Here is a 271,931-nt window from a genome sequence, read left to right as displayed (position 1 = left end):
AGCGACCTCGAAAAAGGGTGCATTGTGTCCGGGATACCTTATCACATCCTCCATCGTAAACAGAGACGATACATTAAAACGTCCGCTATGTAGCAGCAAGAAAACCCACCAATGAAACCGACTTTATACCGGGTGTTTATTTGATTTTCTCCTTTTTAGACCATACAGAATTCTTACAAATAAGATATAGGCTACATATAACATAATTCTAGCCATTGAGCTGGATTACTCAACGAGTGTACGAGAAATCGAAATGCATAATCGACTAATTTACAAAAAATCCCGAATTGTCTTTTTTTAAATAATCACATTACGGCACACATTGCAATTTACGAATTGCAGCCGCGGTAAGTGCGCGAGGCGTATCCACTTAGAATGAATATACAGGATGACGCCAGTTTCGAGGTACTCATTCCCAAAGTGCACGAATAAATACATGGCCGTTCCAGTTGCCTTTGTGCTTCTATGCATAAAACGGCAGTTTGTTAAAAAGGAAAGTGCAACAATACTGCATTTTTACAGCAAATTTCACGGCGCACATTTCGGAACCCATGCCATCCTTACAATTCTTTCTAAGTGAATATGCCTTGCAAACTCACCGGCTACGATTCGTAAATTGTAATGTGTCGTAAAGCGATTAATTGAAAAGTTGATTAGTGGATTTTTCTTTATGACTCAATAACGCATTTCGATTTCTTGTGTGAGTAATGTCCGCCGCTTCGAAAAATTCAGCTCAAGGACTACAATTGCGCGATTTGCCACGGGTGATTAAAAAAACCATGTATGGTGAAGAAAAAAGAAAGAAAACATATTTGACCTGACTTTACGTTTGTGCGTGTGGGTGTTTGTGATAGTCAAAAGCACCTATATGGCAAAGCCACCACCATTAACCAAACAATAGGGCAAGTATGAAAAAATTTCACCGCATTTCATCTGTGTATTTTAATTTTCCTTTCTTTTTTTTACATATTCGTATTCGCCTCGATTCTAGACTCACTACACGAACAGCTCTGGTACTCGCTGATTCGAGCAGCTCAGCGCGGAACCGCCTGCCCCGAAATCGGGTCATGCGCGGCCGTGAAGGTATGCAAGTCAATGCCACACTGTACCGCCCCTCTTCCGCCTTCATTACCTCACGCTGTCCCGTATCTGATCACGCAGCATAATCGGTGATGCGATGTTACAACACCGATACGCCGCGCCGATAAGCGCCTTCCTTCATAAATGCTGCCACCGAAAGACCTCGGCGCGGAGCAAGCGACCTCCATTGACCGGTTTCCTGCTTTCTTTTCTTTCTTCCTTATTCCGAGGACAAGACGCGTTATACGGCACTCGGGAGAAAGGTCATTGCGTGTCCGTGTTGCACACACAAGGTGTAGCGTGCAAGAAACCGAGTATACGAAATCTCGCGAAGTCGCACACTGATTGTGTCAGCAGCCCTGCTAGGTGTTTCTCTGAAAAATAAATCGAATATCTTTAGGCACCACTGTAATGGGTGGTGCAGTGTATTGCCACTATACATGATCTGTTGCCAGACAGCGCTTGATGTAGTGTCTGTTCTTTGTTGCCGTGAACCAACTATAGTCGGATAGTATATATTCTTGTAAGAACGCCGGGTGAAAGCACACCTCATCGGCCAGTCGAGCAGCCCTGACTCGCCTGAAACGCTATATACAGCACATATTATGTGATTGGCCAGCACATGTGCTGGAGCGAAGGACGTTGAATAATTCCACAGCCAGCGTTGGCTGTGGAACCACTGTCGGAGGACGCTATTCTGGGCCCTGGCACTGCAACTTGAATGCTGACTACTAGCGCTGTTAAAGTTCCTGCGTGACACGAAACTAGACGAACGGCTTTATACTATAGGGCTACCGTCTAATTTGCATTACATCAATACTCGCCACTTGATCCATGCCAGTACTTTCACCCCTCTTTCCCCAGCGCAGAGTAGCAGCGCACGAACTATATTTCCTCTGAATAAAATATCTATCCTGTAGAGAGAGAGAAACAGGGTGGGAAAGGCAGGGAGGTTAACCCGAAAAGATTCTCGTGTGCTACCCTGTAGAAACGTAAACTAGCCCGTACTGTGAGAAGTTGTAAGCGAAACCCTTAGTGGGGTCAGCGCTTCTTGTCAAGGAGGGTGTCACTATCTGTATGTTTTTCAGCGAGAATTCTTTAAAAGCAAGAACACTCATGGAGCGGCAGGCTGTCCTAAGGCTGTGTAACGCGTCTATGCTGCTGTACACTGTTGTAACGCGACGGAGCTTGTTTAATGTGGTTGTTATACAATATAGTCGCAAGCTGGATAGGGTCTTACCATGAGTCCTACACGATGGGCAGACCGTCACGCTACTTACTCTAAAAGTGCCAAGAAACAATTTAATTGTCACGGCCACCATCCATCCATGTCGGTATGAGCACACCAATGCAGTGGAGTGTTTCTATACGCAGGGTGGTGTCTGTTTACACGCCTTGTTTCTTTCTTTCTTTCTTTTTATTTGCTTGCTTGTTTGTTTACTTTATCTTACTTGCTTGCTCGTCAGTTCGCTTTAACAACGCATCTGTCGGAGAATTATGGCTCTCCCCGTCGTTGCCATTTTCGATGATACACCGCCACTCGTAAAAGCGCAGATATGGCAGGGTACTTCAGTGATAACCAACAAAACCGGCCGGCCAGCCTCTTTGTCAAGAGAGCCATTCATGCCAGCTGCCAAAGGATGTCGTGCACTCTTCTGACCCCACCGCGCGAGCATTCCGACCCTCGTACAGAGTTCGCGATGAGTAAAGGGCAACACGGTAGCCCAGATTAGATCTCGCGCGTTGTCGTCGGAAGCCAGCAGCTGCGCCAAGCCCACACGCGTGCTGGCTGGTATCGCGTGGCCCCGCCGAAAGAGCGACAACGACTGCGCTAGCGTCACGTGAGCGATCTTGTTCTCAGAAACGTGTCGCGCTCGTGACATTCGCAACCCGACTATACTGGCTCAAACGCAGGGGCGTGGCCCAATTCAGCAGTCTCCGCGCCCAAGTGCCAGGCCCGTTAGGCTAGAGTGACCTAGAATTTCTAGTAGACTCTAGGCAGGCTGACCCTGCCTGCAGCAAGGTTATCACCACCACTCCAATTGTTTACCAAGACTATTGAATTTGTAGCTGTTGGTTTACGTTGGCCCCAACATCGTAATTCACTTTCCGTTAAAAAATGTAATAACGCCTTTTATAAGTAGGACTATACAGAAAATGGGGGGTAAGCGAAGCTTGTCATGTGTGTCTCTGGCCTTCGTCAGGGTAACGTAAAGTTCACGAGATGTCACGGTAATACGAGTAAAACATAAACGTTTATTGAATGCATACATCGAGAGAAGGAAACGTACAACGCAACGGAAGAAAAAGTTGCACGAAAGGGAAACAAAAGTAGAAGGAAAGGGCACGAAAAGTACCACGAAAGGGAACGAAAAGTAGTAGGAAAGGGAAGGGAAAGTAGTAGGTCAAGTAGACATACGACAAGCTTCGCTTACCCCCATTTTCTCGACAGGGTAAGGGCTGGTGATTTTCTTCCTTTCTTTATATCTCTTTCTCTCTCTCTCTCTCTCTCTCTCTTTCATTTTTTGTCCTTGGTATGTACCATTGAGCTTGGACCCTTTCGGCACTATCACCAGGATCGGCCCACTTTTCCGCGTGACACCACCACCACCACCACCGCCGAAACTTGTGAGCCTATAAAGCTTCGCCTAAAAATTAGGGGCAGCTTCACACTATACATATATAGTGGTGCGAAGACTGGACAAACAGTGAAGCTGGCGACCCCACGGCCAAGTTTTTGCGAGGTTATGCTTCGAGTCTCGGCCACGGTTTGCGCAAGATCACCCCGGAATCATCGACAGCCCAAGGAACAGCCAACACTCGGTCATTAAAGTATCTGGACGATCAAACACTTTTTCTCAGTTTTGCAGGCTCTTAACTCCGGATCTTCTGCGAATCGCGCGAATCGCCGACGTTTCGCCGCCGCTTCGGCGGCGGGATACTCGGGATCGGACCGAAGTCGTCTCACTTGCTCTCGAGTAGCGGCGCGGCGGCATTCGCGCCGCGCTTCAACTTCTTCAGGAGTGACGATCTTCGCGGCGATGCGCTCGGCGCGGAGACGGCGCGGCTTTTCTTTTCTTTTTCTTTTTTTTTTTTTGTCGCCGCGGCGGCGAGTCGCGACGCGGAGCTATATATCCTGTGGGTCGGCGCTGTGACGTCACGGCTTAGCTCCGCCCCTACGCAGCCGCGGCAACCACTCCGCACGGCGCGGTGACGTCATGGCTCAGCAAAGCTATGCGGCGCGCGCGATGACGTCACGGCTCACGCAGCTGTTGTGAGGCTCGGCGCGGTTGGCGCAGAGCTGGGGCGAAGCGTTGCCAGGCGACGCATGGTGACGTCATCGCAAGGCGGAGGCGGTTTTGCGGCGTACACTCGACGGACCATCCGCAAGGCTTCTGCACGGGGATGACAACCGACTGTGCACCTATATCATGGGGCCTACACTGCAACATTCCATCACAACAAGCGGAACTTACAGCTGTCGTGGAGGCCGCCACCATGCCAAATCCGCACGAACGAAATCTGCTCATTCAAACAGATAACCAGGCTGCACGCAGGGCACTCGTAGCCAGAAACATTCCCGCGGCGCTACACTCAGCATTAGCAGCGCACCTCAACCCATACCCTAATATTAAAGTACGTATTCAGTGGATTCCGAGTCACACTGGGATTAGAGGGAACATGCCACATCCTGTGCAAGTCGCCCGGGCCCTCCCCTGTGGTGGCCGGACCCACTGAGCCTGAATGAGCAATACGCCTTCATGCGGGCGGGAAGGCGTGAAAAACTGTACAAATTACGAAACAACTGCATGAAGTATCCGTAGGCAGACACACACACGAAGCGAAGAGAGGCGGTACTATGGAGGCGTGCGCAGACGCACTCTCTCTTGTCCCCACACTTCTAACATTACATACAGACTTGCACGGCAAGTGGCGGCTTCCCGGATAATGCTCACATTATGTGGGATTCTCCGGGGAGCCGTCCCGCTATTCAGGCGAGCCTTGCTAAATTCTCACCCAGCCGAAGACCTGCGACACTTGAGGAGTGGCTGCGGACTCCTCCCCCGACTACGTACAAGACATGACCGAGTTGATCACGACGCTTGGCTTGGCAGACAACTAGAACAAAGCGGGCGAATCCGGACCGGGGTTCTTGAATAAAGTTTGTTCTCTCTCTCTCTCTCTCTCTCTCTCGAGCTTAAACAGCTTCGTTAGTTCACAAGGGTATGTGCCATTGCGCTTGGACACTTTCTGCACTACCTCCAGGATCGGCCCACATTTCGGGCGTACACCACCGGATTACTTCCAGCTTAAACAGCTTCGCTGTTAATTGATTCATTATTTATTATGGGTGACTAAGTCATGTTCTGAAGCTGACCTATATTTACGTTACGGGTGAGACTTAGGCTAGTTTAACGCATATACCGCGACTTGGAAACGTTGCTATATTCCTCTACAAACCTCTGAAAATACAAAAGGAAGTTGGCGATGGGCAGTCAGACCGTAGGAAAAAAGTGAGTAACTTTTCTGGGATTAAGTGTAGCAGAGTGCGAATATTGGATAATTTTGAACAACGAATCGAATAACACCCCATTCGATTCGGCCTGTCAATCAAGTTGTTTTTCGTTCGCGGCGCGTCGCCATATGAGGAGGTAGAGGGTTAGCTTAAACCAACGACAATACGACAAGACACCGACAGCCAGCTGTTGAGAAACTGGACAGGCAGAGAGGTTCCTTGTGGCTGTCCGTTGGTTGAGCACAGCGTGGGACTTGTCGAAAAGAATGGGGACTTGAGGATTCGTGTTAGGCAGAGAGTGGTGCCGACAGCGCGTCCTTAAAAGTGGGCGTTCAGGCGTCTTTCGTTACGTCACTCGGGCGATGTCCAGTCTAGTAGAAGTAAATTTAAATCTGTCTCTACGTTTGCACCGGTGGTGCAATGCAACGATGCTGGTGCAACGCAGCGGGAGCCTTCTTCACGAAGAACAGCTGCCGTTCGTGAGGCTCTCTTTCCTCCTGCCAACCATAAACATTGAGAAAGCGCTTTTCTGCGAGGGACGCCACGCATGCGTAACACAGTTTTGATGTTTCAGCTGCTCGATCTCGCGAAAGTATTTCCTGACAGCCGTGCTACGCTCCTTTGACAAGATGATAAGAATAATAATTGAAGCAGCTAAAATATCAAAACTTAATTATGCATGTGTAAGTCTCTGATGCGAACAGAAAAAGCTAAGCGGTTATGGTTAGGAGGAGAAAAAACAAGTCGTGATCAATCGGCGTTGTTGTACCTTTTGGTTCCTTATTTTCGTACGTCCCATTTACTGCATATATTCTATAAACTTGCGAAAATAATAGTAGTAGTACTGGTAACAACTTTATTTATCCTCTTTATAGTACTTGAAAGTCAGCGCCCATGTGTGCATCTCGCTTTCTCATTTTGTTCTCGAACGGTTCGCGCTGTTAAACGTTCACCATAAATATTTGCTTGAGCCGTTGTTGAGAGAACGGAAGGGGTGCTGTGGTTTCGCTGCAATTTTATTAGTCAACGGGTCGCCGATAAGTATAGAAGGCGAAAACTAATTTTCCAAGGGTGTCCAAACCGATTATATGACGCGAACACTAAAGACCCCAGAATGTGTGGCTCAGTCGGGGCTAATCTCCTTTTTGGGCGCTCGGAGCGAGCCGACGTCTGGCTTTTCTTTTTCGCCCACTCCTCGTGATCACAATTGGGCTACTCGGGCGAATTCCAATGCGAGGCACAACGTGCCCAACGGGTTGAGCCACACGAAGGTCATTGGACGCTGCACCTTGTCCACGCATGTCGAGGCTCGGTGACCCCGGAAGTATAATGCGCGTTCACTGACCGGCGCGATTCAAGAGCGTTACAAGACGCGTGCTCTCTCTTTCTTTCCTAGCGACACGCTACAGCAGGCGCTTTACAGTGCATGTTAAAAGCAATCTGCCCTCGAGGTGGGCACTCGTTCCTGGACACATTGGAATCCAACAACAAAAACAAGAACAATGACAGGCGGGAGCAAGGATGCGCTAAATAGTGGGTTTCCTGTTTCCTTGTATCTGTCTACCTTTATCCTTGCACTGAAAGCGATTTTAGGACAGGTGCGAGAGTTGACGGGGACTCATTTATTTTACAGGGAAGCTGTATACCTCTCGTTGGTCGGAAAATTTCGTGGTGTAAACACAAAACGCCACGAAATTGAAGGCAAACGGCTTTCTGATCGTGTTAGAATGTGCATTTATGAAGGATGGGACTAAGTATATAGTTGTTATACTTTAGTTGGCCCTGCAAAATGGAACTCTAAAATCGTCATGCCTGAAATTGTATTGGGTCTTATACTTGAGAGGTAGCGCTGATTAAAAAAAATGAGTATTTTTCTCGAGTTCATCTCGTATGTATATAGCGAGCTTAAATTCGTATAGTTGATGGATTTTTAAAAGGTCCAAGGTTTTCAATACCGCAAACTGCTTATTTTTGGGGACATATCAGTCGATCCAAATTTGATTGGCATGTAGTTCCCCATACCTACAGGCAATAACTAAGATGCGACTGAATTAACGCATAATACAGACGCCGTTCCAACCAAATAGGAACAAGGTATCCAATCCTAAACAACATGCCTATTGACCTACGAATACTAGAATGAATCTTCGTTACAATACGGTGTAAAACTGAGGTTTCCATGAAAAAGTACACCTAGAAATTTAAAAGCTGAAGTCCGCTCGATTACACTACTATTGAACTTTACACAAATAGCACAGTCATCAGGCTTATTTCTAGGCTTAAAAACAACATATTTACTTTTATTGACGTTTAACTGTAGCTGGTCCGCCGCTAACCAAAGTAAGAGGTGATCTAACCAATTACTGGCTGCATTTTCGAGCACACGTAGGCTGTTACCTGAGAAACACAAACGTGTGTCATGATCGAAATATTACGGAATGTAAATTCGTTGTAAACGTTAAATACTAACGATTCGATTAAACGATAAATTATTCTTCAAATGATAATCGCAGTTTGGTGTGCTTTAGTTTCCCTCGACGGATGGTCGCATACCCGCTACGGAGTAATTGTATGTCCTTCTTGCGTGAGGTGAAGCATACACACACACACACACACACACACACACACACACACACACACACACACACACACACACACACACACACACACACACACACACACACACACACACACACACACACACACACACACACACACACACACACACACACACACACACACAAATGATTACGCTGAAATGGCTAATGTTATAAGCCACATCTGCTCAAAGGTGATGTCGTCATAAACGTCATTGTACCTGAGTGGACACTGTTGCTGCTTCAGAAATCTCTTTGGATTTGTTCCTCGAAAAAAAAGTTACGAAAAACTTATTACCAGTGTTAGCGAAAAACGCATTAAGATCTCAGATATTCCCACAGACGTCGCCACAGATGCGACTTTAGCATGGCGCAGAAAATTTCTCGTATTTGATTCCTCTGGGCAAGCGACGGGAAAAAGCTGTATACGGTATTAGCCATGTTCAGTGTTACTCCCCCATGTAAATACAGAATACAGAAGTTCTCAACTCGCATCGGTCCCTCGGTCGTTGCCACACTATGTGAGAACAATCGATCTTGCATGGCCACCCGTTCTTCGCTTTCACGTAGCTGTTTTGGGCCAAGCCTCCCGTTTCGGCGAAGCTGATGTATTCAGTATTCTGAAAGTATAATGCACCAGTAGAATCTGATATGTTCCTCGATTAACGTGACCAGACTTTTTACTGTTCAGAACAAGGTTCGATTCTACACCGCATTCCGGTGGGGACAGAACGTAAAATGCGCCGTGCTGTGGGTGCACGTTGAAGGTGGTCAGAATAATCCCGGAGAGCTCCAGTACGACGTCCCTCTTGTACAGCGTCGGGTCGTTAAACGCCACAATATTAATTGGATGCGACCGGACCTGCCACTGTAGGCGGCCACGTGCCATGCAGATTTGCGGGCGTGGTCCCACCGTGTTCCACGTTGCCCATCGGCAGTAAGAGCAAAGGAAGAGCTTCTTTTGCTAGTGTGTATACGCGCCTCTTCAATATATTCAACTCTGTCTTCGAGATCTCCCGCACCACTCATACACTGAAGTTATAAAGGGTTGGAACATGGCCGGTTTTCCACCAGCACAAACCCTGCATTTACCTCACGGTGCCGGCTGCCGGTTAGACCCCCAAAACCAGCATGGCATAATTGCCGGTTTTACGGTTCTCACTAAATTAGCTCATTATGAACTGCAGCGTATCATTCGTAATCTCCCATTCCTTAAAGTATATGTGTTTGCAGAGTGTCTGGCCTATTTCCAAGGGGGTGGGCTGCTCGACGTGACCAGGGCCATCGAGCCCTACTAACATTTCCGAAGGACACTGACTTGGCTTCCCGTTTATAGGCATTATTTGCGTTTTTGTTTTGTTCTGTCTTTGTCTCCGTCATTTCCTTATTCCCTCCTATTTTCATTTCCTCTATTCCCTCCTCCTGAAAGAGTAGGCAGGCGCTGTGCCCCTCTCGGTGGCAGTTGTCAGCTTGCTCCCTCCCTATTTCGTTCGTGTCCTTGTGTGTACGCGTATGTACAAACCAAATAATAATAATGATACCATGGCGGCAGTTTCCCATGTAGTATGCCAAAGTATCTATGAGATGGGGACGCCTTCGGGTTGTGGAGATGCACGTCCCGTAATGACCGAACACCTGGCCGGGAAGCGTGCTTGTAACTATTTTACCGGTATGCGGCAGCTCTAGTGTGCCTTCCGCCGTCGCGGCTGTATGGATGCTCTAATGAGGGAAGGAAGGAGGAATAGACGGAAAGACAGGTAGGTTAGCCAGTTCTCAGACCGGCTGGCTACCCTGTGCTGGGGAAATTGGGTAAGAGGAATAAAATATAATAGAAAATGGATGTTACAAAAAAAGGAAAGAAGAGCAAAAAGAAAAGGGAAAAGAGAATACGGCACTGCTTAAAGTCTGTCTCTAAGACCAGTTCTCCGCAAGAAGCGCAACAACGCTTTCAAAGCCTTCTGTGCTGAGGGCGGTCTCGGTCAGTGTCCCAGGACCCTTTCCTCCGACAAAGGGCGTTTATCAAGTCTATCTAACACTCTTGGAAGTTCTTTCCTGGACGCGCTGAAGTGGGGACACTCACAGAAAAGGTGGACGATTGTTTCCTGGCAGCTACAGTTGTCGCGGGTAGGGCTGTTGGCCATTCCGATCCGAAATGAATAAGCATTTTTGAAGGCCACGCCAAGCCACAAGTGGCATAGAAGCGTCTCCTCAGCTCTAGATATTCCTGACGGAAGACGGAGCTGTATATTCGGATCCAAGTTGTGGAGACGAGCGTTGGTAAATTCCGTCGAGTTCCACTGTGCAAGCGTAAGTTCACGTGCGAGCGAACGAAGCCCTGTGGGTCTGTTCTGGATAACGGTATAGCTACACAGTGGATACATCATGAGCAGATCGGGCGGCCTCATCTGCATGGTCGTTTTCGTAGTTACCGGGATGGCCCGGTATGCTCTAAAGTCTTTGGTTGTACAAGGGATGCCCAAAGACCAGCCCTAGAATTATCCACATAGGGCCCCCTTTCGAGATGAAAACTCTCATAACCAGCCAAGCACCAGGCCGGCAAACCCTACTCATTAGAAAATGCGGTGGGTTCCTCACCGGCACTAGCATTCGAACACAGTACGTCCCACATGCGAGGCGGGTGCTCAACAACTAGGCTTCGTCCTCGTCTTCTTGCGCGATGATTTTTACTTATTCGTTTTGAACCAACCTATTCGCCGAAGAAAACGGTTTGTTAAGCGTTTTGATAATCTTGCGTTAAACTGCATGTGCATTCGGGATCGGCCTGGGTCGTAGAGGAGCAATTAGGTTGTAACGTTTCTTCGCCGGAGTACAAACATCTTCCACGCCATCGCCGTCTGGCGTGCACACCCACGCTCGCGTCCCACATACAAACCAGGCTGGATAGTGTTGCGGTTCCCTGGGCCCCGACCTAGTCCCCCCTGTCCAGCCTGGGCTCCATTTCCCTCTCTAAATAATAAAGTTTATTCCCCTCTCCCCGTACCACATATAAATGCTCGCCTTACGGAAACACGTTGATCTATCTGGTAACGCTTTGCATAATCCCAAATCATACTAAATAGCTATGGCCACCTGCAAAATATTTCGCGCGACGTCGATTCCAACACTGCGTAGAATCTGCTTTCTTCTTTTCGGTTTTGAAACGTTCCAACCTGTTTTTTTTTTTTTTTTTTTTCGTTACGACCTGGAGCGATGCCGAAGGCGCTACAAAATGTCGCACAGGGTCTACGTATACCGCTAGCTGCAACCATGGAGGGAAAGTCTGCATGGAGAATGCGCGCCGATGCCAAAGACGTTGTCTCAAACAGTGTCTCAAAGCACGATGTATAGCTGCCACGATTGGAATAATGGGAAGCGCGTTTGCGCCTTTATGAGCAACTTGTCGCTATGCAGCGTGAAGCACACGAAAAACAGACTACTAATAATATTCGCGCGCGTTTCCTTCCTGCGACTGTGGACCAATGGAAACTGGCACGAGCGCACGTGCTTTCGCTTTGCTTTAAACTTTAAACAATTTTACTCGGTCGTGATAAACGAGAACTGGAGGGAGCCATTGGAGATTCCTTGGATGTTTTATTTTCTCTAAATCAAAACTCCGCTTTTATATATATATAATAAAAATCTAAGCCAGTTGCTGTCATCAGAGACAGAAAACAAGAAAAGGCAGCGTTTTATCAACTACCTGATTATTTCCGAGACGGGATAAAGTTTAAGTGAAAACTCTACAAACCCAATTCAAAGCGTCTTAAAACCGACGCCTCCTTGCGCTGAAGTGGTCTCATTAATCAATTCGGGAGAAAATGCTTTCGTAAATTCGGGTATCGAATGTATAGCTGCAACTTTCGCAACTCCGTCGTTGTAAGCAATCGCCATCATGATCGCCATGCATGCAGTTTTTTTTTTTTTTTTTTTCAAAGAATCTTGTTGCTGCGCCAAGATAAAATATTTTACCTGCGCTACAGTTTGAAAATTATTTATTTACTTATCCTTTATATAATATATCCTTCATAGCAGCGTCCTCGACAAGTATATATAGAAGTGCAGGCCGACACGAGCCAATGCTGTTCGGACCACTTTGCTCTTCAGTACAGGATCAAAATCAGCAAATAATTTTCTCGCACGGTAGAGACATACGAAGGAGTGCATATATGCGAGAATAATATTCAGCGTTGATGCGTGACAGCTTTGAAAACGAATGCGTACCACTGCAATCACACAAGTAAACCTGTTCGCCTCTCTGGGCCAAATTTTACTTCCAACCATCGTGGCGTGTCCAATATATCGCCATGCGCCAGAAATCAAAAATGGCTATAGCCTATGATCACGTCAGCACACTCGACCTGCGACAGTAGTGATATGAAAGCAGGTGCACGGCATTTCCACGGCCACACTTGTGTATGCGTACAGGTCGATTTAGGACTTATTTCTGCAGCCACTATCGCCACATAACACAAGTCCCGGCACGAAACTGTCGTTGGATTTAGGGACAAATATGTCAGAACAGAAAGGCAGAAAAACTTTAACAAGAGCTGTCGGCGATATCCGCTTTACAACCTATAGAGAACGCAGAGCAGTGTCTATCTCGGCCACGTGACCTCGGGCAAACTTGAATTTCTCCGTATCCTACCTTTGGCAGGTGCATGGCAACGTACGAAGAAGTGCGGCAGGAATGTGGACGATGTCTCCTGCCTTTCTGCACAGTGACGCTCTCGTCCGAGTGCAGGATGCCAGGCAAAGAAAAAAAAAGAAAGAAAAGATGAAAAAAAGGAGGGGGGACCGGAGAGCAGTGCTCGGAAAGTTGGTGTACGTCCATGACCAGCAGTGCGACGACACATCGCTCGATGTTATCGCCTTCTTTTTTCGGTGTCCTGTCGCGCCGCTCCAGTCATGAACGGCTTTTGAGAGCGAGCCCGGCTATAGTCAGTTACACAAGCGGAAAATTTCGTGCAATGTTTGTTTTTCGTGTCACAAAAACTTGCGTATTGAGCACTTGACACACACGAGCTTTCACTTGTTCCTCGCTAGCCCTACATCATACATATTATTGTGGGGTAATTAAACAGACAAGCTGCATGTTTGTAAGCAAATAATTACGGCCAAGCATATAGCGCAGGCAAAATAACAGAACAGACCGGACAATTGCATTGACACGGAGAACAAATGTTGTCCGCTGTGGGCCGCTTTGAGTACTAATGAATAGCGAATATCATTAACGTGTGTTCCTCTCGTTTTTTTCTTGTCTCATTCCTCCGCTGAAACTCCGTATACCACCAGCACGAACTTGGCCACGTGTTTAATATTGCGCATCGTCCGTGATCGTCATCTTTGTTCCCGTCCTCGCATCGCAAGAAGAAACTATGAACAGCCCACTAGCCCAATTCATCGCTCTTTCAATATTGCCTTCCACAAAAACTCCTCTCACACTAGTAAAGTTGGTCTGCATTCTTTCTTCTCGTAGTATTATTCCACTGAAACGAGACAGCTGCGGCGCGTGCACCTTGGTGGTTTCACGCTCTGCACGGGCCGGGAGACATGTTCGCGTGCCGGGGCACTTCGAGCGAAAGGGGGCTTCACGAAGAGCGCGTCTGTTTCGGGCGTGCTATGACTGCGTTCTGGAAGAAGCCGCGGAAGGCTGCCGGACGCAGTACGGCAGCGTGGCATCAGCCGGCCGAACCCCCCCCCCCCCCCCCCCCCCCCGAGGTCTCCTTGACGTCATCACAGAGCTGGAGCGGCTCCATCCGCATGACTCGGGACTGCACGCGTAGCCTTCTCCACAGGCCTTCGCGTCAGCACAGTGACGTTGATTGAGAAGAGGGGCGTGCACGCGTAGCCGGCATGGCGGAGCATGTTGGCGATGTGGTCATTCGTCATGTTGGAGCAACTAGCCGAGTTGTCGAGCGACAGCTCGGATTGCGCAAACGCTGACCAGCAAGTGGAAAGCAATCTACTGTTTAATTTCTGGTAGAATTTTCACGCCACTGTTGAACTGTGCATGGGTGGTAGGGCCATTGTCAGGCAGTCTCTTCTGCCTTTAGCCGTACCTTCCCCTGACCTGTATTGTGTCGGAAACAATAAATGAAATGAAATGCTCCGCGCTGGATTACGGAAGCAGTTGTCGCACGCGGCAGGCTATACGAACGACGCGCTCTCGAAAATGTCCCGGTGGAATCCGTGGCTCTAACAGCGGAGCATGAACGCGCGATCCGGCACGGAGCGATTTGATCTGAAATAGAACACGCGCGCGAATCCGTCCTGAATTGACTAGTGACACATAAATTCAACGTTGCGAAGACACAATATGAATGAATGAATGAATGAATGAATGAATGAATGAATGAATGAATGAATGAATGAATGAATGAATGAATGAATGAATGAATGGGCGCGCAAATACAAAGAAAGCATTATAGTATACTGACCTTGGCTCGGGGCGGGACAAACGCTGCAAGTACAATACTAGACGAGAACCAACAAAATATCGAATCAGCAACAATATCGACAGTGTCAGGATCCGCACGGCATTCGCAGAGAGAGGAAGCTCTTTATTAAAAAGCAGTACGTTTAGTCAGCGTACATTCGCGTACACGCTACTCTGCAGGAGAAAATGACGTAGGGGTAAGTTGCAACATTCGCGATACTACAGAGCAAGAGCATTTCGCTTCGTATTGTATACAGCGGTACAGAAACAGGCTCCCGCACGACATGGTGCCTTGCAGAATGATTCATTAGCAGTGGCCTCCGAAAGTGGGCTTTGTGCAGTGCCCTTGAAAGTTCGTAAGCAGCAATGTATTGAAAAAACCGCCGGCTGACCCCCAAACTCCGTATTGTGAAAATAATGCCGGCAGATCCCACGCCCTGTGGGAATCGATGTTATGCGAAGCAGTGTGCGGGGAGCGTATACCAAGTTAACGCAACGACCATGAGAGCACCAAGACTAAGGCGGCTGTTTCATGACCTACATGACACGCGTGTCATGACATTCATGTCATGACTTATCATTTATCCTCATGACCTATCATTCATGTCATGACCTATCATATATCAATATGACCTATCACACTCTTGTCATATTATGCCAATTTTGGCACGTACCAAGTTGAACGAAACGAAACGACCATGAGAGCACCAAGACGCAGGCGGCTAGATAGATAGATAGATAGATAGATAGATAGATAGATAGATAGATAGATAGATAGATAGATAGATAGATAGATAGATAGATAGATAGATAGATAGATAGATAGATAGATAGATAGATAGATAGATAGATAGATAGATAGATAGATAGATAGATAGATAGATAGATAGATAGATAGATAGATAGATAGATAGATAGATAGATAGATAGATAGATACTCTCTAAATGGCAAATGTTCGCCAAGAAATGCTTCGCATTTAAAAAAATTGTCGCAGTTTCACCCGAAAGGCGAAGCATCAATTGCGATAGCAAATTAGTAGAGAGCTATACGGAGTAAGGGTAGTAGTTTTATCAGCTGTATAAACTTGGACATGCAGCAGCACCAGCAACGCACAGAACTGTTGTCGACGCCATCGGCGTTTTGCCCGCGTTCGCTCCGAACGCGCGCGGCGTTGGTGAATGTTGCCGGTGCCTCTGGGGGCGGCTCGGAGGTTTTCGACGAGATCAGAATGGGACACTCGTCGAGCTGCGTCGGAAATCTTACCCACCTTCTCGCCTCGCAACGTTTTTATATAAATACGCATTTGGTGCCGCAGCTAAACGTCGCCTCCCCTCCCTCCCTCCCGTCCCCCCACGGCCTTTCGCGCGACGGAAAATGTCGCGTTTGCTCTCTATATATGGTGATTGTAAACGAGGAAAGAGACGCTTAATTCGGCAGCTCTTCAGGGAGCACGGCGCAGAACGCGCGTTTGCTCTCCAGCGTGCGTTAGCTCCCCGTGAAAACGCGCGTCCCTCGCGCTCTTTCACTCGCACATACAGCGTCCGGAGCGCGGCGACGACTTCATCTCCGTTGACGTCATACGGAACCTCACGGCGACGGCGACGATGACGGCAGAAATCCGCTTTGGAGTGTCCATATAATTGTCATCACAATAAAACAAAGGTCTAGCTTCTATCCGTGACATCGTCTACAGGAACTCAAGTCCACGCCGTTTACATGGCCCTCTTCGACGTCCGATCCAAGGAGGCATAGCAAGTACGCGCAACAGCTTGGTCGGTGACGACCACCATAACGTGACACGTTCAGGGAGCTGTAGTAGTATGTGAATTTGAGTTGTTAAGACCCTCTGTTTCTGCGGAGTCTGCTTCCGAACGCGGCCTGTGCACTGGTCTGCGCTGACGTATAGCTTACAGTGCAGGTGGCACCACGCGCGACACTGATGGAGCACTACTCACGAGACACACTAACAGTGGACGAACCTCAATTTTTCATTTCCTCGTACTCATTTCGGTTTGACGCACTGTGCTGACGATCCCTTGATTGTCACGCACGTGATGTCCGCGCGTGGCTCCAGCAGCCATGCGAGAGTTTGAAGTCCCCGTTTGCTGCTTTGAGGTAACATGCTGTAGACAGTGTAATGCTCCAGTCCTCGACGAGCGGAACGAGGTTCCTTTCGCGGCGGTCGATGGTAAGGGAGCACGACGTTCGTCAGCTGCGGCTCTGCACAAGGAGCCGTGAATCATTTATAAACGCTCGAGGAGTGCATTGCGGCGGCGGCCAACAGAAAAAAAAAAAAAAACACCTTCGCTTTGCTAGTCGTCCCTCGGTCGGCTGACGTAGAGAATTGAGCTGTTGAGCGCGCGACGGCAGCGCCGCCCCAGTCCCCGCGGATCGATCGTCACGCGGTCTGGCAGCGGCCCGGTGCCCGCCGCCGCGATGCCGGACGAGCAGCGGCTTCTGTGGGAGCCGTTGGCCGGTCGCCTGGTCCGCGACGCCCTGGCCGGCGCACGGAGACAACTGAGGGCCGAGGCCCACCTCGCGGCGCGGCTGGTGGCCGCCGCGTTGTCCGCGGCCATCGGACCTCCGCCGCCAGCTTCCCCGTCGGCGGCCGAGCAGTCGCAGGACGCGACAGCGGCGGAGACGTCGTCACCGACGCGCAGGCATCAGAGGACGTCTGCGGCGCCCCCGTGGAGCTTGTTGCCAGCCTGCTGCGCGGTCGTCTAGAGAGGACCAAGATGGCGGCCCACGTTTCGTCCTCGCTTGTGTTCCCGGCTGCTGTTTTCGACGCCGCTGCTGTTGCTGTGCCTTCCTAGCGCCCGCTCCTCAAAGGTTGGTCCCAAGTAAAAAGCGCCCGTGACGCGCAGCTTCCGCGCCAGTCGCCATTCTCTCCTTTCGCACGGAGATTGGAGCTGTATGTATAACCACGCGCGTCTTCAGCACCCGAGGATTCCTTCAGCGCCAATTCGATGCCCAATCACCGGCGCTGCTGGAAGCCTTGGCCAAAGAATTGACACAACATTTATAAACTCTCTGTACAGCCAGACGTTTGCGGCTTTCAGCGGGTATACGTACGCTCAATCACGTGTCTTCGTTCTTTCCGCTATTTTTGGCCGCAGCCGGTTTTGACAGTGATGTTTCTCATTTCCGGGCCTGTACCTCTCTTTCCGTCGTATTGATTCACTCGTCGGCTTTGCTCTGTCGCTCTTCTTGCTCTGTCGTCAAGCAGTCCTCCTTCGATCAGGCGCTCACATAGACAAGATTCTTTCTGAATCGTCGATTGCAAGCAGAATATTTATCTGCACTATCAGGCGACCGTCGACGCTCTGTCTCAGCAGGCGTTGGCACAACTCGATCGGACCCGCTGTCACATTAAGACACCAGTATGTGACGTGACTTCAGGACAAAAGCTCACGGCACAGCCGCCAGCTCAGCCAAATAAGATAACATAAACTTGGAAAATCGGAATGGTATCGCCGATGAATCTTTCCGCGTGACTCGCTCCAACATTTTTTGCTCTTTTCGTCTAGGCGGCACATCTTTGTCCCGGTGTGTCAAAAATACCCAGTTTCTGTTCGGAAATGTTTGTCCCTTAGTGTCGAACTAATGCCGAACTTTATTGAAGGCACCATGCAGCAGAATATGTGGCCGCGCTGGGTTTTTTGACGTGAATTCCTTTCGTAGCGGGGTGTGTCAGTTGAACAGCGACATACAAGAAAGTAAGCTCGCGGAACGCATGCGTAAACTAAAGGAGACTGGGGGTTCCAGACGATGCTACTTTGGGCAAGCACAATATCAATGCCGAAAACTTGATGCGACGCTGCTCTCCGTCGCACGTTTCGTGACATTGTCTCAGCACTTTTGATAAGCGACATCGAATGCCGAGAACATCGCAGGACCTCCTCTCTAGACTGAAGTACACAGGGCTTGGTCCGCGACAAAAAAAAAAAAAAAAAAAAAAAAAAAAAGAGGAAGAAAAGCTTCTTGCATCAGCGCACCAATTCTTTCAGTTTTCATCGGCAAGGCCTAAGCAGGTGTGCATACAGTGTATCCACATGTTAATACGGGCATAAGAATTCCTACATAAAAATAAAGTGAATAGAGTACAGTGTGCGCAGTTAGGCAGCGATACTTTACACGAAAGAACAGCGCGTTTATATTGTCGAGCAATATTTTAAAAATAATGAAGCTTTGGCAACTACGCAGTTCGCAATTTTCGTACAAAACATGGTCGGAAAAGCGATTTAACTTCATCAACTGTGAAGAGATTAATTTTAAAGTTTAAGGAGACTGGATCAATTAGTGATCTTAGACACTCTGGCCGTCCTTCAACAAGTCGGCCAAAGCAAAACATCGAAGCAGTTCGCGAGTGTGTTGCTGAGAGACATCAATTCGGCACCGTGGTTAAGAATTGGACATTTCGAGAAGCTCTCTACAGCGTGTAATCACGAAAGATTTCCATCTTCATTCTTACTAAGTTCTATTGACTCAAGAACTGAAGCCTACTGATCACGCATAGAGAAAAGAGTTCGTTGAATGGATTTTGGAACAACAACAAATGGATGTTGATTTTTCGAACAAAATCATCTGCAGCGATGAGGCTCATTTTCATCTTGATGGCTTGGTTAATCGACAATTGACGCATTTGGGGTTCAGAAAATCCACGAGTGATTGTTGAGAAGCAAATGCATCCACAACGTGTCACTGTTTGGTGCGGATTTTGTTCTGGGGGCATGATCGGACCATTCGTCTTCGAAAATGCGGCTGGTCAGCCAATAACAGGTAATGGTGCTTGCTATGGTGACGAGATAATCCAGATTTTTACTGCCGAAATTGCAAGATATGCATGTGGACGGCATGTGGTTTCAACAAGACAGTGCCACATGCCACACAGCCCGAGAAACAATTCAATTACTGCTTGAGTCGTTTCCTGGTCGTGTAATTCCCCGTTTCGATGATCAGAATTGGCCGCCCAGATCATGCGATTTAACGCCGTCGCGCTTCTTTCTTTGGGCTTCTTCTTCTTCTTTTTTTTTTTTTTTTTTGAAATCTAACGTTTAAGCCAACAAGCCTACGACCACCCACGCTTTGAAGGAGGAAATTGAGCGCTGTATCAACGAAATTCAGCCACACATAATTTTGCAAAACGGCCATGGAAAATTTCAACAAAGGAATGCGTATGTGCCAGCAAAGCCTTCGAGGCCATTTACCCGATATGCTATTTCATACATAACCCCGTACTTTATGATTAATTTTTTTAAATTATAAACCTGTTTTCTATTAAAATTACTTGTTGCGTGAAATTGGAGACACCCTATATATACGCACATAAATGATAAATAAGTGGAAATGAATATGGATGACAAAACAACTGGCCGCGGATGGGATACGAACCCACGTCTTCGCATTACGCGTGCGATGCTCTTACCAATTGAGCTACCGCGGCTATATATATGCTCTTACCAATTGAGCGCACTCACGGCCTTGGCGGCGGATGTGGACCATCCTTTCTGCCGCAGGCGTCACGTCTCCGTGAGCTTTTTGGATGAATCCACTTGTATTTCCATCTATTTATCATTTCTTTAATTCATTGAAGAACTGCAGATAATTTCCCTTATGCTGTCCTTGGTTGTTGCTTGTTGGCTTAATTCTTATGATATATATATATATATATATATATATATATATATATATATAGTGTTCGTCACTAACTGCCACATGCATGCAAAATATTGTGAACAATACAAAAACGCTCGCAAAACAAGAGTATCCGAACATTAGTAGCTATGCTTCTTCCACGCGTAGCTTCTCTTCACACGGGCCGCAGAAAGACTAGCCGGCGCAAGCACAAAGTGCCCAGTCGATCTCTCTCGCTCTAAGTTGCATCGTTATGCCGAAGGGATTTGAAATTATACCGAACGTTCGTGTATTAGTTGACATATTTGTGTATTGCAACTGCCTAACCGTGTTCTTGTCTCCTCAGGTCACTTGTCATTGAAACCAGTGTGAAATAGAATGAATACAACCGTTACATTGTCGCAAGCCTTTCTTCACCCTGCTTCAGCTTACGACGCTTGTGCGACTAAATATTTGTCATAATGAAAGGAATAGATGCTTCCCTTCGAGGCTGTGTGTTGGCTTCCACTGATGCCAACACAGAAAATGAAATCATACACTTTTGTAAAGCTGCTTGTCTTCAGCCGCACCGCTGACTGCAGCATGGTGCTCCAGTATGGCGTCCACGAAGTGACTGAGCAAGCTGCTTCTGAAGCTTTCTTTGACGCTTTGTTACACTGGAGAAATAAATTTAGACTACATAGCAATTCCGAAATACCAAATAGGTCAGCCTCAGCGTAACTTGCAGTTCGTAAAAGTGCGCAAGATAGGAAAGCAGATTCGACGTCACACCCCGCATTGCGACACGATTTTCGATGCTCGAGACTAGTTAATCGCACGTTTATAAAGCAAGGTGCGTTCGAAAACAGGAGACGGCTAAATCCGGCAACTGCTTTCCCCGCATGGAAGCGCTTAAATAAACAACAACGCAAAGACATCGGTAACGTCGCATTCACAGAACTGGAACTGCCGTTTGGGCGAGAAATTCCATAACACTTTTGGTCCTCGCATTCTACGAATTATCGCCAACAATTTTCCGCCAATTAAATATTTCGAATGGATATCCTGTGACTTGATGTCTCTCTTTGTACGCAGCTCCCAGGGTCGTCGTCACCTCAGGCACCACCCCCGCACTTTAGCCGAGCCTGCACAACAGACCTGCCACTGTGGAGAGAGACGTCACCGCGGCAGCAGGACCCGTGGTGCACCGCGCGCGGAAACCCCGATGCAAGCCTCTAAGCCTGCGCGTCACCACGCCGCTCCACGAGCACGACGCTGTGTGCAACGCTCGAGCGGTGGCGTCACAACAGACGCCGCCTGGCGGGGCGAACATGCGGCAAATAGACAAACGAGGGCAAAGCACCAGCCCGGCACCAACGTTTCGATTTGTACAAGCTCGTGAAATAGTGCACGAAATGTATACAGGCGCTTTGCGGTGAAGCGTATACGGATTGGTCATGACAGCCTGGGCAATTATGACCTTACACTTTTTGCTATGTATAATTTCTGCAACCAACGTGTTCGAAGCACGGACCACGATAGACCAAATGATATGTATTTAGTGACTTCTCTCTACAGGCAGCATATATAGTTCTTTGAACCAAAACGACCAGCCTATATAACAAGCCAGAGCAGTATATATGATGTCTGCAGACAATCTACATTCTACGTATAGACCAAGTTTATTTTTATAAAGGTTAGGTGAAACACCTCATTAGTAGAGTAGAACTTGCTGCTGGACGAGTTGGTTGAAATCTGAGGAATACATGGTTGCGCTAACAGGAAAACAAAGACTTAGAAAGACCCGCCGGGGTGGCTCAGTCAGCTAAGGCGTTGCGCTGCTGAGCACGAGGTCGCGGGATCGAATCCCGGCCGCGGCGGCCGCATTTCGATGGAGGCGAAATGCAAAAATGCCCGTGTGCTTGCGTTGTAGTGCACGTTAAAGAACCGCAGGTGGTCAAAATTAATCCGGAGCCCTCCACTACGGCGTGTCTCATAATCAGAACTGGTTTTGGCACGTAAAACCCCAGAAAGAAGAAGACTTAGAAAAGTATAGGAAACGATAGGTCGGGCGCTGACCTATCGTTTCCTATTTTTCTTTCCTAAGTATTTGTTTCCTGTTAGCGCAACCATGTATTCCTCAGACCTAATTAGTATTCGAGCCAGTGTGTATAGGTTTAACACTTCTTAAAAAAAAAAAAAGCATAGCTGATATTGCGTTTCACGCAGGTCTCTTAATGAACGAAAATTACACAAGCGTTTCAATACTCACTAGGCATTGCCCACATATGTGGACGATTGCTTAATTATCTTCGTTGTAAACCTCGACACTTCTACAAAACAAACTGTCCAAACGTCGAGAGTGGCCCCTTCTCGGTTTCGACGAGGAACCGCGCTGATGTTCCACGCTTGTCTTCTCCCAAGCCTCCATTCAGTTTTGTTTGCCCTGGAATTCGACATTTAATCCCCGCGGTTGCCGGCGCTTCAAGGGGATCATCCGGGAGACCGAGATAATGGAAGGAGCGACTGCCCCCCTCTGCGTTATCTTTCCGCTTCTGTCTTATTGATGCATGACAATACAGAGCAATAGGCCGTTCCCGAAATGTTATGTGAACTACAGCCGCCGCTCTTGCGTTGCAGGTCCTGTTAAGGGCAATGATGTGTTATGCGACGTGCTCGTGGAGTCGGTGACTGCCGTTCTGCTGCCCGTGTAAATAAATGTAAATAGGTTCGCTGCTACTGGCGTCGTCTGCGATTAATTCGTGGTCACTACTGGTGACCGGCGCGGCACAAAGAAAAGAAGCGTGGCATTTGCACTCCAACGATACAAGGCATTGCTGACAGGGAACCGGGGATGAAGATACGGAGATAAATCACAATAGGTTGCAGATGGCTACAGATACAAGCACAGTGAGTCACTGAACCTTCGGTCACTGATCGCTTGGCAACTGAGCTGCGCGATAAGCAAGGTTCAGAGTTACACACACACATACATAGACACACACACACACACACACACACACACACACACACACACACACACACACACACACACACACACACACACACACACACACACACAAAAAGTAAGTAGAGCTTTTTTTTAACTTCGTTTTGACCGAAAATGGTCGGTGTTTGGGACAAATATAAAAAAGCAGGATGAAAGGACCGCACAGTAAATTACGTCCACTAGTTACACAAACTTGAAAGTTAACCATATGTAATATGCGCTACAGATTTAGCGTAGGAATGGTAAGCGTTACGGACGAACGCTTCCGTATTTACTGAGATCGTAAGGTTGTGATATGGACAAAAAGGCTGAACGGCAAGTGCTAGGCGCGTTACAATTTTTTACTCATCTAACATCTAATCCTTATAGTTTACTCTTCGCTATCTGGCAATGCTTGTGCACCCAAGTGTCTTAGCACAAACTAAACAAAACGAGCAGCCAGATGTCAGAACATGCGGCGCCAACAATTATACTGAGAAAACAGCATTTTCTTGAACTGAAAAATACCGATAAAGCCCCTTACGTGAACAAAACTGGTCACAAAAACAAACCGAAAATAATGCACGCGGATCAAAATCGATCAGGTACGCCGAAACATATATATATATATATATATATATATATATATATATATATATATATATATATATATATATATATATATAGGGTGAAAAATCTGAACCCTGCAGATAGCCCGATACGCCCTGCTCACTTTGAACACTTCGCGCAGGCCGTGTGCACAACCGAGAGTAACAAACACCTTTGCCATTGTGCACGTTCCCTTCCGTCTATGAGTGCCCGTCAACATTTTGAAGGTTGACAATGAATGATGCCAATTCCATTTTGAATGGTGTAAATAAAGACGTGACAGCTCCGTCGAGGATGGACTTCGAGCGATGACTGGCCATGACGTCGGTCTGCACGGCGCATGCATGCCTTCGGAGGCAAAAATACCGTAAAATTCCGCGCTTAATTTGAAGAGCAATTTTGGGGCGAGATACGAAAACCCCAATTTTTTGCTATATGTGGCAATAACATGATAAACAAATGTGGCGTGCCAGAATCCAAAACAAAACCTGCTACTATGTGCAGGGTTTTACGGTAAGTGGCCCCAGAGCCCCTTCATACTACTACCACTACTACTACTAATAGTATACTGAAGGGGCTTTAGTAGACGTTACCGCCAGTGCATGGCGGATCAAGTATATTTGCGAGTGGGGAGGGGGGGAGGGCAAGTTGCTAAAATTCTCGCTAGAACTGTCAAATAGATTTTAAATAGCGTAAGAGTTTTGGAACACCAGAATATAAGCTACATAACGTGAAGTAAATGATTTACTTGGACGCTTCATGTTTGCCTAATGGCTGTGCATGTGACAGATAAACAGTGAACAGCAGGGTAACGGATGATGACAGATTAAGTTCTGCGTTCACCTTCAGATTGTAAGGTCACATATACAGCACGATTTAAAAGAACACAAATGGTCTAGCACGATAATGCACCTGTACGTCTACATTATCCCTAAATTTTTCTGGTTCTCGACGTTCGTGATAGAAATAAATTCTAGGAACGCCCTTGGCCGAACGTTAGCACAGCGATGACAATTGCCCGAGCCGTACACAGGTCAAATACTACGCTTCCGCCCTTGATCTACCTGAAAGCCACCGTGAAGTATTGATTGGTCTGAAAGCCATCAGAAACGGAAGCGATTTGTTCAGATTCGCGTGAATGAGCAAGCCACTCTGATATCTACGCCTTTTCATGCAGTCGATCTGTCATTCACCTACTGTGTTCTAAATTTGAACATATATTTTACTGTTACGGTAGCGAAACGCCCACCAGACCGAATGTACTTAGTGATACCGCAGAACCCTCTTTAAACTCATTCAAATCAGTTTTGTAAATAATAAAGACAGATTGTGCTGGGAAGCACAATCACAATTTGAAGACTACCAATGTGAAACCAACTGTTGCTTCGCGATGCTCAGGGTAAACTATGCGCAGTACAGCGAGTTTCAGCCGCTTACTTGTAGCTTTTCAATAATTAACTGATTTCTGCAAGGCCTTTTTTGTGGCAACTTTCCTAACTTCAAAGTCGCTAAAATGTCGCAAACTGTTCATTCAAGTCGCTAACAAAAGTTGCCGATCCCTAAATAGAAAACTTTGTCACTAAGCAGTCAACAATGCCGCTAAAATGGCAACACTATATAGTTACAATCCGGTAAATTATGAACGAGCAAATCTGATTGTGTTTTCAAAGATAGTTATATAGGTTAGACACCGAACACGGGATGATGCAAGAGGCGGAAGGTATAAAACTTGTTTTGGACCGCCCGGAGGCGACAGCCTCCTCTGCAATGCAGGCGAGCAAGGCGCGTAGCGCGCGTTCGCACGCGCTCGTGCCAATGCTCTGCGAAGTGAAGAAGAGCTTTTGCGCGCTATGCTCGGGAGAGAAATAAAGAAAATAAGAGCGAGAGAGAGAAACGCATTCTCGAAGCGGGTCTGCTGGAACGCGTTGTCGGCATTGCAACGCGTTGTCGGCATTGGAACGCGGTGTCGGTGTTGCAAGCTGCGCTATGCAACGCGCAGTGACGCCCGTAAGTCCGAGAGAGAGAGAGACGCATTCACGGAGCGGGTCTGCTGGAACGCGTTGTGAAACGCGGTGTCGGCATTGAAACTCAGGAGCAGCCAAGGCCGAACCTAGCTACTACTAAGTTCAACCTAGCTACACGAGTATAGGCCTAGCTACAACCAAGTTTAAACCTCGACATAGCCAAGTTCAACCTAGCTACAACCAAGAGACGTAATCAATCGGCCAGCTTCGCTGTGTCTTGAGCTTTGCGCGGCCTAGTGCAAGCTTTCGACTTTTTTTTTTTATTGCTTACGCCGACGACACGAAAATTTCCTTGGCTGTTAGAGCTATACAGCTTCGCTGTAAAAAGCATGCTTATGTGGGCGCAATTCTGAAAGAAAACTTGGGCCTCAGATGTTGTTCTCTTTGATATTCGACTGTGCAGCCGACAGCGCACGCTTTCAAAAGTGAGGGGGCAGATGACCTCCAGCGTGAACGCCGCCTTTGAGCTGCGTCATCATTCAAAAGCGCCGCGCGAGACAGGCACGCAGCGAGGACGCAGACCTGTATGGCGTTGGGTTGTGCACCTCCACAACCCAACGCCATTGAATTGAGCTCTGGGATTTCACGTGCCAAAACCACGATTTGATTATGACGCCGTAGTGGGGGACTCCGGATTCCACCAGGGTATCTTTAACGTAGAAGCTCACCAGTGCGCGCTGCCCGGTTCATGTGATGAAGATTTGGTCTATGAACTTGTTGAGGCTGGATACTGGCAAGTTCACCAGAATGGAAAGGGAACGGGAACGGTAAGAAGCACATTAAAAAAAGGCATGGCATATACTCATGTCTGTGTTAGGGCCAAATAATGAATGTACTGGATTAACAAAAAGAAGCAGCGGGAAATTTACTCGCTGAGAAGACCGATAAATATGAGAAATATCGATATTGAAACGTCCAAGAACTTTAAAGGAAAAAAAAAAAAAAAAGAAGCGTCGTGATGGCACATCACGAGTCATCCCTAGTTATAACAAAATTATTTTTGCAGAGCTCTGATAGCGTCCACGCAACAATGGTTGCTTGTGTACTGTCAAATGCTCATATGCTGCCACCTAAAGCTCACGACACGGTGCGAAAACGCGCTCGCAGCGAAAGCGAAACATTATTCGCGGACATGCATGTAGACGCGCCGTCGGTAGCTGCGAACCCGTGCGATCGCTGCATTGAGGCTTCGTTCTGTTATGCTCCATTTGGGTATACAGAACATGCAACTATAAGAACGTATTCCACACAGTCCGCTCTCAGCGACTGCCTACCTCTTACGTAATAAGCTGGTTAGGGGGACTCCATCGCGGCTACCGCGCGCGATGGGCGTTCGCTGTACGCATTCGGTAAAGAGATAGCGCCTGTAAACTATTCTGCGTTTTCTGTTTGCGCAAGATTACTATTTTGACGGTAAGCATCTTCCCTTGTTTGGAGAGTACTTACAGAAATGGCCAGGAGGGCTCCCGCATGGTGTTTTTATTGAGCGCCGACAGCCAAACCTACGAAGAGCGCGCCGCGTTATCCCTCATACTACGCCAGCGAGGCGCTTCCGACAGATAGCGACTCCGTAAGTCCTCACCCCCAATACAACGTCACCACTCGCTAGCTCGGGGGCAGGCGATTTTCTCTTAAACTTTTCTTCTTGGCACGAAACAAGAGCTGCGAGGTTTATGGAATGGGATTTCAACAGTCCACGTTGTCTTAATACTTGCCTTTAGTGTCCCTTTTAAGAAATGTGATCACAATACTGCGCTTACGAACTTGAATGTCTAAATCTGTCGTCCTACGTAAAAAAAAAAAAAAAAATCCTACTGCGGCCACGTTTTTCTTTTACAAGTGTTTTATTTAACAAATATGGCACAATTCCTGCCTATAGTATACACGTTGCATCGTCCAGTGCAGCAGGAATTTGTTACGGCAGCAGGCGATCGACGTCGTTGCACCCCGTCCAGGTTATTTTCGTGGGAAAAGCATGCTTTATTATATCCACGTGGTGCGCCGCATTTCGCCTCTCTTCCTCGGCTTGGGACCAAAGAACAGGAATAAACTTGAATCATTGCTGACGCCAAAATCTCAATAAGCTGAAGCTGGTTCATTAAAAAAAAAAAAAAAAGCTGAAACAGATAGGCTATTTAAATACATGAGCATAAATGCTACGGTTGAGGTCAGCAATATCAGGGCGCCTCGAGCAAATTCGCGGGTAGAAATTTTGTGCCGACGATGTTGGGAAGGTTAACCAAGAAACGCTTTTGCGTTGCGTGTCTGTGAGCGACGTCGATCCGCTCTTATCATTCTTAATTTAATGCTATGCGGGCACTGAGACGCGCCCTGGGCATGCTTGAGGTATTAAACCACGGCATGTTTCACAACGTTTTTGACAGCTGCGGTATGTTCACCGTAAGCCTTGATCAGTCGACGCCAACCGCCGTCATCCGTGCAAAGAGTAGATCGGCGTCACCGGACACGACATGGCTTCCGGTACGCAGAGGAAAGGCAGAAGTGGATGCAGATATAATACAGGCAGCCGACTTCCGCCTGACAGGGAGTTGTTACACCTGCTCAGAAAGTTTGGACGCCTTTCGGAGCCTTCAGACACGGTTGCATTAAAAGCAACGTTGCATTTACCAATGTTGAATGAACAGCAGCTGGATGTATCCACGAAATCTGAAGCGACCCCACGTGTACCCCTGACGAGAGTATTTCAGAAAATGAAGTGCATCAGCGAATGTATTAAAGACGATTCGTTTCGAAGTGGCTCCCTCTGTTTCGCAAGTCCTAGATTTCGAGAAAACTGGCTGCTAGCAATGAATTCATTTCGCATGCATACACCTACCTTTAGAGAAGCCGCGCGAGATCTGAAAGGGAGGCCGAATCTCCGCAGAAGCGGCGTCCGTGTAAAACACGTCTTTCGAGCAAGCTGGCTGCGAAGCGTTAGCACGCACACCAACTACCGAAACAGCCAAATTATTCCCCTTTATTTCGCGCTGGCGTGGCAAGGCTCTGCATGTAAATAAGCTCATCTCCAAAACAACAAGACGTCACCCTCACAACGCGTCGGATGGCCGTTAACCTGGGCCACGCTCCAAGGATAGTGACGTGAACAAGCTATTTGACAGCTTCTACTCGGAGCCGGATGACGAGAAATCACACTGCACTGCAAAGAAGCCGAAGCCACAACGCGCAGGTCATCAGCGAAGCGACTTCCCCAAGTATGTACGAGAAAACACCTCGAAATCCGTGACACCGGACGGACGTGTTGGCGCTGAGGCACCAGCGCAAACTTCCAAAGTGTTGCCTTCATTTCATCCGCCAGTGCTAAATGAATGAAAAAAATGTAGTGTCTTAATTGAAACACTACAATACGCTAATGCGGATCCAGGCTGGCTTTAGAGGGGGGTCGAGGAGGTTGTCTCATCAAAACAGATGGTAAACTAAATTCATTAAACACTGCTCTTTAGTGCAACATTAAATCAATTTAGTGTCGTCATTCGGTGCCCCCTCCAGTCTAGTCCGGTGTAGTGCGAAAATTGTAACACCCCGCGTATTGTCTTCGCTGCACATCTTGAACCAAGGGCCGATTTTCGAATTTGTTGGAATTTGCCAGTGCAGTCGTGCCGGCGGCAATGGATCCGCCAGTGCGTGGATGTCAATTCTTATCATTTCCTTGAGAAATTCATTAAATTCCGAAGCGACAATCGTAAACAATAAGCTCTAAAGCCCAGGCACGTTACGATGAAATGTTAAAATTTGGCAGCTATGTTACATAGTGGTGTAGCCCTATAGCGAGCTCCTCACAGAATCCTATGACTTGTGCACGACGTGGAGCCGCCAACTTTTTTTCTTTCGTGATTACGTGCGTCAATGGACACCGCGGACGTGTACTTTGGCCTATTCACGTGGGAACGGTCTACGTGGATGAACATTCGACTTGAGTAAAGTGCGAGGCACATCGGACGATACACTACTGACTGCGCGCCAGCACTAAATATAGTCCCGCGAATACTGACTGTGGACGTGGCCGACACTTTACAGTATATATCGTCGGACTATCGCCGAACGTCCAAGGCCAGGAGTCACTCAACGGCCAGGAGCCACTTGACGGGTCCTGGCCGTCAAGTGGCACCATTTATGCAGGGTAAAGCACGACCGCCATCTCATGTGGGCTTTATCTCCGACCTAAACCCAGTCGGGCTAAAGCCGCGCAGACACTCGCTATCGCGATAAAGCCAAGGAGGCAACTGACGCGCGCTATCTTCGGGCCGGAAGGCAGTGAAGATCGATTCTCGAGACGAATTCTGGTGGCACGGAAAAATCCCTCTCCACCGGTCAGGAGAGCACTTTACGTGAACACATGCTCGTATACGCTCTCATCTTTGCGGGCATTTCGTCCCAAGAAGCCTCGTACGAGGCTTTCGGTACCTTTTGGTTTGATGCAGATTTTCACCAACATATACGCTATACTATATGCGATTTTTTTTTTAGTCCTGTCGAGCGCAATTAAGCCCATTTCTATGAACAGTAATGACCAACGAATGTAACCGTCCTAACCGCTTGACTGCACTTATTTTGTTCGTAATGGTTAACCGCAAAGATCGCTACGTGCGTGGTGACATGTGACAAGACAGTTCGGCACAGGCAACGCGAGGTAACACGGCATGCAGTGTTAGCAGCGTCAGCGTCAACATATTCACGCACACATAAACAAGCATTTCCGCACACGGCCAGGCAGCGGTGGCGCGCGCCCTGGTGCCACGTCATGCATATGTAGAGCGCAAGAGGCCGCAGGTTCGGTTCCTGTGACTCAGGGTCGGTTTCGAACATCATGGGCCGATATTTAATATATATATATATATATATATATATATATATGTTCCATTTCCATATAAGCGCCGTCTCCACGGTTGGTCCTCCCCGTTATCACGCTAAACGCATTGCTGTGAGTGACGCGCACGTTATCGCCGGCCAACACGTCTCTTGGTGTTAGAACAACGCTCACCCACATTTCGGCTCGCAGGCGATTTTTACTTGCTTCTAACGGTCCTGCCGTTAGATCTGTGAACAGGAGACAAGTGCAAAGTATGCTTGAAAGTAACGTGTGCAGCAACGCTCCATCTGCAGTTCGAACTATAAGATAACTCAAGCGCACTCGAAAGTCCCCGTACGACAGGTGCACATGATACCTCAAACAGTCCCCCTGTGTACATCGCGCTCGCGAGTACAGTGTATAGTATATAGTGATTGGTTGTTTATATTAAATAACTAGACAAATAAGAAAAAGGAGTGGAAGCAAAAGTTGCTACTACATGACTGGAGTAACCATCTAGCACACTCTGCTCACACCTGAACCGCAGTCACCGTGGATAAAGGAAGGATGGGGGGATGACGTGGAAAGAGGATCGAGAGAGCTAAAAAAAAAAAAAAAAAAAGTAGGCGACCCTAATCTTTGACTTAGGCACGTGTTTCTTAGTGGCACTCGCGTACTCGCACCTCGGCGTTGGTGTTCTGTGCATTGGTGTGCAGTAATCAGTGATTTCTAATTAATTCTAATTATTCCAGACACTTCAGTAACTCAACTTGTAACTAAACTTATGCGCTGATATCATATCTATAATGAAACCCATTAATTTTGCACTGCACTGTTTCTTTTATTTTTTCTGATTTATTTTGAATTTCGTCCCCGGTCGTCTCAGGAGGTGAACCGGAAGTGCTGCGCAAGAAACAAGAGTGTCACTCGATGCTCGTGCCACTAAAAAATATTTACATTTGTACAATGTAGCTACTAGGTAAAAAAAGTTGGGGTAGCTTGCACTAGTGGCGCGAGGCTAAAGACACAGCGGAGCTGATCGGTTCCTAGCTGGTCGTGGCTATACGAAGTGATGCTAAGTTATACGAAGTAATGACAAGTGATGCTAAGTTATGCGAAGTGTATAAGCATTTCCTCGTAGTCCGTGGCATCGGGGTGAAGCACTTGCAGTCCGAGGAAACGTAGGGGAAGTGGGGCGAAAACTATGCACAGTGTACGGGCGGCGCGCAGCAGACGACACGCCAGGATGACGTCACGGCGCAGTAGCGCACAGCTGGCGGGAGCTCGGCGGGAGCCGTGTATGTGTCGGGCGAAGCGAGCGCGCACCTGCGCCTGCGGTTACTAGGCAACGCGAGGTGACGTCATCGCTACTGCTTCGGCGCATGCGCGGCTAGGTTGGTGTGGCTTGGTTGTTGCTAGGCAACGGCGCGGAGTTTTCTGCGGACTTCGGACGTTTCTCCTCCAGTTTTTTCGCTGTTAAAGAACATCCATAGTTTGTGCAACGCAATTGCGCGCCCAAAACGCCACTCCCTGCTTGCGTTCTTTTGTACAGCCGGCGCTTTGCGTGTCCAAACTGTCGGGGCACAAACTCTCCCGAAAGACACCAGACAGTGCTTACAAAAGCCTAGTGTTCTCCATTTATTCCCGCCACCGATGCAGCGCCGCGCTCTCAGCCCTGACACTCGCCCATGGTCAGCCGCTTCATGGCCATCTCGGTGATGCCGTGGTAGTGGACTAAGGCGGCGGCAATCACCAGGATGTGGAAGATCTGGTGGCTGTGGAACTGCGAACAAAAAGGGACGACACTCTCTGAGTGAGGCGCTGGCACAAAGGAAACGCGCGCTACATCGTGACACTTGCTCAACAAACAGAAAGAAAAAAAGCAGCAAAGTTGGATCAGCTACAGGCAGAAGGTGATGATGGTGAGCCGCCACATAACACAAGACTAAACCGCCTAAACGTATTCACATTCAATGGTGATTCAATGCCGACGCACCGCAGGACACAAAGGAGCTGCAAAGATCGCGAAAAGATCGTGACACAAAGGAACTGCAACACTTGTCACACACACACACACACACACACACACACACACACACACACACACACACACACACACACACACACACACACACACACACACACACACACACACACACACACACACACACACACACACACACACACACACACACACACACACACACACACACACACACACACACACACACACACACACACAAGGGGCCGTATTCTGAAAAACGTTCCACTTCGGCGATATTTCTTTTTCGCTTTCAGGCGCGCGATGATTGGCTGTTTTAGCAAAATTGGATGAGCTGATTGGCTGGATGAGCCCGACGTCGTTCAATTTTGCTCAATCAGCCAATCAGCGCGCGCCTGAAAGCGAAAAAGAAATATCGCCGAAGTGGAACGTTTCAGAATAGGAACGCTTACAAGAAGCCCCTTCGCAGGCGTAAATACTTGCCCCCCACGTTTAACTCAACTTTTGCGTCCCGTCGTCGAGCTTTCTCACTCGATCAGATCGTGCAGAAACAGAATCAACATACTCCGGGTCGCCGTAATGTACACATCACCGACTAACCACCAACTTAGACTTTCACGGCCTACACTTGACTGCAAGCCAGCTGCAACACACCGTTGAACGGCATGTTTTTGCTTCACCACTCAGTACAACTAAATTAATTTCTGGATTTTACGAGTCAAAACCACAATATGATTAGGAGGCACGCCGTAATGGGGGGGACTCCGGATTCATTTTCACCACCTGTTTAACGTGCACCCACTGTGCGGTATACAGTACACACGGGCGTTGTTGCATTTCGCCCCCATTGATCCCGCGACCTCGGGCTTAGCAGCGCAACGCCAGAGCGTTTCCACGTTCTGCAATATTATTTACATACAGGGTGTCCCACGTAATTTGCGCCGAATTAAAAAACAAATATTCGAGTGCCACAAAGCTGTACACATCCAATGTAAAGATGTTTGCGTCGCTTGCACGGAACAAGTCAGACAATTTTTTGTATTTCGCCTAATTACATAATTGATAATTTTTAATTGATCAACTTCTCAAATATTACATAATCAGAGCAAAATTGCCAATGAAATAATTGTAGGCCACCATGAAAAATTCCCGATCCATCTTTCTGTTACTCGTGAAAGGTTTTTGCAAGCTTGAAAGAAGCCCGCAAAAAAGCACGCAGCAAAGAGTGAAAGCAGCGCGAGGCTGCCGAGTGGGCCATTCACCGCGGGGAAAATTAAATTCTGCGGATTTACGTGCCAGATTATGGTACATGCCGTAATGAGGTACTCCGGAATAGCTTAAACCACCTGGGAACGTTCCTTGAGGTCATCTAAATGCAGGGCACCTGAGCGTTTTTTGCATGTCGGCCCCATCGAAATGCGGCCACCCTCCATGGGTACCACTACGGAAACCATACCTGCTTGAACACGATGGCGATCAGCGCAATACGCAAAGGACACAAAGAAAAACGCGTCTGTGTCTCTTGTGGTGTTCCAGAACATGTCCACAAGTGCGCTGCCTTTATCACTACGGAGCTTCTGTTCCATAACTCACGTCAGAAGACCCCGCTACATATGTACCACATCGATTATTCTAGAAGAAAGGATCATCGTTGCGACGGACTCTTTCTTTTCTTTCATCGCATTCGAAAGCCATGCAAGGAAGTGTGCTTTTCATCGTATCCACTTCCGCTGGATTACCCACGACACTCGCACTGAAGGTAACTCCAAAGTGATCGATCGAACAGGAACCGTATTGCGTTAATAATCTATCTCGCATTTTTCTTGTCACCCATGCATGGCGCCGAGTGACCGAAGCCGGCATATATAGTGGCATCGATATGGCGGACGAAGAGAACGGAAATAGAGAATACATCATTACAAGAAACGGCGATTTAGCGACAAATGCGAGAAGTGCGTTTTACGTCGCAACTCTTTGAGGTCCCGAATCCATGATTTAAACCACGTTGTAAGTTTTAAGTGTTGATCAGGAGCTCGAGCACTCGATACACGCCCACGTCAGTTGCACTGTGTGGGTGAGTAAAGGTTTCACTGTGACCGGTAATAATTAAAGAGTGCACACACACACACACACACACACACACACACACACACACACACACACACACACACACACACACACACACACACACACACACACACACACACCCACACCAATTGTGCTACGGCGACGGCTGACAATCCGTCCGCTAACTTGGGTATTTATGTGTACTAGATCTAGCCCTGGGAGTGTTAGCCAGTGCCACTCAGGGCCATGGTGGGCGGATCCTCCTCTTCGCCCTATGGCGTCACATAACACGTGAACTCGGGAGAGCAGGCACATAGCTAAAACCCCTCGTATGCTACCTAATGACATCAAGGCGAGACCCTCGCTATCAATTAGCGAGAGAGAAGAAGGGAAACCGAGGGTCTCGATTTTCGTTAATCATGACTATTAAAGCCAACAGACAATGAAGCCAAGGAAAGCATCGGAGAAATTATAGCTGCGATTAAAAGTGACATGTAGACAATAATAAAGAAAAGGGAAACGAAAGTGGCCGAAAGGGCCTACCCAGGGCTAGATCTAGTAAACATAAATACCCAAGTTAGTGGACGGATTCATATCCGTCGCTGTAGCACAATTGGGAGTGCAACGTACGCTTAACGGAGGTTGTGGTTTCCGCTTCCACGGGCGGCAAGTTATCTTTTCGTCCACTTTCACTTTCCCCTTTGCTTTATTATTTTCTACGTGTCAATTTCAACCACAGCTAATTTGCCCGATGGAAAATTGTCTGTTGGCTAACGTGGCGAGTTGGGCGTGTTGGTACATTATTACGAGAACTGCAGCGCAATAAAACACAAGGATGAAACAGCGTTCGTCGTTTCTTCGTGTCGTCCTTGTGTTTTATTGCGCTGCAGTTCTCGTAATATTGCCTGTTGGCTTTAATGGTCACACTTAAAAAAAAAAAAAATCGGGCAAGTTTGCACTCGGTCAAGCAAAGCTCAGGCACAGCCAAGCTTACTGGCGGCTACTGCTAGGTATGAACTTGGTTGCTGCTAAGGTCTTAACTTGGTTTAACTTAACTACGCACGTAGGAATGTATTCTCGAGCAATCATTTTCGGAGGTACCTGCCCTTTTGCGACATTTCGCGTGACTAGCGCTGGACGCGTGGGCGCCTACGAGCGACAGCGTTCCTGGCATGCCACAAACGCAGGCAGGCTAACCAAGGTTGGCACAATGCCAAGAACGCTGCTGCTTGCCGACGCCGAACGCGTTGGAGGCTAGCCACTCGATATCAATCGGCCAGCTTCGTTGTGTCGAGCTTTGCGCGGCTTAGTGCAAGCTTTCGCCCTTTTTTTTTTTTTCTTCCCCCCCCCCCCCCTCTCTCCTGGCTCAGCGCGCCGCGGAGAGAAGAGAGGCAGGGGTGACCGCGTGCGCATGCACGCGGTCTCCTCCTCTTCGCCCTAGGTTTCCCCCTGGTATCCTCGGTATTATATGCGGGAAACGGTGCTTATATTCATTCAAAGTACGAAACAATGTTCTGAGTGACGGGCGAGGCATGTTTATTCTGTGTAGGTCCATTACAGCCTTCGTAAAAGGTTACTCCCCGAAGCGTTACAGGGTGTCGTACCGCAGCTAATCGAAATGCTTTCCATACCCCTCTTCCTCCGGGTTGCCATGGCTACCACGGCTACGCACCACAAATTACGGCTGGCTTAAGGTAGGTCACCACCTTCGAAAACCGATTTTTTGAAAAAAAAATGGATTTTTTAAAGTTAATATTTTTAGATTCCCTGTCTATTGAAGAATATTTAGCAAAAATAATTACTTTGATAGCTCAAGCGGTTCAAAAGTTCTGGCGATTTTTCCAACCCCTCATAGATGCATCCGAAACCGAAACTGAAGGTTTCTGATACCACGGAGTCTGTTACCTCATCATAAATGTCTCTCAGAATGCATATAACGTCATTTTAGTATGCTTTAGTTTATTTTCAAGTGCAAGTCATTTTATTAGTTCATTAAAAAATTCCACTAGAGGGCTACGGGGCGATACAGCACACTCTGTTTACTTTGCGCGCGTTCGCGTGGCGTTTACGTCTGTGTCGCGTGTGCTTTTTCGTGCGCTTTTTGAACATCGTGGATTTAGCGCTATCCACTGAAGAAGAAAGTCTGTGTACTCTATGAAATATGAAAAACATGGCCACTACACGACGATGGCATGCCTGACCAGTGTCTGCTGCTGTGTGAGGAAGGCAGCACGCAACTCAGGTGGAGACGCAAAGCAGGCATGAAAAAAAATCCGTGCATCAGCTCGTTCAAAAGGAGACCGTTCCGCTTCCAAGGAGGGCCCAAGCTATGAGTCTGGTGGATTTTAGGCATTTCTGGTGTTTTTTATTACATAAACATTCATTTGAAATCTTTAAGCCCTTTTTTCTCAAAACATGTTTTTTTGCTTTGTGCAGTTGCGCGAACAGTGATAACTCTCCGTCTAATAAATATTTTCGCGTAAAATTTTGTGTGCTGTTTTGTTATACATAGAGCTGTGCATTCAAGCAGAAATAATGAAAACGAGCAGTAACTTTTTATACTATGGCCAATTGCGAAAAAAAAAAAAACACCTGCCGGATATCATCTTTATTAGTTTTTTTATGATAACGCGCCTCCGCTTTGAGATACGGTGATGATGGTGCTTAGATGCACAGACTGTTGTCCTCACTACATACCTGCCAAGTCGCATTTGAATCGCATCGACCATATTTCAGTTATGACTGTTGGCGCAACATGCATATTTCGGCACATTTTGATTTTTATAAAAAAAAAAGAATTTAAATTTTCTGCAATTTTCTGATTTTAAACATTCAAAATAGCTAAGCTTTACACACCAAAAGTGCAGTTCTCACTTTGGGACCGTTACTGTGAAAATTTTTCTCGAAGGTGGTGACCTACCTTAAACAGCTTCGCTGTTAAAAATCGAGCTCCTCGGTTTCCCTTCTCTCTCGTTCACAAATATATATACAGGGTGTCCTATCATGCACCAAGATTTAAAAATATGCAAATGCAAAAATACGCAAAAGGTTGCGTGTTCGAATCACGTACGGGTCACCAATTGTGGGAAGACGAGTGGTTTACGATCTCCCACAGTCGAACGCAGACGAAATCTCGTCCCTTGTTCGAGCCCTGGCTCGAGCGCGCGGAGCAGCGTGCTTAGGCGCCACTTCGTTATCGTCCATTAAACGCCGATGGCTCGCCATAGTACAACAGAACTACAGCTGAAGCTGTCTTTAATTTCTTAATAGAGTGGCCACGTAGGAAGTGGTTTTTTTTTACTACCTATCCCCTGCTTGGGCTGCGAGGATTGTTTCTTGTGCCTCCTCGGGACGAGCTGTAGCGGACGACGCGCGGGATTCACCAGACACGCTCGCATTGCAGAGAAGGCCTGGCAAAGGGCAGTTCCCGCCATATCAAATGTCAGCTTGTGCTACTTGCATCATGCCCAGTTTTTTGTGACCGCTATATCCGTATTTGAAAACACAATCAGCTTGCTATGTTTAACCTGCGGGCGAGGGGAAGGTCCGGATAAAGTATTATAATCTGATTAGCCGCGCCCAATGACTCGCTTGCCTCACGGGATGACATCGTTTGATTATCAAATGCTGGAACTATTTATCTCTGGACAGCGTAGCAGTCCCAGTATCTCATAACCATAAAAAATGAAACCAAACCTCTTATAGGTATAACTGTCGAATTTCATTGTGTAATCCTCACTTATCGTAGATATGTTGGTGAAAATGACCTTGTTCGAACGTGCAGAGCCATTTCAATACCAACGGAACATTGACTTAATTTTTTTTTTTTCTAAAAGCATGTCCCACTTCTGGCTTCGTCGCCTTCATTTTCAGGCTGTTTCTACATAAGAGTTACACCAATGTTTCCCGGCAGGAGAAAGAACAGCAGATATTTCATACTTGGAAGAAATGAGGGCCACTTTTTGGTGACGTGCATCGAAAAATTGAACTGTGTAGGTTCCTCATGCCAGTGGCGCACCGACGGGGGGGGGGGGGGGGGGGGGGGGGGGGTTGTAACCCCCCCCCCCCCCCCCCCCCGCTGAGGCCAACTTAACTTTTGTTTAACCCCTTTTCTTTCCTTACGCATTTGAGTACCGCAACTAAGATGTAAGACGCGCAATTGTCTGCACACTCGCAAAAAGCGCATTTTTTTTACAATTTCCCGTGAAGATATCGAAATTAGTGCTGTTTAGATGGTATTGACAAACTGTCACCCCCCCCCCCCCCCCCCTCTGGCAGAGATCCTGGGTGCGCAACTGCCTCATGCGCTGTGAAAGCAGACTGAATACCCACTTTCTCGCAGTTTTTATGCGTTATACACAGCATTAGTTGTTTTTCCCCTGGTATCCTCGGTATTATATGCGGGAAACGGTGCTTATATTCATTCAAAGTACGAAACAATGTTCTGAGTGACGGGCGAGACACGTTTATTCTGTGTAGGTCCATTACAGCCTTCGTAAAAGGTTACTCCCCGAAGCGTTACAGAGTGTCATACCGCTGCTAATCGAAATGCTTTCCATACTCCTAAAACAACAGCACGAGACACGGACTTAAAATTCCATTAAAAATAGAATTTTAAGCGCAATGCGTTGCGAAACTTTCACTCTCATGCTTTAAATGCAAGTGTTGCAAATAGAGCACTGCACGGGCTCGGGCTTACCCGAAAGCCCGGGCCCGGCCCGGCCCGTGGGCCGGGCCGGGTAGAGCAGTTTTTTCACGGGCTCGGGCCGGGCTCGGGCACGGCGTGTGCTTTTTGACCCGGGCCCGGGCCGGGCTCGGGCTTTCTGCGAGTTATTCTAGGGCTTCTCAACTCTGAAAAACATGTATTTTTCGGTGTCGGGCCGGGTTCGAGCCGGGCTCGGGCTTAAGGTAAAGGGGTGGCGGGTCGGGCCGGGCGGGTAACGTAGATTATTTCCGGGCCCGGGTCTCGCCATGAAAGTTTTGATCGGGTTCGGGCGGGCCGCCCAATGTAAAAACCGGCCCGGGCCGGGCCCGGGCCGCAAAAAATCGGCCCGTGCAGTGCTCTAGTTGCAAATAATTACTAAACCCTCGTTTTTCCATGTGTTTTCGTGCATCATACAAGATTCGTAGTTTGTTTCTCTGGTGTCTTCGGTAAACTAAACAAGGCATCTTATTTATATCTGGGGAAAATTAGGGGCATGGTATGGGCAATGTGTAGGCAATGTTCCAAATGGTTGGGTTAAATGCACCTTTTCCAGTAAATTATGTATGCAAGTGGTCCATAGTGTTATTAGTGTGTTTAATGAGCAGTGTAAACTTGGGATGGCTGTGCTGGCATAAATGCAACTACAACTGAGGTCAAATTTTTCGAACATAGGGGAAACAATACAACATTTTCATGTGTGATGCTAAATACATGTCGATCAACTGCACCTTAAAAAAAAAAAAAAACTATAAGCAAGTATTCGAAAGTATCTGCTGTTATTATCTAGGTTTCCCGATGTCCCAAGAGAACTCTGCGTTTAAGATCATTTTTACTTTGAAAGAATGGCCAGAACCTTAAGTGCAATTTGTCTGGTAGTTTTAAGGTTTCTGGCTTATTCAGTAGCGTTACGAATAATTATGAACCCTCACCTTTTTTAAATTCCTACTTTTTCGTGTCATATACAGTGTGTCCGTAAAGTCATGGTGCACTTTTGACCGATCACAGGAAAGCAACAAAACAAGATAGAAATGTGAAATCACTGAATAAAAGGAAAACTCTCCAAGTTTCCGTAGTATGATGTGCAAGGGTGCACACACAGGTGATGACGCAGCACCATGAACTGCGCCACACAGGTGGATAGGCAGGGGTTCTGTCAAGCCAAGGCCACCACGATCCTCGGATCTGACACCATTAGACTTACTTGTAGGGTTATGTGAAGCAACATGCGTACAGTGAACGTATCAACGACATTAATCATTTAAAACGGAGAATCACAGACATTATTCACTCTGTTAGCCCAGACGTCCTTGCCATGTGTGGCAAGAACTTGAATATCGTTTAAATGTGTATAGTGCAACAAATGGAGGCCACATCGAACTGCACTGAACAGGTATGAAACTTGGAGAGTTTTCCTTTTATTTGGTGAAGATTTCACATTTACATCTTGTTTCATTGATTTCCTCTGACCAGTCAAAAGTGCACCATGACTTTACGGGCACACTGTATAACGTTCACCTGGTGTCCTCGCTGAACTAAAGAAGGCAGCTTCGTAATGTTTGGTGACTGTAAGGAAAGGGTAATAGGTGATGTGTAGGTAAAGTTCAAAATAGATGGGTAATTGGGGCTTTCACAATAAATTACGTATGCAAGCACTCTAGAGTATTATAAGCATGTCTAAGGGGCGCAGAAGAATTGAGCCTGCTGCCCTGGCAGAACTATAAAAGCCACCATGACCAAATTTAGTGAAAATTGGTGGCACAATACAGAAACTCTCTCTGCAAAGTGAAATGCATTCGGATCAAACACAACCTTTGTAAAAAATTTCTTATCCAATGTTAGAGCATGCGATATGGCAGCTATCAGCTGTGCTTCCCAGTGTCCCGACATAGCTGTAGGTTACAACAGATTTATATTTTGTGGAAAGGCGATGGGGGTCTCGGTAAGTGCAATGTGCGAGAAAATTTTCATGTTCCTGGTCCAGTTGGAAGCGTTGCAAATAATTACTGAGCCGTCGTTTCTTTCCCCTATTATCAAGCGTCATATGACCTTCCTACAAGGTTTCAGCGATGGCCTCCGTGAACTAGAGAAGACACTTTGTTTATATTTGGCAAAAATAAAGGGCACGTTTTGGGCAATATGTCGGTAAACTTCAAAGACAGGGGACTAATTATGACATTTGCAGTAAACTATGCATGCAAGCGATCCTGATCAAGCAAGCGATCCTGAGCTTTAGCTTTATGAATGTGTTTTACGATCAAAGCAGAATTTATCCCGCTGCCCTGGAAGAACTGTGAACTCAACCAATTTGGTCTAGAAGCGGGAACTGAGGGGGGGGGAAGGGCACCAAGGTAAATGTTATAGCGAAGTAACGTGTGTTGATGAATTATTGCTTTTTTGAATATTCCCATTGAGAAGTGCTCCAAAGCATTACATGCGGGCAAGGTTTTAAATGGAACAGTCATACCTCAGGCAACTTTTTAAAGTATTTTTAAACAAAGTCGCACACATCTGCTGTCTTCTTTTCTTATGTATATTGCAAGTAATTTATGTTGATTGTACTTCGTTGTGTATAACCTCGACAATACTATTACCTAAACTAGCGATACATTTATGCTGTAGACTTAAACACCAAGTACAATTCTTTGTTTAATTGTAGTTGTAGCAAATGTGCATTTTTTTTTATGTGCCTGTACTGCTGCTACTTGGCGAGATTAGGGACCTCTGTGAGGCACTCATTGCTTTTTGTCCCTGTATGATCTCAAATTTTATATAGTTGCAAGAAATAAATGCAAATTTAAATAATTTTTCGGCCCCCATGGTTCACCATGTGTGGTTCATAAAAAGGTCTGTCTGTTAAATATAAGAATAACTCACAGACACATTTCCAGACTGTTTCACTTATTGTCATATATTTGCACTTAAGAAAGTGCAAATATCGACATACCAGCCAGAAACCGGACAACGTATATATATATATATATATATATATATATATATATGGTCTGGTTTCTGGCTGGTATGTCTATACTTGGGCTTTTTATGTGCACCTATGCACATAAATACATGTATATATCGTGGAGGAAGGAAAGCGTAGGAGAGGCCCCAGATAGCCCGGATGAGTTGAGTGTGTGGCGGAAGTCACGTGGCTTTTATTTTTTTTGCAGAGGAGTACTGGGACTGGTGTGCCAAACATCAACGGTACCACAGCAACTGTGCTCCTGAAGCTCTCGCTGCTGCTCTCGGCCTCTGAAACGTGAAGATTTTTCGGCCCGTGCCTTTCTCGTAGCACATTCTGTTCGCGAGACAAGTAACATCGGAGTATGGTGCGCAAGCTTGAAAGTTGTGTTTTGGGTCTACAAGCTTGCGCCCATCTGCTCCGGCAAGCTGATTGGAGGCACAAAGGCAGGTGGCACACCAACATGGTTGCACTTCCGGCTTCAAAAACGTGACCTCAGGGCCTCTCCTATTTCATTTCTTTCCTTTACGAGATATATATATAATATACACCATATCTATGTTGGGTATATATGTCATACCTGCCTAAGTCTCCCGGATTACCTGGGAGACTCGCAGATTTGGATCATTTCTTCCGATTGTACGGTTGACATGAAAATCTCCCGGAAATTGCAGTTGTGTCCCTTTTCTGTCCGCGTCCAGTGCTCTGTCAGGCCACATTGGCAAAAAGAATCCAACCCAATCCAGTTGGAAGTTCATCGCGCAAAACATTAAGAAAGTAGTAGGCAAACCCTATGCATGCACTCTTACGCTAACCGCAGAGCCGCTCCTTACTGAGTGCCCTAGTGGCCCTAGTCTCATTAAGCAAGCGAGTAAATGCCACCTTCTGCAACTAGCAACACTAGACTCTCCATCGTTCTCCTTGGCATCAGCCGCTCTGGCATTGCGTAGTGACGGTCAGTCAGTCATGGCTTTAAAAGCAAGGAGCGCTAGCACAAGAAAGTATCTTCAAGCATCTTTATGTAGTGCTCAGCCAAACTGGCACTGGATATTTTGTTGATACTACAGAGCAATGCAGAGGGCGAGCGGCAATTTAACACCGGGAAAAATACGAGGACGCAGTGCCGCTCATTCATGTGTCGCTCGTCCAATATGCTGGAAAACGTCATCCTAGCAAAATGTGAATTTTTTAACACCCGCCGTGGTTGCTTAGTGGCTTTGGCCGCTGCTAGCACGAGCTGGGGGGATGAAATCTCAGCCACGGCGGCTGCATTTCGTTGGCCGCGAAATGCAAAAATGCCAGTGTGTGCCGTCTATTGTGTGCACATTAAAGAACCTGAAGTGGTCGAAAAAGGATGTTTCACATCTGCCGCCAAGGTTTGTGAGCGGTGGCGCTGGCTAACACTCCAAGGGTTAGTTTCTAGTTCTAAAACATAAATAGCCCAGAAAGTGGAATGGAAAACGGCGCCGCGGTAGCTCAATTGGTAAGAGCATCGCACGTGTAATGCTCTTCCAAGACGTGGGATTGTTCCCCCCCCCCCTATGTGTGCAAGTTGTTTTTTCATCCAATTTCATTTGCCATTAATTTATCATTTCTTTGATTCAATTAGTGAGTACAAGTAATTTCCCCTATGTTTTCATTGGTGTCTGTGTTTGTTGGCTTCTTACGATATTATATATATATAGAAAGAAGTCGATGGCAAGCACCTAGAGCTCAATTTCCCAGAGCACCCAGAACAAAAGGCCGGACCCCGGCCAAAACGTCGAAATTAAATGTTAGTTTTTACTTTTCTATGGGCACCTGAACTTCTTTCAATTTATTAAACACCGGATCCAAAGAACTACTTCCTTCACACACACACACACACATATAATACGAGTGAGAATGAAATTCTCAACTTTGTGGTAATCGTTGCTTTATTGCCCAACAGTTTTGATCAGAGTACCGACCTTCGTTGGGTGTTACAGGCAAGTCGACAGACTAACAAAGGTCAGTCCACCGACTGAAAGTGTTGGGCAATAAAGCAAAGATTACCGCAAAGTTGTGAAAAACATTTTCACTTATTTATTGTCTGGCCCTAACGCTACTGGGTGTGTGCGATTGTGTTAAGAGAGAGAGATGATGGGGGGGGCGTCAGATCGGTGCGAGTGGCTCCCCCGCTCGAGAAATAGTTGGTACTTGGTACGCCACTTGCATCAGCGCAATCTCGTATGAGCGCGAGCGAACAAACGTGTTTGTGAGACTGAAAACGAACTTGTAAGAGCTCTTGCTAAATGTACGAGACATCTGTAAATCGAAAACAGCGGAAGAGGAGAAAGATGCCGCCGTTCCTGGACATGTGCGCAGCTGAAAGGCGTACTGGCACTTGCAAAACTCACCAGGATGTCGCACTTGCCCGGGAACCAGCGCTCGGGCACGCGCAGCGCGTAGAAGAGCGCGCCCGCGATGTACAGCGCGCCCATGAGGCAGAGCCAGCCGAAGGAGGCCTCGTACACGGCGCTCAGGAAGCCCTCGGCGAACAGGTAGTGCAGCGCGGGCACCACGCCGCTCAGCCCGAAGCCCGTGAAGACGCCGGCGCGCAGCGGCCGGTAGCGCGGCTCGCCAAACTTGTCCCACAGTGAGACCACGACGGCCGCGATGCCCAGCACCACGACCACGGTCAGGTAGATGAGCTTGGGCTGCGTGTCGCAGTAGAAGCCGTAGTAGAGCCACGGCACGAACGAGCCGATGATGAGCAGCGCGATGCCGCAGTAGTCGAGTTTGCTGAACAGCTTGCCCACTTTCTCCGAGTGGCAGCTCACAGTGTGGAAGGTGAACGACATGCCCATGCACATGATCGCCCCGGCGAAGAAGCTGGCGAACACCACCTTCTCCTGCCACTGGATCTCGGCCGAGGGCCGCGTGAGGAAGTATGTGGCCATGCCGACGAACGCCAGGCAGCCCAGCAAGTGCGTCCAAATGTTGCCCGTCTCGGTGTGAATGCGGAAGATGGAGCGGAAGCAGGCCGAGAACGACGGCAGCGGCGGCCTGTGGCCCCGGTGCAGGAAATCGTTGTCCTGCAGCCACTGCGGCAGTGAGCTGAAGTGGCACACCTTCCAGGCCTCCTCCCACACCTTGCGCACTAGCTGCTCGGCCTGTTCGGCCTCCTCGAGCACCTTGCGCACCAGGTGCTCGGCCTGCTCGGCGGCGCGCGCCGGCAGCGACAGCTCCTCGTCGACGCCGTGTTCCTCCTCGGCGGGGGTGCCGGGTGGCGCGAGCGACGACTCGTCTTCGTCCAGGCAAGCGTCATCCAGGAAGCCCTCGAGTTCGGGCGCCGCCGTGGTGGTCGCTCCACGTCGAAGTACGACGACTCCGCAGCTGCCCGAAACCGCGGCCGCCGCCGAAGCGGATGCGCCGCGACGTTCGCGCACCTCCATCGTCGCTGCTGGTAGTAGCAGCTGATCACGAAACGCTGTCGCCAAGGCCACCCGTCCGCGCTTGTCGTCAGTCACAAGGGTCCCTTCGACAACACCATGGGAATATCTAAACAATTGTGACGTGTCCCGGTCGAGCCCAGACCGCACTTGTCACCCGCAGGCCGCCGCCGCTGCTCTTCGGTGGTGCCCGGACGGGACGGCACAGCGCAATTTGGGGCGAAACCAACCCCTACCTTATCGAATGAAACACTGCGACACTACGTGCAAACAGCGCACGAGTATATCTTGACGTCAGTCGGGCTGCGCTGCCAATGGGAGAAACCCGGATAATTTTCACTAGTAACCTCCAGCTACGTCATGCGCGACACTTGCATTTAAGGGTAATTTCGAAAATTATAACGTAACTCTAGTTCACTATAAACGTAACCTACCTCCGCAGCCGCCCCAACACAATATAAAGCGCAAACTAAACTTGTTTTATCTAGAAACCTTAGCGGAAACGCGGAAACACGACTACAGCGTCCTCAAACAACGAGCGGAGAAAATGATGACATTTTCCTTGACGAAGGTATTTTTTTTTACGACGTCTTTTAAGTCTTTAAAATGTATGAATGGAGTTTTACTTATTACAAAATTAAATTTTACCACCGTGTTTTAAACGTTGAACCATGTGTCCAAAAAAAAAAAAAAAGCGACGTCTGTGACGTGTTTTCGGCTCTTAACATGTTTTCCTTTGCATTCAACCAACAAAAGCATAGCCTTTAAGATCCGCAATTTAGCTCCAGAGGGCGCCACAATATGGAGCGTGGTTTTGGACACTACGATTTTTCTCCACTGCTTTCATATCGTGACGATCGTGCGGCGCTTTGACCGCATGGCGGCAGCCAGGGGTAGAAAGTATTTCTCATGCACGTGCGCGTGATGGTTGGCGTAAAGTTAATCGCGTGAAACGTGTGCTTCTCTTAGCATTGGGCCAAGGAGGCGTTGATTGGGCTCACCCGCTCTGTAGGACCATAGAGTAACATACGGATGTATGGTAGGACTCTCTTTCGCCCATGCGACGTTCAGTGCTCATTCTACCAATGGCTGCTGTTGAGAAATGCGTACTGGACAACCCGTTCCGTCCCGCATCTACTTCAAATGGAGACGCGTCGCCGGGTCCCTGCGTTGTCGGCGACGGCTGCTTCGGGATCCCTGCTCTGTCAAACGGCGTCGACGGAGAATCTTCTCGGCAACAGCGCGCTGGCACCGTCCAAAGGGGATTCAAGCGACCTTTACCGGCGTGGGACTTCTGCTGCGGCAACTGCGATCAAGGCTTCGCAAGCCAGGCGGAGCTCTCCGTCCACTGCGCTGAGCACGTTTCATGTCCGAGGGATGACTGCGACTTTGCGGCCAGCCCGGCGGTCGTAGCGCTCCACGAAAAGCTGCAGCACGACAGCACGTTTATTCGGCGCACTGCCTCCGTCGGCACCGACGAAGACCTGGAAGAGTGGCGTCGCCAACGCCGGCTGCGCTATCCGACGTTGCGGAACATCGAGGCAAAGAAGGCGGCCGAGGCGGAGCGGCAGGCGCGCCACGAAATCATCCGTGACGACGCCCGCGGCCGACGCCGCCAGCGTAACAACAAGCGTCGCCAGCGCGCACGCCGACGCGCCTCACCGCACAGTCGCACTCCTCGGCCACAGCAACCGCCGTGTCAGCGGGCACCTTCACCTGTCAAGGAAGAGCTCTCACCGTGCGAAGATTTGCAAGACAAGCCACCGCCGGACCAGATTACGGATTCGGACTCCGACAGCGAGCAGCGTAGCGCGAAAGCAGCGGACCCACCCGCGTCTCCACCTTTGGTGAGCGGTGCTTTGGCTTCGCTCATGGCCTGCTACAACAGTGGAAGCGACGACGACGAACCGCCCAGCGAGGAACCGCTAGGGCAACCGATGCAGCGGGAGGCGGCGCCGCAGGAGCAGCCACCTCCGCCGACCGAAGTCGTGTCAGCGAAACCAGCCGGCCCTGTAGCGCGAGGAAAGACGACGCCACCACCGCGAAAGACATGCTGGCCCCCCCGGAGGAAGTTGACGCTCTTGGAGCGACTACTGGCACCCGAAGTGCGCCATGAACGCAACGTGATACTGCAGTGTGTGCACTACGTCGTCGACAATGACTTCTTTGGTCAGGCAGGGCCCAAGAAGGACATGAGCGACTAGCTTGGAACCACTGCAGTGCTCAGCCACCAAGTGGAGCGCATGCAACAACTCGGGGTTTTCTAAACAGGGGCATACTTTTGGCCTATATGCACTGCACGTGCAGTGTGGTAATACAGTGCATGCCACCACGATCTTGGAGAATTTATTCTTCTGGGCTCCCCGCAGCGGTGGCTCAGTGGATAAGGCGTTGCGCTGCTGAGCGGGATCGAATACCGGCCGCGGTGGCCGCATTTCGATGGAGGCGAAATGCAAAAACGCCTATGTGCTTGCATTGTAGTGCACGTTAAAGAACCCCAGGTGGTCAAAATAAATCTGGAGCCCTCCACTACGGCGTGCCTCATAATCACAACCGGTTTTGGCATGTAAAACCCCAGAAAGAAGAACCCTGAAATGCAAGTGTAAACCTGCAGCTGTAGGTTGTGAACAGAGTTGTAGCAAATGACTTCTTTTTTCCTAAAAGGAGCACAGGTAGCATGGTGCTCCCACTGCACACAGTGATGCGAGTGACAGACAGACAATAAGACCAGTTTTGCCAAACAAGAAAAACACTTGTGGGTTTTTATTTGTGTTCAGTGCCCTTGGTGGATTCAGCCGCACAATAGAAAAATAACAGCAAAGCTTCCAACATAGTCAGTATAAAGCCCCATACATTAAAACAGCATGGAGGAACACAAGGCCAACAACAACATGGACCCGCCACAGGCAGTGGTGGCAGGTCGAATTGAGGGAGCATGGCATTCATTTTCCTTCTTGGTAAGGGCGGGGAGGGGGGTTCCTGCACTGACCACACCGGGTCTCTGAGCAAAGAGTGGGCAGCTACCTTGTGGGAGTTTTGTTCGTTGTTTGTGAGTGCCCCACTGCATGCAGCCGACACAAAAATATCACACGTGATTGGCTTTGCCAGACAGGGAGGAGAGTGCTAGCCTTTGCATATGAACAAAAAGATGGTGTCTGCCCCAGTGCAGTGGCTGTGACTATAGTTCACAGATAATGTACACCTAACAAGCCAAACAAGATGAGTTGGCACACATTTTTCTCATGAACCTACATTATATTGCCAATAAGGCAGCTTGCACGTGACATCACAAACGTCATATTCATGAACTATCTGCTACCCCCATTGAGCTGCCCGAGATGTGCAGATTGGACCAATGTGTCTTTTTTTCGTTTGAGCCATGTTGGTTTCCTTTCTAGCTATGTGCTACATTAGGGTGGGTGTCCAACTTTCCCTCCACTTAAAGGTGCGCTGAAACACTTTTCTAATTAATCATAGAATGACATCACTTAAATTATGTCGCCTCACGATTCGCCAGTCGCAAACATTTTTAGAGTCCTTCGAGCAAAAGTGAAGTTAGATGTAGTTAGCAGACCAATGAGCAGATTTCCCTTTCATTTCCACTAGCGTGCTGGAAATGGGCGACTGCAAGAGGTCGCAAGGGAGCAATGCCCCACTGGCCCAGCCCAAAGGTTGAGTCTTGGCAGCAAGACAACCGTAGTATCTACGCTACACTTCCGAGGCCACACGCAGTAACACACAAATGTCATGTGTAGACGGGCAGTACAATGATGAAATGGTTTTTCTGTCTTTGCGATCACGGACATATATATATTTTTATTTATATAACTCAAATGAGCAATAATCGCAGTACTGAGAATGTCCTTACAAGCACAAAATCACCCAATAGCTGTTGTGGGCTCCGCTGTACGATGACATTGCGAATGAGAGAGCAAGCAATTTTTTCACTACTTTTGACATAAGATTGTAAATTCCCTGTTGCATTCAATGCAATAATATATGGCTCACGTGTTCACAGGAGCCTCGTTAACAGCTAGGCAACATTTTCTTACTATGTTCAAAAAGAGTTTCAGGGGCCGTTTAGTGCATTTTCCTAGAACTTGTCTCTAACTAGCCTTCAGCCAATTATTGTCAACAATTGATTCTCTCTCATGGTCAGCTCAGTTGGCATGGCAACTTTCACGAAAAGGTGGTGGTGCTGGGTTTCTATCTTCAAACCATGATGAATTTTTCTTTCAGCTGTCAGCTTTCTTTGCTGAGGAAACGGTATGGGTTTCCATTTTAGCCCTATGCTACATTCAGGTGGATGCCAATTTTTTTCCTTTTATCAGATCGAAAAGCAGCCATCATGCTAGTGGTTTTCCAATATGGCAGCAATGGCAATGTCCGTGCAAGCTATCTACAGACGACTTGTGCTTATCCGATTACATCACAAGTTGCTCTGTCTGAAAACATTCAAATTTTCAAAACTGCCCCCTGATCTGATCTGCTCATGTCTCTAGAAAGGCTGTGCTAAACTGTGATCAGCGCTCCAATGTGATGTCTGTGAAACACGCAAGCCATCTACCGTGAAAATGTATCCTCTACTATGAAATAATTTTTTACAGGTCTGACAAGCGAGTACCTTTGGCTTGCTTTCTAATGTTGGCACATTGTAGCACTGTCTCCTAGTCTGATAGATCTCTCTGTCACTGGGGTAGACGGCACATCAGCTGTCTGCAGGAGTGGCACGCCTCTGCTCCCTTTGTTCGACCCACTGAGCATATTCAACATAACTGTAACTCGTCGCAACTTGCATATGGCTGAAGGCAAAGGCACAAGAATGCAAAATTGAGCTTCGGTCATTGCACCAGCTGTGGAAACACTGGCCAAAGCTACACACCCTTCCAAGACTCTTTTGGATTGCCATCAAAGTACAAAGGGAAGGCACCTTGGCCTTTTTTTTGTGCTTCTCATGATCAAGATAGTGAATCAATCATACACTGAGGTGCTTATGTGCCTCAGGTGAATGCAGCAGATTATGGTTTCCCCACAAATCTTGGTTGACATCAGCAAGGTTTTGACAGCCTAGTGCTTGAAGCGTTGCATGGACAGGTGCTAGCCTTCCTTCCTCACTTTTTGTTAGAAGGCCCCTCAAGGTTGAACAGCACTTTGAGCAGGAGCTTCGCAGTCCTAGTTGTGTTAATCTTGATGATGTGTTGGCAACAGCAGGTGCCTGCGAAAGTTTTTGCATGGTCTATTCGATTGACAGCAGCCCAAAAGAATTTGCAATGAAGCATACGAATTGCGTACCTGTGCCTCAACCTCCGGCCGGCCACACAAGCGACAACAAAGTGTATTGTGTGTGTGTGTTTGTGTGCAGTCACAACGAGACCAGCCCCGTGACCTGGCGCTGCTGCAGCCAGCCTAGTGGATTGGGGGCGGGCGCCTCTGCTCTAACATTTTGAGAGTGGACCAGCTCTACGTGAAAGACTGTGCTGGCTACTTGTCTACAGTGTGGCGCTGCTGCTTTTGGCACTCAGGAGGCCCCACCCTGGGAGGCAGAGCCCGGCCCGGGCTTGACATGATTCTTGAGCATGTAGCTGGTGACCTGGTCGGGGATCTCGGCCAGCACCTCCTTGGCGAGCCGCATTTGGTTACTCTGCCAAGGCCCGCCCTGGAGGAACTTGCGGAAGGGCACAAACTGCACAATGTCCCGCTCGGCCGCACGGCCCCGCGAGCTCACTCGCACCACGTCTCCGTCCAACACCTCCATGGCTGCAATAACACAACACAGGTGGCCATGGAGACAGGCATCTTTTGCACTATGGCACATGTGCGAAGATTCACTATGGTGGCTGTGCAGCTGCTGAGCACAGGTTTTGAATTATTACCGGAGCAACTGTGTTTGACAGGGATGCCGTACACAAGATTTCGCCACTTGTTAAAGAATGCCATGTTGTTAAACTTACTGTGCAGCCTTCGCCTATGCCATTTAGTGGTTCAGGACACAGAGCCCAGACAACCTCATTGATGTGGTGCTATTCCAAGAACACTGCAGAATGGATGCATGCAGCTGGGCTTACCTGAGAAGTCGGCATTGCCCACACCAACAATGATGATGGACATTGGCAGGGAGGAGGCCTGCACAATTGCCTCCAGAGTCTGCGGCATGTCGCTGATGACCCCGTCCGTGATGATGAGCAGCACAAAGTAGCTCGTGCCGTCACGGTACGTCCTCGCAAACCTGCGTGGCAGTGACAACCAAATTGCCATTTCAGCTTTGTTCTCAACGAGGCTGGTAGCAAAACCCATATGTGAATGCTGCTCATCATGAATCATACATATGCGCAGAACAACATGAGATGTGCATTTTCTCAATGAAGAAATTGCTGGCATTCTTCTGCAGGCAAGTATTAAACTTGGAGCACAATGTATCATTTTTATGCTCCAAGGAAAAATCCACACACACTTTAAAGTGACGCAGCATGTGCTCAGTGCTTAACCTTACTTTCATTGAATACCATTGTGCCTGTATCATTAAAGGCAATATTTGCAGCTAAAAGTACTAAGATCCATGTTGAACATAAGAAAATGTGACCCGTATTTTACTTGTAAAATGCATTAAATGTTTTCCTGGATTCATTGCGCAACTGCAGTGGATGAAATGTTAGGAAAAAAACATAGGGCATGTTTACTGCAGTGTATCTTCAGATGATAAAACACACCACAAATTTGGATGCCTAGCAGCTTCTTCAAACAACTCAATACATAGTTTTCACGTGACTTCACATCCGTCGTCTGAATTGGCCGTCCGCCATTGCTGGGTACCTCGCTGTGTGCCGCTCTATGTTTGCTGTTCGCTTCGACAAACACGCGCCCCACGTTTATGGTCCTAGGAGCTGCTCAATGGCAAAAGTTAGTAGCCCCGAATTTCGCCCATCGTACATGGGCGGGTTTATCCTGGCAACGCGTGCTCGCCATAAATCAAAGATAGAAATGTGCGAGGGCGTGCATGGACTCGTACAAACTGTGCGTCGGTGCGGATGCGACTTCAGACCCCAAGGCGCTGGCCGACATAACGCACATAGATATGATTATATGTACCTGGCGCTTACTGCGACCTGCGTCAGTCTGCAAGAAATGAAGGCCTGCAAATCACTGTGGGTTTAAAATTATTTTGTGTGAGAAACACATCAGTGAAGCGCCGGCCGACGGGTCTTGTCGCCATCCCCAGCGAAATAAATGAAAGCAAGTTTCTTTGCGTGCGGCAGTAAAAACATTCTTACCTCGTTGCTCCAAATCCACTAATGTCCCTACTTGCTGCACAAGTTCAACCATGCATGCACATAATTTCTGTTTGTGTATGCGTGCGTGTGTGAAACACAAGCTGGTGAAACACAACACTGGTGGTGGCAATGTCGTTTCTGTGCACTGTTATATCTCGAAATAAATATTTTGTTTGATGAAGCACAAGCGGCCTCAAAAATGTAAGCATTCAGCGACATTCCGTACTTACCGTGTGTTTGTGCATGCCTGCAGCGGCTGCACATGAGGCACTTGATCTTACCTTTCTTTTTTTTTGACGAGCACAAATTTTGCGCATTGGTTTTGATTTGTAGTAGGGCAGCGCAAGGGCCGAAGAAAACGAGATAACAAACACGATGCTCATGTCATGTAGGTGAACTCACCTTTTTTTTTTTTTTTGTGCTACTGAATTTTTTAGTTCATGCACTGACTTCATTGCTTAAATCTGAAAAGGAGTCATTCGGGCTGTGGAAATTATTTCAATTTATCCCGTTTCCGGGCTAGCCGACGAGCATTTACTTTTTTCCGACAGAACTACGCGTTAGAGTTGTTCTGTTATGACGTTTGGTAAAAAGTACAGACATATGTAATATATATATGCCTGGTACTGCGTAGTTTGGCTTCTTGGCAGTGGTACTTATTGTGCGGCAACCAAAAATTGCACAGATTGACATTATCACGACGCGATACGGAACCTCGGATCAACAACAACGCATGCAGCGCGAGCTGCCGAGTACGCCACAGGGACCCCGCAATGGCGGACACTCGTGCGGAGCGGACTGGAAGTGACGCGCGTGCAAACTATGTATAAATCATGCATGTTACTGTGTGGCTTAACCCTTTCAGTACGAGACATATAAATACCCTCAAAAATGTTTATTTTCTATCCAAATGTGCAAAACACATCAAGAATAAGCATAATCAACAAAAAGAAAAAAATATTTTGCAGAAATTTTTTTGCAGGAAAGTGGAAGTGGGCTTCCCCAAGCCACCTAAGGCTTCGTTTTCAATTTGTATAGGCAGCTCTCACTATATGTGAACCATGGGTGTACATTTCATTTGCTTTACATCACATGTGTGACACCACTGCAGCTGGATATCTTTGCATCGGCCTGTCTCCCCCTCTGACCTTTTGCTTTCAAAAGATAGAGCCAGACTGCCAAACTTCTTCCTCGTCCAGTGTTCCTGCTCTAAACCAACAAATGACGCTGCCTGTCATTCAGTGTTGGCCAAAGACATTTAGCCAGGAACTTCGTACTTGACATTGAAACTTGGCAAGAAAAAAAATTTTTTGTGGTGTGTTGCAACACTGGTGTTCTAGTCTAGGCAACACTCGTAAATAAAGGGTTAAGCATCGAAAGCACAAAACGCATGTGCCCTGGCAACACAGTGAAATCATGCTGGTAGCAAGTTTTCATTGACAGCTCTCTTGCCGCCTTCTCTCATCATGTAGCATGTGACCACACGCTTGCTTGCTATTTGTTTACAAAGCAATCGTAACAATGGCTTGGCCGTGCAACTAAGTTGGCAGTACGCAATCATAGTGTGTGCAACAAAAGTTCCTGTGTTGTAGGGTGAAAATCTCAGCGCATAACCTTCGTTCATGAGGATTTTTTTTTGAAAGAGTGGACCTTACTTTGCCACGTGGTTGATGACCGGTGCAAAGTTCGTGGGCCCGTACAGCTGCACGGACCGCAGGGTCCTCCGGTAGGCCTCCAGGACACCTTCGATGCCCACACAGTACGGGTCCGTCGGGTGGCCATTGAGGAAGAACTCGTGCGACACGGTCCCGTCGGGTGGCAGCCTTGCACCGAAGCCCAGTGCAGGGAACATCTTGTCGAAGTCGTAATCCTGGATCACCTCGCCAACTGCCTGGATGGCCATCATGTATGCATTCGGCTGCGATGGGTCCAGGAAGTGCAAGGATGCAGGATCTCGGGGGTCCCCGTTTGATGCAGTGAAATCCACGGCCACAGTGAAGTGCATCTGCAGGCTGCCCAATCAGACAGGTTGTGCCTCTCCCATCTTTCTCACTGCTGCAGTCCTCAACATTCAGTGCTGGGACTGTGCAAAGCCAGTCTGAGCAGCATCTCTGCCTACATGAGGTCACACCCTCCTGTATTTTTACTATGCCTACCCAGTGGTGCCATAATGGAGGGAGAAGGGGCATGCCACTTTCCCACATGTGGGCCACAGTTGATGAGCCGTGGTTTGGCCGGCATTCTTTCAGCGCATGTTGCCCCTGAGCTGCATGCAGAAGCAAGGGAGTGGCGGCAACGCACGGCGTAAGTTGTCCATGCTGTAGCAGCAATAGGAATATCTCTAGGAAGGTGGCACCACTGCAGTGGACCGCTGGCTCCCATGCATCTTGGAGCAACAGGGCAGGTGGTGTAAATATACAGGAGGCTAAGGTGACATGAATACCGAGCATTCATGAGTGGGCAAATACAACCGTGACTTACACCTGCACTGGCCTGCAGGGATGATAAAGATAGTTATGATACAGAGGCTGCAAGGTGCACTGGAAAAAAGAAAAAAAAAAAAAAAAACAGAAGCCATGCACTATGCTGCCAGAACCAGTATAGCTATTGTGAGATGCCTGGCACGTTACATTCTACTCACTATTTTGTGCAATCGAGACTTATGACACACCTATTAGTTCATGCTAGGTTCGCAATGACGAGAACTACGATGATCACACCCTTACATTACGGGTGACTTGAGATAACTGTTCCCTGCCTAGTAGTCAAACTTGGGCTGCAACCACAAGGAATTACAGAAGAGCACTGAGTTGCTATACTCCTACTTGTGCAAACTTGGTGTACTATAGCATGTTTGAATGACACATGATGACACTGTCGCTCCAGCACTCAGACAGGCGTGTAAGCCTCGGTGTACTATTTGGGGCCTGTGAAGCATGGAGATCATGCTCTGGTTGCTTTTTTGAGGCACACAACTTTGCCATTTTAGGTATTCAGAGCTCTTTGGAGGCAACCAAACATGCGCAAGGAAATACGAAGTAACGGCAAATGGCATTTCTACACATGCACACAATGCTCAATGGAGATACCTTGAAACCTGTTAATCGAAGTCACAACTGTAGGTAGGTAATTCAGCCTATGGGATAAAAACACCAAATATAAGGTGGCCTCGGGAATCAGAAGTTCAGCTTAACAAAATACACTGAACTGGTGGGAAAGATACGGAGATGCGGGAACTGTTCAGCATATCACGTTCTAGTTGCTAAATTACTATTCTGGATGTATGAACAGCACAAAGAAAACCCAACATATTTCTCCCTGTTTTCCATTGTGTTTCAAACATCTTTGCCTTTTTTATTTTAATAGTTTGTATATACAAAGTGTAACACCAGTAAACCCAAATTCAAAGCTTTCGAACTAATTAATTCCAAGGTATTACTGAACACGAATTATTATTCTGAGCAAGAGGCATTCGTTAAGTAGAAGTCACTCACCCGCCACGAATGTAGTCAAGAAAGGTGGCTTCTTCACGGATTCCAAAGGACATCAATTTCACCTGCAGGCATGTGGTATACACAATCAACAGGCTGCCAGTACTTGTAAATAACATATGGTACTTACCACACCTGAATTTTTGTACTTCTTCTTCTTGGCCTGCTTCTTCTTGTTGATGAGCTGCAACATGAAACAACAATGAGCACCTCACCAGCCAGCATTCATGATTCTGTCTCTGCAGGTTCATTGTATGGTCTCATGGTAAAATACACAACACATTCTGAGAATATCCAACAGAACATTGTGCGGGCAAGATGAAATTTTTGCATGTTGGCAATGAAAACATGTGTTCACTGTAGTCTGGAGAAGATGTTGAGGCTTCTGCTCTACAATTTCCTATTTTTACAATGCTAATAAATCAATCAAAAGCACTGTGCCTTTTTCCTTCTCTTTTGGGCACTGAAAATAATTTAATTTGCTATATAATGAAGTCAGCGACAAGCACAACAAAACAATCACTTACTACTGGTCAATCCAATTTTGTTTACATACTCTTTCTCCTCTTCAGCTTAGAACCTTGCATTTGGGCAGAGTCACAGTTGGCTGTGGGTCATTGCACTGCAGTTTCACACAATGTCGCGTAAGAGAGCTAGTGCTCACTGCGCTTGAGCGCAGGAGTTAAGCCACTTACAGTTAGAAAGTGCATGAAAATTAAACAAGTTGAAAAGCAAGTTTCAATCATAATCACCACCAGCTGGAAAAGCATTCGAGGGCACCTGACCATTCACATGCATCAGAACATGTACCAGGCTGGTAGCTGGCAGGGGTGAGCAAAAAGAGCACTACAAATGCATTACGAGTCTTTGCTTCAATCCTACTTGACATTACATTATGGGAGAAAGAAGTGCATGCAAGGCAGCAGCACTCACCTCATACTCGTTCGCTGGACCAGGTCCCTCGGCAAGTGTGCGCACGTTGGTGTAGAACTCTCCAATGAGATCGTGGCTGCGAGACACGCTGGTATGCAACGCAGCGTGGAGGAAGGCTCAACCTCAGACTACCTAGGCGCGGCGGCCACTTACCCTCCATCAAAGTCCCAGTCATAGCAGACGACGCGGATAGTACGGTCCTCATCGCCCCCACTCAGCTGACGCATTTGGATAGCGAAGGGCCGCCATGTTGGATTCAAGCTCTTCTTGACCACTTCTGTGCGGAACACCGCTGTGTACGTGTTGTCCTCACTGATGCGGTAGAACTCTAGGAAAGGGTCTGACTTCCCAAACCAGTCCTTCTTGTCCAGTTTCTGAGCGTACCACTGCATGTCGATGACTCGCTGAAAAAAAAAAAAAATATTGACGCTACTATTCCCCACATTTTATAGGGAAAGCGGCGCAAAAAAAAAGCAACCTACAGAGTATGTGCCTAACACTAGTGCTTACTATTGACTTCAGTTGAGTCGCAACTGTGTAATGCCCACCCATTGAGGTTATTCAAAACAGGTCAGGTATTGCTAATCTTTGTGAAGCAATGGGAGCACATCTGAGATGCGTGTTTTATTAAGTTTGTCTATGCAGTGTGCTTCATACGCTAGCTGCACTTTCTCATTCCTGCTTCTGTAGAGGACAGGAGGATGTGCTTCTCTTGCAGTACATTCTTACACTCATATTATTTTGCTGTCATGCTGTGTATGCTTTCAGCATAAAATTCTGCAGACATGCTTAGCCTTCAGTGTCACTGTTTGCTGTCTCGCAGATGTTAGAAGTCTTACCTTGCAGTCGAGCACCTCCTCAACAGTCACTGGGGAAAAAAAAAAATTTTTTTTTAAATGAGGGAACTTATGCAGCAGTGACAATGTAGAAAAGCTAATCCAACTCCAGTGGTAGAGACTCACACAAAATGGTGCCGCAGTTGCCCGGGAGTCCCCTGTGAAGAAATGAAGAAGAAACAAGATGAGCTAAGCAGGGAAGCCACTTTGTAAGAAATTCCTGACAAACTTACAGTTTGCAACTTTCGCTCATATGAAATAACACTTCAAAACTGCAAGTGATGCCTAAAGCACCTGAAAAGTTTTCCAGTTAATAAAAATGCACTAGGAAAAAGAACATTTGCTAGCAGTCAGTGTACTAATTATTCACACACACTGCACAAGCAGTCTTATTCAGCTGACACATGAAATGCTGCTACCTAACTGCATGCAGTGGCACACAGTTTGATGATTTCATTGATGGAGTTCAACATCCACAAGCAACAGCTATGAGAGACACTGCAGTGAAAGAATTGATTTAGAAATCTAAGTACACGAGAGCATACTATCGCTGCGATCGTGGTGGGCGAACAGGCGGAGGTGTCTTGATTGCAGTTACTAAAAGACTCACTTCTAACTCCGTTTCCATAGAAACACCACTAGAACTTGTTTGCGTGCGCATTGTACTCGACAACAGAGATGTCATTTTTTGCACGTGCTACCGCCCTCCAACTGCTTCGACGTCATTTTGCGATGACCTTCATGACACATTAAACAAATTAGTTGTCAGATACCCTAACTCGCCGCTTTTTCTTCTCGGGGACTTCAACTTTCCCGATATCATTTGGCATAATGACACGGCAAAGTCCCAGTCTTCTCAGAGTACCCAGTTTTTGAACACTTGTTTGGACTTCCACTTCACTCAGCTTGTACTGAAACCTACACGCGTGTCTGCCTCTTCATCTAACATTCTTGATCTGATTCTCACCACGAACCCTGATGTAGTTTCCCGAATTCATTATTTAAAATGCTTAAGTGATCACCTTGCACTCACTTTTGATATCAACACACAGACAACTGCTAAAAAAACTGCGAAGGCCATCCGCGATTACAGCAAAGCCGACTTGGCTTCCATTACCGCTGAAATGGAAACTTTCGCAGCTTCTTACATCGCTGATTGCGATCAGCGTTGTGTTGAAGAAAACTGGTGAATTTTCAAAAATAAATTGTTGTCGCTTATCGAACGCTTCGTGCCGCAGAGAACAGTCGTTTGTAAGCCTCGGTCCCCTTGGTTCAACCTCTTTTTGAAGAGACTTCGTAACAAAAAAAAGCGGCTGTTTCGTCGTGCAAAAGCTTTACGCAGTGAAGTTACTTGGTCCGCTTACTACCGCACTGAAAGTGATTACAACGCAGCTGCCGCTAGTGCGAAGCAGCATTTTTATTCTGTCACACTTCCGTCCCTTTTGCAAACCAATCCTCGTAAATTCTGGACCATAGTTAATGGTACTCCAAGTAAAATCATCCAATTAACATACCCCAATGATGAACCTGTTGCTCCTGAAGAGTGCTGTAATGTATTTAATGATGTATTTTCTTCCCATGTTACCGTGATGCCACATAGATTACCCCTTGTATCCAATTCAGGTTTCTTGCCCATGGATTCTATTTCTATTGACTGGGTTGGTGTTAGCTGCCTAATTAAGAATCAAAAAACGTCTTCCTCTGCCGGCCCTGACTGCCTGAATTCAAAAATTTTGAAGTGTACCAATGTATTTTCTGCTGTTATTTTGTCGCACATTTTCACTCAGTCATTGCAGCAGTCTGTTCTTCCATGCGACTGGTGCGTGGGAAAAGTGATTCCAGTTCACAAACAAGCATTTCATGTAAAATTCTCGAGCATATAATATATTCGCATTTGGCTGAGTTTTTAGAATCCAACTCCTTTTTCAACCCCTGTCAACATGGTTTCCGCAAGTTTTTTTCGTGTGAAACACAGCTCTTATCATATACGAACGATCTTTTTGCAATCTCTGATCTAGGTGCAGACATCGATTGCATATTTCTCGATTTTGCTAAAGCATTTGATTCTGTGTCGCATGATTTACTTCTGCTTAAGCTGACTGAACTTAACCTGGACACAAAGGTACTCGAGTGGATAAAAAATTTTCTTTCTAACCGGACGCAGTTTGTAAACGCTAATAACTGTACTTCTCGGTTTCCTAATGTACCAGCAGGTGTTCCTCAAGGCTCAGTCCTGGGTCCACTTCTCTTTTTAATCTATATTAACGATCTTCCGAACTGCGTTCTTTCTTCTTCCATAAAACTATTCGCGGATGACTGTGTTATTTACCGTAAAATTACTAATCCTTCCGATTCCCAAGAACTGCAGGACGATCTTAACCGCATAACTGAGTGGTGTTCTAATTGGTGTATGCAACTAAATTCAAATAAATGCAAGGCCATGCGCATATCTCGTAACACTGCCATTCACACGTACTTTATTAATGGTGCACCAGTGACGTCAGTTACCTCTTACAAGTATCTCGGCCTTCACATATCAAATAACCTTTCTTGACATTCGCATATTGACTATGTTACTAATAACGCTAACCGCATGCTTGGTTACTTGCGCCGTAATTTTAGCTCTGCCCCTTCCTCCTTGAAACTAACTTTATACAAAACTTTAGTTCGCTCCAAATTGGAGTATGCTTCAGCCATCTGGGATCCGACTCAGTCCTCATTAGTTTCCACTCTAGAGAGTATTCAAAACCGCAGTGCACGCTTCATCTTGTCTAATTACTCTCGCTATGCAAGAGTCTCATCAATGAAACTAACTCTTAACTTACCTGATCTTTCGTCACGCCGCAAATGTTCCCGTCCTCTCCCTTTTTCACAAAGTTTTTCATTTGAACCCCCTTTTAAAAGAAACCCTTCTTGCCCCTTCGTCTTATATTTCGTCCCGCACTGACCACAGCCTCAAAGGGGTGCCTTTGTGCCGCACAAACCGGTACAGTGACTCATTCATCCCTAGGACAAGCATGGACTGGAATCGCCTTTCCGCATCAGTCGCATTCATCACCGACCCTACCAACTTCAAGACCGCTGTTCAGAATGCCATTTGTTAATATTTTTTGTTTGTATTTTTACTGCATTATTTGTTTTTTGACTCCACTCCTTTCTGTAACGCCTTTGGGCCTTAAAAGTATGTGAAATAAATAAATAAATAAATACTTGCATTTTGCCCCATCAAAAAGGGGCTACCATGGCTGAGGATTAAACCTACGGCCTCAAGCTCACCATAACCAGTGATGCATAATTTAGTAAAATTTAGGAGGCACAGTGTAATCATGCGCAGTCATGGTGCCAATACACCTGAGAAGAGCTGATTCTTCAAATAGCCCAGGGTAGTGCCACCCCACTTGGCTGATTTTTATTTCCTTGTGTGCAGCCTAGGAGGAATGAAATGCAAATAAGGAGAAAACGTTTATTGGTGCAAGTGAGTGGAAGAATTTCAGCTTGAGACTGATACTACATGTTTAGCAGCAGCTTACAGACATACCACAAATCAGGGTGCCTTATTATCCCAAGTCATTGCCACCCACTCAGCAAGGGGTGGATGGGAAGTGTGTCACTGCAATGTCATAACCTCATAGGTTGAGCATGAAGTTTGTTAAGCAAACTGCTTTACAAACATTTTCCAGCGGCATGTGCTTAATACATGTCACTGACAAACATTCACCTTTGCAAAGAGCAGAGACAAGTAAACAGTAATATACCACCAGCAGCTACTGAAGCCACTCCAATGTACATGGTTAAGCTGTGACACAGTATATTCTGTCGGTCTTTGTGAAGGCAGGCTCGGGGATGGGCAATGAGTGTTCATGTGTTCATGTTTCATACTATATGTCCATTCCAGCTTCATTCTGACATTACAATAGAAATCAAAGACAAGCACCATAGAATGGGACTGAGCCAAAAAACTTACGACAGCTGGAACTTGACTTGTGTGCCCTGGTAGGCAACGAGCTCTCCCAAAGTACAGCTAGCCTGACCAAGAAAATCCTGCAACACACGTGTGGACGTTTAGTGCACTGCTGCAAGCACTCGCATACAATTTCATGTGCAACTACTTACATGATTCTGAAGGTCTACACTGGGGCTATCAATGTCATACCTAGAAAAGGAAAGGATCATCAGCACATAGAGTGCCAGCCAACCTGTGACTGTATCTTACAGTTTGAACAAAAGCTGCTGTCGTTCTTCAAAGTAGTAATCCACAAGAAACTTGGTCACGAAATCAGGGTTGAGGCAATTGTCTACAGTCTCAGTGCGTCCCACCTTAAGAGGGAGAGAAAAAAACAACAATGTAAATAATCTCAGCATGTCCACTCTGACTGCATTAACTTACCTCACGCCAATTGTCACTGTCAGATTCTTTCATAAACAGAACGCACATAGGGTCAGACTTGGAGAAAAAGTCCTTGTCTTTGAGTTGCCTGTAAAATATATAACGATACAATTTTCGGTTGCAATGTCTTAGTCTCTTCTCAAATGAGAACAATTTCTTGGTAGTTTACACAAACTAGCAAATGCTTCCCTCTGAACTCCTTCTCAATAGCTCAGGGTAATAAAAAAAATAAGTTCTTAAGTTCTCACTGTGCAAACACTAAAGCCCATATTATAGCATTATGGTACACACTGTTACAGCAGGTCACTTATAAACGCTTTTTCAACAAGAACAGTGCAACTTAATCTTCAAGGGAATGCCTAAAAGCAGGATTTGAGAAAATCTTAAGCCCGGTTTTGCTGACACAGAAATTGCAGTAAGCAGCACTGATTTTTCCCTAGCAGGCTGTCTAAGGATGTGAAGTTATAAAGGAAGTCTACACAAGAACGACGACCTGTGTGTACCAAGCAAAACGCTGCGGAGACAGCCACACATATTTGGTTAGAATGTCAGAATATGCATTCAAAAGTAAATAAAAATGTGGTCAATCTGCACGAAGACCCAGGTTTCAAACACAGTAATCAAAGAGCAATATGTAAGGAAAAGACTTTTCAAAGATGGTGGCAGGTTAGAGAAAAACGAGAGTGAAAAAACGAGAACGATGTCAAATAAAGGTTTGTACTTGGCTACAGAATGATGTAATCATGCACTATTAATATACCGTGTGTTCCACGTAACTAAAACCAAACCTTAAAAAGTAGAGTGGCACACTTAAAACACCAACAACAATTTGATGTAGCAGTCTTTGTTGTCAACTGTTTTTCACAGCGGAGCTGTTTAAGGTTGAGGTTGATCCCTACAGAGCGATGGTGCTCGCAGTTTTGAGTGAAGTGGAGAGTGTGAAATGAGTAGACGAGGTGCAGAACGAGAAAGAGAGAGAGATGGACAGAGAGCTAGAGAAATCAAGAAAACAAAATAAACTTTCTTGGCAAGGCAGGATTCGAACCCGGGTACCCACGGTTCAAGGGCAAGCATCATAACCACTAGGCTATACACCCACGCTTGCAGAACATGCATTTATGAGAACCATATGATTGCGTTGTACCGGCAATTGTAACACAACTTGCTATGGGCGAGAAAAAGAGAGCGAGAGAGAAAGACAACGAAAGAGATAGAAAGAAAAGGAAACACAGATAGGAGAGGGGGAGAGAGAGGCGGGAATTGAATCCGGGTACTCGCGGTCCGAAGGCGAGCGTTATGCCCACTATGCTATACACCCACGCTTGCAGAGCTCTGCTGATTATAGATGTCACAAGCGTGGAACTGGCTTAAATTTTTGTTTCCACGACTAATGCCATGAAAGACAGTTTACTATAAGTGTTTCTGAGCAGGCCTTACAACTTTTCTAGTATGACTCATCCCCTAAATGAACTATTTAAAATTTTTCACAATTACATATAAATAATTAACTAATTGCACTTCAGAGAATAGTATGGGTAAATTAATACAATATACCGTTGGTCTATTTGTCTAAGATGTACCACTACATTTTTAAAGTTTGGATCTAGTTATGTGAAACACTCAGTAGACAACAAGGAGTGGAAATTAAAGTATGACACTACCTTAAACAGTATGCTATAGAGTGGTGCCACGTGCCAACACCTCTCTTGAAAGGGGAATTCACTCTTTAAGCTCCAACTTTAATCTTTATGCTATTTTTTTGTGTCACTACCTGTGTACTTACCGGTCAGATTTCCAGTTCCTTTCTGCCACTGGGAATCTACATTTTGCCTATACAATTAAATACTTAAGCAGCACTACTGCCCATCTGCTGTTGTCCATGTTTCAGTCTGTTCTTGCAAGATATTTTACATTGTGCTTGCTTGACATTGAAAGAGGTCCCATAGTACAGCTTCGTTTCTAGTTTTTTCATGGGCTCCTCATGTTAATGTACTTACTGTGCTTCGAGTAGGACTTCCTTGTTGGTTTATTTGGTACAAGTTAATGGCACAAAACAAGATGGCAAATAAGAGTAGACAACAGGACAGGTGCCACTAACAACTTTATTTTCTGAAGGTGGTACACGACATACATTTCCCTCCCAGTGCAAGTGTGCTCAAAATACACATCACGTGCCTCCCATTGAAAACGTTCCCGAGATACTGCATCTCAAAAACACAAGAAAGATAGCCATGTGTCACACATTTGTCTCCATTTTACTTTATAATAATACTAGAAGCATGTACTTCTTATAAAGGTGCTGTGTGTGTTGAGCATCGGCATGGTGCGCTTGCGCTACCTTCAGAAATTAAAGTTGTTAGTGGCACCTGTCTTATCTATTCTTATTTATCGTGCTGGTTTGTGCCATTTCTACCAAAGCCTCTAATCGGTTTCCTTCAAGCCCTAACTGTATTTCTTCTCTCCAGCTCTCACACAGACTGTATTTGATTTTTTTAAACATAGCACAGCATTCCCAAAGATAAGCCGCGGTACTATTACCCATTTCTACAGTCCTCTAGTTTATACAATTGTTATCACCCCATAATGCTCTGTGCTTCACTACAGCTGGATGTCTTAGTTAATTGCATTTTAATTGCTTTTTAAGTGCATGTATCTTCATGCATTCTTACACACCATTGTTCCATAATTTATCCACACTCCCAGAAATTTGTATTCATTCAGTGCTACCGCGATGGGGCGCCTCCAAAGTGTGATCAATGCACTTGCATGTGTACCTTTAATATTGGCCTGCACAGTTCATGACGTGCTATATAAAAACGTTTTGCATATGCATGCTTTCAGGCTAATCATATGTCTCCTCATAGCAGAGTTGCACTGAATCATTTTGTCTCTCGGTCACCTCTATTATTATATCACGCCCAACTTGTCGATCGCGCATAGCCCCCTTCATATGACAAACAATTATTGCAGTCACCGACATGCAACTGATCACGTTCAGCAGCCATGCGTGACCGCTTGCAGAGATTCGCTGCCTGCGCGAGCGCTACATACATACACCGGTTCGTTTGCTGATCGGGGCCGGTGCGTGCAACGTATATCCATATACGTCAGGCGTAAAATACATTCAACCAAAGCGCGTCTGATTTTCACCTATTCCAATCGCGCCCGGCCGGCACTAAAGACGTGCTCGACACTGAAATATGCCAGGTGTACGGCCAGACCACCGCGAACATTGTGGCGTTCATTACCAAGGAGACATGCGGTGTGCGAGACGCGCGCCTGCGCGCTGCCTTCCACACGACTCGAGAGCGATCATCTGTGGAGTTCGGATCAATGACGGAGATGGCGGCGCGCAATCGACCGCGAGCCGCGCAGCGTCCGCGGAATAATCGAGGCATATCGACTTGTTGGACATGCCCCAGTCGCTGCTTGCGCAGTCAGCGGTTCCACACGCCCGAAAAACGGCGCTAACGGCACATCCATTGCTGCGGTACGTCAGCGCAGCACCGCGCCGCGCCCACCTACCTGCACGAGACGCTGATCTCCACTTTGGTGACCGGCGCGCAGGCAACCGCCGGGGCGAACGGCTGAGCCGCCTTCGCCATTCGGCGGTCACTCTCTGAACCGGCAAGTGATGAGCCTTTTTGGCCGACGTTAACTCCTATGTCACCATGGTCGTCGGCCTGACGGCCTCGCACGCACCGTCAACAAGATCGCAACCACCCCATCGTGAAAGCAAAACTGGCAAAACACCCCTGCGCAAGTAGAGCTCGGTCAGCTCGCGCCGCCTGGCGGCCGAAGCTGACAGCTGCATCTTCGTTGCATCTCGGCGCGCAAGGTATCCTCCAAACACCTGTTCCTCCGGGCCATCTCTTCGCTCATCACCGTTCCACTGATTAGCGTGAGCCTGTTCGCGCAACGAGATCTGATATTTCTGGCAGAGGCTCCAAAGGTCGCTATATATATATATATATATATATATGTAAAGCGAAGCGATGTTCATGCAGTTCAGAACTTAATTTATTACCGAGAACGGGGCATTCTTGCCCAGCAGCAACATATTTCGGTAGACGCCTCCCGTTGGCTTGGAGTATATTTTTGACGAAAACTTGCACGTTTCTCGTTTCCACAGCTGTCACACGCGCCAGCGCGTCAAATAAATAAATAAATAAATAAATAAATAAATAAATAAATAAATAAATCGATCATCACGTACTAACCGCCGTCCCTTAAATTTGCAGTTATGTCCTATACGCGCCAAGAGTTGACGTCTATAAACATTCGTTTCTGCCTACAACAATTATAGAATGGAATAACCTTGACCGGCGCGTATTTGATAACACTTGTTCATTAGAAACTTTTGAAAGTTGGAACTGTGCTGCACTGATCTGTACTATAGGGTTATAGCGGAGATCAGTGCTGTGCTGCATTATTGAATGTACCTTTCCCACCCTGTAACAGCCCGGAAGGGCTAACAGTATTTAAAAATAAATAAAAAATAAAACAAATAAAGGAACATGTTATTTTCGCCTCGATTAATGCAACAGACCTGCGTCAATTGTTGGTGACACTACAAAAGTGAAAAGGGGAACGAAAGCGCTGCGGCAAAACCCCTCGCCAATTCCCCGTGCAATGTGGAGAAGCTCACGGCCGCGCGAGAGCACCGCGGTGAAGTGCACATCCTGACCCGATCAGTGCTGCATCTTCCCAACTCGTCGTTCTGAACAGCCTTACGCCACGCAGGCTGCTATATAAGTTTGATATTTTGACCATGCCGATTGTTTCTGACCCCTCTGTGTGGGCCACGTAGGCATTCCCTATAGGGTCGAATTAAGCTTTAATATATAATATATATATATAACTAGATGATTTGGGACACGCTGCTCACTGAGCCAGATGGGTGGGTCTTAGAAGCAGCAATGGAATGCATAAGGATCTTTTTCATTTTCTAGGGCTAGCTTAAGAACCAAACACCAGTCAGTGCGCATACATCATAGTCTAATATAATTGAACACTTCGGTGTTCAAACCGCTATTCCTGCTAACGTGCAACTCAGAACCTCACTCACTGCTATTTGTTATGTTCTCCTGTTGAAGAATCCTGCTCATGGAACTTTTCCTCCATTAAAAGAAAACACAAGGAAAATTACCGGCTTTGAACACAAATCCGGCGTCCCCTTTCATATTGGACGACCCTGTACGTATGTTATAATGATGTGATCAATTAATTCCAGTTCCTACACTGCAATCAGTCCCAAACGTGCATCTCGATTGCAATACTAATTCGGTATCCACTGTTCAAGTGAGCATACACTTTACTTAGGTTCGGATTTCTCCTCCTCTATTAGAAAACATATGTGTTGCTTCTAGTATTCTATCAGCACCAACATGCACATGTAAGCATGCAAACAGCAAGGCAGAGCGAGAGGAAACAGAATATTAAAGATGCGAAGATATATATATATATATACAGGGTACATATATACTGGGCAGATAGCACAATTCTAGTTGATGAGCTGGTCTACTCAAAGAGGCGGACATTACTTCCACAAGAAATTCCAATGCATAATTGAATAATTAACAGAAATCTACTAATTAAGTTTTTAACTAATTACCTGATGGCTCATATTGCAATTTACAAATTGTAGCCGTGGAGTTCGCAAAGCGGATCCACTTGGAACGAATTCTTGGGATGCCACCAGTTTCGAGATATTAATTCCTGAACTTTGCGGAGAAATGCATTAGCGTTTCAGTTAGGTTCTTAACAAAACGTCGCTTTATGCATTGAAGCACAAAATTAACTTGAACGCCAATGCATTTCTCCACAAAGTTCGGGAATTAATATCTCGAAACTGGTGACATCCCAAAAATTCGTTCCAAGTGGATCCGCCTTGCGAACTCCACGGCTACAATTTGTAAATTGCAATATGAGCCATCAGGTAATTAGTTAAAAACTTAGTGAATTTTTGTTAATTAGTCGATTCTGCATTTCAATTTTTTGTGCAAGTAATGTCCGCCTCTTCGAGTAGACCAGCTCATTAACTAGAATTGGGCTACCTGCCACAGGCAACCTTAAATAAATTTTGAAAGTGTTCGCTGAAACACCCTGTATATATATATATATATATATATATATATATATATATATATATATATATATATATATATATTTTTTTTAGCTCTAATCTTGCAACAGTGTCAATCGTATCAGTTGGTTACCATTAATTAATACATGTGCGCCAATGTATCAAACGTAAACAGATGTACGTGTGATTTATTTGTTCTTGTATGCGTAATACATCATATAGTGCATGACTTTTTCATGCACGTTCGAGCACAGAAAGCAAAAAGTTGAAAGGGGTATGTCAGAGACCAAAATGGAGAGTACAAAAGATGCATTGCACTTGTCAGTCCCTACATGCAGGGACAGATACAGCGATCTACATACACAAGCTCTTCATACTGAAGGTAGAATGCTTTATGCTGCTAGGTAATTACAGCGTTCTCTAGCTAACACCACTGGCACAGGCAACAGACAGCAATAACTCGTATAACAGCAATTGTTAACTCCTATTGCAACATATGTCAAGTGTCCTACGTCAGCCTATATTGTTAAGACCACATCAGGACAAATGGAAATCACCATTCAACTTGCCCTGCAACAACCAAACTCGGCCTGTACCTGGAGGTTTTCTAATCTCATTGCTCCATCTAATTCTCTGCCATCCTCCAGTCTGCTTCTCTTCCCTCGGCAACCATTGATTGCATCAACTGGCCACTTACAATACCCTGCATTAACCTACACAACCCTGCTTCTTAATGTCAAAAGGATTAATCTACCCATTTACGAACTCTAATCTACAGTGCCATCCTTCTGTCTCAATTTTGTTACAAAGATCAAAAATATCATTTTGCGTTCCACTGATCATTACAAAGTCCTTAGATTTTTTTGTTTGTTTGTTTTTGTTATCCTACAATTGTCAGTGCTGGCAGAACACACGTGTTTGTTCAGTAAGGTGGCACTGATGACTTTTGGAGTGCCAACCCCACACCACAGCATACACTAAACAGCATTTAGGCCTCACTTGAACGTGGTGTATATAACATGGCCCCATTGTTCACAATATCTTGTGCAGTGCCGTACCTTCATAAATGATAAAAAAATGTAGAAACATGCTTCACTCTCAGACAGAATACGCCCATCATGTGAAATGGGAAAGCCTACAGGCACCACTATGACAGGACATTAACTCTTTGAAGCACAAGTATTTCGATTATTATTTTTCAAATGTAAACTAGGCAAACAAAAATGCAGTTTGTTCATGGTAGTGGATGGTGTTAGAATGCAGTAAATGCAGGCAGTTTGAATGCGGCAACCAGTACACTTTCAGCAAAATGTTGAGTTAAGTGCCCTAATTCATACACGCTTACAGGCTTTTTCTCTAGAATTAGGAATGAGCTTCAGTGAAGACCCTGACCTGTTGCTGTACAAGTTTTAACTTCATGTAGTCAATTTTAAAACACAACAGAATAGATATTCAGGTAGTTTAAAATGCCTCTCCATCCTATGGATCCCCACTAGCCATTATGAGAAAGGCAAATCTGGAATTATTTGTACATGCACCTTAGTTTGGTCACATTCAGAGGTTCTAAAAACGAAAATTGTGCCTTCTTATTATCTGTATTTCGCCTAACAGCAGCTGGTGTACTATCTCCAATATTAGGCCACAGTAAGACAACACTAAATTTATAAGCAACAGCAACAAGACAGTTTTATTTCATTATACCTTACTTTTGCATTAGTCAATTCTTTCGTTACTTTTACTAACAGTTTATTAATTTATCACCACTTTTGGCACCCTCATCATTATGAGCTACAAGTGTAGAAGTTCTTCCAGTACTGGCTCACAAAAAACTAAATTATGAAGCAGATAACAAAAGTTTGAGCTGGATAAAGAAGACCTGTGGTTGTTCTCAGTCAAGCAAGGAATACAGTAGATTCCCATTAAAATCAACCCAGTTAAGCCACATTTTCAGATATGAAGAACAATGTGTGAACACTTATTTCGTTTTCCATAGATTCAATGGGGAATGAATCTGCTTGAACTTCCGCAGCCACCACTGACACCTCCTACTTGGCTCAGGAGAAGTGGAGCGGGCAACTCTGCTAGCTTCATGAGAAGCAAGCGATGCTTCTGTGAAACACCTATGCCAGTGTCGAAGATGACGTGAAAACATGCAGGGGCGGCATCATCGAAACAATGATTGAGAGGGTCCTAGATGTGCCTCTGCAGGTTTGTAATTAGGCGAGGACACTGTCCAAGAGTCACAAAAAGCAGCTTCACAGATGATGCAGCTGACAATACTCTGAAAAGATTTGTGAACTTCTTCAACACGAGAGCACTGTAGAAATTTTAAGCAAGTAGACAAAATGTCAGCTTTTGTGTCGGAGCACAAATTTGCACAGCACCGGTAAGCAACAATTACTCAACAGCTCAAGTATAAAACAACGCCTTTTTGGCTTTCAAGTATAATAAATGTCTCAGTTTATGTCTGATTTTCTTGTTTTATGCTGTTTCAATATATCATTTTGTATCATGGATATTGAGGCATACCAGCAATAGCAGATTTTGAGCTCTGTAGATGACTTCTGTTAATACGAACAGATATTCACGGTCCCTTGGAGTTCATAATAACAGAAGTTTACGGTACATATAATTTAAAAACCACTTAATAACAACTCATCTTCACTAAGACAGCACAGACACAGAGTAGCGAAAAGCAAAGGATACACAAAAAGGATTAATTCACACCCAAGTTTTCATTTGTAGCAGTTGTGATTTTTTCGAGTGTTTTATTCTTTTCTGTTGTGTGCCTATGCTCTTTCCTGAAAATGGTCAGTCACTAACTAGCCCAACCATGGATTGAGCTGAGCTGTTTACTGGTGCATGGCTAAGCCAATCATGCACATTCGTCAAAGCATTAACAGGCAGCAGGCTCACTGATCATGAAAAAAAAGAAGTTGCACTATATGACACTAATTGAAGCCTTCATGTAATGACTCCAAAACAGGTTCTACTGGTGTACTTATACGTCTAAAATCTGGCAAGAGCGAGAAAGACAAAAATGAGAGTCGTGTGAACCTTGAATAATAATGCAGAGTCAAATACAAAATGATTGTCTTGCCAATTAAGTTCCACACACAAGTATATAAGGTCTGGTGAAGCTTGGCACTAGCTTTATACAACACTAGTACAGCTGTTGCTTGGTTGAGATTGAAGAGTCCACTGCCAGACAAAACAAACACTGACAGACATACATCTACAGTCTACAAATTTTGTTATAGAAAGCACCAAATCAACCACTGTCCCTAAAGTTGGTTGGTGCCATGACTTCAATTTACAGTACTGTCAGTGTGCTTACGAAACATGCCCAATCTCGTGAATTCGCTTCCTGTGTGACGCTTGAGGACATTATCAAGCTGTTTAAAGTATCAAAAGTAGCTGTGCTACAAATATTTAACTGCACATTGCAGGGCTTCGAGCGTTCCCAATACTTGCGCAACACCGTTACGTTTCCGAGAAATCTATGTCCCTCGCCTCCCCGTCTTGACGGAGTGGCAACGGGTCATAAAATACTATCACTCAGCTGTCATCCTACCCACAGGGGGTCAACGGGCTCCCCCAATGGTTGAGTTTTTGGCAGGATTCAGGCCCTTGCTTGCGCATACAAGCCGAGGCCGCCTGAGGAGACCAAACCTAAGCATCGCAAGATGCATACGTGTTCCTCTCTGCCAGCAGCAGCCCCTTTGTCCACCGCCGGCCAATCGTTACTTCAGCTCGTCAGGGTCGCGATCTCGGCAGGCATGCGCACTTTTCCGTCGTCTCGATAGGCCGAGGCAGCACCCTCCGATCATGCCCTCATCTATTCCTCTGTTTGTTTCTCTTTTCTCGGCTGTAGGGTGCGCAATGGCAGGCACTGGCCTAAGGATACGCAACCTCTCTAGACTGGGTTCTTTGTTCCTTGTGTTTCTCTGTCGCGGTGCACCATTAGCAGCCAGTGGCAATCATGTGGCCATATTGTACAGCAATTAAGATTCCAATTTGGTTGTGTTGTTAAACTGGTGTTGTATCAAAACCCAGCCTAAAAAAATGTCCTGTTTTCTTTTCGGAGAGCTTCGCCTAGGCCCTAGGGTCTCCCTTGCTGCATGCACGGTCTCACCTTCCCCTAGCTAGGATCGGCTGGTAGAGCGTGCACAGCAGCACGTTGGCACATGGAATGGCCAGAGCAGATGCTGACACGGCGCCCTGTAAGCATGGAGACTCGTAGTGCTCAAACCCACGGTGGTCAATCGGCACACACAATAGGAGCACAACATGTAAGTAGAAACAGCTTGCTGCAAAACTCCAATGAGCTGATATCAAATTACTTAACAAGAGCAAAGAGAAAAAGGTGTTCTACAAGGAACATAAAATGCAGTGCTTAAGTGCTACAACAGAACATTGTACATTAGACGTTCGCTGGCTAATTAGACTTTTTCGGTTAATTAGATCCAAAACGAAGGTCCCAGCCAGTGCCCACATACCTTTATGGGCCAAAACTTTCGTTATTTTGATCCCTAAATTGGCCATCACTGGATAAATTGAACTTTACTGGTCGGAACAAAATGCTCGACCCCTGTGGTGAGCCCATTCGTGACCCCAATGGTAGCAGTACCTGTCTTGGTGGTGCATGGGGGCAAGTGAATGCGTCGAACACAACTCATCTCCTGCTGAAAACGGCCATTTTCAGCCTTCCCTAGGAAGACTTTAAAGCAAAAACATTGCCTTATAGTATCGCAATGATTACAGCATTTGCCTTTAGCTTCAGCAACATTTCAATAGTAAAATGTCATGTACTTTCAGAACCAAATAGATAAATAAATAAATTAAAAAAAATATTACCTGATTCTAGTATGCACCTCAGTTTTTCTTTTTTTTTTTCCATAGTAAATTGATATGAAAATTGCATGCACAGTGCATATGGATATGAAACCCAAACTGTGCTCACAGCGTTTCCAACAGCATACCATGAGAACCAGCCTAGCCATCATCATCGCCACTGCCATCACAAAATGTCAACAGAACAAGCTCTGTCGACATGTCACTTTGTTTCAATTATGAAACCATATTTAAAAAAAAAATGCTTATTTTGCATGCTGAGCTAGTGGCAACAAGTTGTACCACATCTTTGCGGCAGAATCTCCTGCATCAAAGGACGAACTAGTGAAGTCTAAGCATAGGCCACCGTTCCGTTTGCAATTGTTGCACAGTCATTTGATAAATGCAGAATATCAAATGCACAATGAGTCGCATGTAAAATTTCTAATCTGTGAAGGTAAAATTAACTGGTTTCATCTTTTTCCTATTGCCAGAATTGGAGACATGCTGCATGTATCGCCTACTTTGTTTAGAAGCTCTAATGTCATTTCTATGTTAGTTGTTATATTAAATCCATAAAAAATAGGTATTCGTTCCATTCGTGGGCGTGCTAGAATTGGCTAAATACAGCCAAATGACACAGCAGTCTGTTTCAGTGTTTTCTCGGCTTCTTGGTTAATCGACCTGCCAGATAATTCGATCAATTTCTCTAATTACGTCAGGGTCGAATTAAACGGAAGCCGACTGTATAGGTATGCCCATACTCTGCTAACTGGCTCCTAGGTTATTGGACCAATAAACCTCCATATGGCAAATCAGTTCTGCAGAAGCACGCAAGGTGGAATAGGCTCCTGGAAGGGATACTAGGACGCTTCCTTTCTGAGAAATCTGTAAGGGTTTCCTTTGTAGCTTGGATGACCATTCACTTTTGCCTTTCAAGAGCCTTCCTCCACTTTGCGGGCTTTCACAGAACTGATTTACCATATTCAGTGTACCTGTGCTCAACATGGGCACAAATCATGTATTAGGTACTAAACCACATCACTCCTGCACACAGCAGACTTTATAGACAACTTTAATAGCTTGTAAATTGTAAAAAAATAGCAATAAAAACCTTAAAACATCAGCCTCGGTGCAAGCACTGATCAACAATAGCACCCTTTTTGGTCAAAGTGTCCAGGAGTCCACATAAAATGTCAAGAGTCAATATAAAACATGTAAAACATAAACATAATCTAAAATTTATCATCTTATGTACAGTTGCAACAAGATTCAGATCCACCCAAAAGCAATAACATGTGGCACAATCACCATAAACATCTCCGATTCATTATCAGCGCATTCAGCATTCCGCAACCTGCTAGTATGCTTAACACTCTTTCCCACATTTCTGGCTTCCACTTGTGCATTTCTGATGTGGCTGAGACATACTTCTTGACATATTACTACTCCACCCTTGCACGCTTCTTACATATACTAGATAACTTCTGCCGCAAGAAGTCCACTATATTTTTTACGTGTGTGTACTATCCATAAGAAAACACTAAATCACAAAAGACACCAAGGCTTTCCATGCAAACAACGTTTCTTAAAAAGAATAACTTCATTCCTTCAGGATAAAGTAATCCAATTTAAACAGCTGCCAAGCCATACAGTTAGCCTTCAATGACTGTTGCCATGGAAGTGTTCCAAGGCTTAAACGACTACTCCACCACTTTGCAAACATTTTAAGTTTCACCACCTTTTGTTTACCCACACAAATATCAGGATGAACGGTTATTTATTCTGAACATACGTAGACTGTAAAGTGATAGTGACAATAAAGCACTGTCATGCAACTTAATAAGTTCATCCATTATGGTGCTAGTAATTAACTGCGACAAAAATGTGTTCCATAAAAGTTATTTTTGACCAAAGACTCTGCACTAAATAAATAATTAAACAACATTTTATACGAAGTACCCCCCCTTCAGTCTTTCACTATCAGACCTCTGGAGTGTATATACCATGTACATGTTATTCTATGCCTAATAAAACGATTCTGATCTGGCCTGATCTGATCAAACTGTGAAGACTTTGGGGTGTACAGCCCCCAGCCAACTTGTATAGGTCATAGCAGACACGTGCTAAGAAATACATTTGTGCTGTCTGCCGTAAGCAACTGGTTCAAGACAGTCTGCTTTAAAGTGCTTCTTTCACAATGAAATTGGCTTGCATAGCCGTTTCGCAAGGCAAGGCTGCCATGTTGTAAAGAAAAAGTGTGCCCTATCCTGGATCCTCTTGTGTGGCCTATCCCACATCACGTACACCACCTGTCTTTGTTGCATGGTGCAAAGTTCCAATAGTGGCCATCTGTTTCTCACAGTCAGCAGTCACACAGAAGCAGGCAGTCTCAAACCAGACGCTCCTCCTATAATAATGTTGTGAAGCACTTAAAAGAACCAAATTTCTTTCTGCTTCAAGGACTAAGATTGAGGTTAGTTGGTTGTACATGTTGAAGTGACGTGCACTACGAAGCTACAAGAACGAACAACAAAAAGGGACAGACACGGCACCCGAACAAGCACGAACTGACAACTCTTTATTCTACAGAATCAGTTGGTTATAAGTGCGCTGATACAACAATGTCAAAATAGGACGTGTCATACAACACAAAGCAAACAGACTTAAAAAAGCAAGCTATCAAGTGCCAAGTTAAGAAAGGATCCATTCGGAGAACCCGCTCACCTACGGTGAATGAAGTCTTCTATGATCTTCATGCCCAAGAATAAACATTACCACATCGTCAGAGTGTGAAATAAATGGCACGCTGGTGCACAAATCAGCACCAATGTGCCGCGTGGTGATAGCCTCAATGATTTCTCTTTCCCTTATATTTTTGGAATGTGCTATGATGCTCTTGTTCACTAACTTCGAATGACATGCATAACTGCTACAATGCTAAACTAAATTCCCATGGTGGCTAATCAGCTTGCAATTGTAATCATGAGAATGCAGACGAGTGTTTACGCATCTTTTGGTTTGCCCTATATACAAGATTGCCCACAACAAAGTGGGATGCTATAGACCCTTTTTGTGAAGCAGTTTGCTCCAGAGGAACGAGATGGTGCTACCAGAAGCACACTGCGCATTGCCTCAGGCAAAAGCATGCAATAATGCACGAATGCGAAACCATTACCACTTCTTCTACCCTGCTTCTGTGTGATCAGATGTTGGAAATGCAACTGGGTGATCGCTAAAGCACTGTGCTACATTCATGCTGCAAACTCTGGAACGGGAGAAGGAAGACCTGTGCAGTAGTTGGCTGCAACAGTAGTGAATGGAATGGAATGAAATGAATCTGTGGAACCAAGTTCATGGACCACTGCTACAAAAGGACTGCCTGTGTTCTCGGTCCTTCGCGATTCACAGCTTCCCTCGGGGTTAAAGAAATGTGCACTCATCCACCAACATTGTAGCGCTAACCGACAGAGAAATGACTTCAACCCCGTAACCTTGGCAAGGGTTCCGCTCGTTACACAATGACAAAGGAGTAATGCCAGTTCCTGGCATAGCAAGTTCCTCGCACATTATCTCCACACATTCACCCCAACACATACTCAAACTTATGCTGACTCTATACCAACGTATCAAGAATAAGTGAATGGAATCAACATGCTGAAGCGTGGGTGATGGCAGCACCAACATCACACTAATGTTTGAAGTTGAAGGTTTTGTGATAGTCCCGAGAGTAAGAAAGTGACTAGCAGTAACGTGTCTTTGCTACAAGCTATTACTAAGTACAGAATAGTATCTACGTTCCAAGCTTTAATTGTGTGCAGCAAGAACAAGTGTACCACAACTGATCACACTCGTGAGCTACTAGGCAGAAAATAAACAATCAGATAGCGACTGCACCAAGAAATGTTACCGAGTCAGAAACATGAGAAGCCGCTGCTTCAAAGTAATTGCCAAATAACAAATGAAGAGCAAAAGACACTATAATCCCGATTAAATTCAGAAGTGAAATGTTTGGACAGCTTGGAATACATTTCTAGCCCCGCTTCCAGTGCAAGCACCGCATACGCTGCTCGCACATTTGGACAAGGCGCAATGAGCTCAGAAAGCGCTTACACGTCCTCTAAAGCTGCGGCCAAAGCTTCGTGTCATCCACCCAGTCACCGCCTATGAAATGCACCAAAAACAGAGTGTTGCTGAACTGAACCAGCATTATGCACATCCATTGTAAACATGGAGGCAATGGGGCCAGCTGAAGCAACCAATGGAAGTGATCAAACATGGCGGCGCCCATGGGATCATCGTGAAAAGGGTCTATAAACAACTTCAGTCAGTCAGACTGCATTCATCGTGATTAAATTTTTTGGTTACCATTGTCAATTTTGTGACCAGGCACAGGCAGCGTGAAAGGTGCCGTGAAAACCATATAAACGCCATGCTTACTATATATCTTCGTTAGCCTATGTGAAATTTTGTGCATGGTATCAGGTATAACAATAGGCCACTCTGATTTCATACTCTGAACCACATAAGTCTTCTGCTTGTTGTCGATAGTTCTGATCAGTTTTTCTATTCAACATAAGCCTTTCAATTTGGACCATCACTCTGCGAGCCACAGCATGGTCACACAAATTTTCGCAGCTATTCAACATGCCAGCTGTTCAACCAGTATGCCACACTTTTGACTATGTATGAGTGTACCAAGTCATAACTCGAAAATCCTTTATCCCCTCTCGTCACGTGTCCCTACCACATGTGGTTTTCACGTTCCTGTGTCTCGATGACCAAAAACAGTACGCAATGATTTTGCAGCAGTTCAAACATAAAATCCAAACCTAGGAACATCTTTTTTGAACACAGACACCACCTTTTCTGCCACTAAACCACGGCGGTTTCCTACAGGAAAGCACAGCAAGCGCTTGTTTGAGCATTGTGTGTGTCCTTTTTTTGTTGTTCATTCTTGCAGTTCACTTCAAGTGCAGTTCACTTCACCGTCCTTTGCTTCACCAAAAGCTTTCTGCATGGATTCCACATTCCTGGCATTCTCGGCTGGTGAATGCAAAGATTGCAATCACTAATGTGAGCAGCTAATGTAGCCACCGTAAGCCAAAAGACAAAGTGCAGACATAAGTGCTCCTGCATGCTTATCACATTCCCAGGGCAAAGAAGACAATGTGTGGTAGGAGTTGGCAACTCAACAAGGAAGGCAAGTGAGTTAGATAATCTAGCACAAGTGCTTCAAAAAATAACTAATTATTATGGTCTCAAAGGCTCGTGCTTTTTCTGCTTTTGTAAGTCAGCTTATAATCAAGAATGCTACTGCAGCGGACCAGCTCACAGGAATATGGGGGCAGTGAAAGAGACACAGATGGAGCACCGCAGTTGAAGTGTACTGTACCACCATCCCAGTAATGTTGTACGCTGATCTAATACAATGAAACACCAACACACCCAAACCAACAAGATTTTGAGAAAGCCGATTTTTTTTTTCTTTTTATATTATCAGTTTCTCACATGTCGGCTTAAACTGAAGCTGGCTTAACTTTAAAGAAGTAAATCACATTCTTTGAAGATGTGCAGCAAGAACTGAACACCGCCAGGGAGAACACAACCCCCGTGTTCTGAACTATATACAAGGTGTTTCATCGAACACTTTAAAAAATTCTTAAAGTTTACCTGTGGCAGGTAGCCCGATTCTAGTTAATGAACCGGTCTACTCGAAGTGGCGGACATTACTTGCGCAAAAATTCAAATGCATAATCGACTAATTACCTGATGGCCCATATTGTAATCTACAAATTGTAGCTGTGGAGTTTGCAAGACGGATTCACTTGGAACGAATTCTCGGGATGACACCAGTTTTGGGATATTAATTGCCGAACTTTGCGGAGAAATGCATTGGCGTTCCAGTTAATTTTGTGCTTCAATGCATAAAGTGACGTTTTGTTAAGAAACTAATTGTAACGCCAATGCATTTCTTCGCAAAGTTCGGGAATTAATATCTCGAAAGCAGTGTCATCCTGGGTATTCGTTGCAAGTGGATCCGATCGCCTTGCGAACTCCATGGCTACAATTTGTAGATTACAATATGGGCCATCAGGTAATTAGTTAAAAACTTAATTAAGGAATTTTTATTCATTAGTTGATTATGCATTTCAATTTGTTGTGCAAGTAATGTCCGCCGCTTCTAGTAGACCAGCTCATTAACTAGAATTTGGCTATCTGCCACAGGCAACCTTAAATAAATTTTGAAAGTGTTCGCTGAAACACCCTGTATATCAATGATGTGTTGTGCGTTGCAACTTCGCACAATATTTAAGCTAAAGAAATAATAGCACAGCTTGAAGGTGAGCATTAAAAAAGTCAAGCTTAAAAGCATAAAATTGAATCTATTCAATACGAACAACTCGTACTCCCTGAAATAAAGTGGTGTAAAGTCATGGCAGCACAAGCAGCCAAACTGAGAAAGTCTAGTTTTCAAAATCCTCCCAGCCAAGTAGCAACAACAGCAGGGTGATAGGCCGCACTTAAGCACCGTAGAACGAGGGTCAGTATAATGGCCCTACGAAGTGGCAGTAGTCACACCTGTACGATGCACTCATGAATTTGGCCTGTGCACAAATGGGGGCTGGCAGACAGCCACTACGAACAATGTAACTTGCACACATGCTCAAGATGGGCCCTGAGGCACCGCAATTGGACCAGGCTTGATGTTGCACTTGGACATATAGGCTGTGACCTGTCCGGGAATCTCGGCCAGTACTTCCTTAGCAAGCTGGGCCTGGTTGCTCTGCCACGTGCCCCCACTCTGGAGGAACTTGCGGAAGGGCACAAACTGGACAATGTCCCGCTCAGCACGCTGGCCACCTGAATTCAGCTGTATCGCATCCCCATCCAAGATTTCCATGGCTGGGAACAATGAAAGCATGAAGGAATCATGACACGGAATCCTCTTGATCCCCCTTTTTCCTTCCTTCCAAGCCACTTTCCTGTCATACCAGCTCTCTCCACCTCAAGCACAAACCTGACTTGGCTCTCTGAACTGCACCCCCTCTTCTATTCTAGAACGCCTCCTCCTCTCCAACCCCTAAACATCCGCCATCCTGTTCTTTCCTTCTTGACCTTACCACGATTGCATGTCTGTGGTTCCCTGCAGGGTGCTTCTTAACCCAACATACTGTCTTTCTTTCCTTTTCTCTACACAGTGAAATTGTTATTTTTATTATTACAATACCCTCAAGGCCCAACGGCTTGTTAGCAATGAGAACAAGTTATGAGACAGACAGTTACCTTCTGCTATGACATTAACTCAGACAAGAAAATTGAGGTTCTGCTGGAACTGTGCAGCAGGGATGTGCTATCGACCAAAAAAGTTTACGGACCAAGGGATCTGACAAAAAGTTGAATATCTCCGCAGCCTCAAAACGCAGCCTGGTATTCCCATTTCGAGCCTCTACTGAACAACAATGTGACGTACGGTTTTACTAGCTACTTTTAAAGGCTGCTCGAATATTTAGCGTTTTCTGAGATCCCATGGTCCGTAAACTTCTTTGGCCGATAGTACATCTCCTCTTTGGTGCCAGCACATGTAGGCAACTACGCCTTGTCATCAGGTGAAAGATGCAAAAAAAGAGAGCACATGGTTCAGTGGCATATTGTGGTGCATGATGCAAGCTTCCAGTAATGCAACATGAGAGCAGTGCCTCAGTGCCGCCAATACTGCATATCAACGCACGCAATGGCCTTTGGCACATCAAGCATTCACAATGTCATCATGTGGCACCAGGCACACTGGACTTTATACTATAGCAAGCTCTGAAAAGAAAATATGAATGATGAATCTTAGTAACAAGCTTAACGCCACCCAGAAAAGAAATCTTATTCACGGAAAATGAGATCGGGTTTTACTTGTTCAATTACTTTCATCATCATCATCAGCCTATATTAATGTCCACTGCAGGACGAAAGCCTCTCCCTGCAATCTCCAATTACCCCTATCTTGGGCTAGCTGATTCCAACCTGCACCTGCAAATTTCCCAACTTCATCACCCCACCTAGTTTTCTGCCATCCTCGACTGCGCTTCCCTTCCCTTGGTATCCATTGTGTAACTCTAATGGTCCACCGGTTATCCATCCTACGCATTACATGGCCTGCCCAGCTCCATTTTTTTCTCTTAATGTCAATTGGAATATCGGCTATTTATTTGCATGAGAGGTCCCGCATGCAGGTCAGTGCCATAAAATTTTCTGGAAGCTGTATTCTTTCTGTGACTCTTGCTGTTCCAGATATTTTTTTTAGTAATGAAACTATTCAACCGAACTGAATTTTTTAAAATTTGGTTAATAACGCCTCAAAACTCACTGTCTCAAAACTGCACAGTGGGAACTGCACAGGAGGTTAAGAGGCACAGCATAATGAGGCGTTCCGGAATAATTCTGATGACCTGGGTTTTTTTAACATGCACCCCAAGCACAGTACCAGAACAATTTTGCATTGGAATGCGGCCGGCCATGGCCAGAAATCAAACCCTCATGCCCAGCAGCACACCACCAAGTGAGCCATTCAACTGAATTCCATGACAGCCACTAGTAGAAAGATGGCGACCGGGCTATTCACCTGAGAAGTCGGCATTGCCAACACCTACGATGATGATAGACATAGGCAAGGTGGAGGCCTGCACGATGGCCTCCATTGCCTGTGGCATATCGCTGATGACGCCATCGGTGATGATAAGCAGCACGAAGTAGCTCCTACCATCACGGTATGTGCTCGCAAACCTGAAACAAAGCATGCACTGCTTGTCAAGGCAGTGTGTTACAGTAAACAACATAAGGTTACACACAAGACTGAGCTCTGGTACTGTTTTTCAGGGTTTACATATATGCTGACATCACATGTTGCCAGATAAAAGGAGCTATGCTTTACAAAATACATCACTAGATAATTGGCACTAGCAAGCAGGAGGAGGAATAATAATACTGATGATGACGGGGAAGAGCATTTACAATTATTATTATTGGAATAATTATAATACTAATTATTCTCTACTTAATATATCAAAAGCATTTGATTCAGTTAACCACCATATTCTATGCAGTAAACTTTACACAACTATGGCTTTCGGGGACATTTTCTAGATTTCTTTAATAGTTATCTTTTGAATCACTCTCAAATTGTTTGTTTGAATGATGCACAAAGCACACTGCGGTACCTCACAGCAGGAGTACCACAGGGTTCAGTGTTGTCACCACTTTTATTTAATTTATATGTGTGCAACTTGGGACAGGTAATTGGCACAAGCACTGTTTTTCAATATGCGGACAACACCTTGCTTGTTTAATTACACATGGAATATGAAAGGGCTGTTGCTCTGCTTCAAATTGACACAGTTAATGTCATAGATTGGTGCAAAAATAATCAAATAAGAGTTAACGTGCAAAAAATACAATTAGTCTGTTTTAGAAATCCCTTAAAAATTATTGATGCCACTTTGCCTGTCATTTTGCATGGCTACGATTGTTTGAATTGTGACTGTACACCGATTGATTATGTAGACAGTGTTAAATATTTAGGAGTTCACTTTGACAATGCTTTATCAAGGAACGTTCATATGGCTTCTATTTGTGCAAACCTTCGACGAGCTGCGTGCTTACTTTACCGCGTCCGAAGCTATGCTCCTATTAAATAAAGAAAATGATCGTTCATGCGCTAGCTTATTCGCATACAAGATATGGTGTCTGCTGTTTCTTTAATTGCAGCAGCTTTTGGAAAGCCAAGGTAAACAGGTTATTACAAAATATTCTAAAAAGTGTAGCCTACAACACAAACATTGATATGGATAACTTGTTCAGGTCTCTGGAAATGCCGAACTTTGATTCAGTGTTTCTTTCTGTTGTTGTGCCGCGATATTTCGGGAATGAAAATTTTCGCGTTCCTGCTATAAAACGCATGAATCTACGCAATCCCTCCAGATATGTTGTTCCTCGGACAAGAACTAATTATGGTAAAGGGCAACAACATCATATTCCGAATTTGTTTAATGAACTCCCCACTTCAGTACTGGAGCAACGAAGTTTAAAATCCGCTTAAAGAACACCTTAAAAAAGGGGATATAAAAAAATATATTATGAAGCTAACTTTTATTTGCGTCTTTGTGAGCATTGTGATTGGTTTAGACATTATACCTATGTCTATTTCACAGTTTTCCTTTAGTACATGTGCTAATACAGTGCATATTCATGTAACAGTGTGATGTGTTTTGTTTGACAATGACATGTAGCACCATTTTCACTCTGCTTTGTGCTTTCTTGGTAATTTGTTTTATACATGTTATTAAAAATGGTGAAGAGCTTTAGTTTATATTTTGGAGCATTAGTTATGCTCGAGAACTTGTTAATGTGATTTTGCCACGACTGTCACGTCTCTGCCACACAAGCCCTTGGAAGGCGTTGGCGGACCTCACAAGAAATGCATGTACCTAATAACTCGCAATAAAGGCTACTATTATTATTACGTATTATTATTATTAAAATAGCAATTGTATGGACACTCCAGGCGCATTGTTGCCATCGGCATCGCTGTGATGTTCTGTATAAAATCCAAGAGCGATGACACTGTCGCCGCATGCCATATGCTGTATGTGCGAGTGAAAGCGTGCGCAAGGGAGGAAAGCAGGAAGGAAGTACGCAGTCTTCCATCGTACACTAGGCTCCAGGGGGAGGGGAGGAAGGGGGGGACGGTATCGTACTCCCACAGCAACTGCGTATTCCCCGATCGCGCACGCCATATTTTGAAAGCGATCTGCGTTGAGGGCCGAGTCTAGGCGCTTCGATGGCTCATACCTTTGTGCGTGCTGCATTCTTGCCACTCAGTATGCGTTGAAGCGATAGAGAGCACGAAGGTCACTTCGCTCGCTGCTACACGACAGAGTCTAGGTGCCCCAACTACTCATACCTTTGTGTGTGCTGCGTTCTCACTGCTCAATTTGCATTGAAGCGATAGACCGCACAAAGGTCACTTTGCTTGCTGCTGCTGCCGCGCTTCCTCATGCCAGCATTTTGACAGCGAGTGTTCGCGCTCACCGAGTGTGATGTGTTCATGTCTGCCTGTGCACACTGACACCATGCTTGTTAATCTCAGTTTGCGTTGAAGTAAGCGAATGTTTGCAAGTTTATACATCCGAATAAAACCACCATCCTTTCTTTCTATAGCTGTTTGTTAATTTGCAATCGCAATCGATGCTTTGCCTTTTGGACAAAATTACAACTTTTTATAAAGAAGAGATCGAGTGGGCCCATTTTGTGTTGAATAAGAAAGGCAGTGATGGCCATTCGGAGCGTGTGTAAAATGCTTTGCATCCACTTCCAGGTACCAAACTGGTGGTTACTTCCTGAAATTTTGAATGTCCAAACACAGACCAAGGTTTTACTGTATCTTAAAAGACACATTTCAAACGTCTCCTAGACAAGGCGGGTAATGCTCACTTTGCCACATGGTGGATGACAGGTGAAAAATTGGTGGGGCCGTACAGCTGAACGGACTGGAGGGTCCTCTGGTAGGCTTCCAGAACACCCTGTATGCCGGCACAGTACGGGTCTGTGGAGCTGCCGTTGAGGAAGAACTCGTGCGACACACGCCCATCAGGTGGCAGGCGTGCTCCAAACCCCAGAGCAGGGAACATCTTGTCCGAGTCATAGTCCTGGATCACCTCTCCCACCGCCCGAATGGCCATCGTATATGCATTGGGTCGCACTGGATCCAGGAAGTGCAGAGACGCAGGGTCTCGGGGGTCCCCATTGGACGCCGTGAAGTCCACGGCCACCGTAAAGTGCATCTGCAGCCTACCATAAGCCCCAAAGCAGGACATAGAATGCATCTCACTGCAACTTCGCAAAAGATGAAAGCTGTGGGGCATATCACACCGGGCTGCATAACCATGCCATAACAAAGCTGGCACACATTTCCTTCCTAAAAAAGCATGTTATTCTGCACGAACTCTCAGTTGCCCAATGTGTATTTACAGAATATATATATTAGTACACAAAGGTTGCACATGCATACAAGCAACAACCTCCACAAAATGCCACCATGATGCTGAAGTGCCACCACAACAATCTCAGCTATTGATGGAATCTGGTGAAGTTAAACATCATCAATAACTTAAAGAATGGGCTGTAAGCAACAAATTACACAATTTGCTTCCTGTTCCATAAATGATTGTGTTTCCAAAGCGCAGAGCCATTTAAGCAGATGGGACCTCTTGCTGAGTTTGACAGGCCAAGGTGAGACAGCATGGGCATAAATTTCACTCAGAAGACAAAGCGAATGAACAAAAAGATATTAAGAGACGTGTCAAATGTAATGACTCGGCAATGCTGCTCGATAGGCAATTTTATGCAACCAGTGACAAGAGAGTGATTTTATTTACAGGAAAGACAGATAGGAGCAGGTGCACTTACTGGGGAAGCAGGAGCAAAAAGTTATAAATGATGAAGAGGGCCATAAATGTACAGTGCTCACGGATTGAAACGCGATAGGCAAATTTTGGGTAGAACTCTTTTTCTGTGCAATTACTCGAGAGTACCATGCTTTGTTGCTTCCAATCTGGCCACGAAAGGTGACTTGGACTCTGATCTAAGCGTACGAGTCGAGATTGCGCCCGTGTCACACAAACTACCGACGGTGGAAACAAAAGCATGCACATTGGTTAGGCCTAAATTGTCGCATTTCAATCCGTGAGCACTGTACATTACTAGGTGGCTCTACTAAAACCACTGCATTCATTCCTGTGTCATGCAGAAACTCCAGTAAAGCTTTTGTTGTCTGACTAGCAGTTGACAAAAGCTATGCTCTCATTAGCATTATTGTTATTATTCTTGCTAAAATTTAAGATGTTACTTCACTCTTCTGTTTAGAGGTGGGAGGGCGAAAGGAAAGAAAAAAGGAAAGTTATACAGATCTAATCCAAACTGATACCCTTTGATATATATATATATATATATATATAAACGGCTCCACGGTAGCTCAATGGTGAGAGCATCGCACGCGTAATGCGAAGACGTGGGTTCATTCCCTACCTGCGGACAGTTGTATTTTCATCCGTTTTCATTTTCCATTAATTTATCATTTCTTTAATTCAATTAGTAAGTACTACAAGTAATTTCCCTTATGTTGTTCTCGGTGTCATTGTTTGTTGGCTTCTTATGATATAATTAATAAAGATCGGGCCCCTCGCTTCTCTTTCCTTCTCGTTATTACCATAACAGGATCGAATCCGGCGACATTGATGCCTTCAAGTTAGCATATGGTGGGTTTATTGAACAGTTCCCCATCACCCAAAAAAGATCACAGGCTCGTGACGCCTGCGGCAATGAAAGGATGGTTCAGATGCCGCCCCTAGGTTTGTGAGTGGTGGCGCTGGCTAAACACTCCCAGGGTTAATTCTAGTTGTAAACATAATACCCCGAAAACGGATGGAAAACGGCTCCATGGTAGCTCAATGGTGAGAGCATCGCACGCATAACGCGAAGACGTGGGTTCGTTTCCCACCTGCGGACAGTTGTTTTTTCATCCGTTTTCATTTTCCATTAATTTATCATTTCTTTAATTCAAATAGTAAGTACTACAAGTAATTTCCCTTATGTTGTTCTCGGTGTCATTGTTTGTTGGCTTCTTATGATATAATTAAGAAAGATCGGGCCCCTCGCTTCTCTTTCTTCTCGTTCATTACATAACGAGGGCTCGAATCCGGCGACATTGATGCCTTCAGATAGCATATGTGGGTTAATTGACCAGTTGCCATCACCCAAAAAAGATCACGTGCTCGTGACGCCTGCGGCATGAAAGGATGTTCCACATCCGCCCCTAGGTTTGTGAGTGGTGGCGCTGGCTAACACTCCCAGGGTTAATTCTAGTTGTAAAACATAAATACCCTGAAAACGGATGGGAATTCTCGGTGTCATTGTTTGTTGGCTTCTTATGATATAATTAATAAAGATCGGGCCCCTCGCTTCTCTTTCTTCTCGTTCATTACATAACGAGGGCTCGAATCCGGCGACATTGATGCCTTCAGATAGCATATGTGGGTTTATTGAACAGTTGCCATCACCCAAAAAAGATCACGTGCTCGTGACGCCTGCGGCATGAAAGGATGTTCCATATCCGCCCCTAGGTTTGTGAGTGGTGGCGCTGGCTAACACTCCCAGGGTTAATTCTAGTTGTAAAACATAAATACCCCGAAAACGTATGGGAAAACGGCTCCATGGTAGCTCAATGGTGAGAGCATTGCACGCATAACGCGAAGACGTGGGTTCGTTTCCCACCTGCGGACAGTTGTTTTTTCATCCGTTTTCATTTACCATTAATTTATCATTTCTTTAATTCAATTAGTAAGTACAAGTAATTTCCCCTATGTTGTTCTTGGTGTCATTGTTTGTTGGCTTCTTATGATATGATTATATATATATATATATATATATATGACCGAAAATGCAAAAATTAATGAACTTGCATCCTATTAAAAATCCAAAAAACAGGAAAGTTTGGAACATCTGCTGCCAAAAAATTACTGGGTGCATTTTTTGGTTAAGTAGGCACACAAACCTCTGCAATACGTACACACAGCTATGTAGAGTTTGGATATCATGTGTGCTCCTAAAAGAATCACAAGAGGATGTTGGTATACCCATCTCAAGTCTACTAAGCATGTATGCTTCATAAAAAAATTGAAAGTCACTGTGCGAGTTACAAGACTTGGCAAGTTCTGGAGAGTAAAAAACGACTTCACTCTTAATTACAGGAGCTTTCAAGCAGGCAAAATTCCACAGGGCCCCACTATGCACCTTGACAACAGGTTTAGTTACATGCATGGTGGATTTCAAACTTTCAAGGAAAGACTGTAGTATAACAATGATGTTACCCATTTATAGTGAGAGGGCAAGTCTTAATCAAATGGCTGTGAGTTTCCCCATTTCATGCCCACATCATGTACCGTATTTTCCAGTCTATAAATAGTCGCACCTTTGTATATGTCGCACCCCCTAAAAATGGCAGTTTTCCCCTCAAGAAAGGTAAGTACGTCGCACCGGAATATAAGACACACCTGTTAATTTGGTAAGATATTTTATAAAAATTAGTGCCGTTTCACTTCGTGAAGGTAGGTCACGCGCAAGTGTATGGGTGACATTCTATATATAAGTGAGATAGCAATGATGTGGACACTCCAGGCGCATTTCTGCTGTCAGTGGTCGCCGCGATGTTCCATATAAAGTCCAAGGGCCATAACATCGTCCCCACACGCCGTATGCTGTATGTGTGAGTGAAAGCATGCGACAGTGAGCCAAATCGGTGCACAAGGGAGGAAAGCGGGAAGGCAGCGCGACAGGGAGGTGGTGGCATTGTACTCCGGTAGCAAAAAAGCCTGCAAAACTGATAACAGCAGGGTCTATCGCATTATCACTGAATCCGACCTTCGAATCTTCACGTGATGCATTGTAATTTTTTTTTCTTGCTTTTCCCCCTTTCTTTTTTCATGACCTTGCTCTCCCCTGTTGACGTAAAATCTCGTCTTACCGTAAAAAAACAATCACTCATTCACTTCAATGCTCGTAGCCTTCGTAAGAAAATAGATGCAATTAATAACTTCATCGCTTCACTTCAGCATGCCTTCACTTTCATCTGCATATCGGAGCTTTCTGACGCCGACAACAATATGAGTGGTTTTCCATCTTATCAATAGAGTATTGCCATCATCCAACTGTGAGTCATGGTGGTGCCGCTATTTTTATTTCACAAGATGTCACCTACACGCGCAGATTTGATCTGGCAGTTAACGTGAATCATTGTGAGTCAGTATGGATAGATTCCGACTGGTCATTCCTTAATCACAATAATAAGAACTTGATTCTAGGTTGCATTTATCGCTCACCGTCATCTTCCCTTAACGATTCCTTGCTTTGCCTTGACGTCATATTGTCAAAGCTAACTTTTGAAAATAAGGATGTACTGATTGTAGGTGATGTTAATATTAACTTACTTGACACTGATGCCACTTCGTACACAATTTACACTGATTGTGTTACTGGATTTGGTTTTGAATCACTCATTAACTGTCCAACTAGATAAGCCTCTCGTGGGAGCAGTAAGCTCATTGATCACACCTTATCTAACATATCACCATCGCCTTTTCCCGGGGTTGTTGATACTGATATAACTGATCATTTTCCAATTTTTCGTACATTTAACAATGAAATACATGAGGATGATACTAGCTACTATACTTCTGTATTTAGTGCAGATACCTTTGTTGAAGCCATCAGTAAAACTGATTAGTCGCTGTGATGAATGAAAGAAAACGCTGCCACCGCCGACGAAGTGTGCACACGTTCTTTCGCGAGTGGACCACGCATTTGAGTATCAATCAGATCAGTGATGGCCCAGTGGTATTCCAAACATGCGTCCGTGCCACGATTGGGCCACGTATGGCGAGCTCGTGACGAAATGCTTCGTCGCGAGAGATGCGCCTAGTCAGGGGGAGACGGAAGACAGCAGGCCGACGGACGCAGACAATCAAGGCTCCAAGGAACGCGGCCGTCCCTGGAGCTGCCGCCCGACCGTTGCCCTTGGCCAAGGCGTTCGCCAGCACGAGTAGTGCAGCTTGGAGCATGGCGTGGCCTGTTGTGCTACCACTTGCCGCGAGCATTGCGGATCGCGGGCAAGGCAGTCTCCTTGGTCACCTGTTCGGCGAAGCACCGTTCGTGGCCTGGCTAATGGCCGCATCTGCGCTGAGCACTGCGGCTTGCGCGCAAGCTGTCCGCTGGGCAGGCTGACCATTCCAACAAGAGCCATCTCCTCACCGTCCAACATCGAGGCGTGTCCGACCTCGTCACGTCATCGCCCCTCACTACGGCAACCTTTCGTCTCCTGTCCACGTACCATGAGCTCTTTCGAACTGTTTGTAGGACTCACGGTAGCTTTAGTTCTTATAGCCATGTATGTGAATCATGTCATGTGTCTTAACGTTCTGTCCCGGTGTAGTTTGGCTTTTGTTATAAATGTAGTTTGGATTTTGCATCACGAGTTTGACTGCTTTTCCTGCGTCCTTTTCCTCATCGCGCGGCACGACAAACAATTTTGACGAACGTCCTTCGTAATTTTGTATACAGTCGCCAATTAATACTACGTTTCATCCCGAAGAAGCACTAAATAAATGTTGCTCCTTATTTTTGTTGGCTGTCTCGACTAGCACACGCACTGTAAAATGTGGGAAAAAATATAAATATCCACAGAATTCATGGATGACGGATGGTCTTTTAGAAAGTCTGAGGAAGAAGGAAAACATGTACAAAAAAACTAAGGCGTCAGCCCTTTAATACTGGACTGGCTAAACGATATAAGAGGTGTAGCGTTCCTAGTAAACATAACTAAAGAAAACACATAGCGTAATCTAACTGAAACTACTCTCCTCGTCCTCCCCTTCCTTCGTCCCCTTTGTTCTTCCTCTTCTTTCGTGGCCTAAATGCGGCACGCTTCACCCTCCCTGGCTCTCTTTGTTCACACCTCCTGGTGTGGTACTTGAAAACATTTCCGATGGAGGCACACTTTTCTTTACCAGAGACTCCCAGATACCTTATTGTCTTCAGGATGCTATGCTGTGACGCCGTCTTTACCACAGGAAAGGGTCCGTGAAATTTCACATTTGAAGTCCCAACGCCTTTTCTTATTAGGACCTTGTCATCAACCTCTATGTGTGGCATTTCGTTGTTGCGTCTTCTGTCAAAGTTTCTCTTCATGCGTTGTTTGCAGATATCCTCCGCCTGCGCGCTTTTCTTTGTTTCGGTAAGTTGAAGCCTGCCAAGGATACCCAGTTCGCGATCCGCAAGAAGTGTCGGCGTGACTCCTGAGGTGGCAAAAAGAGGGCTGCACCCCAAGCCACTGGTGTATGACCGGTTATGGTGCCTTACAGCAGCCTCTAGGCAGCATTTCCACCCACCTGTAAACTATGGGTACATCCTTATAAATTGCTTCGCATCTCAGATGGCACGCTCCGCAACCGTTGGCGGTGGGGTGGTAGGGTGAGCAAAATTTGATAGTCATGCCATGACTATCACTAGTTTAGCACTACGGAAGGCAGGCCCATTGTCACACACTATGGTCTTCGTGTGTCTAAAACATTCGGTTTGAAGAAGAGCAATGACGCTGTGGGCAACTTCCTTTCCTGCTTTAGCCGTAATCATTCTGGTGCATTCGTCTATGCAAAGTAGAAACGCCTGCATTTTCCTGACACCTTCACCCGCTTTCTTTAGCTCTGCAAAATCCAAGTGAACGACTTCAAAGGGGACTCGCGAATGCTGCGGAATTATCATGATGTCTGTCGCCTGTCTGTACTTCACTTTGTTTACTTGACATGTGTGACATGTCCGTACATAGTTGATAATATCTTCCTTCATACTTGGCCATGCAAACCGCTTCAGTAGCTTGTTATATGTGCGCCAAAACCCATCATGCCCACCTGACTCCGGAGTATCGTGGTAAAGGGGAAGGATCCTTGCAACCATTGTCGGTGGCACGTGGTACTTTACATCAATCTCATTTCTTCTGTGCCTTCCCACAGCTTCCCGTAATTGATCTGTTCTGGCTGTTGGCTTGTTTCAGAGACCAGCAATCTGGACAAGGCATCTGCATCGATGAACAGCAGACGAGGGCGGTGCGAAACAACGAAGTCAAATTGTTGCAGGTAGTTAACCCACCGTGCAATGCGTCCTCGTGGTTGTGCCATATCAAGAAGGTGTGTCAATGCCTGATGGTCAGTGAAAAGTGTGAATTTTGCTCCTTCTAGGTAAGTTCGAAAATACTGAACAGCTTTCAAGATGGCCAGTGCTTCCTTTTCGGTGGTGGTGTAGTTCACTTCTGCAGGGTTCAATGTATAGCTGTAGTATCCCACCAATGTTCGTGGTCCAATGTCTTTGGTGATCAAGTCCAATGTCAATAAAGACCAATGTCTTTGGTGGTCAGGTTCGTTTGAGAATTTCTGATAGAGCACTGCCCCAGTTGCATAATGCGATGCATCAGTGTTCAACACAAACGGTAGAGAGAAGTCAGGAATGCGGAGAATAGGGTCGGATGATATAAGCCTTACTAGTTCACGGTAGGCACTTTCACACTCGTCATTCCACAGGAATGGTACGTCTTTCTGCATCAGTCGTAGGCAGCGTCGCGCTTGGCGCGCTCAAATTCACGGCGACGGCGAGGTGCGCGAGGCGGGCCTGCATCCCTCGACCCGGCGATCTTGCCGCCGCGGGCGTGACCTTTCCCCCTCCCTTCATTCAAACCTGATCCCGCCGCTTGCGGCAGCTGGCCTAGCCCGCCAAGATGGCACTCTCCTTTTCCAGTTGATGTTGCCGAAGAAAAAAAAAAGAAAACCGTGGGCTTCACGTTGGCGAAAAACGACCCCCTCTATAGTCAAGTGCACTGGCGCAGCCAATGTAACCGGCGGCTTCCGACAAGCCCCGACGGGCCTGGCGCCGAATTTGCTCTTGACCCATTCGCGCGCTGGTCGTGCCGATTGCGCCGACCCACAATGCCATTTCGAGCGAAGAAATAAAGGCATCCACGCCGCTTTGCCGACGGTCGCAGACAGCCGTTCAAAGCAGTGCGCGGGCTTGGGATCGTTCTGTGCATGCTCTGAAGATAACAGCCGACGGCGCGCGCGTCGGAGTATAGAGGAGATGGCGCTTCGGCTGGCGCAGCGCAACCGGCGTAGCATGACTGGCCGCAAACGACGCTGGCCCGCGCACCGATAACTTTGTACCTTATACGACGTTACGCTACGACGCCATCGTTAAGTGGTAAGAATCGAGTAAATACGGTAAGCGTTGCTTTTTCGAATTTTCATGCCGAACCTGCATATAACGAAACCCTCTTTATAACAAAGTTTTTCCGGAATTTGTCAATTTCGTTATATCCAGGTTTAACTGTATTTGAACCTATTCCTGATCTATAAGTGTATAACCAAATTCACTCACCCACCCCGGATGTAATCAAGGAAAGTGGCCTGCTCCCTGACTGCGAAAGAAATGAGCTTCACCTGCAAGTGCACACATTGGTTCTCAACACATGGACGCCATACCTTGTAGCCACAAATAACTCACCACACCAGAATTTTTGTAGCTCTTTTTCTTGGCTTGCTTCTTCTTGTTGATCAGCTGAAAAAAACAATTTCCAGGTGTGAGAAAAGCCTCTAGCAGAGGTCGGACATAATGCACATCGCTGCAAAGTCATGGTGCCTTGCTGCATCACTACCACAGCAAAAATCCACTACTATGCCACATGTTACCAGCCTGTTACAACTGCACTGCAGTCCCATCTACACTCCAGCCATTACTATTTGCCAGTTGCACAATGTACTCCCCATGGCAAAAAATAAAGGTGAACAAGTAGTTCGAATTTTCCTTGATGTGGAACAGGGTTACAGGGTTAACTTGGACAGCAGTGTATCAAATACAGGAGCCTATGTCCACAGTAATATGATGTCGCGACTAATGGTAAATTCAACATCCATAAATTTTACAACTGTACACTGCTTGATGCAAATTATTAAATTAATCGGTTTCTTCATGTTGCCTATTATGCTGTTATGTGTTTTGCTTTCTTTTTTCAATGGGAAGCAAACAAAATAGCAGGAATTTCACATTGTCATTCACATTTACCCGCTTTCATTTAACACCAGTGCCACACAGCCACTTTTCATCGCAATCTAGCCCGATCCAGACTGAAATTCTCAACCGTGACTGGCTCCCTCCCGCAGCTTACACAAAGGAGCCAATCGCAACAGAGAATTTCAATCCGGATCGCGTTGGATTGTGATCAAAAGTGCACCGTGTCAAACCCGTATAATGTTAAAGGTACTGCAAGCAGGAAATGTATAGCATGTTCAACGCTTCATTTGTTCTGGCTCATCAATCAACTGTGCACTGCATCCGCTACCCTAAACATCCCCATTGAGGGCCTCATTTCCCTTATTCCAAGCTAGGCAGCCCTCGTACCACGTACCTCGTACTCATTTGCTGGGCCCGGTCCCTGGGAAAGGGTGCGCACATTGGTGTGGAACTCCCCGATGAGGTCATGGCTGGAAGACACGCTGGGATGCAGCACAGTGTGCAATAAGGCTGAGCATCAGGCAGGCGGATGCACAGGACACTCACCCTCCGTCGAGATCCCAGTCGTAGCAGGCCACCCGAAGAGACCGGTCATCATCACCACCACTCAGCTGACGCATCTGGATGGTAAAGGGACGCCACGTTGGGTTCAGGTTCCTTTTGACCACCTCAGTGCGGAACACAGCCGTGTAGCTGTTGTCCTCGCTGACGCGGCAGAACTCCAGGAAAGGGTCAGACTTTCCAAACCAGTCCTTGCTGTCCAACTTCTTTCCCTGCCACTGCATATCTATCACCCGCTGCAGGAAAAAGTCGGCAATGAATTATGGCTAGTTACATCATTCATCTCAGTTACTTCATGTTTTTTAATTACATGTGGGGATATGCGTACAAATAGGCATTGTGGGTCTGCTTGACAGGCTCTCACTTGCCCAACTATCCTATACGAAGAGGGAAGAATAGACAGAGTACAAATATGAAAAATTAACCCCTGTGCCTATATTTTGTACCAATTCTTTCCATTTTCCAGACAGCCTGAGCACAGAGATGCACAGTCAAATGTATTTTGGGCACTGAACAAGAAACATTTAGAAGGAAGTCCACATTAGTGCCTGCACAAATGGGCACCCATGTGATGCCTCGCAAGGAAAAAGGTGTGGAGTGGGGAACATGCCATGTTTTTCACTAAATGACACACCTTTAGTGTCGTCATGTATTTCCATGAAAATTGGGATGATATTGCGTTTCTTATCAATCAGATTAAATCCAATCTCTACTTCAGTGGTAGTAAACTCAAAAATTGTCACATTATTGCAGCACTTTATTAATACTCAATCATCCCTCACTGCGGTTGCAATGCATTAATTTAATTCACTATGTCAAACTTAGAAGAAAGCAGGTTATTTTTGTGGTGACCAGAAGTTGTCCAACTTGTTGCATATGCCGCCAACTCAAAATATAAATGAAGTTGGAAAAACTAATCCTCACAACTGTGTATTGTTAAGTCCATGCTGATTTTTCGCACAGTTAGTACAAATTTAGTAGGTAATAACAGCAAATACATAATTTTATAACCAGCAATTACTAAAAGTAGCAGTTTTATAACTACAGACTGCAGTGTAATATTTACAAAAAGTGTCTGTATAGGGAATTCCTCAATTCTGTCCACTAGTTGCTTGCCTATATTTTCTGCTATGTATTTTGCACTTTCTTCTTCAACATTCAATTACATTCAGCACATCAGGATATTAGTGTCCATCCATGTCAATAAAATGAAATTAAAATAATTAACATGGCTTACCTTGCAGTCAAGTACCTCTTCAACAGTCACTGAAATCAAAAGACAAGAGCCATTTGGTGGTCACATTACTGGGCCTTTCCCAAGGGTCTAAACTCACCTAAGATGGTGCCACAATCACCAGAGAGTCCCCTGAAAGCAGACGAGGGATAGCTTTCTAAGGGTCACCCAAGCAACGAACAAGCTTCAAGCAAGGCAGTTATTTCTTAGTTTAACCCTTTCAGACACCCCTTTATCCTGTTGACTGAAAACTTACTTTCACCGCATTTCTCGAATCTTCAGAATCGTAGAAAGTGTAAAGCAGCAGAAGATTAAGAATTTTCAATTCTTTAACGAGTTTTGTCAACTTTACAGAATATCGACTCCACGCGACCACTCGCTACGGGAACATTAAATATGAGAACATCACCTATTTCATGTATTGAAAAGCTTGAAAAGCCCTTATCTAGCTGCCTAAAAATTATGCCTGGTGCATGACATTTTGTAAAAAAATGAAAGTACGGAATCCGTTACATACAACATACTGACTCCAAGCAGAAACACCCAACCGTCTACCTTCCTACTCATTTTACTAAAACATTTTGCACATGTTATCCAAAATTGCAGCACAATTTCAATCATAAGTGTCTCAAGATATATGCGACAGATTTTAAATATTGTTACTTTCATCAGTGCTTTTGCTGTTGATGCACTATCTTGGTGTAAAGAATTGTGTACACAGTGTCTGAAAGGGTTAATTCAAGAGATTTGGCAACAGTGTTGCATCAACTATAGAAGAGTGTATCAACATAGCTGGGTTGGTACATGATCATTGCTGAATAGAAAACAGGGTCTGTGCCTAGCATTTGTGCTATACCTCTATTTAGCTGTTGCACCAAAATACAAAAATGCAGCCTGATTGAGAAGCGGGCTATATTATATAGATTCCCAATTTAAAAAAAAAAGGCTACATATGACAGTTGTGTGCTTCGCCCATGCCCACAATCTCCACATGCTTCACACTGAGGTAATGAGTTCTACTCCCACTGGTGGCACAAGTTATATTTTCTTCCACTTTCATTTCCATTTTGCTTTATGAAGGGTATAAGTGGGCATGTCAGCTGGCCGCCAGTGAGCAGGATGCTAAATCCGTTCTTCTATTTCATGCAGATTCTGCTACTCAAAACGATATGGTCGGACGGCGCATCTGAAGCAAGGTGGCACAGTTCAACTGTGTTTTCCTCCAACGGAGAGTGCACAGACAGACGTCATCATGCCTTTGAATACAATGCATGTGGGCTCCCAGGATGCATCGTTAACTGGACTGGAGCGCCACCCAGTTCGACTTTCTCGGACGCTGGGCCTTTAAGAAGTTCATCACCAGAGAATTCTTTCAGAGCGCACATCAGCTGGCCACCAGTGAGCAGGATGCTAAATCCATTCTATTTCACGCAGGTGAGCAATAAGTGCATTCATCAATGAAATCTAGCAACCGATGTCTAATCCAGCTGACGTGCCCACATCGCTAGTATGCTTTGCTCTGTTGCGCGAGAGACATCGTATTACTAAATTACACATTTTAATGCTGCGTGGAGACGTGGAGTCCAATCCAGGGCCAGAAACGAAAAAGATGCTGCGTGAACTTCTTGATGGACAACGAACAATACAGAAAAAACTAGAGAAGTTAGAAAATAAGCTTAAGAATGTCGAAGACTCAGTGGCAATCGTTAAAGAACTAGAGACCAAAATTGTGAATTTGGAACAAACAGTGAAGCAGTTAATTAAGAAAGTGAATGAGCTTGAGGACAGGAGCAGGCGGAATAATCTTCTTCTGTTCGGCGTTTCCTGAGCAGGCTGCAGAAACGCCAGAATCACTTGCATGCACAGTGATTGATGGCTTATTCCGAGATAAGCTAGGAGTAAAGGTATCATCCGTAGAGCGCATTCATAGAATTAGCTAACAGCGTACTAACAAACCACGCCCTGTAATCTTAAAGTTGTTTGACCATCGTGAAAAAGTTGCCCGTTTTGGGAAACTGCTAAAATTAAAGGGAAAGGGCGTCTCTGTTTCGGAGGATTTCACGGCCGCCACTAGAGAAGTTCAAAGGTGTCTTTGGGATAGCACAGTTGATACCAGGAGAGATGGAATAAAAATAAAACTTGTCTATGATAAAAATCAAAACTGGCAGAGAGTTGTATGACTGGGATAGCACTAAAAAGGTACAAGTACCGAGCAATCAGAGCCGCGGAAACAGACGGATGATGAACCGTCAGCTTTGCGCCATGCATGAAGCACGCAATGAACCAAAAGTCGCAAGAACACCTTCTGATGTCTTAACCTTAATGCCCAAAGTATAGTAAACAAAACAGCTGACCTGGAAAGCATAATCATCGCCCACAGCCCCCATGTAATAGTTATTACAAAATCCTGGCTGCATGGTGACATAAATGACTCGTAAATTGTACTGCATGGTTATCGTATCTACCACAAGGACCAGAACTCTCGCGGCGGTGGCGTCGCTATTTTGCACATGAAGTCATTATCCGTTACAAGATTACCAAATATTACTGGCATAGAGTGCGTTTTGGTGAAAATTCTTTTCGACAAATTGCGTTTGGTAATCGCAGGATTTTACCACCGCCCTAACAGTGACAACACATTTTTCGAAGCGTTTAACGAATTCATGTGTAGGAATCGAAATTCTAACCTCGTGCTTACTGGTGCAATTTTAACGTCCCATCAGTAGACTGGGACGGTGACTTTCCTGAAGCACTTATTAGTTCCGCTGAACCCTTTGTAGACATTGTTTTGTTACATGGCTTAACTCAGCTTGTAAGAGCACCTACAAGAATACAAAATGATAGCCAATCAATTATGGATTTTTTTCTCATAAGCTACAACATTCTTGACCGCGACTCGAAGTTGACATATTTAAAGGCATCTCGGACCACAAACTGCTGTGCTTAAATCTTGAAGTAAAATTGCGATCGAGGCTGGTAAAAAAGGAATGTATTTTCCTATGTTCTCGCATGCTAGTGACGTTGCTATATTGGATGCCCTTGATAGTTCAATTTCTTTGTTTACATCATTGTATGAATCAGATGCACATTCTGTTGAATATATGTGGTGCTTCTTTAAGAACCTAGTCTTGACCTGCGTAAAGAAAAAACCTTGTTCCGCACAAATGTAAGTTACAGCATACACATAATCCATGGATGACGAAAGAGATCGCACATCACCGACGCAAGTTAAACAGAGCAAAAAGGCAGCTCAGACGGCATCCGTGTCCAAGCGGTTTAGATAAGATATCGGAGCTACGTGAAAAGCTAAAGGATAGCATTAAAAAGGCCAAAGATTCTTACGCACGCATTCGCGTCAAAAATCTTCTTATAACGTCACCAGAAATGTTCTGGCGATATATTTCGCCAAAAAAGAAATCTTCCCCTACTCTTTCAGTCAATGGTATCCCTGTGACAGATAACACAGTAATTGCCGAAGCCCTTAATATTTATTTTGGCTCTGTATTTCTTGTTGATCACGGCTGCACACCCGAATTTCTGAAACTTGATAACATTGAACCTATTAATGACTTGTATACTTGCGTTGTTGTTAAAATTAGATGACAAGAAATCAGCCAGCATAGACAGTATACCGAATATATTTCTAAAATGTTACACAGAATGATGCTCAAAATATCTATGTCTGTTGTTTAAGAAATCCCTGTTCAATGGGGAACTCCCCTGCGACTGGAAATACACAAAAATCCCTCCAATCCCTAAAAGTAGCGCACCATCAGATGCGTCATCATACAGACCAATTTCCTTACTATTCACATGTGCAAAGCTAGTAGGGCACATAATTGTTAACAACATAACAGCTTTTCTAGAATATGAATGCCCCATTGGTCCCTTCCAGCATGGTTTTCGCTGTGGTTACTCAACAGTAACTCAGCTCATCGAAACTGTCCATGATATAGCAGCTGCCCTAGACAGACATAATCAGGTTGACATTATATTTCTAGATTTTGAAAAGGCATTCGACCGAGTTTCTCATAGAACATTATTTCAGTAACTTCAGGTAACACAAGGGTCCGTCCTTGGCCCTCTTGTTTTCCTTTTGTATATTAATGACATCGTTCAGAACATTTCAGTAAAGATATGGATTTTTGCTGATGATTGTACTATTATATATCACGAAGTTACTGCACCTAATGATCATACTGCACCTAATGACCAGACTTTACTAAACGATTCTTTGGGCCGAATCCATACATTGTGTACAGACTGGCAGATGGCCATTAACAAAAAGAAAACCGTGGCAATGACTATTACTCGCAAGAAGCGCCCCTTATCCTTCACATACTGTTTTGACAATCAACCCCTTGCAGTCGCAACAAACTATAGGTATTTGGGAGTCGTCACCTCTAATGACCTTAGGTGGAATGACCGCATTGACTACATCTAGGGGAAGGCGATGAAAAAGCTAGGATATTTAAGAAGATGCCCGGGTAAGTCTACACAAGAAGTCAAGCTTTTAGCGTATAAAACCTTTATTCGGCCATTACTAGAATACTCTGCAGCTGTATGGGATCCATACACAAAAAGAAACATTTCAATATTGGAAAAAATACAGAGGAAATCAATTAGGTTTATCTATAACAATCACAGTTGGCAGGCATCACCTACATCTCTTTTAGAAAACGCTGAGCTCGAAAATCTGGAAATTAGGCGATACCGTAAGCAAATGAAACTTTTTTATCTCCTTTACCACGGACAGTTAGGTATTACGAAGGACACATATCTAAGTGACGCACATCGACGGCCTACACGGTCCTACCATACAAAAAAAAAAGTAACTGAGATTTTATGCAACACCAACATATATTTAGATATTCTTTCTTCTCAAGAAATATAACCAATTGGAATTCACTCCCCATAGCTGTAGTCGAATGCCCGATGGTATCTAATCTACATGCCCTTGAACCCATAACTCATAGCGCTTATGTACACGAACCTTGATGTTCTTTTTGTTGCATCTCTCTGTATATATTTCTTTGTGTTTTTTTTTTTCCCCAGAGCAGTATTCTCACTAATTAAGCTCTTTGTTCAAATTTTCCTATTTAGGTTGCACCTGTTCGCACGTGTTTATTGTACCACTCCTGCCTAAGGTCTGAAGTATTGTAATAAATAAAATAAATAAATAAAATATAAGCTTACCGTAAAATTTACCCAAATATACGTAATTTTATAGTTCAATAACAAGACAGTTCATTTCCTTTCTGCTTTTCCTTTGTATGTCGGCTTACTATATAGTTGTAGCCTTAACTGAAAAGCTTTTGCCGGCAGATTTCAAATTGGATTATCTCACGTACAAATATTTCAGATAGGTCACAACTCAAGGAACTGTTTGTGTGTTCAGTAGTTTGATTTTACCGCACAAGTCAACTACACAGAATCGCATTATGTGAGCACTCTTACGTCAGCTGCAGCTTGACCTGCCTTCCCTGGTAGGCAACCAGTTCACCCAGCGTGGAAGCAACCTGACCAAGGAAATCCTGCAGCATGGAAACAGTTTATGTGGCAAACTGCACTAGGTGATGCCACAATTGATTTTCTGTTGTCGCAGCTGACGAGTATCACTCTTAATCTCTTCTAGCCAGTTGTCATAATTTCACAACCTATCAATTTTGGCCTACTAGATAGGAACAGAATGCTTAAAAAAATTTTTTAAAAAGGATTCTGATTTAGGCTTCAATCAAAAACCCAGAACACAATGCTCTGTGCACAGAGTTTACAAGGAGGCTCAACATTAAAAACACTGCACAGTTGCATGTATTCTGGTGCACAAATAGCAGTCATTAGCTCTGCAATAATAACTACTTTAAAGGTTGCCATAGAGCATGAGATGGCTTGCTATCCATGTCAAAGAATACACAGTGAGAAAGTGCGCAAATATATGAAGACGGTGTTCCATGCTGGGTGTCTGCTTCACTTTGTTAAGCCCACAGATTTCACTCTTGGGTGGCAAATGGTGTGAAACTAATTTTCCATGCTCTAATCTCATATACCATTACTTTTAAGGGTGATTCAAATATTTTCCTTTAAGGAGAAAAATTTCGGGAATATGAGGTTGAAACCAGCTCAGGCATTAGCATGCAACTCGCTGTGTGCAAGCATTCACAGCGAGCATCATTGCCATGAGAGTGGGAGGAAAGAGCAAGCTTCCTGCTGTGTTCAAATATGACTCTCGTTAAACAAATTCGCATCATTTCAACTCAGCTGCGTGCAACTCTGACTTGAAAATCTGGCCTGACGAGAAGAAACTTTCAAGCAAAGGTTGACGCATCAGTACCATCTATAGGTATATCAGGACCATCTATAGGTATATCTGAAGTCCTCAAGAAAACGTTGCTTCTTTAAATGGAAGGAAAACACAGAAGACATGCCAATGCAAATGTTCACCTTCAAGCATTAATGAACAAATTTCTTTTCTAAGGCACATGTCACTTGAAAGAGGTTAACATTGCCATTGTCTGTGTGAATGTGAATGGCAATGTAGCATAAAATCTAGCTAATCTTGTAGCCTGTCAGGAGCAGTAAAAAAAAAAAAAAAAAAGAAAAAAAAAGAAAACGAAATGCGGTGTCAAAAAGTTAACACTGATGGGTTTTCGTAATAAGACAAATCCTCGCATGTAAACTGTTATTTTTGAAGCTGTTACACCACTAAATGAGACTGAATAACTTATAGAGCTCAGTATTTAGGCACTCACGTGATTCTGGAGATTCACGCTCTTGCTGTCAACGTCGTACCTGTACCAAGAAGATGGAAGGCAAGTCTAGCAATTTTAACTTTGGCAAGCAAGCAAAATAACTATATAGACAACCAAGCTCTTTACATTTTGAACATGAGTTGCTGGCGTTCTTCGAAGTAGTAGTCCACTAGAAACTTGGTCACGAAGTCTGGGTCAATTGTGTCACGTATTGTTTCCGTGCGCCCAGCCTGGAAACAGAACAGTCAGTAGCTTCCTACAGTCATCACCGCTGGCTTATCTTACCTCCCACCACTGGTCAGTGTCACAGGTCCGCATGAACAAAACACACATAGGGTCGGACTTCGAGAGGAGATCCTTCTGCTTGAGTTGTCTGCAAGAGAGAAGTTAATTTAACACCACAGAGCTTCCCCACATCTTCACTCCTCTAGCGTAGAATTTAGGTTGTAGTGCCAACTCATATCTTTAAAAATTGGACTGATGTGTTTATTGTCCCAAAGCTGCTGCACTGTGGGTTATAATGGATTCTGTAGTGGAGGGCTACAGATCAGGTTTGGCCATGAGATGCCCTTTATTGTGCACTCAAATATAAGTTCATGAGCATTTCTGCATTCTTCCCCCTCTGTAATGAAGCTGTGGCAGTAATTGAACCTGCAATATTATAAAGAACATCACAGACACTTATTTTTACCATGGTGGAAATAAGCATGCTATAAACTCACGGAACACAAAATGTCTCTGTGAATTGTAAAATTAAAGGCTATACTTTTAACTCATCTTATTTGTGAAATTTTGCATGGAAAAATCTGATTTCGCACTATGAAGAACAATGTTAAGTTGACCATTCATTCCCTGAAGAAAATACTCTGCCCAAATTTTTAACTGCCAGTCATGTCAGATAGTCCACTGAGGTAGACAACAATATATCGCACTCAAACTGATCACTTATCACAGAACAGAGAGACAAATTCATTTAAGTGTTCAGAAGTTGACCCAAGGTACACTCTTTGCCTATTACTCTGCACTGATAGATGTGAAGAAGAAGGAGACTAATATGAGTTTGTATGGGAGACATTTATCTAATGAATGCTGCAGTCACCGCATAGCTAACGACCATATGGTAAGTTCATTTTTCATAGAGTGACAGGAAGCAAGGTTTAACACATGAAAGACTTCACAGGAAGATGAAACTTTCAAAGGGACAAACAATCACTAAGAATATTAATCGAGATAACCCCGCTAATGGAAAGATTGCCTATCGTACTGGTTACAATGAGCCTTATTTTTCTCATTAAATGTGAATTTATATTTTGAATTCTTCACTAAGAAGTCGCGAAAAATGACCTTTGGTGCCTAACATGGCAAAAACATGAAGATGCCTAAGAGGTCTACCACGTGACCTTCTACTAGTGTACACGGTTCCTGGTCTGTTTATTAGTATTGAAATACAGTACACTTATTTTCTGTTATAAGTTTTTCTAACTTACAATGTGCAGATAGGCCTTCATTTTTAGCGAGTAGGCGTTGCCTTCGCCTTCGTTTTTGGGCGAGTTGGCTTGGCAAGTCTATCGACAGAATAGCAATGACCGGGGCCAGCCAGACATAGGATAGGCGTGTACTTGGGGAAAAACACGGTACAAGAAAGGTTTGCACGACAATGCAAACTTATTGTACCAGCTTTTTATTTTCAAAAGTGGTTGAAAACGCCAAAATGCAGGTGGTTAACCACAGTTGCACTCACTCCTGTGAAAGCAGAACGTTGGGCGGCTTTCACAATTTGCAAGGCGTGCTATCGGCATTACCATCACTTCTCAGCATTCTGGAGGAGGGACTCTTACTTTTTTAGAGGCTGCTCAGATCGAAAAATTCTGCTTACAAAGTATCCATGCAGTTTTTCAAGTAACCGTTGCAGGAGTAAACACTATCGAGGGTGAGCTTTTCATTGCACAATAAAAAACTAGGTCCTTAATAATCGGTTGCCTGTCCCTTTAAGCCAATGTTTCAACAAGGGGATTTGTCTTTGTCAGAGAAACAACTGCTCTCCTTGCCAATATTTATACACATAACTCATTTTCTCCTCAGAGGCGAGGAGCATTAGCAAGTGCAAAAGAGTAAGGTTAGTGCTAGGGAACTGTAAGGGCTCAAAAGGAGGGATTAGCTAAGATTTGGGCTAGTTGGTATTCCATAGTCTAAGCACTTCGCCATGTTTCTTCTCGTCTTTTGTGCTTTTACTCTTATTAGATAGTGAGAGGACCATCCCCCTCCAGCTTTTCCATATTCAGTTGCCTACTACTTTCCGTTCGCGCTTCCAGTTTTCTAACATTCCCAGAATTCTGTTCAACACACACTTTACTCCAATTCGTATCCACTTACACTACTGGGACACACGTATACTGTGTGTCCCAGCTGACGTTAGCCAAGCTGTCCAAATAAAAAAAGAATTTAAAAATCATGATGCAAGATATGATTATAAGGCCTATGGTCTTCACTCATCACAGGTAGTACTACAGAATATTGCAGGTTTTAAAATCCTGTGATTTTTCCATTTTTTTTTCTTTGAACAGCTTGGCTATCATCAGCAGGGACGCTCTATATAAGCACTGCCAAGGAAAGCAGTTGCTGCCCTGACGAAGACAAGTCCTTCTGTTTATCATTCCCAACATTGATTCTGACACAATCTAATACCCGTGTCACACGGGCACGCTTGGAAGGCCTTCTAGTCGACGGCCTTCGAAACACCACAACTCTATCGGCTCAAAGAAGTTGTGGTGGTGCTACACGGCACTCTTGAAAGGCCGTTGAGTGGTTCAGGCATTTCTCGCAAAAATTGTATGGTGCTGCAGATCTTTAGTGTCGTTTTTAAGTTTCCAAAAGTTAAGTAATGTTAAATCCACTCAAAAGCACGGAAATGTATTTTAATAAATTGTTTATACATTGTTGTAAATATATTGTAACGCCTTGGTTGAGGCGAAAGGAAGAGGAGGAGGACGACGAATCTTTTGGTGTGCGGAGCACAGAACAAAACCGGTGCTGGACTGTTTTCCTATCTATAGACTCTCATCCATCACCTGTAAATAAACACGCCTCATCCGTAACAGTTTTGTGGTGGAAGGTGCTGGGTACTCAACCAAGGTGTTACAATATGTTTAGTTTTTAAGTTATTGAATAGCGAAACTATGGCACAATGAACACAAGCACAACGCTGTTGTCGATACTACTTGCAGTTGGCACACTTCAAGTGGCAAAAATACTTTATTAAATAACTAATAACACTCGTATATACTATTTTTGAGAGAATTTGGTTTGATTTTTTCTTTTTATTTGTGAGTACGAGCACACTGTTAACGAGAGGGCCCATTGGCGCTGTTTCCACTTTCGTTGCTCAAAGGCCACCAGGGTTTCGAGAGAATTGTCGGGTGCTCCGTTGACTCTATAGACTATTGACTCGGCGGCCTTTGAAACCGCCCATGTAGCAGCTCGAACTTGACCTTTGAGTCAACGGACTATCGGTTGGAAGGCCTTTCACACGCCCGTGTGGCACGGATATAAAGCCGAGGGGAAAGTGGTCTGACAGATATCTGAATATTCCTTCTCTTTTTACCCCTTGTACAAGCTAACCATCAAGTGGAGCTTCATAAAATCGTTGTAAAGAACTGCAAGAAATGTACACAGTAGCGTCTGGGTCAGTATGTTGCACTTGGAATGGGCATGCCTTCACTCGTGATGAAAAGCTCAATCAAACATTGAATATGGTGAATAAAATGAGGTAACTTTATTTTGATGATTCCAATGGGCACACGACTTTTATACTCGGCAGAAAATATACACAATTTTCATATATATAATAACACTGCAAACGATTACCCCGGTTCACCACTGAGCTCAGTCCATATCAGCAGACTTATAAGGGAAGGGAAAGGGGAGGGGGACGTCTGGACAGGCCATATACCAACACAATATTTCTGGGATGGGCACGCGCCCGGTTAATTGTTAATATTTATTTACATTTCCCTACAGAAAAGCTGCTCCTTTTGTCTACAAGTAAATAGGCAATGTATTTCTTTGTAGTACGGTGTATGCCAGTATACTGTCAAGGACCTGTTTTGGAGAAAAAAAAAAACACCTGAAATAATTAAGCTAGCCCAAGCGCCCATCCCGTTTCGTTCTGAGCGTTTCCAACCACAAGTACTCGCTACTTGATATAAACGATGCACATCTGATGAAAGCAAATACTTAAACAAATTCTTGCGCACCACGTGTATGAGCAGCACCCATACCGCAACGCAATCTGCTGGCGGCATCGAAGGCGTGTCCGTGCAATGGTCCGTGCTAGGGGAGCCAGCCCTGCCCCCTTCGGATCGGAGTGCATCACCTGTAGAGCTGCGACTCGTGACAGCGTTTATCGACAGGACGTAACTGGGCGAGCCCACATTAGTGATGTTTATGCGAGCTCGCCAAGTGTAACTTGCATATACACACACCATAGCACAGCGGCACCTACCTGCAGGACACGCTGATCTCAACTTTGGTTACAGGCGTGCAGGCAATCGCCGGAGTGAACGGCTGAGCCGGGTTCGCCATTTCGTCGCGGCCCGCGGTGCCTGCACGAGCAGTCGACAAACGTCTGTATGCGGCCTATGCCACCACAAAGACCGCAACCGAAACAACAACCGGGAGATGGAAACAAGCCACAAGGATCAGCCAAGTCCAGAAACGACGGTGCAAGCATAGAGCTAGCCAATGCCTGGAGGCATTGAGCTAGCCCAATAGGAGGCGTTGGCTAGCCCATCCCATTAAAATCCCTACATAAGAAAAGTACCGCCATCTACTCTTTCCTCCGCCGCCTCCTCTCCTAAATCGCGCTTGCTTTTTTCTTTACTTTTTGCTTGCGAAAGCAAAGTCGACGGTGGCGCACCTAGAAAGTCTACGCTGAAGTAGAGTGTACTAGACAATGGTCGAGTGGGCCGAACGGCGCTCTGCCGCTGAGGCGCCGCGTGTGGAAAAATAGTGCGAGGGCGCTGCGAGCGAACTGAATTGGGGCGGAGACGCGCTCCGCGGCATATTCAACGTACTTTCGCTGCGGGCGCCGAGGCCGATTGCGCGTAGTACGCTCTTAAAATAGTGCTTTATTTCAACTGCAAATTTATGTTTACACCATTTTGCCAAACATATATATTTGGGGCATGGATTATACAACGCGACGTCTTCAATTTTGCTGTCGTTGTCAAGCGCGTCGTCTGCTAGCGAGCGCGGGACGCCCAGTCGCCTTGCCGGCACGCATTCTGTCGATTCTGTGCTGGCAGCTCGGCTAGGGACGAACAGCGCTAACGTAGTACCTAGGCGAAGAGAAATTTCAGGAACCGAAAGTCCCCACATTTCTCTCTCGCACCCACTACTCCTCGCGCATGCGCAAAAACAGCGGAGAATTCCAATTATGATGTGCAAGCATTCTTCCATGTGTGCAAGTGCGCGCCGCCGCCGCCGCCAGCGACTGCGGCTGCGCAGAGGACTTTCAACATGGCTCTGAGGCGGGAAAACAATATATATATATATATATATATATATATATATATATATATATATATATATATATATATATATATATATATAAAGAAGTGAAAAGCGCGCGCTATCATCGTCCAATCGGAGATACAGGAGAGAGAGAGAGAAGCGGCGTTGATCAAAGGATGGCGGTACTTCCCATGGGTATCGTGTACTAGAATGAGTTACAGTGGGTCGAGCGGAGGAGCATCCTATTGCGCGTCGCGTACCCGCTTTGGAAGAAAGTAGCGGCGTCGCTGTCGTCGCCCGTATATACTTGAAGCGAGTGTGCGCCGCTTCTGCGTCTGCAAATTGTTTTTCGACGTCGTCGTCGCGGAACGTCGCTTCTTTCGCGCCTTTTTCTGCGTCAGTGTTTATGATGCCGCCCAAGTGGCGGTTAAACCACTGTTACGCGCCAGGCTGGACAACTGGCTGTGCAAGAACAGCCCAGGAGCGCAAGTTATCGCTTTTTAAGACTCCGAAAGATGAACACCAAAATCTTCCTCATATTGGCAAAGCGTTTAGCGCAATTCAAAAATGACAGGGACGTGACAGAGACACAGGATAGCGCTGTCCTGTGTCTCTGTCACATCCCTATCTTTTCTGAATTGCGCTAAAGGCTTTGCCAATATGAGGAAACCTTACTAGCCCAAGAATCAGCCTTGTTGAACCAAAGGCCTGTTTGGCAGCGAAATCTCCACAGGCTTGATAAGTCGCTGGACCCTGATTGAGCTCTTTGTGAACTGCACTTCGAGCCGCATTTTACCTTGAGGCATTATGTCCACATGATCAATGAAACTGAAGTTACAATTCTGAGGGGGACCATAACGCTTGCTCTACTTTTATATTAAAGGGTAAACAAGTCTGACCCGCCGTGGTTCCTCAGTGGTTACGGTGTTGGCCGGGCTGCTGAGCACAAGGTCGCGGGATCGAATCCCGGCCACGGCGGCCGCATTTCGATGGGGGTGAAATGCAGAAAACACCCGTGTAGTTGGATTTAGGTGCACGTTATAAAGAACCCCAGATGGTCCAAAATAATCCGGAGTCCCCCACTACGGCGTGTCTCATAATCAGATGGTCGTTTTGGCACGTATAACCCCATATACTATTATTATTATTAAACAAGTCTCGTGATGCAGCGCGGTGAAAGTCGCACCAACACTTGAAGCTAGTCGCTTATGAGGGTAATTATACCAAGCCGTTGGACAGTGGTCGACTGAAAAGCGAGCATATTGTGTAAATAAATTAAAACGCATTGTGTGCTATATCACAACTTTGTTGTTTATTAATTGTTCATAACTCTATACATCAAATACACGCAAAGTGCCTCGAGCGGCCAATTGCACGGTAATTTTGCGTGTTCGCGGGCTTCTATCACGCTCGAAAAAACACTTTTATGTAGCACGTATTGAGAAACAGAAACCCGTCTCGGGAGTTTTTCATGTTGCTATTCAATTTTCTCATTGACACTTTTCATCTCATTGTAATATTTGAGAAGTTGATTAATTAAGACTAATCATGCATGTAATTAGGCGGAATGCTAAAAAATAATCTGGGTATCTCCAGGCGACGGCAAACAACATTACATTGGTTCTGTCCCGCTACGTGGCATCTGCATATTTTTAAATCTTGGTGCATGATAGTTCGGACACCCTGCATATTGCAGTCGGCTATTCAGCTCAGCCGCTCTCGAAAATCGAGTATTTGCGAATTCGCTTTGCACGTTCGTATAAAAAACAGTGCCGGTAATAAGCCAGGCAAACTGCAACGAATACCACTGCGAAATGTGAAGTATTGCGGCATGTCTCTATACCAGACGATTCCACAACTACAACTCGCGCAAGCGACAGTATTTGATTTTTTCCATATGCATAACGAAGCTGCAAAGAATAAAAAAACAGAAGCAAAAACATCTGTCCCTTGCTAGTCGTGCATTACTTCGTGGCGGTAAACTTCACCCGCCGAAAACGCCGGACGAAGTGCGCGACGGCCCGAAAGCTGACGCGCTTTCAAGTGCGGCCGACTATTATATATACAGCGCCGCCGCATCTTTCTTCCCCTTGTGGCCCTCTCCAGCGGAGGCGGTCGCGCCACTAGAAGATTCTATAGTTCACTGTACCATGGGTACAGTGTACTAGTACTAGTACACTGTGCCATGGGGGAGCAGTTATGCAGCCTGCAGGTAACTGCAGGTAGATTCGTACGACCCTAACTCTGCGCATGCTCCGCCTGGCCGTATGTTGCTTAGCAACGGGGACACGCCTCTTCTTTCTTTCTCGCTTGTTTCTGCCTTCCGGCAACCTTCATACCTGTGCAAAAAATTGTAAACTGCGTGTTTGTGGAACACGCCAATCGGCCAGCTGCCCTTTCGCAACGGTGTCTTTCCCGACGGGCATGTACTTTTGGTATAGTGGAGGTGACAGCTGCGGTGTCCGCGGCACCGCGTAACAACCCGTCGCGTAAAATGCTTTCTGCCCCTTGAAAAGCGTAACGAATAATAGTGCGGGCATCAGAGACCGTTTCTGAGTCAAATTGTGTGCAGCTGTATAGGCAATAAATGAGCGACATTTTTGCTTTAAATTATATACGGGATAGTTCTGGCTAGCTGTCTGAGCTAAAAGCTGGATAAACAGCTTGACAGGCACTCATGTTATGCACTACAAAGCAGGCACAGCAAAAGATCTTGTATATATACAGAAATCAATTCGGTACAATAACAAAGTGAACTCACAATACCAAAGTAGTAGTGTGTATGTACACTATATCAAAAACGCAAAAATTAACAAAAGAAATTAAAAAAGAAACACTTCAATAACTTGAAAATCAAGAGTTGTGACACGATCAATCCTTATACACAACATACTTAACACCATTTGTAGCAAAAAAAAAGAAAAATCTAGAAAAAAATATATATATAAAGACATCGCATATCCAATCGAAATACAATGGAAACTGTGCTTCCAGTCACAAGCTGAGATAGATCTTGATGCGCACCAGCACACACACAAAAAGAGAGCGGAAAAGCAGATCATACTGCAGCAATATAGACAACGCTTCACTCACAAATGAACATTTTTTTAAACACAAAGACTATAAGTATAGTTAGACAATTTCTTGCGCACGCGCAACACAGCATTGAAACAACAAGTTGCATCAGAACCACACGCGAGAGAATATAACTTACAAGTAAAACACAGGTGAGCTGGTGCAGGTACTTAATTCAAGCTTCTGCACATTATTAACTACTATAGCCCGTCTTGCCATTTTGTTACAAGTATAAGGAGTTCGTAATAGACATTAATGAATTTTGCAAACAGAAACTTACCACGGCGCATTTCACCAATTTCGAGTAGGCAGAACCAAACAGAAGTACAGGCTTGTTGCCTCTAGGTTCGTAGCTCCACCACACGCCTCTTGACGAGAAATACAACCCTAAGTCTAAGAATCTTATGAAGTCTTTAAGCACTTCATGCGTCAGCGCCTGAGGGGATAACTTCGACGTAACCATGGATAACATTTCTGAAACCGAGTCAAAATTGTTATACCTTCGTTAATGGTCACAATTAAAAATACATCTACGAATCTGGACACAGCAACAACATCCTTATGAGTCAACCGCTCGTCAAGGGCTCGGCGGTTGCACTTTGCTAGAAATAGATCACTCAAGCATGGAGCGATGCACGAAATGCCCCCCCCCCCCCTTTTTTTTTTTTTTTTTTTTTTTGTCTCACAATGTCCCATTCCACCTCGCATAAGTCGAGCTAACATAAAAGGAAAGGAGCTACAAAAACTGTTCACTTATACTCCGGCAGTATTTTGAAATGTGACCGCTGCCATTAATTCTGTCTATGTCTTCGGCCACACGTCATCAATTCGGTCTGAGGAGGAGAATAAGAAAGATATTTCACGTCAATAGGGAATGCTGAAAGGTTTGCATTCTGCTTGTCATTGAAGAAATCCAGAACTTTTGATTTCTTTACCAAAAATGGATCATTGACACGTAACAACTTCACGTACTTTTGCAAAAACAATTAATGCTAAGCATTTCTGCCATGTTTCATTCTCTGAGATGGTGACTAGGAAGGGACAATCCGGTTCGTGCGTTTTCGCGGAACAGAATACTTTTCATTCATTTGCTCGCGTAATCAACGGGATCAGCCGGCCGTGAGTGGTGGATGATAAGACTAGTATAGAATAAGTTATAAGGCATCGCTACAAAATACCGGCCCTGAACACTTCCCTAGGATGCCGTAAACGCAGAACACTTCATGAAAACGCACCGACAATGAGAGGGCCTCACTCATCAGCCTCCATCTAGTATGCGGTACCGCAGAAAGAAGCGCGAAACAACGCGCACGTGGTTTCTTATTTCCCCGCGAGTAGAGTGACCCGCGAGTGTCTGGAGGCTGTGGCCGCAGAAAGAAGCGCGAAAGAAAGAAGAGGCGCGTCCCCGTTGCTAGGCGACACGTGGCCAAGCGGAGCATGCGCAAAGAGTGGCGATGAGGGGTGGAACCTCCATGGGATATATATAGGCACTGTAGGCAGGTTCGTTTACAGTAGAGTGTACTAGACAATTGTCTAGTACACTCTAGTTTACAGGCAGGTTCGTACGAACCTGCCTGTAAAGAACCGCCATAGAGAACCGCTTCCAGCCCAAGGAGAATGGATAGATATCTCCTTGCCTATCTATCCTATTTTTCTTGACCCTTAGAAGGACCAAGGCACAAAAATTACAATAACTGAGCCATGTCGGTACCGTTTGGTGGCAGTTAAACCGGGGTAAGCCACTCCAGTGTTCTTGCCCTCGATTATATTTGGCTTTAACAAAACGTGCAAGTGGTTCTGCAAGCGATGCGAAAACTTCCGTGAATAGAAGAATGACATAAGAACCTTAATTCACTGAAATATGGCCTGAACTCGGTATAGCCTTAATCATCCAGCATAAGGCGGGAACTATGCTGCGGGAACAATTGTTTTATTTCAAAAAGGAACAAAGAAATAATAATAAAAAAGGGAGGCAAGCACGAAGCCTGAAACTTTCCAATACTTCGAGCCCATTGCTAATAAGAACTTAAGTTGCAGAAGCAGGCTTCTCCACACATGCAATATTATTGTGGTGAAGCCAGGTTCGACGAACAACTTTTACGAAAGCTACGTTGTTCATTAAAAAAAAAAAAAAAAAAAAAGAGAGAGAGAGAGAGAGCTACCACCTTTTCCTAACGTTTACGGGGGAAAAATCTAGCCCAAAACACACAGTACCCAAGATGAATTTGTCTAGAGTCTGACGGACATCGGATGTCAGGCACGGGCACATACGGTATAGTGGCGTTGACATACGGGCACATACGCTATAGTGGCGTTGCAAATGAACTACCCTAGTGTTCTAGCTCTAATCCCATACATGGCATAACGTCGTGTACCTTTATAATCGGTGGGTGTTTCGCAGTGCTTCGAGGTTGGTGGGAACCCAGATTTTCCGTGCAGGCGGAGGTACAATGGCAGGCCCATCATGTGCTTTTGGGATGAGCCATCTCCTGAATTCCTAATTGCCACAGACTATATAATGGTGGTCGGTATATAGTGACATAAAGATTGTGTTGGGCAATAAAATTTAGTAAAAAATGTCACAGTTTCGCCATAAGGGCGAAGCAATGAATGCGATAGCAACACAGCAATGTCATACGAAGTAAGGTGAGCGGCTTTGGTAGCAATATGAATTTTAGTAAACATGAGCTGATTAAGTAAGCAGGTGTGCTGCGGCGTAAGTAGATCGACATGAAGAGAGACTCGATGACCACGAGAAGGCGCGTGTGAAACGGTGGTGTTGATGAGAAGCGCTTCCCGTGGGCAGCGCGTGCGAAGGGACACACCTGTAGCGCTGCACTGCCGATCCGCGCAGCATTGCATGTGTAGCGTGCGTTGGAAAATGTGGCCCGACTATTACTAACTGAATGAACAAGCGTGGTGTGAGCGCGCACAAACAAACATGAATAGATCACACTGAATGACTGCAGACAACGACTGTCAAAACGCTGGCAGCAAGCGCATACTATTACTAACTGAATGAACAAGCGTGGTGTGAGCGCGCACAAACAAACATGAATAGATCACACTGAATGACTGCAGACAACGACTGTCAAAACGCTGGCAGCAAGCGCATACACCGCAGCGGCGAAGGTACGTGCGGTCTATCGCTTCAACGGAAATTGAGCGGCGAATGCACGGCGCATAAAGGTCAGAGCCGTGGGGAGATAAGAGAGGGTGCGGGCGGAGCGACGAGCGCGGTTGTTGGCAGAGTAGAAGTGCGCCCCCCCCCCCCCCCCCCCTTGCTCCCTCCGGCGCTGGCTTCCCGCTTCCTTGCTTGCGCGTGGGAGATTGAGTGCGTTCGCTCTCCGTGATAGCGCGCGTCCCCGCACGCTTCCGCTCGGGCATACGGCGCGCGGCGAAGATTTTATCTATAGGGAACCTCACGGCGACGGACGACGGCGACGCCGACGGCAGAAATCCGGTTGAAGTGTCCATATAATTGCTATCGCAATAAAATAAAAATAATTAAAATAATAAACTAAGCCCTGCTTGCTGCACGGTATATACAGGGTGTTTTTTTTAGCTGCACAAAATTTTTAAAATTTGAAAAATATATATCTTGTTCACGTTATCTTTACCATTCTAGTGCACCGATTGGCGGCCTCTAGATACAGAGCAATTTCCGCACTTACGTGCGTAATTAGCAAAGTTACGCTAATTAACTTTCTAATTATCAACAATAGGTGACTACAGCAAATAAGTACTTTGGAGCCCGTCCTCGACACTACCTATCCCAACGATCAAATTTTCAATAGCGGAGTTCATGTGAGAGCTAAGCGACCAATTAATTCCCCTGGCAGGCTCCTTGAAACCGAAACTGGCCGCAAAAAGAGCGTCGTTGTCGTCGATATCGCCGCCCCCCTGCCTTTCGTCACGTCTCCGAGGTAGGCGCCGGTCCGGCCCGCGAGCAGCTTGCGTTATCGCCTTGCTATCTGCGGAGTTCGCCGTCGACGCTACAGACTGATATGACGTAATATGACGCCGTGCCTGTAGTATCTAAAAGCCAAGGAGCGGGGTTCGCGCTACAGCGCAACGTGGCGCCCGACGGAATGACGAAGTAAATTTGGCGGCCCGCTGGCATTGAAACGCCGCAAACAGCAAGGAGATAACGCAAGCTGCTCGTTGGGCCGGACCAGCGGTGACGTCGGAGACGCGACGAAAGGCTGAGTGGCGGCGACATCGACGACACAGACGCTCTTTTTGCGGCCAGTTTCAGTTTCAAGCTGCCTGCCAAAGGGAACTAATTGTTTGCGTAGCTCCCACATGAACTCCGCTATTCAAAATTTGATCGTTGGGCTAGGTAGTGTCGAGGACGAGCCCCAAAGTACTCATTTGCTATAACCATCTATTGTTGATAATTATAAAGTTATTTAGCGCAACTTTGCTAATTACGCACGTATGTGCGGAAATTGCTCTGTATCTAGAGGCCGCCCATAGGTACACTCGAATGGTAAACATAATGTGACCAAAATCTACATTTTTCTAATTTTAAAAATTTGGTGCAGCTAAAAAAAAAAAAACACCCTGTATAGTGACAGTCCACTTGCCTCAAAGATGCATCCTAGCCATGCCAGTGGCTGTGTGTGCAGCTTTTTCGTTTTACTGCAACACCAAGTACAATCTCCAAACAGGATTTGCCATATCCGTCTGTCCTTTTCGTTATACGCCCCACCGTCGTCAAGTTGTCATCATTATCATCATCATCATCAGCCTATTTTTTATGTCCACTGCAGGACGAAGGCCTCTCCCTGCGATCTCCAATTACCCCTGTCTTGCGCTAGCGTATTCCAACTTGCGCCTGCAAATTTCCTAACTTCATCATCCCATCTGGTTTTCTGCCGACCTCGACTGCGCTTCCCTTCTCTTGGTATCCATTCTGTAACCCTAATGGTCCACCGGTTATCCATCCTACGCATTACATGCTCACCATCCTACGCATCATTATCATGCTCACCTTCAATCTTGCCATAGGGTGAAGAAAAAATTCACCGACGACTACGATACTCCCTAATGCGAATTTTGAGCGCAGCCATCTAGGTTTTGAGTTTGAGTTTGCGATATATTGTGGCAAAGAATTTGCTTCTGAACAACAGGGTCCTCTCGGCGGCGGTGCTGAGCCTCTGCTCGGGCAGCTGCACACCGAGAGACATACTTGAGGCACAACGACTAGGAAGACGAACCAAAACTGCACCTCACCCCAAGCTCAACAGCTAGGCGACAGGCGAGGGACTGCCGCCGAATACAGACAAACACCTACCCATGCACAATTACATAGACTCCACAAAATGTTTCCAGACAAACACAGCGACAGATGTCCGTGGTGAGACTCCACCTCGACACTAGAACACATCACTTACCAATGCACGCAGCGTCCGGCAGATGCCGTCTCGCCGCTGCTTAACGACACAAGAGGCGCGACTCTCCGAACTGGACTTGGGAAGCCAATTGGCGACCCTCGACCAGGCCCGGCGCGCCGCAGTGGGGCCCTGGAAGAGGGGCTCCACCTATAGTAATCAAGCCCGATCTTTATTTCAATAAAGTTGCTTCTCTCTCGTTTAGCAGCAGCGGCAGACGAAGCATTTCCACCGGTTGCGTGTCGCTCATTGTTCAGAGAGAAAGCGTGAACACGGGAACGCGTGGCTCGCGCGGAGCGCATTCTCCAGCGGCGGCGGCGCAGGCAAAGTAGCGCATGCGCACTGGGTCCAAAGCTCACGGGGGTGCTTTGTTTCCATCACTATATATATATATATATATATATATATTGATAAGACGCGTTCAAGGTTAGATGCGCTTGGCGTTTTTATGAAGGCCAGAAACAGGCAACGGCCAAGCGGAGCGAGAGCGAGCACCAACAACAAGAAACGTCTTCTTCTTCGTCCTCTGCTGGCGCCGGTATTTGTCACTACAATCACTCCCCGGCGAAAAAGGAGCCATCCTGGCGACCTATGGAACAGGCAGCACTGGTGGGTCGTAGTGCGGCTTCAGTCGGTCGACATGAACAGTTTCGCGTCCGCGACGCCGTTGGTCCGTAGATGGCTGAACGGGCTCAATGACGTAGTTGACCGGGGACGTCTGTCGTAGAACCCGGTAAGGGCCGTCATACTTTGAGATGAACTTTGTGGAAAGGCCGGGAGTAGACGAGGGAACGCGGAGCCATACCAGCGATCCAGGTGAATATGATGGAAAGGACAAGCCGGCGTCTCGACTATGTTGCTGGCTGGCCTGGTTTTGCGCGGTAAGAGAACGTGCGATCTGACGACATTCTTCGGCATAGGTGGCAGCTTCGGATAGAGTCGTAGATTCTGAAGCGTCGGGGCGATACAAAAGAATCGTGTCCATAACGAGGAAGGTTCGCGACCATAAAGAAGAAAGAAAGGAGAGAATCCTGTGGTCGACTGAGTGGCGCTGTTGTAGGCATACGTAACAAAGGGAAGGATGCGGTCCCAGTTAGTGTGGTCAGCGGAAACGTACATAGCGAGCATGTCGCCGAGAGTGCGATTGAAGCGTTCAGTCATACCATTGGTTTGCGGATGATAGGCGCTCTTAGTTCTATGGACAATGTTGCATTCGCGGAGCAGGGCTTCTACAGCCTCGGAGAGGAATGAACGACCACGGTCACTCAGTAGCTCGCGAGGCGCACCATGTCGAAGAACAAGGTTGCGAAGGATGAACGAGCCGACTTCACGTGCTGTGGCCGCCGGAAGCGCTGAAGTTTCGGCGTAGCGCGTGAGGTGGTCCACGGCGACGATAACCCAGCAGTTGCCATCTGGGGTGTACGGTAGAGGGCAGTACAAGTCAATGCCGATACGGTCGAAAGGCCGGGAGGGACAAGGCAATGGTTGAAGCGGCCCTGTTATCTGGTTAGGTGGGCTCTTGCGGCGTTGACACTTGGAGCACGAGCGGACGTACTGCCGAACGAAGCGGTACATTCCGCGCCAGTAGTATCGAAGCCGTAGGCGTGCATACGTCTTTAGGACACCGGCATGGGCGCATTGAGGATCCGCATGAAAAGAGGCACAGATGTCAGAACGTAGATGGCGAGGAATCACAAGCAACCATTTACGGCCATCAGAGAGGTAGTTGCGGCGGTACAGGAGCCCTTCGCGGATGGCAAAGTGGCGAGCAGTGCGCCGAAGCGAGCGGTCGGTGGTGCGGGGTGATGGCTGAGATAAATACTCTAGAAGAGATGCTATCCAAGGATCCCGGCGTTGCTCGGATGGCATGTCGGCCAATGTAAGAGAGGAAGAATCATAACTTGAGACAGACGCAGCACCAGACTCATCAGGCAGTGGTGAGCGCGAAAGAGCGTCGGCATCCGAATGCTTACGGCCTGACCGGTAGACAACACGGATGTCATAGTCCTGGAGACGAAGCGCCCAACGAGCTAAGCGACTAGATGGGTCCTTTAATGACGACAGCCAGCACAGGGCGTGGTGATCAGTCACGACATCAAATGGACGGCCATATACGTAAGGTCTAAATTTGGTGATTGCCCAAACGATAGCAAGACATTCTTTTTCCGTGACCGAATAGTTCATTTCCGCTTTGGTGAGAGTGCGGCTGGCGTAAGAGACGACGTACTCTTCGAAGCCAGACTTACGCTGGGCTAGAATAGCGCCCAGGCCGACTCCACTAGCGTCTGTGTGGATTTCTGTTGGAGCGTCTGGGTCAAAGTGGCGTAGAATAGGTGGGGATATCAAAAGATGGCGTAAGGTGGCAAACGCGTCTTCGCAAGCTGTAGACCATGCCGAGATGCCTTGGCTGTTGGCAAGCAGCTGCGTTAAGGGGGCGATTATGGACGCAAAATTACGCACGAATCGGCGAAAGTATGAACACAGGCCTATAAAGCTACGGAGCTCCTTCAGCGTAGACGGCCTGGAGAACTCGGCGACGGCGCGAAGCTTTGCAGGGTCGGGAAGGACACCGTCCTTGCTGACAACATGACCTAAGATGGTAAGCTGGCGGGCGGCAAAGTGGCACTTCTTCAGGTTAAGCTGCAGTCCAGCGTCGGAAAGGCAAGTCAGGACGCTTGCGAGACGCTTTAGATGGGAGTCAAAGTCCTTGGAAAAGACTACGACGTCGTCCAGGTAGCACAGACACGTGCGCCATTTGAGGCCTCTAAGAATGTTATCCATGAGGCGTTCGAAGGTGGCAGGCGCATTACAAAGGCCGAATGGCATCACGTTAAACTCGTATAACCCGTCTGGGGTTACAAACGCTGTCTTCGGACGGTCAGTGTCATTCATAGGGACCTGCCAATACCCAGATCGAAGGTCCAAAGAGGAAAAGAACTCTGCTCCTTGCAAGCAGTCGAGAGCGTCGTCGATTCGGGGCAGCGGATAAACATCTTTTCGTGTGATCTTGTTAAGGCGCCTATAATCAACGCAAAATCGAATGCTACCGTCCTTTTTCTTTACCAGCACAACTGGGGAGGCCCAAGGGCTGTGCGAGGGTTGTATTACGCCACGATGAAGCATGTCGTTGACCTGTTCATCAATGACACGACGTTCAGCGTGAGAAACTCGGTATGGACGCTGGCGTAGGGGTGCATGAGTGCCGGTGTCAATGTGGTGAACGATGGAGGATGTGCGGCCCAAGGAAGATTGCTCATGATCGAACGACAGCCGAAAGCGATCGAGCAGTTCCAAGAGTTGGGTACGCTGGGCAGGTGGAAGTTCGGAATCAATTGACGGGAGGAAGGCTTCTAAGGAGGACGAATTGGCGGTGGTAACAGGAGTAATGCTGTCGACGTGAAGACTCATCGCGTCGTCAGGCAGTTGAGTGGAGTAGGCGGAATCAACATCGTCAAGCCGACCGATACATTCACCACGGAATAAGGTGGCTGGGGAAGAGGACCGATTCGTGACATAAATGGCGCTGCAAGAGTTTTCGACTGTGAGAACTGCAAAAGGAAGGAGGAAGTCTTTGCGAGAGGTGAAGGCTTCGGAGGGCGCAAACAGGGCGGTGGAAGAGGGAGCATAGTCGCAAGAAAGTGGCACAAGAACACAAGACAAAGAAGGTATATCAGTGTCCGCGGCGACGACCACTCGAGAAGGCGGCTTGTCAGATGCAGCGTCACACGTCGGCGACAACTCAAGTTCGGCACGCGCACAGTCAACAACGGCATGGTTAGCAGCAAGAAAGTCCCAACCCAAAATAACGTCGTGTGAACACGGTGAAAAAACGACGAATTCGACTACGTACAAAACGTTCTGAATGACAAGGCGAGCTGTGCATGCCCCTGAAGGGTGAATGTGGTGCGCGGTTGCGGTACGCAGGGAGACGTCGGAAAGCGGAATCGTAATTTTTTTGAGCTTGCGGCACAGTTCTCCACTAAGAATAGACACAGCGGCTCCAGTACGACAAGTGCTTGCACAGAAACACCTTCGATATTCACGGTGATTTCGTTCGCAGGTAGAAATCGAGGCCTTGAAGTTGTCGACACGAGCGCAGTTCTTGCCTCCGGAACTGCGAGGGCTAGTTATCCGCTTGTACTGGTGGGGGGCGACGAACCATTGGGGAAAGTGAACGGCGACGTGGTGAGGGCGACCGACGTGAGCCGTAGTCACGTCGATTCGGTGAGCAGCTGTTCATCGTTGAGTGGGAGGAGATCGGGTGTGGTGGCTCAGAAGGAAAGTAGCCTTGATTTACTTCGCCCGCACTAGTATGGATGTCACGACGACGACAGAAACGTGCGACATGGCCAGGTAGACAACAGAAGTAGCAAATAGGCCTGTTGTCCTGGGTGCGCCAAGGATTAGTGGACGGCGGTGCGGGACGGCGAAAAGGAGGCGGGTTCGGGTGGACAGGCGCACGCGCAGCGTAGAAGGAGTGGCATTGCTGGTGACTGGCGGCGTGCGACCTCAGCATAGGTGAGTGGAGCGGAAACAGGCGGATGCTGGTAGGTGGTTGGGAGAGCCTCAGAAATTTGCTCCTCTATGGCCTGTCGTAGCGTCGGAGCAAGCGCCTGCGCAGAGTCCGGGACGCAGGAAACAAGCGACAATTGTCGCGCCACTTCTTCTCGGACAAACTGCTGTATCTGCCGCATGAGCATTGTGGTGTCAGCAGAAACGGAGCCTACAGTTAACGCTGACATGTTGGCTGTGTCAGGGCTCGGGAGGCGTGTAGCAATGCGCTGTTTCCGCAACTCGTCGTAGCTCTGACAGTACTGAACCACGTCCGTGACAGTTTGGGGATTTTTGGCTATGAGCATGTGGAAGGCGTCGTCCTCGATCCCCTTCATGATGTGTCTGATTTTATCGGCTTCGGACATCGCAGGGTTGATGCGACGGCAGAGGTCCACAATATCCTCGATGTAGGACGTGAAGTTCTCGCCGGATTGTTGGGCGCGACCGCGTAAGCGCTGTTCTGCGCGGAGCTTGCGAACAGCGGGTCGGCCGAAGACTTCCGCGAAGCTCGCTTAACCCTTTCAGGGTCAATATCGTACATGTACGACCTCCGCGAACACCCTCAAAATGGTCAATGGCGTACATGTACGGTATCGCTTGTACATTTAAAAAGCGCGCCTCTTTCGATTATTTCTTTTGCTTGGCATGTGCTGCCACTGGACGGAAACACGTGGAATTTTTTACTTGCGCCAATGCCTCTCCGTTTTTTTTTTTTTTTTTTTTTTTTTTTTTTTTGCACCGGCGCGTCGGCTATCGCTCGCGTATCCGGGCGCACGCGCGCGCGCGCGGCGGCGAAGTGCACGATTCTTTCGATTATTTCTTGCGCTTGGTATGTGCTGCCACTTGACGGGAACACGTGGAATTTTTACTTGCGCCACTGCCTTTTTTTTTTTTTTTTATGGCAACGGCGCGTCAGCTACCGCTCGCGCATCCCGGCGCGCGCGCGCGGCGGCGGCAAGTGCGCTCTTCCACAGAACACCGCTCTTCTTTCTATCATTTCTTTCGCTTGGTATGTGCTGCCACTGGACGGAAAGACGTGGAATTTTTACTTGCGCCAATGGCTCTCCGTTTTTTTTTTCTTTCTTTTTTTTTTTTTTTTTTTTTATGGCAACGGCGCGTCAGCTCTCGCTGCTTGCGCATCCGGGCGCGCGCGCGCGCGCGCGGCACCGGCGGCAACGGTTTTCTCCTGCGGCGGATCCCGCTTGTTGCACTGAACTGATGGCTATCTGGTTTCAAATCTCTCAAAGGGTGACCGCTTGTTACTCGATCGTTTATCGCCCACCGCGGCGCGATTACACCTGTTCCCAGGCAGCCGCCTATATACACAAACGATGCTGCCGTTTTTGCGGGTCCTTTTTTGGAGACCACAAAAGTTCTATAGCCCCTTGTTGGCGATAAGGCGAAGGCTTCTCACTTGTTTCGGTTTCCGGACGTGCACACAACCATTTTTCAGCGCGCTTATTTTCTTATTCACGAATAGACATTGTGTATTTTAGAACACAAACAATTTTTTCCTCACTTTACTGTCACTTTAAAAAAATTACGACCATATTTTTTCGAAATAGATTCAAAGGCGGACCAGTTGGCAATATCAGCTTCGTGGTTGTGGAACCACAGCTGTGCTACGCCCGCCAGGTAGAAGTTGACGTAGCTGAGCTTGTCGCCGTCATTCCATTTATTGTGGGCGCTTACCCGCTCATATGAAGTGAGCCAGTCCTCGACGTCGTGCTCGTCGGTGCCGTTGAAAATGACAGGGTCTCGCTGTCGTGGTACGCCGGAGCAGGCGACTACCGGTGGTGCGGGAGCACCCTGCTGTGGCGCGTCGTCAGGCATTGCCGAGGCGGGGGGTAGAGTCCGGGTACGGAGTTCCAGGATGAAGAGGGAACCAGCACGCTCCACCAATTGATAAGACGCGTTCAAGGTTAGATGCGCTTGGCGTTTTTATGAAGGCCAGAAACAGGCAACGGCCAAGCGGAGCGAGAGCGAGCACCAACAACAAGAAACATCTTCTTCTGCGTCCTCTGCTGGCGCCGGTATTTGTCACTACAATATATATATATATATATATATATATATATATATATATATATATATATATATATATATATATATATATATATATATGAACGAGAAGAAAGGGAACCGAGGGGCCCGATTTTTAATAAGCATATCATAAAAGCCAACAAACAATAATTGTTTGTTGGCTTCTTAAGATATGCTTATATATATATATATATATATATATATATATATATATATATATATATATATATATATAATCTTACACCGGGGTTTCCATACATGCTATCGGTGGACGCACTCTAGCGAGTGCGTCCACCGCTCTAGCACTCGCCGCAGTTGAGCACGTCTCGTGCGGCACTGCGCTTTCCTCCTCGCCCTTTCGCCATACCCTCCTCCTCAAGCTTCCGGCCGGCTGACCCTTCTCCTCCGCTATCTTCCTCGCGTTCTCTTCGCTATCGCTCTTTCATCCCCCGCTGCGCTCCGCGGTCGCTCGGTAACGCCGACACTCAACGCAGGAAGGGTGTCTCATTGGAGCTGCGCTCTAAAGCAAAACTTTGCCCGCCATCACGGCTGGGATTTAAATTCATGCCTGCAAGAATGTGCAGTTGGGAGATTGATGCAATAACCAATGCACCATCGCACAGATTTGAGGCTAGCTTGATAATTTGTGCAGGTGTTGCACACTACACAAACTCTGAGTGGTGGCATCTGTGCATGTACTTAGGAGGCCGCAACATGCAGTACTGTAGCAGACAAGGACAATGTTATATGCATTACAAGAGAATAAGTAATTATTCTTGAGATTATGGCAGTGTCCGCTTTGAGCACCTGCTGCTGTTGCAGTAAATATGGATTTATAGTCAACAGAATTGCTGAAGTTTGCTGATTTTTTTTATTCATTTAAGCGGTTGATAGGCTAGGCCTTTCAGTCCCAACGTGGGAGCGGCCCACTTCGGGCTAGCGCGACCCAATGGACCATAATAAGGTTTTTCCATCCAGCCATCCATTCAGACAAAGCAGGTGAGTATCAGTGCCAAAATGCTTTATTTTATAGAGCAGACTACAATATGTTATCCTGATGCAATAAACCAGTAGTACACTAACAGTAAAGGGCAAACACATTTTTTAATACTGTTCAGACAAACACGCAATTGTCACTGTACCGTCAACATAAACTGAAAAGCAAACAAGTTCTATCTATTGGCACACATCTTTACATATTCAGAGTCACCTGTATTTGTGTCATTGGTAAAACAAAGACACAGATGTGCAACTACAACTTGTTTCGAAACAATCTGGACAGTTATTTCACATTGCACTCTGAAGTAAATATAAGCAATAGGTATCTTAACTTATTTTCCCAGTTTGCATGTCAATTTATGCTGTTAGATGCTTAGTCTATGGTGCACCTGCTTTTGTTTTGAACATTATGCACAAAACATGTTCTGGGAAAGACAGCACAGGGTAGTGAATGAAGGAGTCAAGGTAAAAAATATGGAAAGCAGACAGTTTCATGCTAAGATTGCTAGATGGAAATTTGACACTGCAATTGTTCAGCCACGAGTAGCACATGTATTCTTTTGAAACTTGGCATAGATTCATTAAGAAAGCAATTAAAGCTTCTGTATTGTTCTCTGTGGCTCAGTTGTGTTGTGTGCAGTAAAATAAAAGTAAAGTGAGAAAAATTACTGCTGACCGCACTGCAACTATCTAGCTACATCTTCTGACAGCAGTGGGGGTTGAAGGAAAGCGACAGGGAGAGAGGATAGACTAGGATGACGAAAACACCACACATTTCTTTATAGCAGTTCAGTGTTCTATACCCACAAGTAATTTATTTCACTGCATAATTTTCAGTGCTTAAATAAAATTTGTCACTTTTGAGTGTGCGTGTCACCAAATCTAGATGACATTTAATTTTGGTTGCAATGTGTTGAAAAATATTGAATGGTAGAAATTAGAGGCTAATTAAGATTAATCGTTGAAATAAAATAAATTTGAAACAAAAAATGGTAGATATCAGAATCTGTAAGGCCATTTAAAGCCAGAGGAATAACATACATGCAAATCCAGGTACTGCTCATGAAGCTGAGTGAACAGCCTTTCCAGTGGTGCACACAGATAATAGTGCCCAATTTCCCCCAACAGTTCTTAGTATACAGAAAGAGCCTTTGCATCAAGACACAGCATGGTCCACAGGACAAGTGGAAATAATACGCAAAGCACCACAGTGACAAACTGAGAACAGATATGGAAGATAAAGCTTTGTGCATTTGAGGTTTTCAAGATTAGAACAATTAAGTACAGAAACAGCCTGCTCACAACTGACTAGGTGTTGCAACAATGTGGATAATCCATCTGAGAAAAACTAACACTCCCGGATGTAACAAACACTGGGTTCTAAGAACAATGTAAAGATTGTTGGAGAGGATTCACAATTTTTCCCAGATGTGGGATGAGCATAGTTGAAAAGCCTGGCCACATTGGTTTGGGACTATGTCTCAATGTCTAAGGTGAATTCAACTGGTCAATCTCAAGCAGGTGTTTTTTCCTTTTCTTGATTTCACTGGCCGATTCAGAACGCATTTGCATTTTCCAGTGGTTGTTTTGGAACATCTCTTTTTTCGACAGCTCACCCTCCTATGCCCCATTGCTTATATGTGGATTAAACTGGAACTACAATGCATAGTGCAACTTCGTTAAGATTTCCACGATGATACAAGGTGAAACTACGTTTGTCTCTGGTAGATTTGTATTTGTGAAATCCAAACGTAATTCAAGAACCTGCTTGAGAATTTGGGTAGTTCCTCAAAAATGACCAGTGAAATTTTCCATAAAAGAGTAACTCCATGAGAGAACATGTGGACCACTTGAAACTCTCTGCAGCTTCCAAGTATCACACTAGCTGTTGTCAGCAAGGTAGTCCTTAAGACACCTATTTTGATCATAAAGCATGCCGGTCAATGTAAAACCTATGTATATTCGCACAGCTTGAACACTGCACACATATTTGTTCGGAAACATCAAGAAGCCTCTAGAATACAAAGAACCTTGCTCAAGAATCTTAAGATTTCAGCCATACAGCCTCGCAGGCAACGTTAGTGTTTCAAGAACAGTATTGAAATAGCCCAATCTGATAAAAACTTGTTCTGGAATTATTCAGGTTATGTGCAGTATTGGCACTCTCTTGTAAACATTAGCTACTAGTGCTAAACATGTTCTCAATGTCTACAGGCAAACATTTGCTTCTGACATGAAATGAGTCAAAACTATTTAATAAATAACAGCTCGACCCTATGGAACAAACAACAGGTCTTTCATAACAAAGAAATTTATGCAGTTGATAGCGAAGGCCTTTCGAGGCCAAAATTTGATCTTTGCCTCATTACGCGCTCCCTCCCCTGCATGCTTGTTTTGAAGTGGACGGCAAACTATTTTGGCATTTTGCTCACTTGTGAGTGAAAAAGCAGCATGCGCACCCTAATATCACAACATAAAAGAAACCCTAGGGCACCAATGCAGCACGAAATGGATTACCATAAAACTTCCCTACCATTATCCTGACTGTGGTTCAGCTACTGATGGAATAAAAACAGCTTGAATCCCGAGTAAATGATCATGACCATCGATGCAAACTTTTTCTCCATGTGATAGACTAACACAGTTATAACGATGTAGTTAAGCACAATATTACATTTCCTTGGTCTCTCTTCTGCACAGTACATGGACTAAAATACTCGCAGCTTCAAAGTGTGTAATAATGTTCAGCAAAGCAGGTATAAATACAAATCTCATTTGCCTAAATATGCAGCACAATTTCAGCCTTGCAGCACATCACACCATCTCAGTGCCATGGCATCGAAACTAAAATGTGATAGCACATGAAATGTACCAGGCAAACTCACAATAGTCCTGTTCCCAGAACTGATACTCAAAGACATCAAGAAGCTGTGGTGTATCAAAATCTTATCTGTCTGAAACTTCCAAAGACGAACAAAAAGTTGGAGTGGCTCTGTGGATAACGCAAGTATAAAACATGCATTGACAATGAGGGCTTAGGCAGGTAGGGATTCCTAATCAACAGAAATTAAAATATAACAGTGCCATACGATCACCTTATCGTGCCCTGTTCATAAGCTTCTGGCCTCTTGAGGTGCTCATGCAAATACAAAATTAGATTCACAGTTGAAATGAGCTGTTGTCAGTTGGCATGATGAAAGCAGCATGAAAGATGGAATGTTCCACAAAAGCCTGAAAGGCAGTGCTCAACTTTTTCAAAGGTCGGGCCACCCAACACTAACACATTGTTTAAGCCATTGCAAAATACACAGAAATACCCAAGTCAACATATATATGGAGTATAACATGTACTGTAGAGAGGTACGGTGTGTAAGAAAATGCTAAAGGCCAGTGGTCCCACGGATGAAGCCTCCCAACTCCTGTGCTGCTCAACGAAATTGGGTTTCAAATCTAGGTGCTACCAAGTACCACCAAATGGAGCTCCAACCAGGGGCTCCATGGTTGTTGTGACGTGACACTCTTCAGCAGTTTGCGAAAAACTAAAGGAACTAAAGAAATAAACCTCAGCATGTAAATGAGCCAGCATCGGATGCAGGTGCTGACAACAAACATTGTTTATAGCCATGATGCACAAGAATCAGTGAGCAACATCATTATAAAATATGTGAAATTTCAACATACTATAAAACCTAAGTTGACTACAGTATGAATAGTATTTTCCAATTCTACCAACAGCATTAGACAGTAGCTGTGCACATATTATCCGTCGGGCAGCCTCCGGCGGAGCAGGTTTCGCTAATCTGGATACCGGCTCATCAGGATTTGCGAGGGAACGAGAAAGCGCACGCGCTGGCCCGAGGTCTCACTTTCTGGGATCCCAGTGCTGTCTCGACAACCCCCCCCCCAAGCGATGAACCCCTACAGACCGGTGACGAACTGAGCACTTTTCAGGAAATTCTCAACCATTATAAGCTGGGGCATAATACTTACTCGATAGCAGATAAGAACCCTACTAAAAGTGAGGAAGTTATGTGGAGGAAGCTGCAAACGGAACCCACAGCTGCTGAGCAAATGGCATCCCTCGGTGTATAGCCCTCGGTGTAGGCACTGTGATGGTATAGCGGACTTAGTTCACATGGTTTGGATCTGTCCTAGCTTTGATGAGCCAGACAGACGTAGAGAATCCTGGGAGTCCTTGCTACTCAACGAAGAAGAAAATGCTCAATGACAAGTCATCGGTCTAGCCCTGACCGCCGCCGCATCCTAAGGGATCCCGGCTGACGGTTAGGGAGGATGAGTGTGGGGTTCAGGCTGAAGCCTCTACCTCGTCATCTATTTGACGGGTGCAAATAAAGTCACTTCTCTCTCTCTTTCTGCAGTAGGATACCCACATGTCGCTAGAATGTGGTCACTGTATTCTGTGATTTTCAGCATGCTGATTATGCCCACCTGTATATTACATTTTTTTCATATCAGATCCATGGTGCAAGCATGATACGTGACACCACTATCTCTGTGTCTTTTCTACTTTCCAGAAGGCTCTTGTAACCAACATTCTCTACTTCAAATCTCTGCACTTCTCGCAAAAATTAAATTCGCACCGGAAAGAAGTCATCTTTCTTTTCAAGGGCAGGAACAAGGAACAAGGACCCTTGTTTCTGAAGTGATTGCTATTGCAGCTGTGCAGTTTACATTAAACATGGTGAACAGCGCAGCCGATCGGCAAGTGAAAACAGGACAGCGCATCTGGGGGGGTTCTGTAAGTGTCCACCTAGTGGACATGTCTATTTCGTCTGCTGCTGAAGTTCTGATTGGTTGCGCTACGGTACACCTCAGAAGGAGAGAAGCGCTACCAGCCAATCAGCCCTTCAGTAGCAGATGAAATGGACATGTCCACAAGGTAGACACCCCCGTACTCTTCATGTGTCCTGTCCACTTCATAGCGTATTGTAGTAAAAAAAAAAAAAAAAAGAGAGAGAAAGAGACAGACTGCACAACCGAACAGGATAGTGCATCTGTACTGTTCATACCACTTGTCCCGTCGTCTGCACTAGCCTAGCTTAAAAGCCTCATGCAGTGTGAACTCAATTTATGTGCACATGTTTGCCTGACAATGTCCTGTCAGAACTTGAGTCAAACAGATCAAGTTAATGGCATTAAGGGTCAGAGGCCTTAAAATGATTAATGCCATTATTTATATAGTGTACATTTTTAACATCACTAAAGGGTCTCTGAAACGGTTCGGCCAAATTTTGTAGACGCGTATGGTACAGCTACAGTAAAACATTCGTGTCCCAATTTAAATGAAGCATCTCATATTAAGAGAGCTACGGACGATTACAAGTTACCCGCCTCCATAGCCGTGCTTTTTCTCCTCAACTCGTTCATCGAGTGATCGGGGCTAAGCTCCGTCTTCACTGGCTTTATGTCATGATGTGACGTAATGTCGTGTACATCTGGTTGTCTTGGTTGTCCTGGTTACTGCTATATTAGCTCAGTGTTTGGTTGAACTTTGTGCCACCAGGTGGCTGCACCGTGCAAGCAGTTCACGTTTGCACCACAATTCATGCCGTAACACACCCAGTACACGTGCGCTTGCATTTGGGTTGCATGTCTGAGCAATGCAAATCTTTTGTCAGAAGTTAAGCAAGGTGCTGTTTCGGCAACACAAGAACGTGCATCCTCATTGTTAAGGCATTCTTGTCCGTGGAGTGCTCGGAGTTTGTTTTTGCGTGGTGTACAACCTCCGCATATATATATATGCGGAGGATTATATATATGTGGAGGTTGTACACCACGCAAAAACAAACTCCGAGCACTCCACGGACAAGAATGCCTTACTATATATATATATATATATATATATATACATATATAGAGTGAGAGAGAGAGGGTGGAGGAGGGGGAAGAGTGGAAGTTGTCGGCGGAGAACCCCACCCTGAAATAAATTTCTGGCTACGCCAATGGAGGATGCCAAATGTCAGTCTGCAACAACCCTAATGCTTCTGTTTTAAACAATAGGCACTGCTCAATTGCAATGATGGTGCAGTACCCTGTGGTACCACACCAAGAGTTCATGAAAATGCAGGAGGGCATATATGTATTCATGCTTCAGGCAAACATTTATGTAAGATTAATAAAATGTAACTGCATTTCTAATGAATGGAGCGCCAGTTTCGTGCACTTTGTGCACTGCAATTGAGCAAAAAAGCTATCACTGAGTTTTCTTCACAGAGGGCTGCATGTGAGCTGGCAAGCTCTTGCTACCAGTAGAAGAATGCATAAATGTGATAGTCTCACAAGTCCATGTAAGGAGTAGAAAAGTATGTCTGATGATAAAAAAATGCAAAGAATAAACAGAATAACTGCACCACAGACTTCCATGATAGCTAAATATAAAATTAAATTAAACTGCATGATAAAGTCAGAGTATACGGCTATGAGATTAACAAAAATGTGTTCTTTTCTTTTCGCCCAGCTAACAATTTTGTAATGAGAGTTAACCTTACCATAGGTCCACATGTGGCAGTCAGGTGGGCGGCTTTGGTGTAGCCCCACTTTTGACAGGTAGTGGTGCCTTGATGAGCGTAGTCTGGGACAATTACTATTTTCTAGAATGTTCCTCTACTCAGCCCTCCACCTAGACTCGAGGAAGTGGATGGCACAGAAGTTGCTACTCTTCAGTGACGCTCCACAGGCATTCTTGAGAAGAGCAGCATCCTTTTCAGTCAACAGGTCGTGTTGTGCTCCACTCAGTTGAGTCGAGAACGAGCTTTGAGTGGAGGATCACTTGAGAATATGGGGGTTTGAGTTAACCTGTTTTCAGAAAATGAAGCTACTACAGGGTCACACAGAGTCTTGGGTAAGAATAACACCAACACATACAAAATGCAGGAAAGGCCACACAACTTTTGCTGCACATCATTACAGATGAGCTGGGTTTGTCACTTGCAACACAGAAACATGGTATTTCTTGTATCTTTACGTTACAGCGTGCAGCTTGAACCTGGGTAGAGTCTGAAGGTATCTTGGAGGGAGTATTTTGCAAAAAACTGCCATTTGTGGCCATAGCATGAGTATAGTCGTTATACAAGTGAAAGTGCTCAAAAAATGTTTGGTTAACATTAAAGTGTGCAGATTTGGGAGAACTTACCCAAACCCAAATGTAGATATATGTAGGTTCTACCCATAACTTTCCAACGTTTTGCTTTAAGGAAGGGTTTGACTTATACGGAGGTAAATATGGTAGCTCAATACTAATGCCAGAGCTTTCCGCATCGACCATACACAGCAGAGAAAGTAAAAACACATACTCACAACATGCAAAACACTCAGGTTGGCAATTTAACACCTCCAGAATCAGTCAGACACCTCCCAAACTTCCTCATAATGTGCTTTAACTGATACACCCTGAAGTTTGTATACCCCAAGTGAAAACTTTGTAATAGCATAAACACCTTGAACATCTGGTCACATTTTTTTCAAATCTTTTACAACCAATGTGGCTTCACTCACAGCTTTTCTATGTGCCAAAAGAGGTTGTTTGTTTTGTGTAAGACCTTGTCAACCCAGTCAAAAAAAAAAAAAAAACTATTTACTCCAATTACCTTTTCCAATGGGAACCAACTGGGACCAATAGGAACCAATTGGAAAATGCTTACTTCCAATCGGTTACGACTGGATCAGAGGAGAAACCAATTGGAGTTGCCAATTAAGATGATCAGGACCCAATTTGAAATGACTGGAAAATCCCTAGTTCCAACTGGTTATGACTGAGTCAAAGTGAAACCAATGAGGCCCGATTGAACTTGCCAATTGGAATCAGCTGGGCCCATTGCGAAATCTTTACCTCCAATAGGTTACGATTGAGTCAGGGATGGAACCAACTAAGTCCAATTGGACTTGCCAGTTTGAACTAGCTAGGCCCACCTTACATTCCCAACTGAGTCTTATTGGACTACCAATAGGAATAAACTAGCTAGAACATAACCAACTGGGAAATCATACTTTCAGTTTATGAACCCATTCAAGGAAACTGGAATTAGTTATAGCTATATATGCATGCAGTACTAAGGCTATAGCAAACCTGTTTCTGACAGCTGGAATCCTATTTAGGTTTACTTTGCGGGGTATATATGTGTATTGGTATTGCCCACTAGTGCAACTGGCCATTCCAACCAATTGGTTTCAAACCAATTGGCACCCATTCGGTACAATATGTCACTCCAACAAAAACCAATTGGTCACGTTCCAGTTGGTTCAATTGGTCCAGTTATGTACTAATTTACGATTGGAAATTTTCCATTGGTACCAATTGGAAATTTCCCAATTGGAGTCAATTGCTTTTTTTGACCGGGCAAGCCAATCACAAAACTGCTTTGGAATTATTTTTTTGTCCCGCTATAGCGCAGGTTCATCTCTCAAATGGCAGCAAGTACTAGTATCCTGGTCCAGTTTCAGTTCTTGTTTGAAAAATAAAAGGGCAGCATTAATTTGTTTTTACCATTTCACAGCCTGAACATATGCATATATTTAAGTTACAGGGGGGCCCTCGGTCTCCTGGACCAGTCCAGGCTTGATGTTGTGCTTGTACATGTAAGAAGTGACCTGTCCAGGAATCTCGGCCAACACTTCCTTGGCAAGCCTCATCTGATAGCTCTGCCAGGTGCCACCACCTTGAAGGACCTTGTTCAAGGGCACAAACTGGACAATGTCTCGTTCAGCTCGGTGGCAACCTGAGCTCAGCTGCACCACATCTCCGTCCAGAACTTCCATGGCTAGAAACAGCAGGAAGACAGCAGCCTCATTACACAGAGCAGCTCACACACTGTATGAGAGAAAAGGCCACATGGAACGCTGTGACCACATGTGCTATCACGGACAGATGAAAGGCAAAAGGTAATATGAAGTCGAGCACCTCTTTTAGATAAATAATTCTATACTGCAATGTCACATATTCAGTCACCAAAGATGGTGCAGGCCCCAAACTAAGTCTGCAAGCTGAGATGACGCTGACATCCCACAAAGGGGTGGAAGTGAAATCAAAAGAACACATTCTAATTTAGTTCTATTTTGCTTGTGTCTCATTTGTCTGTAATGGTAGGTTATCTAAGAAAGGGAGTTGCTGATGCAGTCTGCTCCTAGAAGATATATAACCTTGACAAGAAAATTAGTTTAATTACGTGGTGTTACACACATAATGGCTAGCCTGCACACTAGCCCTGATGAAGGTTGCCTCTCCCTCTTCCACTCTTTTAACACGAAAGTGTTTTATGCCGGGGTCCACCAAGACTTCACTGACGTATTTCCGTCACGGAAATACGTCAGCTTACAATGTACACGAACATAATACAAAGAAAGAAACCAGAAGAAAAAGTTCCACAAACATGCAAAATTTGGAAATCGAACCCACGACCTCTCGGTCCGCGACGATAGATCGCCGAGCGTTTAACCCATTGCGCCACAAACGCATTTGCAGAGAGCTACACAGACGCGCCTTATATATCTAACACTCCTCCGTGTACCCGCGCTCTTGCTCGGGGCGGTGCCGCCGCCTACGAGCAGAAAAGAGAAGTACTGCATTATGACACTAACGCGCACCGACAGTGAACGCTTCGGTGGTCTCAGCACTACGACGCCTCGATGCCAGCATTCGAAGGGACGCTGGCATCAAGAAGCACTACCAACGCCACCTAGGTGGCGTTCACCGTACTCAGCACAGCGGAGCGTGGCCTCCGCAATTAGCTCTGAAAATGTTTCTGAAGTTGATCGCGGAGGCTGCAATTACGACGCGCTGTACGCGCTGATTTGACTCGGTGACGATTCAGTTACGTGCTTTGTCTTGCGCGTTGTATTAGTGTGTCAGTTACGTGCTTCGTCTTTCGCGTTGTGCTAGCGTGTGCAGCGTAGTGCAGCTTCCATATGCACGACGGTTGCTCATGGTCATCGACGTTGGTAGTCGTGATGGAGGAGACGTGCCACCAGGCGTCAGCGTGGGTGCATCAACGCCTAAGGGCGCTTTAGCCACAAAACACCAATAGACATTATATATCAATGTGCAATAAACATTACACTACTTCTGTGAAGACACGTTTCACTTTCGTGTTCTATACCGATTCCTATATAAGAGGGATCAACCACATTTTTTCTCTTTTTATCCCCCTACTCCTTCTCCCCACGCAGAGTAGCCAACCGGAACTACCTTTGCAAAAGTCTATATATACCTGCCAATTCTCATGTGCCTGCTAGCACAAAAGATAGTGGTTGGCCAACACACCTGAAAAGTCGGCATTGCCTACACCTATGATGATGATGGACATGGGCAGGGAGGAAGCCTGTACAATGGCCTCCCTTGTTCGTGGCATATCACTGATGACACCGTCTGTGATGATGAGCAGCACAAAGTAGCTTTGGCCATCACGATAACTTCTTGCAAACCTAAAATGGACAAATAAAATGCTGTTCTTAGCAAGTTATAATACTGCCATGCCCAGACCATAGCAAAGCTGCATGTCACAATGGCCCTACATTATTTATGTAAGGCAGGTAGGTCAAAGTGGTGCCATTTAGAGTTTATAGAATAGAATTTATTGCTTTGAATTCTCAACAACCATATAGTAAAATTAATTGTTGTTGGCATTCATAGCCACCTATCTTATTGTGTCTCTGTCACCTAAAAGAGTTCAGTCATTTGTATAATTAGACTGCTCATGTGTACCACCGGCACAGAATAAACAGCTCATAAAAATGACAGTTAATTGTCGCTAAGGGTTCGTTTGAAACATGCAGCAGCACAAGTTGGTTAAAATCTAGTTTCTAGACGCAATGCAGTATGCCAGCGATATTGTGTGCCACAAAACACTTCTGTGGCTTAATACATAACGGCAACCACCAAAAACAATGTAGAGATTCATGTCTGCACAGCACATTCCTATCATGTGCTATGAAAATCATGTAGAAGTTCCAGGGTCAATATCATTCTACATTTTTAATGCGTTAGCATTCTTAGAATACTCCACACACTTTCCAGGGTAAAAGTACTGAAAGTTGGGCGAGTTGGTAGCTATTCATCTTGAAACTGATGCGCACACACAAGAAACGAGTACACAAGGCAAAGGTAACACACAGGTGCTGACTCGCAACTCAGTTTACTTTAGAGGGAAGTTACACACAAACACACACACACACACACACACACACACACACATACCCAGGCTTTCTCACTTTACATGCATGCTCATTTTACATACATACATACATGCTTGTACATGCTCACTTTAGTCAGCCTGGGTATATATATATATACCCAGGCTGACTGGGTATATACATACATACATACATACATACATACATACATACATACATACATACATACATACATACATACATACATACATACATACATACATACATACATGTACAAGCATGTATGTATGTATGTATGTAAAATGAGCATGCATGTAAAGTGAGAAAGCCTGGGTATGTGTGTGTGTGTGTGTGTGTGTGTGTGTGTGTGTGTGTGTGTAACGTCCCTCCAAAATAAATTGAGTTGCGAGTCAGCGCCTGTGTGTTACCTTTGCCTTGTGTACTCGTTTCTCGTGTGTGCGCTGCAGTTTCAAGATGAACTTTCCAGGGGCTATATATGCTTATATCTAACCATTTTCCTGCCCACCTAGGTCCCTGGGTAGCCTGTGGTAAAATGGTTAGAGCATCAGGCTGCAGTACTGAGGTAACAGGGTTCGAAACCAACCATCAGACCAACTTGGCTCACTGAGTATGTGGCATTGTGTACATACGTGCCGCTCTTCAACGAACCCCTTTCACGCCACGAATGCACTGCCACGAATGCACTGGGCAGGCGCTAGATGTCGCCGAGTGTTCTTAGGGAAGCGTGAAAGAGGAGTCCCGCTGCAGTACACACTTCATACATAACTCATTTTGACGGTGGCAATACATCATGTCACTATATCGATTCAATGCTAACGCATTACTGCCAACAATCACCGTGAAAGGGCTTCTGCTGCAATTTTTTTCCTTCGCCAACAGTTGTGCACTTTAAGTTTGCTGCCTTGACATATTGTGGCTCTGCTTCACAAACCACAGTGCAGTCATCTGTTCCATGTTGCCTTTCCCTGCCTGCATTTCCTTGTGGACTTGCCCCCCCAAAAGTGTATAGCACAATGGCTGTGGCCAATGCACCAGCGCGCTTCCCACAGCCATAACAGGTCATAAAAGATGCCTAAAATTTCAGTACCTTTTGTGGGGATTGAGGGAGGCGCCGGCGCCATTGCACAGGCTTCACCTGTTCTGCCGTCCCTCGCCAACCCCGCCCGCTCCCAACCGGTTCCAGCGGTGGCACTCCACACGCGGTGGTTTGCGGTGAGGGCGAGGCGCTGACCTCACTACACGGCCACGCGTTGGCTGCTAGTTACTGAGCGTGGGTCTCTTATCTCCGGGACCGGCGCATGGTACGTACAGGGTCGTCCACTCCTAGGATGAACACGGCTCAGCAAGGCCGCGCTCTGCGGAGCGCCAGCCTGTCCGGTGCGGCCGTGCATCGAAGCGAAGCGGCGCAGGCGCACAGGGACCTGGGGGAGGTGCTTCGTGTCGTCTGCTACAGCGCGGGAGCGCGCCACTCTTGCTTTGCTGTGAAATAAACTTCACTGAACGCAGGCGACCGAGCACCCGAGGTGTCGTCGTCGAGGGAAAGCGCGTTTCACTAACTGAAGCATTTTCGGCCTGCTTTTGCCTACAGCTTGTGAACAGCCTGCTTAGTCAATAAGCAGAAACAGAAACAAGCTTGCCAGCACATAAACGATTTAGCATTTTTTTTTTGTAAGTGATGGGGGCAAACAAACAGTTATTTTTTTGCGCGCTTTTTAACAGGATGGGCCCATTTTATTTTACTGCCACACTTGTTGGGGCAGTGCATCCAAAAAACACATCCAGAGTGCTTTTCATGATTGGGCTCACGACGTGATGAGCCTAGCATGGCATTTCGCGCTTCTCTTGATGCTATAACAAATTTGGTTAACTGACTTAAGAAAATGACCAACACCCGCCATAAATATCACAGAAAGCTAGAGAACGATTGCTCAATCATGCATGTATATTTGATCATGTTTGTCATTGATTCTACCATTAAGGAGGGCAAAAAGAGTACTTCGACAGTAACTAAGGAGTGACATCCACTGCTCCGCGGCTGTCTTACTGCCATGTAATGTCGCTCGGAGGTGCGCGTGGATAACTTTATGTGATGCACGAAACTGCTCTGCTCGCTATAGCAACTGAATTGGCAGTAATTTTACACCCCACTTTCATTTGCTACATCCAATAAAATATACAACAAATTTTTCTTGTCACACTTTAGGTAAAATTGCGGAAGCATTGCCGGTTCATTGTCGCATACCTGACGCACGAAGTCGCATTCTCATTTAGAAGAATCACCGATCAATCCTTTGATAACATTGATAAGCTGATGTAAAGTAGGTGGTGCAGAGTTTATATATATATATATATATATATTGTTACGGGGAAAAGAAGTAAGAAATGTATTTACAAGACTGGCAGCGGCTGACAAGACCATAGTAAACACGCAAAGTCCCGAGCTTCGTCTTCTTCAAGTCCTCTCAAAACGTCTTCTTCGTTGCTCTGTCACATGACCCCCGGCGGCTGAAGCACCGACCCGGTGCTGGTTAGGAGGCGTTGGAGTGATACGGCTTAAGACGCGCGACGTGGACTACGTCGGAACGAGGCTGAGCCACGGTGGGGTCAAGAGGGGCGATTTCGTAGGTGACGTCGGTTACTTGACGCAAGACGCGGTAAGGACCAGAGTAGCGTGAAAGCAACTTCTCCGAGAGGCCAACGCGTCGCGACGGAGACCAAAGGAGAACCAGGGCGCCCGGTGTGTAGTGGGCGTCACGATGGCGGGTGTCATATAAGCGCCGCTGATTTTCCTGCGAGTCCACAAGTCGAAGTCGGGCAATATGGCGTGCCTCTTGTGCCTGGATTATGGCGTCCCGGGCGTACTCTGATGTGAAATACAGGCTATCAGGCAGGAGGGTGTCGAAAGGTAGCGTAGGGTCGCGGCCAAACAACAGGAAGAATGGAGAGAAGCCTGCGGTATCGTGGCGAGAAGAATTGTAGGCAAAGGTAACGAATGGTAATGTAACGTCCCAGTCGCAATGGTCAGCGGAGACATACATGGATAGCATCTCAGTGAGGGTCCGGTTGAGATGCTCGGTTAGACCATTCGTTTGTGGATGGTAAGCAGTAGCAAGTTTGTGTTTAGTCACGCACGAGTGTAGAATGTCATTAACAACTTTAGAAAGAAAGTAGTGGCCTCTGTCGGTGAGGAGCTGTCGAGGGGCACCGTGGTGAAGGATGACGTTTTCTAGTAGGAAATCGGCGACATCGGTTGCACAGCTTGTCGGAAGAGCCCGTGTGATTGCGTATCAGGTGGCGTAATCTGTTGCTACAGCAATCCACTTATTTCCCAAAACAGACATAGGAAAGGGGCCTAAAAGATCAACGCCTACATGAAAGAATGGTTCTGATGGAACGTCAAGTGGTTGAAGGCGGCCAGCAGAGAGTGTGGTCGGCTTTTTTCGTCGTTTACAAAGGTCACACACAGCGATATAACGGCAGACGTCACGGTAAAGACCAGGCCAAAAAAGCGCCGACGAACGCGGTCGTAAATCCGTGACACGCCAAGGTGACAGGCAGTCAGCACATCATGAAGCTGGGCGAGAACAGTCCGGCTCAGATGCGAAGGGACAACTAAGAGTCGGTCAGGGCTGTCAGGGCGCATGGTGCAGCGGTACAAGATGCCATCGTGGAGTTCAAACATTCGAAGGGAAGGGTCGGGCGTCGTTGAAGTCAGCCGTTGAATAAGGTCTTTTAAGAAGTCGTCCCGGCATTGTTCCGCTCCGATATCATCAAAAGCACTCAAAGAGAGAACGGTGACAGGAATGCCGGCCATAGAAACATCAGGTGGGTAGACAGGATGGCGCGACAAGCAGTCCGCATCTTGGTGTAACCGGCCTATCTTGTATACAACTGAGTAGTTGTATTCTTGAAGGCGCAGAGCCCATCAGCCAAGGCGCCCAGAAGGATCTTTCAGAGATGAAAGCCAACACAGAGCGTGGTGGTCAGTGGTGACTGTGAATTGCCGGCCGTACAAATAGAGGCAGAATTTTCCCACTGCCCAAACGAGGGCCAGACACTCGCGCTCAGTGATGGAATATTTGCGCTCAGCAGGGGAAAGAAGGCGGCTGGCGTAAGCAATAACACGGTCTTGTCCTTGTTGTTTCTGGGCCAGGATAGCTCCAATACCATGGCCGCTGGCATCGGTATGGACTTCTGTTGGAGCTGACGCGTCAAAGTGAGCGAGAATGGGAAGGGAAGTAAGCAGCCGGATCAGCTCAGTGAAAGCACGAGCTTGCTCATGGCCCCAAATGAAGGCAGCGTCTTTCTTGAGGAGCTGAGTAAGAGGGCGTGCAACGTCCGCAACACTGCGGACAAACCGACGAAAGTAGGAGCAGAGGCCCAAAAAGCTGCGAACGTCCTTGGCGCACGTTGGCACGGGAAAGTCTTTCACTGCCCAGATTTTATCTTGATCAGGACGGACACCAGAAGAATCGACGAGATGTCCGAGCACAGAAATTTCACGACGACCGAAGTGGCATTTGGACGAATTGAGTTGTAGCCCCGCCCGATGAAAAATAGATAGGACCGTCGATAGGCGTTCGAGGTGCGTCGCAAAAGTCAGAGAAAAAACTATCACATCGTTCAAGTAACAGAGGCAGATGGACCACTTGAAACCGTTTAGGAGGGCGTCCATCATTCATTCAAATGTGGCTGGGGCATTACATAACCCGAGAGGCATCACTTTGAACTGATAGAGGCCGTCGGCCGGGAGTAATAAAAGCCGTTTTCTCACGGTCCATGTCATCGACGGCAATTTGCCAGTACCCGGAGCGAAGGTCTATGGACGAAAAATATTGTGCTCCATGGAGGCAATCCAGGGCATCGTCAATGCGTGGTAGCGGATAGACGTCCTTCTTGGTTAACTTGTTTAGGTGCCGATAATCTACGCAAAATCGCCAACTGTTGTCCTTTTTCTTAACTAGGACAACAGGGGATGCCCATGGGCTGCAAGAAGGTTCAATGATGTTACGAGAAAGCATCTTATCAACTTCGTGTTGGATGATGTCTCGCTCGGTAGGAGAGACGCAGTAGGGTCGCCGATGGATTGGGCTCGCATCCCCGGTCTTAATGCGATGTTTGACAACAGATGTTTGTCCGAGAGGACGGTCTCCAAGGTCGAATAAGTCCCAGTACGAGGCAAGGAGGCAACGTAGTTCATTGGCACACTGGGGCGGAAGGTCGGGCGCGATCATATTCATTAGGGCATTCAAGTCTGAAGGGGCAGGAGGCACAGCAAGAGTTGCACACGAGGAGTCGTCAGCAGTTAAACCCGAAATCTGGTAGTCTCGGGCCGGCGTGATTTGCGCAAGTGATATGCCGCGCGGGAGAACTAGTGCACTAAGTCCAAAGTTCACTAGTGGAAGACAGGACGTGTTGTCCGTAATGGTACTGACGGTGTGAGGAAATGCGACGTTATGCGAGAGCAGGACATCCGGATTAGGAGATACGATGTAGTCACCGTCTGGAATGGGCGGAACGGGTGAAACACCTATGTAGGTAACGGCAAGGTGATGGAGGCGAATATGCTCTGTGGAACATAGCCGGATCGGAGCACTATCGGGGGGATCAATAGCAACAGGTAGAGCGAGTTGCACAACACCAGCAGAACAGTCTACCAAGGCGGAATGGGCTGAGAGAAAATCAAGTCCCAGGATTAGGTCATGAGGGCAGTGTTCTAGGACATAGAATAAAACAGAAGTATGATGATCGGCGACATTCACACGAGCTGGACACATGCCAATAACGGCCGGCGTTCCCCCGTCGGCGACTCGGAGCACAGGCGACGGGGCAGGAGTGAGGACTTTCTTGAGACGATGGTGAAGCTGAGCACCCATGACAGATACGTGCGCGCCAGTGTCAATCAGAGCCGTAACAGGTACACCATCCACATTCACTTTGATGAGGTTCCGATGTGTGGGCAGGGTCAGAAGAGGATTTTGGCGTCGGGTCGGTATAGCAGCATCACCTCTAGGTGCTGCACCCGTTAGTTTTCCGAAAGCGTGTGCCGGAAGGAGCTGGGCAACGGTGACCGACGCGATGGGGGCGAGCGGGAGGAGCGGCTAGAGCGGGCGGGCTGAGAAGTGTCGGTTGCATGCGCGGTGGGAAGCGAGAAGCAGCATGAGGCGGGCGGTCGAATGGCAGATAGGGCCAAGGGGTCGAATTCCACGAAGAGCGGCAGTGACGTGAAATATGACCGATGCGGCCACAAGTGAAGAATATTGGCCTGTCGTCGGGAGTGCGCCATTCAGCCGGGTTGCGATACCGCGGAGGGGCATTCATGTTGCGAGGGCGCATGGCAGAGGTGGACGAAGCGTAGTCAGGCCGATTAATGGAGCAGACATTGGTCAAGCCAACGTTGGCCAATTCGTGGCGTACGACGGTCTGGATCAGGGAAACGGTGGACTGGAAATTGTCGGAGCCAAGGGTTGGGGTTTGGATAGGAGATGCGGCCTCGATTTCATGCCGGATGATGTGGACGATGTCATCAGAGCGATTGGGCGTGGGCAGGCTGTGGAGGTCTTTGCAGGTGGACGTAGCAGCCGTGTTGGGGAGGCGGGGAAACGGGTGGGCAATGCGGCGGCTCTTGGCTTCTTCAAACCGCCTGCATTCGGTAATAATGGCTTGTATAGTAGAAGAATTCTTAAACACGAGGAGGTGAAAGGCGTCATCTGCTATGCCCTCAATGACATGTGCGACCTTATCAGCTTCGGACATTCTCGGATCCACTTTGCGGCACAGAGAGAGTACGTCCTGGATGTATGTGAGGTAGGACTCAGTGCACGTCTGGACACGCGAAGCGAGGTCTTTTTGAGCGGCGCACTGACGTCCAACAGGCTTGCCAAACAAATCCGTGAGCTTCTGTTTACAAATGTCCCAGGTGGTAAGTTCCTCTTCGTGGGTCTGAAACCAGACGCGTGCCGTTCCCGCAAGATAGAATATCAAATTAGCCAGCATGGCGGTCTGGTTCCAATGGTTGCTCTTGCTCACCCGCTCATAAAGTTGAAGCCAGTCTTCAACATCCGTGTTGTCAGTGCCGGAAAAGGTGCCAGGGGTCACGCGGTTGTGCCAGAATGACGGTTGGCGTGGGGGCCGACGAGCCCGAAGCATCCTCGCCTTGAGCTGGCATGGTAGATGCAGCCAAGGAGCACCCGCTGCGTAAATCCGTCTTGCGCTTGAGCCCGCAAACTCCACCAAAAATGTTATGGGGAAAAGAAGTAAGAAATGTATTTACAAGACTGGCAGCGGCTGACAAGATCATAGTAAACACGCAAAGTCCCGAGCTTCGTCGTCTTCAAGTCCTCTCAAAACGTCTTCTTCATCGCTCTGTCACAATATATATATATATCCTTGGAGTTAATGCACGCAGCATGAAAATGCTGTTTCTGTCCATTTTCAATAGGTGGTTGGAGTTGAAAATCTATAATTGACATGTGTGTTTTGCAGCTTACATTACATCTTGCCAGATAATTAAGCCGTCATTCGCTTCCAGTTCATTTCATCTCTTCCTTGGAAAAGGTCATATGCATATTCTCACTACATTGAATAATTTTGTGGGGTATACGTCCAGAAGCGACTCATGGTCTCTGCTTTACGCCATAGAGGTGGGCACTGGGTAACTTTGGCGAGCAAGCTGAATTGATTTATCTTTTTTTTTTTTTTACCAGGGGAGAGGAGGTTAGGCTGAGTGGGCAAAACCTAAATATGAATATAGCGCCAACCTTTCCCTTTCCCAACGAACCACTTAGTAGTAATATGAATACCACCAAAGGAATGCTGGCTGTGGAAAAGCCAAGCTGTTTCCATCGTGGGGAAGTCGCTGGCCCGGTGGGTCGGCAAATGGGCGGGCCATTTACAAAATCCAAACGCGGCCCGATCTGGGTCGAGCCGGGTTTGGGCGTCGATCTGACGATCGATCTGGGCGTCGAACTGACCATGGGCGTCAGCCCCGATCTACCGCCGGGCTCACTTTTTTTTTTCTTGAGTCATGCTAACCTCTCTTATCAGCGTACAATGCTGATACGCTACTGCAAACGACTGCTCAACTAAGTGGCTGGTCGCTCATGAGTGAAAGATTCTGGGGTGGTTCGTTAAAGCGAAAGGCACATGAAAAGCGCTCCTGATGTCTTTGTCCGGATGCACTGCACCAACAGCTATGGCAGTAAAATAAAATGACCCCACCCTGTTAAAAAGTGCGCAAAAAAATAACTTTACTCGTTTACCCTCATCAATTACAAAAAAAAAAAGAATGATAAGTCGTTTATGTGCTGACAAGCTTGCTTCTGTTTATGCATATTGACTAAGCAGACTGTTTACAAGCTGTAGGCAAAAGCAGCCGGAAAATGCTTCAGTTACTGAAACACGCTTTCCCTCGACGCCACCGCCTCGGGTGCTCGGTCGCCTGCGTTTAGTGAAGCGTACTTCACAGCAAAGCAAAAGCGGCGCACTCCCGCGATGTAGCAGATGACGCGAAGCACTTCCCCTAGGTGCCTGTGCGCCTGCCGCAGCCACCTACGTACAAATTAAACTTTGGCCACCCTGCTTATCGGTGTCGTAGTCGTTGCTAGGGTATATGTAGACTGGTAGCGAAGCTTCCATAGAAGCCCACGTCTAGAAAATGGTGGCTCAGTGAAACCGTCACCATATACGCATCGGGGGGACAACTGACAGCAAGCAAAAAATAAAAATAAAAAGTGACATCACAACCGGAAATGGCAGTGACGTCATGATCTTATGCTGCTTGGTGCGAATGTTTGAATGTCTTAAGCGTCCGGCATTTCGACCACTACGCCAGCAGTTATCTTTTTTTTGAGGATGAGGTGAACTTGCGACTCGCCTCAGCTGAAGCGCCAGTGTGTCATTAAACTATAAGAGTGGCGTATGTCTTAATGTGAATACAATTAGACTGTTATTGACGGCAATTGCTCCAGTAGGTTCCTTTGGAAGGTGAGTGAATAGGATGGAAATAAATAACAGTGCCACATAGGTTTCAAAAGCAACATCACTTTTATTCGTCTAGAATAATGCAACCAATATACTTGACCGAAGAAAACATGTTTCAATGGATGAAAAGTACTATGGCCAGCACACAGTCGTAATGTATAGCAACATATGCGAAACCTTTTCACAGAATCATTCGCAATTCCATGCGATACCATGTATTCCTATCCAACAGTGATCAGACAAGACAATATTGTCCCACATTATCATTTAGAAAACATTCGACTAACTAATTTTGTTGCACGTCGGACAGTCAGAGCCTGTGTTACGGACAGTTAAAGAACATAGCGCAACGTTTCTTTGCAGAGCGTTCCGCATTTATCGTCACAACGGACACAGCACGTCGGATGCCACAGCGTGAACTTGCACGATAACAAAAAACCTGCACTCACACCTTTCGCCAATGAATGCCGTGCGCTAGGTCACGCAAACTTTGAAGTGAAGCACACGCCACACTTTGAACAAACACGCAAGGAAATAAAGAAACTCGGATGAAACCGCCGCATTCAAGTGAGAAACGCCATTCCGCACGACATAATAGCTGGCTTGCACAGTCTTGCCAAGTCGTGCGCCAGAATCACTGGTTGGTAGGGGTCACCAAGAACGAACTAATAAATTGTGAAATAGAAAAAAAATTAACATTTGTTGTTTTAGTACAGCAAAAATATTTGAAACAGAATATTTATTCGTATGACAGTATTCTGATTAAAAATTTTTGAACCGTTTTTTTTTTTTTTCCACATAGGTTTTCTAGGTTTTCTAGTGTCAGTGTTTGTCCCCTCCTCACCTAGTCGTGCGTCAACCGTGCACCACTAACTGATATCTTTGGCGATAGGTTTTGGCACGCTTTTCGTTCCAAGCTTCGTGACCTATTTAGGTGGACCTTGGCCGTTGGGTCCAGCTAGTTTCAAATAGTTTTGAACACTCAACTAGCCTCGAACCATGCGACACTTAAGGTCAGACTACACACACGCTTGCCAGCGCGTGCGCACTCACTCTTGGGCGCTCCTGGTTAGACACCTTTGCAGACTTTGCGTCGTATTGAGCTATTGATAGTGCTTCAAAATGTGCAAATTGGATGTGGCTACTATCCATCAGTCAAGCTGGTGCACGACAAAGCTGGTCCGAATCACGTAGCACGGCCAGGCTGGAGCACATGAGAGTGAGCACTCACTCAAGCCCTGCCATGCATAAAGCAAACACTGCGCATGCGCACTACAGTTGCATGTAGCTGCTACATAGTGTAGATACTGTGGCCACTGCAGGGTGCCGCGACGAGTCCACTGGCTCAGCGCACTGCGGCTCGCTGAGGAAAACCACGTTTGGGGCATTGTAGGCTCCAAAATATGAAATAGTGGCATCTACGTGACCATCCAAAATTAAATTTGAACTGCGCGCCACGGTGACGTTCAAGAGGTAGAGAATTGTGGGCACTCCGCCCTCCGCCGTGGCCTTCGCAGTGCAAGGCATTGAAGAAGGAGCAGGAGCACCACGAAAGAGACCTTTGATTTCCAATAACAGCACTTCTGCTGAATGCATTAAGTACTTTTTGGGGCTAAGTATTTCTGAAATAGTCTACTTTAACTTCAAATGCATTTCTCAACTTAAATAAAAAGTGGTTCAGGGCCCCTTTAATTTCATCAGTAAGAGAGTTTCGCAGGGATCAATAGTTGGTCCATTACTTCTCACTATGTATACAAACAACCAACTTCCCCATCTTTCGCACTGTGAACCTTACCTCTATGCGGATGACACTACAATTCTCATTGCTGACACCTTAACTGATTGCCTAACTTGTAAGCTAAATACTGATCTTTAAAAGAATATTCACTAGTGCCATCATAACTCCTTGGAAATTAACCCCAGTAAAACAGTCTTCAGGGTACTTCATTCCACTCAAAAGAAGGTCAAAGATTTTCCAACCATAACCCACAATAATAACCCCATCAAGGCTACTAATTATTGTAGATTTTTGGGGGTTGTCCTTGATTTTAACCTGAAGCACATTTGTCATATCGCACATCTAAAGCAAACAAATTGCATATGGTATTAGGAAGCTTATAAAAGTATACTTACAAACTTCAGCCTAAAATCCTTGCTTTCTCTCTATCACGCGTTCATTCACAGCCACTTAACCTACTGCATTCCTTCACCTACCGCATATCCCCCTCAAATGACCCATTTACAGTACGTTCAACATCAGGCCATTTGCATTACTTTGCGATCACCCCGATTTAGCTCATTTTGCAAAAGCATCACTACCTCACAATTCTTAAGCTATATAAATTGAACATGGCAATCCTTGTTTGCAACTCCCTTCAATCAAACATTCCCTCAATTATTTTTAACATGGAACACCTTGTTAAGCACAATACCAACTCGCTTTGCATCAGCTAATAACTTCTTATTGCCTAAAATTAGAATAAATAATGGAAAATTCAGCTCTTCCTTCACGGTGCTGTCCTTCTGGAACACTGTGCCAATTAACATAAAGCAGTTTACTAGTATAGGTAGTTCTAGAAGAGATAAATATTTTCATTCTTGCTCCTACTTGTGATTATTTTACTCCAATCTCATTCATTGTGCTCTGTATGATCTATTAAATTTTCAATCATTAGTTCTGTATAACGTCATATTATGTAATGTTATACTATTATGTTTCAGTTCACTTTCTCTGTTCAGTTAGTAGTTGCTAACAACCTTACCTTTTTGCTGAAATTGCATTAACCTGATTTGTTTCTTAAACTTTGTATAGGAGGTCCCTGTACAGCCCAGAACTTTGGGACCTCCTCCTGTATATTTTGTAGATGTTTATTTACACGAGTGAATGAATAAAATGCTTTTCTTCTTCTTTTCAGCAATTAATTAAATTGTGCTCATTGTTGCTTTTCCATTTATTTATTTATTTAATGCACCCCTCCCATGTTTCTTGACTGAGTCCTAACTGTCAATCACTCTTCAGATCACTTCATCTGGTGCTCCTTTTCCAAACACTTTCACAATTAAACTTATCACTCATCCATCAACCCAGACCTCTACAGATTTCTTACATGAGGGCAGTAAGACTTACTTTGCCACGTGGTTGACAACTGGTGCAAAGTTGGTGGGACCATACAGCTGAACAGACTGGAGGGTCCTCTGGTAGGCTTCCAGAACACCCTGTATGCCGGCACAGTACGGGTCTGTGGAGCTGCCGTTGAGGAAGAACTCGTGCGACACACGCCCATCAGGTGGCAGGCGTGCTCCAAACCCCAGAGCAGGGAACATCTTGTCCGAGTCATAGTCCTGGATCACCTCTCCCACCGCCCGAATGGCCATCGCGTATGCATTGGGTCGCATTGGATCCAGGAAGTGCAGAGACGCGGGGTCTCGAGGGTCCCCATTGGACGCCGTGAAGTCCACGGCCACCGTGAAGTGCATCTGCAATCTGCAATCCCCAAAAGGCAGATTATGGAAGAACTGGACTGACAAGAATTGTACTTTGTACTGGAAACAAGTGACATGAAAAAGTGAAGGTATGTGATGAACCTAATGGTTTTGGTGTGGTTGCTTGCCAGCTGATGTAGCTCACAGCACAGACAGATGAATGGTTCATTTCTTCCAAAGTGTAGGCAGGGCATTAAAGGATGAAACACTCATAGGTCTACTTCTAAGCATATATGCATGCGCCTGCACAAACACAATGAAGTCACACTAATTGAAATTGAATGGAAAAGTTGGCACCCACCTAAAAAGGTGCACAAAGCTTCAATGAGAACATGTGTGGTAACTGAGCTAACCAAGAGGATACCAGGTATGGCAGCAAGAGGTGAATTAGTTGACAAGTACATATACTGCTGCTGATTTTCCCAATTTATGTCCTTTGCATCAAGTGCACCAGCAGGTACGAATGATACTAACAATGTCATCCTTTTCTTGGTGTCTCGTAGCACTAAATGCAGTGACTGTAGCTGCTTGAAAAGGTCAGAAAATTGAGCCTCAAGCTGACTTAAATTATGACTTCTTATCTCTACAATATCACTAAAGCCAGGGATGAGCCAATAACAGGTATCAAAGTAAAAAATAGAGCAACCAGCTAAAGAGATTCAGTTCGGGCATGTATTCATTCCACAGTAGTAGGAGCAGTAGTTTATTGAACAATGAACAAAAGCAGGAAGGAAATGAAGGGCCAAAGCATTGGTATACCGGTGTCTAATAGCACTCTATTGATTGTGATCGAGCACAATTTGAATTGAAATTCTCAGAAGCAATTGGCTCCCTCCTGCAGCTTTCACAAAGTAGCCAATCGCGACCACAAAATTCGATCCCTGTCAGGCTCGATTGTGATCAAAATTGCACAGTGTGACCCCTGTAGAACTGTCTCACTTCCTGGTGGACACTTGAATTGCCCTGCAGTCGTGGGAAAGATACAGGCTAAGAGAAAAGATAGGAGAGAGGAAAGTTGGCAATAAAATAGAAGTAAAGAAAATGGGACATAGAATGCAAAGGGAACATAAGTATAAATACATGACTATAAATATTATGTTTTTAGAAAAGTAATAAAAATAACAGGAATCAGAATGGTATCGTGGAATAGCGCACAGGGTTTCTGCGGAACAGATCTGCCATCTTGCCATCCTCATTACCCTCGACTTTGCATCTATCCTGTTACTCTAACAAACCAGCAGAATTATCTGTACTGCACATTACATCTCCTTCACAACTGCGTCTTTTCCTATTAATGAACTAGAATATCAGCCATCTATGCTTTCTCTTTGATCTATATTGCCAACTTTCTGCCATTTATATTACAGTCGGGGGCTGATGTGAAAGTACAGCCACTGTACATAAGAGTTGTGCAATTTTGCATATGAAGGTAACAGCACTCACCCGCCACGAATGTAATCGAGGAATGTGGACTGTTCTCTGATCAAAATGGACACCAACTTCACCTGCAAGAGTGTGATGAGTGTACTGATGCAACTCACCACTGTGGTCGACTCACCAAACCCGAATTCTTGTAGCTTTTTTTTCTGGCCTGCTTGTTCTTGTTGATAAGCTGCAACCGAGAGTGCCCATGTGAAAGCATTTGTTTCAATCATTCAAATAGAAAGCATGTTGTTGCAAATTATCTAAGCTCTACACACACAGCTGTCCTGCTTTACCATTTCATGAGGAAAAACCTTGATCATTTTGCACGTGCGATGTAGACTGCATGCTGGCATGGCTGTTCTATTGTTAGAAGACTGCAGCCCTCAAAAGTGCACAAGTGCAGAGGCATAGGTGAGCCCATAATTCTTAGAAATAATGGCCGCAGAACAAAAGACATGGACAATTAAGACAACACAAACATGTTGCAGGACAGTGTTCATATATAATTGTTCTATCAGTTGCACTGTCATTACACAAGACTGAGTATCTTGCAAAACTTTTCGTTTTTTTCAGTGAAGCCTAGTGGGCGTGTTCAGATATGGAAAGACTAAGCGGGGTCCCAACTATTTTTAGTTTTCAGCAAAACTTTTATGTGAGGTGGGAAAATGCCTCTGTAGAAAGGAATCAACCTTTGTATCGTGAAACTTGGCACGGATTTCTTGAAAAAAAAAATTCTTATATCACTAATGGTGGAAAAGAGTATTTTAAGGACTTGCAATTTGACAAATTTGAAGGCCTATCATTCTACAATTAACGCATTGTACCCCATCAAAATATTTGGGGGTAAATCTACACCACTAGTACTATTAGTTTAATTTACACTGAATGTATGCTTTTGCTAAATTGCCAAACTCGTTTTTAAGTAACTGCCTCTGACTGACCCTGAAATCGTTTTTTTTTTTTTTTTTTTTTTTTACCATTTTTAGCTAAGACAATGAAGCTATAATATACCCAGCTCCCCACAGCACCCATGCACTGAGATCGGTATCCGCACGGGCGCCACCATATTGCTACTCTGTGCAGGCGCAGACAGTGTGATGCGATTCAGATGAGATGCACAATCAAAGCGACCCTGAGCCATATATGGTGGCCCCATCTAGTTCAGGTGCCAGCAAACGCATTCTTTCACTCACCAAAAGTTTTGCATCAAACTATTATAAATAGCCATCGAACTTTTCTGAAAATATATGCAATCAACTTTTAACATTGTCCATATGTGCGTGCGAATATTTATCACAATATTATCATACTTTGAATATTTTTAGTGTCATGTAAAAATGAGAGGTAGCAATTATCATGGCAGTGCTTTTGGAGTTGCTACTTTTTACACCCAAATTTCCCTCTAGAGTTAAAATACCAACTCTATTGATATACCAGCTTGTGCTCTGCTAGTTAGCTGAGCATCATGCCCAGGAACGTGCCTCCTATGCAGTGCAGTTTTTAAATCTAGGCTGATTGCTAATGCCACAAATGATATATGTATGCTTTTCAGTTTTCATGCTTTGAATACCTTTGAGGGCAATTGCACACAACTGAGAATCGCTCCTGTACGTATATGGCAGGAGAGAAAGTACCTCATAATCGTTTGCTGGGCCTGGCCCCTCAGAGAGGGTGCGCACGTTGGTGTGGAACTCCCCAATGAGGTCGTGGCTGCAAGGAGCACAAGTATGCTCAGCATGCTGAGCAGCAATGCAACAAGGCCAAACATCAGGCTGTTAAAGACCAACTTCAAACTGATTTTAGACTGCTTAAAAGGCCTATAAATTAATATAGTGTAAGTATAGATGAGCCTTCATGCAAAATTTGATGTCTAAAATATAAGAGGAAATGTTACAAAAAGGTCACAAAAAATAACCATTTTTGGTGCCAAATATAAAAGAGAAACGCTGCAATTGTCACTTGTCGTAAGTGACACATGACTTAGATGCATGGCGCCTTGGCAAGACTTCTGAGATGAGGAAGCGATCGTGGCTCTGTTCGCGGCGTGCTCAACAATCCTGAAGGCGGTATGATGAGACTTGCATCTTAGCAACAAGCAGCAGGTGAATGTGTCGTCTGCTCAGGCGCTGTTTAAAGGCTGCTAACAAGAACACTATACAACTAACAGCCATGCAGCTTTGCCAAGACTGTTTCAGTGGTATATACTACTCATCTGTAACAAACTTAGCCATAGTAAAATTTAGTTGTAATTGGTTGTTAAATGCCACAGCTACTCACCCTCCGCCTAAATCCCAGTCGTAGCAGGCCACCCGTATGGTGCGGTCCTGATCACCACCGCTCAGCTGTTGCATCTGGATGGTAAATGGACGCCATGTTGGGTTCAGTTTCCTTTTGACCACCTCAGTACGAAACACAGCTGTGTAACTGTTGTCTTCGCTGACACGGTAGAACTCCAGAAAAGGGTCCGACTTGCCGAACCAGTCCTTCTTGTCCAGCTTTTTTCCCTGCCACTGCATGTCGACCATCCGCTGCAGAAGACAGCCAACAACGGATCAAAGCTCATCGCTTCTTGGCAGTTTTAATATTGTGACAGTACTACCACCTGTAATTTGCATCTACAGCCAACAATGCCCACGCATCCCTTTTTTTTTTTTTATCCTAATTGCTCTTAAAATAAGTGCTTGCAGCCTGCAAAGTGACAAGGATGTCAATGACCTCTGCCCTTTCAAGGACTTTGCAGTCCTGCGCTTGTCTTTTACAGTCTTTCCCACACGCACATTAGCACATTATGTTGTCTTCAATGTGTTCTCATACCATAAAGTAAGTAAGACTTAGAGATTGACTCCAACCAAATAAGGTAATTTACTAGCCCGACGTTTCGGAACCAATTCGGCTCCTTCTTCAGGGGGTATTCTTCGGAGGTGGCGGTGTGCCGCTTTTAAAAGGTCCGTCGTAACAAAGGAGAGGAAGGGGGAGAGAGCGTAAGGTGCGGAGACACTTGGCAGGGCACCTGTTCTAGACAGACAAAATAGGTGGTGGGGGTGGGGTGGGGGGGGCTTCGGCGTCGCTGGTCGGCTGGGTTGACCGATGCTGGGCGCCCTTTAGTCGCGGGAATGCGTTGACGAGGGACAGGGGGGGGGGACGAGTTGTTTTGGTGTTGCTGACCTAGAGCGGGGGGTCCTTTCTTCCCTTCGTTGCGTCTGCAAGGCCATGAACATACAAAGAAGGAAGAATGCCCTTCACGCGGTTTATATTACCCGCCGTGTTCTGAATGTGCCAAGACTCCAGTAGTAGCCTTTTTCGCCAGTTTGTCTCTGTTTGAAGGATTTGGGTTTCTTGGAAAGAAATCTTGTGGTCGGCGTCTTCGGAATGTTCGGCGACGGCGCAGCGTATTCGGTTGAATGTTCTGACGTCGTTTTCATGTTGTCTGATTCTTTCTTTTAGATTTTTGGTTTCCCCGATGTACGACGCCGGACAGTCGGCACAGCTGATCTTATAGACGACGCCTTGAGCTTTTTCTTTTGGTGGACGGTCTTTTGGTTTAGGAATGAGGATATTCAAAGTGTTCATCAGTTTATGCGCGACTTTGAGGCCTTCTTTTTTCAATATTCGGCTGAGAGCTTCGCTGGTACCTTTGACGTATGGGATGGACACTCGTTTCTGTGGTCGAGGGGGAGTCAACGGTTGGAGGTCACGTAGTTTGTTTTTTCTTGTTTGTTGACGGGTTGTTTTTCGAATGAATTTCGTTGTATAGCCATTCCTTTTGAGTTCGTTGAGAACCGTTCTCCTTTCTTTCTTTTGATCTGATTCCAATGTGCAATGAGTTTCGACTCTTTTCAATAAAGAATTTACGACCGATGCCTTGTGGTTTGCCGGATGGTTGGATGCGAAGTGTAGGTAGCGGCCTGTGTGGGTTGGTTTTCGGTAGACTGAAAATTTTAGATTGCCGTTGGTTCGTGTAACTTGTACATCTAGGAATGGTAACGATCCGTTTTGTTCGCGCTTCGACGTGAACTGTATATCCGGGTCTATGGAATTTAAATGGCTCTGCAGGTTTTCGACTTGCGACTCCTTCACGATACAGAAGCGATCATCCATGTACCTGAGGAAAACTTTTGGCTTCGGAGAAAAAGTACTCAGAGCTCTGTCTCAGAGCCACCGCTGAAAGGTGTCATGCATGAGGCATGCAATGCAGCTGGGATCCTTACGTCTGGACATACTGTGTCATCTAGAAACAGTGCCATGAAGTCCATGCGTGGTGCATGTCTGAATATATAGTATTTAGAAAAGATTGTCTGAATACATATAACACCGATTCGATACTGCCCAGCACCGGAGAAGACAAACAATCTTTTTGTTTGTCACTGAAAAGCAGCACGTACCTACTGACCCAAGTTGGCTTCAAAGAGGTTCACTGAAGAGGGGTACATACCCCACTGTCATATATCCAGTGACCCAAGTTGGTCCGATGGTTGGTTTTGAGTTTGGTTTCCTTAGCACAGCAGCTTGATGCTCTACCCATTAGACCCTAGACTTGACCCAAGTTGGTTTGAAAGAAGTTAAATACATACAGACAGACAGACAGACAGACTACTGTGTGAAGCTCCCAAAGAATGCTAATTGCATTAATAGTAATTATCTGTGACACACACCTTCCTTCAACAATTCCAAAAGTAATTAGAGCCCATTACTGAATGTGTGCTTCCCTTAGTACATTTAGTGCAGCAAAAACATGCGGCACAAAGCCTTCTTACCTTACAGTCAAGGACTTCCTCAACGGTCACTGAAAGGGAGACACAGGCTGTACAGTGGCCACAATGCTGGGCCCTTACAGCGAAGACTCACATAAGATGGTGCCACAGTTGCCTGGGAGTCCCCTGGAAATGATTAGCAAGCATTACTTGACATAAATTAAACAGCCAGTTTAAGAGTTGCTCCATTTACTTAAAATTTTCACCTATACTGTTGTACGTCATCTTTCTTATAATGGCATAATGATGATGCTGATCATTACAGAAGTGTACTACAACCTACGACATATGGCAATATCATGAATGTGCCTAGAAAGCTCCCACAACAGCTGCTGCAAGAACAATTATTGTTACCCATCATTCATATGTTAGCTGGACTGCCATACCAGCAGCTTGAACAAATGCTTGTGTCAGCAGCACTATGTTTTGTATCAAACTGTGCGCACGCAAAGGCAAGGTCAGGTGACAGAACTTACGACAGCTGGAGCTTGACCTGCGTGCCTTGGTAGGCGACGAGTTCTCCCAGCGTGCAGTTCACCTGGCCAAGGAAATCCTGGAGCATGCAAATGGCTTCACATCAACAATGCGTGCTGCATGGCTGATTTACAGTGCATCACAAACACCGTCAAAAGGACACTAAAAAAATTGATTTCAGCTGTATTCGTAAATTACCCTTCTACAATACCAAAAAGAAAAAAGTCACTAGAGAGAAGAAAAGAAAATGCCCCCAAAAAATGAAAAGAGTTCTCACACGAGCTTGCCATTAAATTATGGATTTGAACGGCATTTGGTGCAGCCTAGTTAAATATTTATTGATAAAGATCAACTACATCGTGTTCTAAAAGAGACAAAAACAACTTAGCCAGTTTCAGGAAATTTTACCGATCCACAATGGGTAAAATAAAATACTTCAAATCTGGGACAACACACCGTTTTACCACGGTTCTGGTGTTTTACCATGAAATTGAGAAAATTTACCTTTCATTTTTATGGTCGCTTCTAATAATCAATCTAGAATAGCAATATTAATGAAAGTAGAGCCTTGAATATCACTCAAAATTAATTTAGTGTTTGTCTTTACTGTCCCATTTAGTGTAATGGGGATGAAAAGTATGCAGAATATCTGTCATATATGTATATTTACAAACTACAAAATTTGATACCATTTATTGAGCCCACAGCATCATCGGTCTTGTGTCCCGTCCTTGCCAAAAACCTGATGTTAGCTATCTCTATGGAATCAGAAGTCAAGAAGCGATTCATCTGCAGTTTTTGAAAAACAGGTGTCTTTGCCTCATTCGGCTTTAATTCCATTTGCTTTGTTTTTGTCTTGACTACCTCACCCTTCTCGTAAGGCTCTCACCATATTCACTCGAGGAAAAGAAAAAAATTATGCACATCACACACACTGTGGGATTCAATGTTGTGAAAAAGCATTTTTCAGGAAGCTGGCTATTAATACGTTGTCCGGGGTTTGGTAATGCAATACCAGGTGGACCAATGTGTTTGTGTAAGGTGAGCCTTTGGGTGTGTTATACGAATGTCTGTCTGACAACAGCAGCAAGATAGCAACGATCATTGTACAACGGTGACAGCATGGTTTCTACTCCGGTCATTCGAAGCAATTTCACAACATGCTGATCGTTGGTTTCTCCATAGGTAGTGGATGGGTGTATACGAGAGAAACACAGATTGCGATGGCATTTGCAACCAAGTGTTACACAATTGTATGTGCCTATGTCTATGTCAGGTTATCTATGCTAAAACAACGATGGCATTTGTACTCCAGTGAAGAAATGTTAAAGCATGTTCAACCCAGGGGCCGTATTCTAAAACGCAATACTATCACCTCGGCGATAGTCATGTTCAATAATTCAACCAGCTACTCACCCGTGATGTCAGCATGCACTGCCAACACGCACTCCCGAATGCTTCACAACGCACGAGAGAGCACACCGTGTGAGTGCACAGCGGCTCCGGTGTGTTGTTTTTGAGTGTATCGGCCACAGTGCGACACAGACGTGTTCGTTAATTCAATATATGTCGGGAGTACCCAACGAAACTGTGATGACAAATTGACGTAGACCGGAACTACTAGATGACGCTATTTATATTTCGGTTTTGCTAAATTAGCCAATCGACGCGTGCCGTTGGCAGAGGCGTGGCCAAAGCGATAGTATCGCCGAAGTTGATTGTTTCAGAATATGACCCCTGGCCGATCATGAGGGCAGTATACAGTAAACCCTTGTTAACTCAAACTCTGATGTCTCAAAATATCAGTTAAGTCAAAATTTTTTCCTGGCTCGGTGTCAACTCCATCTATATTTCACCGCTTATCTCAAAATGCTTTTGCGCTGTGCTTCGGATATCTGGAAATTTGGACAGTGAAAATGTCGGGAAAAAGTCATCACCCAAAGGTTTCCATACTTTGTGCACAGCTGCGATATAGCCAAAAAGTGACAAGACCGCAAGTTTGCTACAAACTTGCGGTCTTATCCTATATAAATTCTACACCACTCTCATCATCCACTGTTCACGGCCGGCTGTGATCTCATTGATAATCTGGGCACTCCCTCTGACCCCTGACAAAGCACGATGAGCGTGAGAAGGTACACGTGACCTCCACAACATGCATGCTCACGTGCATGCAGAGAGTCGTCAGCTTGCTTGTTCGCTGTGCTCTGTGTTTCTATGTGGATCTGCACGCTATGCCAGCTACGCTGAATGTTTCGTATGCTTTGGTATTTTGTTAAATAACAAGCTCAGTGCCGCAATATTGCAGTGCTGTCTGTTCCGATGCCATTTCTTTTCACGCTTCGTCAGTAGTCATAGCGACGCTCCGCCCGCGTTATCAGTGGGATAAATTAGCCAGAAAAGGTGGATGAAAGAGTGACACATAATCGAGCGGAAGGCATGGGTACAAAATCTTGGCCATGGGGCAGTATTGCCGGTCCATTACTTTTTTGGGATACGAGCACTTTTGCGATATTTCACGCGACTAGGCTTTGGACATGTCAGTGCCTACGTGCAACAGCGTTTGCTTGGCCCTGTGCGAAGATCGCTGTTGCTCATAGATGCCTGACATGTCGGATGCCAAGATGTACATATCTCGCAAAAGTGATCTACCCAAAATAATGCTCCTGGTGTATTTAGCTTTTGCGAGAAATTTAGCTGCTGCTGGTGCCAGCTTTAAAAGCCTCTATGCGTGACAAGGGCCTCATATGTTTGTGAGTTTGCTAATCTCAAAACTCTGCTTATCTCGAAATTTCCTCCGGTTTTAACAACTTCCGAGTCAATGGGGTTTTACTGTAATGTTGCACAGCCTCTATGTAGCGTTGTTGATACAAGGAAAGAACTGAGCAATGTGGGCCAACCAACGAGGCAGTGCAGGGTAACACAGCACCTCGAAGTGCTAGCTGCCATGAGGGAAGAAAGCACGAAAATGGCATGGGATGCAAGTGCCAAACATGTAAAATAACTATAGTTGGCTTTGGCACAAGATGGGTACGATCATGGCCCTATGATTAGACTGGTGTGCTCAAAGACAGAGGTTTCATTCCACCATCGGTCATGCATCTCTTTTTATTGAAGAAGCCCAAAATGAGGAAAAACAGTAACCTGCCTACAGCAAAGTGCCTGGAATGATGCAAAGAATGATTCACATTAAAAGTGCAGTGCAGCTCTCACAGATCCACAATGCAAAGGATGAGGCAGTCATAAAACACCATCTTTTGTAGGTGTTGAGCTTCGATGGTAGCGGCACATACCCACTCTGGGGGATTTTGTATCTGTAGGTAGCCGCACTTAATTTTTCTCGTAATGCAGTTTACCCCTCCAACACGAGCCCAGTGGTTAATGCTCCTCATAACAACACACAACAAAACAATCCAGAAGTACTAATTAACAAGTTTTTCTCAAGTTATATGTGCTACATTAAACACTTAATATCACTCTTCTCTGTATACATGGACTACATAAATAGTGGATGCAAAATCATGTGGTTGTGGCTGCATGAACACGCAGTCAGAAGAAAGAGTGGAAGTTTCCACTGGGCTTGACATAATTCATCTTTTGCTAGCTGCTAGTCATGAACTCTAAACACATACTCCAGCCCCACCACAAATACTCACATGACTTTGAAGGTTTATGCTCTTGCTGTCAACATCATACCTACAAGATGAAAGAAAGAATAAGTTTATATTAAACCTTTTTGAGGAAAGCAAAAACACACCTACGCATGGTATCTTACACTTTAAACATAAGCTGCTGACGCTCCTCAAAGTAATAGTCCACTAGGAACTTTGTCACAAAGTCAGGGTCAAGGCAGTCGCGTATCATTTCTGTGCGCCCCACCTGAAAGTATAACAAGCCAGAGTAAAAAAAAAAAAATTGGCACTGCTACTAGTTGAAGGCTTACCTCCCACCACTGGTCCGTGTCGCAAGTCCGCATAAACAAAACACACATAGGGTCCGACTTGGAAAAAACATCCTTCAGCTTGAGTTGCCTGCAAGACAGAAATTAATGCACAAGCACTTGTGTATACATTAGCCAGACTTCATTGCATTCTTGCCCAAGGCACACTTTCTGCTGAATCAACACTGACCTTCAAAAAATTCATATTAGAGCTATTAAAAGAAAGGTGCCCTCCTAAAACATACATAGCATATTATGAATTATTAACACACTCATTCCTCAAAGAATTTGGCTCTAGCCATATGTTCAAACGGCAGCAGGAGCGGCATATGGCCCAATGCACAGCATTTCCTAGGAGAATGTGCGGCACTCACTGCCAATCCATCAGAGCACCTTTGGCCAACTTAAGAAAGTCTGTGGGATGTTGCAACCAACTTCACTTAAGGCCTAGAAGGGTATAGTTTCTGACAAAGGAGGATGCTAGATGCACTGCTTTAATTCGTGCAGCAAGCAAATGTCATCCTTTCCATCCTCACCAACACCCTTCAGCAGTAAGGACCTGTAAATTCCATCTCTTGCCTTTGCCATGATGTCTCCAGGCAATCAGTGCTTGTACGTGGCTAAACGCTTCTCATCCATCGCCCTCGCATTAATGTCTGCCGATTTCAACGGGGTTTGATGTCGTGCAATGAGATAACACAGTTTTGTTTATTCAAACATAGCGAGAGTGCACAGAACCTGAATAATAGTGTGCAGTAGAGATGGAATAATGCAGTGATTCTATTTCTATTCTTTCTTGCACTCAATCATTGGCCCCAACCAGGATCCTACCTACATTATAAGCTGTCGCAAGTAATGGTGTGGAACATAAGCATGTTAATTTTAGAAAATTTTATAACAATCAACATTATTTGAGTTGTATTCAATTCGAAAATTTGTTTCTGAAGCTAAATAGTATGGGATAAAAATGGCTGTTAATGTGTACTGCGTGAAAACAAAAATTGTGAAGCCACCCCAAGTGTGTGTGTTATTAATACATATCAAGTGGAAATACAGAGCCAACAACAGAAAGGCAATAGTTGCAGAGTTAAAACATACAGCGACACTATTTTCCCTTGCTTTAAAATGAATAACTTTCTTTTGCGCTATCAGCAGTCTTTGTGATTGGTGGTCGGAGGTCAAGACAAAAGTGCTTACGCAGAGGCCACTGCGGAGCTGTCATGGCTCTTTTAGAAACACTTGCTATCCCCTTATACTAGTGCCACTGGAGATGTTCTGGTTATAACAGCTCTGTTCTGTGCGTAATTGAGAAATGAAACAACAAATGCTACCCGGATTTCCTCACTGCAACAAATATAATGTCATCAAGCGCAGCATTCTTTTAATAAAGCAAATAGATTTCCTGGGGCATTTGGCTATTCGCTTACATTGAAAATCATCATTGATGGTGCCTGCAGAATTTTTTTCTTTTTTTTTGAGTAACTGAGGCCATTTTACATCAATTTAGGTGAAATATTATTTAATGAACTTCACTATGTTGCCTCTGAATTGGTGTGTTCTTTCGTTTCTTAAGCAAATATTTAGAATTTGATTCAGTGTTCAAAGCCAAAATTTTCCAAACATTCATATTTAATTTAAAAATTCCATTACTCAAAAATCGCTCGTGCAAACTCGAGTGGAAATAATCACCAGATTGTAACCCATTTCAGCAATTGTTTGTAATATTGATAAATGTGAGAATAGCAAGAAAATAAGTTTTTGTCTTTCTTTTCCTGCCAGCCCTCTCTAGAGAACAAGATTTATGCTACAGTATAGATGATTCAGACACACACTCAGTGTTTCCTCCCTGCCTTTCATTAAATCATTTTCTCTCTCTCTCTCTCACTCAGTGTTTCTTTTTCTGTGTTCATGCCAGCATGTGCCATTAGCAAATTTAATTGTTTGCTTTTTTGTCCCTGCGCAATTCAATTAAAACTATATGCTATTATTTTTGTTCCCCATCTCTCACAGCAACACCCCCAGATAGTGTATTTTATGTGGTAAAAAGACAGCAGTAACATATGATCTGTTGTTGCCACATACATGTTGCTGCAGCTGGTCCTTGAATCTAGAATCTGCCCAAGGTTGCTGTTTACTGCTGCATGCAAATGAAGTCTCCAGGCATCACGACATCCATGTTAACTCTGATTCCTTGAGAGAGGAATTTAGTATACCAAGCATGCAATGTACGTGGCCTCTGTCACTCTTTGCCAAAATACAACACTAAATTCAGGGCTTAAAGTCTCCCTTCAGTGGAGGGGGGGGGGCCTCATAGGGCAGCAACCAGTATAGCACGTGCACACTCACACACGCTCATATACATACATATACACGCACACATCAGTGAAGCATTGAATAACAGGATCAGGCAATGAAACAGGTCAAAGAATAGAAGCATGTAGCCTAGGAAAAATACCAAATTTTACTGATGTTCCGGCCGGGGACCAGCCTTCACCTCCAGGCGACCTCTAGTGATTAATACCGAATAAATCATTTATTGGCAAATTGAAATGTTAGAATTGCCCCGCACAAGGCACCACTGATAATAAAATCACCTCCAGTGTCGAATGAGTGCAGCAGTGCTACAGTTGACCTGCCGAAGGGGGGCTGGGCCCCTCCTAAAAAAATGGAGAAGGGGCTGGCCCCCCCGACTTTAAGCACTGACTAAATTATGTATATGAAATGATGTTGCATAAATGTTTGCCAATGGCACCTCAGAAAGATATTCATTCATCAGCTAATCAAATTCATCATATGAGGCCTCACTGTAAAGGCGACACCAATGGTTTTAAAAATCAGTTCTTAAGCAGTACGATGGCACCAGCACCACATCACAATGTCAGTTGCTGCACCAGCTCATCTACATACAATACACAATTTATTCAGTGTATGACGATTAGCCATGTCATGTTGAAACCAGTTCCCATTAGAGCGAAAAATCACTGGGCATCAATGCTTGGGAGAGATACCACCCAGGAAGGTCGACAACTCCCCCTTCCTCTGCAAGCCAGTTCAGGAGCCTTATGCTGAAAGGGAAACTAGTCATCCACTTGACTGTATCAGAAAGCTACAAAACTACTTTCGTGGCCGTATATATTGTGACAATTCTCATCTTTCTTTTTCGCCTTTCATCACTGACAAGCACAAAGCTGCATCCTTGCCATCGCCAGAATCAGCCACTCAGCAGGACAGATACTAAATGTATAAATTTGGAGTGAGTGAGTGAGTGAGTGAGTGAACTTTATTGGGTCCACAATGACGCGAGTAAACTCGACGTCACCTGGCTAGGCCCACTCGGGGACCATCAGGTCAAACCTGATGGCCCTCTCGCGGGCCCTCTGGACTGCCAGGATTTGAGAGGTCTGATCCTGGGCCTTAATAAGCATCATCATTTCCTCTTGGGTGAAAGGGGGACCGGCAAATGCGCAGCCCCACAGGACATGCTCGAAGTCCGCATGACCACCACACAGGGGGCAGTCCGGGCTTGGGAACCGTTCGGGGTACATTGTGTGCAGTGCTGCAGGGCTTGGGTAAGTGCTGGTTTGTAGAAGTCTGAGAGTCACTGCCTGGGCCCTGCACAGTGAGGAGTGCGGCAGAGGCAGAAGTCTTCTTGATAAGTAATTGTGCTTGCATATCTCGTTGTATGAGCAGAGAGGCTCGGGTCGCCCTAGAGAGGACGCATTACCCGGCGCACTGTCAGTCAAACCTCGTGCAGCCGAGTGTGCCTCCTCGTTGGGGTTGAGCGAGGCACCTTCAATGTTTCCAAGGTGCGCAGGGAACCAGGCCAATGAGTGATCTTTGAGGTCTTTGGCGTTTTGGATTTGGAAAAAAATAATTCTTACAAAGCATGGGCACAGGTGTCTACATTGAGTGAGACAGTAAAGGTGCCTGCAACAAGGTGTTCCCCTTCACTCCTACCCTTAGCAGGTACGTCACTTTTCTTTTCAAAGAACACAACTACACATAGGTCGGAATAAGAGAGGTTTTACAGAAGTATGTGGGCGAGTGTAGTTTTTATTAAACTCATATTCTACAGAAAAAAAAAAAAACGTGTGCGTGTGTGCTGAGGAGGAAAGTTGGTACGATATTAGCGTATTATAATAAGTGCTTGGATTAGAAAGAAAAAGAGTAGGCACAGGAGCTTGCCAACAAGCCACCTTTAGTGTATCCACTAGGTGCACGATTGGGCCCAAATACTAGGCCTTCTACCACTCCTACGACACTACTGGTGAAAGGAACGTTCTCGCTATAAATATGCACACCTCCTCCTTTAGCTTTTACATGGTGCTGTTGCTACTACTACACTACTTAGCTTTATAGTAGTACACTGCTTAGTTTATAGTAGCTGTAGTTCCTTCCAATAAGAGCCTTACAGGGATTAGTTTGAAAGCGATGCTTTTTTTTACCTACTTTCTATGGTTTCGCATGGCTGTCTGGCTGTGCTGTTGGGTCGGTCGCTACCTTAGTGTATATATTTGTGGATATATATAAGTGGCTTATACAGCCCTTTTATGCTGACCAAGCAGAGGCCGGAGTGATAATAATTACATTATTATATTAATTTCCTACATAAATAATGTCAGCTCACTGGCATCGCGAAAGCACACCCCAATCTGTTAAGGGAATGACAAACTATAACGGATTTTTTTATTCAAATACTCAGTATTTCCCACTCAGTTCTTCGCCACCCCTCTGGAATGGGCATGTCCCACTACATACGATTCCTACATAAAACACAAAAATATAATGTACCCTCACCTATATCGCTAAACCACTAGTGATCTGTAATTTATTTCACGAATTCGTTGATTTACTTTAATTACTTTTATTTAGTGATTCGGTATGTGCCAATGGGGGTGTGCCCGATTATTTGTTGCATAAGATGTAGACCGGTAAACAAAACTGTACCCATTGCCGTTAATTATTGTAACGCACTAAATTAAACTTTACTAAAGCTTCGCTTTACATACATTCCGACATATGCGTTGTACCTGCATGTTTTGGCGCGCTAAATTTCTATTGCTTCAGTGTGTACACACGAAGTTCTTCCGTCAAACTCTGTGTGCACAGAGCACCTAGGTCTTGCGAGTGTATTCGAGTGCTACAAAAAACATCTGGGTTCTTACGGTCAAACCAACTATATGATTGTGATGCACGCAGTATGAGCCTTCACATTAATTTTGACCACCTAGGGTTAGTGTTGGATATGGAAGGAAGGCTGAACAAGTCTTTTGGGCAACTTTGCCAGATCGAGAGCAACGGTGGTCGTATGACACCTGCAGAGATCTCGAGAGGGATAAAGCATGCATGCGGCCACTATGACCGTGGCCAAGAGCTCTTCAACCACCTGTGGCTCCGGCAAGCCCCCTCACATAACCGAGAGACCTGCAAACAGCATTGCCGCACCCACCTACAGGACACGCTGATTTCGACTTTGACTACAGGCACGCAGGCAACTGCCGGATTGAACGGCTCGGTCGGGTTCGCCATTTGGAGCTCCGTTTCAGCACGTTTTCACTTCAGCACAACCCATTAGACGAGAACACAACCATTCAGCATCAGACAGCTAAAAGCGAAACTAAAGAGCGCGACAGGAACAAACCGATCGATAGAGAAGACCATCACGCTCATCATCATCCCATGCGGCGGACGGATGCGCCGAAAGCAAAGCCAGGTCAAGCCAAGCCTTTCCCGGCCTACATGTAAAGAACCATGGAGGAAGGAAAAAAACTCCATGTAAAGAACCAACACATAAAACATTCTAGTACACTGTATACATGTGGCAAGAAATTGTTCATTCATGCCGTTTTATTGATTCCCTATTCTATGGTGATACGCCGTGGGAGTAAGAACCCAACATTTTCTGCTATTCACACGTCCAATACGCACCTAACGCAGAAACGATCTTGCGCAAGTTTCATACAGCGCCCTCCACTAGACGTGCTATTATTTTGCAATGGCTCAAGCATGCCGCCGAGCAACTTGCTGTATTTGGTACGCTGCCGTGCAATCGCTAAACTCATTAGCGCTCGGCATGCCACGCCTCTAACCCAGTGTGCTGACGAGCCAAGCCGCAGCAGCAATGTATAGCCTTAAAGAGGCCTTGCTTGTAAACATGAACAAGGGCTTTATTTCACATAAAAAAGAAAGGAAAACGGCACCAGCACGAGGCCAGCATAAATATACAAGGGTGACGATGACATGAGCGGTGAAAGGTGTTGACCTATATGAAAGTTTGTCCCAGATTTTTCTTTTTTCATAGTTCTTCGTGCTCATCCCTCTGGAAAAGAAGAAACACGAAACCATTAGTTGTCAACCAATGCACGACACGCTACCGCCATTCGACATTCCACTGGTTGGCTAGAGCTCTGCCGCTGGAGTACCTTCTAAGCAGTCAAGTCAAGCAAAAGAAATTCTGGTTTACACATTGGCCGAGTAATAACAGCCAGTAGGGAAGCGATACTCGAAATCGAGGCCTGTTCATACCGGTTCCTCCTCCTCTTCTGGCTTCTCATCGTCCTTCTTGCCTAGATCAATGGGAATGCCCTCCTCAAATGCATCTTCATCTGGCTCCTCATCCACCTGAAAAAAAAAAAAAAAACATAATAAAGGTGCAATGCAAAACCATGCATTCAATTTAGAAGGTCATTAATAACCATCTAGTTTGCATGCAAAAGTGGATTATCACTGAATCATACCCCTTGATCTTCTGGAAGCCCAAGTGTCTTCCTCATCATAGTCTCCACGCGCTCAGCAAATGCAAGTGTGTCTTCAAGAAGGAAGCCCGAACGGAGTGTTGCAGTCTCGTACACCAGCTCTGCCATGTTACGTGCCTGCGGGTCATTCTTGTCGTCCTTGACACGGCGCAGAAGCTCCTTGATAAGAGGATGCCTTGGGTTCAACTCCATGTTCTTCTTCTGGCTAAGGTAGTAGTCCCGCATTGTGTCGTGCGATTTGGCATGAGCATTGCTCCGTGCAAGTCGTTCCATGTTACCCGTCCAGCCAAACTGGTTGGCCACAAGGGCACACGGAGAAGTGGCAAGCCGCTCAGAGATCATGGCCTTGAGAATGCGTCCCTTGAATACCTCGTCTTCCAACCACTTTGTCAGTGGCTCAAACTCGCGTGCAATAGCATCATGACGTTCACGTGCTCGGGTGCCCTCATCCACCTTGAGACCTTCCTTGGCCACATTCTGGAATTTCTTGCCCTCAAACTCTGTCAGTGACGAGATGGAGTACTCGTCTACAGGCTCCACCAGGTAAAGCACTTCATAGCCCTTTTTCAGCAGGCGCTCCACGAAGGGAGAGCGCTTCACTTCGTCAAGAGATGCTCCAGCCATATAGTAGATTGTCTGCTGACCATCTTTCATACGCGACACATACTCGGACAGGGATGTCAGATTTTCACCATGCGACGAGTGGAAGCGCACCAGCTTTGCAAGCCGAGTGCGGTTTGTAGTGTCCTCAATGATTCCCAGCTTCAAGTTGGTAGAATATTCCTTCCAGAACTGCTCGTATTGTTCAGCAGGAATGCGCTTCATCATGTCCAAGGCCTTGCGCACAAGTTTCTTCTTGATTACCTTAAGTAATTTGTGCTGCTGCAGTGTTTCACGGCTTACATTCAGGGGCAGGTCATCAGAGTCAACAACACCGCGGACGAAACTGAGATAACTGGGCATCATGTCCTGGAAGTCATCAGTGATGAACACACGCCGAACATAGAGCTTGATGTGATCCACCTTCCCTCCGTATCGGTTGAAGGACTCTGTCGGTTGCACTGATGGTATGTAGAGCAATGCCTTAAAGGTCAACTCTCCCTCTGCAATGAAATGGGTTTTGGCTAGCGGTGCCTTGGTGTCCTTAGTGATGGCCTTATAGAATTCTTCATACTCATTGTCTTCAATTTCTGCTGGCTTGCGTGTCCAGATAGGCTTGGCACTGTTGATGAGCTCCCAGTCCCATGTGGTCTTCTCAACCTTCTTTGTCTTGGGCTCATCGTCTTCTTCCTCCTCAACCTTGTCCTCATCTTTCTCTTCCTTTCCTTCAACATCAGGCTTAGCCTCCTCCACAGGTTCCTCCACAGTTTCAGTCTTGGATGTCCACAGGTAGATGTTGAAGTTTATGAACTGAGAGTACTTCTCAATCAGCCTTTTGAGTGTGTCCAGCTCCAAGAAATCCCGGGCCTCCTCTTTCAGCTGCAGAGTCACCTGGGTACCACGGCCAAGCGTGCTGCCTCTGGGATCCTTGGCCACTGTGAACTCGCCAGAGTCCGACTCCCACACGTACTGCTCATCCTCATTATTCTTGCTGGTCACAATGACACGGTCGGCCACCAAGAACGCAGAATAGAAGCCCACACCAAACTGGCCAATAAGGTCGTTTAGTTCCTTGGGTGCTTCAGTAGTTTCGGTAACCTTTTGCAAGAACTCTGCTGTACCAGACTTGGCTATGGTACCCAAATTGTTGACCAGGTCCGTTTTAGTCATGCCAATTCCAGTGTCTATTATGTGCAGCAGTCCATTCTCCTTGTCACTCTGCAAAGCAACATAGACCAGGTTTTTCAGAAATTGCAGAGAACAGTTGCACTGGTCAGCAATGCTGACACAAGATGAAAGTACTGCAGGAAAGCATGAAACCCTTACTATAAACACGAGCATCCAGACTACATGAACCATAATGGCTAACGTATCTATGGTTACTCAAGAACATCGATGCATTCCCCAATTTGTAAAGCGAAATAATTTGCAAAGCACTATTTTGGTATAAAATGTCACTATAAGAAAGACTCCTGGATGCTAAAAAATATGTCAATCCATGAATGGTAGAATGACTAAATATGAGCCCACAAATCGTGCGACATGCACTCCAAGTTGAATGGAAAATGTGAATTCACTAGCAGTAAGAGTGCTAGAAAACACTAGGCAGTATACGGAACTTTTTTCTCATGCTCTGCATGGACTGGTAAGCAGAGCAATCAGCTAGCCACTGTAGTGACCCAAATGAAGTCCCCAAGAGAGACCAACATGTTACCATTAAAACTTGTTGCCCAGCCAGTTTATTGTGCTTCGAAAAAAAGACCCTGCACAAGAAACAGACAAGCACTCTTTATGCAGCAGCTTTTTCCTAAGCACGTTGCCATTAATTACTGAAAATGAAGATCCACCGCACATCTTGGAATCTATGTGAAGCAAAGCTCTCATGTTAATCAAACGCTATAAGTTCACCAATTTCATTCCTCATCTATGGCATAAAGTAAAGGCATGTGCACATGTGCTATGCAATGTGACACGTGAAGCTATCACCTCAAAGATGTAGTTGGCGATGGGAAGACAGAAGTATACACGCGATTGTGGCAGACTGGTTAGGGCATCAGCTTGCTGTGCTGGGCGACTGAGGTTCGATCTTGCCAGTAGGCACATAATTAAATTTGTTAAGCAGAAGCTTCAGCTTGGGCCCCACTCAAAAGCCGCTTATTCAAATACATGTAGAACGCAGAAACGCTTTTCCCGAGATGACCACTTTGCCGATTTTAATGAAATTTGAAGCATTCCAGAGAGAAAGTTAAATTCTAGTGACCGTTGGAAGCGGAATTTCGATTTATGGCCTGAATTTTTTTATGGAATTTTCAAAAACGGGCAAGTGAAGAAGATAGAAGCACGAAGGTTACAAGTTCGTAGCTCTGCACTTAGAAGTGATATTGCAGTTCTGTAAACTTCACCCATTAGAGTATCCAAAGCAGACAAATCTGATATGTCAATTTATGTTACATGAATTTGTTATTGTCTACAAAGGTTTTGCAAAAGTTCCACTCACAACCGAGTGCTCCATTTGAGAGCAATTTATATTGATTTCATCAGCTTTAGATGTACTATTAAGTGCAATTTACAGAATTGCGATATTTTGTTGAGTTACAAAGTTGTAAACTTGATAGTTTCATTTTCTGAAAACTTGCGATTTGTCAATTTTTATTAACGGGCCACTTAAATCAAAAGGAGGCCCCGAGGCACATTAAGTGTAAACCGCATGCACGCGATCTTGTACGCGACAGCAACAAGCAACGCGATGGAGATGGCTGTCGTGTTCGCTCATCGCCTACAAGTCGTACCCGCATGCGAGCGACGACTTTGAGCGACGTCTCCCCTGTTGCCGGTATGAGGGCAGCAAATACTTGCCGAAACTGGCGCGACGTGTGCTTTATTAATTTATGTTGATGTGTTTTAGTGTAAAGAGCAGCATAAATATTTCTAAAGGTCTTGCACTACATTATTATCCTTGCACATATAAAAATCTAGTCGTTTGCTCGTTCCGTGCGACAATCGGTAGTACTTGACTGATATATCCAGTTCCGGCTTCGCGCTATTGGCTAGTCCCTCATAGCACATCCGGGCGACGAATTCTAGTTTTACAGCACAGAGCGACAAGACCCAGCTATCTGTTCATGCGACGGCCTGTTTCGTCGCTCGTCGCCGTCGCGCACAAAATCGCTTTTATGCGGTTTGGGCTTAACAGTGCCTCCTCTTAACAGTGGGCTATTCAGTAAAACAGCATCCAACAGCCAGGGTCAGGAAAGCCCAGGGAGTGCAAAACTAAAAAGCTTCACTTTGAAACTGAGGCATGCAGTTATGAAAGACCTTGCAGGTCAATTAATGGCATAGACAGCTGGGGGTGGAAGGCCAGTTTTTCAACAAGCCAGAGGAAAGTACTGCCTGGGCTATTTCTGAAAATGGCACAACATATAGAAAATGCAAAATTCCTTTACAGCGCTTATTCAGGATGGAAGAACTTGAAAACTGAGTATGACAGCACACACAGGATGCAATAATTGTGACTGACATTAATTGTGAACTTAACATTATCTTCAGCTGCTATGTTTTTTTTTTTTTTTTTTGTCATAAACCGTGCCAAAATTGAAAAGCTATGCCAATATGTAACAAAGGAGCTGAAGCTTCAAGAAATGTGAGCATGAAACAGTCACAAGAGTTACATGAAGTAGCACCTGCTTAACAGCTATGTGTAGTGGTCAGAATGTGTAGGGCAAATGCTGACATTTCGACCATCCAAAGTCAAAGCCCTAGAGGACTGAAGTGGAAGACTGCTGCAACTGCCAAAACGCCAAGTGACCGATGCGAATTGGCTCTCGAACGGTGCTATCATTTAAAGGCCAGAACTTTTTACTGATGAATGACCTTTGTGCCGCTAGCGCTAAATTATGTCGTACACGTCAGCGTTATGCCGACAGCGAGGTAATAATTCCGCCCTGCAGAATTTGTCCTGCAGCCGGTGTAACAAGCGAAAAATAATTTAATCTGTCAGACAACCTAGTGAAGGTAGTCGCCCAATAAACGCTTACCTTCACTCGTATCGTCAACTCGGGATTCGAGTTCAACACGTCAGGATTCGTCAGGGACAGAAGCCTGATCTTGTCCAAGGCGTCGGATGCGTTCGAGATCAATTCTCTCAAGAAGATCTGAAATGTTCGCAATGAAATGAGACGTCATCGGCCAATGAAAAAAAAAATAATAAAATAAAAAAAAGGTGGCCCACCACAATACCAACTCACCTCCTTGTTTCGGTACAAAGAGTTGATGATCAACTTCATCATTCGCGTAACCTCCGCCTGGAAGGCATGCTTCTCGGCCTTGTCCCGCATCTCCTTCATTTGGGCCACGTTCAGACCGTCCAGCTTTATCGCCTCCTCTTCCCTGCGAAGAGAACACGCCGGCTCAGCACCGACACCTTCTAGAAGGTTTACAAAGAACGCGACGCCCCGTTAAAGCGGCCAGCACGCACCTCTCCACCACTTGGTCGTCTGTCCGCGAGCCATCGCGGCTGCTGCCCAAATCCTGATCCACCCTTGGAGCGCTGGAATCTTCAGCATCCTCTGCTCTAGTCAGCCCTGCGAGTGAAACGTCGCAAGCGTCTCCATTATTCCCAAGCGTGGGGAAGTTGAAAGGTCAACGGCGCCAGTGCCGCATCTAACGAAACAAGCTCTCATCTTTCTCAGCTTTTAGCATTGCTTACGGAGACACAGGCGAGTGGACCACAACAATCGCAAAACGCTATAGTCAGTCGACGTGTGGATCACCGTAAACTGCCAAACCCAAAACGTTCAGTAACGACGTAACGGCGCTATGAACTAAATGCGCAAGGAAACTTGCCTGAAAAGAGGCACAGGACAACAATGCCCAAGAGAAGAGCCCGCATCTTGCCTATCTACCCACTGGCACTAGGCCGCGAGTGCGGAATCCTAACTCAAGCACCGTACTCAGACACCACGCACGCCGGTTACTGAATGACAGGTGCAATGGCCGGCGAGCGTTCCATGTTGGATGTTCCGCCAATGGGAGTACAACACGCGCCTCGCGTGGACCAATCCCGTTTCGACCAAACGCCAGCTGTGTTGGCCGAGCGCCATTGGTCCGTTCATCGCGATGACACTGAAAAATCCGCGAGCTCACTTTTACGTTCGGTTTCTATATTTGATGCTTTACTTGTTGATACAGCGCATGCAGCGCATGTGTGCGCTTGGTACTGAACCATGACGTACAAATTTTACGCATTGTCGATCCTAGAGCGCACCCTGCAGATAAATGGTGATGCAGCTGCTTTTCGCCATACTTGACATAATATTCAGCAAATAGCAAGTGAACTGAAGACTTGGTCGTTGGGAAACCAAATTTCTGCTGGTAAATCGTTTACTATCAATTTCCGACGTGATGACAGTATAGGGGGTTCCAAACATTACAGACGCCAGCACAAGAAAAAACAAACGAACAGGACAACGCCTTTTATTTTGAAACGTTTCTTTTTCTTGTGCTCGCGTCTGTAATGGCCGGATCATGCACCAACTGGCCCAGCAAACCGCACAACTAAACTTCCGGCGTCAATTCGAACTTCTTTGATCGCCCTGCAGGCGGAATTCGTCGAGCTAACCGACTGATAAACGGAGTCTTATTTCCCCATGGAGATTAGAGAGGAAAGGTCACTGCACCATACGCTGAGACTCATGTTCAAGAAGAAATACGCTTTACCCTCGTCTTGGTGATTTCGTCATCTCCAACATCTCCAGAGTAGCAGCTCAACCAACGCTTCCTTTAACAAAAAAACAAAAAAAAAAGAAAGAAAAAGAAAGAAAGAAAGAAAGGCTCAACCTTTTGGATGCGTGAACAAATTTATGAAGCGCACGGACCCAACTGAGACCTACGAAATGAGGATATCAGAGATAGTTGTTTTAACGAAAATTTGTAGAACCAATGAGTGGCGGAGAGAAACAAAATTATTGTATATCTCGGGCTGGGTTTTCCTCGAAGAACGGAAGAAATAAAAATGAACCGCAAATCTTTGTTACGGTTTCGTTTCCACACAAATGTTGCTACAGATGTGTAATTGATATGTGATAATTACATAGTGTATTGTTTTTACATTGTCAAAACATTGTCAAAATTTTTTGCAACAATATAGTAGTACGTTAGTTATTCACATTTTATCGCTATCTTGACTACAACCTACCACCACCTGCTCGTGCAGACGATATTTTTATTTTGCGAGGCAAACAAAGGAATTGACGTAGTTTCGAAAAAAACTCGTAACAGCCACGCCGGCATACTGTTCTGGCAAGCTTTAGAATTATTTATGGGATAGCAACACTTCTTGTTACTTGTGACTTTCGCCCACTGTCTTGTTTTTAAATCGGTTCATCACGGTAACGTTGGTTCGTCAGTTGTTGGGCGCGCGGTGCGCTTTAGTGAACAGAAGCACCCCGACGCTCGTTTGGCTTGGTTTGTTGACAAATACCAGGCGGGCAGAAGTCTTCGTCCAGAGAGCACGAAATTTGCATGGTATTTCGGCGCCTACTTACCTTGGCATTGGGCTTGATGCCGAAGAAAGGCCAGTTCTACTATGCCGTCCGCAACGGACGCCAGAAAGGCGTATTTTTGACATGGTGAGCGCTGATTGTGCCATGTTAGCGCTCGCCTCTGCCGTTGCTTGGTGGAGATCCCTCATTGTCTCGTCTGGCAGTTAGGTGACCGCATCTGCCGTGCGCAAGACTGAAATTTGGATGTGCGAATACGTCAATTTCTTGTGCTTGACAACGCTGTCGTGTGCGATGTGTTGCTTGTTCCTGGCTGTCGGGAAAACAAACCCCGCATTCAACATGCTGTTCCATACTTCATTGAAGTGTAGAACGGCAAGCTGCACGCCGGAAAGCTTGTCCCGGTGTTGTCGCCGCTTGAAGTAACCTTTGCATTGAAGTCGTAAGGCGTGGGCACGTCTGTCACCTTGTCACGCAGCGCATCTGTCCACATAAAGTGTATGCAGTATTGCCCCATTTTTAACAAGCTAGAACTGTTAGCAACCAGCTCTCCCACAGGTCCATCTGCTTCCTGCTGTGAAATAGACCAGTTCAACTTATCAGTAATTCTCACCGGAGCTTCAGTGCTACCTGAGGTGCAAGTAACTATAATATTTCAAACCGTATTGTCCGGTTCACAATTTTTATCAGCTTGTTTCGGATAGTTTTTACTGGTCAGGAATAGATAGAACTGAAATTATAATTATTTCAGACCACCTAAACATTCCCACCGAGAAGAAAACGAACGGAGTATGTTTATGCTGTGTGTAGGCAGAACTTGCTGGGAGAGTAAATCAGTGAGGATAGCAACATATCATATGCCTCGCATGACTGTGCTACATACATATTCTATTCTCATTACACATTTCTACCGTATGCCTGGGAACACTGTAGCTCCATGACTTAATAAGAAAGCAATGTTTCCTCCGCAGTTGAAATGGTGCAAATCTGGGCTCTTGTTTATAGCTAAATAACGTGGCTGTTTGGGCGTGTTGGTAAGACATGACAATAACTTCAAGCGCACAACCAGACGAGGACGGTGAAATAAGACTGAGACACACTAGCGCTCTGTGTCTCAGTCTTCTTTCACCGTCCTCGTCTGGTGGTGCGCTTCAAGTTATTGTCTTGTATATAACTGTGCAAGTTTCGCTGATGTACTTATATTTGGGCATGTGTGACCAATTCACGACTTTTGCTACTTACTATGTGCAGGCCAGAGTGTGAGAGCCAGGTCAAGGGTTACCCTCGACCGGTATACAAGAAATTCAGCACTGAACAAGAAGCTTGGGCCTTTGTCAACAATGATCCAAATGGAGAGGTAACCCTCAGTGGATCAGGTAAGCAGAACTTGATGCCAGGTTATTTATTCACCTGTCGCGTATCTGTATATTTATGCTGGTGTGTACAGATGTGCAAGTGAAACTAATGATGTGACACAAATTGCAGTTGTTAGGTCCATGTTCAGCTGTTACAGCTGAAAAGTTCAGCTGTAACAAGTTAAATCCATGCTCACAACTTGTTGTAATGCTTCTCTTGTCAGTATTGTGATCCCTGCCAGCACCGTTACCCCACCCCTAAACGCATCATTCTTCTTACTGTCATATCTCGTGCTTTCTGCACTCATTGCAATCACTGCACACTGGGAGCCTCTTCACTTATTGCATTCATATGGAGAAGGAATGGAGCCCACACAAGAGTTTCAGCCCAAGGAACAGTGGGTTGAAATAAGAGTATTGAGCAGCCTTTATTTTGCCTGCACCTCCTCACAATGCTGCTGTGAACTCCCAAATTGCCCACCATGGTGAATGAGTGCCTATAGGCCTGTTGTGCTGCCCTGGTGGGGCTGCGGAAATGTCCGTCAACAGTGCCCTCCACACCGCGTTTATTGACTTTGGTTAGCACAAAACGCCAGGCCCTACTAGTGAATTCAAGGCGCTAAGCTGTGCGGTGCAGGATTTTTGAATAATTGTGAGCATGGGAGGTTTTGTAGCTAGCAATGGAAGAAAAGTGCTGTGCCGAATGTGGACATGGCTCACGAGAAGTCATAGGTGCAGTGTTCTGCCACACGGATGCTTTCGAGTATGTACAGCTCAAGTCACAGAATGTCAAGCTGCAGTGATCAACTGTTTCAGTATGTACCTATTTGTTTACCTTGCAGCAGCTCATTTCTGTGGTCCCCCCAAAATAATGCAATCACCTAATCAAGCTAATACAATGGTAAATAAGCTTCTAGCATTAACACTGTCACTGAGTCTGACCAATTCTGGTATGTTCGACGGTCAGCCACCAACATGGTTATGCAGCAAATGTACACTTCCCAAAAGTAACCATTGGTAAACCATGCGATTGAGTTTATCAAGTCTCTGTGCATGTAGTTTCCGTGTGCTCATGTACAGGAAGGTTGCTTATAGATCGTAATTATGTTTTTAATTTGTCGTCATTCAATGAAGTGTGGGAAAGTGGGCTTAACTGGCACACAAATGTTCCCAGGTGCAGCTGTGGCCAGGAATTACAGTTGCAGAGCTATTTGTTGTCTGTTCAGGTGCCTTTGGGGTGAGCTGCCACTCTGTCGGCAAAGCGTTACAGGGACGCAAGCGCAAGCATGGTGAGAGATGCCAGCACGTAGCTCCGTGTGACTTTTGGCCCGAGCTCGTCTTGTGTTGCAGGATCCGACCCCGTGGAGGAGCAAAGAGCCCAGCGCTTCTGCACAGATGCCAATGGTGAGTGGCCAAACCAAATCCACATTTACTGGAAATCACCACTACTTATCCTGCACTAACGACAGATGGGCATTCCAAGGTGTGCCCTAAGCATCATTCTTACTGAGAGCAGACGAAATTATGTGAACATAGAGTTGGAGCCACTGCCTGTGAACATGTGGTATTAGCTTTTCATGGCCTTATATGTCTCATTTATAATTGAAGTGTATACTGTCAAGTACTGACAAAAAAAAAAAGAAATGACACATGACTCTAGAGTGCACAGCTTTTCAGCATGACCTTCAAGATAAGCTGGCACGCTGTAAAATCTTGGAGGCAGTGTGCTCGGACTTGCATCATAGCGATAACTGTCAAGTGGAAGTGTCGTCTGCTTAAATGCTGTTTAAAGGCTGCCAACAAGAAAGCTATGCAATTACCCAATGTTTATAGATATCTTTTTAATTTCCGAACTACTCGCCTATGGGTAGCATGTGGCCTGCTGTTGTTCCCACCACCGCAGTGCTGTGGTCGACCTTTGCGCCTAGCATGCGAGCATCATGTGCCCGGCGTGGTTATGGTTGTTTGTTGCGGCGCTCGGCATTTACATGAGGCTCGCTGACGAAAGGAGCCATCTTGCTCCACAACTTTTTATTCTTATATACAAAGAACCTGATTCGGAGGATAGGTACATGAGCTGTGTCTCATTGAAGTCTGAATAAAAGTGGTGAGTCCTGTAAGCGTCCTCCTTTTCAGTAAAATGAAAGCTGTTTCCAGGAGACACCTTTGACGCTCCACGCATGAACCGTGTGGTGCAGATTTTACTTCGTGTAGTGACATAAGGCTGTTGAAATTCGGCCTTTGTAATTGCATAGTTGCACACAACTATCATCAGTTTCTGCATAATCGACTGCTACTATTTTCTGTTCAAAGCATGACATTGAGTTAATGCCCACTCGCGCTGAACTGTTGCCCTGTTCAGACATCAGCTAGCTATATCCAAGCACTGGAGTTCTATTGTCGTAATTTGAAGGCTGGTACATGTGCCAGATCTCCCTGGTGCACTCACTTATCGTAAAATACTGTAAAAGTTAACCATCCAAACGTGCTTCAAGTCTTCAAGCTACGCGGCTAGTAGCCAGCTCTTAGTTCAACAGTATTCCAAAGTTCACATTGGTAAGAATGGAAAATATGTCACCTTTATTAAAACAAAGCACTCGTCACGAGTACACAACACTCAGTGGCTCTCTACTAGCATATCATTAATGTTTGGCCTTCTCACAGTCCTGCTGCGCTTTAATTGCATGCTCATTTTCCTGGTGTCTCATTCGTGTGAAAAGTGCATGCGGAAAGGATCTCCAATTCGCCGACTTCGAATTTCAGGGAAGCTGGAGTGCAGCACTCGGCTTGACCAGTTTTCTTTCTCTTTCTTTTCTTTCCTTCTTTCTTTCTTTTTAACCTGAAGGCATACATCTGAAGGATGGGGTGACTCTTTCAGACATTTACTGGAGAGGCCACAACATGATTATATTACTTGCTCATGCACAAGTTCTGTTTATCGTGACGACGTTCAATTTTTTTCGGTGGGAGCGAAAGCAGACTGGAACAACTGGAAGCAAGCAACTGTTCACTTCTTTATGCATGCCCATGCAACTTGCTCACTTTTGACAACCTCGCTGCTTATGGCATGTGACGTGCAACACGTGACTTGATCATGTCACCTTCCTGGGACTGTACATCAAAAACCTTGCACGATTCGCCCCAAACCTTTCCCCGCGCAGGAAATGGCTCTTTGCCACTTATAAAGTGACAACGTGGGCCTGACGGTGGGGGGAGTCATGTGCCATTTGTAAGAGCTTTCTTGTACCTGCTGGTGGAAAGAGACATGAAACAAGTTGGCATGTTATCGTGAAGATCTATAGACCGTTTTATCGAGGGTGCCGCCATTTTGCAGTCACAGCGCCACCTGTCGTGCGGCACCGTGCTGGTATGTGGGATCGCGCTAGAGGGTGCACAGTTGAATGTGATGTTGACAATGCGTGGCAAGTTTTCACATTTTCCTGAGAGGTGTCAACAAGTTCTTGCGATTGGGAAACTTTTTAGCGTGTCGTTACTAAGCATTGAGCTTCGCTATAGCCACAGTATTGAACACCGACGGGCCTAGAGGTGCTGCCACGGCTCTGCCCGTGATCATAATACTAGGCAAGTCAAGTGTGAACATTGTCGATACGTGACACACATGCACTGTGTTGTTATTGTATGTCTAGCCTTCAACTCTATTAAGGTATGAAAGGTATTCAACTCTATTAAGGTATTAAGGTAAGAACTGAAAAACGAGCAACTACTCATTAAAAACATTATTTTCTGAAGTAATAGACCACACAATGCACGGTGTTGGCCAGACAGCTTGCTACGAGGTTCGGAAGCATGTGCCCATGTGAACTAGGGGTGGCCAGCATGCGTTAGGCATGGCTTTGGTTACAAAACTAAAAAACAAACACGCCCATGTGAACTAGGGGTGGCCAGCACACGGTAAGCATGGCTTTGGTTACAAAACTAAAAAAAAAACACACCTTCATTTTCTTCATTGGCACGTACTGTATTCACAATATGTCCCCGGTCAACTTCCACCAGAACATTGGTTGCCAAGCATGATAATCTTGGAACACATTTGAACAGAACTTTAATGTGCATGCACGAATAGCTGACTTTGCCCATTCGCACTAGTTGACTGACTCAAATACGCACCCTTCGTTCATACCCTAGTTTGGTCATGCGTACCGAGTTGGTCGCCGTGCGCTCACTGTAAACAAAATCTTCAGAACACACATGCAGTGAAGCTGATAGCGAATATGGCATCAGGAGTAAGGTTTATCTCGGGAGTCGAAAAAAAAATGGGCCTACAGACCAAAGCGTGCGCGCAATATCGCCTACCGCATAAGACGCAGTACAAACTGCAATAAGTGCGCGCATGTCAGTAGAGGAGCGCCGCTCATTTGGGGCAAAGCTCGACTGCAGCGCCCTCACAGCCCCTAGGAACAGGTCACACCCGGCTCGAGAGGTGGAGTTGCGAAACTAAAGAAGCATCTATAAATGTTGACAATTACCAGCCCTGCGGCTTTTCCACGATTGCTTTAGTGATAAATGCTACTCATTTTATTTATAACACACTGTGAACTTTTGCTTTAGTTGGTGTTTAATGTAAGCATTTATTTCAGAACCAAGTGACATGCTACACGTCTACACGGACGGGGCTTGCTCACACAATGGCGGCATCAATGGTACGCCAAAAGCAGCCATAGGTGTCTACTGGGGACTCAACCATCCAATGTAAGGAGGCCATTCCTGAAGCTCTGTACCCCTCGACTGACCTTCCATCCTTCTGTGTGTGCAGGAACATCAGCGAGAGGATTCCTGGCCGTCAAACAAACAACCGTGCCGAAATTCATGTATGTTGCCCTCACGAATCCTGCATATTCTTCCAGCTTTGTTTGCACTCTTAAAGGGAGAAATATTGGAATGCCACATGGAATGGGAATGCTGCCACATGGATGGTATTTTCTACAATTGGCTGAGTGGTACCATTTGTTGAGTTGGTGGATAGCAATTTTCCTTTTCATTTTATACAATCCATTTTGACTGTGTTTCACTACAAAAACCAAATCATAGAGGCTTGCTTAGGAAATGTGAGCCTGACAGAGTTTGTGGATGAATAAGAGTGCAATTGGTGGCAGAAAGCAACAACTAATGAGCGCAAGGCCAAGCTCTGCATTTTAGTGTGCCTTAGCTTAAATTAGGCCAGCTACTTTTTCGTAGCTGTAGCCCTGAAACCATCAATAAACTAATTGCCACCCTTCACAGCTCTTCAACAACAATTTCGCTGTTTTCTGAAGATAACAAACTTTTACTGGCGAAAGTAAACGTGGTAAACTGACTGCCTCCTTTGCAGCATTTTATAATAGAATTCTGTACTTGCAATAATAATAACTGCCGATTTGCGATATTGTTTCAGTAGGATATTGAGGGGATTCCTGCTCTCAAATTGTGGGAATTTGTTGCCTTTTTTTTTTTCTCAGAAAGTTGCCCTTAGGCATAATACAATTTACGACACAAACATGAAACAGGGCATCATGTGTATGCTTGTTTCATGCATAAAGTCCTGCAGAGACCAATGTCCAGTGTTGCAAGTCAGGAGGGTGGCCCCGACGATGACTGGTTGTAATCTTAACTGGGATTCATAGCGCTAAAACGACACAAGGACGAGGAAGAACACGGGACGAGCGCTAACTTTCAACAATTGCTTTATTGCAGTTAGTAAGCATATATATACTCACTGGGAAGGCACTGCAAAAAACACTTAAGATTACAATGACCCACCAACACGCCCAAACTTCTTCCCTGATGACTGGTTGCTCTGAAGTGCTGTAATCTAGCTATTGTGATTATCTTGATTTCCTGCAGTTGTACTAGAGTGCTGTTCATAAGTCCTTTCCTATTTTAATCTTTTTGTTATTGCTTTCATTGATGCCAGTCAGTTAGTAAAAATGGTTCAATGTATCTTGTTGGAATGCTCTATGTATCATCAGTTTGTTTTTATTAATTCTACTGCTATTGATTTTTGTCATTGTTACTTATTTCATTCTTGATTCTTGTACTCTTTTTTCCTGCATTCTATAGTTGCATTTTATTAATAGTATGTGTATTTGTCAATAATATTTTACTACATATTTCAGTGGCTTCTTTCACAATTGCTAAATACTTGTGCATGCTCTTGTACTCCTGTACTATGCATTAATCTTATCAATCAGTTTATTCTTTGTTTATTAAATCTAGTGTTATTCTCCAATTTGTTGTTATGTTATGTTTAATGTTGCACTTGTATTTTGCTGGCCTAGTCCTTGGTTGCTTATTCATGCTTATTTTCTTCGTACATTAACAGGAGGTACCCCTGACAGTCTTACCATGGAACCTCCTTCTGAAATTGCAGCATATGTGCATACATAACCTGTTTACCAATGTTTTAATAAACCAAATCAAATATAATAACAGTTGAGCAGATTTAGGTGAATTTTTTTTTTTTTTTTGAAACAAAGGGGTGGCATTTTCAAAGAGACTGAAGGCTGGCTCACATGTGTCAAGCATATCAGGGAGCATTTAAAACTGCAGATTACAGTAAGCAACCTAGCACGATAAAATTACAAGCAGCAAGGGCTGCAGCAATCAACAAATATTTGTAAATTTCGTCAACTTAGCTATTGGCTTTATTAATGCTTGATTTCTTTAGGAGAAGCCCGTTCACCAGTAAGCTTCAGAACTGCCAGTTTTATTTTACACTCACGTACAGAGTTTTGCTGTCCAGTAAATAAGAGGCAGCGATGTTAACCAGGCTTACATTCGGTTTGCAACGGGACACACAGCAGATGATAGAGAAAAGAAATAAAGGTGACAGTAAAAACAACTTGTGTACGAAAGTATGCTGACAGTTACTCAAGCACACTCCTCCGTAGTGCTTTTGTAGCCATATCTAGATCAAACATGCAGACCGCATGGTTCCATTGAATTTCCTCTCCGACTGTGCTGATGCCCGTTTCCTGACTAGCCCAACTCTCGGTGCTCCTTTTCGCAGCGAGATAGACATAGCAGTTCCTGGTGCCAGAAAAATACAAACATCGGCGATTGTATAACCAGCACAGACAGACCTTTCAAAGCGATAATAGAACGCTGGCAAGATTAGGCATGACTACACGTGACTATGGTCATCCTCCTGCTTGAAAGTAGGTGTGGGTGTGATACGACTTTCATGTGCAGAAGACACAGCCTTGCCCGCACTAACATAGCAGGCAGTTTTGCAAACCATAGTGTGCATTACACCCGCACTGACCCATCAGGCTGAGAAAAGGGCTCCCCTTGAGGAGTTATGTGGACCGGTGTCGCAGATAAGGTTGAGACGACTGATCTAGATCAATGAAGAGCAAGATTATGCTCCCAGGGTCTTTACTTCTGTCAGAGTTCCAGTTTCGGCCACTGTGCTAAGATTCTCTGGCAAATATTGATGACATGCACCGTTTCCTTGCTGTGGCACTTGAGGTACGAGAGAATGTGACTGCCCGAGTTTTTGCCGAGGACCTCTGCAAGTGTGATCTTTGCTCACGAGGCTCAGAGCAGTCTGTTGTTCCAAAGGGGGGCTCTTGTTTTCCCAGGCTGCCGTTCGTGCCTTGCAGCAAGTGCGCAGTGTTGGTGGGCGCAATGTGACCATCTACACGGACAGCTCTTTTCTCATCAACAGTAAGTTCGGAGGCAGGTTTGCAGAAAGGGACGACCGTAGTTGTTCAGACTGGATTTCTAGTTTTTAGTTATGATGTGCTGTATTTAGCTGTGTGACAATCGTGCCTTTCGTTTTTTTAATTATTTGACTGGACACAAATGTTGCACAATTGGTCACAAGCGGGTCGGGCTTGCGAGTGCTTGCTCGCAGGATGTGCTACCATCAATGCCCTACCTGGGAAACCTTATTTATTATTCTTTATTGCTTTCACAGTCTTTGAGTCTTTGTTGGTGAACACAGCCTGTTATGTTGCAAGTGTTGATGGAAGTTCCTCGGCTGGGGTTGTGTGCCTTACATGAACAAACATGGTAGTTAATGGGCTACTTTTACCCTGACCAGACGTCTCAGCAATCACGAAAAAGATGCGGAATTGAGAGATGGGGATGATGTGTTCCCAAAGGAGCTTTCTGTGGCATCACATAACCTGGCAATAGCGGGCTTAGGCTAGCTTGTAATTATTAGAGAAAGGAACCATGTCACATTCAGAAATAAAGTTCAACCTGGCAACTTTTGCTTGCTTCATTCTGCTGAAAAGTAACTTGAATTGACAAGCAAATTCTGCTGTTGTAAGCGTGCAAGTGAAGTAGTTGTGGCTTCTTTGAATAAGAAGCCTGGTTCTTCCAACAAGCCAATTCTGGGTCAGAAGTGCTGTAACCAGTGTAGCGAGACTCGTCATTTACGCTTAGTGTCCGTCTTAAGTGAAGTGCCGCGAAGCTATCATTGTTAACTGAATGCTTCTGAACTCTGAAATGGGAAGTCTTGTTCAAACAAATGAAATCAAGAGAAGCGAGCCAGGGGGTCAATCTGAAGCTGCCTGCAGTATGTCTATTGTCTGGCTGTATGAGAAAATTTTGGCATGCAGTAGTAGGCAACTCAGCAGTGAGCCTTTCTCACATGATGTCTTTGACAGTTTATCTTAAATTTGTTTATCTGTACATACTGCGGCCCAAATTTGGGCCATTGCAGGAATGAAGTAGTTGGAAGTTGAGGCACATTTGGCCAGATGAGCAGGTAGCTTGTGTAATTTCGTGTGATGCAATAACATGGTATCACACCACTTCAACCCAGTTAATTTTCAACTACTTCTTGCATTTCATGCACACATTCATTTCATTTCATGAGTCACTAACTGATGACTTACTGTCAGAAACTTCATAATTGTCACTGCTTACAATCACCTCATCCAGGCGTCACCAAGTGGATGGATGGCTGGATCAAGAAGGGCTGGAGGCTGTCTGATGGCCAGGCTGTCAAGAACAAGGAGGACTTCCTGGAGTTGCTCAAGGCAGCAGAGGGACTTCGTGTCAAGTGGGTCAGTGTCCGTAAAACTGAGGAAGCTGCAGTCTGCTTTGCATTCGTTCCTGGCTAAAGCTTTGCCAGTATGAGATGACGCGCCGGAAGCGCCAAAGCATTACGACCAGAGGTCTAAACCAACGCAGATATTTTGCACACAGCCTGTATTTCCCTCATGTGTGTGAACACTCTGGCCCCAGTTGCACCTTGCTTGCTGCCAAGGGTGCATGTATTACGTTTCCATTTGATACGTCACCATTCTGTGATGTTCCTGCGTCGTAAATCGTGCAGAGGCCAATTCGAAGGAACAAAATGCCAGTAGTATGCAAGCATCAGTCCCGATAAGCATGCCACATGGCATGATTGCAGTTCTTGCAGACTCCGCAATGTCATCAGCTTCGTGGCAAAACAGCCTGCTATATGGTGAAGCATATTAAGAGTAGAATGGGATAACATGTTACGTAACACAGTACGTGTCCCTGAATTACACAAGCGCACAGAGCTGTTTTTGACACAGTGGCATTTTGGGACCTTGCTCATTGTTACATTTTTTTTTCTGCGGTCTCTTGAAAATTGTTTAAACAGAGTTCTACCATAGTTAAACAATTACACTGTAGAATAACATTTTGTTTATTGGTGATGCCATAAAGCTCCATTTTTGACTTTGCTTATTTTGTTGTCCTCACTGTTGTCTACATTTTCGAGTTTAAGAGTTAAATTCTGGAGTTTTACGTCACAAAACAGAAATATGATTACGAGGCATGCTGTAGTGGGGGACTCCGAGTTAATTTTGACCACCTGGGGCTCTTAGCATGCACCCGATGCACGGTAGATCGGCATTTTTGCATGTCGCCCGTATCCAAATGCGGCCGCTGCAGCCAGGATTCAATCCAGCACCCTCGGGCTTAGCAGCGCAACACCAAAGCCACTACACCACCACGGCGGGTTTTTCTGAGTTCGTATGCAAGTGGATGTGCGTGCATTCTTTTTTTTTTTCTTTTCTCTCCTTTTTTGATCACCTGTGATTTATTAAAGCTGCAGTAGCATGCCAAGCCTTTCGCTCAGCTCACCGCTCCAGTGACCACAAAGAACAAAAGACAACAGAAGAAAGGGCACAACACAGGCGCTGTGTTGTGTCCTCTTCATTTGCGCTATGCAGTCATCTCCAGTTATCGTCAAAGTTTATCTTACCAGTGTGCACATATTTTCACATACGGGTTGATGTAAATGATTTACGGCGAAATGCGAAAACACCTGTGTACTTAGATTTAGGTGCACGTTAAAGAACCCAGTGGTCAAAATTTCCGGAGTCCCCCACTACGGTGTGCCTCATAATCAGAACTGGTTTTGGCACGTAAAACCCCATAATTTAATTTTAATTAAATGATTTACTTGCGATACATTCTTGGAATATGCAAGTTGTGTGCATGGGCTATGCAGTGCTAATACTATAACATGTCAGTGAGTGTTCCAAGAGGCTATTGCCGCAGGCTAGCGGTCAGGCATAACGCAGCACCAAAGTTTTTAGCAGTTCAGCTCGGGCAACCCAGAATGCAATATATTGTATATTTTTGTTCACTACTGTAGAAACACATTGAGTGTTAAAAGATTCCATGGTGGAAGCTATTGTCATAAAAACTTAGATTTGATGCAGTGTTACCTCTATATGTCATATATAGTTGTGGCATGCATTTACATAAAGGGCAACCCAGGTCTAATCCACTTCACAAAGAAGTGCACAGAGTGATTTTGATTACCACTACCCGTGCAGTCGCCATGATGCTGTCTGCCAAGCACGAGAGGTGTGGCGACTGCTCTGCGTGAGTCTCTTATAGGCACGGATGGATATCACTAAATGTGCACACTTTACGACTCTGCAGGTACATGTCCGAGGCCACTCTGGTGTGCCAGGCAACGAGCAGGCTGACCGTTTGGCCGTGGCTGCACTTGACCTACCACTGCCACCTGGATGACCACTGCTGCAGCTGCCTGTTTCGCACATTAAACGTAATTTTTTTTCGCACTAAGAACTGCGTTTCAGTCTCTGACTTTTCCTAACTGTCCCTCATTGTAAGATAGACAAAATTTAGGGGCACAGCAGCACTTTTTGAATAGTTAGGAAATGTTTGCGATCTGTAGGCACTGCTGCCACGAATGCGCTAGCCAATTGTTGCTTCACTGCATGCAGCAGGGAGTCAAATCTCGTATATGACGTCAACAGCTTATAGATGCCAGCCATTGCGCAAGTGACCTCGAGTTACCATACTTTTCCGCGCATAACCCGCATCCTGAATTACAACAGCTCGGACAAATAAAAAAAAATGCGGAAATATAACTGCATACAAGGCTAAAATCCTTGCAAAAAGTCTCCGTTCGCGAATGCACGACTTGTCCATGACGCATGTTTGGCAATCCGTAAAGAGAAGGGACGATGGAGGGGAGAGGGTGGGGTTCCCCAAGGTGATACCGAAACTGAACGGTGGTGAAACTGGCTTTAATATGTGGCTTCACGGCAAAGCACACCACGCTACCGTGAATCCAAACTTCAAGGCGAAATTTGCATATAACCCGCACCCCGACTTTACTGTAAAATATTTTGTATTCTTGTTGCGGGTTATAAATACGGTACTCCAAGCAAGAGCTTGGACAAGCATGCACACCCCTCCAATCTTATTGCACATGGAGATGCAGCGGTTGTTAACCTGCTCGGTCCTGGTCACTGCGGCTTTCTCGCTTTCTGGTACCTTTGTCAGAAGCCAGTGGAAAGGAGCAATGGCAGGACACTGCTACTAATGCTGTCCTAGCCGAGAGAAAATGTTTTGAGCAGAAATAGAGAGTGTCACTACACAGTAGAATTGAACTCCAACGGGATCAGTAATGTATTCGAATAAAATGGAGTTCTAAGGAGAGCCCCTTTAAATTATAGTGCCCGATCAATTATGCGGTACGTGCCATGCGATAAGATCGCGTGCCCTTTGCTGTAGGTGCGAGGGAAAACGTGTGAGGGTGAGCCGAGAAGGATGGTTGCTTGATGCAAGTGGTCTTCCTATGTGCCCAATGTTGGAGAAAAGTTATCAAGTGTGCGCTCAGAGAGAGGGGGGGAGGGGGCAGGTGAGCACGTGGTCAGTCATCAAGCTCCTTCCTGATCCTTTTAAGCCAGATGGGAAAGGAGGGTGCTCTCTTATCTGCTTGCTGCAGTTCAGTTTCGGCTTATTCCCATGCGTCTTCCCTCGTCATTCTTAGGGCACACAACACTATGGTAGCTAGAATATAACGTTAAGCAGCGCGAAGGGACGATGACAACACGACAGGACGTATGTGGTTGTTCATGTCTTCGGTCTTCTTGTTCACAGCCTCGTCCCTTCGCGCTGCTTCAAGTTATATTCAAGATGAACCAACTCGCTCAAATCAAATTGTTGCTATGGTAGCTAGCGACACATCAAACCTTCGCCTTTGGCTTGGGTTTGTCCGAAAAGCGATCCATGGGAGTGTGAAAACTTGTTCAACATAACCGTTAATTGGATTTCAGCGCAAGAATTTGCAGGACTTTTTCTCTATTTAAGTACAGTCGACTTCCGTTAATTCAATCCCGACCGAAGGTCTCGGCCAGCGCCCATGCATTTCTATAGGCCCAAACTTTCATTATTTCGATCCTAAGATTGGCCTTTGCTGGTTAATTCGAACTTGACCAGTAAGCACGCACATGTCTGATCCCCATGTTGACCCCTTTATTGGCAGCATCTGTCACGGCGGAGCTAATGGAGACTGATTTCGGCCTGCCCCGAGGCTTTTCAAGTAATAACCATAGCTCACAGCGTCCGATTACGGCATTTACCCGATTCTAACACACTTTTGATTTTTGAAGAACATTGGGCCGAAAATTGCCTGTGCAGTGCAATTGAATACAACTGAAACCGCATTTCTGGCGTTCGTATGCTTTACTGCATAACAGAGACGTATGGTGGCGAAGCTGACTTTAAAAACCCGTGTGGCAAATCTGACTTAAGGAAACCGGCCGCCATAGTGCAAGACATACTAGACCCTTTGCCATTTTTCTTGCTAAAAAAATTGGATGCGCGTTAGATTTATACTTTGTGTAGGAGCTTTAATGTAATTTCTACGTTAGTTTTCTACTTTGGAAACACAAAGTAAGCATGCGTTTGATTCGGGGACATATTATTAGAATCATCCAAATACTGCTAAATGAATCAGCGTGTGTGGCGTTTTTTCTGCATCTTGTTTAATTCCACCTACCGGATAATTTTGTCGGTCCCGTTAGGGTCCGACAAAATTAGTCCTGAGTACAGTCCTGAGTACAGTCAACTGTACTCAGGACTTTGCCGCAACAGGGTAGTTCAAATTATCTGTCAATTAAGATATTTTTGATTATTGGGAATTCACTGTATATATCCAAACATAACTAAAGCCCAAGTAATAGTTGAGGGAGTAGTCATATTAACAACTGATGCATTTGCATCCTAAGGCTACAAAACCCTACATAGCAGAAATAGCTGTGCAAGCCATATGACAAACACTTCAGCAAAACCCAAGGCACTGCCATGCAGCATGGAAGTCTGAATCGAAACCACTTGGTTTAGCACCATATGTACAGGGAACAGCATTGAAAAAAAATTTGCCGTGGCTAACGCGGTTAAACCAAGTTTGTCGAGCGATAGCACGGTTTTACTTGTTTTGCGAAAGGACACAGACGCTGCTTGGCGCGGCAGCAGCAGCGAGTGAATTAACCTGCATGCTGTGTCTCGCTTCAACGCAAACCAACAGTCGAAAGTACAGTGCATACAAAGCTACCAGCACTCGGCGCACTTGGTACACATCGCAGATCGCTTTCAAGATATGGGCACCTGTGCGGTGTATGCAGCAGCTACCGGTAGTGGCAGGCTAAGTCCCAGTATGACCTTGGCTGAGCTTGAAGGTCAGACTTACGGAACCGGGCACTTTCTGGGTTTGTACCTGGAGTAGTAGACCTATCGCTCTAAAATGCAACGAGTGAGGAGTGTGCAATTTATATGCTGCTCACTTGCCCCGTTCTTCAGCAATGTACGGCATGCCTTGTTCCGGTCTTGCTAGTAACACATTCTGGTGAGCTAAACTAACTGCTACGACAAGAATGCTCCGTTTAAAACCGAATACTTATTACCAAGCTTTCATGTTGTTCACACACACGAATATATATATATATATATGCTGCATAGTGTAATTGTCTGCCTGTTTGATGAAACGAAAGGGGTCAAAATTTATTTTGTATCTGGGCTGGAGCAGATGACATTGGCCCTGTCATTATGTCAAAGAAATGGCAGGATCCCAATGGTTATGATTAAGTTGAACTTCAATATAATGAATAATCATATAGAAAAAAGTAAATCAAAAATTGGGTTGGCCACGATTCAATTCAGTGAGTATGCAGTCTTGCAATGAAACTGAAAATACAAGATCGAAACAATATTGGCTATAAGAAGCGAATATTTCCTTGCTTACAGCTCAAAATATTATGCAAGGTGTTTCATATAACTTAAACACCTTTAAAGATAAGGTGGTAAGCCTTAGACAAATGAGACCAACAGCACATTGTAGTCGTCAAGTTACTTTTATTCTGAATTTTTTTAACTGATAAGCTAGCTAATTAGCAGGGTTCCCCCTGAAATTGTTGAGGGGTGGACATTTGCAACAGGGGGCCCCCGTTTATGCCCGCGACTCTCTCTCTCTTTCTTTTATACGGCCATTCAGAAATTTTGAATTGTAAGTTCACCAATTTTGCATTTTGCACGCATTACTGAAACTAATGCAAGCCAGCGACGCATCCTACCACGATTGGCAAACTTCGTCAAGACAAAGAAATGCACAGCTCGCAGCTGTCAAAATGTGCGTGAAACATGCACTGGTGATACAAATCTGCGTCAGCCAATAGGAGCGCTTCCTGTGTCCATGTGGCAGTAGTAATGAATTGCAACATTTTTTCGTTCGCTTTCTTTGCTTGATTTCTGCACGGCGAAATATGGTGCTATGGCTACTTGGTCGGCTCTCTCCTCTCTGCAACAGTTCCAAAATGGCAGCATTGCATCAAAGCAAAATGACGTGCACCGCACTGCTATGGCAACGCCCAATTTAATACTCGATTTTTGTTGACAGTGCACTAGCAAAGAGCTATTTTCTCAACTTCTACGTCACTTTTCCTTCTAATGTCTTCGCACGTGATAAGGAACACCCGAGGATGTAGAAAAAAGAATTGGTAATTCTGACTGGTCAACCAGAATCAACGCCGCCCACCATGCGTAGAAACCTGGTAATTAGTCATGTATAATTAAGCAAAATAATAAAAAGCATGTCCGAAAAGTTAAGGAGCATAATGAGAGCAGTATTCCGGGCAAGTTGGTAGTCCATTACTAAAGTATTGGGGAGCATGCTTCACAGGTTTAAAAAAAATTGACGCCAAACGCTGATATTGCAATTTTGTAAGCCCTATAACAAGACACCTGAACTAAACAAATGCATTTACACAATACAATTTATATGAAAGTGCAATTTCTTGTGCACAAGTACTGTTAGCAATTTACGCTCAGTATCTTAAGGGGGAATGCGGGGCTGAAAATTCACTTTTGACCCATTGTACAGATATTTATAAAAATTTATAAGTTTATGCATCTTCTAGTTTTAGGTATACTGTTACGTGCTATGCCGAGCATGGAAGAATGCTAAATTTCATTAATACACATCACATAGAAGAGAAATTATGACTATCATACGGACCAATTAGGCATGTCACCCTTAGGAAAACTATCTTCTCAGAAATAATGAAGACACACTGATTCTTTTTGTTAGGTACCTTCTAGGGGGGTTATAGTGCAGGATAAGACCAGTTGCATTTTTTTTTTTATTGCATTCCTGCAATAATGTTATCACTTTGAGGCCAAGTTCAATTTTTTTTTTTTGTCATGTGTCAGATAAATATAAAAAATTACATCTTGTTCCTAACAAAATTTCAGCCCAGAAACTACTTTAAAAGCAAGTTCTGGCGAAGTAGTTTGGAAATGATAGTTTTTCTAAAGGTTTTGTTACGCCAAAAAAGCTCAAACTGAGAAAGATGAGCTCGAACGTTTCAGTACACGCTATTTTAAGATCAAAATTAAGGGCCCCGCCTTATAAGTTGGACCCTCCTCTTCAACTGGAACCTGCTCTGCGGAAACTGCTTCAAGTCGTCTTCGCTTTTTTTTTTTTTTTCGGCTTTAGAGCAGTCCAGCGCCCTTGTCTGCGCTTGTAGACAAAGGCGATGCAGCCAGAATTATGCCTTACTTGTTTAGTTTTTACTTTGCGGTCTGCTGTACTCTCGATGGAAGGTCTCCCATGATTAGCTTCTTTATACTTCTAGGAATCCAAAATAAACATTACTTTCTGGGGGAAATCGTGATTTTAGCCCCGCAACCACCCCTTAAAGCTACTAAAGCAGTAGCAATTTTTCCACTAAAAAGGACTGGAGAGATGCAGTTGATGAAAGGATTAAATGCTCGAAAAATCGGCAGAATCTACCTTTCTAAATTTTAACAATTTTCAAACAATACCTGTGCTTGGCCAGTGAAAGCTTTCCTGCATTTAACATAAACTTGAAATGGGTTTATGCTAAAGCTTCCTCTTAACGTAAGCTGACAAGAGGTTCAAATCAACACAAATTTCTCAAAATAAGCCCTGCAACGAACTGTCTGGTCACTGCTGAAGGAAGATATGCCACCATGGAACCTACCCATCACTACAGTCAACCAAATGAACAAAGTGATCCAACACAACCGCCTTGAAAACGGGGGGCGGGGGAAAGAACTGGATAGTGGGTGCATAAAATTTTATTCACAAAGCTAAGCACGCAGTTACGACTGCATGGCTTGGTTTATTGAAAGGTAGAGAAAAATTGGCATTGGAAACATCTCTTTCCATTAGTGAAATTTACAGACTTAATATCTTAGACATTATAGTAGCATATTCTGGTACCTCTGAATGCTCGCAACAGTGACTGGTGCTTTATGCATGAAGTTCAAATAAACCCATCCAGTGAGCAAGACGTCCCACAATATCTGCCATTCTGCTACACGGGAAATGTATCACAGGCAACGCAGTAAGACAAACTTTATTTGAGGGGGACAAATATAATAAAACGTGTGGAGTGGGGGAGGCTCAGGTTGTGTGGAAGAACAAGGGTGTGGCGTCAGCAGTCGAGGAAGTTTGCTGCCATGAGCAGCTCAAGGGCAATCTCTGGGGCAATGGGGAACTCAGGGATCTCAGTGGAGCTGTTTGTGTAGCGCACCTTGTATGTGAAGTACTGGCACACCTTCTGCAGCACATGAGACCTGCAATGAGGCAACACAGAAGCAGCCTCAATCATTGTAGGCTTAGAACAACTGCTGCAACAAAGCTGCACTAGGGTCTACAAAAGACGGCACGGGTGGAAGGCGCTGCATGACATTCGACCTGCTGGGGTTTCTTAACCCGTACCCCAAGCACACGAAGCACTTTTGCATTTAGTCCCCACCGCAATGCACCCTCTGTGGCTGGGAATCCAACCTATAACCTCGTTCTCAACAGCAGAAGCCACAGCCTGTTGGCCACTGCAAAGGATACCCCATGCACAATGCCCACAGAGCACCTCTTTCATGTTCCCTCATGGAAATATTAAAAATATGATGCTAAAAGCAAGAGAGAGGAATATGTCTGCCCAAGGCAGCAATTTCTGGCTCTCTCAAGAAAAACGTACAAGGCGGCACTTACGGTATCTCTCGGAAGTTCACCTCGTTGGTCTCGTTCTCGGCAAACTGGCCCGGACCTGACAGCATAGCCTTGATGGTTCCTGATGTGAGCGCATGCATGCGCTTGATGATGAACTCGTGGCCATCAGATGAGATGAGCTTGACGTACATGGCATCTGGCCCCTCGCAGCCGCCGTACACCGTGCCCTCATCCATGGGCTTGTCCTCAGACATGATGGCGGCAGCTGGAAAGAACCCTGTGTGCACAATAAGCACATCGGTTGCAATTCTTACGTTTCACCTCTTATGGAAGAGACGTTACAGCACATAACATAAAATTCCTGGACCTGTGTCATCACGGGGCATTTACAGACAAACAACTTTAGCTACTTAAACCCAAATGTCCAGTGTGACACCACGTGTGCCAAAGAGCGTGCTCAGCATAGTGGTTGTAGGTTTGGTGCTGCGTACGATCTTGCATCAGCATTCTCTCCGGGCACCGCCTGACCACCATCCCCCAGTGAAAATTATTTTCACTCACATAAAGTTGCTTCTCTCTCTCTCTCAATGGCCCTTAAAGGGGCCGACAAAACCTTCAACACTGGAACACACTGGAGTGTGAACGAATACATCTCTGCAGAAATTTTTGTAAACGACCCAATAATAACGAAGATATGCAGAGCGCAATGTTTCCTTTCCTCGATCCTCTTTGACACAATATTTCATCTCAGTTGAGGCTGTGCCAAATACAATGCGTTGACCTTCTTACTTTTTATTGTTTCCAAGGTGCACTAAGTGGTTGGCACGTGACGAAAGTGCTCAAGAGTGAACCAGTAGTAGTGCTAGGTCATGCAGGACATGTCAACCTTAAAATGTAAGATATACTAAATCTTTTCATTACTTAATACACAAAGAGCTTAGTAAAAAAAAAAAAAAAAAAAAAAAAAAAAAAAAAAAAAAACTCCATTTTGTGGCCTCATTCCTTTTTTGCGATGTCGAGCAAAGCCGGCTTGGTATTGGTCGATGCCAGTGGCGCACCGACGGGGGGGGATTCGGGGGTTGTAACCCCCCCCTGAGGCCGACTTACCCCCCCCCCTCCTTTTGTTTAACCCCTTTTCTTTCCTTACGCATTTGAGTGCTGCAACTAAGATGTAAGACGCGAAATCGTCTGCACACTCGCAAAAAGCGCATTTTTTGACAATTTCCCGTGAATAAATCGAAATTAGTGTTTAGATGGTATTGGCAAACTGTCAACCCCCCCCTGGCAGAGATCCTGGGTGCGCTACTGGTCGATGCTTTGTATTTTTATTGCTCTTGCCCTTTGAGTATATTCCTGTATTTATTCCGCTGACAAGGGAATAAATAGACAGTTGCAAGTAGCACTCTGTTGTGCGTGTTTCTCTTCTGTGTGTCCCGTCAAAATGTTGCGCAATCCAACTTCGAGTATGCTATACCGACAAATCCAGTCTTCAACCTTAGCAAGTCTCACCTGGGGTTCTTTAATGTGCACCCAATGCACAATCATCACCAGCCTATACTTACGTCCACTGCAGGACATAAATGCACGATACAAGCGTGTTTTTGCATTTCACTTCCATCGCAATGCAGCCACCGCGACCAGGATTAGAACCCACGTGGGCCCTCAGGCTTAGTAGTGCAATGCCTTAGTCACTAAGCCTCCGCGGCGGGTAACCCAACGTCATCACATATGTATGTATGTGTGTGTGTGTGTGTATTTACCGGCTGAGCATGCACCACCACTAACAAGCAAAGTCCATGGCGGGTGATCATAAACAATTGCTGATGTGTGGTTCCATGAAATCAATAGAGGAGCATCATAGAGGGGAAGTGAGCAATTTTTTTATGTGGTGGGCTCCTTGCAGCAAAATATCATTTGTCTAGCATGCTTATGGCGGCACTGTCTCCAGATCACAAAAATTTTCTTTTCTCTCTATCCTGTTCAAAACATGTTGTAGTAAGGGGTACTGACACGAGTCCTCTATTGCTTGCTTTAAATGAAGTTCCAGAACCTCTAATCCCCAGAAAAGAAATACTGTTAAGCCTCAGAGTGCCCTAAATAATTTATTATAATAGCCTTTGTTCTACAGTCAGTTTTGTGACGTCCCGACACAGTATGTGGTCACGTGGGAGCAGGACATTGTGGATCTTTGACACTTGCTCGCTCAGTCGTTCACTATATGCTGCTACTCATTGTGAGGGCCTAGGTAGTGCAGCATAGTGAACGACTGAGCGAGCGAGTGTCAAACAGCCACAATGTCCTGCTCCCACGTGACCACATACTGTGTCGGGACGTCACAAAACTGACTGTAGAACAAAGGCTATTATAATAAATTATTTAGGGCACTCTGAGGCTTAACAGTACTTTAACAGTAAAATACCCGATTTCTAGAGCTTGTTTACGATTGTCATACTGATGCCAATAATTTCACGATTTTTCATTTGCACCCTACTTAGGGCTCAAGTGATTTCAAGAGAATAGAAATAAATAGCTGTCGAGCGATTTTTCAGCCTTACTTTTTGCACATGTTCAATTTTTCTGATCAACCGGCAGCAGTGCGCCACCACTATGCAGGTGAAATTTTGGCTGCCATTACATGGATAACTCACGAATAAACATAGTCAACATTTGCATTTTTCTGTGATGAAAATAATTTTTTTTCCATGCGAATTTAGAGAAGAGTTTCTACCAGAACAGTGCAAGGTAAAATTTTTTTTTTTTTACTATGTGCATCTTGACGAACGAAAACTTCTAGTAACTTTTGCAAATTTTTTTTTTATTTCTTGGCTTTTGTTGTATATACATATATTTTATTTTAAGGTTGGCAGGTCTGCACAACCCTTCAAGCCAACCATTCTAGTAAATGGGCAAGTGCCAGTTAGCATGTCCTGCATGACCGGACACACTCTTGGGCACCTTTGTAATAACGCCGAAAGTGGCTGTAGAAAAGCTATTATATTACATTAATTAGGCGAACTGAGGCTTGCTTCAATTTTTTGTAGTGTTTAGGGGCTTCATTTAACGCAAAAAGATGGGCAGTAATAAATATCATGCCAGTGACCTTTAAGCACATGGCCCAAGCACACTGCGACAGCTTGCAGACCCTTTCATAGCTCTAGAAACTGTTCACTGCAGCAAAGCTGAAGAGGTTCAGAGAAGCACACTTCACTTATAGAGCTGCAATACACTCAGATACTAAGGGAGCTATGCTGCAGGGGCTGGTATAGAGAGGTCCGCAATTGTGCTCTGATGGTGGGCAAAAATATATAAATAATAAAATAAAGCGCAAAAGAGCGACGGCAGCGTAGAGAAAGGCAGGTTAATATTGCTTGCCCATTAGGCTGGCCCTTTGCACAAATATTCTCCCGAGTGCTCTGAAACAGTTTTCTGTTTCCTCAACATGCTACGCGAGGGCTCTGGACCGTATTTTGGACGTCTGTACAGATTCATCATCAAATTTCTACATGAACACCTCTCATAACGAGGTGTTCTAAGTTACTTATGACCACCTTTCGAGGTTTTTCCAAAACTAGTTCAAACACTTCTAAAATACGAGTCTTTTAAGTGATAAATTGATTTGCTAGCTTAAATCCATACAGCAAAGCCACTGCGTACGAATCGCACACGCTTATGTCTCAAAGAGGAAAGAGGACTCTCGTTGTCGCAGACTGCCCTTCAAAGTTGACGCTGGCTGCCCTGACACTATCAGGTAGCGATTCAACCAGCCAGACCGTGCCTAGCTACAGATAACAGTACAGTAGACGTTAAAAGAGGTTCAGAAGAGTTCAGAGACAACAAAAGTTTAAAATGGTAATTGGTCACCGCCTGTACGAGAACACAGGATGGAACGGGCAGACGCCTGCAATTGACGAAGCCAAAGATGTTGATACTAGACGGTTGATTTTTTTTTTTTTTTTTTTTTTTTTTTGTCCACCTCTGATGACGACACAGTGAGGCGTTCGAAAGACAACGCAACACCGTGCGCTGACTTTAGATACATTAGGCAACCGCACGGCCCGCCACGCATGTACGACGCCGACATTGTCACCAGAGGAAGCAGTACATCCGTACTACCAGAATACCCCTGAATGCCGCTAAGTTACATTTCTATCAATTATCAGTTAAGAACATACAAAAACTATGACGTTTACTCTGAACTATGAAACGCAAACGCAGTTAAGTTGGCGGCTCCGCTTCCAAGTGAAAATGCGCCGATATTTAGACTTGTGCACGGTGGTGAACGGCAATAACGTACACTGGTGCATTCTCAAATCGTATTATTCATCAAGGAATAGCGCCATTCAGCAGAAAAGGACAAAATCGATCGCCGAACGCGACAGCTACGCTACGACTAGCCCTACGCGCACGAACATTTGCGCTATTTCGAAAGCCTAAGGAAAAAGTTCAATTGCAATGCTACAGAGGCGTTTACCCAGCGTCACCAGCCGTACACAAAGCGATATTTCAAAAACAAACTTTACTGTATGACACTACAAAGGCGTAACGCAGCGACTTACGCAGATAGCAGTCCTCCGAGGTACTAAAGGTGCTAAAGGCGTCAGGACAGGCTCATGGTTGCCAGACGGCGCCAGCTGCTCAGAGAATGACCTGCCAAATCTCGGCACAATAATAGCCAAAAGCGAAATAGCAGAAAGCTCAGCAAAATTTATTTTATACCTCTGTCACACGAGCACGCAAAAACTCCTTTACGCAAGCGGTCTTTTACCAAGTTGAAAGACTTTTCAATGAAGAGGTGTTGCGCAGCAGACACACGGCGCCGACGATCTCCTTTTAGTGTTTCCTTCTGTACACGCTACCGAAAGCGTGGTGCTAGCGTTCGAAACAATATCGTCCAAAAAAAAAAAAAAAAAAGAAAAACTTACGTATCTCGAAATATAAAGTGAAGACTTATTGTTTACACGTTTTTCAAATAAATTTAACATAAAAAACGTTAATATAAAGATTTATTGTAGTAGTTTAACAGTTCGACCTGCTTACGAGAGTACAGAAGAAAATGAGCATTACTGGGTTTACTACACCTTCTGCGAGATATAAAATAATTTTTATGATGAGCCTAGGCGACAGAAAATTATGCATTCGCTTATTTTCTTTAATATATCATAATTGCTGGTGCCCACGGCCGTAAAGAAGATCGGCGAACTCCTCTTCCAGAAAAGACCGCTTCTGAATAAGAGATCGCTCCCTGTCGTGTGTCTACGGGCGAAATTCTTTTTCGGGAGAAGTCTTGTTGCTCAAAAGACTTTCGAGTGCCCGTGTGACAGGGGTATTACATACACTCTCTGAGGGTCCTGCGAAATTAATTCGGGGCGGGCTTAGTGAACGATAGCGCATATAGTTTCTCACTATAACACATATATAGTGAGAAACTCTATGCGATACCAGAGTCCTTCCTAGAGTGTAATGGGCGTCTTGCGCTGGAGTTTGAGGTATAGTAGCGGCGCCTGGTGGCGGTGAAAAAACGTCATCTGGGTAGTACCAGCTTAGCCCTAGCTGTGGCGAAGCACGTTTCTAGCCCGCGTTTTGCGTCGATTCGCACTTTTTTCTGCCCTGTTTCGAGTGCGAAAAGGCTCGTCACTTCTCACAGACCATGGCGACCAAGCTGCGAGCTGGCCGCAGCCTATAGTTATACGAAAACGGACTCTCCGTGTGCCGTGGGACGTAATGCTGGAAGCAGAAGACATAGGCGACGCCGATCCGGAGAGACCTAGCTCAGCCTCGAAAAAGCGTCACCGTCGTTACTGCTGCGTCGTGGGCTGCCATGAACAAGAAGGCCTGAATCCCAACATCAGATTCTACCGTTTTCATTCAAGGCCTCACGAAGTGGAGCGTCGGACGCGCTGGATAACTGCAGTTGGTCGCGCTGGGTAAGCGAAATGGAAGACCGACATAGCAGCAGGCATGGCTGGTGATTCACGATTCGAGACCCGGCCACAGCGACAATAGGTGACCCGTAAAACAGCGAGGGATTCTGGGATGCGCCGTCTGCTAGCCGTTTCCGGTTCGAGTCAGCGCAGCCGCCGCCACCGCTTCGCCGTTGAGTCCATTGAGGCGATTGCAGTCTGTTCTTCTTTCTGGGTTTTTACGTGCTAAAACCAGTTCTGATCATAAGTCACGCCGTAGTGCAGGGCTCCGGATTAATTTTTACCACCTGGGGTTCTTTAGCATGCACTACAACGCAAGCACACGGGCGTTTTCGCATTTCGCCTCCATCGAAATACGGCCGCCGCGGCCGGGATTCGAGCCCGCGAGCTCGTGCTCAGCGGCGCAACGCCACTTGCTCTTGCAGTCCGGCTTTGTCCCACTCGAAGATTACTGGGTTGCAGGTGCCTAGCAAAACTATCGTCGGCTATGTTCCGCCGTTGGCTGCTCAAATTCAAGCGTTAAAGGTGAACGCGTGCAACAACTGCCTTGCAGCAACCCTTGCCGAGTCAGCTGTGCACAAGCATCAGAGGACTGGCTGCCACTTCCAAAACTGTAACAAGGCAGAGACCACCCGTGAACAAAAAGAAAATGAACGTACTGTGCCACTTATCAGGCGGCGATTATCTGTGTAAGGGCCGATCACGGAATGGTTCCCCAAGATATTTCTTTCTCTAACATTGACTCAGGCAACCAGGGCCGCGATTTTGTAGCGAGGCATTATGACTTATTCTACTCTAGTCTTATCATCCACCGCTCACGGCCGGCGGATCCCGTTGATAACGCGAGCGGACCGTTGCTCCGACCACTGACAAAGCGCGATAAGCGCGAAAAGGCATTATTACTTTAAAGGCATCGCTACAAAATACCGGCCCAGAACTATTTCAGTACTCGCATGCACATACAGAGGTACTATGAAACGAGGTTTTACAGCGCGAATTTAGGCGGGGCACAGCGAGATACATACATAATACTCGTAACCAACTAGCCCACCTTAGCTCCTTCAGCACAGATAGAGATAATGCGCAGTCGTAATATAACGGCGAGACGGCCATTGTTGACAAAAAAGCGAGAACGTCTAACTACGTACCACTTCAAATGAAGCTAGAGTTTCGACCGAGAAATGTCGTTGACAGCATGCAAAGTTATCATTTTCAGCGTTGATTGCGCCGTTATACCGACGATATCGGTTTTAAGCTGCGACCACTGAGCAGCGCGCGCGTGCACCGCTATAGCCATCGCCTCAGCACCCGATTTTCTAAGTAATGCTCCTATACGCTTGATAAATTATCGGATGACGATAACTTTTTCACCTGTCTGATTGACCCGCAGGCAGAGCAGTCAGTGACGGTGCGTCCAAGCAATGGCAAATGTCGTAGAGCTAAACCTCGCAGAAACAAAAAAGGCCGCCGAAACGAAAACCAGAGTTCGTTTATAAATAAAAGCGTATCCTTGCCTTTCTTGGCTCGTCATCGTCGCGCCCACAGTGAACTGAAACCTAGAAATCAGCTGCATGAATGGTACGACATTTATGGTTCACAAAGCGGACGGAAAGCTTCGCACGACTGACAGTTGAAACCGCGTAGAAAAACACGTGCGCCGGGCATGCCGCCGATGCCGCCGCGTCGTTCGTCGAACCGGAAGCTGCTAGCAGACGGCGCGCCCCACAATTCCCTGCGATTGCTCGTTTTACGGGTCACCTATTGACAATCCGACCGGTGCGAAGTGGTGAAGTGACCAGGTGTGTGCAAATGACCACAAATGGTCGGGCTGATTCAGTGACAATTCACTACCCCACTACGAGCAGCTCAGGTTAGAGAGTTGAATGTGCTCATCCTTGACCTCAAGCCAGCACGTTGAGGCAGCACAGCAACGTAGTATTGATTACAGCACATAGATGTTCGAGCGCTGTCATTAGAAGCTACATCAAGCGAGCAGCGCACGAGCTCGCGCTGCAGCGCGATTCGCACGTACGTACAGTCAACCACAAAAGTTTGCGGACCACGCGAGCGCGTGCCAGACTAAATGCCAGACTGCCTATCCGCGCCACCTAGCGGTACGCCACCTAGCGGCGACAGGGGCGCTCTCCCGGATATGAGCCCTCTTGGTACTCGCCTGCCTGTTAATTTTTTATTCCCGTGCATGACATTGTTAGTTCGTTGTGTTGACGCAGAGCGCTGTCTGCGATAAGACCGCCACATATCTGGCTTGATAGCAGTATCGGAGCAATCACTGCAACCTTTGTCGACTGGTGTGCCAGTGGGTAGATAAGTTTCACGAAGCGCTGCGACGATTTTTTTACGCGACGTTTACTGGCGCACTTTGGTTGGCAGCATGTTGGTCCAATGAGTGTTGCTGCTTCTGCGTCTTGAGAGAAAGGGTAGGGAGGTGTTTCACTGTCATCAAAAATAAAGAAAAAGCGGATGCATAGAACATTTTCTTTCACACATAGGCGCATCTTCGCATCAGTCACTGAAAACGTAGTAGACTTGCTTCAGGCCACGTGGTGATTGCCTATTTGGAAAGATGCCGCTGCGTGTTCCACTTGACGAAAGAAGGCACATTGTGCGTTTATTTATAGAGGGAATACCTCAGCGCGAAATCTGCCGCCGAACCAACAGGAGCCGGACTGCCGTGAATAGGATTATTCAAGCTTTCCGCGACGATGACAGATTCACAGATATGGAGCGCAGTGGGCGTCCAAGGGCCACGACTGAGGAAGAGGACCGCCTGATTACGGCCGCCATCGTGGCTGATCCTTTTCAAAGTGCAGAGGATATCCGAGAAGCGCTCTCGCTCACGGTATCGTCTGAGACTGTAAGAAGAAGGCTGAGTGAGCTTGGCCTGCAGTCTTTCGTAGCAGCACAGAAGCCCTGCCTCTCAGACAGCCAGCTACAAGAACGACTCATGTTCGCTACAGCAATGAAAGATTGGACAACAGAGAAATGGGGCGATGTCATCTTTAGCGACGAGTCAACTTTTTCCACGCGCTGGGACCAACGGAAGCGGGTTTGGCGTCCACTAAACTGCAGGTGTGTTTACAGTGTATTGGCAGTTAATTCACGAAGCTAATTCTGCATCACAACATGTTTCACGTAAAATGAGCTTTTGGACATTACGAGATTTTTCTGTAGTGGTATTATGTTGAAAACATTAACGATTGTTTCATAGTACTACTTACTCTGAAGCTAATTAAAAGCTGCCAGTGGGTCTTTCAGTACTATCTAATGATGTTAGCACGTTTTCTATTGCAACTCTATAACAGCATTATAAAGTTCATACGCAAGAGAAATCACAACATTTTTAGACGCGCCGCTGGAACCCAATTGTATGCTATTTCTTGCAGATATCTGCCTAATTACACACAGAGTGTTCTATCCAGTGGACGGTGTTCCGTGAGCGTGAGGGGAGCAATCAGCAAAGATGGCCTTGGTCCCCTTGTGCGTCTGGAAGGGCCCTTCACTGCGTCACGGTACTGCGACGTCATCACTAGACACCTCGTTCCGTATGCGCTGGACGGTCCCTTCAGCGACGGCTGCTATTTTTTTCAACACGACCGCAGCCCGATCCATAAAGCACGTATCGTCCAGTCATTGCTAGAAGAACATGCTGTTTGCCAGCTTGAGTGGCCTCCATGTGGCGCCGACTTGAATCCCATAGAAAATGTCTGGGGCATGTTGAAGAAACGGCTGTCCACACGAGCCAACCGCGGCCGCACGGCCGATACGCTGTGGCAAGCGATCGCACAAGAATGGGAAAGCCTGCGCGGTCGACCGGAGATTACTGAATCTTTGTACGAGTCGATGCCCACACGCATCAATAAGGTGCTAGAAAACGGCGGACATTTCACTTCCTACTAGATCATTGAGAGACCTATGTTTCATGACACTTCTGTAAATGTCTTGTGAATAAATTCATCCCCTTCAGACACGAATTATGATGCACTGTCTGCAAATGCGTCAAATGCGCATGGCATCATTTCAAGACGCTCACTATTACATTCCAAAAAAGAAGACGAAGCAATGTGCTGTTTTGTGCGAGTTTCAGTAAAAAAAATTAGCGTATAACTCATTATCTAATTATTCTGAAATCCGTCAGCTTCAATGCTTGCATAAAAAGAATCAACTATTAGGCCCGAAACGCATGCACACTTGCTTTTTCGGTTGTATTGGTGTCGACCGGAGAAAAAAAATACTCTTGACGTTGGTCTTGGAACGCGGCACGTCGAACGATTGTCTAACATGGTAGTGTCTCCAGCAAAGTGATCATCTGCAGCAATACGCAGGACAATGAAGTTAACTGACCGCTAGTGGTCCCATCAGGAAGCGGACACGAATGTGCACACTGAGTTTTAGGTCATTTGAAGAAACACGTGGCGTGGGACGCGCCTCCGAAGTTCGAGTCCCCAAACGAGGACGCCGTGTCGCAAAGGGTTATAAAAAGAGTCATCGCACCCGATTATTTCTTATTTTTCTAAATGTAACCACTATAGCAGCGCGGTGGTTCGGGCTTTGCGCAGCAAAACCTGGGCGCAGGCGATCAAATCCCGGCCGCTACTGTCACTTAGCGATGGGGGAGGAACGGAAAAATTATGCCTACTGACTAAGCATCTGTGTCCCATGGCTGCCTCACCGCTCACTCACGAAAAAAAAAAAAAAAAAAAAAAAAAAAAACGCGTGGCTACGCGAAAATAGAACTGATAACAGCCGAAGAATACGCTGTCTGATTACTTGTACTGATATTCTGCTCTCAAAATATAAGCAAGTAGCCCTGGCTAACAAAGAGCGCGTCACGTTGAAAGAGATAGGTAGAAAATATTTGCGCACAGTGCGAAAATAGACAGGCCATAGATTTAAGGAGGGATGCGTCAACGTAGCGCTGCTGTCGATCGCTGGTGACGTAGCGGAAGTGTCGCGAAGAGGCTCTTGGCCACGCGCTCGCGTGGTCCGCAAACTTTTGTGGTTGACTGTACGTTACTGCGAGCTTATATGCATTGCATCAGTTATTTATCAATTGCTAAAGGGACAGATGGCCGCTACTACAGCGCAGGCATAATTAATTGTCTAGCGGCATGCAGTCAACAAAGATTGCAGGAGACCCGCCGTTTCGCGGCATGTCTAAATACCGCTGCCGTCGCGGCGCGTACGATCGTGCGCTCGAGCAGTTCGTACACCGCGGCATGCTGAAAGACCGCTGCCGTCGCGGCGCGTACCGTCGTGCGCTCGAGCAGTTCCGTACACGTCTGCTTATCGCTGCTGTGAATTCATTTATAGAAAGCATTTCCTCGCGTTTGTGCGCCTGAATCTAGCAGCGTGCAAACCTTACCTGAAGTTCAACTTCGCACGTGCGTGACTCGCTTCACTTGCGATTGACACTGCGCTAAAACTTCGCCGCTTATTTCTTGAACAGCTTACACGCAGTCGGCATTGCATAATTTCTTGCCTTTACGCAGCATACCGCCCGATATTCGCTGCAAGCCGTGGTGCAACACAACCGAAAGTGGCGGGTCCATATTGTAAACGTGCTTCCCGAAGCAGACCACCGAGCTTGGTACTACTATGTATGGGTGTTCTGTGCTACTATGGTCCCTAAATATTCAAGGGACTATAGTACTACCCAGCTTCGGATTGAAGGCGCTTTTTAGCATCATTTTTGCAGCGCCCTCTGGGCAACGCAAGAGCCCCTAGAGTTGCATGCAAAGCATGCGCCGGAGGCGGCGCATGCTTTGCAGTGAGGTGCCCGACGTGGAAAAATACTGTGGCGGCGCTGCGATCGAAGTGGATTGGGCCGCATCAAGGTCGCGCCGTTGGGAACTGCTGGCGATACTGCTCGGCGGGGTCATTCGTACTACTTCGCGCGCTGGTATTTGCGTTCAGACCGCTCAAATGATGTTCATTATTGCATATGGCATGTATTTATGCATTTAGAATAAATTCGAACGACGAAAAAGAGGTATTGTTGCTGTTCGAAGAGTCTCTGTTTATTATGCGCGACTTTGAGGCCTTCTTTCTTCAATATTCGGCTGAGAGCTTCGCTGGTACCAGCGAAGCTCTCAGCCGAATATTGAAAAAAGAAGGCCTCAAAGTCGCGCATAAACCAATGAACACTTTGAATATCCTCATTCCTAAACCAAAAGACCGTCCACCAAAAGAAAAAGCTCAAGGCGTCGTCTATAAAATCAGCTGTGCCGACTGTCCGGCGTCGTACATCGGGGAAACCAGAAATCTAAAGAAAGAATCAGACAACATGAAAACGACGTCAGAACATTCAACCGAATACGCAGCGCCGTCGCTGAACATTCCGAAGACGCCGACCACAAGATTTCTTTCCAAGAAACCCAAATCCTTCAAACAGAGACAAACTGGCGAAAAAGGCTACTACTCGAGTCTTGGCACATTCAGAACACGGCGGGTAATATAAACCGCGTGAAGGGCATTCTTCCTTCTTTGTATGTTCATGGCCTTGCAGACGCGACGAAGGGAAGAAAGGACCCCCCGCTCCAGGTCAGCAACACCAAAACAACTCGTCCCCCCCCCCCCCCCCCCTGTCTCTCGTCAACGTATTCCCGCGACTAAAGGGCGCCCAGCATTGGTCAATCCAGCCGACCAGCGACGCCGAAGCTGAAATAAGTCACGAAATAATGTCACCAATACGAAGCACTGACCAGATCTCTGTGCCTGTTAGTCATTCTCCAGTTCTGCAGTGCCCACTTCAGCACAATGACAAGGAGCCAGTCATGCAAAATGAAAACCACTTTATTTCCACTCGTAAAAGTGATACGAGCTTAGGCATTTTAACAAGGCTTTGTGGCTGCTAAAACTACTACACAATACACTAAAATCATCTTTCTCCAAGTAACGCCACCTTGGCTTTTAAATCCTTTCAAAAGGCTATGCGCTTCTAAAACTGCAGCAGACCAACAATGAGTGAATGGCTTATATACAATGCACTTGAAAATAAAAAAAAAAAAAAAAACAAAGGAGAGGAAGAAACAAACCCATCTAAGTATAGAAGCTAGGCTTCTACACTAGGTTTGCGACAAGTCAACATCGAGCTTGTTTACTAAAAAAAAAAAAATCTGCTGTTAATTTCCAGCTTGAGATGTTCAAAGAAATACCATGAGTGCACGATGCAAGAATTATAATGTAATGGTACTGTACCATAACTACCTGTTTCATGCTCCATATTCATCCCATTGTGCAGGGGGACAGAAAAAAATTAAGGGGGGGGGGGGGGTGGAGAGATAAAATACAGAAGAAAAAGACAATTTCATTTGTTCTTCGTATAAACATTCGGTCTGCCACTAAAGAATTGCTCCTTGCATGCAGCCGACAGAACCTAGCCAGCATGCCAACAAATGCACGCCACCCATGGCCATTGCCACTGCCAAGCCACGACGGGGCAAGTCCAGGTGGCATATGCATCTTCAGTGGAAGAGGAGAATAGGGTCAGCAGCAAATTTAGGAAAAGGGGTTAAAAAGGATCCTTGGGGACCATTCCTTGCTCAGCGCTGCTGCAAGGACCTTGGGCCAGAACCCAATCATGAGATGAGCTGGAAGGAAGACAGAGCAAATTGCACATACTGCTGTTTGCAACCACCGAGGCTGTCAAATTTGTCAGCATAAAAAAATTACATAAAGCAAAGAATTACAGCCGATATTGTTTTCTGCAACAAAGGCACCAAAAAGTGCATAAGACTGTGAGCACCCCTGAATGCAGCAAGAATACGATTAAAGATACTGTTACTGTAAGCATACCTGCCAACCTGTGAACATAAAAATTAATAAAAAGGCCCGAGACGCAACACCAGAAGGGCGAAAAGAATAGCACAATTTTTAAAATCTACACCCGAGCATACACCTTTTATGGGAGACACACATACTCAGTTTGTTACTGATAATTGACCTTAAGACGCAGCACACGAGCAGCAGCAAACGCTGTTCTTGATTTCACCTGCTTCGCAAACTGTTTACTCAAAGCAAGTACCCACCTAGTTCCATTTCACAATCACAATGAAGACTTTGAAGCTATAGTGTCAGACACTGATGAGCGAATCTTTTTTTGAAAACAAAATTTACTTTTCGTAAGACTTGACAAAACTATAATAAAATTGCAGAACGAGCCCAAATGTGCAACAATTTGGAAAAGTACAGTCTCCAAACATTAAATTTTACACGAAAGGGGCTGCAAAATTTTCACAATTATCGAGTAAAAAAAAAAAAAAAAAAAACATTTGGTGACGACAAAAGCGACAAAAGGTACGGTTTCATGTCGTGTATGATATCTTCACATAGGCCGTACGAAGTAAAGCCAGCCACACTTTCACATCCACTCTGCCCCTGCGGCTAATAGTGTGTCCAGTAAAACCTCGGTAATTAAAAATTCGGAAAATGGGATAATTCGGACTCGTCCTCTGGTCTCAGCAGACCATATACATTATATCGTAGGTGAACGACAACGCCAAAACGCTTTGTGCCTATTTGTTCCTTTAAAGCCTTTATTCTGGCGTTTACCGCCACACATAAACCTCATTGGCTGTGTGCCTTAGACTGAATAGTTGCCATCTATGATCGCGCCAATAGCCGCCACAGGTTCTCCCATAGCGGTTCAGGCAACAGTAGTTTCGGTTTGACTAGGTGCGTCGGCTGTGTGCCTTCAAAACTGCATAGTCGCCACCTATGATTGCTTCGATGGTGGCCGTGGTTTCTTCCGCAGCGGTTGCGGCAAAGAGTTGCTTCATTTTGACTCGGTGCAAAGGTGTCCAAGATAAAGAGCACCGGCTACACCATGACGACTGGTCGATCTGTTAAACCAGCTCATTGGTGAAAAAAATGGTATGTGTGCACGGTAGAGAAAAACGAATCTCAAATAACGGTGCGCGCGTCGGCCGTGCTGCCAAGGAAGTCGAGAGGCCCTTGCCTCTGCGAGAGCCAATCAGTCATGAGATGATGAGAATTCGAGCTTTCACACTGCTTTTGCACAAAATAGAAAAAGGATTTGCTCATTCATTCAGTAAATAAAAGCGTGTTGACATAGTAAGCATCTGTTTGTTTTCTTTATACCCTCGATAAATCAACATTTCATTAATTTGGGCATTTTTTTGCGGTTCCGTGAAATCAGAAATAATGAGGTTTTACTGCAGTGGGACGACACTATCAAGAAAAGCACTGGAAGTGGGGAGTGAATGCTTCGTATGCCTCTCCCTTCAACACGTCTCTGAAACTCAAGATTGTGCAACCTCCAGTACTAAACTCGCTGGAAGACGGCGCACATGTTGCTATGCCATCTCGGCACACCCAATCGGGGCACAGATAGTCTGATCGCACTTGGACTTTATACGGAACGTGATGCTGCTCCGCTTGGGTGATGCGGCGCTCATTTTGAGAGGTGCTTTCGTAAGCAGCCGCTTGTAATTCAACCATTCAAACAGCTGCGCCCGCTAAGTTTCAATTTTTTGTCTTATATTCCTTTGGGGTGGCAGTGAAATTTCGTTATAGTGTAATCATGCATAAGCACAATTCGTTATATTGAGGTTCTATATACATTGCGTTCTATGGACCAGAAGATATATTCCTAAATACGCACTTCATTATATCGAGGCTTAACTTAACAATGAAATCTCGATATAACAGATGTCATGAGAACACCAAAAATAGTGCATTATTTGGAAAAATCATATGAAGAACATGCAACTTAGGATTGAAAACCAAATACAAGAAAAGTAATCGGCCACATTTACATGCAGTACGTCGACAAATGCTTTTATGCTGACGACAATAGGAGTGAGAACGTGCACACCTCGTATGTCCACACACCGTACCGACAGTCACCGACCGTGAGTTACACACCACACATCTGAGCACATAATTCTTGAGCGCGCGCCGACTCTCACACATGAACCAGTGCACAGGTAATGTGCCTTGAGCTGTTACACACACTGCGCGTAAGCTGATAGCGCCGGTGGCTGTCAGTAAGGTGTGCAGCGAGCATTTGAATGATTTGCATATCCGAGACCTGAATATGCTGGGCCACTGCGCCATCGTTGCTTAACAATAACTCAGCCCCGAAGGAAGTACTAATTTTATTTCTTTGTGTCATTCATCTACTCGCTGATCAATCTTGTGTTCAAGTAGCATTTTAAACAGACTACTTTCACCGGCTATTTTCCTCCGCAATCCTGAAGATAACTGTTGAGATTGTGAACAAAGCTATGGGTGCGATTGCAATCTCGTTTTCACTGACAACATCGCTGTTATTTGTGTAGTCTTTATTCCTTCAAACCGCTATTACTATAGATAATGGTAATAGGGCTGGCATGGTTTTATCACAGCCATCCAGGAGTATCTGTATGTATAACCATATTGGGCCCTCTTCTCTCAGTTGCAAATATAGACTGAGAACTGTTGGACGACCCTAGCTTTTGCTAAAAGTCAGTCAAAAATACTTTACCGATCGTACTGTTGACTTGATGTACTCTTTTTTGCCCGAAAGGTCATGGTTGGGATACTTGTCAAAGACCTGCAGAAGAACATTCACACTCCACTTAGAAGGCATTGAAACGGCCAACTTCACTGAGTTTCTCATAGGGCTGTGTGATACTTGGATATGAGAATCAATGAATGCTTTATTATTTCAATTCACAAATAAAATTTTTGCAATTTTCTTTCTGTAACATTATGTACAGTCGAGTGCAAAATTCTAGAGACCACGGCAGCGCCGACTAAACTGCATCACCACGCCTAAGTTTGAGAGGGCAAGGTGCCACTTCTGCAGTCGCTGTGGAAGCACCGGAGCGTTGATATCGCGAAGAAATGACTTCATTCGTACTGGCAGGGCTTGGAGCGCGCCGCTCTCTACGCCTTGCCTCTAGACGCTCCGCGGCGTGGAAAACATGCTTTGTGTCACCTTTTATGAAATCGAACTATGTGATAAACTCAGCCAGCAGCGATATCTTCTGTGCTCTACTTCGGGGAACTTGCCCATGATGCAATTATTATTACCCGCCGTGGTTGTTTAGTGGCTATGAAGTTGGGCTGCTAAGCCCGAGGTCGCGGGATCGAATCCCGGCCATGGCGGCCGCATTGCGATGGGGGCGAAATGCGAAAACACTCATGTACTTAGATTTAGGTGCACGTTAAAGAATCCCAGGTGGTCCAAATTATTTCCGAGTCCCCCACTACAGCGTGCCTCAAAATCAGATCGTGGTTTTAGCACGTAAAACCCCATAAAAAAAAGTATGCAATTATTTGTGGTACTACGTCTAGAAGGAAGCCGTAGAGAGCGGCGCGCTTAGAGCCCTGCCAGTACAAATGAAGTCTTTTCTTCGCAATATCATCGCTCAGGCGCTTCCACAGCGACTGCAAGAGTGGCATCTTGCGCTCTCGCCCGCGATCCGGTGCGCGCGTGGTTGAAGCGAGCGAACGAGCAGGTTAGCAGATAAAGAAGGACGCGCATGCGCATTCTCTCGAACTTGGGCGCGGCGATGCAGTTTAGTCACCGCTCCCGTGGTCTCTAGAATTTTGCACTCGACTGTACATTCAGTGAAAAAAGACCCATGTTCGGTGCTTAGCACAAGAGTGAACTAGATTAGGAGGAGAGGGGTGAGGGCCACCAGTCACCCAACAGACTTTACATTTTCCAGGAACATTAGCAGGAGTGAAGCTTCATTTTTGCTTCATCTACTACGACTTTGTACAAAAGCAAACCAGCTGTGTTCTGAATTATTTTACTAGCACGTGGACACGAGTTTTTTTTCTGTGGTGCTACACAAAATCTACAGAGAAAATGTCACACTCCCTCAGAAACACACAGAAGCATCTACAACAAATTTAATGGAAGGAAATGGGCCATTCCAAAATGAGGAGAACATGCCCACTGCTACATAAGTAGTTCTAGTTTTTCAGGCTTCCATCAAATCAGTTCGGGCATATGCAGAGTGTTTTTCCTGAAACCGTACAGAATCTTAAAATCCTATACAGTAAGTAGCGTAAGTGTAGTCCTTGAGCTGGACTACTCAAAAAGGTGGAGATTACTCAAACAAGAAATCGAAATGCACAATAGAATAATTAACATTAAATGAAAACACTTTGAAATCAATTACTGTATGGCAAAAATTGCAATTTACTAATTGTAAATGGTGAGTTTGCAAAGCATATCCACTTGGAGTGACTTCTAAGGATAGCAAAGGTTTTGAAATATGCACCGTGAAACTTGCAGTAAAAATGCACGATTGTTCCATTTACGTTTTTTAATGCACAGTCGTTTCATGCATTGAAGCACAAAAGTAACTGGAACGCCCATGTATTTCGTCGCACACTTTGCGAATGAATCTCTCAAAACTGGTGTCATCCTGAGAATTTGTTCCAAGTGGATACGCATCGCATTGCGAACTCACAAGATTAGTAAATTGCACTAAATGCTGTAATTAACAGCAGTGTGAGAATACTTGAAAATTTCGATTCGAATCGGTAGGTATTATATTCGCATCGAAAGACATTGCTACTATACAAAATATTCAAAACCTCGAAAATTACTGCTGTTGGTTCCTAAAGTAAACTTTGCTGCAGTGCAGCTATGTTATGTGGCATAGCATATAGAATGTGTAGCAGTGAAGCATATTTGTCATGCAGTGAAGCATATCAAACGTAAAAATGGGGCACTGTTACGGGGTCGCTGCTCATGGCTAGTCGACTGTAGTAGCCATACTGCACTGCTTCTTCATGCATATGGAAAACACCAGCCACAAGGTGGAAACTTCTGTGTCTGCTATTAATTTGGCTAAGTGGCTAAAAATGCTACAGAAGTTCTGAGAATTGTCTACTAATGTGTAAGCATTCTTTGGCTTGGCTGTTACTTTGCTCTTATTTGGCTCTTGCTTTCCCTAGCTTATGATGTCTACCCATAGTTTCTCCAGTGCCAAAGAAATGAAATCCGTGTACTAATGGTATGGAGATGAGTCACCAGGAAGCTGCATGACCCCTGCAAAGCCATCGTATCAACTGAGCCAAAACGCTGTTACAGCTGGCTGCACCACAGATATTTTTTCCCCTTCTTTGTATGTTATTTTCTCTATTGGTGATGTCACCAGTTTTTTTTAATACCACCAATCAGTTATTTTTATACTCAGCAGCCTCACAGCAGGCTTCTCTGCCCACACACCCGTAATGCGGAAAGTAAGCGTCCAAGGCGGCCTGACACGAACAATTTTCAACATTTTTTAAAATTGTTCCTTATAGCTTATAAAGCTACCAATCATCTACATTTCCACTATCATAATGGTTAAATGTCTTAGCTTTGCAAATTAAGCATTTTTGTGCAGATACAAGGCATTACACTTTTCGCGTGACAGAAAGATTTTGTTGGAACACTCGCCAAACAATGCTTACGCATAAAAACACGGTTTCGAAACTACAAGCTTGATAATGATTTTAGACATTCGCTCTAAAGTAAGGATGCTTCAATGGCAAACTGGGTAATAACCTGGCTTTAGAAGCAGCAAGAAAAATTTTAACATCAAGGAACCCAGATATGTCCTTAACAATGAAAGCTCCTGAAGGTGCTCCTTCCACATCAGCACTGTGGAAAGAATTTGATACACTCATCAACCAACACAAATTTCTACGGTCACTAGGTCAATGAAATTTTGGGCAAAGAAATATCGCAATGCGAGTGGTGGTATAAGCATAGTGCCCACTAGTTGGCTTGGTTTGCGAAGAGATACCTGCTGACGCCGAACACTAACGTATCCAGTGAGCGGTTCCTTTCTGTGTCAAGAAATCGTGACATGCAGGAGGTGTCGCTGCTCCCCTAACATGTCAAGCAGCTATCTTTCCCTCATGACAATAAATAACTCCAGTTGTGATACCGTCAAGCAAAAGTGTTCTAGAAGAGAATCTTGTGGACCACAAAGCATAATTTTTCTGTACATTATTTGCTGTGCAATAAACTTTCTTTTTTTTCCCGTACCTCTGGTTGGTTAAAGAAATTGCATTTTTGCAAAACGAATAGTCGTAGTAGCACCACGGCCACTGGACAAAAAAGAAAAAAAGAAAAAAGGTGCGGGCCTGCTGCGTCAGGCGGGCTGCAATGGCATAGCATGTCTCGGCCGTAGTTGAATTCTCGGCCGCTTGGCTGGGCTGAACAGCGCTAGCTGATGGGGTTGGGACGCGTCAGCTTCCACGTGCGACGGGGTTCCGAGTGCGTTCGTGACGAATTTTCTATGCCAATGCCCGGCTTTTTTATGCTTTTCTTTTTTAATGTCCCCGGCTGGTGCGCTGCGCCGCGCGGATGAGACTGTTTTCGATGCACGCGGGAGGACACACCTTTTTTTTAAATGAGCGGCCGTGGTAGTACAGTGTAATCCACTTATGATACCACATATAACGATATATTGGCTATAACAATGAGTCAACTTAAGAGTATGAACTTATCCATTAAGGCTATGAGAAAAAAAAAAATACATAACGATATGTTATTCACCGCATATTGGATACAGTTAAACCTGCTTATAACGAACCTCCATATAACGAATTCCTGGATATAACGAAGTTTTTCGATTCCCCGCCGTTACTCCATAGAAGCACATGTATTTGAGACCTCTACGTAACGAAGTGGCAGCGGGAGACCCCCTCGATATAACGAATTTCCCCCTCCGACAACCTAGAGATTTCGCCCCAAATTTTGTCATTTTTGCGCGAGCAGCAACTGGAAGCACCTTCTCCGCCGCGACGGAATGCGAAGCGAGCGTGCGTGCGTGTGCGAGGCGGGCCTGCATCTCTCGACCTGGCGATCTTGCCGCCGCGGGCGTGACCTTTCCCCCTCATTTCATTCAAACCTGATCCTGCCGCTGGCTGCAGCTGGCCTAGCCCGCCAAGCCAGCACTCTCTCCTTTTCCAGTTGATGTTGCCGACGCGCTGGTACACGCTGTGACACATCACACTCGATGAGCGCGGACACGCGCTGTCAAACGCTGGCGGTGTGTGGAAGCACCGCTGGAGAAGCGAGCGAAGTGACCTTCGTGCTGTTGTCTATCGCTTCAACGCAAACTGAACGCCGACGCACCTACACTACTGCTAGACTCTGCCCCAACGCAGATCGCTTTCAAGATACGGCCCGCGCGACCGTCGCCGCGCAGTACGCAGTTGATGCCAGAGTACAGTACAACGCCGCCCCGCTATCCCTCCCCCATCGCTCCCTCGCCGGTGCCTCGAGCGCAACGGAAGAAGGCGTGCTTCCTCCCTGCTTTTCTCGCGCGCGCGAGATTTAGACGCGGTCGTCGGCTCCCCTCGCACGTTTTCACTTGCACATACAACATACGGCGCGCGGCGACTACGTTATCGCCCTTGGACTTTATGCGGAATATCTATGAGCCAAAACCAATTTTAGGGCCACAAAAGGTCATAGACACCATCTTTATATAGCAAATACGGATCTCAAGGGCCATACTTTTGCTGGCGGAAACCGAAAATACGTCATAGTTGTCGCCCCGGCACTTTCGGCGGCCAATGCCATCGTCAAGCCACCAAGCCAAGCGACATGAAAAGTCAAAATGGCCGCTCGGGCCGGCGCGGGGTGGCAGTTCGCAACGTATGATGCGGGAATGGTCCCACAGTTGCGACGCAACAGCGGGGTTACCAATGCATTGGGTTCTATGGGAGCTGTGCCGGGACTGGCCGAAAACAACGTAATAGCTGGGAAAACGCAGCCCCCGGGAACGTAACAGCGGGGTTCTACTGTAACACTATACGACGCTACGACATCATCGTCACGCTCGCTCTTCATTTCCGATGCTTCTGTGCGAAACGACACGCGTCCACGCATCTGGTACCTGGTGTGACATTCAAAGGATGATTGCTTCGACAAAACGGAAAACGGGTGCGCGTTACAATTGAGGGCGCGTTACAATCGAGTAAATACGGTAAGCGTTTCTTTTTCGAATTTTCGTGCCGAACCTGCATATAACGAAATCTTCTTTATAACGAAGTTTTTCGGGAATTTGTCAATTTCGTTATATCCAGGTTTAACTGTATAACAATCGAAATTTTGTTTTTGGGCAACGTTTTTCATGCAGAATAATCGTGAAAAAGCAGCACCAACAAGGCAACGTGCACAGCTGCTGCTGACGCCGCCCGCAGTTGCCTAGCCGCGCATGCGCAGAAGCAGTAGCGATGACGTCACCTCGCATTGCCTAGTAACCGCCGGCGCAGGTGCGCGCTCGCTTCGCCCGACACAGAAACCAATCCGCCGAGCACCCGCCAGCGGCGCACTACTGCACATGCACCGCGACGTCATCCCGGCATGTCGTCTGCTATGCGCCGCCCGTACACTGAGCATAGCTTTCGCCCAGTGTGCACGCGCTTGGCCTTGGAGGTTGCCATAAAAGGTGCTGCGCCTTTTCACCGACAGCCTGCTCAATCGACCTGTGTGAGCGGAGCAGCTTTTGCTAATTTGTTCAGCTTACATTTGAGGGCACCAAAAGCGCGGCGTGTTAGCCGGGTCAAGTGGCATATTTTAAATTTCGCACACTTTCCTGTGTTTGTATTTTTAATACTTGGCTAAAGTTAGCTGAAACACTCTGTATAACGTGCAAGACTACTGTGCCAGGAAGTGGCGCTACTCCCTCTGCTACTGTGCAACGAGTGGTACGCATGCCGACGTTTCAGGGTTTAAGTCCTTTCTTTGGAGGTTAGCGTACAGCACTGGCGGATGAGTGATCTTTTTTTATCCTCGAAGAAAGTCGTGCATTGCGAAGGGCCGGCAACACAAGCAGTTCTTATATAGCAGCGGCAACACAGATTGATTTCATTCGTTAATATGTGAGTCACTATTGTTACAGCTAATTAACTACTGCACATGTCTTCCCTCTATTGTTCCACATTTTGCAGCATACCGAATACCTTGCTGATAGCACAATAGCATGGCAGAAGCAGCAATGGTTTCCTATTCATGCGCATTCTCTGAGGCAACGTGCGCCACACTGCCGAAAGTGCCGTCTCGTTTCTCTAGAGCAAACTGCTCCGTTAAAGGGTGAATAATATTTTTAAATGTTCAATTTCTATCAAGTTTCATGAGAATGGCTCCAGTGTACAATAGCGATTGCCGATTGTATGTACGACGTTGCGGTTGTGAGGTCAAATCCCAGTATGGTACAATGAGGCGTTGGTGCGACGCACGCTTGACAACGAACGATTGCATCGCCACTTGGTCCATTCTCTCCCGACCCTGCTGAAACGATAACTAGAGAAACATGTCGCAGCTGTCAAAGCAGCGCAAGTTCTTGTCCCTAGAAGAGAAGCCTAGAGTTATCACACTGCCCAGAGCTGGAAAGCAAAAATCAACCATTGCGGAAGAATTTGAAATTCCCGTGAGCTCTCTTTCAACAATGTTGAAGAGTAAGGACACCATAGCCAAAAAGCTAGCTTCAGGGACATCAGAGAAGCACAAGAAGCTGTCTCAGCCAGTGCTTGAGGCTCTATATAAGGCAGGGTACCCTCACTTTGGAGGGAACCTGCGTGCTGGTTAATTTCGGTAAGCCGCTACTAGATAGCAATATACAGTGGAATCTCAATAAACTGGAAATCGCTGAAACGGTACACAATCCTCATGGTTGGTTGGTTTTGTATTCATGCAATGCTCTCTGCAATGCCTCTCAGTAAATGAAACTCTTGAACTGAATTCTGGGGCCTTACATGCCAAAACCACAATTTGATTACGTGGCACACCTAAGTGGGGGACTCCAGATTAATTCTGACCACCAGGGGATCTTTAACATGCCCCCAATGCACGGGACACAGGCTTTTTTTGCATTTAGCCCCCATCGAAATGAGGCCGTCGCGGCCAGGATTTAAACCCGCGACCTCGTGCTTAGCAGCACAACACCATAGCCGCTAAGCTACCATGGCAGGTCAAATAGAACTCCTGATAAATGGAAGCAATTTCTGTGGTCCCTTGAGGTTCTGTTTAAAGGGACACTAAAGAGAAACAGGAAGTTCACCTGGAATAAAAGAGGGACCTTCAGGAATGCATGCAGTTTTTGTTGGGTGCAAAAATATGAGTTATTAGTGGAGAAATTCGTAAACAAAGACCAAATATCTCTTCCTCAATTTCTCTCACTCAAGATTTGGCGCTGAAGCAGTGTCGTCACGGATTTCATTGCTCTCAGCGAATCAGAATGCGCCATGACACGTCACCGCTTGCGTAAACGGCCGAGGCGCTGGCTGCATCATGGCTGCATGGCCGCGGCGTTTGCGTTCGCCGCAAAGGTGACTGTTGCTGCCACTGAACCTTGCAACGAAGAGCTCGCCAGGGAAGACGGACTGCATTTCAGCGATATTCAGTGAAACGGAGCGCGAAGTGATCCTCTGCGCTCGAGCGGTAGGTGTTTCCACGTGCGATAGCAGTGAGCTGAGCCAAGCAGATCTTCGTTTTCGTCGACGGAAGGCGAGGCGCGTCCGGTCCGCCAGGCGACGATGTTCCCGACAGAACAAGCGTCGAAAGTTGCACACGCACTCGGTATGGTTTTTTCGTGGCTTTATTTAATGAAATTTAGCACTCACCGAGCCGCCAGCTTGCTGATGCAGGGGCACCGGTATGGGGTTTGATGAAGGCCGCATTGAGGGAACAGCTGCTCGAGAAAGGACTGGCCTCTGGGGCACGCCAAGATACTTTCCAAGGGCAAGATTATATACATAATCCGAGGGCGAGAAATGCAGAGAGCACACCATTGGTTTCTCTGGCTCTTTCGCCGTTTTATCTTTGGCAGAGCACTGAGCCATTGCGAACGCCGGGAAGCCGGGGCTCATTGCGCCACCACATGAAAAGACACAATCGGGTCAACACTGCCGCTGCCCCTGAGCAAGCGCCATGGGCCGTTTATACAGCCCTCAACACTACACACACGAGGCATTTTCTGGCTGTTTCCCACGAAGTCAACGTTTTTCGAGCCACGCAACACACAACCAAACACTGTAGAGCGGAACAGGCACGCGCGATGATGCATGGAGGAAAAACGAAACTATCACGACCGGATGTAGCGCCATGACACTTTTTACGCTAAACTTGTACTTCCTTGCTTGCAACGGTTTAAAAAGTTGGCAAATGCTGTTTAAGTATGTTTAAGGTGTATTTTATTTCGCATTTTATTAACAGCGATAAATCTCTCTCCGCCAATCACGACTGGCCTACGTTTGTGATTTCCGACGTCACGAACGTGTAGTGCAGGAAATTTGAAGGGGCGTCACCACCTATCCTTCAGTTTTTCGCTATTTTCTCACTTAATAAACATCTGTTCGCCGTAAGAATGGTATGACTGTGATAGGATAATCTACCATTAAAGCTCAACTTCCGGTTTCTCTTTAGTGTCCCTTTAATAGAAGTCCACTGTAGTGCGACAGTAGTGACAGATAACTGTCCTGGTAATGATGGCATCACCTTCAACGTATCCCAGGCACACTTGTGCGTAACTGGAATACTCCACTCAAGCTACTGTAACTTAATTTTGTTGTACTTTAGAACTACTTGTGTGGGGAGCACACGCCGCCATCTTCTCCCGCGTGCACTCGCCGTCGCATGCACACGTGGCGCACGCGGCGGCGGGAGCCGGGCAGACATCGCAGCGGGAGCCGGGCGGACACAAGAGAGAGGCACTTTGCCCTCTCCCGGTTCTCGTTCGCCTCTCGCGACGCGCGGGAAGAGGGAAAGTATCTGACGAGCGAGGAGGACATTCCCCTCGCAAAAAGGTATAAAAGAGCGCGATCGAGAGACTCCCGGCTCTCTCTGACCTCACTACACCTGACCTGTCCCTACAGATATACCAGCTGCAACCCGTGAGTGACCTCGCGTGCGTGACTATCACACGCAACGAGGCAAGCCTATTTATTACTTATTATACAGAGCGGACTTCTCTCTGCAAGTGTGCCTTATTGCCCGCAGCAATAAATATTGTTGAGTTGACTCGCTCGTTGCCTTATTCGCCCGAACCCTACGTAGCTGCCATTGCACGCGCTAAGGGTTAGGGAAGACGCCCACACTTGTTAAAGTAGGCAATTAGTACTCTAACTTATTACTTTTCTGCATTAACTTTTACTTACTAGTAAGTAAATTACAAGTTACTTGTGGGATCACAACCCTCAGCTTCAATTCTCTACAGTTCAGATTTTTTTGAGAGAAGCGAACAATGTGAGGAGTTAACGATGTCCAGACAGAGGGCTGACCTTCCCCTGCTTTAAGGGGAGAGACTCATTTTAGACACTTTTTCTGTATTTATCCATCAATTTTAATGCAACTGTACAGGTTTGTGCAGTTTTTTCTGCTGATTTCAAATATGTAATTACTTTTCCAGTAAGTTATTTTGTTCCTGAGATAACTGAAGTTCATCTTCCATTGTTTAAGGACACAATAGGAAAAAAAGTGTTAATTAAAAATTATATTTAAGCTATGGCTGAATAGATTAATGACTGAAGATTTATATAATGCAAGCACTTTTTTATTTGGCCATTCTTAGCTATTTTACAGCACAATAAACTTTACACTTTGAAAAGCACCTGCCATGCAGTTATAATTTTAACGATTAATTAATTATGAAGGCTTGTGCTCAAAAATCTGCTTCCATACTTGGATTGTGTATGCATTTAGGTTTCCACTGCAAAAAGAATTGTTGTACCTGCCCTAGGTGCCAAGATATGAAGGCCTCAAAATTGAAGAGAGTCATAAATTTACATTTTAAGAAAAGTGCAAAAAAGAAATAGCACACAGTTTATTTAAAAAATGACAAGTAAAATGTGGATATTATTCAATGCCGGTGCTAAAAGCCACCAGGGATATAGTTCGACTGCTGCTTAGTTCATAGTCGAAAAAATGTCATTCATAGCTGTTTGACGATAGATGCAGCCAGTAGACTGCATGGCTCGAGCGGCGAGGATGTTCACGGCGAACAGATTCACTTTTTGATTGTCGTCCACGCGCGGTGAACTCCATCCTTCCGCGATGTCCCCACAGTTTTCACAGCTGACACACACTTTCACGGCAAGGCCGTACTCTCTCTCGCGTTTGTATAAGCTGATGTTGCCGCCGCCGCAAAACTCGCATTTGAGAACGCGAGCCACTCAAACAATGAATACCGGCAATGAAAAGCTCTCCTTGTCGCTCGGCTGAGTAAAAAATCAACTTTTCTTTTTGTCGCGGCGGTCGAAGCACGTTCCCGCAGTTTTGCATCGGCTTTTGTCTGCCTTGCCTGCAGATCTGATGGTGTCAGCATCAATGTATCGCGGCGTTCGCGGCCGCTTTTTGTCGGAACTCCGCAGGCCGGCTGGCCAGCGAGGCCTAATTCTCCGTCAGCGGCCTCGGGCGACTCCGCGAATCGCTCCCTGTCGGCGGATGGGGTGGTGACACCGGAGCCCCGATCTTCATCTGCACGTTCTGCCGATTGACGCGGCAGCAGCTTCTCTCCTTGGTTGCAGACGCGGCTGTTATCTGTCAGCGCATCACAGACGCCCGATAAGCTTACATCGGCGGCAGCAGCTGGCGACCCATCTCGTTCTTCGTCGACACTTCCCGGTGATAGACGAGCCTTGAAGTTGTTGGCCAACGACTTCTTCCTTTTCTTGCCAAACTTATTCCGCGAATGGAACTTTCGCGCTGAACCAGGCATCGCGAGAGCTTTTGTCGTACGCACGCAGATCGAAGTGCTGGCAAAATGGCGGCTCAACTGCCACATTTTTTTTTTTTTGCGTTGCGACGCGCCAAGCAGACGCGCGAGTCCCGCTCTACCAATCAGATGGCTCCGCGACCTCATGTGCGCCCAACAGCCAATAGCGTCGCGCATGTTGCTTTTTTTGTTGCCTTTTTTTGTGAGCAACCAATGAGCGAAACGAAGTGGCGGCAGCGGGAATTTCAAAACGAAGAAATGCTCTTTCAAACGAGACCAAGATGGTGTCTAGGGTGTTCTCGAAACGACAGCTCTGCATCGAAAGAAAACTGCCGTTTTGGCGTCGGATTCCGCGCAAGTCGAGCTCGTGCGGAATCCGACGCCAAAATGTTAATACGAATAAATGTTATTACGAATAAATTACCGATACCTGGAGTGTGAAAATTGGCATACAGATAGAAAATGCTCGCAGAACCCTAAAATGCCATATAAAAAAAAATCGTCTTTTTCGCCATTTTCCGGTCCCAAAGACCCGTCCTCCCCCTTAAGTCAAGTGACTTGTCAGTAAAGCAAACGAGAGGCTAGTCAGTTACAAGTATTATGGAACATAATTTTATCACACAAATTTAGACAGGACAGAGCAAAATGCCCATGACAAGTGCTAAAAGATGGCATTTGTCTTGTGTATCTTGCTGTTTCATATGAATTTACGACGTAAAATTATGTCACGATCACTGTGCAGAATAACAGTAAAGAGCTTGGGAGTGGGGGAGGCGGAACAAGGACTGTACTGACCGCATGGATGACTTTTTTCATGGTGATCTCCTCCAGGTCTGCCCCATCCAGAATCTTCCTTATCAGCTCCTTGATGTCTTCTTCCTGGGTGTGCAACGCACTTTCAGAGACTGTGCTTCTTTCGCAAACATTTCCACGCAACTGACTGTCACAACCCAGTGACACTAATGTGCAAAAAATGTATTGTGGGACTTCTACCGAACTGTAAAGCAATAAGACAACAGATCTGGCAGAGGGGACAGTGGGAGACTGGTGACTGATTCATGGGGTTTATAGCATTTAGAGATGCCATAGTTGGAAGAGGGGGCTGCACATTAATTCTGACCACCAGAGATTCTCTTATGGCAGGTCCAGATAGTTGTTTGTGAACACTCCTGAGTGCTCCTAAAAGGCCTATGTTATTCGCATGGTCGAAAAGGCACGCTCTGGCGACACTCAGATATTGCTTTTCAACTGGCCGATTTCAGATCAGGGTGCTGTGAGGTGCTCCAACTATCGCTGTCGGAGCAGCTGAAAAATCTGGTCGTTTCCTGGTCACATAACCCCACTTTCTTCCTCACTTGCGAAAGGGGAGTCTCGCTTCGATCACGGTAACAATTATTATCAGCGGACGCGCTGGCCCTGCCCGCAGCAGTCCCCTTCAGGTTTCGCTTCCTTCCCTCGCATTGATTACAAGCAAAGTCAAATGCGTGTACAACGAAATTACCTGTATAATGACGGACTGACTACGTCCAAGCTGAATTCCTATCTTTCTTGTGTACTGTGAACGCTTCTACAACAATGACCACAATAAGAACCAGTACAACAAACACATTTAGGTGCGCCAATGGCTTATCTGTTGTATCGCAGATCACTTTCAAGATACGGTCCGCGTGGCCGTGCCAGAGTATGTTTGATCGGTCCGTGCCGCCGCCGAAGTCTTTTGATCACGGTTCATAATGGTTCGGCACATGTGGACAAGGATCTAAAGACTGATAACGGCTTATGATGATCGGAACGTCATCAGCGCACATGGCGCCCCCACCTGCACTACTTTGCGTTACCAAGGCACCTTGCGCCACTTTCCGCACCAGTTCAAGTCGCCACAGCGCTGTCATTTGTACTGGTCGGATCAAGTGTCTTAACACTGATAATGACACCAGGCTGGGTGGGGATGAGCAAGTGGCACACTGCTTACGCAAACGTAGAGAACTCCCAGAGAAGTTTCTGCTTGACATTTTTTGACATTGAGCTGGTCGCCAACGAATTCTAGACGGTGCGCTTCATCCTTGACATTTCTGCACTGAGTCAAAGCAAAACTACTGATTGCCGCAACCGGTGCGGTACGAAACCGCGGCCGCTATTGACGGTGGCCTTCTAGTTCTGAAGGCAGGCAGCCAACACATGCACCAAGACAAAATGAAACTACCCTTTGCTGCAACAACTCGCTATCGCCGTGATCATGGATGGTGACTACGCATTTTTGAAGGCACGCGGCCGACGCGTGCACCGAGTCCCAAAGCAACTACTGTTTACTGAACTGCTGCAGACGAAACCGTGGTGGGTGTTGACGTGATCATGGGTGGCGACTGCACAATTATGAAGGCACGTGGCCAGTCACCAACGCGGTGTTATGCGCGGCGATAAATGCAAGAATAAAGGGTTTAAAGGCACAATTAGGCAGAAAGCGTTCCTGTGTGGCTGTCACGTACGATTTTCGCTGATCACTATGGCGACACAGACTTCGTGAGCGGGGAACCAGGGAATATTTATCAGTGGCTCGCGGAACCCCGAGGAGGGGCCTGCAGAACCCCTGGGTTCCGCAGAACCCACTTTGAGAACCCATGCATTAGCACCATTACCTTGCATGATGGCCTGCAAAATGACCAATTTCTTGCTCTCAAGTGAATGCAGTTATGTAGTGCGCGCATTACGGTTCAAGCACTTGAAATCATATTACAGGCCGGCCCGCCTTCAAAATCTGCGGTGCTTCAGGCAACAGACCTCTTTCAACCTATCTCTCTTGCTCAGAGAATGGAGCTCACCGTTGGCTCTGCACAGTCGGTAGTCTTGGCCGGTGCTTCCGCCTTGCCATCTGTAGTTGGTTTCTCATCTGCTTCGTCCTCATCTTCAGACTCTGCGAGGAGGAATGAAACTAGCAGATGTCAACAACTCCACAACCATCGCAAATGCGATGGCGGATCCTGCTTAGACTAATCAGAGAGTTCACTCTGCAGTGCACGCTATCTTCCAGAATGCCAAATACACATTAAATTATTTCAAATTAGATTCTAGGATTCTACGTGGCAAAACCACGATAAGATTATGAAGTACGCTGTAGTGGGGGACTCCAGTTTAATTTTGACCATGTGTGGTACTTTAAGTGCACTTAAACCTAAGTGCAAGACCGTTTCAACATTTCGCCCCCATCAGAATGTGCCTGCTGTGGCTGGAATCAACCTAGAAGCTCAGTAACCAAAAGTTGACAGTCACTTTAGTATACGGTAAAGAAGATGAAAGTGAAGTCTGCATGCTCACGAGACATTAATTAAATTACTTGACATCCTCACTGGAATGCGTTTTTACTTCCTATTACTTGTTTTCTCCCACCAAAGACTGGGCTTGGGTGCCTTAATTAACTTCGCCCTAGTTAACACCAAAGGTCGTTGGTTCCAACTCCCACCAAAGGTCGAGTGTTCAAGTGCCTTAATTAACTCTATCTTAATTAAAACCAAAGCTCGAGGGTTCGACTACCACCAAAGGTTGTGGGTTCGACCATCAATGGTGGCACCATCAATTTTGGTGCCATTGAATTTCGGTGGCTTAACGCCGGATGGCCAATTTTTCGATAATACCATACAACGGATTTTTTTACCCTAGGCTGGTTGACCTAGGCTGCGCCCGGCGAAATTGAACGCACGCTCCAAGCAACGACCTCGATCGCGCCCCAGAAGTACCGCACGCAACCTTCTCCGCCAAGCATGGGGAAAGTAGACATGCATTTCTTCGTGAGTATGTTCCCTTTCGTTTTTTTTTTTTTTTTTTTGACGATGTGTCACACCGTTCCGGCGGTCCTCGAAACATGCAGCGACTGTTTGATTATCTTTTGGCGTTTCGGCAGTCGCCTCCAGTTTCGAATACTATAGATAGAATACTATAGACTTAGGATAAAAAGGACATTGTTTGTCACATTATCAAGGTCTGTTGTAAGAAGGGTCGACTATATATATGTGTGTGTGTGTGTGTGTGTGTACAGTGAAAATCGGCACCGTTTCATTGCAACACAGTGCTTGTTGCTGCATGGAACCGAACCTTTGCTTGTTTTGTGCGTTGCGTCGCCTACAAAGCTCACGCCGTCAGTGCCAGGTCGCTTGCTGTACCATACAAGCGAGTTTCCCGTGGAGTATTCGTACCGGCTCCCCTTGTGACAGCGTGCACAGATCGGCGAGGATCTTGAGTCAACGCAGGAATGGCGAACTGCTTTCGTTACTGCAAGCAACGCGCACTTTATGTCTCCACGAGATTTTACTGCATATACAACATGCCGCACTGCAACCAGCAGCAAAAATATTCTTCGACGCCCACAACCAAACATGCCAACCTCTCGTCTGGGCGTGTGTTTGGATCTCGTCTGCGCTACTGGATCGGACTGGATTGGATGGCGATGTCGAAGCTGCAGGTTGCCAATGCGCCCTTTGTTTCCTGCTAAAACTAGCATAACTGAGAAATTTCACGGCTGGTCGGGCGTTTTGGCGCAGCGTGGCACAATTTCAACATATATGACGATTTTGCCGCAGCTCAGGGCAATAAATACGAAATTGTACCAAAATGGTGCAATTGGCACAGCAGTTGCACCCCTGATGCAGGTTCTCAAAAAGAAAATTCACTTTTGAGGAAAAATTTGTCCTGGTCCTGGGACAGTTTCTTTTGTTAGTTGCTAGCGCAGGCGAAGGGCAATGAGACCGTGAGCGATGAGTTCCAAACCAAGAGTACACCTTTATTCTCTCACGAGAGAGGGGGGCACATGCACCAACAGACTTGCCTGTCAGGTGCATAGCATGGTGTCAAAAGTAGCGCTATAAACTAGCCGTTTAAACGCACACGAGTTATAGCGGCACGCGGATGGCGTTCACTACACTTTAAAGCTAACCACGAGGTCAGCAGATCACAGAGCAAAGCCAAATTAATTCACAACTCAAAGACAGGCATATTGAATACGTGAAAGCATGCATAGTGGAGGAAGGTTCATGAAAGTGAGAATTGTCATCGACCCGACTGTAGCAACAAGCTACAGAGGGCCTCCGTAGAACTTATTTGTCAATACTGCAGGTGCTCTTCTAATAGAACAGTTGGCAGCACGTGCTCATCCATTCAACTGTCAGCTTTGTCATCTAAATTTGCAAACAGCCTTACTTCAACACAAAATAATACTGAGCACAGCAACAACTATACACTGTGGCTACCTGCACCTCTGCACCACAGCTGTGGCTACCTGTACCTCTCTGATCCCTCATTGTCAAAGTCTACGCTATTCCAAGGGACACTTTTCAGTGTTTTTTTTTTTTTTTTTTTTGCCACTGGTCGTTGGTCTACTTGGCAGACATCCTTCGACAGGGGCAGCTCATTGTCCCAAACATAGGCTACAAGACTCACTGCAGTGGGTGAGTGGAAGGCCCCGATCAATTCTGACTGCTCATTTTATTTATTGTGCACCTCAATATAAGCACACAACTGCCTGTTCATCCCACCCACATTGAAATCTGGCCATAAGAGCTGGGAATCAAACCTAGTGAATAAATGGCCACAAAAAAAAAAAAAAAAAGAACTTTACTCATGGTAAAGGTTCTGACTAAGGGGACACCAACAAACCAGAGTCACCTCTAGAGCCATTTCACTTTCACCTCAGTCAAACCAAAGGAACTAAAGTAGAAGACTTAACTAAAAAGTGCACAGAAGTGTCAAAATAGCGCTCACCTTGCTTCTTCCTACCCTTCTTGGCAGGTGCGGCCTTCTTTGCAGGCTCAGATTTCTTTATGGGTTCCGCTTTTTTAGCGGGCTCCGTCTTTTTTGCAGACTCGACCTTCTTGGCAGGCTCGGCCTTCTTGGCAGGCTCGGCCTTCTTGGCAGGCTCAGCCTTCTTGGCAGGCTCGGCCTTCTTGGCAGGCTCAGCCTTTTTGGCAGGCTCGGCTTTTTTGGCAGGCTCAGCTTTCTTCACAGCCTCAGCCTTCTTTGGGGGTTCGGCTTTCTTCTCAGGCTCCTCCTCAGATTCGTCTTCCTTGTCAACACTGTTCTTCTCGTTGGAGTCCTCTTTCTCGTCAGACTCGTCCTTCTCATTTGATTTGTCCTTCTCGTCGTCCTCATCGTTTTCATCAGAGTCATCCTTCTCATCAGACTCATCCTTCTTGTCAGACTCGTCGTCCTCGTCGGACTCCTCTTTCTTTGCTACTTTCCTCCGCTTGGCAGGAGTGCTGGTCTTCTTTGCAGGCTTGGCCTTCTTGGCTGGTTTCTTTTCTTCCTCCTCCTCCTCTTCCTCTTCACTTTGCACAGAATCCTTTAGAAACAAAAACATTATCAGCTACCAGCCTCTGTTTACCTTTGACCAGTTACATCCTGCAAAATGTTATAAACACAACACATCAAAAGTGCAAACAGCAACAGATGGAGACACGTGCCTGAGTGAATGACTGATTTTATCCCTGTATTGAAGTATGCTGTGGAATTACCTGTGCCAGAGGTACTTTGTCCACTCAGACAGTCAATTGTACTGATAGAACAGCCCAGCTCAGTACAGCTGCTGTTTTTTCTTTAACCAGATATGGCAAAACGTGCGTTACAATCAAAGACACAAAGTGATCAAGCAGGGTTCGTACAGGTCTCATAGACAAAAATATTCAATGACTTTCAAGGCCCTGTCAGCTTTTTCGAGGGTGCAGAGCAGCATCCCATGTAGCAAGTTTTTACTACAGTAAAACCTCGTTACTACAAACACGTCATTAAACAAGTTCTCAGATTAACAAACTTTTCAGAAATCCGCTGCCGACTTCTTAAAGTTTTAATGTAAAACTATTTCAGTACTACGAACTTCAAAATACCAAACTTTTCAGAATAACGATTGTTATCCAGTTTCCGTGTCATGTTAACACCTCAGTAGTACGAACTAATATTGAAAAATGTGGGGATTTTTCAATTCATGTGTATCGTTCGCTGCAGTCATAACTTTAGGCTAGTAGACAAGGCACAGAAAGCGGACCCCATGGCGCATGGGTTTGGAAAACCTGAAACAGCGTGCAATGAGATTGTTTTGACATTTCTCTCTTTTTTTTTTTTCTTATTGTGGAGGCAACGACGCATAGGGTTTTGCGAGTGCATGCACCACCCACACAAGTGTCGCCTACTAAGGAAGGTGTTTCTCTTCCTTCTTTCTCTGACCGTACTAGCTACACGCACGGAGAAATGCAACCTCCGTACTCATGGGGATGCCACAGGGTTGCACTTAGCACTTTCCGGATGTTGCCAATTACGGGCGCTTGCCCTTTGGAATAGTTCAAGTGTCCGTCTCGAGTGAGACAGTTGCGGTGTCCACAGCAAGGAATGCGAAAAACAAACAAACAAGAAAGATTGCGCTTTGGAGGCGACATGGAGCTTCCTTTTTGTCAGCAGTTTTCTTAACGTTTGTTTGGTGTGCGTCACTTTTATACTCTGCTTCGGTGGTACGTGGCGGTGGAATCTACGAAAAATAGCAACAGTGTGGGCCGAGAGCCAGCAGTGACGTTTTCATGGATAGCTCAAATGGTGAGAACTTAAAAATACAGTAGCCGACGGATTTTTCGGACTCCAAAAATTCGGACTTGTTGGATATTCCGGACTTCACAGATGTACCGTCAGGATTCCCACAGAGCTAATGCATTTTCGCGACCGATTTTTCGGACGAATCTAGGTGCCAATGTTCGATTTTCTGGACTAAATCGCTCGCTCCAAGCCACGCTACCCGATCTTGGGGGCCGCCATGTTGGATTTTCCGCTGGCTTGGCTTCCAGTGCCCCCCTGTATAGCCTTCAAGATTGGTAGACGCACGCTATCCTCCTGTATCTGAGGCCATGCCCACTCTTCCTTGGCCGACAAAACGTTCCAAAAAGCGGCACAATCTTTTTTTTTTTTTCGGTCAGCTCAGCACTATCGTCATTATCACTTAAGCGGAATCTGTTTTTTTTTTTTTTTTTTTTTTTTTTAACGTTTCGGTTGCGCCGTACCTTGTGTGCCAGTGGAAGCTTGCCTCGCGCACGCGAGTGAGGAAGGCGGCCGGAAGCGCGCGGATTTTGTTCGCTCGCGGGGCACGGGGAGAAGGCGACGGAGTCGGTGGAGAATTACGTTCAGCTCTTGCGGCTGCTGCCGCGCAGGCACCGTATCTTGAAAGCGATCTGCTATGTGGCCGAAGTGTGCGCCCGCGGGGGACTCATCTTCAAAGCGATCTGCGATGGGTACAAAGGGCGTGCGCCGAGTGCCAGTAGCTTCGTATGTGCTGTGTTTTTTTTAATTTTTTTTTGTTCTCGACGTTAGCGTTGAAGCGAGAGAATAGACAGCGCGAAGGTCAATTTGCTCGCAGTCATCCAGCGAGATGTGTTCATGTAACCTGTGCGCGCGTGACACCGTGCTTATTTAGTTAGTACGCAGATATTTACAACTTTATACGGCTGATAAAGCTAAAATCCTTACTTCGTATTGCTGTCTATTAATTTGCTATCGCAATCGATGCTCCGCTTTTTGGTCGAAACTGCGACATTTTTCTTAAGCTGCTCTCAACCTCATAATTTTTTTCTGTTTTTCGAACTGTTCGGTTTTTCGGACTGCTCGATTTTTCGGACTATTTTTCAGTCCCCGTGAAGTCCGGAAAATCGGTCGGCTACTGTAATGGGTTGATGGGTAGATTGGTTAATTTTGGGGCTTTTACTATAATGACCTTTCAGAATAACGAACGACTTAGCGCGGCCACCTGAAGTTCGTTATATCAAGATTTCTCTGTATAACGTTTCTAAAACACTACAGTTCAACACAATGAAGTTGGTAAAATCGTCACTTTACTTCATCATATTGAAACTGGAATTTTTATGCAAATAAGTACAGTCGCTGACGTTTCTTGCAAAGAAAGAACCGTAATACTTTTCGCACTATTGCACAGATTGAAAAAGAAACAAATTTCACTGAGTAAAAACTCTTATTTTTCAATTTGAGAGTCCACGACCAAAGTTAAGGTTTCAAGCCCCGTGTCGATATCTTTGCATCCAACGATATGAAACGAAGCCTGCAAAGCTTTCGCGTCCACTTCACGGCCACGGCTGATAGCGTCTCCCGCAGTGGGATGATACAGCATCTATCAGCCATATTGGTTTGCACCCACTGATTACCTCCAAGACAAGGCGCGAGAGCCGCAAGAAGAACGAAAATCAATTCGGTGCATCCGCTTTCGCGCCATGTACCTGATGCAGCAGGATTTCGCAGCATTGCCACCCTCGCGCCCCTTTCTCCCGTCTCCCTTCCACTCATTCAAAACACGAGTCCCACAGTGCCGACGAGGAAGGGGTGGACCGGAGACAAGACAGAGCACGAGAAGGTGTGACCACAACAAAGGTGTGCCGTGGGACGCACAGATGAAAGGCGAGTGTGGCAAAAGTGTGTGGAACGCAGACGGGTACAACAGCTTGCTTTTTTTTTTTTTTACAGCGAGGCTGTCTATGGCTAGGGTTCTATGCATCTTTCGTGTCCGTCAACAGATTTGTGTGTGAAAAAACTCAGCTCCCAAATTTGATGCAAAATCTCTTCATTCTAAGCAAAACCTTATACGCCTCATCACTTGGATATGCATTTTAATTAAATTACAGTGTAGACCGCTTACGACGTAGGTCGCAGGAGTTGTAAAATTCCGCGTTATAACCAAAGCATGTTTTTTTCGGCATTTGCTTATGCCAAATGGGCAAACCCACCTTTCAAACACAATTTATTACATATTTCACCCACATACACACATGCAACACAATCGCAACACAGCACAGAAACGAAGTTCTCCTGACAAGTGCGGCAGCAGCAGAAGGACGCTGTTATTTATATCTGCAGACTGGTCTCCACGCGCACGCCCACGCTCCCACTCCTTAAAAAAAAAAAAAAAAAAAGGAGTGCGTTATCGTTCTACCCCGAACTCTGCGCACCCTGATTGGACGCTCCTATAGTGATTAAAACACGCGCCCTCCTTCCTCCCAAGTCTCTCACCCTTCTCCTCCTTTTTGTTTCGCTTTTCGCCGCTCGTCTCCATGCGCTACAGGTTCCCACTCTTGAAAAAAAAAAAAAAAAAACTGGAAAAAAAAGTGGTACGCTGCTGTATGCGGTATGTGCGAATGGAAGCGCACGAGAGACACTTCTTTCACGTGTACGGCGGAGAACAAACGAAGACTGTCATGCAGAAGGCCATAGGGGTATGGGAGGGAGAGAAGAGAGGCGACCGTTTAGCTGCGGCACTCAACGCATATCTTGCAACTGAGCGCGAGGGGAACTGGCGACTCAAGCTCCCACGCGAAATGAGGAAAGCGCGAAGGCAGCGCGGGAGGGAGGGGGCGCGGCTTTCTGCAAGCCACTGCACACTTTGCGTGCCTGAGGGATGTCGCGCGCACCGTATCTTGAAAGCGATCTCCACACGGCTCTGACCTTTGTATGCGCTGTGCTTTCGCCGCTCAGTTTCCGTTGAAGCAATAGACCACATGAATCTTCGGTCGCTGCTCCTGTCGCGTTCAGCGTTTTTACAGTGCTTGTCAGCGGTCATCGAGTGCGATCTATTCATGTTTGCTTGTGCGCGCAAGCTAGTCTAGTAACGTTGGTGCGCGCTGACACCATGCTTGTTAATTCAGTTAGTAAGCGAATGTGTCAAAGTTTATGCTGGCGATAAAACTACTATCCTTACTCCGTATACTTTGCTAGTAAATTTGCTGTCGCAATTGATGCTTTGCCTTTCGGGGGAAACTGTGACTTTTTGTTTCGCTTTTCACCGCCGGTCTCCACGCACGCGCCCGCGTTCCCACTCATTTGCGCGCCCAGCAACCGTTCGGGTGCGGCTTATCCTCAACGCCTCCTAGAAAAGGCTGTGCTCTGTGCGCCAACTTCATGGTCGCGCGCTTAAAAGAGCCGCACTATAACCGGTATTCTGCTTCGCGCACCTACGCTATAAAAGGTCCGCCTATACATTCAGCTATAACCCATGCTATAACTGGTTCCGCGCTAAAAGCGGTTACGTTTCACTATAGTTATCAAAAGGGCACCATTTTCAATATCAGTAGACTCTCTAGCAGATAAGCGTTTCTCAAACATTTACAGCTGTGCGGACCGCGTCGGCCATGTCGACGTTCACACCGCCTTCTCTTTTAGTCATTCCAAGCTTGTGCGCGCATAGTTTCCTTTCGGGGCGGCAGCATCGTCGTGCGCTGATGGCATGGAGGAAGGAAAGCAAGCTGCCATTCTCTATTTTGAATTTCACTCATCTTCTCTTGTCGTAATAAGGAGGCCGCGTATAGTGCACACTCCCGAGGAGCAGCATGCCCACGAATAGTGACGGCTAGAACAGCTGCGAATGCAATCGGTGGCGACGGGCAGCAAACACCGATGAAGATCATTCTCGGCTGGCCATGGCAGACGACGCAAGTCGTGTGCCAAACAGCTTCGCTAGTCATCCACCTTCACATAGTGGAATGGCTCTTAATTTTTTATTTTTTCATTTTTTTTTTACTGTACCATTGTTTCTAAAATGGCGAGATTATTGGGTCCACGCTGATCCGCCATAGAAAGCTACTAAAGCTGTCACAATACTGATCTTAGATTGTATTACAGTCGAACCCACTTATAACAATACCAGTTTTAACAATATATCGGTTATAACAATGAGAAGCTGCTGCTCGGTCATCTTTTGGATGTTTTCTATGGTGAAATAACCAGCTTACTACGATGCCAGCCAGGCCACATTATCCGTTATAACGATTAAGTCTGGCCACCGGGTGTCAGTACCAAAAGGTAATAAAATACGGAATTCTTCAAAAGAAAAAGAAAATCGAGCCGTCACACACCGCCAGGCTGTTTTCCAGCCTTCTCCGCATCGCCAGCCTCACGCGCCTCTCTCCCGTCGCACTTCCGCCCCTCCGAAAACGAATCGGCTGCGCCCACAGCTCTGCACCACACTACCCTCCGAAACACGAATGGACCGCACCAACTGCACCGATAGACTGATAGCACTGCGCACTGCTCTGAGATGGCGTGCCGGCCGGCTAGCCCCCTCGTTCCACGCAGTTCTGCCAACGGTTTAAGGCACTTGTGCTCGTCTTTGAAGGTTGCGTCGAAGTCGTTCGTGGCCACGTGGTTTCTTGGCCTCGTTTGACTCGCCGCCAAAACGCAATGCGGCTGATCCACCCGCTGATCATCGGCAATGCATGACATTGTCGGTGAAAAGAAAGCGCACTGCTATAGATTTACAAATGAAGTGCTTCCAACCGATGAGCTGATCGTCGCGAACGTGCTTGCACCGGATAGCGACGACGGCAGCGATGCCGTGGTAGGGCAGGCTGCCTCAACGTTGGCCTCGCAGGAGTCCCTGCAGATTATCCCTCCAGGGCTTCATTTTCACGAGGGACTTTCTGCTGCACTACTTGGAGCGCCGGGATGCCTTGGAGAAGGATGTCAACAAGCTTCGCGTAAAGCAAGCAAAGCTGACGGACATACGGTTTTCTCGTGCAAACCAGGGAGAAGAATGCGGGAAGATGCTTGTGGTGATCTCGCCCCAGCGTTTCTTCTGGACCTTCACAAGCTGAGGGGCTGCCGCAGTAACCTTCTCGCATTTTTGAAAAGGCCCCTTTTGAGGCCACCAAAGCGATGCCTCGGCAGAGCTCACGTCACTTGGCGCCCGTGACCACGCTTTGCACTTATGTGGTGCCATTCTTGAACGCCGACAGCCGTGGCTTGTTACACACGATCGGAGTGTGGGGGAATGAGAGATGAACAGTTAAACGAGTCAACACAATCAGCAGCCAGATGGAGGAAGTTGGCGAGGAGGAGCACTGGCCTCCATGCCATTATAGTTTTCTCACAACAGCTATGCCATCCCTTTATTTAATTTTTTTTTTGGTTATAACAATTATCGGTTATAACAGTGGAATTTATGTGGCACATGAATATTGTTATATGTGGGTTCAACTGTACTCATGAAATTGAAGGGTTTTCAAGGGCAAAAAAAAAAAAAAAGGATTGCTGGACTTTCAAGGGCCTTGAAAACGTATGTTTCAATTTCAAGCATTTTCAAGGACCTGTGTGCACCCTGACAAGTGCATAACTAATTACATAAATTATGGCACTTTTAGCTGCTGTATAGCACATTTAGTCTACTGGCAATTTCCAGTTGACTAGAACAAGTTCAGGATGAAGTTGATAAAGCACAGCAATATAAAACAGCAAGAATAGATTTTTTTTTACTGTTGCTGCAATTATCCAACTGTTCAAAGAGCAGGCCCATACAGAAAATGTGGCACCCAAACTCTCGCAGAGCTGTCTTTATAGCAGCTAACTTTCTCTTTCTTGCTTTGACCAATCAGTGATCAAATGAGCACTAATCTTTAAATACTCAAAAATTGACCCGTGAGAAGGTTTCAATGCAGGCAGATTACAAAAGACAAAGATGAAAAACCATGTGCCAGATTTACCTCGGACTCGACCTCAGACTCGTCTTCATCAGCAGGCCGCTTTCGAGATGCCTTCCCCTGCAAGACCAGTCTCTTTAGTACTGCGCTGCACTTAACCACCAGCGAATAGTGTAGAACCCACTAAGAACCCTGCGGCATCAGCTGCAAATAAAGGTTACTAAGCACTGAAAACTGCACACTTTAGCTCCTTATTTGGCTGCAATAGGTTGCTGTGAAAAGGCCCCATGTGGAATTGCAACCTCAGCATTAGGAACAATAAATCAGAGACTCTGCAGTTGTTGGATAATGCACTGGCCTAAATTTTTAATGAAAGGCCGAGTTCGAACTCTGTCTTTGGAAAGGGAGTCATGCAAATGACAACCATATTTTATTGCGATAGCAATTATATGGACACTTCTACCGGATTTCTGCCGTCGGCGCCGCCGTGAGGTTCCCTATAGATAAAATCTTCGCCGCGCGCCGTATGCCCGTGCGGAAGCGTGCAGGGACGCGCGCTATCACGGAGAGCGAACGCACTCATCTCCCACGCGCAAGCAAGGAAGCAGGAAGCCAGCGCCGGAGGGAGCGGGGGGGGGGGGGGGGGGTCGCACTTCTACTCTGCCAACAACCGCGCTCGTCGCTCGTCCGCACCGTCTCTTATCTCCACACGGCTCCGACCTTTATGCGCCGTGCATTCGCCGCTCCGTTTCCGTTGAAGCGATAGACCGCACGTATACTTCGCCCGCTGCGGCGTATGCTTGCTGCCAGCGTTTTGACAGTCGTTGTCTGCAGTCATTCAGTGTGATCTATTCGTGTTTGTTTGTGCGCGCTCACACCACGCTTGTTCATTCAGTTAGTAATAGTCGGGCGACATTTTCCAGCGCACGCTACACATGCAATGCTGCCCGGATCGGCAGTGCAGCGCTACAGGTGTGTCTCTTCGCACGCGCTGCCCACGGGAAGCGCTTCTCATCAACACCACCGTTTCACACACGCCTTCTCGTGGTCATCGAGTCTCTCTTCATGTCGGTCTACTCACGCCGCAGCACACCTGCTTACTTAATCAGCTCATGTTTACTACAATTCATATTGCTACCAAAGCCGCTCACCTTACTTTGTATGACATTGCTGTGTTGCTATCGCATTCATTGCTTCGCCCTTAGGGCGAAACTGACTTTTTTTCATTCTACAATAGCTTCAAGCCCAAATCTGCAAATTACCATACAAGAGCCAAAATCAACTTTGTAGCACCGAAAGAAATAGGACAGAGGAAAAGTTGTTCGGGAAGATATTCAGTGTCTTGTTCAATGCAAGTACTATATTAATTGATTTTTTCAGATGCCCAATTTTTCGGACATGCCTGATAATTTGGATGCCTTCGAGGCACTCCACATATCCCATAGAGCCAATGAATAAGGACGGCAACAGCATTCTTGGCACAACGCCAAGATTGCTATCTTATCACAGTGCAGAACCGCTGCTGCCTATTGACATGTCCGGTGCTAGCCACGTGTTATATCGCGAAAATTTATCTTCAAACGTGATCATCCAAGAATAGAGTCCAAGCATATGTGCTGTGCGCGCATGCTTGCCTGGCCTATAGATATTTCGTGGCAATGCCTTTTTTAAGCTATTCTTTTTCGCGCTTATTGTGCTGCAATGGCTCTGCACACATTATCAACTGAATCAACCGGCCACAAACAATGGGATAAGAGTGGCATAGAATCAAGGAGAAGGCACCACTACAAGATCAGGGCCCATATACAGTGTAGACCGCCTATAGCGTAAGTCGCTGGAGTTGCGAATATCCGCACTATAAGCGGTACCGCATTATAACCAAAGCAACAATTTTCAAGGCCCGCACATATGCAAAACATGTGCACCGAGCCTCCACGCGTATGCGACAGTCGAGGAATGCGGCTAGAACGTTTGCATTCAATTTATAGTCGAATCTCGTTAATTCGATCCAAATCACGCGGCGGCGCCTCCGACCGGCATTGCTCCGGCACCGCCATAGAGTAAAAGCTTAGGGGAGACCCCTCAATGTCGCGCGCAAATAAACAAAAAAAGAAAAAGAAAAAAAGGGAAAAAAAAAAAACGCGGCGGACATTTCAAAATCCCTTTCTCAAACGGCAAGGTCTCCGATTCTGCGTTGCACCGGAACATGCGTGTACATGCTGACGTCTCAGCCACGCTACCGTATCCACGCGTAAAAAATGGCAGCGAACCCTTCTTTCTCCTTTATGCTTCCTCTACTTTATAGTCACGTGTTGACCTTGCACGCTGCGGCTACGGCGCAGAGGGAAGCAGCGGCGTTGTCCCAGGCCGGCCAACGAAACTACCCCCCACGCCGGCAAACGCCCGCTTCCCGATAACGGCAGAAAACGAAACTTCGGGGAGCTGGTGCAGGGCTGGCTGTAGCGGCGGCAGGGCGCACGGTGACAGTCGAAAGTGAGGGAGCTACGAGTGCTAGGGGAGCCACCAAAGCGGCGGAGTTGCCAAGGCGAAATCCGCTTCCCTCCCGCCCTCCTCCCTCATATTCCACGGTCTCCGCAAGCGCCCTTCGCCATGCCGTGCCGGCACCGCCCGCTCGATCGCTGAAGTTTCGTTTACTGCCGTTATCGTGAAGCGAGCGTTGGCCGTTTTATGGCCCTCGCTCGCTATGCGCGCCGTGATATTTCACGACTCGACTCGCACTCAAGATTCTGGTTTCAGCCTCACTGGCTGTTCGTTCGCACCACGTGCCCTTCTCCGCCACTTCGTCTCTTTCTTCCTCGATCACTCCTTGGGGCACCCGTTTGAGGGGAGCGTTCGCCGTCTCCGCTGACTTCCGTACTCCCAGGCAGCTGCACTGTAACCGGTATTTCGTTTCCCGCAACTGCACTATAAGCGATACGTGTATACATGGAGTGCTATGGGAAAATTAACGGGAGCCTGAAAAGACCGCACTATATCTGGCCCTGCACTATAAGCGGTTACGTTATAAGTGCTCTATACTGTATCACAATTTTTCGATGATGTCGCTACAAATGGGGAAAAGTGAAGTCAATGCATGCACCAAATTCTCATTGGCGACTGCTGGATCAGTTAAACTTCGTTAGTTTCGGTTTCGAGGTGCCGGCAAAATGGCCAACATCCATGCCAGTGAGATTACCACAACGTAAATATTACTATTTCTACTCAACATGGTTGCACAGTTGGAGTCTGAATTTCTGCATAGCACACTGCAAGGTGGTCAAAATTTCGGTTGTCCTTATACATTAAGGGGAAACATGGTTTTCGAACTCAACTTCCTTATTTCTTCATGAAATTTTATAAAAATTGGCATAGGTTGTGGTTACGTTTGTGTGATGTTATCATAAAGATTTCAATGTTGTGACTCAACACATTTATTTACTTACAAATTTTTTATCCGTTTGGGCTAGGGCCAAGCCTGAACGACTTGCATAATGTGATAAAGGACTCACTTGAAGCACTGGGCGTACTAAAATGAAAGGTTGAGGGTGTGACATCCATAGGTTTTTTTTTTATGTACAACATTATTTTTTGAGTTCTCATTTTTCATGAGGCGACTGCACAACAGGAATCTAGACTGTGAACAACTAGTTGAATCGTTAATTCAGGAAAAGTTACACTGGAAAAGCAAGAATGTCACGCCCCAAACTGCACTCAGAGAACATACTAAAAAAAGAGAGGGAGAACTGAAACCGACCTAGAAGTTGCAAAGAAACCAGCGGGACACAAGATGAGCAGGAGTCAAGAAAAAGTTATCAGAAAATGGCTTGTACCTTATATTTTACTTAATCAAAAGGCACCAGGGTTGTAGTTATTAATGTCCTATCAAATCTGGCCCTTCAGTGCCTCTAGTCTTCAGTGCTTTGCTTCCTTTTACTTCCCCAAGACATCATTCTCCGCTGCTCTGTGAAGAGCTTGTAGGCCACGCTGCAGACCAAACATTGCACAATATCCCACAATAGCACAGTAGGTCCCAGAATTGTATTTGCATACTGCCCTGTTGGCAGCCGTCTCTAGTGGAGCAGGGAGGCCTACCCCTTGGCATCACTCACATAATGTCTCTGTCGCATTCGATGGCACGTTTTCATCTCTTTGTAGCAATGACCAGATGACTAAAGAAAAACATTCAGCAGCATTTGGATTCTTAGACAACGGCTGAGGAGCCACACATCATTAAGCCAATGGTACAAGGGCAGCAATGCAGCTCAAACATGCATGCCTTGCAAGCTAACACTTACGAGGAGGTTTACCCTGCGCTTTTGTGGCCCGATGCTTGCACCAGGTACGATATATTGAAAATTGTACAAACGTTTTCTCCTTTGTACCTTGCGAGGGCCTGGAGAGCTTACGGAATGCAGTGGAAGGTCTGTTGAATATTGTGAGCATAGCTAAATATGATATTCTTGCCACAGCCCCCCTCTCTTTTTTTTCAAACAGAAAGATTTGCATTTGCATTTTTCACTCATTCTGATCAAAATTTCACTGTACTGAGTGAGCCAAGTTGGTCCGATGAACCCCTCAGCACAGCAGCCTGACCCATTCGACCACCCAGTGAGCCAGGTAGGCATCAGATACAAACATAGATAGACAGCCTCCTGAAAGGTTATGAAGTACCATAAGAATGATAATGCATTAAAAAAGCAACCACTGGGAGGGTGTGCATGCTCTTTAACCTGATAATAAAAGTATATACAAGCCACACAAAAGCCCTAACCCTTAAACCCAAGGGTCAGGGCGGTTTGTATGCAAAGCTTCCATTTTATTCTTACATGGTGGAACTGTTACGTTACTGTGAATGAAGGGCCTTTGTGTTTGTTACCCCATAACCATGCAACATGTGGTCCTTAAAAGACTCAGCAGCGCAAAATGAACTGATTAATGGGGTTGAGGAGCACACCTTCTTCTCGGCCTTGGGAGTTGCCGTCTTTCGTTTCTTGGTCTGGCCCTTGCCAGCGGAAGCAGGTGTCGTAGACTTTCCTGCAATACAGTGAAGCAATGAATACAGTGAAGCAAAGTGCGCGCGCAAAAGCACATGCACTTTTTACTACTTAAAATAGCATCATAACAAAATTTCCAACTTGAATGTTTGTCCATTCACTTTCTCCATTAAACAAGTATCTTTGACGAAATATTACTGGAAAAAGTTGCCAAGAACATATTTTATTACAGTTGAATCTTGAATAACACTAGTACAGCCAATCCCAGATACATCATATATAAACTTACTGTTTACGTCGACTAGCTGCAACACCCCCTTGGAAATTCCACACAAATGTATCGCGACGTGCTATGCATTATCTAACGCCCGTTCACTGCTACATTCATGATTTACTGTTATTCCTGTGCTACGTATCAGCATGTCAAAACACCAATGGCCAACGAAAAACAGCCAGAGACCCAATCAGTGGCACTACCTTATTTTCACATAAACATGATCATTTTCTTCCCCTGCTGAAATCAACATGCATGCTTGTTAACGAATAGCATATATAATGACACTATTGTCGTGGCTCCATTAAAGTGAAGTCAGACCTGGGATTGTGGGCCATTAATTAAATGCCTGTCAGCCTCCCATCCCTCAATGCAAGTTCACGTACCTCTCAAGGACAACTAACACTCCCAATTCACCAGCTAAATAACACACCATTAGAATTTCTGTCTTCCCACAAGTATCTAGGCATTCACATTAAAAATACCTAGGGATGTGCAACTATCCAAATTTTCTAATACAAATACTTACTTCAAATAACAAATCGGATATTAAATAATATGCACATGCATTTATTAGCAAGTTGGCTTAATTTATTATGATGGAACATCGCAATATTATTGCCAATGTTAAAAAATTAGACAAGTAAGCCGATGTACTAAAACACTGTGCATGTGGCTCATGTTAACTTGGAAAATTGAGTAATTCCCACTAGCTGTCATCGCCAGCCTGTGCCTTATTATACTGCATCAAATGCCCGTAAACTCGGAGGCATTTGACCTTGTGCCAACTGTCGCCTATCGCATTCACTGTCAAGCGATAAGCTCATGCAAAAAAGTGCACCCTTGCTGTCTGCAAACCCGTGCCCTTGCTACAGAAAGGCTAGCTTTCTCGCAAAGCTTTGACGTCCAGTGGCTAAGCATGCTTTACAGGCGCAATTAGACCAGCAGCACAAAATGGGACAAATATTTTTAGATATGATAGAAACAAACACTAAGAACCATGTCAGCTCCGCAACAGCCAGCAATATATTCGATTTGTTTAGAATATTTGTAACCAACCATCTATTAGAAAATTTTTGAATACCTAGATTTCAAATCGAATATGACAAATATAACATTCTATAATATTTGAAATTTTGAATATTCACACTCCCCTACCAAATAACAAATAGAATACAAATATTACAATTATAATATTCGATAATATCCAAATTGTAAATATTTACACACCCCTACAAGTAACCTAATCCAGAATCACACTACCTACGTTGTGAATCGCCTTCACATGTAAAACATTTTATACCTCATTAATCAAGCCAGAACTTGAATATGCCACGTTAATATAAGATCCATGTCAAAAAAACCTAACCCATGCAATAGAAATGGTGCAAAACAATTCACTTTGTCTCAACTAACTAAACTACTGCCATGCAGCTAGCATAACAAAAATGAAATTGAAGTCTTTACATTGCTTTACATCTTTAGTGTGTCTCTGCAAAATGCGGCATTTAAGCCTTTTTCATAAACTGTACTACCAGCTACACCTATGTGACCAACTTATCCTTTCCCCTCACTACATTCCTTACAATGATGGAATCCTGTTGTGTCAAACACATGCTTTCTTGCAGTCGTACGTACCATGAACAGCTAAAGAGTGGAATTGTCTTCCCACCCAGATGGCTTCTATCCAAAGCCGTAAGCTGTTAGCGTGATCTCTAACACTCCGCAAGTTCATTTATTACATTCGACTTCCATTAATTCGACCCTGACGGGACCAACGAAATTGGTCGAATTAAACAAAAGAAAAAAAAAATTCACCGGCAATTACAATACTCCCTAATGCAAAATTTGAGCGCAGATCTATACATTGCGCGATATACTGGCTCTAACGGACAATCTGTCTCGTGTGACATGTTGCAAACGAAGCGAAGCATGGCGCAACTGTCTCGCTAAACCTAAGATCGCGAGAGGCAGTGCGTGGGTGATGCGTGGGCGCTATTCACAGCACTCACTGCAGACAGACATCCGATTATGCAGCGCTTTGTTTCCATATATGGTATCGGTTGAGTCATCGGTAAACAGACGAGGCACTACTACAGCGCCATCTCATAACCATTGCCGCCGCAGAGCCCGTCTTGCACGGCACTACAGTTTTCTTCTCACAACTTAGCCATACCCTCCTCTTCAGTTTTCTACCTCATGGTTCCACTGCACCCTCCTCCTCATCTTTCCTCCTGGCGCTCTCTTCACTATCTGCATCTTTCATCGCTGCGCTCATGTTCGCTCTTTCACCCTTCACTGTTTGCTCGGCTACGAGGGACGCCAATGCTCGCCGCAGGAATAGGTGCCTAAGAGCTGGGCTCTAAAAAACGCCCAAAAAACGCCACACCGTTGATTCACTTGACACTATCTGCTTTTAAAGGTTAGCTTCGCTACAATACAGCTATGTTATGCAGTGAAGCACACCAAGCAAGGAAAGTTGCCACTGTTACAGGACATAGCATATGTTCCTTGACACACGCACACATGCTGTCTCCATTCACGGTATGAGCAATGAGATGCATAATAAGTTTACTGGGAGGTTTTCAGAGTTTTAGATAGACCCGCACTCTTTTGTTGGCCCTAAACGTGCTTTCTACTTTTGGAGTTTTTCGTCTTACCGCTTTCCTTCTTGCTAGCTTTTCCAAAACACTCATGGGTTTTTCTCTGCTTCTTGGTGCAAGGTGCGTGTGTGCACGTATAATTGAAAGATGTGTACTATGTCCCGTGAAAGTGGCCCCTTTCCATTCTTAGCATGCTTCACCGCAAAACACAGCAATATTGCAGCAAAGCTGACCAGTCAAGTTCGAATTATTTGGCGAAGGCGAATTTTGAGGCGGAAATAACAGAAGTCTGGGCCCATACAAATGTATGGGTACCTGCCGAGACCTTTGGTCGGGATCGAATTAACCGAGAAATCAAATTTACTGGATACGAATTAACAACAGCCAACTGTATTGTTTAACTCTTTCCGTACCGCGCCCATTGGGCATCGTTAGCCCTCTATCAATGGTTTGAAATGCCGCTTTCGAGACCTTCCGCGCCGCTCACGGACATACTGGGCTATCGGACGTGAAGGAGAAATACATTTTAGTTTTCTAAGCAGTTTGCTTTTTTCCCCGTGAGGCGGTGATTTCTAAACACGCTCCGAAGTTTCGTGATCGTCAAAGGAGAACGCAAAAATGTCCTACTCCGGAAACGGCGCGTGCACTTCGGGAGATCGTAGATATCGAGATTCCGCTGCCTCTGCAGCTGATCTTATCGATACATCGAATAGCAGCGAGTCACAGGACGCTGACTTTTCGTCAGCCTTTGAGTCTTTATTCTTTAATCGGACATGTCCCCGCTTAGCCCGAAAAATGTTTTTACTGTTATCAAGTTCAGCTAAATATGTATAATTTTTATGTGATCACTCCTTTCTGCAATCTCTCAGACTTTGAGGGTATTTCAAATAAATAAATGATGAGAATGGATACTCCGTTAGTAGCAAAAACGAAGAACAATGGCCACTCAACTCTTTCCCCGAAAGTCTAAAAGCGACGATGACGCAAACCAGCCCGGAACATTGGCGGCCACAACTGTAGTGCTTGCAGTTAAAGTTTTGTACTGAAATACCTGTTCAATGAAAAATTTTGATTTTTTTCGGAGATAGTGCCTAATAGATAACAATAGATTTTTTATATCTCATAATTTTCTTAACGTTTTTTTTTTCTTAGTAGACACAAGCGTGTCTTTACAAACTTTGTTCAATTTGAGTGCACAATCTTGATTTCAACAATTTATATCTTTTTTATGACATACATCTCGTTAACAAAACATTTATGCATGAAAAGTCATCTAATTTGTTTTATGTTTATGTATTACATTAAATATTGAATGCAGTAGTTCCTTCAGAAAAAACCTCTGCCGTAACATACAAAAAACGCCTATTTTCTCCATGGTGGGGAAAGAGTTAACATTGCTCATTTCATTTGCTGTTTGTATTGTATTATACTGATTGCATGGTATTAGTTTATGTTGTACTAATTACAATTATTACTGCTGACTTGTTTTACTGCTATCTGCATGAAAAACTCATCAAGTTCAGCTAAATGTGTATAATTTTTATGTGACCACTCCTTTCTGCAATCTCTCCGACTTTGAGGGTATTTCAAATAAATGATGAGAGTGGATACTCAGTTTGTAGCAAAAATAAGGTACAAGGGCCACTCAACTCTTTCCCTTCTTGGCAGCTGGCAGGGGCTTCTTGTTATCAAAGGGCTTCAGCAGGAAGTTGAGAATGCGATCCGTGCACTCCTCGACTGTGCCACTCTTCTCCAAGTCAAGCATACCCAGCAAGTCCTTGTGGGCAGTCTTTTTGAGCCTGCACGAGGGTCACTTATTGCACCTCTGTAGCAGTATCCCATCCCACTCAAAGAATATTACTGAATCAGTCCGGGTGTCTCTGTATCTGGCTTCCTTTGGCAGAAAACGTTTGTTTACTGTCATAAAAAAAAAAAAAGACACCAGAACGTAATTTTAGAGTGCTACATTAAACATTGGAATCCTGGAACTCAGAGACACCAGAACGTAATTTTAGAGTGCTACATTAAACATTGGAATCCTGGAACTCAGAGACGTGAGGGCCCGTGCGACACCTTGTGGGACTTTTAATCAACATAGACACACTACATTATTACGCAGCACAACCCTTCGAAATGGAAGAATTACAGTAGAACTCCGCTGATACATTTCTCACTCATACGTTTTTCCAGGTATAACATTGCTATAGTCCGGTCCCAGTAATGGGCACATAGAAACGTATTAGAAATCCCTTTATTATGTCGTCAATCCCACATAACACGTTGACAGTTTGACATATAATTACAAAAAATAATAAGTCGCGCCAGATTCTGCAAAGCTTGAATCTGTTAAATCCATGGTATCTTGTGCCCATCGTCATCATCACAGGCATGGCCGTCATCACTAGCGACCGAGTTTGCAACGATCCCAGCAATGCTCTGGCACTGTTGACATCGCAACGGCCGCATCCACGGTGGCGTAGTAGTCGTACGAGACTGATGGCACCCAGCCTATATATCACCTCATTGAACTCTTGGTCACTAGTGGCTGCTGCTGACTCTTCTGGCTATTTCCGTGGCCTTCTTGCGTGAAATGCTGCCATCGAAGTTCATACCGGCAGCGCAAGCTTCCTTGAACCACATCAGAAGTGCCTTGTTGAAGTTCCCGTACTTAGCGACATGCGTCTGCTTAGCTTTTCCGCTGAAAAGCATGGCTTTTCCTTCTATTTAGGCCTGCTTCGCAACGATGCTGTTAAGTGTCGAGGGTGGCATTCCGAGGCCCTTGGCAATGTCGACTCTTTTGCACACTGGCTGCTTGTCAACTGCGTTGAGTACGTAGAGCTTTTCCTCAAGGGAAAGCGCCTTCCACTTTTTCAACGCCCAAAAAAGCAAAGATCATGGTTCCAAGTTCGGCAGTGACATGGCCATTCGTGGATGGCCATCTAGTGGCGGCAACTCCCATTCGTGTCGGGCTCCATGCAGCCAGCTCCATGGTCAAGCCAGGCCAAGGCTCGCCAAAAGTCAAAATGGCGGTTGCCATTTGTTGCTCGGGTGGGCTTGGGGTGCCAGATTGTGCCGTATCATACGAGAACATTTCTACAGTTACAATGTAACAGCCCAGTTTTTAATACATGGGATTCTATGCGAGCTCTGCCAGGACTGGGCAAAAACAATGAAGCAGCTGTGCTAGGAGCGCTTTCGGACAGCTAACGTCATCCAGCACCTAAATGAGGAACTATTTTTCTAGTTTTGCTGTCGTGTTTCTTTTTTTCACTGCAGGGGGTGATTTTGAAAGCACCTTTTCATTGGGGGTGACGAGCGCTTGTAGCTTCCGACATGGCGTTTACGTTGTGCACAGCAGCCCCAAAACGTCAACAGGTATCCGTCGGCAAGTTTCGTTTTCTGCACTGAACTGTCTCGTCGCTGCCGCACTCCGATCTAAAGATATCCAGCGTTTGGGCAGGACTGCTTGCCAGCAGCAGCGCAATGAGCTTTAGGAACGGCAGCGGTTCCTAAACGCAGCCGCGCGGCTCTTATGAACCGTTGAACAGCCACTAGAGCTTACCATTTCCCTTGGTATATAAATAACTTCTACAGATAGAAGGCTTATATTTGCAGAATATTGCATGTAGCCTTTTTGTTGTATATTTAAAAATTTACTGAAGTTCTTCTGGTGCAAAGCAGCATGAATGTTTTTACGAAGTATTCTCGCTGAAAAATTTTTTTTGTAAATAATATTTTTCAATGAATTGTTAGTGTTTGCTTGAAAATAATGCCACTAGAAAGGAGATTTCTTTTACAAATTCATACCCTACACTAAGATCAAGCATTTGCTGTAGCAGTAAAAAAATTGTTTACTAGACTACCCAAAAACTGCCTATTTTTATGTGGACAGGAAAGTGTTAATATGATTCAGAAAAAATATTTTGGTTACAGTGAGAACTGTTCGTGTAATAATTTGGGAAATTGCCAATAATGCACAGTTTGCGGATGGTGGCCCGAGGCCCAAGAAATATTTGGATGTTTTTTTCCAGGTAAAATATTTTTTTTTTTTCGAGAAACTAAGCTTGGATTCGCTATTACTACCACAAATACTATAGTATAATTTTTTTAACACAATTTTAAAGCTGACCGGACATGGTCAGCTGATCTTAAAGGGCCCCCCCTCACCAGGCCACATAGCAAATTTTGGTTATACGCTGGAAGTTATTACATCCCCTCTAGAGAATTTTTCAAATTGGTTCATTCACAGCCGAGGTAGAAATTTTTTGCTCTGCAGTGCACTTCTGCTGATGGTGTTGTGCGCGCGAGCTGTTGTGTTCCGTCTTGTTTCGCTCCCGATATTGCGCACTATGCACGAGAACACCTGACTAGTGGTAGAAGTCAGTGCTACACGAACACTGAGGCAGACACAAGCAGATCCCACAGTATGATTACACGCTGGAACACGGTAGAAAATGACAGTTTCGTAGTTAAAACGCCGGACTGCACGACGTAGGAAGAAGCAGACAAGTCTCTTGCTGGGGTGTGAAGTAAAACAAAAACACGCAGACATTCTGTTGGTGTGTTTTATTATTTCTCTAAACTTTAATTCGTCTACTGAAGCAAAAGATTACACAAATATGAGATGCTGCCTTGAATAATTCTCTTAAGTCACATGTCACTACGAGCGACGTACAGCACAGACATGTACAGTGGAATCTCGTTGATACGATATTCATGGAAACTGGAAAATAAAGCGTACCATCCGAAAATCGTATCATCCAACTAAATCGTATTATCAGGAAAAGAAAAAAAATTATGGTTGATCCCTTTTTCATTGGAATCGGTAGAACACGAAAGTGAAACGTGTCTTCACAGAAGCTGTTGCATGTTTGCTCATGAACTCAAGGTCCACGATTTGCGGTTGCGGGTCTGTTGGAGCTCGGCGTCCTGTTGGCGAGCGCCGTCCTGCTGCCGAGTGGCTTTGGCAAAGGTGCAAGCATTCTGGTCCGGCTCCATAGTGGCTACGGCAGCAAGTCGAGCTGCGACACACACAGCTGCAGGAATGCCGGCGGCAGCGTTTGCACCGCGCGCCGCGAACGCACGAAGACATTCTGCTTCAAGCTGGCGTGTCTTTTGCCGGAGCAAAGCGAGATTCGACCGGCGATGTTGTTGCCTTTCTACGCCTTTTAGCGCAGAAATTGCCTTAGGTGGTGCCATCGCAAGCAAAATCGTAGATGCGCTACTGATGCACGTTGAAGCCGCAATCCATAGGGCGACGAGGTGCCACAGGCTAATCCGACGCTAAGTGCCTACATGAGGCCACAGAAGTACATCAATTTGTCTGATCTTCGTGCTTGTGAATTTAGACGTTCTTGTGGATTTGTTTATTGCACATTATATGCCTTCATTGCCGTAAATTTCAGAGCAATCTATACTTTTTGAAGTGCAGGAGACGCTGCAAACATGCACAATTGCTACTAATTACAACAGTTCAGCTTGTCGAGACGGCCAAATCGAAACGCACCAAGTGCCTCAATGCACTGGCTTGCCTGCGATAAATTCATAAGAGTTTTATGTTGCGTGTCGAGGCGTTCGTCCGTGGAGTAATGCTTTCAACATCGGGCTTCTCTTCTAGAGTTCCTGTGTTCGAATGTTGCCGTCGGACAACTTTATTAATGTTTTTTATTGTATGGAACTCTATACACGAGGCTACACTTGGTTCTTTATTCTATGGCTACACCGCGTTGGAGCCTCCGCTGCACTGCGACTACCAAAGCGCTCCCTGTCGGCACTCGTTTTCGTCATGATGCAGTACAGTAAACACTCGTTAATTTAAATTTCACAGGGATGCTTAACGAGTTTGAATTAAACTGAATTCCAACTAACGAAAGTCATTAAAAACAGCCAGAATTGAGACCGGGTTTCTAGAAAGCACTTGTAACTCACAATATTTATTGACCAAAATAATCTACGCTTTTTGCTTCTTTTTTTGAAAGAAATTGCCATCAGTTTCTCTTCCCAAGCGTGATTAAGCGATTAAAAACTGGCCCCCAACACCGGGCGCCTCCATTACAGTGACCAACTAATTTTTCGGACTTGATGGATATTCCGGACTTCATAAATGCACTGTCACAGTTCCCATAGAGCTAATGCAATTTTACGAGCGATGTTTCGGATGAATTTACGCGCCAAAGTTTGATTTCCCGGACTAAATCGCTTGTTTCAAGTCCTGCCTGCCACGCTGCCCTGTCTTCTTTCTGGGGTTTTACGTGCCAAAACCAGTTCTGAATATGAGGCACGCCACAGTGGAGGGCTCCGGATTAATTTTGACTACCTGGGGTTCTTTAATGTGCACTACAACGCAAGCACACGGGCGTTTTTGCATTTCGCCTCCATCGAAATGCGGCTGCCGCGGCCGGGATTCTATCCCTCGATCTCGTGCTCAGCAGCGCAACGCCTTAGCTGACTAAGCCACCACGGAGGGTCTCGCTGCCCTAACGTGGAGGCCGCCATGTTGGATTTTCCCTTGGCTTGGTTCCAGTGGCCCGCTCTATGGCCTCCAAGATTGAGAGCAAGCGTGCTATCCTCTCATCTTGGGAGGCCATACTCGCTCTTCCTTTTCTAACACAATGCTCCAGAGGACGGCACTTGTTCTTTTTTCTTTCTATTTTCGGTCAGCACAATTGTCATAACCACTTATTTGGGTCCCCCTCTTTTTTTTTTCTTTTTTTTTTATCCCCGCGTGGCGGCGCGCAGTTCGAATTATTGATGGAGGAGCCGATGCGCATGTGAAATAACGAGTTGGTTTACCCATAGACACCTATGCTGCATGGCCAGACCGCGACAGCCAGTTTGAATTATCCAAAAGTTTGAATGAATGAGGTGCGTATTAACAAGCTTTTACTGTACTTCGCTTCACCGCTCCTAGATGGCAGTGCGGGAGCCAATCACACCCGTTGCATCCGTTGCCGGAAATCAGTCGTCAAACCCGGCATAACACTTTCTGTCACTTTGTCAGTGGTGCAACAGCCAAAATAGGATTTGGAGCAATTTTTGGAGCAGGAAAATCTTGCTTTTGGAGCAGGAAAATCCAAAATTTGGAGCAGGTTATGGGGGAAAAAACACTGTTTTGGAGCACTAAACCTCAAATTTGGAGCAGTTTCACAAAGAACGCTTACTCATAAAACGCCATAATATTTACCCCGCATAATAAATGCACCCCCCAACTTTGCATTGGATTTCTGGGGGGAAAAAGTGCGTGCATTACGCAAGTATATACGGTAATTAACATTAGCAGCGTAGGTGAGGATAGGGGCGCGATCGGAGATCGTTGTTCGCAGCGCGTGTTCAGTTTCGCCGTGCACACCCTTTCGTTTTTGTTTTTTTTCTGACGATATGTCGCGATGTTCCGGCGGTAGTCGAAACATGCAGCGACCGAACCCTTGCTAGTTTTGTGCATTGCGTCGCCTACAAAGCTCACGCCGTCAGTGCTGGGTCTCTTGCTGTACCATACGGGCGAGTTTCCCGTGGAGCATGGGTTCTCAAGTGGGTTCCGCGGAACGCTGGGGTTCCGCAGGCCAAGGCTCGGGGTTCCGCAGGCCAAGGCTCAGTTCCACAAGCCACTGATAAATTTATCAGTTCCACGAGCCACTGATAAATTTTCCGTGGTCCCGCGCTCGCCAATTAAGTGGCTAAAACGGCAAACAAAAGGTGTGCTCGATTTACAGAACTTCCATTACCCATGCCCGAGTGTCAAAAAGCACAAAAAGCACAACTGCGCAATAAATCCGCAAGCAGCTTGTAGCCACCCAACCTTCGAAAATGGGCAGCGCGCCTAAGCTTTCGCACTTTCATCTCGGAGGCCGTAACTTACCAACATGCGCATTTCTCCCGTTTGTAGATAGCGTGCGCACTGAGGTATACCGTATTTACACGATTGTAGGTCGACCCATTTTTTCAAATTTGTCATTCCAATGTTGGGGGGTCGACTTAGAATCGAAACCGAACCGTGTACCGCTAGTAACGGCAAGAGAAACGAGAAATCAGGGGTGCTACGGCGTGGTTACAACTTTGCACCTACGTTTTTATGGTTACGGTAGAAGCGTAGCGTAATAATTTACTGTATTGCATACATTTTGATTGTGCGCACCACGAGCGCACGGCTCTTGTGGGAGCATCAATCATGGAAGAGCCGCCGTTTGGGGGTATTGGTAGCTGGTGGAAAAGCCGCCGTTAGGGGGGTATTGGTAGTTGGCGGAAGAGCCGTCGTTTGGGGGGTATTAGTAGTTGGCGGAAGAGCTTTTCTTTGAGATACGATTGTTTTCGACGGCCGCGCACATCTGTCACTTCTGCTGTTGTGCTGAATCGTCGCGCCTGTCATGAGTGCCAAGAACTTTCGGCGCTCGTTCTCAGCAGCGTTCAAACGGGCTGCTATCCTCCATGTTGAGGAAACTAACAACTGCGCAGCGGGACGCAAGTCTGGAGTCGGTGAACGTGTGGTGCGGCAGTGGCGGCTTCAGTGCGAGAAAATTTGGCCTCTCTGGCTACTGTGTGCGGGTGGGTCCTCTCTGCGTGGGGGGCTGTACCGCGCGATGTCGTGGTGCGGTCGTTCGCGAAGTGTGGACTCACTTTTGATGACGACGTGCTGTGGGACCGCAGCAGCTATGACGGCAGCAGTACCAGTGAGGTCAACTCTAGTGACGATGAGTAGTCTTAGCAACCCCATCAATAAATTTCCCTTGTGTGAAATGCACTCGCGTGGTTTCTTCTCCCCCCCCCCCCCCCATTTTTTTTTTTTGAGACATGCAATTTTGGGGGGGTCGACCTACATTCGAGTCGACTTACAATCGTGTAAATACGGTACGTCGGAGGAATTTTTTAAAAAATCCGCAGAGCACCACAAATGCGCGCCGCGAAAGAGCAAAAACGGCGCTAGCGTCCAAAAACGAAGCGGCGCAGTCCGCATCGCCACGGTCCTCAGCGGCAATCGTACGCGATACGTGACCGACAGCAACGCCGGAATGCTTTGTGCTTATTTGTGCCCTCAAAGCCCTTATTGTTGCATTAATCGCCGCGCGTAACACCGCGTTGGCGGCTAGCCGCGTGCTTCCAGAAGTGCGCAGTCGCCATCTGTGATCGCGTCGATAGCCACCACAGTTTCGTCCGTAGCGGTTGCCGCAAACAGTAGTTTCGTTTTGACTCGGTGCGCGCGTCGGCTGCGTGCCTTCATAACTGCGTAGTCGCCATCCATGATCGCGTCGAGAGTGACTGCGGATTCGTCCATTCTTGTTGCAGCAAATGGTAGTTTCGTTTTGACTTTGTGCGTGCGTCGGCCGTCTGCATTCTGAACCGCAAGGTCGCCGTCCATGATTGCGCCGATAGCAGCGGTAGCAGTTTCGTCAGCAGCGGTTGCGGCAAGCAGTAGTTGCGCTTTGACTCAGTGAAAAAATGTCAAAGATTAAGAGCACCGGCTACATCGCGATGGACGGACGATTTGTTGGCGACCAGCTCCCTAACGAAAAAATAACCGGATGTGTGCGCAGTAGTGAAAAGCGTGTCTGCAGATGAAGACGCGCGCCGCGGCCGCGCTGCGTAGGATGTTGCGAGGCCTTTGCCGCTGCTAGCCCTTAATCAGTCATGAGATGACAAGAATTTCAGCTTCCTCACTGCTTTTGTGCAAAATAGAAACAAGATCTGCTGATGCATTCAGTAAATAAAAGCGTGTTGAAGTAGTAAGCATTCATTTATTGTTTTCTTAGTTTAATTAGGACATTTTAATTCGGTTAATTCGGGGGAGGAGGGTTCCTTGGCGCTTCATGGAGCTTAGCAGGGTTCCCCGGAACGAACATGCTTGAGAACCCCTGCCGTGGAGTATTCGTACCCGCTCCGCTCGTGACCGCGTGCACAGATACGGCGAGGATCTTGTTGAGTCAACCGGCAATGGCGAACTGCTTTCGTTACTGCAAGCAACGCGCACTCCGCGTCTCCGCGAGATTTTACTGCATATACAATAAGCCGCACTGCAACCAGCAGCGAAAATATTCTTCGGCGCCCACCACCAAACATGCCAACGGCACTACTGGTACTGTAATGGCGTGTCAAGCTGCAAGTTGCCAACGCGGCCTTTATTTCCCGCTAAAACTAGCGTAACCGAGAAATTTTGCGGCCGGTCGGGCGTTTTGGCGCAGCGTGGCGCAATTTCAACGTATATCGCGGTTTTGGCACAGCTCGGCGCAAAAATACGAAATTGTATCAAAATGGCGCAATTGGCACAGCTGTTGCACCCATGCTTTGTCTATGTCTGCTTCTCGATTTTTTCTACTTTGCTGGCATTCTCCAAGTATAAATAAGCTACAGCACGATGCACCCTGAGAAAATTTAATACACAATAATGTGCCCGCAAAGATCACTACATTTTGTTGTTGTGTAGGCAAAACAGTCAACTAATGACATATTCGAAATGAGCTTGAAGAACTTTCTAATTGGCTCAATTTCCAAACCTCTAGTACAAATAATACAAAAACATTTTGAGTAGCATCTGCACTTAACTGCAATACGTTTCACTATCAGATGAATTCCAACAGGAGGTTCAGTGACTGACAAGGAAGACTTTTTCGCAAGCATAACTTACCTTTCACTAAACTTGTAGCAACATCTGTAAAATCGTAAAAAGCTAGAATTTATGAATTTTATGGAAAATAATGGAGAGCTGGCAGATATGGCCCTGTGAAACAAACAGTCAATGCTGCCATCAGTTTCACCTGCCAGTGTCCAGAAGACAATGTGCAAAAGGTCTACGTTTCACCTGATGTAACACAACCACATCAAAGCTGCTCCCAGTGGCGACGACTTACTTTGCGACCATCTTTTGTCTCTTCACATACTCTGCAGAGTCCTTCTCAAAGGGAAACCCACTGAACTTGCGCAAGTTCTTCTTGATCTCGGACGGCTGCAAGAACAAAGACATCAAGTTAAACCTTGCTGAGGACATGTGAACAACCCCACTAAAGGCCAACCTCCTTATCCGATAATGCTTTATGTAGATATGTTATCGCATGAATATTCATAGACGCCCTCCACGTTCCTGAAAATACTTACTGTTGAAGCCAATTCCGGTAAAGCGTACAATAACCTGTGATTCAAGCAGGATTTTTGCAGCCATATCTTGCAGCACTTTATTAGCTCAGCATAAGAAAATACCGTGCACCTGCCATAACTAGCTGGTGACATATGATTAGAGCTGCACAGCACATCTAGGGCTGTGGGAATATTAAAAATTATCATATTGCATTGTATACAAATATTTTGAAAAAGCTGCCCTTGAATATCCAATTGAAATGAATACACAACAATCAGAAAGAAACGTAAGCTGAACAATATGCTCTTATCAGTATGCAATCAAGATTCCTTTAGGTGAAGATAAATCAGCATACACTCAGCTGCAGAGCTTGTTACGGAGATTGAGAGATAGCAGCAACCTTTCATGTGTTGCCTGTACGAGACAAGTGCTACACATGCTAGCTGTCATGCAATGCATTTACAGGGTGTTCTAGCGCTGCTACCAAATATCTACTGGTAAAATAGGTGCAGCAGGGTTCGCACAGGTCTTGGAGACAGAAATTCAAGGACTTTCAAAGCCCTGTCAAAGCTTTCATCAAGGATGCACAGTGGCATCCTATGTAACAATTTTTTACTATAATGCTTACAAAACACTATAGCTAAACTTGACATAAAGTTGGTAAATTCGGCACTTAGTCATATTGAAATTGGACTTTTTAAGCAAATAAGTACAGTCGCCGATGTATTTTTCTTGCATGGAAAGCACCTTAAAAGTTTTCGAACTGTCGCACAAACGAAAAAAGAAACAAATTTCTTGAAGGAAAAATTTTTATTTATTTGCGAGTCCGTGACCAAAAATAAGCTTTCATGCTGTGATGATGATACCCTTAAATCAACAATACGAACTGAAGCCTGCAAAGTATCCGCATCCACTCCGCCACAGCTGCTGATAGCGTCGGCAGCAGTGGAATCACTATGCACCCACCACAGATTAAGAGAAATCTGGCCCCACCTCCGATGTTGCCTATTCAAGTACGTGCAAAACACACAAATGTTTTTTCTAAGATAACCCCTTGGTCGATTTTAATGAAATCTGCAGCATTTGAGAGCAAAAGTTGAATTCAAGTCACTGCAGGAAGCTGAATTTTGATTTATGGCTTGAATCTTTTTACAAAAGCTGCCGGAAATTGGTACGTTCGAAAAAAATAAAAGCGCAATGTTTACAAAGAGCAAGCTTTACCTCGGGGGCTCCTATCTAAAAACATGGAAAAAAAGAAATCGTTTTTCTCGGCAACCACTGCACTAATTTTCATGGTTTGTTGCATTTAAAAGAAACAGTTTAATGAATGTTGATGACGAATTTTTTATTTAGGCTATTAATTTTTTAATAAGGATTGCTGAAAAAAACACATTCTCCAAAAAAGAAGCTATCTAGTTTAGAACTTTTTAACTCGGAAATAAAAAACGATACTGTGCCGTTAGCAGCTGCTGCTGCTCACAGCACGGCTGCACGGGCGCCGTATCTTAAAAGTGGTGTGGCCAAAGTGGGCGCGCGCGGGCCTCTTAAAGCGATCTGCGATGTGGGCAAATTGCATGCACTGAGTGCCGGTATGCTTTGTATGCGCTGTGCTTTCGACGTTTAGTTTGCGTTGAAGTGAAAGACAGCACAAAGGTCAATTTGCTCGCTGCTGCTGACGCGCTTCCTCACTCCAGCGTTTTGATAGAGTTTCTGCGGTCATCGAGCAAGATGCATTCAAGTTTACCTGTGCGCACGTGACACTGTGCTTGTCAATTTAGTTAGTAAACGAATGTTTACAACTTCATACGGCCGATAAAACTACTATCCTTACTTCGTACAGTTGTCTACAAATTTGCTATCGCAAACGATGCTTCGCCTTTCGGGTGAAACTGCAACTTTTTTTACTGTATCATTGTTTCTAAAATGGCGAGCTTGCCGAGTCCATGCTGATTCGCCATAAAAAGCTGGTCACAAAATTGATCTTGGACTGTTCACTCAAGCAATTCAAGCGGTTTTAACGGGGGAAAAATTCCAGGACTTTCAAGGGCCCCTTGAAAAGATACTTTTCAATTTCAAGGGTTTTCAAGGGTTTCAGGGACCTGAGCGGTATTCCCCACCTAATAGGTGCATTGGGACGCCACATGGCAGCTGCCCAGACTCCCCTTTTTCAGGGTTTTGCTATGCCCTCAGGGTTCAACGAGATTTGAATGGCCCGGGGCCCTTTCCCAGGGCAGTTAACCCTCAAAGAAATCCGAGTGTCGGGCCAGGGATGCCTGTGCCCCTTTGAATGATCGGTGGGCAGCAGTGTGGTTTTCAACTCCCGCCGCCGAGGCAGACATTCAATCACAAGGCCACAGCTGCATTAACAGAGTGACACCAATGCACGCCCAGAGCACAGAAAAGGAGACTCCGCTATTGTATCTGATGGAAACACCCTGTGACTGAAACCACTTGCAGCAGATACAGCATGTTCTGGTTGGCAAGCAGCTGTTGAGACGTGCCATATTTGCCACAACATGCAATCATTAAAACTTCGTCACACATACTTCGTCACAGGGCATTTCTGTCTGACAAAGCAGAGAGGCACGCTGCTTCGATATTGCCTGGATTAAGTGGTGAAATTCAATGAGGAATAATTCAAATTGGGTGCAATTTTCAGAATTTTTAAAAACCAAGGTGCATTAAAAATTACTGCCTCCAACTTTGCCACTTAGCCCCTAAGGCACTAATAAAAACTTATGGTTAAAAAACAAATATTTGTTATTATTTTGAAACTTGCATTATTAGCCACAAAGTATCTCTTCTGCAAACTGCATTCTACCGGTGCTAACATATGGGGCAGAAACTTTGACGTTAACAAAGAAGCTCGAGAACAAGTTAAGGACCGCACAAAGAACGATGGAACGAAAAATGTTAGGCCTAATTTTAAGAGACAGAACAAATGGCGATAGCCGATATTCTAATGGACATTAAGAGAAAAAAAATTGAACTGGGCAGGCCATGTAAGGTGTAGGATGGATAACCGGTGGACCATTAGAGTTACAGAATGGGTACCAAGAGAAATGAAGCGCAGTCAAAGACGGCAGAAAACTAGGTGGAGTGATGAAGTTAGGAAATTTGCAGGCGCAAGTTGGCATCAGCTAGCACAAGACAGGGGTAACTGGAGGTCGCAGGGAGAGGCTTTCGTCCTGCAGTAGACATAAAAATAGGCTGATGATGACGATGTCTACTTTGCCTAGGAGTCCTCTGCAAGACTGCCATTTTAGCTATGCTCATAGTTCTTTTATAAAAGAATCTGTATAAGCTAGACCCAATGGCAGCACGTTTCTGAAAGATGCATGTAACTATACCTTTTTTTTTTTTTCCGAAGTGCATGTGACATTGGGTATCCTTATTCAACGACTCATAGTGTTTATTTATAGGAAGTACCCTCAGGAACTTGCACATTACAGAGGGGAGGAATTCCCCAATGGGCCACTGCCACATGAAATGCACTGAGCTGACTTTGAAAGCAGTGAAGCTGCAGCTGCGAAGCATTACAGTACCAATTAGTAAAGCTGGCCAGCGCCACTAAGAAGCAAGGGTTTGTGCTCACCGCTCCTGGGCGGCCAAAGAGCAGTCGATGCAAGACCTTGAGACTCTCCGAGCGCTCACGGCTGATGTTGTGCTCGATGCGGGGGCAGTCACCCAGTGGTGTGCCTTTTCCTTGCTCTGGTGGGGGCCGCTCGCGTGCCGCTGTGCGGAAGCTCACGTCCAGCCGCTCAACCTTCTTGCGCTGCCGAGAACCCGACAGCTCCAGCGGCTGGTCCAGCAGGCCAACTGCATGTGCCACAACACGCCTCCTCATTTCAGTCACTGCCATTCAAGACCAGCACTGTTTTGCACCACATAATTTGCATAGAGCTGCAATAACTGCACGTGAGGTCTTGCCATTCCCATTTCATGGGCACAGATGGTAAGGCCTGCAATTTTCTCACTTCCTATACATCTAACCGAAGGCAATTATTGTTGGTGTAGGCATTGTGTTGGGAAAAAATTAAATACATAAAACAAAAACAAATTAAAAAGTTTGTCATGTCATAACTTTTCTTAGTGTCTGAACATGTTTGAAATAAACAGGCACGATACGGTCATGTGCTCAATGACCTGTCTTGCTGGATCCCTGTTAATGCTATGCAGTTTTATGGGAAGTTCAGAGCCTCTGAACAAAAAACATGCGCTAAGGCATTGACAACTTATCTGCTGCACCTGAGACACTGTGCATCATTGTGGCATTTACACATTATTTTATGGACTGTAGTCGTGTCATAGAGAACACTCCAGCAACATTTTGACTACTTGTTGCAGCATGGAACCTACATTATTTATGCAAGAAATGTCTGCTCGGCAAACAGCTTCTTGCTACCACTTCTCCTCAAATGCATGTTTGTAGTGCACAAGTATACAGAAGCTGTAGGTGATCGCCTGTCCAATGCCTTCCAAGATTTGGCAGAGTTCCATGCAACTGTGTCATCTTAACAGACAACTCACTGGACAGTTATCAACGCTGCCTATGTAGCAACAGCTCTTTTGTGTTCGAATGAACAAACTATCTGTTTAAAGACCTCTGAAATGTTTGCGTGACATTGGTATGAATCGACATCAGTGGCAGTTCAGATTAAGGCAGTCAACATGAACAATGCTACAGCATCGGATGATATCACAGCATACCCATGTGCCTTCAGAGTATTGACATGAAGTGCTGTATACAGTCCCATACACACACTCTGGAGTCCACTTATTATTCAGTCAGTGCTCAGGCAATTGCATGGTATCATAAAAAACTGAAGTGTCTTGTAGCACAAAACTACAGCACAGGTCACTACTGAGCACAGCTTTCTACGTATGTGGTGTAGCCGACATCACAGATAAAAACAGAGAGGTAGTGGTACCCCAGCTCCCCAATTTCTTATTTCTACCGTCCCCCTCCCATCCTTATTTCTTCCTTCACAAACAGTGTGTCAGGGTACCGGCCTTGAATGTAGACTGAAATGATGTGGACAAACTCCATCTTCAAATACTCCCTCAAGTTTTGAAGTCGATTCCACAGATCCATGTAGTGACAGCAGAAAATAGGTACTGGCACCCATGCACCTCCTGGACTCCCAAAGCTTTTGACACAGCACAAACGTGGTCATTCTGCAGCTCGCTTTCTACTCTCTTAGCCCGGAAGTGCCGGATCTGAGCAGGGCCACTCCTCTTCAGGCTAGGCAGAAGCTGGCTGCCTAAGCTGCTGGAAGATGCCGACACATTGGGTGCTGCCTCGGTGCAGCTAGCAGAGCTCGACTAAATTCCAGTGTATGAGTGCTGGGCATAGTCAGCGCAGTGGCATTATCCATGCGAAAACAAGTAAAAATGAGCCTTCCCACATCAGCACCTAGCAGGTGAAGTTTCCATTGCTGACCATGGCACACTCGCTTGGAGCAACAGCTCGACAAGGTTCACAACAGTATTCTAACATTACTAACACTAATTTCTAACAGTGTAGTGAAGGTAGTTGTTTTGCATATGTTACAAAATGGTAGGTCGAAACTGCACATCTGCAGAATGCATACGGGAAGTTTGCTGGATAGTGTGCACATGCTATTTATCACTGTCTTTGCAATCTTATTTTGACAATGTATTCGTAGGAATTTTTCAGTCACTGAGACAATTCATTTTGATGGTAGGCATACAAGAGGTCACCACAGTTGCCCTGGAAATGATTCCATTCCAACAACTTTACCCATGCAATTCATTGGTGACCATCCAGGGTGCACCCCATTAAATTAAGAGCTTCTAAGATGGCAAACTCACAGTGAGCTGTAGCGACTAAGTGTGCAGAGAGGCAGATGACCAACAAACTGACATTGCCTGATGTGGGCCTTGAATTACAAGAGCAGCTCAGGATGGGGTGGTAAAAGCTTGCCCTCTTCCATTCCATAATCCACAAGACGCACCTTCAACATGGCCCTTTGTGGGCTGCATTGTAGCCAGATGCGCTGCCATTTACAGCCAATATGAGCAAGACTTTCGTGGGCAGTGGCATTAGCTATTTGCCGCGAGATCTTTGAGCCGCGCCACCTCGCGTGTGAGGTCAATGGGAGGACTCTGTTGCCACGCCACGCATGCGCTGGCTACGTGAAGGCAACTTGAAGCTGTCGGCCGTCCTGCTCTGCTAGAGTTTTTGAAAATCGAGTCGGCAGGTTTTTCGACAAGTATGTATGGAATGTTCCAGGAACACAATTCCCTGCGAAATCGAGCCGAGTAGTCATCACCACGCTCAGTGTGGATTGCTCCTGGTGTCGTTTGCTAGTCTCCGTGTGTATACGTACGTGTGCGGCGTTGGCTTCTCGCCACTGCTGTTCCGTTTGCATGGCACACTCGTAATTTGGCCTTCATCTACAGTGCCTGCACTGTAATAGTGTTTGTTCAATGCGTGCTGCGTGTTCGGTCGCCCACTCCATTTGCCACAGATATTTCGATTTTGTGGCTGCCCAAGGCATTGAGCATATCACGAAAGACGTTTGATGCCATTATCAAGAAACTAGGTGGTCACTGCGGTACATTAATGAATTTATTGCTTTAGAGGCGTTGCAGCAAAATGTAGTCTGGATTGCCTGATACAAGGGCACACAAAATTTGTTAGCAAAACAAAATTACGTAGTCTTGCGCTGCAGTACTGACCTTCCCATAATTTTTCATTAAAATGAATTACTTCCACCATGACACAGCTCGCCCTTGCATGTTAGTCGGCTCAGTGTAACCCTTTGCTTCCTTGTTCCTACCGTGGGTAGCGTGCACATTCCCTTGGCTAGATTCATCCAGCGATAATTAATGCCACTATCACATAACAAAGGCGACAACTTTTTCTTATAACACCCTTTCCAATATATTTTGCTCTGCAAGCGGGTCATGCCTATGCATAATTAAATCAAGAAAAATTATAAGTTTAGGTTTGCTGGGAACTATACCGAGTAAGTTGCAGGAGCGCTAAACACCTAAACACACAAGGAGGGGGGGGGGGGGGGGGGGGCAGACGTATAAAGGCGAAATGTTTACAAGATTTTGTACGTTTTTTTAACATAATACTTTTATTACTACGCTGATCAAATAAACTTTTCCGAGTGGTCTCCGGTAGTTGGAAAGTGCGTTGAACAGAAATAGTATTATGCTAACCTACACAAACCTCTTTTTTTTTTCTAATTAACAAGTGGTAATGAGATTTATTTGCGAGAAAGTAATGCAAAGCACCCCCCCGCTTGGCAATCCACCTTTTTCATTTTCCTGTGCAGCCCTCTGCCGCACGCCGCTGGAAACGTTTTGGAAGGGTGCCGGGGCTTTCCCCGGTTGATTTGTGAACCTGCACCCATGTTGAATGCACATAGGTTGTGCGTTTTGTGGATTGCAAGTAATTATTAATGGCTTCTTCGGGGGAGCATGTACTTCCTGGAAGTCATGTATCACTCACCGACTATATATATATATATATATATATATATATATATAGGGTGAGCAGGCCTGAGTAGTGCACTGTTGTGTTAACAGTGCGGCCGATAAGGACACGCCGAGTTCCATCTGCCATCGCACCTGCTTTGGAGTTTGTTGTCGCTGACTTCTGCACTTGCACCTCGCCTTTTTTCTTATTATTTTTACACATTCTTGAGATATTTCGCATAAATAAGTCGTTTTCGAGCGCACAGCCTTCCGCGTCAGATTTAGCAAAGTGGTGCACTTGTTTTCATCAACATCTACAGCCACAGAACGTTGTTAGCGTCAAATATTAAGAAAAAGGTGCATCGCTGATATGAAATAATGTCAAAACGTAGAATAAAGCGCACATATCTGCGCATACTGAGCCGCGTTTTTCCACCGTGAGACGAGTCAGTAAAAGCGGACGGCGACTGTGATCCAGTTACATATATCGAGCTGTTAATCCATTCTAATTCTCGCTTTTCTTTAACTTCATCATACTTACAGTTTGCAGTTTTACAGTTTTTTCTCTCATAATGCACTGCCAAAATGGTCAAGAATGCTACAATAACGGCTCCAAGCTGCGACGAAGAATTTACGCTCTTTTTCTAACGAATTTGCAACTCGAGTTGCTGCGTTACCTTGGTGCTAAATTTTACATCTGTTGCACCTTCACATAGCATGTATTCAAAGGAGCACCCTGTATTCGGATTACTGAAAGCACTTACGCTTTGGCTCCTCATCGTCACTGCTCTCCTCAGCAGCAGAGTTTCCGTCCTCCTGCTTGTCCTCTGGAGGGGCCTTTTCTTCCGATGCAGCCTGAATGGTTCAAGAGGTGTTCTGTTGGTGACAATCTGTGTGCCTCTCCACGAAGGCATGAAAGGTTGACCAATCTACATCAACTTTCTCTTTTTAAGGGCAGCTTTGCCCAGCGTGCCTAGCATTGACAACAAAGAAAATCTCATTCAAATAGCCTCAGAAAACAGCAAATGCTGACAGCCAAGAATCAAGACAGTACTGGAGAACTGCCACTTGTAATTCTCCATTTATATTCCTTGGTTTCAGCTAGCAGCAAGAAGCACTGTTGAAATAGTTCACTGCACCAATTCTGTCAATTCTTTATCACAGCAATCTCCTTTGTTGACTAGCACTATTCTTTTCACATAAACTGATGAAAATGAAACTACACTCTATTACATATATAGCAGGCGCTACACTACGAAAGCGACACAAGTAGTTCAGTAGTCCATGTGTTTCACAATGCAGTTGCTTTTATCTGCAACACTTTATAAAAAATAAACTACTTCATATATAACTTATATGTCAAATTTCGAATAACTTGTGCACCTTTATGCTTCAAGTATGTGGCGTGCTATCTTTTGGTTGTGAATGCACATCATGTGCCGAGGCGTCTGATCGCAATGTCACTCTGCTCGTTTGGTGGTCAGTAGGATCAGACCTTCATTGCCATTATATATATTGCAAATTATATTTTAGGACATGAAAAGTATGAAACTTAAATTTACATTGAATAGCCTATAGCTTGTATTGTATGCCTATAGCTTTCTTTCATGGTTGATGCAATTTTTTTGGTAGCAGATGTGAACAGTGATAGATGTGCTTCATAGTGTTGCCTGTCATGCATGAAACCGAGTATAGCTGTGTTTCTCCCCCTCTTTAGTTTCGTGAAAAGGTGCTTGGTTGTAACAATAGTTTCACTTGACGAAGCACTGCCACGAGCTGCATTTTAGGACTTCAGGCACAACCTGCATCACTGGCATTGGCTAGCAGTCAAGATGCTCACTTACTTGGTGCACTAGGCACCCAGGATCGCGTACCTAGGCAAGGTAGGATCGATTATTTTTAGCCCACAGGTCATATCAGTTACATTCAACACTGTATATCAGTTTGAGCCATGGAAGCCTCCACTACCGCTACAGCTGTAAAATTAGCACAAGATCAGAAAGTCTAGCTAGGTTTCTGATACATCACTGCTTGTGCCACACGCTGATTAACATCGTTCGGCGGTGTATGTAACAATCATGCACACTCCTACACAACAATGGCTTTCTTATAACTTCCTTGGAACCCTACTATATTAGAAAACCTCTGCAGTCAGCTTGTGAACGAAACTTTGCAGCGGAAATAAAAAACAGCAGCACATAGTGCGCTCAGCTATGAATAAAGATGCAATTGGCAGAGGTCACGGGAAACAAACATCAACACTCCCCGCCCATCTGACGTCGATTTACTGAACCGGATGACAGAAAGTGCAATGCGAGCGTTGCTCAACACGCAGCTCGCATTTGAAGGAGCATACCGTTGCCAACAGTAACGTCCGCAGCCTTTTTATGCGTGCTCGAAGCTATTTCTTTTAGCGAACTCGCGTCCCTAAACGCCGCTCTCTTACTATTCTGACAAGGCACACGTTTTCCACGCAGCAAACAGCGAGAACTACTTAGCAAAAGTTGCGCATTACTCGATTGCAGATGCGTGTGCGTAGAAACGGGCATTAAACAGTTGCAGTGAAATTTGCGCTTATACTTTTTTTTTTTTTTTTTCCCCGGCAACACGTGGTAACATCACAAATTCTTGTACCGGTGCGGTTCTGGGTGAGAGCAGCGACGGTTCAAATAAAAGATGCTTGCGCAACAAGCAACTGCGGAGTGCTGCCGTTTTAACATGACGTCGCAAACGACTGTCTACACATGACAGAAAACGCGCAAACAGCGCAGAACACAATCGCGGAAGTCTCACTGCCGTCGCACTACCTGCATCATGCCGACAACAGGCGGTTGATGGAAGCGCGTTTTCTATCTCCGCAGCGCTTTTGAGTGACCGCGACCGCACGCCGCTTTATAATCCGATCGCTCAGTGACAAATTCCAAACAGAAACGCAGGTAACATATCGCGCGGCACAGCACGGCGAGGCGACGAAGGACGATAACTACGCGCTAGGCCTAAGGAAGCTGCCCGCGCACAGCTCCTTTTGCCATTGTTTTTAACGGGATCTAGTCCTAGCGCGAATCGCGTAAACTGCGCGCCGCCGGCCGTGCGGCTTCCGCTCCGGAACTCTGTCAGTGCGTCCCGCAACATTGATAGCGCCCAACGAGCGAAAGCTGCTACACATACAAGTATCACGGCACTTTTCACTTACATTTTTCACGTTGTTTTCAACCGGCACGCTTTCCGATTCCGACATCACGGCTGCACCCCGGTCCACAAGCTGCATTCAAAATGGCGGGTAAACGAGTTCGCGGTGAATCCGACCAATCGCAAAGTCGCACAAGCGGCGCTCGAGACAGCTGGGTGGCAAAGCTAATTTATTATCGCTATACTTTCGTTAAAACACTTTCTGGCGTTGAATGTGGCGCTATTCCAATTTGAAAGTTTGTTTTCACTTTCTCGTATCGACGACGCCAGGATTATGATGGAAATACACTTCGCAGCGCGAATTTTAAAATTCGCAAGTAGGCAGTGGTTCTTTGCACCTTATTCTGCAAAACTTTAGAGCGCTAAAGAGACATCAAAATCACTAATTCTCTTTAATGCTCCCTACAAGCTGCATAATCTATGTAGTTTGGTTATCCAAGAAGAAAAAAAAAGAGAAACCGATACATGCCAGAAAGACCACGCTCAAAAGTATGTCGAATGTCGTAAGCAAAGTTGTCTACTTGAGCGGCCGTGCTACTTGATTCCGCTGTCCTGCGGCCGATATCACGTGGGCCAGACTCGTCGTTGTAACAACGACCGCCTGAGGGAGCACGTAAATTATTTGAAGGCTTAATTTGACGGGCTCGATAGGTAGTAATCTCACCGTGCATTGTAATAAGTGCAATCTGTCAGATCAGATTGTGCGAAATTACCGTGAGCGTGAATACAGTGAACAAACACGAGCGCTGTTCACTGTGTTACGCATCATGATTAACCAACTAGCCCACCAGTATGTCTTAAACAAATATTTGAAGCCTTTTTGTTGCACAAGAAGGGAGAGTTGAGCGTTAGCAGGCTGTCACGTACTGCTTCCACACAAAACGGAGGCACTGTATCTATCACGACATATGTCTGCTGAAGATTACCCCCCCCTTTTTTTCATTTATTTGTCGTTTTTAATAAACTAATACGGTTCCTAGTCAGCACAATGTGCATGTCGCTCTTTTATGTGTACTTCGTCTGAGTGCTGTATGGTCTCCCAGAAATTGAATTATGGACTGCATCTGAACACCTCCGTCATATGCCTCCGCCAATGCGACAATGCCCTGCATCGTGCGCATGCGCAATCACGTTTATCCGTGATTGGTCCACTCGACATTCAGGTGCGCACAGCACTAGGTACTGTGGTAGAGTATACATACTCTTGTGCACGAGGGCAATAAAAGTGCACCGGCGGCACCGTTAGTGAAAGGAAACCAGAAGCGGCACTTAGTGGTGCCAGTCTGGGAGCTGGCTCTTTTATTGCGCCACGAAGGGGAGCACACAGTCAGCATATATACGTACACAGCACTGTACACAGGCCGAACAGTGATTGTCTTCCCGCGTACAAAAGCCTGCGTTGTATACGTCAACGATCCAAACTGGTGCAACGACACATATCCTGTAAGGCAAACGATACATGGTACGCCCGCACAAATTAGTCTTTTCTTCGGTGTGCCCATCCGCGCACGCAAACCACCGTGCCCTTGAATGAACAACTTTTTGAGTGTACTATGTCTCGCGCTCCTCGTGCCGAGTTGTTGTTGTTGTTGTTTGTTCTTGTTTTTTTCCCTCGGCGCTTTCATGCCAGGAACGCGCAGTGTTGCAGCGTGCAGGAAGGAACCGACGCACAACATTAAAATGAATGGCGAAATTAAAACAGAGAGGCACAGTGCACGGCTGCAGCTGAGTGAAGGACAGTGTGGACACGCTTTTCAGCTGTCACCTGTTCGATGGAATAGTTACAACAATGATAAGAAGTAAACAAGAAGGAAATTCGAGCGCCCTAGACGGCTTGCACGTGACGTCGTGGATGCATGTCGTAAGGATGAAGGGTTAATTCCCTTTTGCCGAAATAGAAATCGGCACCAGGAAGGTAGGAGAGGGGTTGTGCTCTATGAATAATAATAATAATAATAATAATAATAATAATAATAATAATAATAATAATAATAATAATAATAATAATAATAATAATAATAATAATAATAAAGTGGCGATACGCCGATTACAAGTGTTGCGTGATTAAAATTTATTGACAGGGGTTACATAAAATTAGGTAAATTTGTAAAATTTTCATGGTGTGGTTGCATATATATATATATATATATATATATATATATATATATATATATATATATTCGTAAGGCATATTAACAGCCTACGGACAACCATGCAATGCGTGGAAGTCTAGAGGAAAACAATACGCGTGATACTCTAAAGCCGGGGTTCCCACACTTGGTTCCGCGAACGGCACCTTACGGTTCCGACAGCGGCCAGAAGGAATCTGACCCCATTCCGGTAGTTTTTTACATAACAGTTTGAATTTATCAATTAAAACCACCACACCCGCACTTCGGTAGCCTTCGCGAGAAAGACCATCGTGGCAGCGGCCTTCAAGATTCATTGCTGTGCATAGACTCATTAATTGCTGTGCCGTGGGCATATCGGTGGGTATGTTTGGGAGGGGGGGAACACTAGGAAGGCAGGTGGGATTCCCCGAGGCCAGAAAGTTGGGGCACGCCTGCTCTAAGGAATTAAGGAAAGCTTAAGGAATTAGGAATGACTGCGCTTTTAACAATTCGGTTGTCTGCTATATATGAACGTCCTACAAAGCGCTTGCGATGCAGCTTATAATGTGCTGGTTTAGGGAGAACCGGAAAATTTAGCCTTTTATTTTTTTCTGAAGAGGTGGGGGGGGGGGGGGGGGGGGCATGTCCACAACAATAGTGATATCTATCGTCATACATGTGGTGCAGCCTAAAAAATGTAAAATTACTCAAGGAGTATTGCCCTAGTTTTGATGCACCAACATGATGGCCCTGCGTTAATGACGTCACTTCAAACGATCGGTGCGTGCAAGAGACTGGCTCGTAGCTTTTAGGCAGAACAGTATTACACAGTTCGGCTTACTGGTTCAACAACCCCCCCCCCCCCCCCCCTTCCGGTAACCCCCGAGAAAAAGAAAAGAAAGAGAAAAGTGTTCTCAGCGCCACCTAGCTGAGCCAAATCAGCACTGTTTGTCCGAAGTGCGATAACGACCTATGCGAGGACAAAAAGTGCGAAGCGGCAAGGTGTTGCACCAGTTTGGGTGTTAAAAGTACAGCGTGTAAATGTAGCACTTCTCAAGGCTCTCAAGAACGCTGTATACGGGCTGTATAGATAACACAGATTGTCTTCCCGCAGATATTCACAGAGTGGATGATTGTCTCGGAAATGCAGCAAGATGTGTGCCGTCCTTCAACATGTCCCAAAGAAACTCTCAAAATGCTACAGGATATGTAATATATATATATATGTGTGTATATATGTATAATAACAACACATACCCTTCTGAGATTCATGATTGTCTCGAGAATGTCCGCAAAGTGACCTATATGTGAGTGTAAAGTATGCATGACATACACGCATCAAGAGTTTCAGAAAATGCCACGGTATACAGGCAAACAATGATTGTCGACAGCCTGGCAGAAGTAGTAATATTTGCGCAAGTGATTGTCTCGGAAAGCGCAGTTAAAGGCTCGTAGTCGGCGTGCTTGGAAACGTAAGTCGCGTAGCTCTCTCAGGAATGCGAAACACCGCTCCTAATTCGGCCCGTAAAGTCTTCAGCTGCACACGACGTGGTGGCTTTGGTGTTGCGCTGCTACGCCCGAGGTCGCGGGATCACATCCCGGCCGCATTTCGATGGGTGCGAAATGCAAGAACGTCCGTGTATGTATGGGTGCACGTTAAAGAACCACAGGTGTTCAAAATTAATCCGGAGTCCCCCCACTACGGCGTGCCTCATAACTATATCGTGGTTGTGGCACGTAAAACCCAATAACTTTTAGTGTGTACGGTTTGCTCCCAATGCGATAGAAGCGACGCTTGATGGCTGCGTCGTTGCTAATAGCCAACGAAGTTCATGCTTCAAAACGAAAACAAAAGTCAACAATATTGATTGGCCACTGTAACCTTAGGGCGTTCGGACCTAGTGGAATCTGTATTGGCTAGCTTCGGGAAAAGCTACCAAAGTATGAAAAACTATCGCATATCAGGTCAATCGATTCGCGCACATAACCGTTCATCCGCGATGATTGCGTTACTCGGATTTCAAACTCGACAAGCAACGTACTGCGCAATATACAAGAAGGGAGGAAAGAAAAATAGGACAGAGCGCAGTCTTTGTTTACGCCCTTGTATACTTTGCAGTGCGTTATATTTGAACCAACTATTCCGAGACAGACTATACTTCTACAACAGATTTCAAACTCTGCCAACTCCCGCATCAAAGTTTCTGAGCTACATGGTAAGTTCCGTATACTTGTGAGCTGGGAACGACCAATCATTTGCGTCCTGACGCCGAAATTATCAACGGATTACCATGCAGCTTATATATGTCAACGATTCCGCATGGCTTCACAATTTTGGGCCGTTCAGCGCGCTGGCTAATACATCGGTCCACGTGGAGTGAATGTGAACTGCAACAAAGATTTCGAAGCGAGAGTTCGAAGTGAGACGTTTCACGATTCCAGTTGCTTAAGAGTCGTCGCACATACTGGCACAGTACTATGAAATGCTACGTGGTCTTCAGCGACCTTGAGTTGATTGTCATTCCGCCTCAAAATGCATGACAGTGGCTCGCCGGAACTGAACCAAAGTTCGATGGAGACTTGTCTGAGAAAAAGACCGCAGGTGATATTGATTGTCATCTGCAAGTAGGAGAAATGTGATTGTCTTGAAACATTTGCCGTGGTCACTTTCGGAACCTCATACAGACGCACATCGACCTTCGACACTGCAGGACACCATTCTATGCCCTACGGCACAAGGCAGGATCCAACCCAAACCCGTACTAAATAGGTTGTCTAAGGTCACGTGACACTCAAATGAACGAAATAAACGCACATGCTGCAACTCGGAGAACCCGCGCCGATACCCTGGTCTCAAAGGAACAAGCAAAACGTAGCGCTCCATAAGAAAAAAAAAATGTGATCCCATCTATATCTTTCATGGCCACAGTTTACAGTTACGGCCAACGCACAGAAATACGAAGACAAAACGAAAAAAAAAAAAAAAAAGGAAAAGGCGTTCGTTTGCCTTTTTGGCTTCGTCTTCTGGCACGTTGGTCACAATTGTAAGCCTCTAGCAACTAAACCAACTTTCAATTCTGTCCACTCCATGACTTTGTGCTCATCAAGCAAGTGCTAAAACGGAGTCTGGTCATCACTGACATGCCGTACGCATCCGGTAGCCTGGCACTGCGTTCAAGAGCAAAGAATGCCGACGTGTGAAACGTCCTCCGAAGTATTTTCAAGCAGGAGAGCAATGAAATGTCCTGAATTCGGCAGCACTTCCGTGAGCCAGCGATGTATCAACGAAAAGCTCCGTCCCGCTCCGTCGACTTTCTAGGATCAATACGATTTAATGCGGAGGCATAACCTTTAGATTACGGTCATTGAGAAAGCGGTCGCGTTGATTCGGAACACCGCATCCTCTTACTGCGGAATGGAACAGATTTCGCTCCCACGTGTCAATTAACATAAGGTTGTGTCAGCGACCCCTTGTGAGCCTGCTCTAATCCGTGCCGCCGAGAAAGCACCCAGATATGCGTCGCGCTCGCCGAAGCGAGCAACAGTGCTTCTCTCCTCCCAGCACTGATTAACGCTTCGATCGCGCGCTGTTTTGAATGCACTCGGAGCCTCACTGCTCAATGGTGAAGCGCAAGGAGGAGGAGGCACTTTCTGCGTACATCACCTCAAACATAAACCACAGCTACTGTTCTAAGAGACGTGAGCGAACTTTGTAAATGTATAGACTGACAATGAACTGACTCTCACTAGGGCAAAATGCCAAGGTGCCTCTAGCAGCAAGACGAGTTTCAGAGGCCTCGCCGTTAACTACAGTCCTGGCAAGGAGCGGCCTTCCCTCTCGACCTCGTAATAAGGGGCGCCAAACATCTCGCTAAAGTTCCCTTCAACAGTGTCGGGACTACTCCAGTCGCCATAAAGACAGCATCATTGCATGCTCTCCTCTTTCGGGATGAGCTGACAGTTCTGGCTTTCTTATCCAAAGGAACAGACGTAAGCATCCTCCCCTTTTTCGTATATGAGAATGAACGGGTCGACCCATGCACATGCGGCGCTACTGTTCGGGCCAGCCAAAGTCCCTGCCCATGAGGTGGTAGAACTCCCGGTTGAAGGGCGCGAAGAATTGGCGCAGCCGACTGACTACGGGCCCCGGCACGTGGGGGTGCCGGCGGCCCTTGCTGTCGTTGAGGCAGCGGCCCGCGGTGTCGTTGGGCCGTGGCCGCAGGCAGTAGAAGCCCTTGGTGCGGTTGAAGTACAGCGCGCCGCTCGGGATGAGCGCCGGCAGGCCCAGGAAGGCCTCGACGCGGCGCAGCTCCCGCAGCGGGTCGCGCACCAGCCGGTCGCCGTCGACGACGTGGAGCTGGCGGCGCGGGAAGTGCGACAGCCACCGGCGCACGTGCACCGCGTACATGCTGGTGCGCACGGGCCGATACTCGGCGTTCACGGCGCCGTCGGGGAGCAGGATGAGCTGCTCGAAGGGCGGCGCGTCCTCGCGCTGCAGCTGGCGCCGGTTGGCGGCCAGCTGGGCGTAGTCGGATACTAGGCGCACCACGGGGTCCCGCACTATGAGCAGCAGGAGCAGCGAGGCGTTCATGGCCCAGACGCGACCGGGCGCCGCCTCGGTGACGAAGTACGCAGGCGACTTCTCCACGGTGAGCTGGTCGGCGCGCGACGCCGGCATCCGGCGCCGGTACCAGTCCAGGCCCAGGGCGTACCGCTCGTCGTCGTCGAAAAAGTGTACCTCGTCGGGCGCCTTCTGCACGGACGGGTGCAGCGCCAGGAACTCGAGGAGCGCCCGCGTGCCGCACTTGCGGGCGCCAATGATGACGCACTGCGGCAGGCGCCGCCGCAAGTCTGAATCGGTCGCCGCCGCCGCCGGCGCTGCTGCAGGGGAGGGCGGCGGTGCAGCGGCGGCGTAGAGCTGCCGCTCGGCCGTTGTCGCGGGCGGCGGCGGAGTCGGCGGCACGAGCAGCTGCGCCGCCAGGAAGCAGGTGCCGCAGGCAACGGCCACGCACAGCGCCAGCAGCCGCGGCCGGTTCGAGGACGACTCGGCCTGCAAGTACCCGTCGTCATTTGGGCAGGTGGACTTGACAGAAATACGCGGTAACGATGATGCATGGTATTCTACAATTTAAATTAGGGCTGCATTAAATATGAAGTGAAGAACTGATATACATGTAAATGATGGTCTACTATAGAATAACGGAACGGGTTTCAGCCGACGGGAGAGAGAGAGAGAGATCAAACTTTATTGTATCCATGATGGGGTCTGGGGGCGGCGGGAGTTGGGAGACTAACCCCCAGGCCTCCCCTTCCTCAGACGGCGGCCAGTCCTTGCTTTCTGGCGGCGTCTTCGGCCATCCGGACGGCCCAGAGCTGCTCTTCTGGGTCCAAGCTGAGCAGCAAAGTCTCCCACTGCTCGGCCGTAGTTATGATGCGTGTAGTGTTAGTGCGGTGGGTGTTGGTGGGTGTAGCTTTCGGACATGCCCAGATGATGTGATCGAGGTCAGCGTGGGCCTCGCAGGCTTTGCAGAGTGGGGAGTACGTACGCAGCGGGGTAAATGCGGTGGTATAGCACGGGGTTTGGGAAAGTTCGCGTCTGAAGTAGTCGCCAAGTGGTGGTTTGCGATTTATTCAGTGTTTTGTGGGCTAGGGGGTAGCGTAACCGCTCTCTACAGTAGTGGAGGAGGATTTCTCTGAATGTGACCATTCGGTCGCGCGCGTGACCATGATGCAGAACAGGGGGCTCGTCAGGATCGGAAGACGCAGGAGTCGGATGATGCGCCTGGTGTGCGAGAGCTCGGGCGGCATCGTGGGCGGCTTCGTTTCCAGCCAGACCCGAATGACCAGGGGCCCAGATGATCTGTACGCGGCGTTGCCTTGAGGCGGGAGTGCCGGAGAGTATTTTTTGTGCTTGGGGTGCTATGAGTCCTCTTGTGCAGTTGCGAATGGCCGTTTTTGAATCGCTGGGAAGCGCAATCGAGGGAATTTGTAGGCATATAGGTGGTCGACCTAAGTGCAATTCTCGGATCAGGTACTGGCGCGTAGGCTGTAGGTACAACTATTTCGCATGTTCAGTTGTCTAAAGCTCACTTTTGATTGATTGATTGATTGATTGATTGATGAACTGAAATGTATATAGGTTCCCGCGCATCTTTTCGTCACGCACGCGCGCTCCTGACCAAATGTCTGTATAAAAAATCACAGGCGGTGGGGTAGCCAGGAACTTTTTTCGAGGGGGGAGGGGCACGTTCCTGGTGTGCCCTCCAACTCCTCCCCCCCCCCCCCTCCCCTCATGGCTACGCCCCTAACCCTAGGCCGTCCAGGAACGCCAAGTTTGCTTTTGACGTACGAAATAGACTCGGATCGCTGGTGTCGACAACAATCTGAAACGTAATCCCGAAGCATCATCAGCGTGGCTCTGACTGCCATCTGCGGGTCCATTTTGACGTGTGGATAAGCGCGCCATATGCAGGCTGAAACAAACTGTTTTTTGATACAAATCTGCCGCGATAGCAGCGGGGCAAAATATTACGTGCCCACGCTACGCGGAAAGATTTTCAGGAATAATTTTAAAGAATTGTGGAGTTAAACGTGTATAAACTGCACAGTGGCTTATGAGGGTCGATGTATGTATGTATGTATGTATGTATGTATGTATGTATGTATGTATGTATGTATGTATGTATGTATGTATGTATGTATGTATGTATGTTTGTATGTAAATATATATATATATATATATATATATATATATAGAGAGAGAGAGAGAGAGAGAGTATTCGGATTACTTTCGACCATCATTCTTGTATATCGCTCCCATCGAAATACGGCCGCCGCAGCCGGGAATATTCGGGAATTGTGACCGGATGCCAACTGTCACGCCCAAACGCGGTCTACGTGTCAGCAGCCATGTCGTTAAATTAACGCTTATAATGACTCTTAGCTATGTCAAAGAAAACAGTTTATTGAATCATATAGCAACACAAAGTGAATAGAGAGTCGAGTGCTAGAAAACTCAAAACTGTAAATTAAATCAATTATACAAGCAACGATCCTGCAACGATCCTGCAGTGCAACCTTCCCTGTGTTGTTTGGTTGAAAGCACATTTCTCGTATTGTATCAACTAATGTTCTGTTGCATAAACATATGTAAACGAAAGCGCGTTAGTGCGATTGACAGAGCTATATGCTATGCAGAAAAACGAGGACATCCTGTAAATGGAGTGTTGTAGACGCTATACAGGGTGTTTCAGCAAACACTTTCAAAAAAATTTTAAAGGTTGCCTGTGGCAGATTGCACAATTTTAGTTGATGAGCTGGTCTACTCGAAGAAGCGGACATTACTTGCACAAAAATTGAAATACATAATCGACTAATTACAAAAAGCACTAATGTGGGCAACTAATTGCCCATATATTGCAATTTACAAATTCTAGCCGTCGAGTTCGAAAGGCGGATCCACTTGGAACGGATTCACAGACAATACCAGTTTCGAGATATTAATTCCCAAACTTTGCAGAGAAATGCAATGGCGTTCCAGTTACTTTTGTGCTTCAATGCATAAAACGACGTTATGCAAAGAAAGTAACTGGAACGCTTCCCTCATTCTTCTTTCG

The 271,931-nt window shown here is 45.8% G+C and overlaps 10 protein-coding genes and 1 non-coding gene across 17 annotated transcripts; 2 read left to right on the top strand and 9 right to left on the bottom strand.

Annotated features, from left to right (window-relative positions):
* Nucleotides 1-20,000: 20,000 nt before the first annotated feature.
* Trnat-cgu (transfer RNA threonine (anticodon CGU)) lies at nt 20,001-20,073 on the bottom strand. The gene has a single exon. It is a non-coding gene; the product is annotated as a tRNA-Thr (tRNA).
* A 12,210-nt stretch (nt 20,074-32,283) lies between these two features.
* LOC119431202 (adiponectin receptor protein) lies at nt 32,284-46,240 on the bottom strand. Its single transcript, XM_037698672.2, has 2 exons — nt 44,781-46,240; nt 32,284-32,455 (listed from the first exon to the last, which is right to left on the bottom strand). The coding sequence occupies exons 1-2, from the start codon at nt 45,816-45,818 to the stop codon at nt 32,342-32,344; spliced, it is 1,152 nt and encodes a 383-aa protein (XP_037554600.1). The 5' UTR covers nt 45,819-46,240; the 3' UTR covers nt 32,284-32,341.
* A 418-nt stretch (nt 46,241-46,658) lies between these two features.
* LOC119431993 (nuclear FMR1 interacting protein 1-like) lies at nt 46,659-48,150 on the top strand. The gene is made up of 2 exons (XM_049657153.1): nt 46,659-46,836; nt 46,887-48,150. Coding segments are annotated over exons 1-2 (1,134 nt in total). The 5' UTR covers nt 46,659-46,835; the 3' UTR covers nt 48,020-48,150.
* A 392-nt stretch (nt 48,151-48,542) lies between these two features.
* LOC119466265 (copine-8) lies at nt 48,543-66,510 on the bottom strand. Of its 2 annotated transcripts, none has more exons than XM_037726741.2 (14): nt 66,256-66,510; nt 62,731-62,818; nt 62,557-62,660; nt 62,457-62,496; nt 62,308-62,384; nt 58,470-58,501; nt 58,347-58,375; nt 57,661-57,911; nt 57,508-57,583; nt 56,705-56,758; nt 56,578-56,639; nt 54,739-55,095; nt 51,881-52,041; nt 48,543-51,572 (listed from the first exon to the last, which is right to left on the bottom strand). In XM_037726741.2, the coding sequence occupies exons 1-14, from the start codon at nt 66,333-66,335 to the stop codon at nt 51,334-51,336; spliced, it is 1,650 nt and encodes a 549-aa protein (XP_037582669.1). In that variant the 5' UTR covers nt 66,336-66,510; the 3' UTR covers nt 48,543-51,333. The 2 variants fall into 2 exon arrangements, with proteins under 2 accessions (XP_037582669.1, XP_037582668.1); XM_037726740.2 differs by having other exon boundaries at nt 57,508-57,595; nt 66,256-66,506.
* Nucleotides 66,511-79,411: 12,901 nt separating this feature from the next.
* Nucleotides 79,412-107,619, bottom strand: LOC119466266 (copine-8-like). Of its 2 annotated transcripts, none has more exons than XM_037726742.2 (14): nt 107,346-107,619; nt 103,130-103,217; nt 102,971-103,074; nt 102,845-102,884; nt 101,553-101,629; nt 96,196-96,227; nt 96,099-96,127; nt 94,847-95,097; nt 94,695-94,782; nt 93,794-93,847; nt 93,668-93,729; nt 85,130-85,486; nt 82,263-82,423; nt 79,412-80,554 (listed from the first exon to the last, which is right to left on the bottom strand). In XM_037726742.2, exons 1-14 carry the CDS (start codon nt 107,423-107,425, stop codon nt 80,316-80,318), a joined length of 1,662 nt encoding a protein of 553 aa, XP_037582670.1. In that variant the 5' UTR covers nt 107,426-107,619; the 3' UTR covers nt 79,412-80,315. The 2 variants fall into 2 exon arrangements, with proteins under 2 accessions (XP_037582670.1, XP_037582671.1); XM_037726743.2 differs by having other exon boundaries at nt 94,695-94,770.
* A 22,650-nt stretch (nt 107,620-130,269) lies between these two features.
* Nucleotides 130,270-164,309, bottom strand: LOC119466267 (copine-8). Of its 2 annotated transcripts, none has more exons than XM_037726745.2 (14): nt 164,093-164,309; nt 158,647-158,734; nt 158,479-158,582; nt 158,360-158,399; nt 154,706-154,782; nt 154,324-154,355; nt 154,233-154,261; nt 151,756-152,006; nt 151,113-151,188; nt 149,612-149,665; nt 149,497-149,558; nt 147,698-148,054; nt 134,699-134,859; nt 130,270-133,199 (listed from the first exon to the last, which is right to left on the bottom strand). In XM_037726745.2, exons 1-14 carry the CDS (start codon nt 164,170-164,172, stop codon nt 132,955-132,957), a joined length of 1,656 nt encoding a protein of 551 aa, XP_037582673.1. In that variant the 5' UTR covers nt 164,173-164,309; the 3' UTR covers nt 130,270-132,954. The 2 variants fall into 2 exon arrangements, with proteins under 2 accessions (XP_037582673.1, XP_049513106.1); XM_049657149.1 differs by having other exon boundaries at nt 151,756-151,988.
* A 480-nt stretch (nt 164,310-164,789) lies between these two features.
* LOC119466264 (endoplasmin) lies at nt 164,790-170,993 on the bottom strand. Its single transcript, XM_037726738.2, has 7 exons — nt 170,841-170,993; nt 170,473-170,578; nt 170,243-170,384; nt 170,033-170,149; nt 165,381-167,216; nt 165,169-165,264; nt 164,790-164,962 (listed from the first exon to the last, which is right to left on the bottom strand). Exons 1-7 carry the CDS (start codon nt 170,884-170,886, stop codon nt 164,939-164,941), a joined length of 2,367 nt encoding a protein of 788 aa, XP_037582666.1. The 5' UTR covers nt 170,887-170,993; the 3' UTR covers nt 164,790-164,938.
* A 1,232-nt stretch (nt 170,994-172,225) lies between these two features.
* LOC119431343 (ribonuclease H1) lies at nt 172,226-184,867 on the top strand. Its single transcript, XM_037698830.2, has 9 exons — nt 172,226-172,624; nt 173,747-173,871; nt 175,077-175,139; nt 175,201-175,254; nt 178,449-178,560; nt 178,625-178,679; nt 181,431-181,515; nt 182,743-182,867; nt 184,729-184,867. Exons 1-9 carry the CDS (start codon nt 172,518-172,520, stop codon nt 184,819-184,821), a joined length of 819 nt encoding a protein of 272 aa, XP_037554758.1. The 5' UTR covers nt 172,226-172,517; the 3' UTR covers nt 184,822-184,867.
* A 6,094-nt stretch (nt 184,868-190,961) lies between these two features.
* Nucleotides 190,962-196,246, bottom strand: LOC119431377 (elongin-C). The gene is made up of 3 exons (XM_037698862.2): nt 196,132-196,246; nt 191,618-191,852; nt 190,962-191,199 (listed from the first exon to the last, which is right to left on the bottom strand). The coding sequence occupies exons 2-3, from the start codon at nt 191,827-191,829 to the stop codon at nt 191,058-191,060; spliced, it is 354 nt and encodes a 117-aa protein (XP_037554790.1). The 5' UTR covers nt 191,830-191,852; nt 196,132-196,246; the 3' UTR covers nt 190,962-191,057.
* Nucleotides 196,247-204,291: 8,045 nt separating this feature from the next.
* LOC119430933 (protein DEK) lies at nt 204,292-262,344 on the bottom strand. 4 transcript variants are annotated; one of them, XM_049657150.1, is made up of 13 exons: nt 262,209-262,344; nt 259,780-259,870; nt 255,156-255,379; nt 251,337-251,431; nt 242,152-242,300; nt 237,585-237,664; nt 232,694-232,750; nt 225,099-225,522; nt 224,946-225,062; nt 222,017-222,108; nt 219,993-220,076; nt 208,004-208,072; nt 204,292-205,106 (listed from the first exon to the last, which is right to left on the bottom strand). In XM_049657150.1, the coding sequence occupies exons 1-13, from the start codon at nt 262,281-262,283 to the stop codon at nt 205,095-205,097; spliced, it is 1,569 nt and encodes a 522-aa protein (XP_049513107.1). In that variant the 5' UTR covers nt 262,284-262,344; the 3' UTR covers nt 204,292-205,094. The 4 variants fall into 4 exon arrangements, with proteins under 4 accessions (XP_049513107.1, XP_037554332.1, XP_049513108.1 ...); XM_037698404.2 differs by having other exon boundaries at nt 224,946-225,522; XM_049657151.1 differs by lacking the exon at nt 262,209-262,344 and adding an exon at nt 261,823-261,999 and having other exon boundaries at nt 224,946-225,522.
* A 5,870-nt stretch (nt 262,345-268,214) lies between these two features.
* LOC119466586 (heparan sulfate glucosamine 3-O-sulfotransferase 1) lies at nt 268,215-270,756 on the bottom strand. The gene is made up of 2 exons (XM_037727107.2): nt 270,739-270,756; nt 268,215-269,365 (listed from the first exon to the last, which is right to left on the bottom strand). The coding sequence occupies exons 1-2, from the start codon at nt 270,754-270,756 to the stop codon at nt 268,367-268,369; spliced, it is 1,017 nt and encodes a 338-aa protein (XP_037583035.1). The 3' UTR covers nt 268,215-268,366.
* Nucleotides 270,757-271,931: the final 1,175 nt, after the last annotated feature.

This window comes from Dermacentor silvarum, chromosome 10 (genome assembly GCF_013339745.2).
Source record: "Dermacentor silvarum isolate Dsil-2018 chromosome 10, BIME_Dsil_1.4, whole genome shotgun sequence".
Taxonomy (NCBI): Eukaryota; Metazoa; Arthropoda; class Arachnida; order Ixodida; family Ixodidae; genus Dermacentor; species Dermacentor silvarum.
Note: the sequence above shows the minus strand (reverse complement) of the source record. Positions and strands in the feature narration are given on the sequence as shown.

What these genes read in the sequence shown, in the direction of transcription:
- LOC119431377 (XM_037698862.2), bottom strand. Translation starts at nt 191,829, where the DNA reads ATGTCTGAGGACAAGCCCATGGATGAGGGCACGGTGTACGGCGGCTGC. An exon ending in GTGAACTTCCGAGAGATACC is followed by an intron (nt 191,200 to 191,617) that starts GTAAGTGCCGCC and finishes GCCTCATTGCAG; the next exon opens with GTCTCATGTGCTGCAGAAGG.
- LOC119431202 (XM_037698672.2), bottom strand. Translation starts at nt 45,818, where the DNA reads ATGGAGGTGCGCGAACGTCGCGGCGCATCCGCTTCGGCGGCGGCCGCG. An exon ending in CGGGCAAGTGCGACATCCTG is followed by an intron (nt 32,456 to 44,780) that starts GTGAGTTTTGCA and finishes TTTTGTTCGCAG; the next exon opens with TTCCACAGCCACCAGATCTT.
- LOC119466267 (XM_037726745.2), bottom strand. Translation starts at nt 164,172, where the DNA reads ATGGCGAACCCGACCGAGCCGTTCAATCCGGCAGTTGCCTGCGTGCCT. An exon ending in CAACTGTGGCACCATCTTAT is followed by an intron (nt 154,262 to 154,323) that starts GTGAGTCTTCGC and finishes TCTCCCTTTCAG; the next exon opens with TGACCGTTGAGGAAGTCCTT. An exon ending in GCCCAGCAAACGATTATGAG is followed by an intron (nt 149,666 to 151,112) that starts GTACTTTCTCTC and finishes TCTCGGTTGCAG; the next exon opens with CTTATCAACAAGAACAAGCA.
- LOC119466266 (XM_037726742.2), bottom strand. Translation starts at nt 107,425, where the DNA reads ATGGCGAACCCGGCTCAGCCGTTCACTCCGGCGATTGCCTGCACGCCT. An exon ending in GCTACAAAAATTCTGGTGTG is followed by an intron (nt 93,730 to 93,793) that starts GTGAGTTATTTG and finishes GTGCACTTGCAG; the next exon opens with GTGAAGCTCATTTCTTTCGC. An exon ending in TGGCAATGCCGACTTCTCAG is followed by an intron (nt 80,555 to 82,262) that starts GTGAATAGCCCG and finishes CATTGTTCCCAG; the next exon opens with CCATGGAAATCTTGGATGGG.
- LOC119431343 (XM_037698830.2), top strand. Translation starts at nt 172,518, where the DNA reads ATGGTATTTCGGCGCCTACTTACCTTGGCATTGGGCTTGATGCCGAAG. An exon ending in TGGGGACTCAACCATCCAAT is followed by an intron (nt 178,561 to 178,624) that starts GTAAGGAGGCCA and finishes CTGTGTGTGCAG; the next exon opens with GAACATCAGCGAGAGGATTC. An exon ending in ACAACCGTGCCGAAATTCAT is followed by an intron (nt 178,680 to 181,430) that starts GTATGTTGCCCT and finishes TTGTTTTCCCAG; the next exon opens with GCTGCCGTTCGTGCCTTGCA.
- LOC119466264 (XM_037726738.2), bottom strand. Translation starts at nt 170,886, where the DNA reads ATGCGGGCTCTTCTCTTGGGCATTGTTGTCCTGTGCCTCTTTTCAG. An exon ending in CTTTGTACCGAAACAAGGAG is followed by an intron (nt 170,150 to 170,242) that starts GTGAGTTGGTAT and finishes CGAACATTTCAG; the next exon opens with ATCTTCTTGAGAGAATTGAT. An exon ending in GGCTTCCAGAAGATCAAGGG is followed by an intron (nt 165,265 to 165,380) that starts GTATGATTCAGT and finishes TTTTTTTTTCAG; the next exon opens with GTGGATGAGGAGCCAGATGA.
- LOC119430933 (XM_037698404.2), bottom strand. Translation starts at nt 262,283, where the DNA reads ATGCAGCTTGTGGACCGGGGTGCAGCCGTGATGTCGGAATCGGAAAGC. An exon ending in TTGAAAACAACGTGAAAAAT is followed by an intron (nt 259,871 to 262,208) that starts GTAAGTGAAAAG and finishes TGAACCATTCAG; the next exon opens with GCTGCATCGGAAGAAAAGGC. An exon ending in AGCTGCCAAGAAGGGAAAGA is followed by an intron (nt 237,665 to 242,151) that starts GTTGAGTGGCCC and finishes ACTGTATTGCAG; the next exon opens with GAAAGTCTACGACACCTGCT.
- LOC119466265 (XM_037726740.2), bottom strand. Translation starts at nt 66,335, where the DNA reads ATGGCGAAGGCGGCTCAGCCGTTCGCCCCGGCGGTTGCCTGCGCGCCG. An exon ending in AGGAGGTGCTCGACTGCAAG is followed by an intron (nt 57,912 to 58,346) that starts GTAAGACTTCTA and finishes TTTTTTTTTCAG; the next exon opens with CGAGTCATCGACATGCAGTG. An exon ending in GTCATCAACCACGTGGCAAA is followed by an intron (nt 52,042 to 54,738) that starts GTAAGGTCCACT and finishes ACTGCCACGCAG; the next exon opens with GTTTGCGAGGACGTACCGTG.